The sequence below is a fragment of the Orbicella franksi genome, chromosome 4, assembly GCF_964199315.1.
Source record: "Orbicella franksi chromosome 4, jaOrbFran1.1, whole genome shotgun sequence".
NCBI lineage: Eukaryota > Metazoa > Cnidaria > Anthozoa > Scleractinia > Merulinidae > Orbicella > Orbicella franksi.
This window is the reverse complement of record NC_138148.1, coordinates 4,358,009-4,644,154: the sequence shown is the minus strand read 5'-3', so window position 1 is coordinate 4,644,154 and position 286,146 is coordinate 4,358,009. Positions and strand designations below refer to the sequence as shown.

Sequence of the window (286,146 nt, the reverse complement as noted above, 5' to 3'; positions counted from 1 at the left end):
ATCTTTTTTAAATATATCTATAATTAATCATTTCTGGTTTTAACAAAGATATCTGTCTTTTTAATCATTACTTGGCTTGATTAGTAGGTATGAAGACATTCAGAGAAACTTCTATATTTTGCCAGAGTGTAATCTTTCAGTTTTTTCAAAATTATTAAGCTCATTATTCTTATTAATTTAAACGTTTTTGCTGTATTTTTGTTCTTGAAGTCGTTGTTGTTGTTACCTTATGGCGGTCAAGTTCCTCGCTGTCAACAGGACAAGTGCATAATTCATGCTGGCCTGCTTCCCTGTTCATAGACAGTTAAGACTTGTTAGAATGTTCGAGTATAAGAAATATATATTATTGAACTAACTTATCTGGTCCGTATAGGACGAATTGCTTTTCAAAACATTGCACAACCTAATTAGTGAGCGGTTCATTAATGATCTGTACTACAAAGTTTGGAGCGCTCAGAGAACCAATTAATATTCTCCTTTTCATCTTGGACCAGTTTGCTGTTTTAGAGGAGGGCCCTACTAGAAACCGAAAACCGATCAAAATGTCTGAAAGCCGAAAAACCGCCATCAAAATCGTTCAAAATGATTAAAACTGAAAATTCACATACTTGAATCTACCAAGCTTGCTGCAACAGCGAGAGACGTGTATTCCTCCTCTTTTGAGGGATCAAGACATTTTCATTTAAAATCATTGCCTTTTTGGATTACTTTTAACCCTTGAATAATAGCTTTTCGATAAAAGAGCAATTAAATGCTACAAACGGCTGTCTCAGCAAAAACCTCACTTGAGCATACAAATTAACATTAATTTCTTTCCACTTCGTGGCATAGAGAAGATGATTCTACTCAGGATGACTCTGATCTCCAAATGGATTTGTTGTTGTTTTATTATTATTATTATTATTATTATTATTATTATTATTATTATTAATATTAAATTTTTGTAAAGCTTAGCTCTAGTTTTTGTCACAATAAACACTCCTCTTTTTTAATTATTATTATTATTATTATTTGCATAGAACACATCTGTACCAAATCTGGTTGTCACGCAGGGACTTGCTAGAGGACTAGAGGCATCAATTATTAAAGTACGGTCTCTCGTTAATTAAAAGACGACCCTCGTCTCTTGCGATAATTTAATGGACCTTTTCGGGATGCTTAGGGGGAAAATACATACTCATTTGCCCCCTAAGCATCCCATAATAGCTATTTGAAACAATATAATTCAAAATGGCCACCGTATAGCCGAAAAGGTCCATTTGCTACATCAATATGGCACACAACGTGAACTCACACGGTTTGAACTAATGAGGCCTAGGAACTACCGACGCAAATAAATAAAACCGAAGACTGCTTTTCTTATTACCAAAAACCGAATGCACTTATGTAATAAAACTGAAAACCGTAATAGATACCAAAACCGCAAAACGTAGTGGATATTTCGAGTGCAAAAATCGAAAAACCGATGTAAAATTGGCCAAAACCGTAAAACCGAAAACCACAACGCCCCGCGTTGTTAACCATTACGCAAGTTTCGCTAAGTTTGTAGTCTGCACTATTAAACAGTTCTAAAACTGTGGGCCCGAATAATCATGTCACGCTTAAAATATGTCACGCCTTGCATGTTTTCCGCCTGTTTCGTTGACGCACTGTTTGACTTTAGAAAGTAAAAATAAATAAAATAAGGTACGTTGATGGTGAGGTTCGACAGATATTTAGTCTATTTAGGCTCCTTTCTGGACACCTTGAATCCATTTTACATTACCTTCGGCAGCATTGTTTGCTTTCTAACACTATTTAAGCTCATCAAAAACCTGAGCCACCAGTCTTTCCTTTTTTGCCCGATTTTTTGGTCTAGAATACAACGCGCCCCTACAAAACCTTCTACTGATCATGAGGGGGCTCTGGTGATGTAATCTATTTATAGCAACTATGCCCGACGCTATCAGAGACGGGAGGAGATAACTGAGATAGGCGAAAATGGAGCTTATTTTTCTACAGATTCAACTCTCGGTGCACGTAAAAGCAGACGTAGTTTAGCCTTAAAAATTTTGAGCCCTCAGGCTCGAAAGACAACCGTGATAACACAAATCCTTTGTTACTTTATTATTACTTAAACACTCCCCACTGAAACGCTTTAGAAACTAACAACTTGCGCAATGAAAAGCGGAAAATCTAAGCAGTTTCCACTGATTTGGGAAATGTATTGCGATCGTCTAATAGTTTTCCAAGTTTTTCTCATAGCGAACGGGACTAAAAATTCGAAAAAATATAACACAAACCTTGACATATGTTGCACGAGGCACTGTCGGCAAAACCTATGGCCACATCGCGTCAGAACTGGCTCTCGCAACGGCAGGTGACAAATTAGACATTGCAAATTTTCATCGAATACAGTTAAGAAGACCTCATCATAACCACACGGCAATTTATCGCTTTCCATTTCTGGCATTCAGAACGGAAGTGTACGTCCAACGTGATTCAGTTGGTAACAGATGAAGTTCTCCAGAAAGATAACGATTCTAGAAATAATGTACTAAATATTCTAGGAAAATGACGTGATGGTCAACATGCACGGGCGTCATGTGATTGACCTCTGATAGCACCAGTGGCACCACCATCACGCTATTTAAGGTGGCTGGTACCAGTTTTCTCGCGCGGGGAGTAGGTCACCATCGTGCGTCACGCGTGAGAAACACGCACGATAGAGGCGCGAGATTTAAAACCCGAAAGACGAAAACAAATATGGTGGCGCGCAGCTTTTTTCGCGCAAGGTCACTTTTGTACTGTTGGAAACGAAATTCGCATATAAAGCAGGCTTAACCTGCTAGAACAACTTTAGTCAATTCTGTGTATGTAAGAAAAATTGTTTCGGGAATCCAATGTTTCCCAAATTTCAAAGGAAACTCGATCGATCGTGACCGAGAGCGTATAAAGGACTCGTAAGACATAGCAAATCTACCCAGAATTTGTTTAAAAATCCTACAAAGTAAGCCCAGGAGGTTGTCTTTAACGACAACTACAACTGTAGATGATGTTTTAGCAGCAAACGACAGCAAACAAAACAAAACGTCTGTTGGAGCCAGCTCGTCCGCGTGGGCACAAGAAGCAGTCAGCGGTAGTCAAAACAGCTCATGAGCAACTGCTGATCTTGTAAAGTCTGGATTTTTGAATGCGTGTCTACGTGCATAGGAATAACGGAACTCGCGAAGGCTATTACATGAAAACAAGCCCGGTGACCCCTTCGTTTTATTGTTTTGATATAATATTATTATTGAGAGGATGCGTCAGAAAAAAAAACAAAATAAAAAATCCTACATAAGGAAATTTGCACTTTGTTCAAATTGTCGTTTTTCCAAGTTAGTTTACAAGAAATCGGCATCGTAAAATTGTTTTAAAATTTTACATTTTCATTTTCAGACGCCAAAAGCTATTGATTAAAAAGACTCGGGGTCACCGGGTTAATTTTTCAGTTATTAGTGACATAAGCGAAAAATCAGGTCTTGAAAATCCTTTTGGAATGTTGCCATCGTAACTGCTGACGACAAAATAACAGCGGTTTTAGGTCAAGTAAAAATTACGTAATCCAAACTTACAAAAATATTACAGTGGCCCTGGTCTGCCCTTTTGTTCTATTCTTACAAAGTTATGAGTCGTCAAAAACCTGGAAACTGGTGCGAGCCACCTTAAACAAATAGGTTGCAATGCGTTACCTTTGTTGTTCATTGACCGAGAGGACTGGGATCAAGCTAAGCCCCAGAGCAGCCTGTCCCAACTTAGCCGGCGGAGGCTTGGTAAGAAATAAAAGGTGGCTGCATTAAAATTGTCACTATGCAAACTCCATTTGCGTTGGTAATTGTCACCCGGGGATTGGGCAAAGTATAAAAGAATTTATACGTATTCCACCCCATCACTCTAATTTAGGCCGCGAAAGAGAGGAGTTTGGGGACCCACCCTCCCACCAACGAGTAAGTCGGACTTGATCTAGCTGTCCGCTTCAATTTTCACCTCTTCTTGCAACTGGGCTTGTCCCAGGCCATAGCGATTCCCCCATAACTTATTACCATGTCATTAATAACAATACCCAGCGGGGAGAATATTACACTAATTAAACGCTGATTTCCTTCCCGGAAATGTTCCCTGCCTGATGCCAGACGAATGCCCAAAGAGAGGGGAAGGGGGGAATTCGCTCTTGGAACTACGGAGCGATAAGAAGCCAGTGTAGCAATAACCACATGCAGTTACAGAACTCGGGATAGGTTCCTCCGAGATCTGCCGTAGTGCTAAGGTTTTCTCATGCGATTTTGAAAAGAAAAACGAAGTTAACGACTGAAACATCGGAATTTTTGACATGTCTCTCCTCTTCAGTCTCTGAATTGCACGCAACCGCTTGAACCTCAAGTACAAAATTTAAAACGTTTTTTAGATGACAGGACGACTATCTGGAAACTCCACTTGTTTAATTAGTAATTGAACAGACTTTAACTACTCTACATTTGCAGTTGCCGGCTTTCATTTGACTTCCTTCCCTTTTCTTTTCTTCCAAAAACAACGTTAATCAATCCATCAGTCTTGGACGGTTGCGTATTATAAGTTAGATATCAAGGACCTCATATATGGTCGAAACTAGATAATAAATTGAAAGGCTCCTCGAATATTGAGTCTTTTAAAAAGAACATTAGGAAAAAAGACCTAACGTCACTCTTAAACAACAATAGCTCCTGTAACCTGGTCCCCGAAGTGTCCCCGAAGTGTCCGTAATATGAGAATATTGTCGGTACAAGGAAACGTATGGGGAGGCTCGACTGTATTTTTATTTGATCGTTGAACGCACAGATAGAATCGCGAGAGAACTAGACGCCAGCCCAAAACGCGTGCTTCACGCTCACTTCGCTCGCTTTTTCTTTCGCGCCCGTGAATAGAGGCTGTGAACAGTCTATTATTGCATTGGTCAACTTCAAAGCCTGGTTCCCACTGACGAACTAGGGACCTTCAGATCGAGGTGTGAATGACTTTCAAACTTTCTAGCTATGCTTTCGATTGCAAGATTTTCATCCAAACTTGTATCCCGCAATGATCTTCAAATCAACTGCTCAGAGTGAGGGCGGAGTGAGAACTCTGCGAACGTCACTTGAATGTAAAAAATCCAAGATTCCTACTCGTTAACTCGATCTCGTCTTCGTACCCTGATCTGTCAGTCCTTGATAAGTATCACGTATTACGCAAACAACCGGCGTTGTTGCCACAAACGTCACTTTTCAAAACTCTCCGACTTTTCCCTGATAAAATTAATATTTCCCTGACCAAATAAATTTAAAATGTCACATCTAGTAGCGGCTTCTGGCCTCAACTTACAGCCGTCCTCCCCACTCGTTCATTAACGGACTGGTAAGTTTTCAACAATATCGTTGAGATCACGGTGACCCCAAATGTTTCTTCCAGACTTCGACGGTAGCCGTGCTAAATTATTTCAGTTGTTCTTGACTTTTCTTCAAAATGTCAATTTTCCCCGACTCAAAATAAAATTTCCCGACTATTCCCTGACCTTAAAGAATTTCTTTTTTCCCTAACCAATTCCTGACCTGTGGAAACCCTGAACATGGGAAACGTGTACCTCTTGCCGATCCCGTATTCACCAATATGGACAACACAGGACCCTAGTGACGACATCAGCAAAAAGCTGATATTTTCTTTACGCTTAATAAGCCTGTTTGTTACCAAATTTCGCTAGTCTAAACCAGGTTGAAATAATTAATGAACACCAACAAAAGTGCTTATAAAAACTGCCCGGGTTAACTTTAAAAAGTTTATTTTTAAGAAGAGCAAACAAAACCTGTTTTTCTCGTACAAAATATTTTCCTTTTCTCATACAAAATCTTTTTTTTTTTTTCCTTAAACAAAACCTTTTTATTTTCCCATAAAAAATCTTTTCTGGACAAAATCTTACAACACTCAGTGTCCGCAATAAACAGGAATGCACAATATCTACGTTTTGCTAAGAAAACTAGCCAGAAAAGAAAAGTAACATTACATGATGTGAGAATTCAACAATACCATGGAGGACCAGTCTGCACTTGCAGAAACAGTGTGTCGTCATCAATGTAGCGTCTCCTTCGAAGCTCTTGGTGCGATATGAAGGTGGAAAACCCATTTGCAATGTTAGAATCTGTTACGGGCCGAGCATACGCGTCAGAATAACGCTGGTTGTAGGAAAGTGTCATGACATGATTCTCCTTGAGCATTCGATTTTCTTCTTGATCAATTAGAGTAAAAGTCACAGTTTTTCGAAAGGGCCAGGGCAATACAGCATCGTATTTCCCCTTTAGTATTTTAACATAAACAGAAATGTGTGTGTTCTTACCCACACCATTACCATTTGGGTACATATCCAAGACTAATCTGTAGCCATTTGGTCCTGTGTAAAAATTACCACTAGATATAACGGTGTTTCTTCCCCTCTTGGCGTCCTTTGAAATTTCTCTGAAATGCTCGATTTTCCATATAAAAGGTTGTGATTCTTCCTTTAGCTTCGAAATCTCGTTATCTCGCCTTGTACCCAGATTTGTTGTTAACTGTATTTGCAATTCGAATAACTGGAATTTCTCCTTGAACTGCTTCTCAAGTGCCTCGATTTTACTCTCGAGTTTTCTGGTTGTTTCTTTATACTGTTCTTGATTGGTGTTTAGTTTCGCACAAGCCAAGTCAAGATGGCGTCTTGCAGAAGAGTCTAAATGTGATTCAAGTTGTTCTCTCTGTACCTGGAAAGAAAAATCAGTGTCAGAATGACGCTTTCTCCTTTGCGAACATGGTTGCCACATAAAAATACCCTGACTTTTTCCCGAAAAAAAAAATATACAATTTCCCTGACCAAATAAATACAAAATGTCAGATATCAGCTTCCGAACCTCCCCTTACAGCCGTCCTTTCTACCCATTCATCAAGACTAATCAGTTTTCAACAAATTTTCCTTCTTCGTTAACGAAAAACACCGTTGAGCTCACAGTGATCCCAACTTTTCCTTCCAGCCTTCAATGACATTAAATTAGCCATGTTAAATTACTTCAATTTTCCATAACTATTCTTCAAAATTTCAATTTTCTCTTGTTTTTCATTTCTCTGCCATTCAACAAATTTTTTTAAGGCCAGTTCCTGGGGTGGCAGCCCTGCTAAAGATACCAGAGAGCAAAGACCTGCCCACAATAAATCACCTCACCAAGGGCCTGTTTCTCGAGAGCCCCGGAAACTTTTCGGGCCCGAAACGCCATTTTTAGTTAATCGCTATTTAAAGACAGAGGGATGTGTACGCCTAAAAATTTTTTGTACTGAATGGAACCTCTGTTTATATTAAGAATATGTGAATACAACAGCTCCGTAATCATAAGGTTTGAGATTTTGCTGCGGCTTTCTGGGTGCGGAAACTTTTCGGGACCTTCGAGAAACGGGCCCCAGAGTAGGTTAAGGTGGCTCCACAGGGTATTCATTTATGACGTTCCGTGCGCAAGTGTTATGTTTTGAATGCTGTTTTTGCATTCATTTTTACACCCAGTCCTCTCAAACTTATTACATGTAATAACCAATGATTAAATAGTATTTTATTATCATCTCTGTTAAAATTTTGGGCTTTAGTCTTGAATTATAAAGGCCCAAACAAATACGTTTTTTTGCCGTTTTTATGGCTTTATTTGTGATTTTCTTGAATTTCCTTCGGTGAAATCTTCCAAAATTTTCACAGCAAATCGCATTTAGCGGAATACGAATTTTAAACAGGAAAAAAGTAGGGCTTGTAAAGGTAGTTTTTTCAGTTTTTGCAAATTCATGTCTTTTACCGCTGCGAAAAAACTGGTCTTATAGTTTTCCCTGAAAAGCGAGCTCCGACTAAAATAAAATATTGACTACCAGTCTGCCAAATTTTACGGAATTTCACCGAAGGAAACGCGAGAAAATTGACTGTCAGTTTTGCTTTTTGTGCCCTTGTTGACGTCATAAAATATCGAAAAACACCGCCGTTTTCCCTTGAGCGTGAGCAGATTACCTGAGCTTTCGTTCTTGGCGCGCGTGCGATCGTTAAACTATAGGGAGCCACGTTAAGACAGAGACTCACGAGTATTTCACAGCGAAGGGCAGAGGTTATGGGTACTAAAGCACATGTACATCTATGACTACAAGCCTTAGAAGGCTTATCAGGCTGAGCTTCACGCCAGTTTCTGCCGTAAGAAGTGACATGGATTATCATTACTCCCCCTGGATGATATGATAGTCGACCACTGGTAATCTCTGGGTTCCAGTACCCAGACATACACCTGGGTGGATACTGTAAGAGCAAAGTGCCCTGCCCAAGAACACAATTGGACAAAAACAGTGACCCTGGGCTGGCCAGTGCTCAAACACACACTACTCATCTATCATTTGGTTTTACAGTCAAAACAGGTTACAAGTTCCTGCCGAAAACAAAGAAATGAATTCACTAACAGGAACTTGATTTCATTCTCCACTTCAGTTTGAAATGAATAGTCCAAATTCAGATTAACAATGTCCAACTGAATTGAGTCAAAACACAGATGTGAGTTTGCTTCATGCAAACCTCTTCCCTTGTTATTCTACGGTAACATGTACATCGCAATAATTAACAATTATTCACCGAAGTGGAGGTAAATATCCATCACTTTCACCGACACTGATGTGAATAATTCTTTTAGTATATACCACACAAGCTGAATAATTAGCGGACCGAAACATTATTTTATGCGTGACAAGTGGTCGGAAATTTTAAAATCTCTCACGCTGGCTGCTTGAAGGTGAATAGTACTTGCTAATCACCTCCGAGTTAACCAATCAGAGCGCACGAAAAGCACTATTCACTTATGTGGTATATACTAAATAACACTGAAATGCCTGTGCTGTATCAAAACAGAAACAATCAAAAATAATAATTTTTACCATCACTTCACACCCCATTGGATGATATGGGCACCGGACTTGTGCATGTGGACATTCCCCTCCAGTATGATGTGACAACTGCAACAAAAATCAACAGTATAGAAGTTCAATGAACAAGAACATAAATCAGAGGCAAACAATTGCTTTAAAGGGGAATGAAAGAGACTCAGTAATGATACAGTGATGGTGCAGGGCTATTAATAAGGACCGTAACTTGTAACACCTGCTACAGCTGATTGTGTCTGATGGGCCCTTGATATTACAGGTGAACATACTACAGCTGATACAGTTCACTCAAAAGGTAACAAGTTTGTTGCGGGTATAAAGATCAAGACTACAGTTGAATCAAAACTATATCAACAGCCCTGTGTTGATATCATTCTACAGGAGTACAGGTCCTATAAAATCCCACCTGAAACATGAATTACCCTTTCCAATCCTGGGTTGAGAAAATGAGTGCACACCAAGTAATTATGGAATTAATGAGGTACACCTAGCCTACACTGTAATAAGGTTGTTTTTACATGTAACTTAAATAAATACCAGTTGATGTCATTTTTTTTAACTCTCTGATTCCATTTATAATCTGCCAGTGATTTTTCAACAGGAATTGAAGAAAAAGACAATCAAAAAAATAACATACATGTATGGTCTCAAAACATATTAAATTAGAAAAAAACATAGTAAAAATAACCATTGAGGGATAAAACACAAAGCATGTCACAATTCACCTTTTCTCGTTGCATCTTGGCACCACAACCATGCGGACATTCCACTTGGAACTTCTTACATTCTCTGTAATGTTCCTGAATAAAAAAGAGCAAGTATTGAGTATCTAGTATTCAGAACTTCAGCTGGAAGCCTAATGATAAAATGGTGGAATTTTTGCAATCCAAGTAACTACTCTAATAAGATGCTTGTAGGGAGCCCTAAACTAGAAAAAGTGAAAAAAACCATCATTAAACATAGTAAATGGTTTGAAACCAGGTGCACCAGTAGTTCAGTTGAAACATCAGTCACCAACAACAGTTCCTTTCGTGTAAACTCGCCCAAACAGTTGCACCACATCACTTGAGACTTCACCCTGGAAGTTTTCTAGCCTTAAATATCTCAGCATAAACTGACCTCTTCCTGACACTTCGGAAGTGGTGTATTGCAGTATGTACACATCGTAAACCGCCATTGACACAGGAAACCCACATGTTCATCCAGATCTTTCCTTAACACAGTCACCTTACAGTTTTGATTGGTACAAGAGACAGCTTTGTAACGACAAGATAACAAGTGGTTCTGTTGAACAAACACATTTCAACTTACTTAGATTGCACAAAATCGGAACTATCTGTACATGTAATTGTTAAATAAAGATGGTAGTGGTAGTGGTAGTGGCAGTGGCAGTGGTAGTGGCAGTGGCAGTGGCAGTGGCAGTGGCAGTGGCAGTGGCAGTGGCAGTGGCAGTGGCAGTGGCAGTGGCAGTGGCAGTGGCAGTGGCAGTGGCAGTGGCAGTGGCAGTGGCAGTGGCAGTGGCAGTGGCAGTGGCAGTGGCAGTGGCAGTGGTAGCAGTAGCAGTAGTGGCAGTGGTAGTGGTAGTGGTAGTGGTAGTGGTAGTGGTAGTGGTAGTGGTAGTGGTAGTGGTAGTGGTAGTGGTAGTGGTAGTGGTAGTGGTAGTGGTAGTGGTAGTGGTAGTGATAATTATAATAATAATAACAAATACATGTATTTATACAGGATAACCCTTCAGTATATGAGTAATGTTATCAAAGGGGTCCTCTTACAGGGTCCGAAATTGCACTTTCCTGGTCGCCAATGCAACTTAACATTTTGCACTGGCGACCAGAATTTCACAACTGCTTGCCAGCGGGTGATTAACTATTTCATGCCACGATAATTACACAAACATGCTATAACTTTGATTTTCAGCCAAATCAATTGAAATAAAATTCAATTTCAAAGCCGCCAGCCAATTGGTCACTTCCTTTTTACCTTTCCGCTGCTGTTGAAGTATAAAATCGATTTTCCTGTTATTATAAATCTCCCACAACGTTTTACAGCTACGACCAGTGCGAAGCTTCCCCACCATGTTTTTCAGTGGTGTCCCATAACATACATATTGCAGGTGCAAAAGGCGCCATGAATATTTATCAGGCGATGTGGTGTCCAAAGATGTTCGGAATCTTTCCGTAATTTATTACAAAGTGGAGACGGAACATCCGCGAAGAAATTAGATGAAGATTTTAACATTCTCTGGGTGTCAAAAGGTGGAAATGTAGATCTGTCAAAGTGGTCAAAAGATGACTTCAGCACTGGTTTGATTCCTGAGTACATCGATTGCAAATATTTTGCTGGCAAGCCCGTGGCGACCAAAAATTTTGGTTTGTGTTTGGCTGCAAAGGAAAAATTTTATTAACACTTTTTGGCAACCACATTTTTCCATATGGCAACTGAAAAAAAAATTTCAGTCATCAGTTGGCGCCTGCCGAAAAAAGTTAATTTCCAACCCTGTCTTACCTGTTTTTGTCTTAGTTCCCCTGTCCAGACACAGCCCTCAGTTGGACATTTGATGGCCAAAGAAAGGATCTTCCTTTCTGTTGCTTTGTCAGGAAACACATCCTACAGGAGAAAAATAATAAAGCATTCAAAACACAAGAGGGCTTTTATGAATATTTTTTTTCCATTTAACAGCCCCCAGTTTTCTTTAGACTACAGTACAACATTATTTTTAGTCTTCATAATCTTGATCACATTTTTTTTACAAGTTAACAGGTGCAACAAATCAATGATCAATGACATAAATGAGTTAACAAATAAAGAAGCTTAAGCCGTGTGTTACACTGTGATAAAACACGACAGGCATTTGAGAACAAGAGGGAAACGTAGAAAACATGAGCTGCAGACAAGTGTTTTCTACATTTCTCAAGTGTTCTCAAAAGTCCGGAGTGTTTTATCACAGTGTAATACACGGCTTAGGCTTCTTCATTTGCTTTATGATATAGAAGTAATGTGGCAAAAAACAATAAAACACGCTTTTTCTATGTTTTATACTCTGATAAAACATGGGTTTTCGACCAGTCAGATTAGTCATTGAAAGTTGGAGATGATCAATGAGCAATCACAAATTAACCAGCTACTGTTTCCATGTAGCTACTGGATTGTATCAATGAGAAATCAATCACATCAATGTCCTATGAAATGCCATCAGTAGTTAATTGATGAAATAAATAAGAATTTTGTGGCCTATCAATTACATTTATATACATTAATACACTGAGTACCCATTGATTATCCATTGATTGTTCACTGACTTTGACGATGACATTGATGTCATTAATATGTTACATCTGAAATATATTGTCAAAGAGCATATTCTTACAAGTCTGTTTACACAGGGAAAAAAAATACATTTAAAGGACCCTAGGCAGCCACACCTTTGTTTTTGTTTACATTCACGAATTTGGCTATTATATTTTATTCGGAGCATGTCAAAACGAGAGAAATCCCCATGAAACTACTTAAGATAATTGAATATACTTTCAGGAACACAACTTACAGTAAAGTAATAAGATTTTGCTTTACCGCACAATATCAATCATTTTGATGGCATCGAAAATGCCCGAGGCCGACTAGGGTCCTTAAATGCCCTCAGACAAAAGTCAGTTACAAATCCAACTAGCAAAACATCAACTACATCATGTCAACATATGAATGTATTAAGTGGAGATCCCGAAATTCACTGACAAAACGAACATTTTATTTTGCTTACCTTTTCATACACAAGTTCTGCTCTGTCTACAGGACAAGGGTAAGGGCAACGCTGACCATTCTGCCTATTTGCAACAAAATACCAGAATAATGTAGCATTACATTTGTCAGATTTAAAGGCTCTGTTAACTCACAACTACTTTTGCCATGCTCTCTTATTTTTATAATCAGCCAATACATCCTGGAAAAGAACTCATTTCAGAGCTCATTTAATGATACCACAACAATCAACCCTTAATTTCTAATTTGTTCAACTGATAGCAACAATGGACATTATTATATAAATATTACAGGGTGTAATCAAATCCAAGTTCTTGATTGCCATATTTGGTTCTTCATTTCCCTCATCTGTGACATGATTGGTGTGCCAAGAGCTTACATGTACATGCACATGTCGGAGTCCAATAATAAATTACAATAAATTACTGGTAAATTGCGGACTGCTATAGGCTAGAATTATCAAGACTGCTTGAAGCCAGTCCGCTGCATTGTATATTTGAGGGCAGCCGTTTTTTCAGGGGAGGTACATGTAGTCACACCAATCATGCTATAGTTAGAAAACTCGTTAGAAACAGCATACTTTGAACAAAACATAGAAGCTGCATTTGCTCTAGATCAAGCTCAGGTGCTTTGAATAAGCTGGCATTTGTTGTGAAGGAGTGAATTGCTTATTTGAAGGCGGTGACTATTGGTATTTTTGCACGGGGTTTTTCAGCAGGAGTGCAACCTGTTTTCACAGCCAGGCAAAACATTTCAAGCTGAACTTCTTTATGAGAGAAACGTTCCCCTAGATGGTCAAACCACGTGGGCAAAATCATCCTCACAGCTGGTTTAATTTCCCCGGTGCCCACACTTAATGAAATCCCTAGAATTTTTGCCTGCCCCAAAAGGTCTTACATACGCAATTATGAATTCTGGTGGAAGCATTTGATGTTAACAAAATGTTTGTCTAAGTGTGACAACTCATGGCTTTGTATTAATATGCCCGGCATATACGAACATAAATATGAGATCTACGCAGCACCCTTCTTCACAGAATAACAACTCAGACTGCTGGCCATTTTAGTATCAGTTTGATGACAATGAGAGGCTGCCAGCCACACGCACTTAATCAAAATTTAGTGAACTGGTTTCTGACCTCTCTTATTCAAGAATTTTCTGGTTCATAAAAATTAATAATACCCTTTACTATTGACTTTATTTTTGACATTTTTCATAATCCATTCTAAACTTGCATGCAAGCATTTTGGGCAGTCCTGAAATTGCCTTGCATTCCCGTTTGATGCAAATAAGAAAAGCTAGACCAAAAGACAGTCTTTATATAAGAATGGAGTTCAACTCCTCAAGAATTGGTTTGGGACACCAATATGGCCGCCGTTTCATTGTTTTGGACACCAACGTGGCTGCCGTGACGCCGAAGACATGTGTTGTTAATTTTCCACTTTCAACTTTTCGAGTGATTTCGTGCTAAAAGTCAAAAAAGTTCCTTTGAAATTGTCACTTTAGCTACATTTCCCACACCTTTATTTTACCAACAGTGGCATTATTGAAGGTGAAAAGCGCTATATAACCATGATTTTTTTTCTCACCTCGGTCAGTAACTCTCACTAAACAAAACGGCAGCTTGCGCAAGTCCTCAAATCAGTGAGGCTTGAACGCGCCGAAACGTTTATCCAAAGCTTACTATATTGTTCAGCTTCCTTTCGCAATATTTCGTTTTCTAGCGACTAACAACCTCGACGAAAAAATGTTACTGTTACCATTCGAAGCTTATACTACTTGTGGTTTCGTTGAAACGAATCTTGACACTCACCATGGAAAACATTGTTCGAGGCACGGTCTGCAGAATCTATGGCCACATCTCGTGAGAACTGGCTCTCGTAATGCTACTTGGCAAATTAAACACGTAAAATCGTCGTCAAGTGGATTTACAAACTCCTCGTCGTAACCAACAGAAAGAGGTCCAATTATTCGTTGCGCCATCTTTGCCGCTGCGAGACTGCTGCGAGGGTGCTGCGTGTTGCGCGACGTTTTCGCGCCACCAACCGGATGTCACCACAGGTTACCCAAGCTCACCCAAGCTCAAAAGTGTTTTGCCACTGTGTTCGTTGTCACGCATTAAAAAACAAAATCAAAGCCCATTCAATGAATGAGTCAAGAAATTGTGATATTATAGGCGATAAATAAAGAAGATAGTTCTCCAAGTTTAAGGTGTGTGCGTTGTCCCAAAGTTGAGATATTCGTCGAAATGTTTCACGCAAAATGATAGGGCCTGGTATGAAGCCGCCATGTTGGAGGACCTCCTTAGTCCTCCAATATGGTGGCCGGAAAATAGTGTAGACATCTGGAACTTACTTTGGCTATCTAGATAACTGATCATCTGAACCGAACCAAAAAACATTTACACAAGCACTTTTCCTAATACTTTAAGTCCTAGAATGGCTAAAAATCACGAGATAAGTGTATGTTTTTTCGACAAACGCGATCCCCAGCCTCTTCCAGACGTTCAGTTAGTTGGGTCGCAGCGCGAAAATCAGGGCGCAAAGAAATAAAAAAAAAAGCGCGCCGAGAGGAAGCGAAAGAAAACCGTGGTGAGAGGAAGCGAAAGAACTTCTTTCGCTTCCTCTCGGCGCGTTTTTTTGTTTTTTGTTTTTTGTTTTTTGTTTTGTTTTTTTTCGCGCGTTGTTTTCCGCGCTTCGCCTCAACTAACTGAACGCCTGGAAGAGACTAGCCACGCAATGCTATAACTACGAACTTCAAAATGCGCTGGTTTCCAAACGAAGGACGCTATTGAGCTGGAAAGTTGTAAAGAGATATAAATTTAGTACTTTTTATGCCTGATGAGGATAAAACCTTTAGGGGCTCTTTAGTTTTGGATTTGAGAATTTGATGACGTCACGTGAACACACTCTATTACGCAAGATGACCAGCGCTCACAGCTTGAGTTGGGGTGACTGTGATGAGATGTGACTCATGTGAAATGCTACCTGGAGGGCTTAATTAAACCTGCGAAACTAACAATGCTCCAATTTACTTCATATCTATACAAGAACCAGGATTTAGCTTTTATAATACGGACACCAATAACTGGACCCGGGGGGGATTCCCAAATGAAAGGTCGGGGATGCTCATCAGAAAATAAATTTGGAGACCAATATGGGCGTGGTTCAAGCAGGAGCCCGTGTTAGTAGACCGGACTGGAGAGACCACCGGAAATCGAGCCTAAAAAAGGAAATAACAGCGTTTCTTTAATTAATATTTTTTTCGGGCACGCTCAAAAAGAAACTTTCACGGGTGAAGAAAGTGGCGTTTCGTCATCAACACTCTTAATGAGACCAGAATCCTTGATTTATACCGCAAAGCGGACGACGAGCAACCCAGGCCCTTTCAAATGGGAATTCCTCGCCCCGCCCCTGGAACTGGGCGCGCAAAAGTCCAGAAGGTGCCCGGGGAAGTACTCCCTAATCTTGAACCCTTTATTAAACCAATTTCACACAAAAAAAGTGATTTTCCATACCCTATTTCAGGACCGAGCTAAAAATTGATACCTCATTTGACACCTCTAAAATTAGTTCACGGCTCTGGATATGACCACAACTAACCAAAAATGGCTGCTATTTGGGTAAACCAGGTGTAGTCAATCGTAAATCTGATAATCGATATCAATCGACAACAATAGATATCAATCGAAGATTGATTGCCCAGATAGCGATCGATGAAAATCGATACTGAGAAAAAAGTTGTGAGTTCGATTGTTATCGATTGCTGATAATAATCGATAACGATTCATTCATCGATTGGTATCGATTATTATTGCAAATCATTTTTAATTTTTGTCCATTTTCAAGTTACACTAATAAAATGATCGACAAAAGTTGTCTGTAAACGGTTTATTGAGTCATTTTATCTTCATAGCCTGGGTATCTTTTACAATTACTAACAAAATAACAAGAACAGAGCACAACTAACAGAAACATTTAATAAGCCTTTACTTCATTCTTTTATAGTTTAGGACACCGGAAGAACTCAGCCCAGAGTAGCAGGGTAAAAACCTCCGGTCTCATTGTAGCATCGGCATTTAGATGAAGCAAAATAGCAACAGAGGAAGTGTTCTAATGATTTCATGATCAATTACAGTGGAACGTCTCCACAACGGCCACCTTGAGGACAGAGGAAAGTGGCCGTTTTAGAAAGGTAGCCTTGATGGCGAGGTAAGATATCTGTTGATCGCCAGAAAGTTCGCGGCTCGGTAAATATCCATTACAATTTACCTTCAAATGCACTAGTTAGGATATTCGTTGTCTACTTGTTTCTGAACGATTCTGATAGCCTCTCATAGCTGGATAGGTAAGATGGTAAATGTTATTGAACTGGAGCCATATTGATAATGGTCATGATGGGCTAAGCAAAAGGATTTCATGTTTTCATGATTTCATGTTGGATGCGCGTTATTCAATTCACAAAAAGAATTAGATCGAAAATGAAAGTACAAACATTTTTAGGGCCGGTAATCGATACATCCACAAAAGCAGTAAAAGAAAATTAAAATCTTCAAAATTTGAGTTTTGTGCGAACCAGATTTGCTATGTGTAACTGGATTTGACATTTTCATGACCAACTTTACCTCGCATTATCAATAACGTTTTCCATGACGGACCTCTGCAAGTTTGCGAAACTAACTGAGAAATTAATTGTTATTTTCCCTGGTCTAAACTCCTGTAACAATAACTGCTCTGTTTTTCTAAAGATCATCATTTCTCAACCTCGTTCCCATGGTCTTTTCCCACCCCGAGAATAAGTCACGGGAATGAGGTTGATCATTTCTAGGTCAAAATTCGCGCGCGCGCTATGGCACGCTCAGGTCTGTTGTTAGTGCGCAGTTTCTGTGTGCGTCTTTCGGGTTCCATTTTGCTTGCTTATTTTATCCTCGTTCATATAACCAATTTGAAAGGACTCTTTTAAAACGCAGTAAAATAAACCAACATAAGGCCATTCATCATATTATCAATGGCGAACTGATAATTAAGTAATTAAGTCATCATTGCTGCTCGCATTGTTACGACAATGTGACGTAACTAATTGGAAGGAAAATAGTTTTCGTCACTTTGCAATCGTGCGGTCGTACTGATAGCAAGACGTCTTATAACTGAGATAAACGCGCTCTTTTTATCCTTAAACGAAATCAAAGCTTAGACAAAATCATGGAGGTAAGTGGTTTTTGTTGTTTTCGTTGTTGTTTCTCTTTCGTTCTAGCACAAACAGCTGCACAGTTGAATTTGAAGAACGTATGTGCATTCGAGTTTCGGCTGTTGAAAACTGACGACTGCTTCAAAATCGTATTCGTTTCGTACGGCTGAGTTCTCGATTTGTTACAAATTTGATATCCAAAACTTATTTTTAAAGTTATTTGTTCGTTCCTAACAAAACCTAACACACGCAAAAATTTGCCCAAATTTTAAGCCAGAATGAAAGTTCTTCAAATCTTGAACACCGCCCTCTTCGTTTCGTGGTCTTCAGGGCCTCTGGAGTGACTTTTTCCCTGCAGAATAAAGCCAATCCAGATCAAGAAGAAAACACAGTTATTTTTTTAATTAGCGTCTACCTATGAACGAAAAATTGAGACAATATCACATTGCCTGGCTCGATAATCAAAGAAGATTTTCCATGTAATCAGTACACGCTGTTATCAAGAGGCAATGTCCAACGCCCAAAGTTCTTCACCATTGGTTTAGTGCCCTTTACAAAAAAAATTAAGTTTAAAAGAATTATTCTCGCCAAAAAACATTCATTATGCCCTGTGCGGACTTCAAATGGATGTAGTGTCTTGTTATTCCCCACTTTAGAATTGAAATGAGACAAAAACTGGGCGAGTCTTATCTCGCAGTACCTTGTGGGATCGTTATTGGGGGCGGCAATATAGCTTTGTTCCTACGGTAACAATCCTCCAGGTAATTGCGAGATGAGACTAGCCACAACTTTTTATCAAGAAAGCCGATGGGACATATTTTTCTACTGCGTGTTTATCTTTTATTTTCTACTTAATTTTGTCCCATTCCATTTCATTCTATTGTATTCATTTCTATTCTGTTCTTTTTCACCTGAGCAGCCACAAAAGAAGTCAGAACTGAAAAACGCTCTATCAGACTTGGACTGTATGGATGACGCAGAAAACCTCGACATCCAAGCTGATAGTGGCCAGTTAACAGCCGAGGAGAGAAACTTTCCCCAAGGCAGCCTTGAACCCATCGGTGCTACTGTGGAACAACTGAAGGCTGAAGGAAAAACAATCCGCCAGGAGGGGAAGGAAGCACCCGATGGCGATACTATCCAGGAAGAGGATTCAAAGCAAGCTGCTGAAGAGGGGTCTACCCAGGAGAACGAATTGAAGCAGAAGAAGAAGAAAACGGAAGTAAGTTGAGTAAATAACAAATTAAAGGCCACTTTACAAGGCAAAGGCAATTTTATTTTTCTGGCTTATATGGATTTTTGAAACTAGTGAGACATTTATAACCTTAGAGGTGTATTAAAGTAGTCTCACAGCCACCGAATGATATTTATCTTTTTAGAAAACACCGGCAGATTCTTCGAGAGTCCGAACAGTAAGACAGTCCACAAGTAAGTCTACCATTCATTCAGTTTTACAAGCGCTCAGTTGGTTGATCGAGCAGCTGGTCAGTAGCTCGGTTTGTTTCGATTCTCTTCAGTTGGTCAGCGGTCAAACTGTTTTTCGGCTCTTCGGTTTGTTCACGTTAAGGTCACGTTACGTCACTCGGTCAGTCAATTATCCACTTGTTCGGTTTGTTCCGCAGTTGATCGGTGGGTCAGTCGCACGGTTGGTCAGATGTCCTTCGGTCGGTCAATCTGGTTGTCTGCCCGGCAATTAGTCTGTAAGCAAGTGGTTTTAGGACCAAAAAATGGCCTTAGTTGAAATTTTAGAAGGAAGGGGTTCACCGATTTAACTTTTATATTGTAAGTGGCCCGGGGTGTTTTAATTTCATAGTGTCTGGTAATAGATCAACTCCTACAACAATCTTAATTTTATATCTAAAGCATACATGAAAGGGGCTGCTATAGCTAGGTCATGGAATTTTAGAGCTCATGAAACAGTCACAGAATTAACTGCAACATCACAATAAAGACTTCAAAATAAACACTGAAAACCTAAAAAAAAGCACATGGCTGGGTAAATTTGAAAAAGGTTGAGACGGATTGCATTCGGGCAAACTTGAAAACCATCGGGCCGACGTTTTTCAAGTTCATATGAGTCTCAATTTGAATAAAAGTTCGAACTATAATGGACAGATAGATATCATCCTTGTTTGCTATCTGGTCGTTACATTACCCATTAAGACTGTTGCTCTGCTAATCTTAAGTTTAGGACTCATAGCTAACCGAAGTAAACAGAATAAGCTAAAATACCGTGACGGTCACTCAAGGCCACACACTACTTAAGTGGACTAAAACATGCTAGACTAACTTACAGTCTTTTGATCATCATTGTCCACGGTTTCTAGAATTTAGAGGAAAATCAGCAGCCACTGTAGCGCCAATGCCTGAATCCGTCCATGACAACAGTAATGCCGAGCAAGCCTGGGCCACATTTGATGTGATTAACAATGACGCCACAACGAGAAATCACGAGAATTCCTCTGACACAACAAATCAAGGTTCGTACACAGATGCTGTTTGCTGTTACGTTTAAGTAAAGTATTTACCAGGTTTAACAAGGTCGTAAAAGAGTACACGAATTTAACTGCTCGATAGGTCAATTTCTTAAATCGAAAGGAAAAAATAGTCAATATCACGAAATAAATTTGCCAGCTATTGTAGGAAATGATTTTGATGGACATGGTTTTTCTTGATAGAGACTTCCCGCTAGCAAATTACAAATCTATTAAGAACTTTTTGGTACAACGTTTTTGCTATATATGTGGCTCTTGTTTTGCAACTTGATGCATCCTATGTTCTTTTTCATCTTAAACGTGTTTTTCTTTAATTCATTTATTTGTAAACAAAAAAGAAAAAAATTTTAAAATGTACCTTTGACAGAAGACCTTGAGACCCAAGCTGTTGGAGTAAAATTACCAGCTGAGGAAAGTACTCAAGTCAACAATCAAGAGGAGAACTGTAAAACTGGTTTTGGCGCCGAAGGTGAAGAACTGAGTAAAACACCTAAAGTCAGTAATCAAGGGGAGGACTGTAAAACTGGCGCCGAAGCTGCTGTGAAGCAACTTACAGTTGAAGAGAAGAATATCAGCCAGGTGAGATGGGAAACTTACAGTGACGATACTAGCGACGACGAAGATCCCACACCAGCTGCTGAGGAGGGGCCTACCCAGGAGAACAAATTACAGTACATGAAGATAGATGAGGTGAGTTGGACGAAGGCCGAAGGCTAATTTACTGCAGGGTGAAGGTCATTCTATTGTTTGGCTTATCTTTATTCCTGGATGGGTGGATGCCAAAAGCTACCGCCTATTATATTACATAGAGCAAGGAATCAAGGTTTCGGTTAACGCGCTTCGTCGAAGACAAATCTTTGTCTGAAATATTGACTGAGCTTAAAAATGTTTTTCAAGACACTTTCTGTAGAGAGTAAAACGAATATCGACTGCATGAGACCACTTCTTCGAGTCACAGCGCGGAACTAAAATACAAATGTAAACAGTGTACCGTCGTTTAGCTGTGTTCTGGTAGAGAGTGATGCACAGGAAAAAAATGCAATACATTGGGTTAGAGATTTGAAGTAATCAGTCTGAGCTACTGTGGGGTTCGTGGTCAAGAAAACTGCTTTTAAGTTTTTGCCTGCCAAAATCCATTTTCTCGATTCCCCCCCGTCCCAGGGAGGTGTACTCCCTTATTTGGATTATCATATAAGTATGTATGGCCCCAAAGGGTATGATTTTTCAGCCGTTTTGACCATAATTGGGTATCGATTTTGGCCATATTTGTCATAAATAGGGTTTTTGCACTCTAGTTCTGAGCTCGGTATGTTCTTTCTTTTAAAGAAGGCAGTTTTTAAGGTCATAAATAGGGTAGGGAAAAGAGCAGATTTTAGTCATAGCTAGCGCAAGGGTTTTGGGAAGCGGGCCACACACCCCAACCCAATATTGCTGGGAATATCCCCCGCCCCCCTTCGGCGTACCTCTGAAACTCGACTATAAATGTGTAGTGAGGATATTGATGACGTCATTTCCCGCTTTTTATTGTTTGTTTTTTTTTTTTGCGCAAACAGTCAGTTTGCCTATATAACAAAAAGGAAAATCACACGGTAACTTGTGATCATATGAAACTTTATTGTGTGATGAGACGACATCTCTGGAATACTTGTCATCATTATTGTTTTTACAGGACCATCTGCAAAGGTCTTTACACTTATTGTCTAAGGTTCTTTGCAGACTGGTCTTGAAAACACAGATGCCATCGTAAAAACTCTTCATTCGGTGAAACTTGATTAGACATCGGGTCGATGTCTCAGGATACTTATCACGGTCATTGTTTTTACAGGACAAGTTACAGAGAGCTTTGGACTTGCTGGGTTTGGGTGGTTCCTTTATTGTACCTGACGCAGATGGACTTAGTAAGTGTTTTGTTTATCAGTGAACTACAATGCAATGTATCATTCATCGAAACATGCAAATAATTAGAGAAATTACAGAGCCAATAAATAATTTGCTCCCTCCATTGCCTAGTCAACAGTCAGTCGGTCGGATGGTCATCCAGTCTGTCATCAAGACAGACCGAAACACTCAGTCAGTCAGTCGGTCAGTCAGTCAGTCAGTCAGTCAGTCAGTCATTCAGTCACTCAGAAAGTCAGTCCGTCAATCAGCCCGTCGGTCGGTCAGTTAGTCAGTTTATGACCTTATAACAGTTTAGATCACTATACACTTAGTATACTCTCAAATATTACAGTTAGAGTGAACGTGAAGACAACTCCCATTTTTAAAGCCATTGGAAAGACACATTAAAAACAGAATGTCTGATTATTTTACTCTCTATCATTCCTAGTATCTAAAGGCAAGAAACCTCTTGCTCACTATGGCTGCGCCAACATGAACGGCCCCATTTGTAAGTCCTGCATTGACATTACATGTTTAGAATAATTTAGCTGTGTTCTCAAATTTCTCCGGTGTACTGTGGACGGGGCCTTTGCCAGTTGCATGTCGGTTTGTTACAAAGCTTGCTTAGTCGGCCGGTCAGTCCATTCGTAAGTTGTTCACATTGCCACTCATTCAGCTTATTTGGAGCTTCTCGGTCAGTCGGTCAATAAGTATGTGCGTTGCTTAATTAATTACTCAGTTGTTTAGTTAGTCATTTGTTTAGTCTGTTCGTCAGTTGCTCGGTCTGTCGTTCACGATCAGTTGGTCGTTAGATCAGTGGCTTGGTTGGTCGGTCATCATTCTATCGATCAGTCTGTTTGGCTGACCATTGACCAGTTCGGGTCATAAGCTGGGAGGAGCGAGACAAAAAAGGGTGTTGTATAAGCAAAGTTCGAAATAACCTTTTCGATGCGCATTGACAATGCAAGTAGATATTTTTTCCGTCAATTTTTAGACTATAAAGGTAACTCCTCCCCGTCGAAAACCATAATGCTTGAATCCGTTGAGGACAAAACTGATGCCGAGCCAGCCTGGGCGAAAGGAAATAGGAGCAAATCAACTGTGACTAACAACCACGACACCAATAAAAGTCACGTAAAATTTCCTGACGAAACAGACGACCATCCGTACAAGGATGCCATTTTCCGTATAGGTAAGGTGTAACAAGTATGTAAAAACAGGTAGATGATGGGAGGAGAGACTTAAGATTCAGAGGACTTCGTATACTCTCTAACTTGAATTAGTGGATCGTTTAACCCTAACAGCTGAACCTCTCTAATACGGACGCCAAAGGGATGGAGAAACAAGTTTGTTTGAATAGTGTCTCAGAAATGACATGGCAGTTTGTAGGTCCTTATATAAACATTTTATACTTCTACAGGTGCCCGAGATGCCGACGATAATGACATAATTTTGTTAGACGCAGGAAAGCTTCCACGGAGGGAGAATTTCGATAAGAAGAAAGATTTTGACAACGAAGCACGAAATTTGATTTCGTAAGTATTTTGCTGTTTCCTGGGGAGCAAGGGAGAGATAGCGCAGTGGAGAGAGCACTCCCCTCTCACAAATGTGGCCTGGATTTGAATCTAGGGATTTGATGTCAAAAGTGGGTTGAGTTGGTTTCCTGCGTCCAACAAAATGATGTCATTTACGTCATTTCCAACGGAAATGACATCATTGTGTTGGATGCAGTGAAGCTTCCACGAAGGAAAATTTCAGAAACAAGAAAGAATTTGACGCGGTTTCCTGGAGTGGCGAGCGCACTCACCTCTCACAAATTAAATTTGGCCTGGGTTTGAAGATACATACATACAAGATTTATTCAGGAGTTAATAAAATAAAATACAAGTTTAAGGAGTTGGACCCTGAGTAAAAAAACACTCCCATGAATCTTGGATTTGACGTCATAGGTGGGTTGACTTTGTTGTTGATTCTCGTCCCTGAAGCGAGGGTTTTTCTCTATGTGGGTTTCCTCCCTCCACACAAGCCGAGAGTCCTAAATTTCAAGTTCATTATCTACAAACAGAGGGCATATAACTTCATCGTGCAGTTGGCACTGATAATTTTCATTTACATTTTCGATTTATATTTTCATGCCCAGCAATTTATTAGCAAACATGTGCCACTTTTTGTTTTGTGTTAAATTGCCGCTACGAACTCTGTAATTGACTTCCAAAACGTTTCTTTGATTTAGTAACCGCTGACAGCCAACTTGCCACTTTGTCAACCAATCAGAAATGGCCAAAACCAGTTATGACTGGATACAATTTATAATTGCCTAATATAGACAATAATAGCTTAGGAAGCGGTAGAGCACTCAAGAAGGAGGGAACACTCAACTACATCGCATGTTTCTCCACACACTTCTTTCGTGTTCTACCGCTTCCCGCGTGCTTTACAACAGAACAGAGCACAGACGAGGCATCTTTATTTGTTAATTAAATTTTCTAGCATTATTAGACATTTTAAATAGTTTTACTGTGAATATTTTTTCAAACTGTTTCTTTTTTCCCAATATTTATTTTGCCATCATGCACCTGTGACGATAAATTTGTGTAACTCTTATATCTTCCTTCTGCAAACAACAACGTGAAATGACCAAATTCGGCAAATTCGGCGAATCCATAAAGGTGAATTTTTATTTGGTCTTTCTCTCAAGAGCTCAATTTGTCAACTCAACAAGGTGTTACATCTCTTGTTTACCTAGAAGAATTTAATGTTGGACGTATTATCAGTAACAGCCTAGGAAAATGCGGCAATTCTCTTTAGTTCATTTTCAATCGTAACAAATAAGTCCTTCCGTTTATCATTTTGTCATAGGTACATCAGCATTTTCATAAATGCGTATGTTGATACACATCACTTTGTGTTCATTGTACATCCTGGTGATGACACCAGATGCAGGACGAAAAGCTCACAGATGGGCAAAAAGATTTACAAGTTATTGAAGGAAAGGTAAGTAATGAAACTTTCCCGGCTCCCGATGTGTCAGTTAGTTATTCATTGAAAGGATATCGACCAACAGGGCATTTGTTATAATACAATTACACTTAATCGAACCTTTTCGGTACAGTCAGGCGCCATATCAGGTGAGTTTGGTTAAGCCGTGGTTCGTATTTTCGCGAGTCGCCATCGAGCCGAAGTAACCATGGTAACCATGGCAAGACCAAAAGAGCCTGATAACATCAAAGCGTACCAGTTAAGGTACGATTAAGGATTTTTTTTATATAGGTATATCGAAATTTCAAAAAATCAGGCCATATATATCACTATTGTGGTTGTGACTTGAAAACAATCAAAACCTAAAAGGCATATATTTTTTATTGATAGAAAAACTTTAATTCAGTAGTCTAGATTTCTTTAAAAAGAACGATACACGTGTGTTGATGTGCTAAGAAGAGGGATATTAATTACGCATTCACAAGGTTGTAATGTCATATTGAAAACGTCTTGTACGTAGACTTCAAAATATGTTCATCTTTTTTCTTTAAACTTAGCATTTCACGTTCTAGAGAAGCTACTCAGTCATGATTTAGCCTTGACTAAAAATACTGCAAAATCACTGTGATAGTATCGATCCCTTTAAGAAATTTTATTTTTCTTATCCTGTTGCTATTGAACAGCTACCAATTGCCCGAGGTGGTCACCAAAATGAACATCAACACTGTACTTTGCATATTCCTAAAACGTGCATGTAAAACGTTGTTTTCTGTTTTTAGCTTCTCAGATCGACTTGCAAACTGCATTATCTACAAACCTCAGTTTAAACTGAGAGCTGTTCTTAATCTCCGGCGCCCATTTATGAAGTAAGTATACTGACTTGTTAGAATTGTTGAAATTCAACAAAGATCATTATGTTTCATAACTGAGCTTCAAGTTCTGTTTTGGAATTGAACAATTTTGTTGAAAAGGAACTTTACATGAACATTTTTGCATCACTCAAACACCCGAATTTTTTTCTCCCGAGTGAAACCTATTTGCTGTGTTGTACGTTTTCTAGAAGAGAAATGAGGCAAAAGATTGTCATGGCCAAATCCCGGTTTAATCTGGAAGAAAAATACGGTAAGACTTAAAAGCGGATGTAGAGAACAGTGTTATTCGTACATTTTGTTGGTAATTTCTGGGACGGCTTACAATTACTGATTTACAATAGGTTTTATTCGGAGAATACGAATATGGCTCTTTGGAAACGAAAACAGCGCTTGTAAGCTAGCAGAACTGTGATCGATAAAACCCGAAAACAGCTGGTAACTTCAATTATGGACTCTCTGGCGCAAAAATCAGCAAAAGAAAAATTTAGTGGGGTAATTATCCAAGATTATAGCAAAGTTGCAGCAGTAGAGTAGTCACTAATACTGCGCACGCGCGGCAGGGATTTGCGAAATCAATAGCCCTTTTCACGGTTACCTTTGCTCATTTGCAAAACAATAAAATCTAGCATGTATGTGAGGCAATTTCGGGTTATTTTGTAGTTTTAGCCCCAAAATGCCTCGCATCCACGTTGGATTACATTGTAATGCAAATAAGAAAAATTAACCGTGAAAAGGGCTACTAGGTCCATGCATATGATCCCCTCGATGTCCACCAAGGACAAATTCAGCTTGCTGCAAGACGATAAATTTGAACTCACTCATGAACAAGCCTTAATTAGTATTTTGATTATGATGTAGAGTTTTATCCTTTTTTTTAGTTAGCATTATTGCAACTTTCTTAGGGGAATTTCTTTCACATAGAGATAATTCACTTCGAGACTCCCTTTTTTCAGTTTACATATTCTCTTAATTTATGAATTTCAATAAAAATGTATGCATGTAATTATGTAGCCTCTGGATTTTTTATTAGATCATGGAGACGATAGCTACCTCTGAGAAAACACAACAAGGGCAAAGAAATGAAATTTGCCCCAAACCTCGCCAAAATTTAGTTGTTTACCTAATTAAGTAAGGATCTAGAAGATTTCCTTAGGAAACTATAAAACTTTCGTTGTTTTATATTTTTATTTTTCAGGCATTCCAGAAGCCGTGACACAATGCTTGTAAAGCATTCACTTTTTTGGGGGAGAGGGGGGAGGGAAAGGGAATTTTTACCTTTAACTTATTAATATAATGCACACAGAATATCTATTTATTTTCACTGTTCCGATATTTTACTATCCTTTTCCTGTTTTGTATATATCAGTACTATTTATCTTCAGAAATAAGTAATTAAGTAAGAGACGCGTGTCTTTTTAACCAACCGTCAAACAAGAATCTAATGTTCAGGGTTAAGCTGCAAAGATGACACCACGAAGTGTTTTTTGAGATCTTTTCCGTTCCAAAATCCTCCGTAGGAAAAAAAGATGGCGACTGGTACATTTATCCATAATTCTTAGCTCACGAAAACCGTAACAACGTTCATAAAAACGTACAGAAACGTTATAAAATCTTCAAACCAAAGCTGCTCAATGTCCTTGGTACAGGGAGAAATATTGTAAAACTTTGTCTTTCTTTGTGCCCTGTAGGCTGTGTTAGGCTCGCAAGGCATTGCGGTAAAATGTACAGCCGCCATCTTTTTTTCCTACGGTAGATTGTTCACGATAGTACATTTCATCGACTAAAGCCCAACAGTGGCTGATTAAGGTTGCCATTGACTACACGTACTAGTTCTTTAATTGGTCAGTGCTCAGATGATCCCGTTAGTGTTTGAGTGATGAAAGCATTTGTTACTGTGAATACCGTAAAAGCTCTGTTGTCCCACTCCACCGTCCCCAAGAAACCTCAGTTTATCCCCATCCCCTTCACTACTAACCCCCTATTAAGTTCTAAACTTAAAGTCCCCCAAGGGATAAACAGAGACTTTACGGTATTCTAGTTGTTTTCATTTCGAAGACACTTTGCTGTCAGTTTCTTCTGAGAGAATTTCTTGATTACAAACTTTCCAACAGCCGGTAAGCGCCAACTGAATCGGCGACGTCTGCTGTAGACACATGAAGAACTGGTACGGTCTTAGCACCCTTAATTATACAGCTATTGACGTGAGCAAAAAAGTGTTCGAACATTAGTTGTCGTGTTTACAGATTAACCGATGTACTTAGCTGAAGTTTTATTCTACCAAAACACGAGTTTCTTTATTAATCTTGTACAAAACTGAGAAAGAAACTAGAGAACAATTTATCGTACGTAAGTTAAGTAGAAATAAAGGGAGTCGCTTCCTTACTTGTGTACGTTTTGTGTTGCTCTCATTTCATTCAAGTCATAAAGATTTGAATATTTTTATTTTATTTTATGGGATTCCAACGCGGCTAAATCGGTATATAGTCACGTTAAGGTACCTAAACCTTTGCTTGTTCTTGTTGTTGTTGTTCACTTTCATTTTAGCCTGTGTTGGGGAAAATTGAGTCCAAAAATAATCGTAATCGCTGTCCAGGTCTGTCCAGTTCTACAAAAACGTTAAAGGTTTTGCATCAAACTGTCGCTTAGACACTGTTACACGAGTGTCAAAGTTGCAAAACATATACCAATGTGGCCAACGTTTTCTTTTTATTGTTGTCTATATATCATCTATCAAGTCTTTCAAGATCGATGTAATAGGGGAGAAAAAAAAACAGACTAGAACTCTTTCATATACTGCGCACCTTCAACTGAAATGTCTAGTGTCAATTTGAATCAGTCCGAGTTAAAAGCCCCAATACGTCGATGTGAGTCTGGTTACCTTAAACAAACTGACGAAGACTCGAGAGAGCAACGATGATCTCCTGTGTAATTCGTAGCTCGTGACCAGCTCTCTGCCTGATTCAGACCCAGTCCGCCCCTCATAAGTATGTCCGACAAACGCCCGATAGGAGTGGGATGGGAAAAATGTGTACCCGTAAATCAGCCTATATCAAGACAATTTGCAAACTACGAATTGTCGGCCCGAGTTTTTTGCCGTGTATTCAAATCGTGTGTGTGAAAATCGAGCCGATTTTTTGTTACCCTCACATTTTCTTATCAAATGTGAGCCAAGTCGGGTCGACAAATCGTAGCAAATTAGCTTTAACAACTCGAATAAATCGAAACCCAAAGAAACAAATCTGGCCAATAACGGCAAACGGATGTAGCGAAATGAACGAATCCTGGGCGGAACATGAGGCGGGTGCCAAATACGGAAAAACGTATAACCGGCGCCTGAAATGGCGGGAAAGTCAGTAGGTTACGTTGCTAGGGAGTTGCTAGTGTGTTTAGCGCTCGGAAGAGCAAAAACCAAACAAGCGCTGGAGGGTCTTCCATATAAAAGGACGGGGGAGGGGGGGAAGGAGGGGCCTTGTCGTGCCTTTCAGGGGTTGAAAAAGGATTTTGGTACATGTACCTCTTGGGTTGTTAAGCCTCAACAGGTCCACAGCGGGAGTTTTCATGGTACCATAAGCTTTTAGGGTATTGAGCCGAAAAGAATATGAAAGGAGATACACTGTATTTGACGATTAACTTCACGAGTAGCTAATCACCTTTCTTGCCATTAAAAAAATATGGAAGTGTCAGTTAGTGCCACGCCCAAAAAACATTGGTACCTCTAAGGGGTTCTTTTCAAAGTTTCCAACGAGCACCCCCGTCCTTTTTATCAGGGAGTCCCCCACGGGGCTGTTACCAATAGCAGTACATAACAAAAAGTGTACATTACATTGATTTTAACAATGTTAATAACAATAGTTACAGTTTACGTGTTGTTTAACTTTTAACTAAGAGACGACCTAAGCTCTAAATCACAAAGGTCAAAGCCAGCCTGGGTCATTATAAAGCTAAGACAAGCAGAGACAAGCCAATGCAAAATGTTGCACAACATCTAAGTGGACTGGCCAAAATCAAGATGGGGCACTGACCTGAACTTCAAGAAATGCAGTATCATTTACAATGTATCGCCTCCTTCGTATTTTGTCATGACAAATGAACTTTGCAAAGCCGTAACCGTTATTCTCCTCTGCTCTGGGCCGGAGGAATGACTCACTATCGTCGTCACTGGGATCAAGCTTCATCACAACGTCTTCTCTGTAATCTGGGTTTTCTTGCTGATCGATTAATCTAAATGTCACGGTACGTCTAAAAGGCCAGGGCAATATAGCGTCGTATTTACCTTTCATGATCACAAGGAAGAGGGAAACATAACCATTTTTGCCCGACCTTGACAAATCACCACTCGGTTCCATGAGTACTTTCAACTTGTAGCCATTTACCCCAGAGAAAAATGGTTCACTCTCAACGTCTGTGCTCCTCCTGGCTTCCCTTAAAATCTTATGCATGCCATTTATCTTCCAGATAAAAGATGGTGATTCCCTCTTGTCATCAGAAACTCTGGCGGCTTCTCTCTCAAGCCTTAAGTCATAGAGGTAATCATTGATTTCAATTCTTGAAGTTAGGCTTGCCTGAACTCCATCTATTTTCGCTTCAACTTTCTTCTGAAGAGTATTAACTCTTTCATCCACTGTCTCTTGAAGTTTCTTTTCCAAGGCATCCACCTTTTCTTCAAGTTTTCTTGTTGTTTCTTTGAACTCTTCCAGTGTTCTGTGCAACTTCACACAAGCCAAGTCAAGATGAAGTCTTGCTGCAGACTCCAAATGTGTTTCAAGTAGCTGTCTCTCTATCTAAAGGAAGAAACCTGTCTCAGTATATACTAATTCATACTTTTACCCTTTTGTAACAAATCAAAAAAGCAGCTGTAGGAGAGTGCTCCACAAAGTTATTTAATAGGTTCACCCCACCCCATGGTCTAAACCCTTACCCTTTAATCTACCATTTTGCAAGGAAAGGTTTTTTAAAAAAAAAAACCTTTCATAGAGTATGGTACCTCTTTCACACATTTACAGGGTGTACATTGTGCCATTCCTATCTATACCCTTAAAATGAGTAATCCTTTAGAATAATAGGATGAATTAAAGTTAAATGAGAGTCTCTATAACCCTTTCTATACTCGGTACCCATGAAATCCCACCCAACCCAACCCACTAACCCACCAACCCATCAGTCAACCAATGGATCAATTTATCAGTCCATCAGTCAGTCATTCAGTCTGTCCATAGCCTCCAACACAGACGTTGTTTGGGCTCATCAAGCAATCTTCCTCCCCACAACCCAGCCCACTCAACCCAACTGCCTAACCCGCCAACCCATCAATCAACCAATCAACCAATCAATCAATTTATCAGTCAATCAGTCAATCAGTCAGTCAATCAGTCTGTCCTTGACCTCCAACACAGACATTCTTTGGGCTCATCACACAATCTTCCTCCCCACGATCCAGCCCACTCGACCCAACCCACTAACCCACCAACCCATTAATCAACCAATCAATCAATTTATCAATCCATCAATCAATTTATCAGTCAATTAGTCAATCAGTTAGTCAATCAGTCTGTCAGTAGCCTCCAACGCAGACATTCTTACGGCTCGTCACACAATCTTTCTCCCCCACGTGGGGTAGGAACCCCAAAGAGTGTCTGCGTAGGAGGCTAGTCTGTCAGTGGATTGATCAAGAAGATTTTAAAGGATTCAGTCTCAAGGATTACTTGGAATGGACTATTTAAAAAATAATAGATTATAACAGATTGGCACGTCATCTCTTCACAAATATCACATGTACATGTAAAATACCTTTTTGTTACAACCCATCTCAGAATATGGACAAAATATTTCTGTCAGTGGACAGTCCTTACCTGAATGGTCCGAAATCTGAAAGACACAAAATACTTAAATAAAGACTTTGGCATCCCAACATACATGGTATGTAACGAGTAGAATTTTTAATAGTATTTCCAAAGTATTGTCTTCTGAGATTTTTGTTTCTGTTCACGATGGTCATATATTGGTGACTTGATTGCCCTTGTGGACATTAAAATTTGAGGACAGTTTGTGTCAATTTTTATGACATCTTCTACCTTTTCTCTCACAACAATTGAGCCACATCCATCTGGGCATTCCACAGGTAACTTTTTACATATTTCCATATGTTTCTGAAACAGGAACAGAAAAAAAAAAATTAAATGTGCACACATTTTAAGCATTGTCAAAGTAGATTCACTGCATAAATTTTGTGAGAAATTTGTAGTGGGTTTTTTTTTTGACCTTCTTTGATGGATCATCCACAGATAATAGGAACACTGCATAAATCAGCTTAATATTCAATTTGTTTATTTATACAGCTGCCTACTCTTTTCAAAAAAAAAATCAGAGAGGGTAGCAGTGTGTAGCCAATGGTAATTCTTGGCATAAATTACCTGATGTGTGCATTTTAAAATCTTGTCAGTGTCACAGCATCTCTCTTAGAGACTGCATGTATTTTCAATGTTCACTAAAATCTCTGAAGATAAAAACACACTGACTCACAAAATAATTCATTGCTTAAAATATTATTGCTGTATGTTTATTTAAAATAATTTTCAACAGTAGGATATTGCTTGCACATCAATTTCTCAATTTATTGTGACCTAACTAATAAAATTCAGTCACCTCAGTATAATTTTAAAACAAATTTATCTACATTGTTAAAGCACTGTACCTCGTCAAGGCATTTTGGATATGCCTCACTACAGTGACCACACTCTACAATCCTCCATTCGCACAAAGCAGTAATGTGTTCCTCAAGATCTTTTCTTGGCACAATTGCTTCACAGTTTTCATAGGCGCAGGAAACACGTTTGAAAGAACAAGAGCGCAAGTGACTCTGTTTCAGAGAAGAAAGCCTTTCAGTCACAAGTCCAAAAGATAATATACATATCCTAACTGATTACAACAGTGGAGGCACAGTGGCCTCGTGGTTAGAGCGCTCGCCTCCAGATCGAACAGTCCGGGTTCGAGTTCAGGCTGGGGACATTGTGTTGAGTTCTTGGGCAAGACACTCAGTACTTTCACAGTGGCTCTCTCCACCCAGGTGTATTATAAATGGGTACTGGCAAATATAATGCTGGGGGTAACCCTGTGATGAACCAGCATCCCATCTAGGGGGGAGTAGAAATACTCCTAGTCACTTAATGCTACAGAAACCGAAGATAAATGCCAGCCTAATGCACCACTTGGCTTGCATGCAGACTCTACCTTTTTTACCTACTGACTGCAATCACTAAGCAGCTTTTAGTAAAATGCTGACATATATATTTTGAGTCCAGTTATTTCCAATGTTAGCTCCTGTTTTCACTACTAGATGATTTACTTTGTACTGTTCTCTTTGTACCTCAGTTCACCAGTCCATTCACAACCATCACTTGGGCATTTAACAGCAAGAGAAAGGATCTTCCTTTCCATTGCTTTGTCTGGAAAAATATCCTGCAAAATAATCATTGACAATCGCAAACAAGGCCCCATTAGGCGCTATTTCCCTTGTAGGGAAAAGGACATGATGAATCGCAAGTAAAATCGTATAAATTTAAAAATGCAGTTTTGAAATAAACGAAATCATTAGTTTGATTACAAATTGAATATGTAAGTTAGCAGTAATTGTTGCACACACAAGTACGTTACTAAATTCTACAGACCAGAATTTTCAGTCTTATGCAATAATTATTTGCAGTCTTCAGATGCTCGAACTGATTTTGGCAGTTTATATCATGCCCTTCAGTATAATAATTTGTATACTCACCTCATTACGGACCAGGTTCTCTCTGTCCAAAGGACAAGCACAAGACCCAGTCTGTCTCTCCTGCCTGTTTACAACAAAATCAAAAAAAGCCAAAGAGATTAAATAGCACAAAGGTTAAAGCATAGTGAATAGAGGGGAATGGTTATGAAGCCCGGCAAACATCAAAGGAGTAAGCAAAGATGCCAATATTTATGTTGGAAGGTCCACCACCATGCACAATCTTTTGTTAAGCGTTCATACGCTATGCATGAATTACATAATCAAAACATTTCTACTGGTTAGTTCCTTGGTCAGTAGTAAACATCTATTGTGTTTTGTGCATGGTCAAGCCCAAAAAGAGAACAAAATCATACAACAAAGAACTTTGTTGCGTTTCATAACCATTCCCCTCTATTAACTATGGTTAAAGAAAAAGAAAAAAAAATATATAATAATAGCTGTTCCAGTAAATATCCATACCCCTCCCACAGAGGGTTCTTTGGTTTGAGCCCCCTCAAATCCCTCTTAAAATTCCCTCACCTTTAGAATTTCCAATTTCCATGCGGTGGGTATGGATATTTTCTGGAAACATATTGTATAAAATCCTGCACACCAGTCTCCCTTCCAGGCAAGGGTTGTAGCCCGGAAGGGAGTCTGGTGTACGTAAAAAGGTCAGGATGCTTGTAAACATTGTTGTAACATTTGAATTAACCCACTAAAGAAGATCAATCTGGGCATGGCTCAAGCTTTATGCATCACTCAATTCCAGCAGTGACCATCGCCCCCCCTCCCCACCGCCTCATAGCCTGCATACCCCTGGGCAACCCACAGGCATTTGACACACGTGTTTTCGAAAGTGCCATAGACAAATTCATCAGCAAAGACGAGGCGTTTGTTGAAGATTGGCTAGTCCATCAGGGACTGGACAAGCTTGTGGATGTTTTTAAAGGTATGTTTTCTCAATTATATAACAACAGAAGTAAAGAGCTGGATTAGGTGGTCCAAGACATTATTTACTTGCCACTCAGAGTTTCATGCTTCTTCTGAAGCAGTCAATTTTTCTCAGTTTTAGATATTACTTTATTACTTGTACGCATATAAATAAAAGCAGCCACTTGAACTATATTTTCTTTATCACATATTGAGAGATCGGAAACAACACGACTATTTCACATTCAAAACTAGCCTCGCATTTTTTAAATTCATGAAAGTCAACTTGGAAAGCACTTTAAACTACTTAAGGTTTGCAAATTCAAGTGATGCCATCTTTAAGACAGATCTTGGTATCCTATCACTATCCCCTAGCAAATTGTTAAAAACAAAATATAAAGAAATATAATCAGAATCAACTAACATATACTGTTGTCCTTGAAGTCTTACCATAATTTGCATTAAAATACTGAAAAGTGGAACATTTTATTCATTAACAAAAAAACTGCAGAGGTGTTGGAAGGCGACAATACTGGGGTCGGGGCATTTACCCTCTCACTTTGTCCCCACCCCAGGGATTAGGTTTAAAAAAAAATGCTAATGCCCGGGGGATGGGGGATGGGCACTACTTGACTGATGCATTTCTTAACCCCCAAAAGACAGCACTTTAAAATGGTCATGGCAGCATTTGAATGCAACCCAATTAAAGATACCTTTATGTCCAAAAATTATGATATGTGTGTGATTTACACCCCTAAGCGAGACAACAAGCATCCTCGACCGTTTCACAGCGGAGTCTGCCGGGGGCGGGGGATGGTGTTGTGCGCCACTGATGTTGTCGTGTCGCTAAAAAGGTCTGCAAAATTTATGCTCATGCATATTAATGAATTTCCCAGACAGCTTATGATTTCAAATGAATTAAAACTTTACTTTTCGAGAATTTACCCAGCCGATTTCGAACAAGCCAATGAAAACATCATTCTCTTTCGTGATGAAGACAAACCTTTCCAGGTGCTGCTCGAGACATGACTTGCAAAACCTGTGGCCGCATTTCGTTTGCACTGGCTCTCTCAAAGGCAAATGGCAAATTAAGTAGTGAAAGTCTTCATCAACGGGGTTCAAAAAGTCTTCTTCGAAACCAGAAGCCATGAAAAACCCTCACTAATTAAGGACTGGAGTCGACTCTGTCTGTTAACTGGCGTTTCTCCGGGCGGCCACGGGCTCCTTGCCTAATCACATGGTAAGAGACTCGCGCAAGGATTTCTGGCCTTTAACTCGTCACGTATTCCTCCCAAACATTGACGGAGGGAGAATGCGTGATGAGCCAAACAGTGTCATGTCTGCCTGACGTAGGAGGCGGATTTGACGTTAGCGTATTTCACGCAGAAATTTATCGTCACATAAGTTTTATGTAGAGTAGTAAAGGGTTTATATTGTGTTATTGTGGCGTGATGAGGGCGAGAACTGAACAGCTTGCGATCAAACTCGTTTTGGAGTCACCCCATTTGAGCTGCATTGTCATTGGAACCTACGGATGAGGCCACAAATTTCGTCAAAGTAAACCAGAGTAACCAGCAGAGGAGTGACAGAAATAAAACTTACTAAAACGGGAACACGGTTCGTGAATGTATGAATGTAGGTGACATGTCATTTGACTCCTGAGATATGTATGCAAGATTCGTGAATATCAATATTATATGGTCGTAACAAGGCCATGTTCATCAAAATAATTTTCATTTTAATTACCTGGGAAGACCATTATCCTTCTGAGACATATTAAGCAAATACTGCATACACATAGTCAAGCTTCATTCGAGCCTAGTGGTCCGTCAGATCCCGGTTTCCCTAGCAAGAAGCGACTAAGAGTATCTTTACCTCTCCCCCACCCTGGGGTAGATGCTATAAAGCTGGTCCATCACAAGGTTCCCCTTATCTTATCTCACCATTTCATCTGCTGCTACCCATTCATACACTTGGACTACCAGCATAGGGAAGAGGCACTGAGAGTAGAGTCTTGCCCGGCTAATACTCGAGCCCAAACGTCTTGATCCGCGCGAACCACAAGGCCACTATGCCTTAAGTATACGCTCGGCGTTTTGCAAAGACATTTTAGGACCTTTCGTATACCCAACAGTTAGCGAACAATAAGTACCGAAGGTTCTCCACTACAAGGGTGGCAGGGGAGCGGCATTTCTTACTGAAGCACTGAATGTTATCACCGCGCTTTATAGAAAAAAAATGTTCCTGTGAAATCGTTATGGACTTCTCATTCCACACTTGCTGCCCTTTGTAGTAAGAGACAAGCCACAATTTTTATATTTCAGTTTATTTATTTAAGTGTTCACTGGTTTAGAGAAAGTTATTAATTCTTATTTGCACATTTTCATATTACAACGTATAAGCTTCCAACCATTTGCTATGCAACAATAATCTAGCTTTATTTACATAAGTGTTTTTAGGAGTGAATTTATCATAAAAACCCACCGACACTTTGAGCTAGATAACGTGAAATTCATTCTGAAATGAGGTCATCCAACGTACATCGCGTGTAGGGAAATCTGAGGAGTATCCTAACGAAGTTTGGGTATAGGCTACCAACTAAACAAGCCTGGTAGAAGCTTTGACAATTAGGTTCAGGCGAACCATTTCACAAATCACCTTTTACGGTAACATCGACTGAAACATATCAAAGACTGATTACAAAATGTTCAATACTATGAGTAAGGCCAGCTTGCCTGCAGACGTGAAGCTGGGAAAACATAGAAATCTGCACGCAGGCTGAAGCAACCCTACGTCCACCAATTATTTAGCACACTGCTTCCACCCCTAAAGCGAATTCTTCATTTAAGAGCACTATGAGACACTGATGTCTCAGGTCAAGCTTTTAATCCTAGCTAGTACTGTATAAATAAATTTGCTTCTATTTTACCGTCAGAGAAATCATGTGTAATCCGAGCGTCTGCTGTCACATGTTGGCTCCTTTATGATGCTGATCGGTTTTTAATTGTGCGCGAAAATTCAAAACCGTGTAACAGCCAATCAGAGACACTGCGTGGATCGCTGTAAAACTATGTTATCAGTATGGAATTTTTCGGGTCCAGTCTCAGACGTGAAAAAGAGCAGATAAAAAAGGGTTCTATTTGCTAGCTATTTTAGCTACTGCTAAGCATTGTTTTGACATTAATTCTAAAAGAAAATGGAACTATTACGATACTTTTTAGTTCATGATTTTCTCCATACTTTATTCCTAATTATCTGAGATCAATAAATTAAACAGATATCAGAGTTAACACATTAGCAATTTATTTTAAATGCTTAAAACTTAAGCCGTTTAGCGGACGGCGGCCCCTAAGCCATCCCAATTGTGCACTATGCATTAAACTAGTCAGAAAATTTGTATGCTTTCTTCAAGATTCCCGGGTTCTTTTCGAACCTTTAACTCGGGAATACGCTCTTACGATATCAAGGGGTGCTAAGGTGCTTAAATATTTGTTTGTTTTTTTTCTCATAAAAAATCAGAAACTTCGTAAGCCTCACACGCATGCGCTCTTTGGGCTTGTCACGCATTCCCTCCATTCCCAATCCTTCGCATGACGAGCCCAAATAGCGTCTAAGTAGGATTAGTTTCAACACTCTGGACCTAACCTCACGGTGAGTCTACATCAACTCGAATGAATAACGAGTCATCCACGAGGTAGCGACGTGACCGCAGTCTCTCGTGTGACACGAACCTCGCGTATCCACGACCGGGATTCTCTTCCGCGGTGGGCCTCGCAAAGTTCTCCAGTTTAGGGTTCGCTCTGAAATGCATGACAATGTTCTCACGCTCGTCTGTGTTATCTTGCTGGTCAATCAGCGTGAAAGTGACCTTCTGGTGGAAAGGCCAGGACAATACAGCGTCGTATTCACCTTTCATGACGATGACAAATGCTGAGAGATGTGTATTCTTTCCAGAGCCGTCACCATTGGGGTTGACTGACAATTTCAGTTTATAACCATATGGCCCTGTGTAAAAAGGTTCGCTGTCCATTTTGTTGTTTCTGCCACTCTTGGCTTGACGTAACATTTCGCTGAAGCTCGTTATCTTCCATAAAAATATCGGCGATTCAGTCTTCGTCTTTTGCATTTCTTTCTCTTGAACAGATACCTTAAGGACGAGGTTGTCGTTTTCTTTCTTCAGGTCTTCAAGCTGTTTCCTGAGGTTGGTTTTCTCGTGATCAAATTCTCGGTTAAGCTGGACGATTTTCTTGCAGGCAAGGCCCAGATGAACTGTGGTTTGATCCTCAATATGCCTTTCCAGATGCCTTCTCTCTACCTACCAACACAACACAATTCAGTCGTCAAATTTTAGACCCAAAACTCTTTCCAAAAAGAGGCTGAATATAACCCCACAGGTTAATATTCAGTTTTAGGTAAAAAAAAAAATACAATATTTAGAGAGGAAGCCACATCAGCCTTAGCTGGTTTTCATGCGGGTCCTCCATCCGGGTTGAATTGGAATTTGGAGTGTTGGTTTTTGTCGAGGCAGGAAAATCGGACAACCCTGAGAGCACCGAGCCCAAGTCAAACCCGCGCCACATTGGTGGGAGGCGAGCGCTCTCACCACTGCACCAACCCTGCTGCCCTGAATCCCTGCTTCCCTGCTCCTCAAAAGTAAACATGGCAGAGAAATAAAATAAACAAGGAAATAATGCAAGAGTATACCTTGCCATTGCATCCCAGGTCATGATAAGGACATGACAAAGGCGTGAGGAGACAGTCCGCGTCCACGTGTTGTAGCATCTGATAAAGCAAAGCAATTTTATTTTACATACTAACTGAGGGCTGAGAGGAATTTAAAATGGTTCATCCACGTACATGTGGGTAAAAGGTAGTCTGCGCACGAGCCAAGTGGCCCATCAGGCTGATGCTTATCTCCAGTTTCTGTAGCATGAAGCAATTACAGGTAGGAGTATTTCTACTGCCCCATGGACGGGCTGCTTGTCCATCCCAGGGTTCCCCCCCCCCCCCCCGCCCCCACCACAAGCAATAAGTTTATACACCTGGGTGGAGAGAGGCACTGTGAGAGTAAAGTATCTTGCCCAAGACCACAACACAATGTCCCTGGCCAGGACTCAAACCCAGACCACTGGATCCAGGGTCGAGCGCACTAACCATGAGGCAACCATGCCTTCCACATCATCCACATACAAGAGGTTAACATTCTTTACTCTTCTGAAAAAAAATAATAATTCTAGCTCCCAGCTGGCTTGATAGCTCAGTTGATAGAGCACTGAACATGTACCTGCCTAGCAAATGGCCAGTCCTGGGTTTGAATCTCATTCAAGCCTGACCGTTTTTTTTTTTTTTCATGCTTAATTTCTGCCCCTGCACACCTAACATACATTACTGGGATAGCAAATTGTCTCACCTGTCCTCTTGGGACTATTTTTTCACAGCCATTGATGCAACTGACAGGGAACATGGGGCAGCTTTCATTGTGCATCTGACAAGTAACAAGAATTACAACATCAAAACACAATCTTCATCTCAAAAGTGTGCACAAGGTATGCAGTTTTTTTTTTGTTTTTTTTTTTTTGAACAGTATCCAGTATTCTTTCTAGTAATTTCATTTTTTCTTCAGTTTTTGGATGTATTGCATCAGCAAAGGAATTTTTGAAGCCTGTTGAATGGAAGTACTGATCAAGACAGAGGGACGGAAGAACAGATAGACGGAAGGGCAGAAGGAATGGGGGAAGAGCAGAAAGGGGGAAGGATGGATGGGGAGGAGACGAGAGAAGGAGGGAGGTAGCAAGAGTGATGGATTCACACACACAGTGCAAAGGAGGAAAAACAGAAGGAAGGATTGCAAAGAAAAAGGAAAGAAGGAAGAAGGGGGTGTCTGTTTTTAAAGAAGAAGCTTAAATGCTAAATTCATTTCCTTACATGTTCTTGGGATTTTGGATGATTGTCATTGCAGAATTGACAAGTAACAATTTTCCACAGGCAGGCAGTCGATAAATGCTCCTCAATCAGGTTCCTGGCCAGTTTAACACCACAGTTTAGACTTGGGCACTGGACAATCTTGTAAGGACACCTCTCTTGATGGTTCTGAAAGGCAATAAGTGATCTCAGCATGTTGAAAAATTCAGAGTTTATTTCTAAAATGATAATGCAATGTCAATTAAGAATCCAAAATTCTAAAATTTAAAACAATTTCCCCAAAACAAGTGCAACAGCTGATCAAAGTGATCATGAAACTCTAGCTGAAGTCTTTCTACAAGCTTATTGGTTTTAATACCAAAATGACGCTGACCCCAGTCTCCAAAACACAGAAGCAACTCCAGCAGATTTCTCACCGCTACCATCTGCACTGAATGCAGAGGAAAAACAGATCATGTAGAACCAAGGCAGAAAAAAATTTGTCTTGCATGTACTTAGAGGTGTCCTTTCAAATCTCTGTTTTGGTCAGACATATTATTACACATTTGGTCTGCACAAAAAAACTGATGGCTCATTCCATTAGCATGACTTGTATACATGAATTAATAAGAATGTTTATCACTGCATTATGGGGCAGTTTTCAAAGTACATGTTGGTGAGGTGAAGTGACATCTGTTAGACTGGCATAACAAATATAAACTTGCATTCACAGCACACAGATCTACTACATCTGTTACCCGCTCTGCTTGATCTTTCAAAGGTAAGACATTTTGTTATCCATTAGGGGTGAAAATAAAATTTTCCTGCACCACAAACTGAAATACAGGGGAACCTTGGTTTAACAAACCTCTATATAAAAGTCCTCTGTAAAACAAACAATATTCCTCACCCAAGTAATACTAAACACATAGAAAAGAACCTTGATTTTGCCAGACCCTTGGCCCTTCCTTATATAGAGGTTCCAAAATAAAAACATCAATATTGCCTTCACAGGCAGTCACCTTTGAACCACTTAAGAGCGACTCTCTATAGGGACCAAGTGAGACTGAAGAAATGTGGCACAAAAAAATGGACCCCTTGATATTTCGTCCACACACCTATCAGCAAGCTCGATATCAAGATATGACCCTAAATTATAAAGCACAGCAACAAGAGAGCAATGGAAAAATTAACTGAGAACATCAAAATTATTTGCCTTCAAACACCCATTTGGAAGGTAAGCTGTCATCAAAGTATTATCTCAGGTTTGTGGGTAGTTTTAATGAGAAATGGCAGGGTTTTTCAACGGTTTGCTCAGAAAGCGAGTTTAGGCTAGTTGAGTTGCTTACATTTCCTGATTAAACAAAATCTCTTTGAAAGGTCAAATTGGGTAAACTTGCATGAAACCGCTTGCCTCAGAAATAACTTTTGCCAAGAAAAAAATTGTATCACGTTCAAAAACAGCTCTTGTACTTGCTAGAATTGAATTTTGAAAGAATTCTACTTAATACCGAGTATGTTTTGAGATGTTTGAAAACGGTATGGAATTTTTGATTTTCAAAGTCTAGAAATTCCCTTGCTTAGCAATACCTCCTATGCTAAACCAAGGAAAACCATAATTGCTAATGTGCCTTCACACGAGTTCGATTATCTGATCGTGAAATTGGACCTCATTTCTGTGATTTTTCGGCTTCACGGGTTGTCAAGGGTTTTTCGTAATTTTCTCAAAAATGTAAAAACTCTAGAACCTAAAACTTATATAACGATTCTTAGCATACCCTAGGTTATCTCTGGACCAAATATCAAGGGGTCCATTTTTCCGAACTTGTGCCGCCCCTCACGCGGTGGTTAGGGCAAGTGGCTCTTAAACAGCTGATTCACTTAATACATGTAAAAGCAAAGATTTTAATAGTTTTAAAGATCAAAAACAAATACCAAGCTTAAGAGCAAAGACTAGTCCATCTTTTTCCGACGATTTTCTTGATGTAAACTGTATTTTTCAGCACAGAAAATTTCACTGTAGTTTTTATGTAAATGGCTTTTGGTATTATTTTATCATATTTGTTATTGTTATTTTGATCAAAATTGCATTTAATTTCTCAATAACAGATCCACATGGGCATATTAGCTGCACATTAATCATCATGTTTAAATCAATGCTATTAATAGAAGGATTGCTTATACAAGTCTGAAGAGGCTATTAAAGAGGCAGAGAACATAGATCCATACGATTTATGAATTTTAACTTGTTTCAAAACAAACATGGTCTATAAACAAGCTCTTCACAACTACATGTATACGCTGAGTCATTTTGGCACTCAGACATGATGTCCAACCACAAAGAAAAAAGTTTACATTGTACATTTACATCATAATCATAATAATCATAATTTGTAATAATAATTAGTGCAGGTGAAGTACAATTCAGGGAGTAATCGCGTAAGTGATTTCAAAATAGGACAAGCGTGAAGCGCGAGGCTGATTTGAAATTACGAGCAAAATTACTCACTGAATTGTACAACACAAGGTTCAATTGCTAATTAATCATATCTATAACAAATTTCAGAATTAAAAATGTCTTTTGAGAACTGTACTTTTGAGCGAAAGCATTAGTAGCACTTTTCATGAGTTTTGATAACTGTAGGAAACATTGCGAAGGAAGCCATTAAAGCGTGGGTAGTTGACATGCAAATCACATGGGTATCCAATTAATGGTATCCAATTACAAAAAGGTCAAATTGGATACCTGTAATTGGACAACCAAATGATCGCGCACCGTTCACATGACAAATAGACACGGGGAACCAATCACGATCGAGAATTTTGTTATAGATATGACTATTAATAATAATCATCATCATCATCATAATAATCATAATAATCATAATAATAGGTTAGAGTTACTGTTGTCTTTCGGGAAATTTTTAAGGTAAAATTAGTTAGTGCATGTAGATACTTGAAAATTTTGTTCAACAATGTCCAGTGAATGATTGTTATTTCAAGAACTCTTAATCCCTATTCCATTACATTTTGATCAATCCTATATTAATGCGGTAACTCATATGTTAAGCTTTATACGGGTACATTCTGCAAAATAACCATTACGTTTTTCTGCATGATCTCAGCACGTACCTCTACATCACGGAGCTCTCCAGTCCACGGACAACCACAAGGACATCTGACATTGTAAGAAAGAATTCTCCTTTCACTTGCTTTATCTGGAAAAATGTCCTGCAAAAGCAATATAATATCAGACAATCAAAATTGATAAATATGTAAGAAAACATGACAGGAAACTTCACAGGTTATCCCTTATCAAGGACACTCCCTACTTAAATTTTAATACATGTATATACTGGTCATCTTGCTGTGATTAACATCATACAGTCGTTATGTTACAACGTATGTAATTACTAGTATAATAGTTATGTTACTTGGATCTAGGAGAACACTGCTGGATTCATTGATATTTCTCAGACATTGGAAAACAAATTTATTGAAAGTTCCCAGATTGATTTAATTTTGACACACCCAAATTAAGAAATGAAATGGAGAAACAGAATTATTGTTTCAAATTTCACTGACATTTAAGAAAAAAAAATGAAAATATCAGTTCAAACTTCAAAATTCTCCAGATCAGTGGACTTTCAGCCAGTTCTAAGCTCTCTTTCAGCTGGTGAATTAGTAGAGCAGCTGGCTCCTAGAGAAATCCCCAGCTTTGCAGTTTTAAAGACATTGCAAGGCACGGTAGGGAGAAAAAAATGAATTAAAATCATTGCACACAAGGTGAAACTGTTGGTAACAATAACTTTATTTACGTGTCAATGAGATTTAGCATTGCTGCTAATTGGGGATACCTAGAAAGAGTTACAATCATTAGGGCTATGTACAAATTAAATTTTTACACTCATCTGCACCTTTTCTTTGTCCAATTTTTCTCTGTCACATGGGCAGTCAGGATTACGTCTCCTGTTGAAAAACAAGAACTATAAAAAACACATAGAAAATTCATGCAATAGCACCATACCGTATCTATTCAACAGATCTAGATCTGTTGCAAATTTATAGGCAGCTTGAACTTGGGTTACAAAAAATAATTATTAAACAATAATACTTGAGCTGTGTACCAAGTCAGCTTTGATAACTTATTTTGGCCATTAGGCAATTTTTTCTGGTTCATGAACTTGTATTAATTAACCTTTCAAATACCTGCAAACTAGGCATGTGAGGGACTATGAGAAACAGGTTTCAACTCTCACATTAACAATCAATACTCTCTCATTAACAATCAATACCAATCAATGAATCAACTGTTATTGATTACTATTGGTAATCGACAACAATCAAACCCACAACTTTTTTTCATCGATTTTCATCGATTGCTATCAGCAGTCAGTTGTTATCGATTGATATCACTTAATATATTTATTGATTGTCATCAATTAATATTGGTTTATCGATTGACTACACCTGAAAATAAGGCTCAAAATTAAAACTGAAATAGGTTATGGATTGCCACAGTGTTGTAGTTACATAGAGGAACTCCAAAATATGGGAACGACTCTCTAAGCACTGTCAGCACTAAAGGCAACCGCAATTGATATGCATGTAAACTTATACATACAGTGTAACGTGCAATTCATTGACCAAACAATAATCATCGGAGAAATAATGTAGATCTATCAATACCACCATAAACAAACTCTTTCAAAAATACATAACATTACCGGACTGCGGTACACATTTGAGAGCATAATAAAACAAATAAGTAAGTAAAATCATACTAAATTCGTAATATTTCTACAGGAATGTGGAGGTTCTCTGGTTGCTTTTTATTTAAAAACAGGCCTTGTTGCACTTAAGTCATCACCATCATCCCCATTGAGTTGGCAAGACACACAGGAAAAGACATTCTGCATTTCTATTTATTACACTCTATTTTGGGAGCAGCATAAATGGAAACAACTACAGCTCAAACTTCAGTCTTGGAGCAGAGAACAAGAATTTATAAAACCTTACCTCCTGAAATATTCGCTGAGGCACTCATTGCAAAATCTGTGACCACATCTTGTTAATACGGCCTTTTTCAGAGGCAGGTGGCATATCTGACAAATGAAATCATCGTCTATGAGCGAAATAAAATCATAGTCGTACCCAGAAGGAACGGCAGAGTCGCCAATTTCCTCAGCCATTGTTACGTATATGGTTTGTCTTACCATATTTGGAGTAAACATGTGCGTTCTAGTTCTATGTAGCTTACATGAAGTACGCATTAAACGAGTTGAGTTGCATTGCAAATGGCGTCTTGTCGTGCCATCCGTAACATGGTGTCAGAAGTGCTTTGTTGATCTTATGGCGAGCTGCAGCGCTCAAGATTACGTCTTCTGGTTGATATTCAGTCAAAGCAGTTACTGAAGTGAAACGAAGCGACAATTCCTTGATTTACGGTACGTACAGCGAATTTCAACATCGACCACGTGCGTTGAAACCCAGCGAAACGATGTCAGACACCGAACCAGATCCTCCACCACCAGCTCCACCGCAAGCTCCACAGCCTACTCCGCCGCCTCAAGTCCTCAGTTTTCCTTCAAATTTTCCAGTACCAAGCGCTATGGTTTGTCGTGGAGATATCACGAGCAATTGGGAATTTTTTAAGCAACAATGGCAAGATTATGAGGTAGCAACGGGTTTGGATCAGAAGAGTCAATCGATCCGATTAGCAACCTTCCGTTCTGTTATGGGAAAGGAGTGTCTGCAAATTTTCCTGAATCTGAATTTTGGCACCGAAGTACTGACGATAACTTCAGCATTGAAGGCGCTGGAAAACTATTTCCTACCAAAGAGAAATGTCGTCTATGAGAGGTATGTCTTTAACTCTTGCATTCAAGTACCCGAAGAAACTGTTGATTGCTATGTCAATAGATTAAGAAAACTCGCAGCATCGTGTCAGTTTGGAGCACTTGCAGAAGAAATGATACGTGACAGGCTAGTTATTGGAATACAAGATAAGGGTACAAAAGCTAGATTGCTCAGAGAGAAAGATTTGTCTTTGGATAAAGCTCTTGACATGTGTAAATCAAGTGAAATAACGAATAAGCAGCTAAAGTCGATTCAAAAGGATGAGAAACAAAACAATGAGGAACTGAACTTAGTTCATGTGAAGCGTAAACCGATGCAAGGCAAGATGCCTCCTCATCCGAAGAAACCACCAAATCCAAAGAAACCTGACAAAAAATGGAAATGTAAGTATTGTGGCCAACAAAAGAAGCATGCCAAGCAGACAGAATGTCCAGCTTATGGTCAACAATGTCGCAATTGTAAAAGAATGAACCACTTCGCCAAAGTGTGTCAGGCAGGCAAAGAGAAGGTTCATGTCGCTGAAGTGGCAGAAGGTTTTGAGTCTGAGGAATCATTATTGAAGATAGAAGAAATTACTGCAATTAATGGTAGTGGTAAACAGTTGACATCCAGTATTACCTTTGTGATAGAAGAGCAGTACAAAGAGCAACTAGTATGTCAGTTGGACACTGGTGCAACTTGTAATGTGATCAGTCACAGAAATTTAGTTCAGCTATTGCAGAATGGTGATCCCCCCTTGTCTAAGTCCAATGCCCAGCTAAAGCTATTTGATGGTAGCTTGATGAAGCCTGTAGGTGAGACCACACTCACAGCAGAGAGAAGGGGCAAGCATCTGGACCTGAGATTCCAAGTTGTTGAGAGTTCTAACAAACCCCTCTTATCGGCTGAGACTTGTGAGCAGTTGGGACTTCTCAAAGTGGATATAGATCCTGAAGAGTCCATTCATGTCCTGAAAAGCAGTAGTAACCTGACCAGAGATCAGATTCTTGTTCAGTACAAAGATGTTTTTGAAGGGTTAGGCCATATTGGTGATACAACCATTATCACAGACCCCAGCGTAAAACCAGTGCAGCATTCTCCACGCCGAGTGCCAGTTCCCCTGCGTGATAAGGTCAAGGCCAAACTTGATGATCTGGAAAGGAAAGGAATCGTGGAGAAAGTCACAGTACCGACCGACTGGATTAGCAGTATGGTGGTTGTCGCAACACCAAATAAGATTAGGATTTGTTTGGATCCTAAAGATCTTAACAAGGCAGTCATCCGTCCAAAGTACCAAATGCCTACTCTAGATGAGTTGTTGCCCAAGCTTAGCAATGCCAAAGTGTTTAGTACCTTAGATGCTAAAGATGGGTTTTACCAGGTTGGATTAGATGAGAGCAGCAGTCTCAAGACAACATTCTGGACTCCCTTTGGGCGTTACAAGTATTTGAGGCTACCCTTTGGTATCAACCTGGCTCCAGAAGAGTTCGAATGCAAATTGCATGAGAAGCTTGATAGTCTTCCCGGTGTAGAAGTGATAAGAGATGACATATTGGTCATGGGCTATGGAGAGAATGATGAAGAAGCAAATCGAAATCATGATGAGAACTTGATTCGTCTGCTAGAGCAAGCTCGAAAAGCCAATCTGCGTCTAAACAGCAGCAAGTTGAACCTCAAGAAGTCTGAAGTCAGATTCATGGGACACTTGATCACCAAAGATGGGTTACAGCCAGATCCTGAGAAAGTGAAGGCAGTTCAGGAAATGCCGAGGCCTACATCCAAGAAGGAACTCCTGAGTCTCTTAGGATTCGTTAATTACTTGGCAAAGTTTCTCCCTAGGTTATCAGAGGTCGCCCAGCCACTGAGAGAGATGACAGCAAAGGATGCAAAGTTCATCTGGTCCCAACATCATGAGACAGCATTCCAGGAAGTGCGAGAGCTTGTAGTCAAACACCCTGTGCTCAAGTATTATGACCTTCAAGAAGAAGTCACAGTGCAATGTGATGCGAGTGAATACGGGTTAGGAGCAGCTTTATTACAAAACGGCCAGCCAGTTGCTTTTGCTTCACGGTCCCTATCACAGACTGAGAGGCAATACGCTCAAATCGAGAAAGAGTGTTTAGCGATTGTCTTCTCCTGCGAAAGGTTCAGTCAATACCTCGCCGGTCGTAAAAAGATAACAGTTGAGTCAGATCACAAACCCTTACAGTCCATTTTCCAGAAGTCAATCCTCTCTGCTCCATGTCGACTACAAAGAATGATGTTGAGGCTACAGCGCTTTAACCTAGAGGTTAAGTACAAGCCAGGTGCACAGATGTATGTTGCCGATCACTTGTCTCGAGCCTCGCTTGCTGTCAAGAAGGAGATGACAGACAACTTTCAAGTTTTCGCTCTTGAACTTGAAACACTTACTCCCTTTGATTCCATCAAAGTGGCTCCAGAAAGGTTAACTCAGCTGCAGAAGTGCACAGCACAAGACCTCGTCTTAGAGAGCCTGAAGACCACTGTTCTAACAGGATGGCCTGAGAGAAGAGAGCAATGCCCAGTACAAGTTCGTGACTACTGGAACTACAGAGAAGAGATTTCACTCCACAATGGTATTCTATTTAAGAGTCAGAGAGTGATTGTCCCCAAAGCCATGAGGCCAGAGATGCTCTCAAGAATTCATTCAAGCCATCAAGGAGTCGCATCATGTCTAAGAAAGGCCAAAGACATCGTGTTCTGGCCTGGAATGAATTCAGAAGTCAAAGCCCTGGTTGAGAGATGTGCTGTCTGTGCCGAGTTTCAGGCTAGGAATGCTAGTCAGCCAATGCAGTCTCATCAACTTCCAGACAGACCTTGGAGTAAAGTGGCTACAGATTTGTTCACTGTTAGTGGAAAGAATTACCTCACAGTCGTTGACTATTACTCAGATTTTGTAGAAGTTAGTGAACTTGAAGATACCACCTCACGTGCAGTTATACAAGTACTCAAAGAACAATTCAGTAGACATGGAATCCCGGACACTGTTGTCTCAGACAACGGACCACAGTATAGCAGTCAAGAATTTCACGAGTTCTCACTCAGCTGGGAATTTAACCATGTGACATCATCACCACACTACCCAAAGTCAAATGGGAAAGCAGAGTCTTCAGTGAAGACAGTTAAACTGCTATTTAAGAAAGCGGACCGAGATGGGAAAGATCCATGGCTATCGCTACTAGACTACAGGAACACACCTACTGAAGGTATAGGTGACAGCCCCGCCCAGAGGCTTATGTCGCGCCGAACACGAACTCTCTTACCAACAGCGTCAAGCCTTCTCCGTCCCAAAGTAAGCCCACATTCTACAGAGAAATTAGAGCGGAAAAGGCAAAAGGCGAAGTTCTACCATGACCGTCATGTGAAGCAGTTACCTGAATTAGAGATTGGACAAGAAGTCAGAAGTGCACCCCTGCGAAAGAACCAAACGTGGAAACCAGCCACTTGTGTCGAGAAACTGTCAGACAGGTCATATGTAGTCCAAGCAGGCAGTGAGACCCTCCGAAGAAACAGGCAGTTTCTGAGGCCTGCAGCAGAATCCTCGACACCAGAAAAGCAAAGCACCAAGGTTAGCTCACATGAGTCAGGAGTAAATCACAAGGAGATACCTAGAGTACCTGAGTTACCTGCTATACCTACTAGGCCTGACAAAGATTCCTTGAATGAAACTGTTACTGAAGAGACTAATGTTCCATTGTTAGCACCTCAGAAGACAAGAACCCGGACTGTTCGTCCCCCTTCAAGATTTAAAGATTTTGACATGAAGCGTTAAGCAAAGACTAGACTTTGAACACTTTAAGTTTGTTTTAGCCAGCTCGGATAAACTGATTTAGTTTGACATAGAACACTTTCAGAAACAAAGTGGATTTGTGTAAGTTTGTTTTAGGCTAGTTTTTTGCCAGATATTTGTTTATTAGTTTTTCTTTTTTTAAAGAAAGGGAGATGTTACGTATATGGTTTGTCTTACCATATTTGGAGTAAACATGTGCGTTCTAGTTCTATGTAGCTTACATGAAGTACGCATTAAACGAGTTGAGTTGCATTGCAAATGGCGTCTTGTCGTGCCATCCGTAACAGCCATGTTGTTCTTCGACCTGTGCACTGACCCAGTTTCTCTCGGCTGAAAGAGCACCAGTTTTGCATGGAGCCTCGATACCATGTATCGAACATGGGCGATTACGAGGCTAGCGTTTTTTTTTTTGTTTTTTTTTCTTCACTGATCACGCGTCACGTATAGTGAGGTGGCTTAGGTTGATTTTAAGGCTAGATCGTTACAGAGTGGAAGAAAGCATGAAATTTGGCACAAAGAATCTTGTTGGTATAAGAAACAAATTTAGCCTGGGTGCCACTTGATTCGATGATCGGGGGGAGAACACATGTCATTTCAATTCTCGATAAGCTTCGTTAGCATGAAAACGAGGCTGATAAATCAATCCATAGCTTTTATGCTTTTGATCACCAAATTAAACCAAAATACGTCAACAGCTTGTAAATTAGGTTGTGTGGTTCACTTAGATAGCCTTAACGTGTTTATGTCAAGTGAAAATAGCATGTTTCTTGCTTTTTCGCTCATGTTAAATGATCTGACTTCAGAGCATGCAGTTGAGTTTGAAATCGTTTTTTTTTTTTTTTTTAACATAGTTTTACTTTGGTTTTTCATTAAGCGAATGAAAAACTGAGGAAATAGAAAAATATGCAATCGCTGCCGCGTATGCAAAGGATAATATACAACCGGTGCCGAGCGTGGGAAAATATGCAAAAGGCGCCAAATACGGGAAACGCGAGTCCAGGAATTCAGCTGAGGATCAGTTTTGGGTTTATGTCGAAAGTGTGATCTGTAAACAACCTTTAGTCTTGAGCTAACTTCGTTCAGGCAACACGAGGTAAGACAGACAGAATATTTGATTACCTGACGATGCAATCTGAGCTTGAGATGGCCGGCGAAATAGATTAATTTTAAGAGGCCAACTTTCTATTTATATTGAACAGAATGAACAGAATGCTTGGTTTCTACTTTGTGTAGATAGTTATTTAATTCAATTCAGATTCTTTGGGCTACTGTTAACTGATTATTACGGCAAAAAAGAATAATTTCCGAACGGTATTTTAAACGAAGTTCAGAACCTGACTACCAAGCGACGATGAAACTTCACCAGCTTTAAGTTCCCAACAATCAAGTACTGGAAATGCCTATCGTCTATCGAGAGAGTGGGCCAGAATCAGTACAAGAATTTTGAAAAGACGGTGATCGAAGATAGAACTGTATCGATTCATGATACCATCAAGAAAAATTCTCTGCCGCTGTTTAAACGACAAAAGTCCAAGCCAAAAACAAAGTCAAAGCAGCAAGTAAGTGCACTGGGAAGCGATTGCAACCTTTTCAGCCGTTTGTACATTGCCACCCAGCATCGAAGCGGAGACCTAGACGAATTTTTTATGCACGAAAACCAGCCCTACCCACCATCTCTCTCTCTGAGTTTGGAAAGCTAATATTCGGGAAGAAGTCAGACCTCTTGACATGTGTTAAGCCTGCCAGTACAAAGCAGCCTGATCCACCTCCACTCTACGATTGTAAGATCTTTGATGGACCAGCTGTTGTTCACGCCCTTCCATCCACAACTGTTTCCGCCTTTGATAGCTATGCTGAAAACGTCTTTATCCCGTTCATTCTGAATCATCTCCAATCAAGTAAACGAGTGGACATTGTTTGAGATACGTACAAGGCGAACAGTATCAAGGATTCAACCGAAAGAGAGGTAGGGATCAGAGAAGAAAAGTAACAGGTGACACCAAGATTCCTCCAAACTGGAAGGCATTTCTTCAAGACAATAACGACAAGAAAGTTCTCTTTGCCCTCCTGACAAGCAGAGTTTAAAACTTCCAGTTTCCCGAGAACAAGGAAGTAAATATCACCTCAGACGAATCTGTAGTCTCGTGCAAAGGTTTTACCGATATACAGAGATGTGACCACGAGGAAGCCGGCACAAGAATTACTGTACATGTTCAACACGCGCTGAACAAAGGATGCAGTCAGGTTTTTGTCCGCACAGTGGATACGGATGTTCTTATCATAATGATAGGGACTTTTCATGACTTGATCACTTTGTATCCGTCTACAGCCATCTGGATTTGTTTGGGCATGGGGAAATATGTGCAATACATCAGTGTGAATGCCACCTGCGAATTTCGTGGCCCTGAAACGTCTCGGGCACTCCCTATGTTTCATTCATTCACTAGATGCGACACGACCTCCTGTTTCTTTGGCAAGGGTAAGAATTCCGCCTAGGACGTATGGAAGTCACTCCCTGACGTGACAGAGGCATTAAAGTTCCTGCAAGATCACCCTTATTACCAGCTGGACAAGGATGATTCCATCTTCAAACTTCTGGAGCGATTTATCGTAGTTCTCTACGACAAGGCCAGCAATGTGATCAATGTAAATGAAGCCCGCAAAGAAATTTTCACCAAAGGGAACAGGACCCTAGAGAACATCCCTCCCACACAGGTAAATTGAGTTCGCAACATTTTGTAAGGAGTGAAATTCAGGCTTTCGACTTATTCTAATGTTCTTATTTATTTCATGCCGCGTTTCTGTAGTAATAAATGTGTAACGACAGGGACAAAAGTAGCAAAGCTGAATTCTAATTTTGCTTACTGTATGTAGGACTCGCTATTACAGCACGCTTTAAAAGCAGTTTACCAAAGTAGCATCTGGTACACAAGCCTGCAGGCCGTTCAGATGGTTCCTTCACCCGAGGGATGGGGTTGGTGTGACATGGATGGCACGTGGGAACCTGTCTGGACCCTTCCAGAAACAAGAATGTGCTGGCAGATGTAAATGTATCAAAGCTAACCTCCCTTGCACAGGGTTATGTCAGTGTTCAGGAGAATGCAACAATAATTAACATTAACCTGATCTTACTAGAATGTGTTTCAAATTACGTGTTGCCAGCCAGTTTTCAAAGTTTTCTTGATAGCTGGTAACCTCAGACGCCCCCCCCCCCCCCCCCCCCGCGACACATCTCCGCGATTTGAGTTTTTTCAAGCTTGTCATAAATAATATTTTCGTAGTACGACTTGCAGTTTACGATATAAATATAAGCACGGGATGTGTGTGCTTTTCTTAGTTTACTCCATTCTGTAATGACATTCTTGTTATGTATTCAGTATGTGTGAGAAAACAAAAATCTCGAGGTGTGATTGTCAGGTGATTACATCATAATTACTATTAAATCTTTCTGAAATAAATAGAGTACCCAAATGATTATTTCTAATGTTCTTAAACAAATATTAACTGATTATTTTACAACATTTTAATATAAAAGCCTCGTTTTCATGCTGGCAAAGAATGTCGCAAATTGAATTGCGTGTCACGCCCCCCCCCCCCCCCGGGTAATCGGATCATGTGGCGCCCAGCCTAAATTTGTTCGCAGGACCAAAATGAGTTCCTGTGCCAAATTTTATGCTTTCTTCCAGTCGGTAACGATGTTTTCCCTAAGCCACCTCACTATTAAAAAGAAGAAAGTACATCGCCAATTTCACTTTCTCGACCTTAAAAGCGTCGTTAAAAGAAGAACGCTGCCGATTCAACACAAAAACGCATCGCCAAATATTTGACCTCTCACGCGAAAACGTTCCTCGCGGTATCTGTTCGAACGGCTGAACGCAACGCAAGTGGACTCACGTGTAAATTCTTTTAAAGCTTTGGTCAAAAAGTTTTTTTGGATTAATACATTCTTTAAATGTTTTTCTTATCATAATATTTAATATTTAATATTTATTACTACCATGTTTTAATTTACATAATTTTTCATTTTAGCACCATTGGTAATCTGCGGTCTTTGACTCTTTTGCATTTTATCCCTTGGCCTCTGTTTTTGTATGCCATAAATTGTAGTAAATAAATAAAAATAAAATAAATAAAAGCACTGGTCCAGAATTTTCTTCCATCGAGACCTCATGTTCAATCTGTTCAATTTCCCCCTGCCTTTCCTGCTGCATTTGTCCACCAGAAATTATAATATAGCAGGCCCAGAGCTAAAAAAAAAAAAAAAAAAAGAAAGAAAGAAAAACAAGCAAATTCAAGATTTGTAGACGAGCAACGCGCGCCAGATCGGAACTGACGCAAACAGTTTTCGAACAAAGCGGGAAAAAAAATTGCGTCATGTAAAGGGGAACAAAGTGCGCCTATTTTTCTTTCCTTTAGGCAAACCGCTGACAAATGAGACTGAGCACGCGTTCACGCGGGGCACGCTGGGTAGCAGAAAAGATGAAGGATGTTGCTGAAGGCGCGGGAGATTTTAAAAACGAAGTAAAGTCAGTTCATTTATCGTACTTTTGACCAAATTTGGTGCTAACGTTTAGCTTACGGTAAACTGGGAGGTAACTTTGATATATCTGTTTAACCATGTCGCTACACTGTAGCTGCTGTTATTGATCTGAACTCTGAGTGGGATGTGAAATGCGCATAAACAAATACTTGATTGTGGTAAGCTCAAATTATTTTTACGCTTTCTTTTGATTACACTTTTGCTTCCTGATTGAAAAGATAACAAAGGGAAAGAAACCCCCTGTGAGCTTGTTGGAACACATATTTATGGGTCGACAGATTTTTTGGATCAACACTGAAAATGCTTGTAAAAGAGGCTACTTATTTTGATGTATTTTACATGCAATATATATAGAGACAAGCAGTCCCACATTGGAAAAGAAGTGCTGTCTCATAAGAAACCTTACCTATAGCCTTGAGTGAAATGCAATGAAAAAGGTCTGTAAGCTCGTACGGCCTGAATACATGGAAATTTTCCCAGCAGGTAGACAAAGAGTACTCTATGAATGTTTTGGTAGGAGTGTCCTCTGTGACCCAAGAACCCTTAACCTTTACCATTCCATGTTCAGCTGCAATTTTGCCACCCTAGCTATTCTGGACGTATGTGTTTGTAGTATGTGTGCAACAAAAGCCAACGAAAAAAGCCTATGCTTTGTGAGATAAGTGCGACCCAACATGTTTTAAACACCTTTAATAATACACCAATAATTGCAAGTTCGCCAACATGTTTCATCTCTAGATTACTTAATCCACGAGTTTGGCCATACGTCTCCTTTAATTCTTTAAGACACGCGTCTTGCAGTTTAAAACAAATTAAGCGTTACATCACGCCATTTTACTGTGCTGAGCCGTGTTAAAGAGAAATTTTAACTCATAATTAACTTGAAAAGGATAAAGTAAATTCGCCTTAATCACAGTCCGCCATGTTGGATGCAACGTCACCATTTTTCGCATGAAAGCGAGGCCACGCGTGTTGAAACATCATGGCTGAGTCAGCGAGTACTTTGATTTCTTCAGAGTTTTGGTACTGCAATCTGGTGGACATACCGACAACAATATTTACCTGTGACAGTGACAGTGTATATTGGCTCCGAGAAGTCTACAACAACAGGAGAGGATGACAGTTCCGGTTGGACCTCCATAGAACTTTCCTCACCAGAAGCTTGGCCAAAAGTTGATGCTATGGATTAAAATGAAAAACATAAAAATACTTCTGATTATTTTACGATTTTAACCAAGGAATGTTTAAAGAAATATCGACAACAATATGTACCTGTCACAGTGACAGGGGACGATGGCACGCTTACATCAAACAATCGCACTCGTGCACGCGGTGGTTCTCGCTTTGTCGGAGATTTTCTTTTCCTGGGTGATCTTGACCAGCAAAAAATACTCGGAACTGCATGCTTCTCCAGAACACGCTTCCCTGTTAAAGTTGTCTGAAAATCCGCTTCCTTAAAGTCTACAGAACATACTCTTGTGCTGTTTGTTATCTGTAGATGGACCAGATCATAATAATTAATGTAAATACATGTGCGCAACAATGACATCGATAACCTAACCAACTTACCTGGACACTTTTGCCCACGTCTCGCCGTATTTTGACAACCCACTACTTTCGAATGGCTTCATCACTGGGAAATTGGTGAAAGGTATGATTTGGAATATTTCTAGCGCGATTATTTTTACATTGCGGCACGCAACAGTGATCTCCGTTGGACATGATTGCAGATGATCGCCTTGTCTCCTCGATCGCCGGAAGCTGACTTTACACGCGTGGCCTCGCATTGGTGTCAAAAGTACATGACGTCAATCCAAGATGGCTGCTGTGCGATAAAGGCGAATGAGGGTAATGGCCGTAAAATTTTTTAAAACAATTAACATTTCAAGCCCTAATTTATCGCCACTGTAAATGTCGCAAATGCCGTAATTTCTTTTTAACGTGTTGCAACAATCAGGCTGTAATAAAATGTAAGTTGAATATTGTTGCAGCACACGCTTAAATATAAGTGTAACCAAGAGAAAATGAGGGACCCTCATTTTCTCTTGGTGTAACGTACTCAACCAGCTGCAAGCCGACTGAACACTAAATTATTTCCACTCGAAGGAAAACCGATAGCTACATGCAATTTTGTAAAAGATGTAATTGGTTCCGAATCTCAGGTAAAGCGGCATTAAAATAGCGCCACAAGTAAATTTCCGTACATGCATGACGAATTGTAAACATGGTATTACAGCCTGCATACGAGCCAAGTGCCCTATCAGGCTGGGGGTGGTTTTGCGCATTTGAGGTTTCTTGTACCAGATCAACAAATGACCCATGAGGTACTCTGGAAAGTTTCATATCGGGAATCTCCACCCCGAGGTTCAACCTCTACCCCCTTTGTTCACCATTTTGACAGAAAAGCGACTCCTTTACCTTTCATTTTTTAAAAAAGATACCCCTTTGACATACCTACTTAAGAACACTGCTGCAATGAGGTTAACCAACATTATAATCCATCAAACATTTTTGTTCGCCCCCGATTGGTCTAAACGCGTCACGTGACTGAGCATTCCCCAGCTAAAACTGGGGAATATCTGGGTGATATTCCCCAATTTTCAAAACCGCTCGTGTTGTGGAAATTATTTGAAGGATAATAAACACAATAGCCTCCATTTGGCGCGAAAATATGCTCGGCTATTTGTCCTTGGACATTATTTGTTCCTCAACTGCTCATAGTTGTCCTCGAGCTACGCTCTCGGGAAACTGTTCGCTTCTCGGAACAGATAATGTCCGCGGACAAATATCCGTGCATATATTTTTTTATTTATAAGCTTCCCCCTGGGGAGGCGGGACAAATGATCGATTACGCAAAGGTAACTGGCTGTTCGTTTTTATCTTTTTTCCGTCAGTTTTCAACTTCTCCACTTCATAGAAATGTTCTTTCAGTCTGCATGTTTTCGTTTTAGTGTTTACATTTTCGCTCACTTCCATTAGTTCTTCAATAAATTAATCCCGGCTCAACTTTCTCGAAAAGAGACGCCATTGTTGCAAAACAATATCAAAGCAGTTTTTTACCGTTGCCTAGCAACCTGATGGCCAATCATTTTCAATCAATTTTGCCCTCGAGGTACAAAAACTTAAGAAAAAAATCTCTTTTGTCTCGGCCAATCATAATTCAGTACTTTTGCACTGTATCTTAGTTGTAGGATAAATAAAAAAAAATTGCAAATGTGCGCGCGCCAATTTGCACTGCAGGGCAAATTAAAAATTAACGATTAACAGGCCTGCTCACAGCCACTTAATTGAAGCAATTCTCTCAGTCTCAAAATAACGCTATGAATACCCCATGACGGTTCATTTGTCTTCACGCCCGATAAGATTAACTGAAGAACAGACATTGATGAACATCACCTCAGGCAATTCATACCCGGTGAGTAATAACATATTTTACAAAAACTGGTCATATAAAGCTACAGCCCATGATATCTAATTAGTGAGTTTTCACCTGTTTATAAAGACATATGCTGCCTTATTCAAATAACCAGCCACAACACTACAGACAGATATAAATTACCAATGATAATCGAAACATCATCAGCTAAATGATAATTGGCTAAGTAAAACCTACGTAAGCCGAAGCTTATTCACGAACGCGTTAAAATTGACACTGATCTGTTTGAAACTGGAAAACACAAACTTATCGCAGTTCCGTCCATTGTAGCAATTTGTCGACTTTCCTCGTCTTTCCTCAGGAAACGATCATGTCTACCTATTTTTGTGTTTTCCTCTTGCTGTCTTCTCTGATAGCAAGGACCTATTGTTCTTCAGGTAAGATTCTAAAACTTTAGTTGCTTGATAATGTTTAGCTGTTAATGCTTTTAAGCAGGTGATGTGTCCGGCACACTTTAAAAACAAGTTATATAGAAATGGTTAGGGATAAATCTCTTTTCCACGAGAGAATGTCCTATTTTGTCTTAATTATGACGAGGCTTCGACGAGGGAAATTATCAATGCTATACACTTGTCTGTTGATTCCGTGGACTGAGTTTTTTCGGAGTTGTCCCTTGGCGGGCGCCTTGAATCGGTCCTGTTTCAAAGCTTGAAGGAAATGAAGTAAATTGAGAGGAGCTTTAGTTAGCATTTTTAATCCCCTTTTCTAGTTTAAAGAATCCTGCTACACACCCAAACATCTTGTATGATTTGTACTACAAGTGTTCCGCCGTTAGTGTGAGAGAAAAGTGTTAAAAGTGTCTTGTTTACAATAGAAAACGCGGACCACATTCTTGCTAGTTGTTTCATAGCATTCAACTGTATAAAAAAAAAAGCAAACATATGTCAGACAATACTTTTAAGCATAATTCACTGAGAGAGAATCCCTTTTCGAAGAAGTTTGTTTTCTTCTTTTTCCTCTTCTCTTTCGAAAACCTCAGAGAGAAAAAGCAATCATATTTTACATGCCATGTCCGTCGACTCTTTCGGAACATGCAATGCTGGCGCTTGATTACGATTTCCGATGTGTAAGCGACTATTAAAATCTTTATAAAGGTGAGTAAGTATTGCTACCGCTGCAGAAACAACCTAAAGAAACAATCACGAGCGAGGCCACTCTCGCTTAAAGTCTCACCTTTCAGTTCCCGCGCAATACAAAGATTGTAGCAATCTTATTAATTTAAACAACCTTAGCTTGGTCGTGTGGTCGAACGATTCCTCTCTTAACACTCCATTAGCTTTCACGAGCCAAACGTTACGTACATACATGTACGTCTAAAAGAACCATACCACCGTGATCAATATTCCGTTTATTTGGAGGATAGGTGACTCGCCTGCCAACAAGCTTTCCTTGCAAGCTACAAAGTAAGTCTCCTGGCCTGGGTTGCTCGAAAGGTGGATAACGCTATCCACCAGATAGTTCACTATGCGGTAGATAGCGCGGGTTGTTTTGTTAACACTTATCTCACTGGATAGCGATTTATCTGGTAAATACCGTCCCTGCCGTTCAAAGGAGTAGGAAGAACCTGGTGCTTTAAGACAACTTTGAAAACCGACGTTAACAATCGAAGTCACCTGTATAAGAAAAAGTTCCGCTTTCCATTGAAAGCTAATTTGAGCGAGCTAACGATATACTGCAAGGCTGGAATTAACTGAAAAGCGCTTTATTTTTTTTTAATTTCCATCGAAAATAAAATACCGTAAAATCATTTTATTATACCGCTGATATAGCATTGTTTAACAATTTTGTATAATAACATAAGCTTCCATTTTCTCACTCGCCAGGCTCGAAAATTATAAACTTACAAGCGAAAAAAAATGCCCATCAGCCGTATTAAACAACGTCCTGCTAAATGTAACTTCCCCGCATGGAAAATAAGAAGACTTACAGCTTCCGAAACACTCGCAATAGCTCACTTTAAAAAAAGAGTGATGGCCTGGAACAAGGGTATCCGAGCGAGCGTTTATGGAATTACTTTGAAGAAACCATCACAACAAACATCGTGAGACGGTTTTTTAGAAGACTACAGAACTCCAAGAGGAACGTTGAGTGCGAATGTGATAGTACGTGATTTCAGGGTTGATTATAAGTTCAGATAACATTTAAAAGCGACTCTGACCCAGCAGGATTTTAAGGTCTGACCAAGGGATAACGCTGGAATTACGCTATGGCGGTACATTTTGCTTCACGCCTATTGAGATAAACTAAAGAACAGAAATTTACATCCTCTGAAGCACTTCATCACTGCATATTAAAAACACATTTTACCAAAGTTGGTCAAATAACAGTGTACCTCTTGATAGTTAATGAATTATCATTTGCTTATAAAGACATTTATTTTGTTTTATATAGCAAACCAGCCACAACGCTAGAAACAGCTCTTTGTCTAAATTATTAATGATGATCGAAATATCATCAGCTAAATGATAATTATTGGCGAAGTAAAACCTACGGAACTGGAAAATATTCATTCACCAACAAGTTAAAAATTGGCGCAGAACTGTTTTGCAAATGAAAACTACAAACACATCGGGTTTTTATTGAAAAGTTACGATTCGTGAACTTTTCTCGTGTTAGGGATGCGATTATGGAATTATTTTGGGAAAACAATCATAAAACACATCACAGGACGACTACAGAAATTCAAGAGGAATGTTCATTTCGAATGTTATTCCAGGGTTGAATAAAAGTTACGATAACATAACAAACCAACTCTGACCAAATTTTAACTTCAGGTCAAGGAATAACGCTAGAAATAAGCCATGGCGGCGCATTTGTCTTCACTGACACCCGATTAGGCAAACTGACGAACAGAAATTTATGAACATCACCTCAATATCAATAACACATTTTACCAAATTGGTTCTATATTAACGGTACATCCCTTGATATTTAATGAATTTTCAAAGGCCTGTTTATAAAAACTCGCTCATTTTGTTTTATTTAACTAACCAGCCGTGACACTAGACAGTTCTTTATATAAATTATTAATAATAACGAAACATTATCATATTCAATTATAACTATTGGCTTAAAATTTTAAAGCCTACGAAATGAATCGTCTTATTGATCATGTCCACTGTTTCCATCTATTGTGTTTTTCTCTTTCTGTCTTCTCTGATAACAAGGGCCAATTGTTCCTCAGTTTAGATGCTAGATCTTTAGTCGCTTAATAAAACTCTTATGTTTGAAGACAGATGTTGTGTTCAGTACCCTTTAAAGTCAAGTTATATATGTGGCAAAGAATATTAACCTTTTCTACAAGAGAACATGCTTTGCTTTGTCTTAATTATGACGAGACTTCGACGCTATACACTTGTCTGTTGAGTCGGTGAAGTCTCTCAGAATCCTTCGGCAGACGCAGTTAATCAGTCCTTTTGTCAAAGCGCGATGCATTATTAATCTGTTTTTTTGTGGTTCAAAGAAGACTGTCACCAAGCTGTGTGACTTTTGTATGTTTTCTACTACGAAGTGATCTCCACCGTTACTGTGAGAGTAAAGTATCTTGTCTACAAAAAAAATACACGGGTTAGATTCTCGCTAGTTGCTTAATTAAAAACAAATGCTCAAAGACAGTTGAGGTGTTACACAATTCATGAACTGTGGCGAATCCATACCTTGAGCTAAAAGATGGGGGGAGGCGTTGTTGTTTTGTTTGCCCTGCCGGCTTTTCTTCGTTCTGTGGTTTTTTCTTTTTATACCCAAAATAAGGGGAGGGCTGGGCCACCGGGCCCCTCTATAGATCCGCCACTGATTAAGATATGATTAATGAAAGAATTCTTTTTTCGGAGGTTTGATTTCTTCTTAAACCTCTTCTCTTAACAAAACCGTCCTCAGAGAGGAAAAGCAATCTTACTTTGCATGCTGTGTCAGCCGAGTCTTTCGGAACATGCAATGTTGACGCTTGATTACGATTTCCGATGTATAAGCGACTGTTAAGGTCTTTCATAAAGTTGAAATCGAATGAGCATTGCTATCGCTGCAGTTTCGCTTACGAATGATTGACAGTTGTATTTCATGAGATCTAGAGTAAACTGTTCTGCCTAAAACTAAACAATCACGAGGCCACTCTCCGCCGTTCAAACGCTCGACTTTCAGTGCAAACTAAATACAGACCATCGCGCGTCGAAACATTCGGGATTTACGTTTGCCAGAACCATGCCATGCATGCTTCGAGGCAGGGTGACTCGCCTGCCGACAAGCTCTGTTGGATTCGCGGGGTACAAAATGACTCAGCTAACAAGGTTATTCGTGAAACAAATTAACGACTTCATGCTACGTTAAAACTACATTCATAAAGATTCTTCTACCTTCCATCTGCCGAAGTGTCTTCAGTTTACTTTTCTTGTGGGGTTACTACTCCACATCTGCTTACAAGTTGAAGACTTCCCTTAGTTTTTGGGTAACTTTTCTTTTTACTCGGACGAAAGCAAAATGCTACAGAATTAAATCTGAACTAAATGTTTCGAAGCGCACGATAGGAAGAATCCTTAAAGCAGCTAGCGTTTCGGGTTTTGAAACTGCGCTTCGACAGGTAGGCAGGCAGCTGGGCAGGCGGCACTTTAAAGCTAAGACCGCATCAGACTTAATACGGCTAAGTTGAGAAAGAACACAAATTACAACAACATTTCATTGTTACATTTTTACTTGCCAACCGCAAAACAAGAGAAGGTGAGTGTAATATTGTAACCTAAAAACTCTGAACCATGGATGAATCCTGATAATAGCCAAAACTTATGTGCACTGTTTGTAGGAAACACATTCTTTTAAAAATTGGGGAAAAAATCCACAAGCGACTAAAATATTGTTTTCCAAGATAAATACATGTTGACCAGAGCATTCCATAGCAGTTAATATTTTTCACGTGAGTCGACTTTTCTTCAGCCAGTTATCTGCTATTAAAATAATTAAGTTTACTAATTTGTCATTAAAACCTAAATGATTTCTATTTTGGCACTGTCGTGAATGTTTTAAAATTCAACAGCAAGATGCTTTTTATATACTTGAAAGCTTTAATCCGCTCAAACTTGTAACAAATTTGTCCTCAATGTTAATTTTTTGTAGACGAATTACTCAGGTAATCTGCGGTTATAATAGTTTTCTAATAGCGCTCTTTTAGGGCCGGGTAAAACAACGAACGAGATGTGAGCTCTATTCACTTGTTTGCTCTTAACAATGCACATATATTATTGTTCTTTCCCCAGGAACAAATGCTTTTCAACCAGATGACTCTTCTTTCAGTCAGACTTTTAAACAGCGTCAGTTCTCAAAGGACGAGTTCCATTATCTGAATGTGACTCGAGTTGGAACATTCACCGTGTACGACATCTTTGATTGCATCTTTGAATGCCTCAGCAGTCCCTCGTGCCTTTCTTTTAACTTGGCTGCCTCCAAAGGAGAAGATGGAAAACTTTGGTGCGATCTGCTGTCTTCTGATAGGTACAGAAACTTCAGAGAGTACAATGAAAACATGACTTCGCATCACTTTTTCACTAAGGTAGGGCCTGCTTTCTGATACATACGTTTCTTTACCACACTGATATTGCTACTTTACTCCAAATCATCAAACCAAGTTTCGTTTATAACCATGAATCATTTGTTCTTATTTCAGTCGCCCTGTTCTTCCATGCCGTGTCAAAATGGAGGTACCTGTGTGACGAATTACAAGTATGACAGTTTTGAATGCCATTGTGACAAAGGATTCATTGGTAAATATTGTGAGAAAGGTAAACTGCCAACTTTATTCAATTGGATTTGTTTCATTTGAACTGTTTTAAGGTGGTCACCTCCATGCGATAGCTACGAACGTTGACATTGCTCCAGAATTGGTTGAACGACTACATCCGACTACCAGTGTGCTTATGACTGTTTCAATCGCTGCAGTATAAAAATACTGTCTGAGAGGACCTGGATCAACCAACGGTGCACTGATTTCATTAAAGTTTTCATCCCAACAATCAGTACGTTTGCTGAAGGGTTGTTGCCATATGGTCCGAGCAATGATCAGCTGACCTTTTTTTATTGATCGTAGCGATCATTTGCCTGATATGGAAACCAACTATTAAGCATCAGTTGTACTAATAGTTAAATATCATTATTTTTTTTTTTCGTTTTCAGCTATGACGTCATGCAAAGAACTGTACAACGCATACAAGTAAGTCAATAATTATAAATGTTAGATATGTTAAAAAAAGTTCTCATGATTACCATTGGTCAAGAGTCCTTATTTTAGTTCTTATTTTCCTTATTCCCATTCTAGGTAATCATATGAATGCGTGTTCAGTTAAGCATTTACACTACGAGTGATATTCGAAAATTCTCCCAAAATTGTGCGAGCCTTTAGGCGAACGCAATTTGTAAGAATTTTGAAATATATCACGAGTAGCTAGAGTAAATCCTTCTGATTACTCAAGGTTTCGTGCGATTACTTATTAATTATCTGACTAAGAAAATTTCTAACTCGCGCGCGTTTATTTGCACTGCGGAGCAAATTAAAAGTTTACGATCGATTGGCCTGTTCCCAGCCAATCACGATTAAGTAACTTTCTAGTCAAGTACCAACGATCGAATTTGAAGGTGGTTGTTAAGCACTACGTTTTAAATCTAACCTTTAACTGTTCCTAATTAGAGCGTTGAGGTAAACTTTGAAAACAGCCCCAAAAACAGACCAACTTTCACAAAACGTGGCCACCTGTTAAGCAAATGATTCGTATTTATTGTTTGTAGCTTTCTCACGACGAAAGCAAAAGGTAGAATGATCTAGATACCGGTCTAGAAGGGAAAATCTGGACTGTGATCACTATCGATTTGAGCCAATCATATTCGCACCGCGTGAATTTGGTAGTTTCCAGTCCTTGCGAGACACAGCCATATGATAATAAAGCGTTTTTTTAAGACGAAGGATCATAGTTAAAAGAGAGGATTGGTTATGAAGCCCGACAAACATCAAAGGAGCAAACAGAGATGCCAAGATTTATGTTGGAAGGTCCTCGACTGTGCACAATCTTTTGTTTTGCGCTCATAAACTATGCATCAATTACGTAACGTTTCTATTGGTTAGTTCCTCAGTACGGAGTAAACAACTATTGTGTTTTGTGCATGGTTAAGGCCAAAAAAGTGAACAAAGAACTTTGTCGGGTTTCATAACCATTCCCCCCTGTTAACTATGGAAGGACTAACGATTTAAACATCAGCGTTAACTCGCTCCCTTTATCAACTTCAAGTTCAGATGAATGAACATAGAATTTGTATTGCCGCCGTCATATTTAGAAGAGTTCTCAGACAAAACAAGCAAATTATCTATTTAAGCTTTAACTATTATATTAACAAGTAAGCAGTGTTGAAACCAGTAAACATTTATTTCAACTCAATCTCAAGTTCTTTCAACTCAATAGCTTTCGTTATTATTCACATCCAACAGGTCCAGCGTGAGTCAGCTGGTTACGCTCCTCATTGACTCAAAACCAATTCCTGTTCTCTGTCACATGGGAGATTTTGGATGTGGAGATGAAGGATGGACGCCGGTCATGAAGATTGACGGCAACAAGGTGTTACATTAAATCACCTCTCTACTCGTACAGGCCATGGCCAAGAATCATTATCTGTAAAACTAAAATGGCTACTAATAGGTGGAATGAAATGAACTCGCTATTCTTGATGGGATTTAGCAGGAGTAACTCAGCTCAGTTAGTCGAGATTCTCAACATAATGTTTGATGTTTCACGCAATCCTTTGGTTTTGCGGATTCGTTTGGACAAGAAAATTGTTTACAACAAAATGTTATGTTTACGAAGTCACCAAAACAGTACTCTGTAAGAATTCCTTAGTTAGATGATTAAATGAGCATCATACTTTATATACAAGAGGCAATCCATATTTTAAAATGAACAGAACGTTTTTACTTTTTCTCCTCAGAGTACCTTTCATTACGACTCGGGGTACTGGAGTAATAAAACTGAATACAACCTTCCTGGAGGGGAGACTGGGTTTGACTCACAAGAGACCAAGTTACCGACCTACTGGAACACATCCATCTCCAAGATCTGTCTTGGTATGAAGATCGGCAATCAGATCAAGTTCATTGTCATCAACAAGAAGGCCATCTCTCTGTACTCATTGATCGCTGACGGGCAATACCGCAACACCTCACTGGGTCGTAACACGTGGAGGTCACTGATTGGTTCACAAGCCTCCTTGCAGGTCGGCTGTAACAAGGAAGGATTCAATGCTGCAGGTAGCATTCAGGGCTCGTCTAAAGCAAGAATCGGTTTCCTAGGTAACAATGGAAACGAGTGCGACACCCCTGACTCGAGAATCGGGTTTGGTACAGGAGGATATCATGATGACTCCAACACCTGTGGAAACGAAGCTCACTCGAGTTCAGATAATGGAGGCAAACACATCAAAGCCATGGGTTATATCTTAGTCCAGTGATGAGAACACTGTCTGATGATGTCCTATCAAGGAATCGTTCGCATAAAAGCTTCCATTTTTAGAGAATAAGTGTACTGTAGACCAAATATGAAATAAAAAGTAATAACACGTGGAAGACGCTCATTGGTTCTCATGCCTCATTGTAGCTCAACTGTGGCAAGGAGGGGTTCAATGCTGTACCTGCCGAAATTTACTCCAAAAAAAGAATAGGTATCATTAGTGACCAGCAGAATCACTGCTCCAGTTGTAACTCCAGAATCGGGTTTGGTACAGGAGAGTATCGTGATGACTCCAACACCTGTGGAAACGAAGCTTCATGGTTACCAGACAATGGCGACAAACACATCAAAGCTATTGGTTACATATTAGTGCAGTAAGAAGGAACTGATGATATGAAGTCAATATCCACTACCTAAATCAGTTTACTCAAAACACATTAAAATCACGTCAGTTCCATATTTTTAACCACATTTAGGACTTTAGTTTTGTCCGTGAGCCTGAAGGGATGGGACTCTTTTAGCCGACCATATGCATTTCCAAAAGAGTACACTCAATAGGCTTGTAAGGCACCCGGACTTGCAAATAATCACGTGACATTTTCGTTCTCATACACCTTAATGATGTCATCTTTAAAAATATCCGCCATCTTGGATCCGCCATGTTAGATTTCAATTCTTGTTTACTTCTTTATTTCTACACTAAAGAAATAGGTAAATTGTTAGATTTTAATAAATGTTAGATTTCAATACTTTTTTTCAGAAATGCAAGAACAACTAAAAAACTGATATAGAAAAATCCAAAAAGAATATGAAAATTCAACAAACTGGAAAGATTTGATCATTAAAATCGCTACAAAATCTAAAATCTCTCCAGAACATAAATTTAAAATTTTGAAACACTAAACTTGAATACAACACTGCTTACCATAGACACATCAGGTTACAAGGGGATTGGCCAAACAATTTAAAAACAAATTTGTGGGCGTCATTTGCTGCCATTGTTGTTGTGGGAGTCGCGGTGGCCTCATGGTTAGTGCGCTTGTCTCCGGATCGAGCGGTCCGGGTTCGAGCCCTAGCCGGGGGCATTGTGTTGTGTTCTTGATGAAAACACTTTACTCTCACAGTGCCTCTCTCCACCCAGGTGTATAAATGAGTACCGGCGAATTTTATTGCTGGTGGAAACCCTGCAATGGATTAGCATCCCATCCAGGGGGGAGTAGAAATACTCCTAGTCGCTTCATGCTACTGAAACAGGAGATAAGCTCCGGCCTGATGAGCCACGTGGCTTTACCTACCTACCTACATACCTACCTACCTACCTACATGCCTACCTACCTGCCTACCTTAATTGTTGAAAAAGAATTGTAGTATTGATCCAACAAAGTAGAAGTGCTGAAAATGCTGGAAACTGTTGCAAACCACCTTGAATCCTGTAGATAAGCTAAGAAGACCGAACAGTTTATGGGCTGACTTATGAAACGTTCACCTTTTTTAGTAAAGAAAATAACCTTATTATTGTCCGTCTTAAGACATAAACCGCAGTTGAAGTAAGGAGGTTTTCATTTTCTAGATTAGCTATTCATTTGTTGGTTTCTTTGACTGACTAAAACACAAGATGAATGTATATTTGTATATTTGTATATTTGTATATTTGACATTTCTATCATAGTGTTAGCCATAGTTTCCATTTCAACAGGAACTGGAAAAACAGACATGATGTCCCCATGTGGAGAAAGACTACGACAAAAAATAAGTATACCCAAATAGTCATTGTATGTGAGAGAAATACTTCTATATATGTGAGGGAAATACTTATACATACCTTCAGTTATTTGTAATTCATAGCAGTATATTTAGTGGAATATGTGTTACCATACGACTATGAAAGATCGGGTTCACAACCTTGATGTGCGATGAAAACTGCTTGTGCTTTATAATCAGTATTCAACTGCAACGAATAATTAAAAGCAGTGCGAAGAGCATTTGATTGATATTAACGAAATAAAAAACATTTTCCGTGTTTTATCGAGTTGTAGTAGAATTCTACTTGTACACTAAGTTCCACAAATGGAACAGTCAGGTTGGTTGAACTATCTTAAGATATCATCTTTTGATAATTCTATAACATAATTTAAGGAAAAAGGCTGACTCCAGAGATCCAGAGTTTCCCTTTTATTTGAACAATCTATGCTTGTACTTGTTGCATAACTACCTTCGGTCTAAGTTTTTCTGTATAAATGCTGTTGTAATTTATGACCTGCGAAATTTTTCTATATTGCTCCTGTTGTTATATTTTGGCCAGTTAATTTTGGAACCATGGCAAAAATTTGGAAAGTAAATGGTTTCGACTCTGTTTCTTCGATTGAGAGAAATAAGGCAAATGGGACTTGTGCGCATGCGTGATTCCGCATATAGTGAACTGCGCAAGTCTTTGCGTGGACATGGTTTTCTAGCTCGTGATGGTTTGACAGTTGATAGATGGTTTCAATCTGTTCATCATAAAACAACGCGAGTTTCTGAGTCAAAATTGTGAATGCTACTGACGATTACAATCCAAGAGTTTGTTGAAACAATAAAGCAGTTCAATCCACAGTAAGAGTTACTGCTGAGATTTATTTGTGTGGTTAATAAAGAACGAGCTAATCCTCCATGAATTCTCTCTTTATAAGTGTCCATTCTGATCTTGATCTTCGCCGAGAAAAAGTTTCTGTTCTGTGAGGGCACCTTTTCTTGTAAGAGAAGCCGAGAGGTTGCCGACATTCCACGAGTACGCTAAGAGTCAATACCCAAGGCTGACAATTCAATTCAGTTCGGACAATTTTTTGCCGGTTGATATAAAAATTAAATACTGACAATAAATTCATTTATCTCAGTAGCCATAGAAAGAAATGTCGTATTTATTAAAAACTCTAATTCTCAGGTAATGTATTTTAGCCTTCTGATCGGTTCACCAAACCTCGGTTGCCAGACGTTAGAACGGGGAAAAACCTTATACGTGCTGCGGGTGTCGCTTAGCTTCAAACGTTTTGGCTAAAGTGCCGTCGGAAAAGATGGCTGAAAATAACAGATTTGGTGACTCATCTGGCGCGTAAATGCAAAACATAATGGGTAATGACATTCCAGAATATTCAAAAGTCACAGGTCACATTTGACTCAGCTACGTAGAGTTTTATACAAAAGATTTAATTGCAAAGACTTAAAAATGTACAACAGAATCGACTAAATGAAAAGAAAGGCAGCAAAATCTAAAACCAGAATGATTTCATTTTTGTTTCTTTTGATGTCTTGAGCAAACTTAATGTTATGTCGTCTTAAAAGAATATAATCCAGAGCAAACTGTTAAAAAAAATCCTTCACTCTTTAACCCCAAGACTATTTTCATATTGGTACGTGCATGATGATAGATTTTTGGCCTGGGCAAGCACTTTTCCAAGAACCTGAGGCGGGGGAGGGGTGGGGGACTCTCTGGTTGCAGGTGTGACAGCAGATAATTTCTTCGGAGATCTCTTTGACCAATGGAACAGAAAAAACTTGGGCCCAACAGCAGAGTTTTAAAAATCCAAGGATGCAACCGAAGACGGGAAAGTGGTATCCGGTGACCCGCCATCGGAGGTGCAATCGAAAAGAACAATTTACAAAATCGCACTTGTATTTTAGACTTTCTAAAAGTCCTTTCCAATAATTCTTCCCTGGCCTGTTGACTTAAGTCAAAGTCAACTTGTGGCAAGCCTATTATATTTATGCTAGGCTATATACAAATGATCTAATCGTTCTTTCTACTAATCCTGAACTGCTTTCGGCTATTAATGAACTTATTATTGTTCTTTGTTAATCCGTCATAGACCAGTCAGTTATTCTGCTTAAACTACTTGCGACTTCAGGTAGTTCTCGCGGTGTTGCACGATAAGACAAATGAAAAAGGTGATTATCATGGCTATTGGACTCTCACCAAACTGCTTACTGTTGGCATTTCTATGTTTAAGAAAATCGTCAAAATTCTATCTTCACTGGTACACCTGCAAGCTATGAAAACGCAATATATTTGAAAACTGCTATTAAATTATACTCCTTTCTTCCAACCTGAAGTTAAGACATCATTTAGCCGAACTATTTTAGACAGCCGAGTTGTTTTGAAGGTTTTAAAAGACATAGATCTAGAGTTTCAACAAAATTCAGAGGGCGAAGTATTGAAGAACCTCTTAGAACCACTTTAAACTAAAATGCATTCCGAAGAAAATGTCCTTCTGGACGAGATGTCCTAGAATATTAAAGTTCTAGAATGTGTGGAAAGAACCTTATCTAAGTAAACATATCCTCTTTACGAACTTTCCATTGCAATATATCTAGAACAAGCCTTCTAAGAGCCACTTGTTTTAGGCACGCCAGCTATTTATACACTGACTCCAGTGATTCTAAGAGAAGATTTTCATATTAAGCCGTATTGTAAACAAAGGCTGCAAAGAATGTTTTCAACTGAGGCTAGAAATAGTTATTTTGGCTAAGAACTTTTTCCCTTGGTTAATGATTATATATGACACTTTCCTCTTCAGCTACTCAGAGCAAAACGCACTAGACTAGAAAACGGCGAGAAAACACAACAGCGTGTTTTCAATTGTTTCTTTAAACGTTTGCTGTGAAGGGTTGCGTAAAGTATCGTTATTGAAACTATTAATCTGTTGTAACAACACAACAGACGCGCTTTAAAGGATTAGGTTGATTTAAATGACGCTAATGTTATCTTTGTGATGTTTTTTAAGTCTTTCAGTGTCCTCTGAAGACTGCCGACAGTCGTGTCTCTGGTCTTTTCGAGCACGTACTCATCCAAGTAAACACATCTACAAACAAAACGACACCTAGAAACGAGTCAAAACCGATTAGTCTGTGACAAAAAAGGCATGTTCTGCGCTTAGTCTAACTGATAGACTGCAACAAGAGATTATGATCTGATCATAATCTCTTCCCTGCAAAACAGTCTTTTTTGAGCCAAGATCGCACACGTTGGCAAAAAATACGGTTGTTACGTAATCTATTTAATTCAAGGAATATTTCAAGAATATATTTCGAAATTGCTGTTAATAAGGACGCTCTCGTAGAAATGAGTCCCTCCAGCCCCTGCTGCATTCCAAAAATATTCCTTGATCAGGTTTTACTTCTCCCTCAGTTGTAAGGCGTTCCGCCCACGTGTACAAGTTGCCAGACCCATTGTTGTGGCTACTTTACACCGCGCCATTTTGGCCGAGTTTTCGGGATTTGTTTTGTTGGTTCCAGTACACACTGTCACTGGATACTTTTTAATCTATACTGTTGAAAATGGTTCTAACCTTTAAGTATTTACAAGTGTACTCCGCTTTCGTGCAGTACATATACATTCATGTGGTACCCTTTACTATATTGTGGACTATGAGATATCCGACATTCTGCGCCTGCAATACACTTCATGGCGTTTCCCCTATCAGCGGTCCATATCCAAGAAGCTTTCTCGGATACACCAGGAATTTTACTCCACCAAGTTCCCTCGCCTTTCGGGAAGTAGACGACAACCTGGGGCCAGTGACTATCGTCATGTCAGACTCCTGTCCAGCCTATTCTCAACCGCTGTTGATTTCGTTCGATGCATTTTCAACCCAGCTCAGTTACTAAAGCATTATCTAAACATCTCAGAATAGGCCCTTTGCAGCTACGCCATCACGTGACCTACTTTTCATAAAATTATGGGTCATAACTTATAGAATGCTTGAAATGAAAAATATCAAAATGGCCAAGTTTGAAGCCCCTGGCATTGAAGTATGAGATTTTATGACGGTTTGAATTTTTAAAAAATTAAGAAGATTTGTGTGGAAAAAGTTGCTGGAGAGCAAGACCTTGCTCTCCAGCAATATTTTCGATAGAAATCCTCTAAATTTTCCGAAAATTTTAACTGTCGTATAAACTTACTCTTTCATGCCAGGGAGCTCACACTTGGTCATTTTGGTATTTTTGATATGCTCTTTCCATTGCTGGCATTCTTTAAGTTACAACCCATAATACAAAAAAAATTAGCAGAAATTTGGCCACGTGACCCTAGCTGCAAAGGGCCTATTCCTGCCTCTTTATTACCTGCGAACTTACCATCGATGTAAACTGCCGAGTCCTTGTCACAAGTGAAAGGTGTTATGAGCTCCTTGGTTCTTTCAGTTGATAAAATTAAACGTTGACGAAATATTGGGAAACTTCAACAAGCAGGGGAACGTAAAGTTAATCAACCAAACCAAACGAAAGCTTATCGCAGTTGAACTTTCGAAGGATTAACTGAAAAGTAAACGGTTAATTCAGGCAGCTGTTACTGGCGAGAGTTGACCTGGGTGTCCCGACCACCAAGAGAGGTGCATGACATAAGTGTGCAGCATGTGGCTGTGTTATGCCGACAAATTACGACACCAGAGCCAGTCTAGCTAAGAATTAAGCGGTTTACCGTGAGAAAGTTGAACGTGGTTAAGTAAAGTGACCCGTATATGGCGTGAGAAACAAATCAATCTTCTTTAGAAGGAGACAGCATTTTTGAGATTTTTCCTTTGCCGCACAAAACGTGTACTTGTCGGTAATATAATTAAGGTTCTCGCATGGATTATATTTTTTTATTGCAAAAAGCGAGATAAACTGGGCGAGATGTATTCGTTCAGGGAAAGACATTGGTGTGGCAATACAAGTCTTACAAACAGAAAACTGATACGTTCGGCATGTTTTTATGAATATGGAGAGATTTGGTTTTTCATTGGCATGGGGACATATGTTTTAATTAAGATATTTAATCGACAAATTGTTCTGTTGTTTTGATGACCTTCAAGATCTTTTCATCCGGTGAGCTTTATAAATTGATGGTAATCTACGAGCGATCAGAGAAACATGCGTGTTTGCTGAATTTAACTGATCTTAACTATACCAACTTGTTTTCAATACCCTACAACTAGTAAACATACCAGAGAAACACCTCCCCCTTAAAACGCTTAAAAGCAAAGTCAAGCTAAACATCTTATAGTCTTACTGTTCATGAGTTTTCAACTGGTATTTGTTTATCTATTTATTTATTTATTTATTTATTTATTTATTTTATCTCTCCATTTATTTATTTATTTATTTCTTCTTTTCGTCTCTTTTTATTGACTAATTAGTTGCTTTCATCAAGCTTTAGTGCCAACCTACCTCCTGTACTTGAACATTACTTAGTTTTACTCAGCTCGATTAGCTTTTTAGTTATTCTGAGTAAACATTACCTCTTTTTTGTATTAATATATTATATTGTAAAGTTTAACTTTTTTTTATTTGGTAATAAAGCTTGTTGTTGTTTGTTGTTGTTGTTACCACATAATGAATCTTATGTTCACTAACGAGAAGGATCTGAGGACTTCAGTCAGAACCAGCAATCAGCTCCTGTCGTCTTAGAAGATCTCAGTCATTACTTAAGTTATTTTGCTTTGCGCAAAGTTTAGTTAGTTGTTTCATAGATAGCTATTGGCTGAAAACAGACAATTATCACAAACAGCCGTCAAGGTGACTGGTTTAACATCTTAAGAACACGATTAGGAGGCAATATTCATACGGTTTATCTGTTTAGATGAGAAGCGGTTGGTTCCATCACATGATCTGGCTCAAACATAAATAGAAAAATAAATAAGCTCACCATATTTAATGAGTGTTTTCAACTTGTATTTACATGGAAGCGGGAACATAAGCTTAAATTCAAAGCCTAACAGTTAAGACTGATGGAAATACCGTGTATAAATGAAAGATGTCGTATCATATTGTATCGTAATTGTCATTAGGGGACAATGGCAGGGGACTTCCGTATAAAAAGTACAGGGGTGCTCGTTGGAAGTTTTGTAAAAAGCCCCTTAGATGTACTAAGATGCTGTTTTGTCGGCGTGGTCTGAAATTGTTTTCACCTCTAAGAGCTTCCACTTCTAAAACAACAAATTGTCTCTTGTCGTATTTTTTCCGGCTCAATACCTGGAACCTAAAAAGTACTGCAAAAGCTCTCGCTGTGGACTTTTTGAGGTTGAACATCCTAAAACGTACCAAAAGCGCTTTTTTACCCCAACCCCTCCCCCCTTAAAAGGTTCTACGAGCACCCCATCCTCTTTATGTGGGAGTCCGCGGCCCCCGGGCATCCCACAGGGTGGCAGCGATCGAACAGTTTAGTGCGGTAATAATATTATCATCACTAAAGTAATGAAGTACCTTCAATCCACGTCATTTGTTACGGACGAACACGTAGTCGCACGTGTACTTTGTAACTTTGTAGAATATTTTGAATGAAGTTATAATTTAAGTTCAAAGATTGAACCTTCTACGCTTCCATACTGTGCCTCTTATCACACAAAGCCTTTAGAATTTACTCTTCTCTGTTTGATCTCGGATTAAGAAGAAGGACTGAAGATTTTAACGAAGGTTTGAGATCATCAAATCAGCCTTCCACGGAAACATCGCCCTCTATATCCTACATAAACGGACATTGAACAACTGAAAAAGAATTTCTTTCGCAGTTTGCACATTGTGGTCGTGACTAGTGGAGGATCACAGCTGCTTCTGAGACCTTCCTCAAACTAACTACAAAAACCTACAAATTAAACTAGTAATATACATATAACGGTATACGGGCGACCACTAGCCCTGTTCAGAAAATCGTCTGGGTAAAGGGCCCTCTTACAAGAATTATTTTGAGTAGGAATTAATTCGATAGGCTATACAGGTATAGAGACTGCCAGGTCACTTTAAGATCCTTTACCAGTTGGCTTTTTGAACCTTTGGTTTAACTTTCGCGTATTTCATAAAATTTACTGAGAGAGCCACCTTAAAACACGTACCCCTTATCAGAAAAGAACCGATGCATAATTAATCGACAATAGTGCATAAACGGGATCTTGCTTAATTTCTCAATATCCCTAAACCGTCAGTGTTAATAGAAATTTGACATTTACTACTGACCCATCCACGGTTGAATGAAATATTCACGGCATTCCTTTAATATCTCACAAAAAAAGAAAGATCTCTTAGAGATATACTTGTGACTGAGCAAACATCGCAAAACCCGCGTGGAAGAAACCGTGGGAGTCGCGGATAGCAGTGTGTCCACGCTTTTCAGTTTCACCAAAAGCTAATTTTGTGTGAACCTTACTGATTGCCCCGTTTTCCGTTACAGCCAGATACTTTGACGTACGATCAACCTTAAATAGTGTCGTTGTGTTTTGAAGATCGTACAGTTAGAGTCCATTTGTTTCTCCCAGTACTACTTGACACTGCTTCATGACACTATACTAATATGCAGTAGCGGCAAATTGGTGGGTTTTTTTATCCTTCAGTTTTCATGGACGATATTCAATTAGGGTGAGGGGCTGAGAATCAAGTGCGGTCATTTCGCTTGACGAGCAGTCGGTTTCACACCAACGAAATCACCAGAGGACCCCAGAGTTTCCTTCCTTCCGATAACACTTGTTACGAGTTTTGCAATACATAAAAGTGGGTCCTAAACTGTGTCTTGCACCAAGCGCGGTTTCGGCGCCGATTACGAAACGCGACCGAATGCCGCCAGTGATGACCATCTTGTATTAGTCTCGCTGACTTACTCGCCCACTCTGTTAAACAGTGCACAGTTTCCATGGAAACGAGAAAATCAATTTGACTTATCTGCGCCGGAAATCGGTTTTAAAAGCATTGCGTCCTATGGACCTCCGGTCCTCATTCTTCCACGGAAGTGATTTCATTCCTTAACTAAACGCCGATATGCGAAACAATTTGCAGTGATTAGCGACCGCTCTCGGACCTCAGGAAGTTGCCCTGTTGTGTAACATTTCTCGGATTTTACGCCATGGTAATTTTCCATTGTTGTTCGCGGTCAAGGTGACGGCGGCGACAAAACGACTTGAAAATGCCTTGTGTAATATATCAATGTCCTATCTTATCAACGTAGTGAAGTGAGGACAGAGTGAACTGATTTATATTAGACTTCCAAACTGGAAAATACTTAGCGCTGCCCTACATCACTTTGTGATGAAAATGTTACTTTCTGCTAATGGCGAAGCCGATATATCCACGCCGCGTCGACCGATTGAGTTGAAGGCCAAATAGACCCCAAAGCGAACGTCTAAAATGCTAAATTTACTAGCAGTTAATTGATCTTCCACTCTTCTGAAGGACCCTGAAAAGACAAAAAGATAGGAGGGACTCTTTGCACTGATAAGGCGTTAAATTATACCACCCGGAAAATTCGCCATGAATTCGTCAATATGCACTTACAAGATAGATTATTCTAGACGTCGCTAAGTAGAACACAGAATATTCCAGTAGTGACGAGTCACGCTAACATAAAGCGAACAGGTTCTCTGCTAAAAACTAACAAAACTAAGCTATTATTGCGAGGGAGGTTTTGTTGAATTCAAAACGTGCGATCGCATTCTCAGGTTTTCGCTTAACCATTTGATCTTCAGCAATTAGAGAATACTTGGCAAAAATATTCGCTAGCGTGACTCGAATGACCCGACTGTTCCAGAACAATTTAGATATCTTGTATCGAAAACTAAGTAACTTTGTAACAAGTAAACAAATTAGTAACTTCTGGAATAGTGTTTATAAGCTGACTAAGATTAAAATCGCTCTGGAGGGAATTAAAAGAGGCTTTCAAGGATAACTCTTATGTTAAGAAAACCTGCAAAATTTCTAGAAACAGCGCTCCACTATAAATTTAAAAAGTTTCACACGCGAAACAGTCATTAATAGAATCTTTGCAGTTCCGTGTGGGCGTTAGCAAGAACCGCCATCGTTCACTCAGTTTGGCGCACATTCAGTCACGGCTCCCAGCAGTTCGGAGAACACGTGCAAGAGTCAAGAAAACGTAGCGGAGTGGCGGTGCAGTTGGCGTATAATAAGGCCGATTTTTCAGAGCAAATTCATTGAACAAGAAGACAATATTCCATCATACAGCACTTATACTGGAGACGGGGCATTCGAGCCCAGCTTCGCTCGTCGCTGCTGTTCAGTCTACAGATGGGAGAGAAACCGAAGCGATGGAGGTCACCGACGAACAGTCGACACACAAAGAAACCAAAGAGGGATCCGCAGATCAGTTTACTGTGGTAAGAATAAACAAACCCTTGTTTCGATTTTGAATTTATTGAGGTCACTGAACCGAGCTGCTCAGTCTCCACTTAGCGTGCGCGCGGATACCCGATAACAGTTCTTAGGCAAGGAACAGCAGGTAACAAAACTAATTTGTGCAGTTACCTAATCTAATACTACCGTAAATATTTTGGTTGCAAATTTATTCAGTTGTGCATCTGCAGCTTTGAGAGCAAAAAGCTTTAAGTTGCTATAAAATTTGTAAATACGATTATGTTGGGACTGCACGCCCGGTGATGTTCAAAATATTGAATTCAACCTTTATGTCTCTCCGTGCCAAAATCATTCGCAGAATTTGTCTTGATATAGTGTGATATTTCAAGTATTTATCTAATTTAAATCAGAATTCTTCTTGTCTTAAATGCAAAACAATAACGGTACGAATGCTCAAAAATTAGAAAAAAGTTATCAAGTATATTTTAATAATCTCTCGCTAAATCTATAAAATGACTCAGTTAAGATTCAATGGAATTGGGCAGCAAGTCTGCTCCTTCAAAGGCAAATAAAAACAGGTTGCAATAGTATAATAAACAAGAGTTATTTTCCAAAAAAAGAGTGAATCGGCGCAAATCACGCCAGTGGAAATCACATTGAATGATAAAGCTATTCTTTATATTTCGTAAGCCGAATGCTAACTGCAACGGAGTCTGCAGCTATTTATGTCTAATGGCATTCGTTTAGAAATGGATACACCTTTGTTCCCGGCGACCAGCCGACAGTGAAAAGATTTCTTTTATTAGCACTATTAAAAGATCTGATTCAAAACATATGCTCGCGGAAACAGGACCTCACTGATTAGATAGCAGTTCGAGTGTATACTAATCTGTTACGATATTTCATTCACGAAAACCACAATGCATGTCTGACAGACTGTCAAATGACAGCTTTGTCGTATATTTTTCATGAGGCCTTTGAAAGGTTTTGTTCCCTCGAGCAGCGCAAACTGTAACATAATGGATGTCTTCGTAAAAATGTCAGTCATCGTTTCTACTCAAAAAGAAATTTGCTTTTACTATGGCCAGTTCTAAAGCCAGCAAGATCAGCAGACTTTACCAATCATGCGTACCGCGTATACGCGTATAGACACTCATTGCCTTTGACAACGGTCTTTCAGTTTTCGTTCCTTTTAATCTGAATGTGTGAAGAGATCTTTAGAGAGGCAATTATCAATTAAAGTGAAACCGTATTATCGATTTATTACTTCGCCGAGGATTTGTTGAACGAGGTAGATTGTGACCGAGGGGACCTGAATCCATCGAGTGCTATTGAATGCATGTTGGGTAGATTAAGTCCATGTTCATCCAATTTTGGTGTCAAGCTGTCCATAAAAGCAATCAGTTGCGGAATTGTGGTCCAATAGTAGCCTTATTATGTATACTTCACTTAAGTATAATTCTGTTATCGAACAGGTTTTGTGTTAACAGTTAATTATTGTTCCCTGATGAAGTAAAGTGTGGCCCTGAATCCTGAAAACACTGATCTTGGTGACATTTACAGGAGAAAGGAAACTACACTGATTTGTGCCAGTGTGTCAGTTGTGATTATGTTACTGAACTGAATACTGAGTCGTCACCATTTGCATTAGTTAGACGAGGTCCTTTTAATCGTTCTGCAAGTTAAGTTCCTGATCGATGTACTGAATTCAGCTCAGCTTATAGGTAGACACTGAAGACACTAGGTGATAAGTTCACAACGAGTGGACAACTCAACCCATCTTATTTGTTGAATGGCACATGCAGCTCCTTTTAATAGGAAGAGCGATGACTGTTTGCAATTTTGCACACAAGATTTCTGAAACAATATTTGCCATTAGTAGGTTCAAAAATCAATTTCTTCATAGGAGAAGTGCAAAACCAGATTGAACACATCGTTCGTCTGTGTATCATTGTCATTTCGATTGGTGTATCTGCCAATTACGACTGTGTACAGTTCAGTTAGTGTAGCACATTACCCATCACATGGCATATAAGAACATGGTTCAATGGATTAAATAAACTAAAAATAACTGAAGTCTTATTCAATTGGCTTTTACAGTCGACATCTGACTAGTAAATCTTAAACTGAGCAGTCCTTGGACGAAAGACTTGGGGAAAATGTAGCAGATTACACTTGGTCAGACCATTTGATAATCAAGCGAGAACTTCAAACAAATAGTGTACAGCCAGATAAATCTCTTCAAATTTATCTCCTCCACCGCTTGTTTATTTCTTCACAAGTTTATGATCTCAAGTTATAGTCAGTGCAATGAGAGCCGCAGGGTATGAAATATACAAAGAACTTAGTTGCGGGGTGTCCTCGTTCCGTTCTTTCCCAGCAGGCAGTGTCTTAATGGATACACTGAGAAATACATTTATCACAAGAGTCGAGTATCATCAAATTCAGCCATATAAGGTAATCAGAACGGTGTGCAGCTTTAGGTCTAAATTTTTCCACCCTGGCAATTGTAATAACGAAACAATTCAATGAGTTTAAGGCTCACCTGCATTAAATTAAGTTTAAAAATATCTCAGCCCTGAAAGGAGCGGTTTCTATAGCTTGCATATGTCCAAGTAGCAAGAGGCGGCATATGACAGACAACTGACCGACTGCTGATTAAAACATGGCCAAGTTAAGTCTCAAATCTTTGCGAAGCCGTGTCAGGTAACATCAAACCTTTCTGTTCTCGTGATAAAATGTAGCATTGACCGAGGAATGTTGTGAACTAAACCTCCTAAAATGTGACCTTGACGGATATCAATTTTACTGAGAGGTGGGCGCTGAGGAAATGAATACGCGGTATATATATTTATCAACATATCACTGATATCATATTTAGAGAAATCAGGAAGGAATTTTAGATGTATTTATTCTCTAATCGACTTTGCGACGGTTCTGTGTAAACTTATGGCATTGCTGATACACGGGCTTTCACCTGAGGCAACAACCTTTTAAGTCAGACCCCGTCGCGCTGTCTGTCAGGCCATACTTTATGAAAACCCTCTTAGACTTCAACAGCTAGACTGTACCTCAGTTGGGAATTAGAAGTATTTAAAAGACTTGGAAGCTGCGGGGATATTTTCGTGTATTACATCCAGTGATCGCACTTAAACTAAGTTGTGGTGAAAAAGCTTTGCGTCAACACTTAAATTAAATAACTGACGTCGCGTGGGCAGCTAACCAGCCGTACATGTATTGCCTGTCTACATTTAACCACAACCAGCAAAGCATACCATAAGTTTTTTTTTTTTTTTTTTTTTTTACCAAGAAATCGGTTCGGCCTTCTGCAATGCCTAGTTGATATCGACCACACCTTCGAATACTATCTTTTCAAACACACGTTGTTAAAAATCCTTCAAGGTTTTAAATTCCCGTATCACCTCCTCTCAAGTTAGAACAGAAAGCGAAGGCGTTAAGTAATGCAGAAAGGAAAAGATTTTTTATGTGAGGTCAGAAGCTATATTTCCCGTTGGAAGAGTCTAAGCACGGAACGCAAAGTTTTGTACGCTACGCGGACCTGTATTTAACATCCGGATTTCTAAAGTTGAAGGTAAACAGATGTAACAAGGCTACAACAAAGACAATCACGGTGATCTGTTAGATTTAACTTGCGTGTCATCACAGAAATTATTTCCCGTATCCTCAAAGTAAGAAACCCAAGGCTTTCAACAAGGTCATATGAACAGTTTCGTCACCCTATATCTAACGTTTCCATTGAATAACTCAATGCTGATATATCCTTTCACCACCCTAGCGAGTGTTAGTAACCTGAAGCCTTCATTATAGAGTCGAATTGTTCCTTTTACCGCTGTAAACACTGCTAAGCTACGAACATTGGGTGCGATTTCCTTCTTTCACACTATTAATTGCCGATTTTGAACGAAACAATTGGCCACAAGAGGGCGTGTCGAGTTTACCGTACCTTGATAATCTCTTGCCGATACTAAGCGTGGAAGCTAGAGACCAGAAATGAAGCGTTATTTCTATGTCAGTTTGAACCGTGTCTATATCAATCTATAGCTCGACACTTCTCGGTTCACAAATCGCAAATCGTAAATCGTGGGATCTTTTGACGACAAAATCATTTTGAATCATTGTTTCAAGAATAAGCTGGCGGAATATATCCGGCCGTGACCGTGGGAAGCGATAGGAACTGAACTGAACCCTTCTACGTTTATAATTGCACTTGTGAACCAATCAAGTTCCACCAACTCGAGAACTGAAAAATAACTCAACAATCTTGAAACAGATAAATCAAGTACTGCCAATTAAAACTGATTAGTCGTGTATAGTAAGTGCACTAAAGAAGAACTTCCGATTCGAATTCTCCCAGGACCGAGGAAACGAAACGAGTGTGGGGTTACATTTGTTTCTAAGCAACATTTTGTCTATGGACAATTGAAGATTTTGTTACCTTGCATAAATGTTCCGATGAGCCGCAGACCAATGGATCGTCAATATTGATCTGTGTGCGCACGAGGGCAAATAATTTGGACGCTGATCAGACACCTACTTGACTGAGGTGTCACATTTTACACGAAACTGCCTTCTTTTTCTTTGGTTTGATCTTTTCGGTCAGAAGTGAGCCAGTATGATTTATTTTCCATTTACAAAGACTGGAAATCATTTTCGTGGCTTTGGGTCATGCAATGACACACCACAGACGGACTAAGTTTGCACCTCGTGCACGCTCTCATTTATCAAATTAATTTTTAGGAGGTGAAGACTACTGACCTTGACTTTAATCACAGTACTTAAACTCACGTGTTTTGCTTTTTTTTTTAAAAAAAAAAAAATTGACCTCACGTGTTATTACTTCCTGAACTCACGTGTTACACGAGCATTTTAAACTCTTCCCCCGTTTTTTTTTTTTTTTTTTGTGCGAACCATTAAAATGGTGTCGGCGTCGTAGAGGCAAGGGTGATTTTGACATCATTAGCTAGATTTCTTGCGACAAACAGAGTGAGAGGAGAGAATCTGGTGTGAGCTTTACTCAAAATGACCTTCCCAAATTCCTTCCTTTCAATGAACACTTCCATTCACACGTATTAAACATGTGAACACGTATTAAACATGTGAATGAACGTTATGTAATCGCAGCTAGAGCGATATTTTCAGTAGCACCTTATGGAACCGTTTTATGGGTGAAATATGTAATTTAACTTCTTTACTTTGTTAAACAGTTAGTTTCCGATCACTTAAAAGGCAAACTTAACTGGAAAGTTCAAGCCCGTTCATCTTCATTATTATTTAACAGGATTTGTACTCAGCGTTACGAGCTCGGCACTCGGATTTTTACTTCTTCAGCTATTTACGTTATACAGTAGCAATGAATCTAATAGTGTGACTTCTGGTTTGAAAGTATGCGCAGTTTGCCTGTTGTTAACTTAAGTTCACCCTGCGATGCTTACATTACGATAGCGAAGCGCTGTCCCGCAAAATACTGATCGGTCGGACAACGCAGTGATGACTACTCTGCAATAGGAGGTTCCCTTTTCTTTCTGCTCGGTGAGAGATGAATGGGAATCTCCTCGCAACCGCTCGATCGTTTGATCAGCCCCCGTCCACAACTAGTCGAACATCTGATTGGCTGTAAAATTACAACTGGAAACACTGCACTGACATGGGTTCGTCACTTACGCATCAAATTCAAAACTTTTGTGCGATAAATCTTTGATCTTTTGCTGTTTGCACAGTTCCAGAAACTATTGCTGTACAGTAGTTCACGTTAACAAGTTCTTCATTGTCAAAGCACTATTTGAGGGTCGATAGGCGGGCTATTGAGCTTATTCCAAAACAGTGTGTTGATCTCAGGCAGCAAGCTTGAAGTTTGCTGAAGCACGCGCTGGACAGTGTTGTCTTGAAGCTTGACGCTTGAAGTCTTAAAATAATATTCGTCGAAAAAAACAAAAAATTTATTTGCGTGCAAACCTTTCGCATGACGAAGTACGGCACATGCGAGAAAAGGAAATCACAAAGAGAAGGGAATCTGCCGAGCAGTGTAACTGATGACAATGGAGTACAAAGGAAGAAACGAGGCGAGCCATAGTTTGTCATCTAAGTAACTTACTATCAAAACGCCGCAGAAAAAAGAAACGGTAGGTAAGGTAACTCTTGTTAACACAGCTGTTACTGCAAGTGTAACCAGCATGACTGAGACTGTTAGTAATGCAGCATTAGTTTGCTTAGGAATTAGTTTTGCAACGCTGAGTTTAATTTGAGCTTAACAGTTTTCCGTTTGCGAAGTTATTAAAATAGCTTTCCTTTTTGATGAAGTCCATCTTGATTTAACCATAACTGGATCTTGGGTGATGTTGCGAGTTCACATCTAGACATGTTTAGGTCCACTTGGCAATGGAGAAAGAGAGAGAGCGCGCGCCTTATATTTCTCCCCGGTGATTATAAACGGGACCCGTAGCGAGTTGCAAGGGTATAACCTTGATAAATTACCCAGTAATCCTTTCTCTTTTAATAATCGGACAAATGAACAGAAATTACACTATATCTTACTGGAGTAAGACGCACTGAATTGTGGGTATACCTTTGGGGGAGACATAATAACCAAGCTGCATGGCTGGCAACTTTTGAAACAATTTTTCTTTACTATGTAGTTACAGAAACTTATTCTCCAGCCTTCCTTTGCTCTCACGTGTTTTCACCTCATAAAATCTATCATGGAGGCTATATAATCTCTTCATTTAATTTATGCGTACTGGCCGACCAGTAACATGGTAAAAAGTTATACAATCCCAACAGTTATGTAAAACTGTGACATTAAATTTGATAGCAGTTTGTCAGCTGCTGAATATAGTTCACCTTGGGCTGTTAACAATCCGTAAAAAAGTGCCCCTACAAAACGATCGGTCAGCTAAATCAACGATGACAAAGGGAAGAACAACGCGAACCTTCTAGCCTCCTTATCTACGTAGTTGATCTTCAAAACGTAGCAGAAAAAAAGAAACAGTGAAACGCAGTAAGTAAGGTAACACTTCTTACACAGTTGCTAGAGCAAGTGCAACCAGCATGACTGAGACAGAATGTCTGCCAGATGGATAAAGACTTCCTCTGTTAGTATTGCATAAGTTTGATTAGCAAGTATTTTTGCAAGGTTGAACCGTTTAATTTCAGCTAACTGTTCCCCTTGTTTCCGGAGTTGTTTAAAATCGCTTCCTCTTTTTAATGAAGTCGATCATTAATTCGGGTTTTTGGGATTCGAGTTCGCGCCACAGCGTTCTTGTTCAGTTGGTGACAATGGAGATAGTGCTTATCTCTATCGAGGATCGTAAATGGTACCTGTGGCGGATTGGCAGAGTAAACTGACGAGGAAAAAAAAAACATTTTTTTTTTCTTTTTCAATAAACACGTGTTATCGATTTCAGGCGAATAGAAATGACGTAATCGGAGTGAGACGCATTTTAATTTTGGTATACCTCTACTGCATTGACGTACGTCGTGTGAGCCAAGTTAAAAAATATACATGTATCTCACTGTATTATAGAATTTACATAATCTCTCTTCTAGAGTTCATCATTAGCCCAGAAACAAATTAATGGATCGTAAAATTTATGTCAGTCTGACGGCACTGTTTCAGCGAAGGTGTTGTATTCGACTTGGGTCGTCACAATCCATAGGTTTTTTGAAAATAGTAAACGATGTTTGTTATTTTTCCATGGCGATGAAAATACAGTTAAAATCAAACAATTACTATAACGTAATTGCAATAAATGCACGTTTTGCAGATAAAGAAATTCTTAAGGCTCATAATCGATGATAACGTCAAAGTTAAGTACTTTTAGCTAGAGGAATGTTAACGTCAGAAAATGTGCCCTTGGGCTGAACTGAAATGTGACGCCCAACTGATCTGAAACGACTCTCTCTGCCAATATTAACTTGATTAATTAGTTGGAAGAATTTTGAAGAAAAGAGGACATTAACTGAACGCACGCGATCTAGAAAAACCGGAAGTAGAGAATGTACTGGAGTGAATAACCATGGTTATTTAATAGACCCTTCCTCACCTTAAACAATTGCTGCATATGCTATAAACACCTGTGAGCGTTATGTCCAGGGTCCATCCACTATTATTCAAAATCATGATATAAAATAATATCAGTGTTAAGCTTTGAATGGTTCTATATCATTAGCAGCGGTGTCGATATGTGATTTACTTTTCGTGTGCCAGACATGCTTGAGGCTAAAACATGTCAACAATACTTTGTATAGATCATTATTACGTTTCCTAGACTTCAAACTTCCGAAAAACAAACCCTACCTAAACGTTAAATGGTTCTCGTTTCTATGGCAATCAGCTAAGCACGCTAAGAGTTTATAAATGTTGAAGACAAAGCTAAAAATGGCAAGATTTGAACACAACAAATGCAGACTTCGTGGGTCATGAAATTGTAAAATTGTGGCTTTAATATTAGCATCGCGTGCTTTCGCCCCATCACGTTATTTTGACTAAATCACGCGAGCGCCGGCGAGACAGAACATTCCACATGTTTCTAGCCGTCACGCTAACCCAAAGACGTAAATTTTTCTCCATGAAAAATAATAACAAAAGCCGCCCACACTGACGGCTCGAAAGATGCCTCTTGAAATCAAGCACTGTTCTAGCTGCCTCAAATATATTTAAGATCTGATGAAATATTTCAGCAGTAAAAAAGAGACTCAGTTGTCGTGACTTCTATGTAGTGCAACGTTCAGAGGCTTAGCCCGGGAGCCGGGCAGCCTTGCGACATGTCGCTAATATCATGTAGATTTCCTGTATCGAAAAAAAGTAACTCTGTAACAAGTAAAGAATGAAGTAACTGCTGGAACAGAACTTAGCTGCCAAGCAACTTATCAGTTTGAATTGTTTATCATTGCAAATATCTGAGCGTGTTAAATAATATTTTCTGGAAAGACTTCTGGCTTGTTTTAATACTTGGCCCGTTGAATGACTCATTCATCGAGCTCGCGTCATACCGTGGGTGGAGAGCGTTTTTTATTCACGCCCGGCCGGCTGTTAGGTCTTATGTCTCAGTCAGGTGCCATAAACAGTTCATGTACTGCGGTATTTAGCTCGCACCCGCACGCCACGACAAATACAGAAATGTTAGTCGTGAAACGGTTGACAAAAAGAAGGGCATGATTTAGGACCGCCTTTCTATTCCCAATATAGCAGCGACTTTATTTTTGTAAGGCTGTACGTGAAACAATAGAACAACGAAAAAACTACCACAGGAGTTCAGAAAACAATTAGATTTGAGCTTAAAATAGCTGTAAGTGACCTCAATGTAGCTAGGAGCTGACAGCGCGGTCGGGCGTGCAGTCAGCGTGTCCAAGGAGACGTCAGCAAGTTACAAACCGACTATGGCTGCTGAAGAGGGAACATCACAATCTGCTAATGAAGCCTCGGCTGACACAGCGACCAGTTCCGCAATGGTAAGGTTAATCTGATCTTATTTTTTATTCAGCTATTAAGATTACTCACTGCTCGCGCCAGAAGGCTCCCGAAGAAGAACTGATAGTCCTCCAATGAACTACTACAGTTCAATATTGCGGCTAATTAAACTTTAGAGCGTATTCATTCTTATTTCTTGGAGATGTAGTTTTGTTTCGTGGTCTGTGTTTTGCGCTGAGGTAGACAACACTTATTGGCAAGGCATGACGGCTTGCTATTGCTCACTTTGATCGCCTCGTGCCGCATGTTGTAGTGTCATCGACCTGATTATGACGGCAATTCTAGGACTGATTGAACTGTTTGATACCACATTTGTCTGAGATTTATCATTGTAATTAAAAAAAAACAAGACAGAGTTTGTTTTAATTATTATGCAAAACCACCCAAAACTAACGACCGACTGAAAACCGTGCATCATGTCGAAAAGAAATGTTTTCTTGTCGAGCACGCGTTATCGGCGGAAATCAAACAAAGTTCTGCCATCAACTTTCGGTTTCGAAAGGCTTTAGAATAGCAGATATTTTATGGAGGAAATATTTCATTGAATATTCGAACTTTGGCTTTAAGTTACCCCTCTTTCACGCCCAGAAACTTAAGAACCTTCTCCAGTCTCACCGCCTCCGCCGGTTTACAAAGAGCCGGCGAAAACGAGATGTCATCTTCGAAACAACCTCACGAAAAGTCAAATTCCTAAAGGGACGTTTTGGGCATAATTCGCGAGTTACATGACATAACTTAAAGTATATGTTCCGCGGATTTAAGGTCAAACATTAAAGAAACAAATACAGGAAACCTCTTCATTTGTACTGGATAATAAACCAAAGAATTGAGTTTATTTATCAGGCGAAGAGAAGTATAGTCTTAATTCTGCCGACAAAATGACTTCTGAGATTGGAATTGCTAGAAAAATATCGCACCTTCGAATTATTTGATTTTACGTTGGGAATATTTCATTTGTTACGATCGAAACTGTACTCCCAGAGCTCAACCCTCAACTGACCTGGCTAATCCTGACTCCTCTGGTAACTCACTTGGTTGAAGACCACATCACAGATTTCAAAACTGATTGCACTTTCCTGGTCTTTTTTTTATATAAAACGAGAGACTCTATTTGGTGTAAGGTCGGCAGAGATTCAGTATGAAAAATATTCAAGCCTAATATCTCCGACACTAATGTGTTTTCCTTTTTTCGGAAACCCCAGGCAATTCATGTGGTTTAAACAGATGATCCGTAAAGATTGCGTGAAGATAAAGTAACATACACAAAACAAACTTATAAAAAAATAACTTCAGACGATTAATGGCCACAGACTTCAATGGAGCTCCCATGTGCTTTTTTTTATCAATAAGAATCAGCCACAGACAAATGTAGCGATATTATCATGTCAGTCTTTTAACATGTAACATTGTCTTTGATGTGATAAATTTGGTGCTATACTTGCGTTTGATCTTGAGCAACAACTCGAGGTCAAACCGAAAAAAAAAAATCTGCATTTTATGTCAATTGAGATTTGAACGTATTTGTTTGCCTGACATGTCAGTTTTGAGAACACTAGTTTTACAGAGAAGCATCCTGGAAGGAACATTAAGCGCCATTTCTTTGGCTTATTAAAGACTCGCAACTTACTGTTGTGGGCTACTTTGCTGAATAGAACATAAATTCAGTTGTGAGTAGGTCGAAAACAGCTTAGTTCAATCAATGTCACTTCAGTTCTGTGTCGATCTTTCTTTAAAACATTTTCCTTGAAAATAGACTGAACCTATCGTAAACAGGCTAAGATATTATATCTGATGAAGCGGTTACATGCAGACTAGATTAAGACACGCTAAGACGAGTAGATTCAAAACTGCGCCAGTTTCGTTGGTTGGATTTTGGTTTGAGCTGATTAATAAACCACCATGTTTACTCCGCAAATAACGCAACTGTTTTTATAACTTCCTGTTTGACTGCGATCCCTGCCAGTTCAAAGGAATGCGGTAAGAATTCACACCGAAAGTTCTGAGCGGTGTTTCAGTGCGTCGCCCACAAACATGAACAAACAATTATACAGCTAACTCTGAAGTACAGAAAGTTCCAGCTCTGGTTAGCCAGGAACGCAATTAACTGAGTTTTACTTCCCATATAGCCTTGTTACAGCATTTTGTTTTTCTTCAGAGATATTCATTAAAAGTTAAATCTGTTTTCATCTTCTTTCTTTCCGAGATGATTGTCTAATATTCCCATGCACAAGATCTCATAGACCCTGCGTTTCTCATTCTCATAAAACCTATCGAAAGCCTCTCTACACAGGAATGTGCATCTATATTTTTCTTTTGGGTTTTTGTTAAACTTATTTAGCTGTTGAATTTATTCTATCTTATCAGGGAAGTTTTACGTAGCCGGAGAGTGACCTTAGATTTTAATGTGATGAGGCTTGTACTGAAGTAATAATAGATTTAGGACTAAACCTTCAAAACACTGACTGATTATAACTTGCTGTTTGACTGCGATCCCTGCTAGTTAAAAGAAACGCGGTAATGATTTACACCGAAGGTTCTGAGCGGTGTTTCAGCGCGACGCCCACAAACAATTATACAGCTAACTCTGAAGTACAGAAAGTTCAAGCAATAGTTTGCCAGGAACCCAATTAAGAGAGTTAAATTTCCCATATAACCTTGTTACAGCATTTTGTTTTCTTCAGTGATATTCATTAACAGTTAAATCTGATGTCACCTTCCTTCTTTCGAGAGGTGATTGTCCAATATTGCCATTCACAGCAACTGGATTACTGCATGTTAGCCCATAAACCATGTGATTCTCAATCTCATAAAACCTATCGAAAGCGTCTCTACACAGGAATGTGCATTTACATTTTTCTTTTGGGTTTTTGGTAAACTTATTTAGCTGTTGAATTCGTTCTATCTTATTTGGAAAGTTTTACGTAGGCGGAGAGTGACGTTAGATCTTAATGCGATGAGGCTCATATACACTGAAGTAATAGACTTAGGACTCAACCTTCAAAACACTGACTGATTACAGTCACATTCTCTCCCTCGTTTGTAAGAAGTCTATTGAAATACTGCTTAGACCAAGAAAACACGAAAGATGAGTTTACAGTTACTAAGTTCATTGAGTAAAAGAGTGTTGGAGAGATAAAAGAAACCTGTACTCACGCCATTCATGTAATGACTTAATGATAAGGTCCTGAAAAAACTTATCAGTTTATTTTTCTTTTCCTGCTTTCACAATTTGAACTCTTTTTTTTTAATCTGTTCTGAGCTGTGTTGGTGCCATATTAGTTCACATCAGTATTCTTGGACTTGAAGCACTTGAGCTTCAAACATGCAAAGAGAAATAAATTGGTCATATTGGGTGTTTAATGATTTTTTTCTTCGTTACAGGTTGTTTCACTGATTCCTAAAGTTTTCTTAAAACACGACAAAGTGTTGTAAACCACACTACTGTTCGAACAATCGAGTGCAAGAGATGTGAGCATAGCTTATAGCTGACAAATTCGCTAAGAGAAGAGAAACAAACCTAGCGTGATAATATTTTATGCAGAAAATATGAGTCAAGCTTGGTAACAATGAATTTCCGGCGAGTGGGCCAGATTTGACAAGCTTGCTCGTGGGCGGTTTTTGTCCATTTCATGGATATGCGGACATAGTTCTGTTTGTCGCGCATTGCAAATTTAAAACTTCAACGAGTGACAGCTGTCCTAAGGTGGGTCTGTGATTAATTGTTGCAGGTCTTCAATGTTCCATACATGCTTATGTCCACACATCATCAGACAGGGTGTTACTGAACTGAGTCGTTCCGTATGGCTACATTCACTAAGCCGTACAATAATGTTGACCCGGGAAAGTTGCATTCCTTAGTAAGTAAATCGACTCGAGAATCTCAAATTTCCGTTTCCCCAGTTTTCAGTCCAATCTTCAATAAAATGTAAAGACGACTGGAAGATCCGATATTCAAGGCTTAGACATTATTTAAAAAACTTATATTTCTTTTAATTTTGGGGGTAAAGGAAGATAACTCTTTCAGATTCGTTTTATAGAGGGACGGATGACAAAAGCAAATATCAGACCGCTGTTTCCTTTCATTTAACCTGTTTGTCATCGTACCACGCCTTTTAGCGAAAAAAAATTGAATTATATTTCGTGTATTAAGTTTTCATGTTTTACTATAGATATTACTTACGCTAATTTGTATCTTGTTGAAGGGTTTAGCTGAAAGAAAGCAATACATGATTACGTAATTATAGTGAAACAAAATAAAAAATAAATAATGAGTGTGTGATGCGCAGTTAAAGCCGAAGGTAGAAAGAACTGGTGTTTTAATGCAATACATATAGCTTTTCATTTTAAACGCCCTACATCATCAACAAATTTCCGTTGCTGTTAACTCTATCTCAGTAAGAATCATTTAACGTTCGTGTTTTAATCATTCATGACGATGAATTTATTTATAACAACGCGACTGAATTTGTTTTAAACTGTTTACCGATACAATGGAGTAAATTCTCGTTTATTTAGAAGTAAATTTTTATACGGATTATGCCTTTACAACCACGTTTTTAAAGTGCTATTTTCAGGCTCTTTCATGTTAAACACCTTAAATCATTTGCGAATACAATACAGCAAATTCTCGTTTATTTACGCTTTGTATCTTAAATGAGGATTATGCTCAGTAATTTATAGCTTCACGACTATATGTTTAAGGTAATATTTTGTTTTTTCACTTTAAACTGCCCAGATCACAATAGAGTAAATTCTGGTTTATTTGGACGTTTTTAATAAGGATTACGTGGAGTGATTTGCCCGTCCGCAAATATTTGGAGCCCGCGTGTTGACTGGAGCGACACATTCAAGAACATTCCACTGTGGGAACTGACGTAACTTTCCATCGTTGCTATTATAGTATAAGTTTGCAGTTATATGTTATAAATGTAGCCAATATTCAGTTACGCCGTTAATTTAGCGGAAGATGTTTGTCGGCGAGGAAGCGTTTCCGCGGCTAGTGATACATTTAAAAATCATCTCAGCAAAGCTTGCCGTTCGACTTCAGCGAGGCTGAATCCGCACAGCATCGTAAGATATTCCGACGCTTATTGTCTGTTTACCGTACCTCATGGCTGATTCGGACGATTTTCCCATAGTAAGTAAATTAATTTACTTGCTAAATTACTCTATAGCTGAGTTTGGTGTCCTGTCTCGCGGCAAAACACGAGTGATAAACTATGGGCGAATTATCGCCGGCGTGGCAGACGAACTTAGAAGAGACAATTTACAATACGATAGCAACAGGTCAATAACAGTTATTGTTCTTGGAATTCCGGTCTGCGTCTTCAACTTATCGCCTAATCTGTCTGCTTTATCCAATTAGTATCTTTAAACTCATTTTCAGTTGTTTTAAGATCAAAAGGTCGACTTTTCGTGCTAGTGTCACATAACGTCAGTGATTGATTTGGGTGAGGGCGCGCACAGTTTCTAGAATTGCCTATATAATGGCGGGCTTATATTGCAAAGAGCTGGATGGTGAACAAAAATTTTACGACAGCGAAACTGAGAGGTTAAGATGCACCACCAGTCACCTAAACTTATTTAAGACCGATTGTCCTGCAGTTGAAGTAATAGTGTAATTACTCTGTTTTCATTATCTTGGATAAACTGTCGGCAAATCATTTTGAATAACTCTTGACATTCACGCGAGCAAGCATGTACCACATCTCTGGTGGCAAAGTAAGTACCCTTCTTTGAGCATGATTTTCACTCTCTTGTAGATTAATGAGGAAGGTAATTTTTAGTGTTGATTAAGCTTGTTGTTGTCTCTTCAATTCTGTAATGTTTCAGTATTTTAAACTTATAACTGGGAGAGCTCCTTTATGGTGAGCATTTAATTTCTCCGTCAGTGCATAGTACTGGACTGCATTAACTGTTTTAGTCGCCAGCTAGAAATATAAATTGCTTTTCTTGACTGCCGTACACAATGCACACTTATTCGCGATGCACATCTTCCAGCAATTCTGCTGGGTAACATGTCTGCTTGACAGCAAATGCATTTATATTGCAACAAATAAGCGCCTGATCAAAGCATGGGAGTTCAAGGTTTGTTCCTCAGGATTCAAGTACCGAAATATTTTAAGGTACAGACTTCATCAGCCTGGCTGTACACAAAAACTGGTAATCAACACCAGCGTCTGCATAATAAAGTGACTAGGAGTATGAGAGAACTGAACTAAGATAAAGAGGAATTTAATCTCTAGAGTAACATTCAGGGAAAAGTCGAGCTTACCATTCAAAAGCTGGACGTTTGTTGCAGTCAAGGAATTTTGAGCTACGACACCAAATTTAAAGTGACAGTGTGCGAGATTGAAACTCGTAGAAATACTAGTAGTATTTTATTTGCTCTAGATGCGATGCATGCTGGTCGATTGCAGGATATCTCTAGTTATTTCAGTAGTTAAGTTTCCTCCCTTACATAATTTATTCGTATATATCCTGGGCAAGCCTGAGAAACACTGTGGATGGTGTAAAATGAATTGATTTAGTAAAAAAGACGCACACGAGTGCGCAACATAACTAAGTCAGTCGCAACATAACTAAGATAATATAAAAGTACCGAACGGAGTTTGAGAATCTTTTTCCTATCCATGATGTTTCCTGGAATATTACATTTACTCCTGGCTGTTAAACTTAGAGAATGGACTTTAAACTGACCTGAGAGGACCAAGGTATCTTCTTATTAACAAGGAGTTGTGATTGCTAACTTCAACTACTTTCGTGTGGAGGTAAAAAAAAAAAAAGCAGAAAAATAACTAGGAAGACTTAATAGCAAAAAATCGTGAGACCGGGTTGTTATAGATTGCTTTAAACCATAGAAATGTAACTGCAATATTTATAGATTGAAAACAAACTAAATAAACTGCAAAGCCGTGAACAAAACTGTTTGATTGAACATTGGATCTCACAGGAGATTTAATCAGCCAAACTTGGAAAGTAAAACGATGAGAAGTCAAAGACTACTGCATGGCTGACACAACGTAGTATATTTAAAACAAGATTTCGATTGTCCAGACCATCCTTATTCAGGTTTAGATGCCACTTCTTGATTTTTAGATGTTCAGATGTTATAGATCGATCATTTTTGTAGCTTTGTTGAGCAATGATTCTCACTACGACAGTCTGTCTATAACATGGTGACAGCCAATGTCTTCACATTTGGGCTTGACCTGAGCGAGTTTATTGCAATCCTAAAATAGATCACGATAATCTCTGAAATTAAACGCCTAAAGTCTATTTGTCAATTGATCAAATTTAGTCGAGGAGTAAGGGCCAAAGGCGGGTTAGAAAAATGTTTGTGCAGTGGTAGTTAAGCAGTTATATTTTAAGCAAGAAAAAAAAAAAGAAGCGGAAACGGAAAGAGCTTGATAATTTGTTTTTCAGACACTTAATCCGAATCTCATCCGATTTTCCGAACAAATTACCCCGTCATTCCTTCAAGTTTCTGGAGTTTTCAATTCGGCAACAACTGTAGCTATAAATAGCAATGAATTCATACAATACGGCTGAATAGTTGAGATGACAATGCGAAGAAATGCTGTTGTAGCCTCCCTTTGTAACACTGCGGTGGTGGTCGTACAAGTGGATTCTTTGACTGAGTTGTGCCTTATCAACACAACTGGTCAATAATCTTAACTTATCAGACACCCGGTCCTAGAACAGAGTAAATACACTCAAGCAAGGATAAGCCTTAAATTAACAAACGAAACTAGCTATTGAATTCACGGCAACGCCGTGTCTTACGTCTCAATATAAATATTTTAACTAAGACTAGAAGCCTTGCTGTTGTTAGGCGGCCTCCATTGAAGATGGAGTTTAAACAATCTCAAGCCGTGCAGTGACGTAGGAAGAGCAATGTTCAGCTACCGCACACAGCTCCCACGAGAAACGAACTATAACTAAACGGTTAAATTTAGATTCTGTATAGTGTGTGATACCACAATACTGAATAGAGGATACAAGTTTAGACTGAGATGCTAAAATTATACACGCTAGATAATCACCCGTCATGTGGTCGCACCAAAGAAAGGTCATCACTTAGTTACAGAGCGATAGGAGGTTTTTGTGGCGTTGGATAACTTCAAGAAGGACAAAGAATCTCTTGAACTTGAATAATGATGGCGATGTGATCCCAATCAAGTTAATCAGTTCGCATTTAGTTCACGCTGTGTTGATCCATTTGTTCAGGGTCCAAATGACGCACGGACTCACAGAGAACAACTGTGTTGAGGCCCGTAAAGGTGCGATTGCGAAATACCTATCATTGAGGAAACTCTGCCGGCCTCATTGCCAAGGCATTTGGAGTTTGGAGTTTTGACTTTAGCTAAATAGCTATGACAGACATGTCATGACATTAGTGACAGCTTTTAAAAAGACATGAAAGACATAAAAGATTGTTTTCTGAAACATAAAGCTCAATTGGAAATACACCACGTACAGACAGACTGTTTTCTTGTGTTAATTTCTGTTTCAAGTTAAAAACGTTTTCTATTTAAAACGTTCTTCGATACTAGTAATGCAGCTGGCTTTTTTCTTGATACAATGGATCCAACAAAAATACGACGGGGTAATCATAGAGTTTTCCTGAATATCATTGACGAAGTTAATAACGTTTTTCGGTCTGTAAAACAACAAACCGTTCATTGTTATTCGAACTCTTCAGGGGGGCCACGTGGAAATGTTTCAAAACTTTATGAAGGTAAACTAAGTTATCAATACCTTTCTATGTCCCGCAGAGCTACAAGAGGTTTATATAAGATATTCATTTATAACGTTCCTTTGTCGTTTACCTGTTGACCTTTGTTGAAGTATTATTTACACTTCACGGGCTTATAAATTTTGTATTATTTCGCCGCGGTAAAAAAATTGTTTCGAATAACTTGAGCAAACCCAGGTAAACCATGTTGTGAAAGGAAACTGAATTCTCGAGATTAACCAGTTTGTAATTTTTTTTTTTTCTTAGTGTTTTTTTTCGCTCGGCATTCAGGCTAATGATCAATTAAACCTAGGTTCTCTACAACAGAATGAAATATTTCTTATGCCACCTTTTTTGCTGGTTTCGCTGAAGCGTTAAAACGTATTACAAAACACAATACGTAACTTTTAAATTGTTTCCTTCTGGAGAAAACGCACCGCCCCTTGTTTTGATTTACATGACCATGAGTTTAACATAGCTTTGGAGTTAGATAATATAACAGATTGTGCTAATCCGCCTATAAAAAATCGCGACTTTCTTTTGGCGAATTGTTTCACTTGTACCTTGACAGGTTATTTGTATTGCCATGACAACACCGAGCAGTAAACCTGTTTGTTTAGGCTGAGGAATGTGCTAGAAAAGATACCTACAACCTTGACCTCTGACGTCGGTATAGAATAGTGATTAGTAACAGTTAGTAGATTAATCTTTTGGTAAAACATAACGACGAAAGCTGTAAACCTCAGTGACGCTAAAGTAAGTAGATTTCTACCCGGTGGATTTGGTTAAGTGTATTTTGTTTCTGTAGATTTGATTTATTGTGTAAAATTCTGCTATTTTGTTGTTCTGCTCGAGTGCTCCTCTGTGTATCACAGTCTTTGGTGTTGTTTTAAAGAGGCAAGTTTCTTCTAAACGTTTGTCTTTCCTTATCAAACGAAGCTAAAACAAAGATTGCCAACGGAAGTAGGAAATCTAAACAGGATTTTTCTATTTTGTGTTCTGACTTTGTACATATAGTTTCCTTTCTGATAAAGTAATTCTTATCTGTCATTTTCTTTATTAATAAGTAATTGTAAATCACTAAGAGTTGTAACATTTAATATAGAGCCCAGGCTTTGTAAATCTTAACTGGGAAAGATCGTTCTTACTTTTTTTTTTTGCTCGTTGAATAATTTCATTTTCTTTTGTTTTCAAAAAATATCTCAGCTTAAAGAAATGATATGCTGATTTGAAAAGAAAGCCTAGACTGTCACGTTCATTGTATTACCAGAAATTTCCGTCAAGAGTCAAGATTAAATTACGTTTTCACGTTAGCGACGTAATCACCCTTGATAAGTTACTCCAGAAGTTTCTATTTTAATACTTCAACTATTAAATTAAGCCCAGACATTTTTGTCACAAATATGTTACGGACGGTGCCCGTGAACAATAATAGGCAAATTTCTCGCCAATTCAGCTTAATATATTCTATTGAGATTGCTAAATTTAGTCAGCCACTCGAACCGAAATAGCTCAGTTTGTTGTCTCACTTAAAAAGTGTCTTTGATGTATAGCAATTGACACCTCTGCTGTAGTTCTGCCTCTAGCTAGTTTTCCTTGGTTTGAAAAGCTTTCTCTAACGCTTAACAGTAATTTTGGCTCACGGACTTCACAGCAACGGGCCAAGGTAGATGGAAATTGTCTGACAAGTTTCGCAATCAATCACAATGCACATTTTGCGTTAAATTATCCGAACTCCTCTGAAGCTTTTGTGTTTGATTCTAGACATGCAAACTAAAGAGGCTCTTTAAAACTTTACTTGTGGTAAAATAAATGTCCGCTGAAGTCCTCGAGGTCGCTTCAACTCGACCCACTAGTACGGTGAGATTGACTCGGAATTTAACTGGGTAAGCTAACGTAATGTTATTTTTATTGCAGCCCTCTTCAACTGAAATCAAGTCATCGCCGATGCCTCCAATGGGGTCCATAACACAACGTTCACCAAAGTGCGCTCGTTGCAGAAACCACGGCGTCATCTCTATTCTCAAAGGACACAAACGATTTTGCAAATGGCGAGATTGTGCATGCTCTGATTGCAATCTTATAGCCGAGAGACAAAGAGTAATGGCCGCGCAAGTGGCGCTTAGAAGACAGCAAGAAAGCGACGAGGCGGCGAGCCATCTTTCTTATGGTTCGATGCAGTTGTGTTTTAATCCAAATATGCACAAGGCATCAAGAATAATCCCTCCTTCGCCAACATCTCCGCGAGAAGGTCAAATCACTCAGAGAAGCGCAAGTTTATCTTCGCGATCAAGTTCGCCAAACGACGAAGTCAGCAATGAGTTTGAATCTCCTACAAGTAGTGCAAACGAAGGTAAGCTTGATAAACTGCTTATTATTTTAGCCGCCTTTTCCTTCACGTCCCAAATAGGAAAAATCGTTCTTTTCGAATGGAATTTAAGTCAGGCCCAAGTTTCCAACTGGGTGGAAAACATTTGGAATGCTTAATGCTCTTGCAATCTTTTGATTGGCTCCGGGGTTTGTACGCGCGCACATTCGGCACGAAAACGGCACTAGTGAAGTCTTGGCTTGCCCTGGCTTTGTTTAAAGCGTTAATGGGAGGTTAGCTTCAATATGCCTGCGGCTAAGTTATAATAACATGTTGAACTGTTCTAGGCTGATTTGAGCCATGAGTCTCATGCGGAAGTCTATAATCTATACAATGTACATTGGTTTATTTCCGTGCTTCTATCGATCAGTGCTGCGTTTATGAATGGCTGAAAAACTACAGTTCACATTCACAAAAAATAGTACACTTTGGATGGTCAGTTGAGTTAATTTCTAAGAAAGCTTATCGCCGTCTTAGTAACGCAAGAATAGTACGAACATTCGTCAGCCTTCGGGCTGTAATTGATTTTAAGATAGTTAAACTGTCACCATACTTAGTCGTCTAAAGCAGTTGCTCTCTATTTGTTTATTTGTAAATAGAAAGCATGTGTAAACAAAACATTTCCAATCAAGTATCCTCATATGAGCAAAAGTGTTGGAGTTTGAAAAAATTGCCTGTCTGAGCATAGCCGAAATTTAGTATTCAAACTCAGTCAGCACAAAAACTAGGCACACAGTTAGAAATCGAGAAAATTTTAACAAAATGCACTGGTGTTACTTTTGATTGATTTTGTTGGAGAAGGAAAGCAATCATCTTTTTATATGAACATATTTGTTCAAATCTAACTGTAGCTTGTTAAAAATTGGAAAGTTCCAACTTAATTTTTGCTTTTTGTCGAAGCGCTCACATCAATATTCCTCAGTTAACTTATGTGAACAGATAGAGTACAACTAGTAAAGATGAAAAAATCACGGACAGAAATTTTAGTCCTAATAAAGCGTTTATTAATAACCGATGTATTTTGAAAAGAGCGAGTGATGTATACACAAACATAGTAGTCAAAGTACTGCGGTAAATGAAGTTGAGATTTTATCTGGACTAATATCTTAAAAATAATACGAAAACACTGATTTTTTTTTTCCCAAGACGTTCGAGTGACACACTGAGCGAGGTAATCACAAATTTGAGAACTGTTTGTCTATAAAATAAAACACTGTATCGACATAGACATTTGCATTTATGGTTCTTGCGGCTATATAATATGTAAATTTATCTCCTTTCTTGGATAAGTAGTTCTGATTTCAGAAGGACATCGATAAGAAAGATTCGTTTGTCTGCATCTATGGAAGTACTTAGTTTAAAATACCTGTGCGTATTTCTGGTAAAACGTTTCAAAAACTGCAAACCAAAAACACGTGCCACATTTTGAAGACTAACAGAAACAACTGGTAACGTTCAGTGAAGTGCATTATGGGTTAAGAAGTGTTGCATGTTTATACTCTGATCCCCTGAAAATAGAAACCTGTGTTTATGTCTCAACCGCGATGTTTTTATTTCACAGTCTTTTATGGTTTTATTTATAAACCGTGGGAAGTTTTGTGTTTATTTTCTAAGCAGCTTCAGGTACTTAATCTATTTTTGGCTGTTGCTCTGTGAATAAGTTCAGTTAGAAGCCTGCTTTATGCTATTCAATCAGCCATTGATCATTTTTTCTAAAAGATACATCTTCAGTTGCACTCTCCATTTTTATCAATCTCTTAAAGATTTTAACGTGAATTAAAGTTCACATCACATTTTTTACCGGTAGGAATTTAGAGGTATTTTGTTTGTAAGATTTATATCATATCAAAAACAGGATTCCAAGATACATTTTGACATAGACTGTCTTTTAAATGTAACTGGGGGAAAGCTGCAAAAAGGAAAACATCTTTAATCTTCGATCTATATTTAAGAGTCAAACTGAAAAATTGTTAAACTTTTAACAATACACTGTGCAAACGGCCTTGTTTCCAACACGTGCTGCAAGTGTCTTATTTAAAACACGTTCCTAAAGTTTCTTTATAGCTGGTTAACGAACCTCTCGGAAAGTTTCAATTTATGACAGGCACATGTGATCTAAACCTCACTTTGACCTTTAATCGCGAGACAGCTGAAGCCCACAAAAAAGTTTAACCGCGACTGAGACTCAGTGAAGCCGACAGAGAAACGGACAGTGAAGCCACGTTGTTCTTTATTTACAATTATAAGAAATTAATGCCGTTACATGCAGATGCTTCTGCGGAGCCAATCACGGGGCCGAAAATTTCAAGGGCATCATGTTTACTTGAAAACAATTGCCGGTGGTGAGAATGGTCCTACTGAGTTATTGCATTAAAGTGTAAAAAAAAAAAAAAGAAAAAAACACTCGCAGAGATCGTGGTATTTCATGATTGTTATCAAGTTTATCTGGTACCGAGTTGAACTTGCTCTGCCAGACTGGAGCAGTCACCGCTCTGCTCGATCGGCCTCATTAAGCTGGATCGAGACATCATTTTAAGACAAGGAGCCGTCCTGTAACAGCCACAAAACCGTTTATTTCACCGTTGGTGAGTGTGAATTGTTAAATAGTTTTGATTTTAATACACCTCGTCGCCGTTTTCCATAGAGAGTTAACAATAAAATGTCAAAATAACTGACATAAGGCGAAATGGAAAATCAACAGCTTAATCTGGTTATTTCGAAGGGTTTCCTCGGTTTGAGCCATATACTTGGCGGGAGTACAACTGATATTTTAAAGGTCTGTATCCATTTATAAGTTCTTATTGTCGAGAAGTTAAACTGAAGTAATTATAGCAAGATGTTGCCTGTAGTGAAGATTTGAACCCAGGGTGAAAAACAAAATGGTCGACTAATATATTGTTATTAAAGATTGTGCGATGTTTTCTCAATAAGGACACATGATATTGATTTTATGAGACTATATGAAGTTTGTCTGGAAGCCAACAGAATAATGTTCAGTAACTGTGCCAAAGTTGTTCGAAGCTGACTGTTAAAAATTAGAAAGCGAATTATTTTACAGAAAATTGTTGTTGTAGTTATTATTATTATCATTATAGTTTTTAAATATGTTAACCAGAGAACGCTTTAATGTATTTTTATTATTATTGTTATTATGTAGAACGGAATGTTGTTGACGTTTAGCACGGTACATCTGCACTCGTACTGACCACAAGGCAAAAGACAAAGCGACATTGAGCAAAATTTTAGATAATCTCGACTACAAAAGGATAAAGGTCAAACTATATGCGGTAGAAATTTGAGGGAAGAAATTCTTTGGTTTACGTTTTAATTTCTATTGCTATCACTTCCAATTTCCTCAAAACAGTGGGTCAGCATATTGAGCTTGGTTACCTGTAAGCGGTCGTCAGGGAATACGGTATGTTCCATTCGAGTATTTGCTCTGTCGTGCGGAAAATGAACCTTATTTTTGCATACGATATTCCTTCAAAAGAAAAACAACTTAGCCTGCATCAGGCTTTGCGGTGAACTCAGTCGTTGATTTAGTGAAAGCATTCATTCATGCGGAGGCTGAACCATAGAGCTTATAGTTGCTTCTTGGCCTTAAGGCCAGCTGCGATTTCTTTATCAATTTTATCGCTAATTACCTCATTACCTCAATAAGGCTACTAGTTTAAAGCTGGTTGATGTTTAAGCCATAGAAAACCATTTGAGTGTTAAGCTATGGACGAATGACTGCCAGTTATAAGTTTGGACTTTGGAACAAGTTCCAATTTTATAATTCATATGAAAATTATCCTTTTTCAACCATTAAGTTAATAACCGATTTCCCCTCTTTGCACCATTTTTGTTGGTTATTACATTAACTCGACTGTTTAAATCTCTTTTTTTTTTTTCCGCTGGGTTTTATCGAACTTGCACTGATTTCTTTTCGTCTCTAAACCAAAGGGAAGTGTTTTAAATTGACAGGCTTTTTGAATCAATGGCAGAAAAACACCGCTTGCAGTGTGTCAATCCTAATGAAAAAAATGTTCAGTTTTTGCATTGTTTATTGTAGACCGCCTTTTTGTAAACGCTGCCAGTGGTCTCCAAAATACTGCCTACTTTCACCGCGCATTCTGACAAAATGTCTTTAGAATCAGGAAGTTCTAGCTGAGCATTTACCCCAACAGTGCTTACAAAAGACTTAAACAGAATCTTGCCACACGTCAAGGCAGGTAATTTAAAGCTACCTTTTGTTTAGTTGGTTGGTTGCATGGGTGAAGCAAGTAAGGAGAAAAACCAGGTTCTATCTAACTTCTTGAAATTAAATGCTAGCATCTAGAATAGGCCAAAATTGTAATCTGTAAGAGTTTGAGTTATTTCCCAAAGGATTTAGACAAATTATTTTTTTGGAAATTGTATTCTGTGTCAAGCTGGCTCAAAATGGAGATGGACCGCAAGAGAGTTTAAACTTGAGAGAAAATTAATAGATCTCAAACTGTTCCATCTTAGTTCTCAAAGACATTTAAAACATAAATAATGGGACCGTGGATTTAGCCTTTTCTTGTAAGCCTATACTGGTCATTTGCATATATTAAAAAGGAAACTTAATCGTCATTTAACATCGGATCGCGTTCAGTCACGAAAGCAAAAGCGCCCTCCGCAGACTTGCACGAAACCAAAAAGAGCCAATCTTAGTGCACTGAAGGTAATCTTTCTGTAGTCCGATATTACTCTGTATGTGAATGAGTCATTGGTCATTGTAGTCTAGTTTTGGATATTTTTTTTATCCGGTATTATGAAGATCTTATCAGACGGTAAAAGATTAGAATTCAAATGGATGGCTTAGTTCAAGCTTTTGCTTGCTTTAATTTAACAAGTAGATTGGAAATCTTGTAGGCTGTATTTTTTATTACCATCATTTATCACAATCGTTTGAAGGAAGAACGTTCGACGCTTTTCTGCTCAATTTAGCTTTATTTTGCCAACCCATGCCATGTTCAGAGACAAACTACGTTCAATCTCCGAGCAACCTGACAACTTCAAGGGTGGTCAGTTTTAAGCAACAGATAAAACGTCTTGTTTTAAGTTAAACCTTGGCGTGTAACGTTTCAGAAATGTTGGATATTTTGAGAGGATGATATAAACTATATTTCGCAAATATGGCCATTTGTTAAAATTGATTCGATTATTGGTAATAGCCGAGAATATTTCGTTGTGTCTTCGCCAGTAGTTTCTGATAATAGCTCTCAAATAATCATCATTTTTCTTTTCAGAATTTCAAATGGAAAACAGCGGTGAAGCTTTGCCCAATAGGTGGAAACGTGAACGAGACGAAGAAGAGGACGAGCGACGGCCTAGAATGTCACCAGACACAAAACGGCAAAGAAATGAGAAGGTTTCTCTGAACAATGGCGAACACGGCAAAGTGATGTCAACTTCGGACCATTCAAGGTACATGAACATCTTAATACGGCTCTTCCCGGAGCAGAAACGAAACGTTCTGGAGCTGATATTAAAGGGGTGCGGAGGTGATGTGATTCAAACAATAGAGACCGTTCTTCCAAGTCATGAGGAAGCCCTCGCCCGAGGGCAAATACTTGCCAGTGTACCACGCGGCCTCTTCCCAGGCCCTCCGCCACCTTCTAGCTATTCGGCTTTCTCACCTCTCTCTCCCACAATTCCTCACAGCATACCATTAAGCGCTGTCGAGTACCATGCGGCATCCAAGTGTGCCAGTGGCCAATGCCCCGGATGTGTTTATTATCCGGGAACTGCTCCCATGCCTGTACTGAAAGATCCCTCAAAGCGGCAAAACCCGGACCTGCCAACTCCGCTGATACCGTCCATCTCAGAGCACAACTCGCTACCGATGTCGACGATTCCAGCTTTGGCAAAAATACCCCACCTTGAAGACATGCGGTACAGTCAAAGTATGCGGTCGGCAACTGCCGCCTTAATGACCATGAGCACGCCTGGACGAGTCCTTTCCGGGGACCGGGTCCTACCAAGAAATAACCGCAGCCCACCGGCCCTCTCTCCCCGCGGTTCTCCAAAAAGTGAGGCTGACGAAAAAGCTTGAAGTTAGTTCTATCCAGACGATATGAAATTGAGATACGAAGATGCAGTAGTTGAGGTACCCAGTAAGACTGGATAAAAATTAATAGAATAGATGCTATTAGAAACACGAATGTTATTTTTGATGTTACCCTCTAGTGACGTAAGTAACATGAATAGCTAACGCTGAAACAGCATGGCATTGTAGACTGAAGACTTGTCAGTGCTGTAAGTTAGGAGTCTTATACGCTAAAATATGACTAAAACAATATACACTCGAGTGTATCAGAGCGACTTCTGAATTTGCCTTTCACTCGAGCTCCGATCCAGTTCCATCAGCCAAGCTGCCTAAAGATAGTACGAATTGTAGAACATGTAAATATCATTCTTTCCCATATGAAGTACTCAAGTACCTTCTTCATAATGCTTCTTAGAGATATATTTCTACAACATTGTATTATAATTTTTAAGCTTTTTTTACTTCAGTCTTATGTGGCAAAGAAATGAAATCATAGGAATAGAGATGATATGATTAGCTATACCCTGTTCAGTGATGGTCTTCAGAATGCACGGTAGACCGCGTTAAATATTCAAGGCTTTCAAGACGTTGTAGTAAGAATAACGACCCTCCTACCCGTAATATGTCAGCTGAAGTACCTGACTGATGGGAGTAGAAAATGCTATGGAAAGAGAGCATTAGTGGTAGTCTTTTTTGAGATGTACATACAAATTGCAGTGGCTGATTTCATTTTTTGCCATTTAATTATACAAAATTAAATCTTTTCTTATGTTTTACGAAGCCAACATGTAAAAAAGCCTTTATGGAACGAACAGTAAAGTGCATGTAAATAACCCGAAACGTTAATTGGACAAAAATGCGAGCTTGTACCATAAAACTATTTTCTTACTCAACTAGAATAGTAAATAGCACCGTGGTAGTTAGCGTGCCTGTCTTAGAAATAGTTGATTAGGCCGAGCTATAGACAGGCCGGTCCAAGACATTGTAAGCTGCCTGTCTTAGAGAGCTATGGACAGGCCGACCAGACACCTGCTTCTGTAAGATCTTGTAGCTTGATAGGTAATTAGCGTAGATGTAGTTTTTTTCTTTTGCCGTTGGGTAAAATTAACAGTAGTGAAAATAATTCGTGACACCATAAATGACTTTAAAAAGGCTTTGTAATATATTTAGTTTTGTGAAATATTTTTTTGGCGACATTCTGTCGTTTCTTTATTTTAATAAATATAAACCGTGAAATGAACCCGGGCATTCGCCTTGGAGTAAATTCATGATGTAATCTACTGATGAAGGTAATTCAGTATACAGTGTAGTGTAAAATCCCTGGGAAATATTCTATTTCAAGGTAAATGTTCGAGTCTCTTAGGTTCACGTGTTAACTCTTGTAGTCATGAGATCAGAACTTCATTTCTCCCTCTGATTGCCAATTATTTCTTTCAATGACCGTGTTGGGAGAATTTGGTGACTACACCAAGACATCAGTTAATGAATTTATCTCATCACCTGCCTACCTGATAACATCTTGAAACAGTAAGGAGGAACTAAACATTGACTACTTGAGTCGGCACGTTAAAGGGTTAACATAAATATTGGTAAATAGATGAATATATAATAAAATAGCATAAAGTAATAATCATAAATTCGCATTAACTAATACAGATGAATCAGCTCAGGATCTCGAAAATGTAGTCCAGCCGATTTAATGCAGTTATTTGGTATAAAAAGGTATTGTTGTCAATGCTTTTCTTATCTCCTAAAACTGAATGGCTTGTTTAAAAGAGCTTTGTAAAACACGGTTGAGCAACGGTAAAATCAACAAAATAATGCAAGAGATAATTGAAAACTCTCTAATCTATACTGTAATATTGGACAATACCGGCGACTATAACATAGACAAGCTGTTATGAGTTATGGACTTTTTCTAGCAATGGCATTCAGCGGAGCGCGCGTTTTACGATAAAAGCAACTTTCTCTTTCAGTTAATCTTGTAGACAGAAGTACATTAGTATTGTAGTCACGTCCTATCTTCAAGCAAACTAGTATTAGTATAGAAAGTATTCTAAAAAGAGTATTTATAGATTTTATTCGTCTAGATGAAAACTTGTATCGTCGTAGGTCTTCACTCTTCAAAAATAATGCAATAAAGATTGTAACTTCAAGCCGCTGCACTATTTTTAACGCGTGTAAGACACGTTGTTCACGGCACAAGGGAGGGACTTAAAACTTCAAACATCGTGGAAAAAAACAAACAAACAAACAACTAACATTGCGTGAGGTGTGCATAGTGTTTTTACCCGAACGAATTGAATTGCTATCCTCAATTTTTGCTGTCAGCGCCAAAGAATACATCAAGGGATAAAAACTATCCGAAAACATAACGCCATGGACAAGATTTTAATATGGCTGTAAGTCCTTTGTTTTCCTTCAATGTTGCTCTTGTGACATGGCGCGTGATCTCCGAGTGAAGTTGAAGCTGAAGTAGGTCGTGTTCACTATTGAACGGAAATTAAACAAAGCCTAAGTGACAGCAACTAAGTGAAGTTCATTTACTATATATTGAAAGACAAGTGGAAGGGAGTAAAGGTCTGCCGTCAGCAGCGAAATAATGCGAGTGGAAGAGACAAAAGGCAGACGGTCATTACTCTTCGCACAAAGACACCGTCTAAAAGCTGTCGCATTTTTTGAATAAAAATATCTTTCTGATATTTAAAAGCAATACCCAGAGGAAGCGCTATTTATATTCAAATTGAAAGAAAGCTTAAGGTAAACACAGAATGACAAGAAAATTAAGAGAGTCGGTTTTAGATCTTCGTTTTATTCTGACCGACTGATCGTTACTCTGCTTGTGAAAGTTTTATAATCTATAGGTTAGACCTCGCCTCAAGACAACTATAAGTCGCAACATCCAGTTGGTCTAAAGAGAAAATAAAATGAAAGAATAACTTTATCGGGTTGTTTGCATATTACCATAAAAATAGATTTGTTCTTACTAATACAAGCACCTAGCTAATGAAAAGCACCAAGCTATTGCTGAAAGAAAATGGCGCTAATCCGACTTCCTCCAATCACGAAGCGAATCAATTGCAACGCAAACAATAGAACTCATTTACAGTAGAAATACCAGAGGTGATATATCAACTGTTTGACGGTAATTAATTGGAAAAGCACAAATTGAAAAACTAACAGTTTTAGTCCAAGCTGTCGCAAGTACCAAGAGAGGAAACCCAACTGTTTCGAACAACCATGTCCGATGAAAATACCGGTCGCTCTCAACCGAGACCGCGCTGTGCGAGATGCCGGAATCACGGTATAACGCAGAAATTGAAAGGACACAAGAACGAGTGTCCGTGGAAAGACTGTTCATGTTCAAAATGCAGCTTGATCATCGAACGGCAGCGGCTTATGGCGGCGCAAATAGCGCTCAAGCGAGAAGATGACGACGAACCGCCGAGAAGCCAGTTTGTAGATGATGTTAGCGTTGAACCCGCTTGTGTTGTTTACAGGTCACCGCATCCTTCGAGTGAGTCACTTTCAAACATTATTTGTCCGGCAACGTTACAAGTTGATACAAACAATAACAACACGACTCCAGATAAGCTGGATATCATGGTTGAAGCAAGGGCCAAACACGCTTCACTTTCATCAGGCCAAGGTGAGAAAATTAAATAGTTCCTTAAAAAAATTCAGCTAACATGGCGACTTTTCGCTTGCTTTTATAAATGGGGTATAGGGTAGCTCGGCTACTCTCGGATCAGTTTGGGATGGGAACAATTTGTAAAGAAATTGGAAAGCAATATTTACTAAATGATTGCAGAGTTCTTTTTCTTTGATTCGCATCTTCACAATCTACCAAGTGTATATTCAAAGCGTATCTTTTTTAGTTCTCATAACAGCGTTGTTTTAGCTCTCAAGAAGAAAAGTGTGGAAGTCTAAGAAGTCTTAAGCTAGACTCAAACGGACACTGACTGAAAGCGCTGGGAAAACACGCTATTGAACTTGCGTTTGAAAGGTGTTCTCGATTAGCAAACAAAAAATCTGCGGCATTCTAAAAAGTGTTTACTTTCCTAAATGTAAATCTATACAGTTACTAACAACATTTGTATCCATTGTGGTTAGCTGTCAGTTTTTTTGGAGTGTTTGGTTGGAAATTCTTGTTACATCAGGCTGCGCTATTGCAGACCGATTTAGAGTCGCTTATCCTTTTGCTTCGGCTCAGCAAACGTTTTTATCTCTTCCTACATTTCCTTAAGAGCTTTTTGATAGCTGTAATCATGCCAGCCGAACAGGGAATAGTGTCCAACAGTCGCGGCTAATCTAAACAGAACTTTATGTTACCCTCTTCATGATCATTATATAGCGGACTATTTAGGCCAGCCCGCGAGCCATTTAGGCTAACCGAAGTGCTTTTCAGGCTGATCGGGAACTATTTGCCACTTCTCGCAATGCTTGCGGTCGCGTTTATTCGCTTTCGGGACAAACCTCGACCGGACTGGAGAAACTCGCTGATTTGCATCCTATTGGATAAGAACAGCAACCATTGTTTATCTTAGCCAATGGGATGCGAGCAAATACGCGATCGAGTTGATCCATACTGAGTTTTGCCTCTTCCTATAATCGTAGTACACTACTCGCTATGCTGGTTTTCTAGACATGCCCAACCAAGGAAGTCTCTTATCCGAATACAATACAATATTCAACAATCTTCGGTTTTTGTTGGAATGAAAAAGTTATTTCATTTTATGACTCACAACCCCAGTTAAGGAAATTTTCTCAATTTTCGTTGATAGATCAAACATTTAGTAATTTCTGTTTCAACAGAAGACAAGGCAAGACAGCTCGAGTTTAGTTAGCAGCACCACAGTTCCTTTAGAAACTTACTCCCTCTATTCGATTTTAATTAGATTGACAGTTTTCACAAGTTCGTTTGAAAGCCATCAATCACCACAACTCTTTCAAAAAGAAATCAACAGCTCTGTAAAGACTTAACAGTATTAACAGTGTTAATACTATTTATATAATAAGTCAAATTAGTTCTCGCATTTTGATTGGTCCATCGTCTCTTGCTCTTACTCATGATCAACTGGAGGACAGACGCATACATGACGTCATTAAGTGTTTGTTTTGTTTCTTTCTTATATAAAACAAATAGATTCCACGTTGTTGTGGCACACGAGGTGATAGCCAAGTGTGTCACTCATGTTCATACCACATTTTGACGTCTTCTGTGATCAATTACTGAACAGACGCCGGCAACATGGAATCTATTTGTTTTTCAGTGTTCTTTTCCAGCAAAGAAACATTGATAGGCGATTTGCTTGATGGCGTCATTTGGCTATAATACCGGAATCCTTTCAGTTTTTCTGTTTCTCGTGCTAATTAGGGCAATTGTTATTTAAACCCATCTGGGAATTCAAAATTTAAATAATAAAGAAAAAACGAAAGGAATTCTGGTAGTTGTAGTCAAATGACGGTATCGTCAGGGGCTGCCCCCTGCGCTATCGTGCAAATCTGCTATTCGAGGTTTTTGAACCACCTCCCATGATTTTTTTTAAAAACTTGATAAAAGGTTGTTTTTTTAAATTGCGTGCTACAATTCCATGAAAAAAACAGGGATCAAAGGTTTTGTTTTTGAGTTATAAACACTTAATGCAAAGTCAAATGGTGTTAAACGGGCTCTGCTGTTGTTATGGTTACCTTTTTTGAGTCACGAGATTGACCATATTTAGTTTGTCAATGATCGGAAGATATTCACACTATACTACAAAGGAGGGGGAACTGAAAAATGTTGGAAACCGTTGAGATCCACCCCAAACTGTTTCTAATTTTTCAGTCCTGCGTCAATCAGCCCGACATTCTCCAATTGATAATTTTCCTTATTCTCGTCACCTTACTGATTACTTGATTTTGTGAAAAGAAACTAATTTCGATTGCAATGATTTAGTAAACAATTGCATTATAACTTTGTATTTATCATTGTAGGATCAAAGCGCAAATTCTCAGAAGTGGGATCATCTTATCCTTCCCCTCCCGAGGCCATAGATGATAGTGTGTTTTATGACAGTGACGAGACAAATGGCGAAACAAATGGTAGCATCTGCCAGATATATCAACAGCCGGTCGATCAAGATAAGCAAAGAGAAGATTCCCGCGCTTCTGCTGATGAAACCGCCGACGAGCAACTCAAGAGTCCTGGAAATCACATTGCCAGCTATCGTGCAAGACTGCATCCTCTAGACCTCCTCACCAGACTCTTTCCAACTCAGAAGCGAAGTGTACTGGAACTAATTTTAAAAGGTTGTCATGGGGACGTGTTAAGAGTTATAGAGTGCGTTCTACCTAGTCACGAAAAGGCCATGGCTTCTCTGAAATCTCCTGAAAGTCCTGTAGTGCACTATAACCCAGGCGTGCATCCAGGCTTTATTGCTCGCCAAACCCGACCGCCTTATCAAGGCCCCATGAGGTCTGGGCACTACCCTATCTACGGTTCGCCACCAGGCTTCTCTTACCCCATGGTCGAGTACATGCACCAACAAAACTGTAGCCTAAGACCAAACTGTACAGCAAGTGAAAAGGAGCATGTTTACAATGTGGCTCCAGGCACTGAACAAACAAATATTGTTGGGAAGGTTTGCTCGGAATGTTCAACGAAATGTTCGCCAACCAGCAACTTTTGTAGCTCGTGTGGAAAATGTTTCAAAGAGACATAATCAATAATTACTTTTAGACTGAAAGGTATTTTTAGCGTTACATGTATATCATATTTTAAATCCATTTCTTTTTTGCCTTTTGCTTTGTGCCAGTAGGAGTCCTGGTGGAAAAGTTTCCCAGTAGTGTTACGGCTGCATTCGCATCTATCATCATTTCCCGGGATATAAGTTTGATTATTTGGCAGAAAATAAACTATTTTCCAATAAATGGCTTAGTATCAGGACTCGTTTGACGTTTTAAAATGACGTGAAAGACAGAAAATTTGTGTTTTTACTGACCGTTTTAACTTTTGCGCCTGCTTGTCGGTTAACTAAACAACAGAAAAATCTGATGTAGTTTTCTCCGGAAAGCTTCATGAAAATGAAGTTAACAAAATCAAAGCTCGGCCTCAAAAAGATGATTGCTTTATCGAACTTTTTGTCCGGTCGCCCTAGCTTATCCCCTTCAAGTATTTGTACGGTGTTTTGTACAAGGTAAAGTCTGCATACGAACAAGTGGCCCATCAGGCCGGAGCTCATCCCGGTTTTTGTAGCATGGAGCGACTTAGAGTATTCTACTCCCACCCTAAATGGGTTGCTAGTCCATCGCAGGGTTATCCCCGGCATTAAATTCGCCGGTACCCATTGAAGTCGCCGGTCTTGCCCAAGAACACAAAATTTTCTAACGCGGGCCGCGCAGCTTTGTATTTATTGTCGAGCTTCCATAAAATGGCCGTAATAATGTTTATTAAATGTCCTAAAGTCTCAGGTTAACATATAACACTAGGGCGCGAAGTTAATATTCTGCTCCACAGATAACAACAGTTCAAAAAAGAACTGACTACCCAAGTAAAAGCAGAACATGTTCAGCTGTACTTAGCGCAAAGCGAATGATAATTCGCTTGATTGCGACACATGACAACAGTTCTCTACCGTACAGAACTCTCTCTTCTAGATCCGGTTTAGGGTTGATAATTACACAAATACGAAAGATGTTTGATTACAGCATATTTAAGACTTACCATTACAGTCTCCTCCTTGTTCCATGGCATCGTGTATCGGAAGATTGATGGTTATGTCTGCGGTTTTCGCAACCTCGTATTTCCCGCCAAAAATAATTTATTCCGACAGGAACATTGATCGCCGAGACACAAAAACAACCTCGCTTATTCCAAGACGGGACTTTTACGATTCACGATCGTCTATACTTTCTATAAAGCTAGGAAAACGTTGCAAGGCAAACTCCTCTCTAGACATCGTTGCAAGATAACAATGTGCCTCAACTAAAAACATAGATTATACTCAAAGTCATGTTCATTGGGGTTCATCGATCGAAAGCGCCATGCTCCATGACTGTATATCCTGATTTTGTTAGGTGAAAATTAACTCTAATGATCTAGTTATTACTGATTTGAATCTTGCTCGGCTATCATCCTAGTATTTCTTACCACAGTAGATTTCTACACGCGGGTTCCGCCATAATTGTCATAATTCTTATAGCACAATACATACCGGCTTCCCCGGACGCGACGGTGTTGGCAGTGGTTCCATGCAGAAAACTCTCATGGAATCATAACCATCTCTTTTAGCCTCGCAGTGAGCTATTCTGGCGGTTTTGCACGGACAATATCGAAATAAAGATGCGACGAACGCATGATAGGCCTCAAGCATGATTACCAAGGCAAAACTGGTCAAAACTGCGTGACAAAGCGCGAATTGGGTCCCGTTTCATGTTACGTTTCCTGGTATGCGATGACAAGTCGTGTACAAGATTAAAAGACTTCCTGGACAGAATTATTTCAGAGGGTAAAGCTCGTCATCAATGTCTATTTATCGTTCAGGAAACAGTTAAACTAATTTTGTACTGGTACCAGTTTTTGAAATGGATTCAACAAATGGCCTGTTTCAAATTCATCCTTGAGCGTTGATTGAGGGCTACACGGAGTTCACATCAGACTCACACGCAGGAATCTATAGCATGTTAGCCTGCGAACAGGCTCCCGGTGAGCCCCGATAGCTTTGCTCTCCGAATTCTTCTGTTTCGCGCGCGCCGAAATTTTTTTCCTTCCTCGCCGGGAGCCTGTTCGCAGGCTAATAGCATGTTGAAATCAGAGTGGATTTTTTTTTTATCCCATGTAAAAACGGCCAGTTGCCACTTGAAGAAACTTTTTTGAATTTTGACATGTATCCGACCGTCTTGTTAATATAGAGGATTTTTCACCCAATCACAGGCCAGGAAACCACGCATACTATCACTTGATATTTGACATCTTTCACTGGTCTGGTCTAAACTCGTACGTCAACAACCCTAGAAAATAGACATTGCTGTTCAGTCATGTTCGGTTGCATCCGGTGAAACTAAACAAGTAACCAGGAGAAGATCGAGGGAACTTGGCTAAGATCAGCTCCTCACCCAATAAAAGAACCCACATTTAGTAATAATAAAACTGATCGATCGTTCAATTCTTCCTACTGATTTAGACAAATTTCTTTTAACATAAGTTGTGGGAATTTGATTTTGCATCAAGCGATTACCTAAACTGATGATTTTGAATATTCTCGTTGCCTTACTTGTGAATCATGTGTTGATTGTGTTAGGAGAAATACCACTTTGATTAGTTGACTTGTTCAGTCAGCACGTTGAAGTGTCAATCCACCTGCTGCCCGGGGTCAGCAGATCACGACAGAAAATTCCCGGAAATAATGTGACCGCTATTTTCGACAGCAAAATGGCGGCTGATTTAGCAGTAGCTGACAACTCCGGGGTGACAACAGACGGTGAAATCATCGTCTGTACCCTTCAAAATCTACAATTTCCCCAAACGATTGAGAAAGATTCATAGGAAGAAACGTTTAAAAGCCGGATTACTTCAATTGTGAGCCATGGTTGTTGTCAAAATAATTTTTATGCTCGTCGGCTTTGCTGGTGACATCAGTTTTCTCAGGGCAGGCTCCCTGAGTAGAAATAATCATAAAGGTAAGAAAAATCTACGCCTGTGATTTCCAGCGATTGTTTTCACAACCTGAACGTGGAAATTTGCACGAGATTTGTTACTAAATCATGTCATAAAAAGTGTTGATCTCAAAGTTTTTGCCAAAGCTGTAAACAATGTTTTGGCAAAAGCGTCCTCGTTTATATTTGTTACAAGAAGTGAAATTTCTCCTCACAAATATAAAGAGACTTTGAAATGTAGGATGGATCACAAAATGTGTTAAATATTAAAAAAAAAAAAATGATTGTTACGTTGACGGGCATGTCAAACAGTGTCTATTGTCCCCTTTAATTTCTATGCGAAGGCACATGTTCAAAATGAAAACAACACCGGTTGCATTGACCTGTTTCCCCGCGTCCAAGTTTTGTCAGAACCGTTTATGGATATCGGTTGTAGTCGAATTTTCAGAGACATTATTATTTGCTTGTTTCATGCTGTATTTCTTTCCAAATTATGAAAAAAGAGGAGCTGTTTTTCTTCCTTTATTTTAAACTTCTGTGGAGAATGCACGAAGAAACTAGAGCGTACGGCTCAAATTTTGAAGTCCCTCTGTCTCATTTTCCTTGCTCCAATCTCCAAAGATTTGTCAAGCCGCAAAGAACGATAGGTACATTGCCACAGTATTTTTCCATAGTTCATTTCTCTTTTATTTCTGAAAATATGTCGATCATGCAAGGAATAATGAGATGTTGTCGGATCACTATGGAATGTCGAATGGGAAATGTAATCCCAGCGGAGAAAAGTGTCCATAATTTGGACGGGACAAGTTTACACCCGCTTTCAGTGTTACGTGCATAGGCGACATCTTTCGACATGCCATCTTTCGACCTGCTATGTAACCTGGCCTAGTTAAAAATGTAAGCACAACGGACTTCTCTACGAAATGAATGATAAAAGATTGATTTATTTGACATCAAATTAAGGTTAGGAGTATCAAGAAGTCATTCTGGCAGAAATAAGTCGACTGTTTTGAATGTCCACACGTTGCGAATATTAAAAGCGGCAGCGGCCCAATTCTACCGGAAGTCACTATTGAGAACCGATCGACTACACTAAATCGCTTGAATTATCCCGTAAATAGGGAAGCATGCAAAGTCCAAAATCTTCTTCAGCCATTTGAGGAAGGTAATTATCATTTACTTGTCATTTCCTCCGCTAATAACCGGAAAAACTGCCAGTTTCACAGTTTAACGGTCTTTCATAGCATGTCGAAAGATGGCATGACGAAAGATGGTCGAAAGATGTCGCCTATACAGGTAACACTGAAAGCGGGTGTAAATACCAACTCCGAGAGGTTCTGACATTTTCTCTCCCCAGATCACGTCCGTGTGCGAAGAGGATTCCGCTCATACTTTTACAATTACTTGGATGAAATTGCCATGGCAACGTGTGCAGCCATTCCCAGCAACGGACCAGGCCTTATATACGCAGTCAGAAGGTAACTAATGTTCTAATAAGTTATAAAACAGGACTGACGACGACACGACTGGTAGGGAAATTTGATGCATAGTTATTCCTAAATAAAAAGTAAGGTCAAGAAATTTGAAGGGGTTATTTATGGGCAAGTGACTGGGTAAAGTTTCCTGTCCGTTGCATTTGTTTTCGACGGAACAACCGCGTTCTAAGATATATTAGGGAGTTTAAGAAAACCACGACGGCAACGGCAACGGGAACGTCGCTGAACAAAAGATTTAATGAACAGGACATTGGCTGTACAAGAGCGCGATAATAGGCCAATTTCGATATATTAAAATTCAGCCTAACACAATAGACCTCAGCACGAGGCTCTGGGAAATAAACCCCACAAACTCTCTGTAGTTATTCACCAGAGCCTCGTACTGGGCTTTATTGTTTCAGGCTGAATTTTAATATATCGAAATTGGTCTATTCTCAGTGCATTTTTTTGCCGTCCTCTGCAAAACAACAACGTGAAATGATCAAATTCTATGTTGTCTGGAGAACGTGAAACACGACGGCTAATCAGTTTGTAAATTTCTATTTCAAATTTATCGCTGTGTTCCAGATTTAGTTTTATAATAGTTTTGACAGTGATAAGCCGACGTTGTCCTCGGCGTTGCCGTCGTGGCTACGTAAACTCCCTCCCATACACGCCCTTTCTTATGACCAGACTGTTTTATAATCGTTACCTAAGTCTTGTCTTCTTTTAGGACCTGTGGCGAGAAACCAGACTGCAAGCACATCTGTACAGAGAAAAGATTACGGCAGCAAGGACCAAAGGAAATACGAAACCTAACATGGGATTGTACTGAGTCATTACATGTGTATAAAAGGCAACCTGCCCTGGCAGATAATTATGATGAATATACAGATTCTCACAAACTAGGCTTGGCTGTGTTTCGTCACCACTCCTGCACTGTGTCCAAATGTGGTCCAAACTACTGCTGTTGTAGAGCAGTTGCGTTGTAAGCTTGCACTGACTACAAGCGAAATCTCTCCGCCAAAGGGCGCCACATTGCACAAAAGAAAGAACCCGTTTTGCAAATTATCGGACGAATAACGTGACTGCTTGATAGCTCTAACATAAATGGTCTTCTTACGGGTTAAAACTTGCTAGTTCGCTCACATAAAAACAGTATCACTAAAAAGTAACATTTTCCATTTGAAAGGTCACTAACAAGTTTCCCGCCCACGGTCAAAAATAAGAACTGCCGCCTTGTACAATCACATAATAAACCAGAAAAGAACTTCAGACTAGCTTTCATTTGAATCTTCACAAACTAAGGTTTAAGTTCAAAACAGTATCGCATAAAAGTGCTGATTACAAATTTACTCGGTTTGGTTAGAGATAGGATGTTAAAATTAAAATAAATTGAATATATCATACAAAAAAAACTTTGGTTCTTTCATCTCAATCGTCTTCATTTTAAAGGGGCTCTGTCACGGTATTTTGAGTTATTTTGGTCACGTACAAAACTGATTACCTTTAAACGGTAGGAAACCTGAAAATAACAGTTTAATAAGATAGAAAAACACCAAAGAGATAATGATAAACCATAAAGGAACAAGGATGGCTAAGGATGGAGAAGATAAACACGGATTACAAACGACGAATTTGAAAAATTGAGGCTAAACTTTTCAATGTGCGCAAACCGTGACTGGGCTCCTTTAATATAAACAGGATTTCTTACCAAATAATTAACAATTATTGGACGAGGATGAGCGAAATATCATGATTTGAATTACCATTGGCGAGCAGCCGAAGGCTGAGACAAATAATTGATCAGCGAGACACTGACAAATCACGATATTTTGCGATAACTGAGTTCAATGATTGTTTTATCATTCGAAAATCAAGTTTGTCTTCATATTTAAATCACTCTCTCACAGCTCAGGGAACCGATCTCCCATTTTTCACACAAGAACGTGGTTACAATTACGTATGAGCAGAACATTATTCGTAGCAAAACACATTTGGACGGTAGCACGCATGAGCAGACCATTAATAATAATGATAATAATATCATTTTATTTTATTTTATTTTATTTTATTCTATTTTATTTTATTTTATTTTATTTTTCATTTTAAACTATCTGGCTATGTCAGTGCTTCACGGTATTTGCATATCTGTATTATTACCGCAGACCGGTCACTTAGCTGCCTAATTGAAAACCGAGTAGACGGCAATTGTAAAATTGTACGTATAATACAATAACAAAGCTTAAGTTCTTAGTAAAAATGTCTCAAGTATTAACAAGAAATTAGAAGTCTTCCACGAATATAAACAGTACCGAGCACTAAAAAGCTGCGCGCTTAAGGTGGGACTTAACCTAAAAACACACCGTGTTTCAAACATTTTCTCGTGGCTATGAGTTAACTCCAAAAAAATATTTATGTACCCTATAACTGTATTGTAACCTGACACCGCCTGATTAAATCTGCCACCTGCTGGGGAATGCCAGGGCTTACTTGAGAAAAGATAACTCCTACAATAACTGATCAAAAGGAATAATTTTTACATTTTACAAAAGAAGACAAACAGCTTGCTGGGATAAGCACAGTGATTTTTGGAAAGTTAAAAACACGTGAAATGATGACCAGTTAAATCTGATACAGAAAATCTAGCGTACGTTTCAATACATAACTTTGACAGAATGCACTGGATGAAAAAGTTCTATGCTTATCCCACAGAACGTACTCAGAACAACAAATCCTGAAAATTTTAGCTCAATTGAATAAATCCTTCTCAAGATATCTTTTCTAGAAGGCGAAAATAACTCGTTTTGAGAAAACGAGCTTTAAGCTTACAGTAACAGTACTTGTCAAAATATAACTTCAATACCTCAAGATTCGAGTTCCGTAAAAAACAAAACTTCGAATTTCTTTCAGAATTTTAGGTTAAGTCCCCCTTAACGGCGGTGAAAGGTTCGGTCTGGTCCTACCCAGGCCCCCGTTTCCATGGTTTCCTCTCGTTAGTCCAAACAAGATTTCTTTTATTTCCTTTAATTTATGCACTGTGCCTAATAAAGAAAATTTTCAGCGCGCAGAGCAAAGACCAAATCAAGACTTTCCTTCGATTACTTCGTTTTTTAAGACGAATTATACTTTTACCAAGAAATTGATTCAAAGTAATGCCAAACGGAAAATTTAAGACCAAGCAGTGACACAAATTTCATGATATGCAAATATACTGACAAACGGGAAACAATTCTGACAATTATCCGTTTCATATTATGAAATACTATAGTTTTCACATGAATTTAACACTGAAAGAATTAAATTCAACATTTAAGAAAATATAATTTTTTAATCGTTGATATTTCGTTCTTAGATCAGTGGAAGAACCAAAACGTCAGCACTGCCGGAGCTATTACGCGGCTTTTCTTTATAGCAAGTGTTATCAGATATGATGAAAAGCTAAAGCTCTCGACGACAAACAGCTTAAACAAACAGACTGCTGTCGCAGTGAAAAGAGTAATTACTTGTAAATGAAAATTTTTTTAAGAAGACATGGGACGAATGCAAATGTGACAAGGCTTTTTCTTACAGTCAGAATTGTGTTGCGCGTTCTTGAACCGGTTAAAACCAATGTTTGAACTTAGCTGAAGACGGTTACAGCGGAAAATGAAAAGCCAGAGTGATGAAGAGAATCGAAGTGAGCCAGCGAAGAAACACTTTGTGAAGCCACTGCTTCTTGCTCAAAACAGCTTCCATGTACCTAGTCATGTTCTATTACCAAGAGGGTCGCTTTTTGCTCATCCATACCCGGAGTCCGTACATCCATTTGAAACTCACGAGCAGTTAAGCCTCTCTGCACTAAGAGGTCAAACAATTGCTGAGAGAAATCATTTAAAATCTGATGCAAACAGCTCTCAACGCACAGGAGAATGCGGTAAACAAGGCGAAAACAATAATGTATACAAATCTCGTGGTCTTCGAGAAGAGAAGAACACAGCTGGTGATTTTGTTAAGAGTATCCCTGTTTTACCTTTCAACGCTGCTGTGGTTTGTTTGATCCTTAACATCATTATACCTGGTAGTGGTAAGTGGATTCTTTGTGTTTTCATGGGATGTAGTATTTTGTCCTCATATGTACTCATATGGCAGCTTGAAATACCTCGCTTTCAGTTTAGTTCACCCTGGAAAACCGATCTCATTTAGAGGAAAGGGTCCGGAAAGTACGGCAGTACACGAAAGATATATAACGGATAGGACTTAAATCGTTCAGTTTGTTGGCATTATTTATACAATAGTTGGGGTATTTTAATATTTCTTTTTCGAAAAAAGTACACTGGAAATACATTTGTGGGTACAACAAAAAACATGGCTGATCGTCCATGCAGACAGAGCTAAAGATCAGATCTGTTTTTCTTTGTACTCAACCGAAGATTTTAAAACATGAATCGGTTAATCACCGTTACAAAAACATTAGAAATACCATCGGTTAATCAACCTGAAGGCAAGTTAAACAATAAGTCGTCCATCCATACATCTGCTATATAGACTAACATCTGACTAGTAAACATAGCCCTTCCTGGCATTATTGAATTTGTTGAATCCAAACTTGACAAATTTTGGGACTACACGTGGCAAGTTAAACTTCAGTTGAGTTCAAGACTCTGGGGATGAGGCAAGCAAGACGATTATTAAAGAGAAAGAATGAATATTAAATAATGGCTTAACGAATTGATATCGGAACATCCATCAGAAAACAAAGACTCGATGCTCGGGAATAATGAATATTCAACTTCATCTTGTAAACAAGCTTGTGTCTTCGCTATCATGGTCAGCAGTCACCAAAACCACGTTGTCGTTAGAAAGATGGACCTCTTGCTGCAGCCAATCGGTTCTCAGTTTTCTCTTTCAAGTAGCAACGGGTTTAGAATTATCACACCGTCAAACCCGCTCTCGCCATAGGGGCAGGGCGAAGTGTCCATATATATTATTGAGACGCCTTTGGAGTTGTGTGTATTGTAGTTTTTCTTTCTGCATTATTATATAACTGTGTTTCACGAGGACTGGGTACTACCGAATTCACGAATTTGATTGGCTGAAATCGATATTGAACGCGGTCTAGATTACAACACCTAAACCGCTATTGTTTTGCGGCGAAAAAGTTGCAAACTAAGGGAGTCAAGTCACTATGTCACGAAATAGAATCTAAACATGGTCGTGTTCCACGTTTATAAAGCGTGTTCCAATCCAGGGGCAGAAAGAGAGGTGCTCAAAAGGGGCGGCCGAAGAAAGAATGTGCCTTTCTCACTAGAAGAAAGGGACGACCCTTCAGATTACTCCATGTAGATTGGAGGGGGAAAGTTTGTCACGTCATCGAGGGTTATATTTTCCTGCCGAAGGGAAGAGGATGGTGTTCTAACCCTAACCCGCAGGAATAGTACACCTCTGTAAGCAAGCTGATTCAGTAGAACTGAAACCAGTTATGACAAATCATCCAAGAACTGAATATGGTGCTCATAAATAAACGCAATAAACGACTACAACTGGGTGCTGAAGCTTGTTCAACGAGCTAAATATAAAATTGGAGTTTTTTCCGTCGAAATATAATGTGCGTGTTCAGGGATTTACGAAAAATGAGTAAAACATATAGTGACTTTCAACGTGATTCTAAAACCTGACATGCAGAGTTTTTTGCCAGTCAGTGTGTCGTCACATACATCACGCTTGTTCACACTCCAGTTTTACAGCGAAATCAGTAAAACCTATCAGTTCGAATGTCACTTGCCACACAGAATGTATTCGAAAAACATGTCAGCTTCTCTTTGTTGAAATTTCCGTTTTCTATTTTAATTACAGAGTAAAAGTTCTGTCAAAACACGGCACCTTTTGAAGTAAGGACTGGCAGGATTTATTGTCTGAAACTTAAATTTCTCAGATTTAAAATCAATTTAACATATTTAAAAGCAAGTTTATCTTTCAGTTTTCCGCTTTTAAGTTCATTCTTGTATTGATTGGCAATTTTGACTGAGTGGCAATTGACAAAAATATCGCATAATATAAAGAAACTTTTTATACTTCACAGTTGTTTTGCACTTGACACAACAATTCATCAGGTCTCTCAATTTGTCACAATCAAAATCTTAGCTGTAGCGCCAGTCTACTGATGTCGATAGAAACATATCGTGTAAAAATACAAAAAGAACTCATCTAAAACGGATGACGAGTATAATTTATTGTGGCTCCCTTGTTAGCTTTTTTCTTTGCAATGCAAATATATTTAAGCCGTTTTAAACCACTAATCCTTGTCTACGAAATTGAACAGAGAACCTGTTAATTTTCCTTCTCAAAATGTACAGTGAATGCATAAATTAGAATGTTTTTTTTGTTGTTGTTGTTATAACATGCAATCTCATCAATTGAGTTCAACTGAAACCAAGAGTACATCTCGATCGTACTATTGCTGTAACTGACAACCTTGTTGGTTTCGGAGACAGATCCAGCAAAACCAGAGTTTCTCTTCGGATCCACTTTATACCAGTGAAATAATTAGTGATTGCAATATTGTTTTGAGCCGCGTTTAATCCTACTAATAAGAGGAAAAGTTATTACGGTTTCAGCTTCCGAAAATTGAGAAACACTTGAAAACTTGAATACTACCCGTCTAAGCCTATGGCTGGTTTAAAACAATTGGGTGTCGACGGATTTTGATGTAAATTGATCTGAGAATGGAGTTTCCATTGTCATGTCAAAGTGCCTAAACACCTCTGACTTGAGACATATTTACACTTCGATCTGTGTTTCACTTCTGACGTTCTGCTTCCTTCGTTAATGAATCATACAAGATAAGAAGCTTGCTGCGGAAAAGATAAGTGAAATTATTCTTCTGTTATTGCCGAACCAAATCGAAAACTTGACTTCCTCGCCGAGAAATTGGATCCAAATGAGTGGCTAAATGACGTCCCTTTATACTCTAAAGCAAAACGGGAGCGCTTCAACGCAATTCTTGATCACCGACGGAGAAAACGCAAATCAGGGCAAAAATACCAAAGAACATTTACCACCCTTGAGTTTAAATGCGCCAGTTTTCAATGGAGAATTCAATTCCCAAGCAGGAGAACTTACCCCTGGAATATCTCAAGCGAAATCCGTGGAAAATGGTAACTATCTTCAACGAAGCTTCAGTCTTGAGAGTTCAAGAGTTACTCCTCGTTCGGAGAGAATTTCATCTTCGTCAATAGCTACAGCCGGCCCATACACGCCATTTCCTGGATTTCAAATTCCAACTGAAACAATTATTCCAATAGAAGATTCTGCGACTACGGCCAAGCGAAAAAAAGGAATATCGGCACAAGAAGCGATTCCAGTATTACCGCGCGCGGCCGCCATAGTTTGTCTAATTTTGAACATTGTCATTCCAGGTTCAGGTAAGATTCTCTTTCTCGATCATTTCTTTCTTTGCCGATGTCAAACATGCGGTGTCACTAGTCACCTTAATTAGTATTTATTTATGATGAGCGCCCTCTCATGAACAGAAAACGTTCGGATGAATATTCACTTATAAAATTGCATTGCGACCAGTACCGACCGGTAGAATTGTGAGGGATAGAATTCGCTCGTTTAGACAAGATGAATTTCAGTACAGACAATGCTTAACATCGCTCGAGACATGCCAGACGTATGAAAATTGTTTATTTACGCTTATAGACCTAGCTATTGCATACGAAATTAAACATTCTTGCCGAGCGACAAAAAGCGTTTATACATGGAATTCAGTTCGCCAGCTTTGTTGTTTAGAAGGAAGAAACGCCTCAAAAACCAAACTGAGTTTTGTTGTAAATATTACCGATGCACTAGAGTTTTTTCGTTTACTTGTTGGTCACAACATGCAGACGTGAGAGAAAAACTTAATGATATTTGGCTTTTTCCCGTTTTATGGTTTGTTTGTTTGAGAAGTACGTGGGCGATGCTTGAAGATTTCCTCAAGAGTGTTTCTTAATTCAGGCTAAACAGAGATAACAACGTCGTTATTGCCGACAAATTATTATTTGTAGCCCAGTTTTTGAAGAGACAATATTATCAATGTGCTATTTATTTGGCATATCCCTGGTAATTGTCTGAATTGTCGATAACAGGCTGTTCCAAAGTCTTAAAACAGTTCAGTAGCTGCTTATCGCCGAAGCGAAAGCCATTGAACACAAAAGACCGGAATTGTGTCACATTGTGACCCCTATCTACTGTTGTAATTGGAGATGACAGGCAATGAATCAAACATGACCTCTTTTAAAGTCTTAAAACACCACTGTATTCAACACTTTATTTTAATATGTTATTTTGTGCTCTTTTGTAACTGGCACGATTTAGTGTTTCCTAATCATTTTCGTTTTCCTTGGTTCGGCCATTCTGTACATCTATACTCTCCTGTATCAAGTACTATTGTTCCTCAAAATATATACCTCCATTTCACAACGCCAGATCCGTCCGTTTTTTACTTTAACTTATTTTTTGTTCATCTAATTTCTAATTTCTAGCTGAGTGCAAATAAAGTTGTTGTTGTTGTTTGAACGCGACATGACCTCCATGACCTATATTTTAACCAAAATCCAACCCTTAGGTTTTTTGTGTGCTAATTATTACCGTGTCCGCGAGCGCTGTCTAACATAATCTAAAGAATTAATTACTCGTGGTCTTTGGAAAAGATACGATTGTAGTTATTTTTCAACTTGCTTTCACCTTCATGATCTCAAAATAATAATTACAAAGGTTTATCAGACGAGAATAGCTACCGGACAGTGAATAGCTTACAGTACCCTTCTTTTTAGCACCGTGCCAAATCAGATTCTCATAAAACAAAAATAGTGTATAGCAAAAAGAATATGTTAAGAAAATACCCTAGGCTGAGATTTTGTAAAGAAAACTTTTTGTGTGTTGATGGAAATAAAATTAAGATCACATGATTTTAAATGAACTTTATTTTACCATTGAAAAGTATGGTAAATTTTCTCCTTTTCGAACAAGACTTGCTAGCAAAGCAATAAAATCCAATACACTTAGTTTTTGGTAAAGCGATAAAGCACGTGCGTATTGTTACACGATTAACACACCATAGGGTTCTTTATGACTGAGTTCAGTTCCTGGTCACATCAAACCATACACTGAAATCTAACAATGTACGCAAGATTCAGCCGTAAGTCGGCTGGGCAGAAAAATGAGAATATCCAGTCTGGGCATTAAAAAGATACTTGTACTTTGTTATAAAAAAAGAGTGTAGCTTTTAGAGAGTTCCTGTTGAGTTACATACCCTTGGAGATTTTATGGTCTCAAAATGCTACATAGAAGCCCTCGAACCTCATTCTCGAGCTAATATTTGTTTAATTAATACTTAGTATTTTTAAAACTTAAAATTTCCGCGGCCTTCTTCAGAAACGCGCTTGTTATTTAATGTTCAGAGCAGTGGCTGGAGGTCCTATCTAAAGTGACGACGTTTTCTCGTTTTTCCGAAGTTTCGGAGAAATATGTCGAGACATTACTGGATAATTAATTCTTGAGAAAACTAAACTTGAAGATGGAAATTCACTGTTACTTGACCTAATAAAAAACTCGACATTGTAGGGAAAAAACTGATGAGTTCCTGTAAACAACCGAAAGTTTTAAATGACAATTTTAAGTATGAAACTAAATACTACGTGTACAGAGATATAATTGAAAGACATTATTTGGAAGAAATTAGATTGTATTATTCTAAAACAATTAGACTATTCGCTCTAGATTTCTATGAGTTGATAGTGGATTTGACTTTTCGGCCTCATCAACTATCACCTCATGGAAATCTCGAACCCTTAATCGAATTATTTAAACTTGGTTTTCCGCTATTTTTCACGAAAACAATTATAGAAACAACGGAAAAGAAAAGTACTCTGTCGTCATCTGACTGAACTTAATGGACATTCGGAAGCTTTCATTCTTTTAGATTTGGTTTGGTTTAACTAAAGCAAGTTATAGGTGAAAATTTGCAGAGGGAGCTGGGCACAAAGCAGGACAAGAGACAAAAGATTGATACATTTAGTTTTCATTTATTCTTTAGTGTAAGTTGCCAAATCCTACTTAGCTAGGAAAAAAGATGATGACATTTACCCATAATTTTTAGCGCACGAAAATTGAACAACGTTCATAAAAACGTACAGAAAAGTTCTATCATCTGCAATCCTAGCATACACAACGTCGCTAGCACAGGGACAAATATTGCAAAAATATGGCTCAGTCATTGTGCTTTATGGGCTGTGTAAAGCTCTCAAGGTATTGTGGTAAAATGTACAGCCGCCATCTTTTTTCCTACGGAGGATTAACTCACGAATTCCCAGACCGTGATCGTCATGGAGAGAACACGAGTTAGGAAAGGTCTCATTTTACTGTTTGCATGTGTCTTTACAGGGACAGTTATATCTGGTCTGATAGCTTTCTTCCTCACTCGACGAGACATGTCACTTAAGGACCGCACCTCCATTCTGTGCGTCAATTGTTTTGTGGGAATCATGCAGCTGTCAACCATTGTCTTTCTTATGATTGGTTGGATATGGAGTATAGCCTGGGGCTGTGCATTTGTAGGGCTTTCTGGTAAGTATCCAATTAATTAATCGGTTAATCAATCAATCAATCAATCAGCCAGTCAGTCAATCAGTCAATCAAGTATAAAGAAGGTATTAAGTGGATTCAAACAATATAACCGCTGTCCACATACACTTGATATATTTTAAACTATTGCTTGGGTTTCAGTAGTCTTCAGTGACGTTGTTTACTTATGCATTACCCTGCGAGCAGGCTTATCGCGTGGCAAGAATGAAGGAGAGGAAAGGGGAACCTTTTTCCTTTCCTGACTTTCTTTCTCTCCAAAAAGCCTGCGAGCAGGCTACTTAGGCATATGAGGGGAAGGCCTAAGTAGCATTTCACCTGTTAAAGCTCTCAATTAGCACTACCTTTCTTAATCCTATGGAGGAGTGATGACCAGTTGTTCCTGTTCTCTAGAGTTTGCATTCTAATGAAATAGGTTGGGTTAATGCTCTTTCTTTTCAAAAGATCAGGTCTTATTAGGAGGCAGCGTGGCCGAGTAGTTTGGACGCCGACTTGAAATCCAGCGGGGGTGGTGGGTTCAGCCGGGCACTTTAACTTAAGGGCCACTTCTTGGGGTTGTTTCATGGATGAACCGAGTTCAAATCCACGGCTGCTCTTGTAAATAGCCAACTAGTTCGCCTACTGTCACTTAGGTTTTTAACTGTTAGAGCGGTTTTCATTTGTGTGTCGAAAAGTAATTGGTTTTGCACTTTCTACGCCACACGATTGGCTTAAAAAACTCGCGCCACTTTTTTTTTTTATCCAATCAGAAGTAAAACCAAAACCAATCGTGACTCGTTTGCACTCGTTTCCCCGCGCTTCGCGTAAGCTACATATAATTACTTTGAGTTTTGATTGGTTCACTTTATTGTCTGTCTGTTTTGTGATTGGCTAGAGTGATATCTTTGGTTTTGGCTTTACGACACTCAATTGAACCTCTATGATCAAATTCTAATCGTTTTTTTCTAATGCTCTTCCCCTTTAGCTGTTGTGTTAAATTTCTTAATTTGTTATTTTTTGCCCTTCGACGCAAATTTTATGAGTTGTTTCAGAGTAGTCATTTAGCAGCAACTATCTTATTCATTTTTCAGAGCGCTACGGAAAAGAAATTGAAAAGGTGGATGGAAGTGAATTTGTTGCGTGACCTGTGCGCGATTTTTATGGAGCTGAAACTGCTGCGTTACCGCATGGTGGTGAATTTGTTGTATGGTTAGTCTCGAGTTAGACTTGCTGCTTTTTAAAACGGATGAAGGATTGGATAGTCTATCCTTAATAGTTTTGGTTTTTAATTATTTGCGCGACTGTCTTGTCACGCAATCAACTCACTATTCGCTGGTGACGCACAGTCGTCGAGTTGAATCTGACGTCATAGTCCAGGGTTGGACCCTGATGTCAATTTCGTGTAGCGTGTTATGAAAGTCAGGCTATGTAGTGGATTGGTAACCAGTGAACAGACTGGACACACTTTCCTCACTCTAAGCCGTAGTAAAATGTCGTGCGCGTGCTCAGCAGGACACTGCTCAGTAGGACCCAGAGTCTTCGTTCCCCTTGACCAGTGGTCGAGAAACGAGCAAAGCCGGAAAGATTCGATTTGAAGTCCGAAAATATCGGACTTCCGGTTGAATTGCGCATGCCTAGCTGACAAACACGAGGCTTAATCGAGATGCTAGTACTTTATATTTCCATTGCTTTTGAAATCAAAATCGATTGTTTCTTCAAGCTTGCGAGGAACGAAGACTCGAGTAGATAACTTTCTCAATGATGCCCTGTACTACAGAGTCTCCGATTGGTTGTTAGTTTGTAAATATTTGCCTGTCATGGAGAAGTTATTTTAGCCTACCAAACATAAGCATGTCTACTTACTACACTGAGGCAAAACCTTCACAATTTTTAACAAAACTGTACATATACACCCGGAGTGCTTTGTTGATGCCTTCTAATTATCAATGAAGACTCATTTCGTAAAACATTTTATTGCTAATAAGGTTGAAGCATTCCTTTGAAGATAGGAAGTTTGCTATGCCTCAAAACGGAAATAAAATTTGATGTTTTGTAGTGACAAGTAAACTTCTGTTTGTCTACCGAGCACTTTTCTCCAGACCCTAGTTGTTTAAAGGCTGGATAACGCTATCCACCGGATAAATCACTATCCAGTGGATAAGTGTTAACAAAACAAACCACGCTATCCACTGGATAGTGATTTATCCGGTGGATAGCGTTATCCACCTTAAGAACAACCCGGGCTAGATGTTGATTTCAACATACACTTTATTTAAACACGGTAAAAAAGATGAGTTACAAGATTGCGACTAAAAAATGAAAAATTGATTTACATGTCTGCCGTGTGGGGGACGAGGAGGATATCAGGTGATTGATCCCATTTTTAGATTGAAGACTGTTCCACAAGTGCGCACACCCCCCCCCCCCCCCAAGTCTATAGTCCGTGCTGAAGGGTTTAAAAAGGCATTTCAAGTACTCAGGAGTCTGATCATTCATTTAATCAGCAACCTACAATCTTGGACAATTTAAACTAAAAATTAGGACCACCCCTATCCCCTAGTCAATGATGAAAAAAATGGCGCGTTCTGGGTTTAGCGCCAGTTCATCGTTATGTTGATTTGGGGAGAGGGGTGGTTATATTTCTTACTTCATTCTGTCCAAAATTGTAACTGCAAACTACCCCAAGCTCAGAGAAGTCAACGTAACTATACACTGAACTATCAATCTGATTCTGGATAAATTTGTTGTCATGCAAATCAGTGATAACCGAGATAAGATTCTATTGTTTCTCTACAAAACATTAGACGCTCGGAAATCACTCAACTTTTATCGAAGGCACATTGGATACTCTGGCCTCCAGCCTCAGCCTTCAGTGGACGTTGTTTTTGGCAAGGCACATAGCTCTCACAGGTTCCTGAAAAAAAAAAAAAAAAAAATCTGATGCAGGATCGACACCTTCAGGCCTTAACGAGCGTTGCTCTCGAACAACCTGACGAGAAAACAGCGCTAACACACCTGACAAAACGCTTGGGCGAGATGGGTTGGGATAAGAAGGGGGAAGGGGAGGGTATATACAATGTACCAGATAGACATCTCATCTGCAAGCGGGTTTCTAATTGTCATCAGGTTCAGGTACGTACACTCGTCTTACATAAAGGCAGCACGACTGTGAATGCGACTTTCACTTAGATACTTAATTGAATAGAAAAAGTAAATAACGAGTCCAGTGCGTAATACGAAGAATGCTCACAAAATGCGCCCTGTTTATCTTTCCGCACCAAATTTTCGTTTACTAAGTTAGAAAAGTTACAACTGAACCAGTCGATCCTCTACTAAAAGACACCTATATGACAGCCACCTCCCACTAGCCAGCCAGGAAATCCCTTCCCGTACACACGCCTCTCTTACATGCTACTGAAACCTTCCTTCAAGGGCCACATCTCTTCTACGGCCAAACTACTGTTCCGCCCTGCCAGCACAGGTCACCCAAGCGTAATATAAGAGTTTGTATGGAGATCAGGAGTCGTTCAATGTATGGTTAATTTACCGAATAAAGACTCTTGGATATTCAATGATGTCATTTTTTCTCATCCTGGAGAGTTGAAGCGAGATTTCACCGAATTTTGATATATTTATTCTACCGTGGGATAAGTATATCAAAATTCGCTCAAATCTCGTTTTAACTCTCCAGGATCAGAAAAAGTGACATCATTGAACGTTCAACAGTCTTTATTCGGTAAATTAACCATACATTGAACGACTCCTGATCTCCATAAAAACTCTTATATTACGCTTGGGTGACCTCTGCTGGCAGCAGTAAATAGTGCCCCGGCAGCTCTGCCCTGGTAAAAATGACCGGTCAGTTAATTCTGCCCTGGCAATGCGGCCGTAGTACAGAAGTTCAGCTGCACTTTCATGCTAAGAAGTACATTGCACTACACAAGTGTTGAAATAAGTTTAATCAAAAATTCACATCTTAAGCAAGAAAAAAAGACCTTATTTACTTAGCCTGTTCACACTAAATTAAAATTCTAGAACCATATGTCTTGTGGCTCACTAACTTAAAAGATCCCACCAGCCGACCATAAGTTGACAAGTATTTTCCAAAAAAATTACCCTTTTAAATAACTCATATTTCATGTCACTTTTGGCACACTTTAAGCTTAATAAGACAATGTATGAATAAGTTAGAATTACACAGAGAGGACTTAAAAAGAAACTCGGTTGGCTTGAAAATGATAAGGCCTCCTAAAAACGAAAGGTTACTTTAATAATAATATACTAATACTACCCTTAGTATCTGTACCTTGGTTTGACTAAACGTGATAACTTAGTGTAACCAGGAGACATTTAACTGACTGGATACAACAGCAACGCTCAGCTTTACCACTGAAATGCTAAACTTGAGACGTGTGTCAGGTAAAAGTAGCTATTTATTTTTTGTCTGCCAACAGAAAACCAAGCTGCTTTTGTAAGGGTAAATGACATAAGACAATATCATGGAAAATGATAAATGTAAATTAACCACTGGGTATAATTTAAAGGGACAAGCCCTTAACCAGAAAGGCCTGTTGATTTACCTTTAAAGATCATCTTCAGTCAATAAATAAGCCTCTACTTGCCTATTGGTGCAATAAACCTCTTCTTTAGAATACCTATTGTTTACTCAATTACACGCATTTTTTGTTGTCGTTAAAATACTACATTACCAACAACATTGAACAACCCAGCCATGTGTATTTCTCACAAGATCATTATTAGCCATTTTCCAAGCTCTGAAAAATATTACCACCTTTACTAAAAAATTTCTACAAATGGGATCAGAATACTCTTAGAGAGATGAGAGTCTTGTTTGGCAAATCTTCATCAAGGCACCTAGATTTCTCATTCTTGCCTAGAAAACATGTTGCGAAAATAGACTGTTTGCGATATATTGGTATATACAGCTAGGCAGCAAAACCTAAAGGATACAAACAATAGAAATTGAATGAGCAATTTTATTCATTTCTCTTGTTTGTGTCTCTAGGCTTTAAATATATCGATAGTAGTCTATTGTGACATCGGCTAAATGTATTTAAGAAACATCGTGTTACTCAGCAGCAGGGACGTGATGAAAACTACAAGATTTAGTTTCACTGGCAATGTTTTTAAACAGCACCCTATTGAAATAAGTTACTTGTCTTGTTCTCAAAAAACAAAGTTCATTCTTGATTACTTTCAGAGAATATAGCGATATGAAAACAATGCTGAACGACAACGTCTATATTGTGGTGCTGACTGTCTTTCAATGAGGGCAAATTTTACTAAAACAAAGTGATCATGGCATCTCTGGATTGCCCAACTCCAACCCATTGCACTGCAAAGAAAAACAAAGAAATACCAAAATCAGAATTAGTATACACTGTGAGAGGGCTCAATTTTTACAATACAGTCAACTCTCGCCTTGAGAACACTCCACTAAATATTACAGACACCCACTATTACAAGCAGGAGCTACATCCCCAGCCGCAAACTATAAAGAAATGCATGAAAACAACTCCTGCTATTTCAGACTCTCGCTATGACAGAACTGCAGATGCTTCAGGTGGTCCCAAATAAACATTTAAATTGTTCTTCCTTCGTCACAAAGGACAACTTACATGTATTGAATGACATCATTATTCTGCAGCCTTTGAATGTCTACTAGATTGTACACTATTTTGACCTACATTATATAATTATGAATCGAAGTAAATGTGTACTACAAATTAAAAGAAACTAAAAATCTTAATAGTATAAAGCCGTACGCACTTTACAGACAAAAATTTGGTCATTTTCATCACACCCCGGTATTGCACACTCTTGCTATTACAGACACCAAATGCAGTTCTGAGGGTGTCCACTATAATGAGAGTTGACTGTACATCGTACCTTCGTGAGAAAATTTAAAATTTGATGTTTCAATGCTGTTCAACCTAATCCCACTGGTTTACTTGTGATGTGAGCTGGCAGGTATTATCTATGCTACATGTTCAATGCGTTCAGGCACGTTACACTCCGTACACAGTATCAACTTGTACATCTAATCAGCAGGGGTAACTTCACCTGGTATTTGTGTTATTTCTTCAATCTTTCTAATGTAAGCCTGAGCATTGGCTGGCAGTTCATGGAACGTTTTACAATGCTCAATACTGGTCATCCAGCCAGGGAGGGTGATGTAATCAACTTCAACTTCATCCAAAACTTCCACAGAAGCTGCAATCAAGAACAATATAAAATCATGAACTTGCTCTTTCATTTCCGTGCCCAGTCAAAAGGGATTTCATTAATTAATTGGCATTTGGCAAATTGACCAGCTGTGAAGATGATTTTACCTGGCTGGTTTAACCATCTAAAGGAAAGTTCTTCTTAGAAAGAAGTTCAGTTCAAATAGTTTTGCCTAACTGTGAAAACCAGTTGCCCTTCTACTGAAAAGGTTAATAAAACCCCTTAGTCACACATACATGTCTCATTCTGTTGAGCTTGAATCTCATTAATGACTGGAAATTAATATTCTTACCAGGAAATGATTCCAAAACTGTTCCTTTATGCCTGTATGCAACTCCAATTTTCACTTCTTCAAATGTGTCCAAAATATCAAGCTTGGCAATCACAAGACTGCCAAAAAATCAAAATTATACATTAAATTTTCAGTGTCAACATTACCCAATAATAGTGATCACTCATCATTATTATCAAATGAACAATACAGTTCAGCTGCATCTCACTTAACCACCTTACAAGATCTTTTTTCAAGCTGGAAACGGGAGTGCCAGAAGACAGAGACTAGGTTTGCAGCTGTTAAAAATCTACTATTTTACAAGGTAAATCTATTTACCTTGTAAAATTATTAATCATGTGAGAGTACTTGATCATCACAAGATCAAGCCAGCCACATCGTCGCTTTCTGCCTGTTGTCACTCCAAACTCCTTTCCGATCTGCTGCATCTTCTCTCCAAGCTCCTAAATAAATAAATAAATAAATAATGTTTAAAAATCAATTTCCTATTTTGACGCTCAACAAATGAAAAGCTGATTATGAAGAGGAACTTTATGCAGCATTTAAAGGGATGGTTTCACAGCTTGATTCATGTACTTCCCTTTGTATTAGCCCAGTTTATTCAAGCACATTACTCTAGCACAATAGGTGTTCTTTTGTTACAATTTCATTTGTATGTTACTCAGGCTAAATAATAAATTTGAAGTAATCCATCCTCTGCTAATCTGTTTACATCTTCCTTTAAATTCTGGCATTATATTCATTCTACAATGTACCTGTATGCGATTCAGTAAGAAAGCAAGAGAGGTAATTTATGGCTACGCTGTGGCTTGCACATGTGCTGAACCATGAACTGACTGAATTGTTTAAGAAAACTATGAAATGGACTAAACTGGGTTAATTGGACAGGGATATTCACCCTTGTTACAACACACCTACGGCACATTAATACAGAAGGAATATCAATTCATGTGTGACCATCCTAGTGAAGCCACTTTTTGCTGAGCTCCGGCAGCCCAAAGGGCCACCAGGTGGAACACCATACTTGTAGGAACCCATGAATAGCTTTTCTCATGATCATCATGGCTAGTGGTATTGCTCATCGGTGCATATGCACAACAACCACGATGATGTCACGCAAATGGCAGCCATAGTTAACAAGACACGCAGACTTGGTTTATCTTGGTACATCTTTGATATTGGACATCCACATTATGGTCAATCGACACCTTTCAAAAAGAGGTATCTACTGACCAGCATTACATGACCACATAGCTGGCTCAAGTTTAGAGCTCATCGAGGTCTTATGTCTTTTTGAAGTCGACCACTGCCCAGGTACTGGTTTTTTATTGGATTGCAGGCTCAAGCACAGTTAACTTACTGTAATCAGGAACTCCGCTTTTAGGCCTGGCTAAATCTATATATTAGAAATTCTAAGCTATCTTGAATAAGAAACAAGTAACTTACATTTGTAAGTTCTGTTGGAAATCCTCCAAGACCAACCCTTGTTGTGTAGGCCTTAGTCACCCCATGCACATTACCAATTGCTGTTGGTGGAATGCCAAGCCCGGTGCACACTGCGCCAACGGCACAGTTAGAGGATGTTACATAAGGATATGTACCTGCAAATAAAAACAATTTTCAGTCTAAATGACAGGTTTCTTTGAATGGATTGCAATATTACTTGCAATAACAATGTCTTTATTAGAATTATTGTCATTGCAACTCACCAAAGTCAATATCTAGCATCAATGCATTTGCTCCCTCCACTACTATGTTTGCCGACTCATTCTGGAGTGCTTTGTTCATGTAGCTTACTGTGTCGCAAACCATTGGACGAATCTTCTCTGCATAGTGCTACAAACAAACAAATGACAAAACTTAGACTTGAACAGAGGGATGACTGTTCACACCCACGTCACGCAAGAAGGAGATCAAGGGAACCTGAACTGAAATTAGGGGAAGACTCATAAAAGCCCAATTTTGTCTTTATTTAGTGGTGCCAGTGGTGGTAGTCCAAAACAAATCATCCCTAGGCCTCATACCTTGTACTTTACAAGTTCCTCTTCAATGTTTGTACTGAGACCTGGATACCTATGTAAATTGAAAAGTTATATCATAATCCACCACGTACTTCTCTAGATAGTTCCTTAAGACCCCTTCCCCCCACCTCCCTTGAGCTATATTTATCACGCAGCTCTGCCTCAAACAGTGGAACATCAACAAACACATGCTTAAGTGTTTTAAATGAATAATTCTTCTCAAATCTAGTTTAACATACTTATGTTTACATACATGGTGTATATACACAGCTCAAACAAATATTTAGCATATTGCTCTCTGGATGCAAATCTTAATGAAAATGGCTGCTGCTAAGAAAGTTGTCCTTAATAAACACAATAACTCAGATCTATTTAAAAATGAGAATTTCTGTCCTTATTATCTACAATACTTACAGCCTCTGAAAGTGTGAAACCAGTCCTCGGAATCTAACAAAAGGAGTAACACATTTAATCACTTTTTTACAAAACATAACTATGCTTAAAAAGTCTCAGAGCAGCATCATAACATCAAGTTGTCTTCAACACTTCTACTAACCTTTTCTCAAACACTTCAAAGTCTCCTACCAAGTCACATATTCTAAGGCCTATCCTTTGTGCCTGTTAGACATCAGTACAGCAAAATTGACTCTCAAAAAATTAAAAGAAGCGTGCAAAGAAAGTTCAATGTCCAATTGTCCAGGGGTGAGTGGATTTTACAGACGCACGATTGCGTCCTTTTACATTTAAAGTGAATCAATAAACATAAATAATCATGCTAGTGGGTGCTAGTGGGGGGGGGGGGGGGGAGAGGAGGAGGGGGGTCTAGTGAGAATGATTGACTAGTACATCACTGTTACAGCTTGCCCAAGGGGCAGGCTTGAAAATAACATTTGCACCCTACTCGATAGTTGTTTAGTATTTCCAATATCAATACATTATACATGTATATTAAACCAACGGGTTAGGGTTAGGGTTAGAAATAAGCAATTAAAAGAAAACAGACCATTTCCCAGAATAAATTAACTAATGTATACAATACCTTGGAAGCATAGGTAGGTCCAATTCCCTTCTTTGTGGTCCCCAACCTTAAAAACATGCAAAGAAAAAAAAAAAATAACAACTTTTGACTTACTGACTGACTGTCTGACCAACTATCTGACTGTCTGTCTGCCTGTCTGACTGACTCTGACTGACCAACTGTCTGTCTGTCTGTCTGACTGACTGACTGACTGTCTAACTGACTGACTGTCTGTCCAACTGACTGGCTAATATGTACAGTGGATCCACTTTTAGCATTCAATGCTTCAAGTTGTGGTATTTGTCGTTCGTAACAGTTCACTGATTGCATTGACAGGAAAAATGTCAGACATTCTTAGACAGACAGGAAGTGTCGGGTAAATGCATGTCATATCACATTATGAAATTGTAGGTTGTAGTTAAAACAAGACTGATCACTCTTGACTAATAATCTTCCAGGAAATCATTGATAAAAATATTGCAAGCAATCACCAGGAAACAGTGATTTTCCAGTTGATTTGTGGATTTCCTCCATGAGGGAAAACCTGCCTTTTTCCACACAAAATGAAGCCATTCCCACCTAGCAGTGTTTGTAACGTTTACCTTGCAGTTTAATCAATCAACTGTTACCACAAATTAAACCACTGAACTATCAACTTGAGTCCACTGTGAAAAAAGAAAAAACATTTTACAGTAAAGGGCTGTCATTAAGTTTTGAGTCACCGGTAGCCTTGTTCTCCATACCTGTAGCAAACTTGTTACTTTATGGGTGAATTCTGACTACCAATTAACAACAGGCAATTTTTCGCATCAAGGGAAACTTAAGCAGACTCAGTTGTGACAGGTGTTACAGATAACCGCCCTTGATGACAGCCCTGCAGTATCACCATCAACTCACCCTCCTTTTCCACCCTCTCGTAATTTGTCAGATTCTTGGTGTAAATCAAATACTGAAAGGATAGAATCCATGAACTGCATTAGTTAGATAGTGCCACTGTAAGTCAAAATGTTTTTATTTCATACAAATCAATATCTCACCTATGTGAGCTCTATCAGAGACTAGAAGTCTTTTCTGCCAATCTGTGACCCCTGCAAACAAGTACATTCATTATGTAACTTCCAGTTTTAAAATATGGCATCAACGTACATTTATTTAACATCATATTTAATGGTAGTGGTGTGCCAAACATTGATTATTACCGTTCATAATTTGATCTAAAAACCTTAAGCAATGGGATGTTTTTAATCTATTATGGAAAATGATCAATTGATTATCACAGAAAAATAAAAATAAAACAAAAAAGAATATTAAAAATAGTTTGTGTGTTGTCTTTTTAATGGACTCATATTGCATCTATAATCCACTGATGACATTTTTCTGATATATTTTGTATATTATTTAATATTCTTTAGTCATGTTCTAAAACACAGCACAAAGTTCTGTGCTCAGAAAGGAAAGCAAACACTAGAATTGATAATTCTCATTTTCAAACCATAACTTTAACAAACATGGACTGAAGTCAAACATATTTTAATTAGAATTTATTTTATACATGTAACTTATTAAACATACTTGCTCTACGACATAGCCAAATCAAAATGAATCATTGCTTTGCGACAGGCATTGTGGTGTTAATTTAAATGGAAAAAAAAAACACTGAAACCTACTTGCAATCATTGTTTAGAACATGATTGTTTTTTAATTAATATTTCAGGTTCTTTCATTTTCATTAAATATGGAACAAGCAGAGAGGAAAGTTTGAAGGCATAATCACCTTTAGCTTCCAGTGCCTCTAACTCATCAAAGAACTGAGGAATATGAATCACTACACCATTTCCTGTTGAATTTAAGATGAAATACTGGTATAAAAGGTGCCGCTAAAGATAACAAATAAGAGATTGTTCTACACTGCAGTATAATCTCAACAAATTCTTCATAATGAATCTACGCAGTGATTGTGTATAAACACTTACCAATAATGCTAACAGCCTTTGGCTGTATCAGTCCACTAAAACCAAAAGAACAAAGAGAAACATTGGGATGATGTTTCATTAGGGCTGAAAACTATTAAGAAATTAAAATCTTTTAAAAATCGGAATGATCGATATCATTTCAATCCCTTCAAAATAACAATATGAATCTGTATGTATAGATGCTGGATGAAAAGGATTTCCTGATCAAACATAGACATCAGGACAAACATTTTGTGGTCTATTGATTATTCATTGATTATTCATTGATCAATCAATTATTGAATTATAACATCAATTACCAATTGATTACCCACTGATTACTCATTGATTGCAATTATATAATTATGCTGCACATCTATTACAATTTTCCAGCACTGCTTTATATTTTTAACTCATCATGACTGACTTTTTCTATTATAGCACTCTTCAGAAACAATCAAGTCTGATGCTTCAGATGCTCCTCGCACTGCACCCAAATTAATAAACTGAAATCCTGAAAGATGCCATGTGTTTCTTGAACAAATTGTTTTCATTTCTTATTTTAGATTCGGTTTGGTTTGTGTAGTCACAAGATTTTATTGATTACTAATCATTCTGATTTCTTTAGTTTTATTCCCCTAAGTAATGTGCCCCCCCCCCCCCCCACCACCACTGCCCCCCACAAACCATAGGACATGTGACAGTCTTGCCTCACAATAAAAATTCATTCCTGTATTGGCTAATTATCTTGGACCTGAGAGGGAAAAGAATCATTTGATAGATTTGTGAGATATCAAAACAATCTACTGTTACTTCTTACCTTGGAACCATGTGAAAGAAATATTTCTCTGAGTCAACAACCACTGTGTGACCAGCATTGTTCCCACCCTATAACAATAAGAACAAATGGAACAACATCTTAGTGGCAGAAAAAGCTGTTAGCAGTTGTCTTACAACAAAAACATTTTTTGTTTTTTTCAGTAGAGAAAATAACATGAATATTGTGTAAATAATAAATCACTTTCTTTTAATGTATGACCAAATTTAATGTTAAATTATAAATAATGAAGGGAGCAATTGATTTGAATTTGCATCCCTCTACAGGCTGGCTTTTAGCCAGAATTTGTGAAGTGACCATCCAAATTGTGTTTTAGGACCTGCTTAAATGAGCAATTTATAAGGCAACATATGAAAAATAAAACAATTTTTTTCAGAAAGTGGCCGTCCACAGGACACCTGGACACCTGGACACCCGGACACCCAACTGGCTAAAAGCCTGTCTACAGCATGGTCGATAACAAGAACAAGGAGGTTTCAAGCTTGACGACTTGTTTTGGCCTTTTGACTTTTGTTACCTGTATATTACTCTATATGAGATAGAACGCCCTATAAAATTATGCATTCAGGAGCAGGACGGTGACAAAGTTTATTAGACAACCAAGAGAAGTTAGTATACACTGTGTCACCATAATTATCATTATAACTTACAGTTAGTAGGCTTTGTGGAGCATACTATTCAGGCTATAACATGAATGGGCCAATCAGGTGCTATTCAGGCTTACTAATCATGCTTAACAAACTGATCAACAAACAGTATTTCAAATGTCACAAAGATCCAAGCAAGACAGAATGCCATTTACTTTCATCGTCACATTCACACTTCCAAAATGCTCAATCAAAATCACAGATTGTTGGTTATTGTTTCAATAGTTTGCACATCATCCAATGTAATCTACAGTATAACTTCTGCAAAATGCTTTACATTGATGAGACAGCTAAAGACTAGGAGGTGGATTTCTAGAGCATCAAGGAATGTAAAAAAACATCAACAAAGAAGCCCCTAGATCTTTCTCAAAACAATGATATCAATCTTCTCAGCCATTCTTTCAAAAACATAATGCATTACAAGACAACATAACAACAAACAATACAACAGATTTAAATTCATGTGTTAATCTCCTGGAGCCTTCTAATTGGGAACACCTAAGACTTCATTTATACTCATATGAGCTTACTTCTCCATCAAGACAACATCGACAAGGCAAATTCGTAAGATTACAGAACAGAAATTTATCTTTCAACTCAGTTCCTTGTCTCCCAATGGCATAAATTAGGGTCTTTCATTTAACTTGTTTCCATGCTTCCTCTGACAGTAGCGTACATGTAACTTTGTTCTGTCGAAGGACTATCGCTCGATCTGGCGGTAATCGAATTATGGAATATGTCGGTGGGCAGTTCGTCACCCTTGTGGTGAGATGATAAGAGATATGGATTGAAATAAATGAACAGACAACGACAGCAAGCCATGGCAGATCAAACCATGAAATAAGCATAAGAGCCACGTAAGTCAACATTCAAGCCGGTTCATGTTAAATGAAGCAAAGCAACTGAAATGCTGAGCTGCTGTTTACAAAACCTGCGAACTTGATTAATCATCTTCGCGTGTAGACCAAAGATCTTCCTTTACAGATCTATACAATACGAACATAAGCTACAATAGATTACAGTAATTCACTTTGTTTTTGCATACCTGACACCGGCAAACGAAATCAGCATTTGTGGACAAGATGTCGACGAGCTTTCCTTTCCCTTCATCACCCCATTGTGCTCCTAAAACAACGGTGACTTTCGCTGCAGGACCCACTGCCTTTCTGAGTGGTGTTTCTGGTCCATTAGCTAAGGATGACATGGTTAGGAAATGAAAATATTGTAAGAAAAGATCAACATCTACTCCGCGCCAATTCGCTAATTCGTAATTAGGCACGTGTTTACAGCTTGGTAACCGCTGACAGGCAACGTCTCCCGCAGCCGGTCTCTAACGGAGGGGGCCCGGCGTAGGGTTTCTTCCTAGGGCCCGTGGTCTCTTGTTTCTAACCAAGATCTGTGACATCCCATACTCTATTTCGGTCCTGAGCGAAAAATCGATACCTCATTTCAGACCTAAAATTACTACATGGCTTTATGACTGAGATGCGCCTAACCAGAAATGACTTCCATTTGCGCAAACATTAGAGAATTAAGGGCTACAAAATTGCCAATGTTGATGCGATACAAACAAATAGTTCCTTGTAAACAAAATACCCAATGCTAAGCCAGAGTGAAAAACATCCCCTACTTCAAACCAAAATGGTCAAAATCTATACCCTTTTTCAGACAAAAACCACTCAAAGCCATACATTTTGCCAGCCTCCACTACTCAGTCTACTCATCCAGACACACAACATGATTTAAAAATTGGCCGCGTTGGACAGCCAAGCCACCGTGCTATTTATTCAATGTCGGCAGATGTTGCAAAGATTCGAAATACTAAGTGCACCAAAGCCGGATACGAAAACTCCGAAAAACCAGCAGGTGGAAAAAACAAGGGAACGTATTCCCCTGACCAATACAGTTAGGCTCTTACCGATAGTGCTCGTAAAAAAGCATTAAATGCTTAAAGCAGTGCTTGTTTTTTGCCAAAAAAGAGCTAAAAGAATGCTAATTTTCTTAAAAAGTGCTCGTGGGTTACATAAAAATGCTCACTTTTTTCCGATTTTTTTAAACATAGAATATTACATTGTTCAGATTTTCAGTTACATTTTTCAACAACAAAATGTAACGATCAATGTTTTTTTTTTCCATTACTCCATTCTGGCTGACTTCCATTGTTCCTCGATGACAACGTGGATGACTCTATCTTGAAACGAGTGTGATGGACTGGGTTTCTAGAAGGCAACCGCTGACCTATCAAACCTATTCCCCAGGCCTCCTCGGCTCCTTTGACTAAAATGAGGGCAAAATGCATCTGGGAGGCTTTGGATGCCATAAATAAAGTCAGATTGTACTTTTTAACACAAAATTATACAAATAATCAGTCGAAAATCCAAAATAATGCTAGCAGTGCTTTTTGGGATAAAATGTAAAAAAAAAAATGCTCGCGAAGCCAAATAATGCCAAAAAAGTGCTAGCACTATCGGTAAGAGTCTAAATACAGTGGTGTCACCCTTGGTGTTTTAGGGTATCCTAATTAAACTTAGTGTACACAAATATAGTAAATTACAGTGATGTAATAAAATGACAGCACTAAAATGAGATATAAACCATCGGGAAGTAAAATTCATGCATAGCCAAGAAAAAGAATAACGAACTTTACAACTGTACACGGTAAAGGCTGACCGTAGAATATCTCACCCTGCTAACGGCATCTAATAGACCAATTGCGATATATTAAAATTCAGCCTAACACAATAGACCTCAGCACGAGGCTCTGGGGAATAAACCCCACAAACTCTGTAGTTATTCCCCAGAGCCTCATACTGAGGTTGATTGTTTTAGGCTGAATTTATATGGCGAAATTGGTCTATTTTGAACTCTAATCCCGTTGAACACTGCGCACCTCAAACCCACCCCCAAACTCTTATCTGTGCCGGCAAAATAGTAATTTATGCTAATTTATCACAAATTACATTTTTTGGGGCCGCACATACCTACATAGCCCATTGAAGGGAGTACCGCTTGGAGAAGGGGGGTAACCTGCGAACATACCCCTCTCCCTACATCTCATTCCTTCTCCTTTCCAAGAAATGAAAAAGACGCCTGATTGCAGGTCATGGATGGGGCGTCCCGGCCCTGCTGGGTCCCCTGGGCTTCTCTAAGCCCTTCTGATAATTACGAAGCTCTCCCGTGGGACGCAGTGATAAGTCATATTTTAACAGCAGCATCACTGAAAATTTTTGGCAACACCCAACTTTTGTCTGCAACCAAACATTGTCTATGATGATCATCTATACCAAATCCTAGTCGTAAGATTCCCTGTTATTGCTGGGGATAGTGACAAGGAAACCCTTTCGATATCACTCGGTCGAAAGTTCAGCTTTCCAATAACATTTGGCCGCTTACATAGAGATTCACTGCTTAATACGGTTTCGTCAGGAATTAGCCGGAGGCTTGGTAGAAATGTCAATTTCATTCAAATACAAACTTGTTTCAGTCGAGGCAAAATGGAAATCACGTGAAGACAATTAAACACGTGTTTGAAACTTATGATCAGTGGTCACTTTCAGTTTCGGACTCTAGTCTGTCATCGCCTTTTCAAAAACAAGAAGCTCTAGCAAGCCTAAAACCCGGACGTTTATTACTTACTTCTGTTTGTTAAAAACAAAATTAAATCTGCAATCTGCTTTTTGAACCAGAAACAGATTCTATATTAAAGAAACGTGACATTCCCCACGTTATGTGAATAGACCAATTTCGATATATTAAAATTCAGCCTATCACAATAGACCTCAGCACGAAGCTCCGGGGAATAAACCCCACAAACTCTGTAGTTATTCCACAGATCCTCGTGCTGAGATCTATTGTTTTAGGATGAATTTTAATATATCGAAATTGGTCTATTATACTTATAACTTGATTTTTATCAATTATTCAGGTTTCCTGAAGGGCGAGTGCATGCAAACATGCGAAATAAATTTCTATTGTTTAAACGATCTGTTTCTTAAAACTCAGAGAAATAATCATATACAAGTTTTCCTTTTTCCATCTTTCTGTTCCATTATCCCAGTCTCACTATCCAGATATGTGATTTACGGTACGACGCATCTTTTACATTACTATTTTTTTCGCTCTAACCAGCTGTACATTTGTCTTCATTCCGTGGAATAAAAATTCGCGGAACTGAAAGTTTCCAACTTCCCGAAAGCTTTCCTCTAAGGACAACAGTTTCGGGACTTTGATAACTGGCCACTTAAGGGTAAGCCGCTCAACGGGTGGCCGCTGTAGTATAAGAACGACATAAAACAAGACTTACACATTTAAACTCGGGCTATATTTCTTTAAAAATTAAAAATGCGCCAGTTGAAAGAAAAGTTGAACTTAATATCAAACGACCTAAATTCCATTCATATCACAGATTAACACATGGGACCGTTCTTCTCTACTCATCAGGGGCGGAACCAGGATTTTTGTTAGAAGGGGATGGACCGGTGCACCACTAGGGAATGGCGTAATTGACTGGTGAGGTAAACAAATTTTAAAAGGGAATACGAAGAAAAAGGCTTCATCTCAGTGACCGGGGCAGCGCACCCCCTCCATCCTTCCCCTAGTTCCTTCCCCTGCTTCTCTACCGTTCTATCATCTCTCAGATTTCTGGTACACGGCAGCGCTTTCTCTTTACTCCCTCCATATTTTGATCTCCAACACGGTCAGTCTTACAGTAGTAAGAGCGATAGCCCACAAAGCGATCAGCGGTCAGTTTTAAACTTAACAACGAAAGAAAACCGAAAAATGAAAGATTGGCAAAGGTAGTTTGAAGCATCTTACAGGAATGGCATAAATTCAGCATAAGGAACCAATCATAGCGAACCATTTGGCACAGTGATTAATTCAATGGAGTAAAAAATATCACCGTACAACGAGCGCATCAAAATGAGCCGGTTCTTTGTTATTGGACGGTAACTCGTCTTAGCTCATCCAGGGGACGATTCTCAAACGAATCAATACTATATTGAGTCGATTTCCTTCAAGAGCAACTTTCCTATAACGCTCTAATTTTAGAAGAGGGCGGCATTTTAATTTTCACCGTTCTCTTGGCTACGCGCAACAGCACTTCTTTTGGGTCACGGTACCGACGAGTTACTTGTGTTACTTTTACTAGAGTTTTGCAAGTCAGGTTTCTCGTTTTTGTCTTATTTTGTTTTTCTATATTTTGGGGGCGTTTCTAGTCAACAAAAAATCCCACTTGCGTTTTTTGGATGAGATGATTCAACTCGGCCCTACGCGCTTCGTTGGATATTTACAGCTCATATCCAAAGCACGTTCGTGGAATATTGTGAAATCTACCTTGACTGGATGACAATACTCAACAAGATGGTGATTTTCGAGGTTTATTTAAAATACTTTTTTGCACAGTTTTTTAGTACAAAAAGTACACCAGATTAGTTTTGAAATTGTCTATGGAGTATGACACATTTGATTTGTAGACTGGTTCAATGATAACGAACAGCTGTACTTACTTATACTAAGTTTACATGTTGTAGTCAAACATAGCAAACAGCCAATCTTGGTTTCTTTTCTGCTTGACGTTCAAGGATGCAAGAAATCTGCAATGTCAAAATCTCTCTACTTCAACCAGCTGTCATGACAGGTCATATCATTTTTCTGATACAAACAGTTATCGTCAAAAAAGGTTGAAAAACACCAAATAAGCAATATTATTATCTCTCAGTTAGTACGCGCGCTGTGGTTGGTCAATTTGGCGGGCCGGACTCTCCTGTAGTTGGTTTCGCTGGCAAACTGTTTCGTGATTTTATCGCTAAGTGTTCTTAACTTTTATAGCAAGTGAAAGTTTCAAACTTCCTTATACTCTAAATTATGTAATAAAGCGTGCTAACGACTTAAAAGTTTCAAACTGACTCGTTTTGCTTTCGTGGTGCATCAGAAATTTGAAGCCTTTCCAAGTCCGCGTGAATAGAAATCGTTTCCGAACCCATCAGGCACACAGTAGAGATATAACAAATGTCTTACTAACCTCGTCTTCTCGGTCCGTACTGTAAGTTACGGATCCTCGTTTTTTCCACTTCGATTTATGACCTGCGCGCTTCGCGCTTAGGCCATAAATCGAAGGGGAAAAAACTCGGTCCGTAACTTACAGTACGGACCTCGAACTCGGTTAGTAAGAGGTATATAGTAAACGGCACCTCACTTGGTCAAGTGAAAAGAACTATAATTTTTCTCGGCGTTATTGTTAGATAGTTACGTGTCTGTATGTAGATCCGTTGGTATACAGGTTACGTAGGAAAAGCCACTTAACAGCCTATCCGTTTTTGATTTCAATCTCATAATTTTATTATAGTAGATTTCCATGTTTTTAGATCGTTTGTGGTGACAGCTATGCTAAGGACCGTATATGTCTGATTAATAAACGAGATGCCCAGTCCTATACGACTGATTTTCATACTTTTCCTAAGTTTGCAAATATTTTGCTGTCGTTTCACAGTAGAGGAGTGATTAGGACCACAAATGGGCATGTTTGTGACTAAGAAAGACTTTCAAATGTCTGGCTAGACTCTAAAGCTCGGTTGTTTATCAACTTAAAGACTAAGATAAATTAACCGCCCTACCTAATGAAGCTAGCGTATCGAGCATTAGACCTTCTTCAGAACAAAGTCACTTCGCTCTGTCAAAGGGCTCTTGCTCTCAACATCAACTTCAGTGACAAACCTTCTAGAGCAGTTAACTTACCTTTTATCAATATCAAATAGATAGATAGCCGTGTTCCTCTTCCACGCTTACGCAGCCTAACAGTTTCTTTAGAAACTAATACCTCTAGATTTTAAAGACGTAACTGTTTGTTCGCATCCACACTGCGCACCCAATTACACGCCACATCATACATCCAGCATGTACTAGAGAAGTTTGAAAATTTGCCCACGCATTACCGGATTCTGCTCTTTGAGCTGTTCATTTGTACGACGGTTAAGTTTGAAAAGGACCGCAACATTTGGAATCATTATCGCAACCGGCACACCCATTTATACAAAAAAGAGACAAGATAGTTTCTAGCAAGCCATGTTCAGTTGACATTGAACAAAGGCGGAAGGGAGGGTGAAATCAGGGAGATTGATGTAATGCATGGTTACTTGCTAATGAAAGTCACTTGTGAATTTCTAACTGTATCCTGTCTATTCCTTGCTGATTGTATCATTAGTTGCTTGTGTTTTTCGCATTAATGTTTTACTGAGGATGTCATAGCAATAATCCTCAGGGTTCATTGGATCCCAGATGGCCGGAGAAGTTTCATCTGTTTGGAACCTAACACCGAAAAGGAAAGAAAAAGTCAAGCTGATGTATTTTTCAAAAGGCACAATTGACAAAATAACCTGAAAATGAGAATACTAAAAACTAGTTTGTTGTTTTCCGAGTTTTTTGTCATAAACAATATTGGATTATATTTTTATCCCCTGCAGCACTCAAATTCTGCTTCAAACAAAAGTTAAAAAACTAATTATTTATCTGCCACTGTTTACAGCTAAAATTAAAACTTACAAACCAAGAAAATTAACATCAACTTACTTCATGATTTTGGTGAAGAAATTGATAGCTCTCTCATTATCTGAAAAAACACATTCAAATGCAAATACTGAGACAAAAACTAATAACACATGCTGGCATTGTATCCTTTTGTCCCATTTCTCTGAACAAGCAAACAGGAGTACAACTTTCCATGCTGTCAATTTCTTGGCTCACCACTCCATTTCCCAAAGATTGTGCATAATAAAATTTTACCCAACACATTAAGAAGAGAATAATACATGGCTGCGCATAGATATGGAATTTCTCTTTGAGTGTTCAACTCGATATCTCACTCATTCACTGCACTCACTAGTGAGATATAAAGTTGAACATGAGAGAGAAATTCCATATCTTCAAGCAACCGTGTATTATTTTGCTTATTGTATAAACATACTAATAAGGATGTTATGATAATTTTCCAAAGACTTCCAACCACTTTTGAAGATTTCAGAAAATTCTCCAATAGTTGTCTGAAGCCCACCTGAACATTTCTAAAAATAACCGAAGATTGCCAAAGACTTCCATGCAGGGCTTGACTTTCGGGAAAAAAACAGTACAGTTTAAGGGTCAAACATGATATCAAACATATCTTTACGTACGTCATCAATATCATCAAAGTAAAATAATTTGAGGTAATTTTACACATTCAATAAATTACAGCTTTTCTCAGGGCTGGAAATCCTTGTAAAACACTGCAGTTTATACAATGAAGGTCACCGTCATATTGTCACGGTCATATATATCATTCACACAGCTGCAATTGATCAAAATAGCTTGTCGGTCACAGGACAGTCACTGATGCAGATCTAAACCAAAAATATTACTTAGTACTTCATAAGTAGACTACAAGTAGTCCCTCTTTTGCTTGGTCTGTTGTGTGTGACACTGAAGAAAGCCACAAGAAAAAATGGCCACACGAACTCCGTCTCGCACCCAGGATTTTGCGGGGCCATTTTTTTCTCGCGGTTTTCTTTCATGTCACACACGATGGACTAAGCAAAAGAGGGACTACTTGTAGTGTACTTCATTAGAGAAGCTACTGTTAGTAACAACAACAACAACAAAAGCAATCTTCTGCAGGTTTTCCTATTCTTCTTCAATGTACCTTTCAACACAGTGAGCATGATCTTTTTCATCTCGGCTCTGAAATATAAGAGAACACCACAATTTTAAAACCAGCAACATAATTGAAAATCCAGCAAACTATATTTCGTTCTTATCGATATGGCACCACAGACTTACTGGAGAATATTGCCCAAGGGCTTGAATGTACTTTAAGAAAATGATGACATTTAAGATTTGCATGAATTAAAGACTGAAATCATAAGCAAAACATGCTAATGTATGACAAATTTACTATGAGTTACACATTAAGTTAAAAATTTTCCTGTTGATGTTAGGGTTTAACAAACCTGTGTGCCATCATCTCTAAAATCTGCATGAGGAACTTGCCAAGTCCTCTGGCTCGTGCTCCAGGTTCTACTTGAATTTCATAGCTGGCAAAAATAACAGAAAAAAATTAATGCAAAATTATAACTTGATTGCTGTGTTACTGCCAATACAGTCTTCTACTGCAGGGCAAGCTGGACAAAAAGAAACTTCGTTGAATGAGTTGACACAAATGGAAATATCCAGGAATAAAATAACTTTACTTTATATTAAAAAAAAATAAACAGGGAGAGGAGGGTGACTAAGATGGGCTACAAGAGACCACAAATGAGCTTTGAAACAACACTGAGCAAGAGATGACCTCGTGACCTAGAAGAAACCTGACCCTGTTTCTTGAAGACGTGAACTGAACTGAGAGCTTTGGCAAAATCAAAACCATCAAATGCAGATGAATGAATTGCTCACTGACTAAAACCAATAAAAACTTTGTTTGCTGGTTAAAATGTCAAGAAGTGAACTTAATTGATCAGCAATGGAAAAATGTCCAGACTTACCAGTAAAGTACTTCATCTCCCTCTTCCAAGTCAAACCTGAAATGTGAGAATGCAACTCCTTTTCCTGAATTGTCTTTAGCCATAAGATACCTGTGAGAGATAGGAGAAAAACTCTTCAACTTCATTGACAAATATAGTACTTTGTGAAGAATGAGGGAAGGAACATCTTTCAATAAAAGAAAATACATTACTGACTATTATTTCAAACTAATGTAGAAGTAATGGTCAATTTACTGTTAATTATTTGATTCCTTGCAATCAAGACTTGGGTTGATTTGAAATCTGGAACTTCCTCAACCCGGCTTGATATGTAAAGCCTTTCACTGCTAGTATTACTCCTTGCCACATAGATTTTGGTATATTACTTTGTGCAAAAAATACCAATTGCCTAGAATTTCTGATATATACATTGTAGTAATATAATTAATATAATTTTATCCACTGCATATCAGAAGTTTCCTCATGATTTAAAGGACTTGTTTTGATTATAACTACCAGGCTTTATCTTCTGTCATTTCGTCTTTCTTCTTCTTGTCATTCCAGCCCCAGGAGCTTTTCTCATAACTGTTGATGGAAACAAGTAGTTTTAATAGATTTGAAGAGATAATGCAATAAGAACTGATTTAAACCTGTGATAAAATATGAAATGTTTGAATTTAAAAACTTGATGCAAGTTGTCCAAACACTATTATCCACTGTGCTGTTGGAAACTGGAATTTGAATGGTCTGACTATATTTTTCTCTCTCCTGTCTAATGCTAAAAGTTAAGCCAGAGATTGAAAACATACATTAACTTGAGTAAGCAAACTTTGTTGAGCAACAAACTACTTAACATACTATACTGGTTTTTAATAAATTGAGACTGACTTGAACTTACTGTAGTTTTACATCTTCATTTCCTAATCCTATTTCTTTAATATCACATATAAATAGTAATTATCCAAACACTGACCATAATCTTTAGGCATAGGTAATCATGAAAGCGTGAGCAATTAGGTATTTACGCTTGTCTACAAGTCATATTTGAAAATTCTCTCAAAATCACAAAAGCCTTTAGGCAATTGTAGTTTGAAGGAATTTTCAAATATCATGAGCAGTGCAAATCATTAATCCTTTTAAAATTGCTAGTGCTTTCACATGTTAACACATTTATAAGATATAACTGAGAAAATTGTGATCTTGCCTGCATTAAATTCCACCATAATGCAAATGTATAAATTAGTGATAAATTGGCCTGCTCTCAACCAAGTAATTTTCTCAGTCATATAATTAAATTATGTTTATAGCCTTACAGCAATTGCATGTTGTGTTTTGTGAGATCAAAGGACCACTCAATATCCTTGGCACTCATGTCTGTTATTCGCTGACACTCCAGCTGAAGATCCAACCTGTCAACAAATAATAAGACATTTCTTTTCACAAAAGAGTCAGTTTAAGTGTAGATTCATAAAGTCAAGGGAACAAAGAGTGATATCAAGAAAATCTTTTTAAAGTTAAATAATTGATGCAAAATGTAATGAATTCTAGCTTGACAAAACCAATGTCCTCCTGGCTTCAACATCAAAACTTGCTGAATGTTAAGCACAGTTTTCATTTTTTTTTTTTCATAATCAACTCAGTGAAAACATCTTTTAATATGGGATAGAATAAGATAAAAAAAATAATCTGCATTACCAAATTAAGACTTACAAATATCCCAAACAACCTTCAAATAAAATGTTCTTGCCATGTTGAATATGCTAGAATACTGCACCATACTAAAAGTGAATTACAAATAGGCATCTCAATGTACTCTATTGTTTGACATGACTCTTACCCATTTCTTTTGAAGCTTTTAAATGCTGTCAAAGCTGCTAAAGGATCTTTCACCTAAAAAGAAGCAAGGAATATTAAGAAGTAAACAACTACAGCTAAACTAAACATTCTTGAAAGATGATCTGTAGTTAAACAGTACATTCATCAGTTGTGCTGTTCACCCATGGTTTCTGTTATATATCAACAACTTACAATGTAAGCTGTCTGGGTTTTCAGGGAAGTGGGACCTTGGAAAGTGTTGTCAGGGGGCACCACAACGAGGGTGGATTTAAAGTTTGTGTTAGGATACCAAGTCAGCGGGAGTCTAGCACTGGAGCCTTGTGGCTTAAGCCGTTGATTATCCGCTGACTACAGTCTCTGTATTAAGCATAACATGGCTTAATGAGTATTTTTACCCTCCCCACCCTCCTCACCATCTCTCTCTCTCTCTCCCCCCCCCCTCTTCCATGTAGACAGGATGCTGGAAACTGGACTGCATGACCCAGTGTCTAGCATACTAACCATTAGGTTATCATGCCTCAGACAACAATCACTAACAATCTATATTTTACTAAGGGATGATTGTTACCTCATTAGCAACATCCACCACAGCTTGAGCAGCACTAACTCTGGCCATTTCCTTAAAAAGTGTTTTTTGATTGTAGATACAAAATTAGTTATTCACTTACTGGTAATTACTAGCAATGGTGCATATCGGGGTGGAGGTATTGATGTGATGCATATAAATTTATTTTCATTTATAAGCTTATTCCATACTTAAAATGGTCAAAACACACAACAAAAATACATGATGAAAACACCAAAATAAAAAAGATGCATACAGACATTGGTATCTGAACGCACCCAGAGTACCTAGAGCTGTTCCTAATTTTTTCACTAATTTAATGTCCTAGTCTTTCACGTTTAGCCGCTAAAATCATAATCCTCTGTACCCAAATGCTAGATATTAACCAGTCGTCGCTGACATAAGAAATTACTGCAACTCTTTTCTGTCACGTGAGCTCAACGACTTTCACCAGGATCGACATTTAAACTTTCATACAACCAAGTTCGCATGAAGTTAACACGTAAAGCTGAAGCCAAGGCCAAGACTAGTCGGGTTCTGTCACTGATCACATCAGGAATAAAGAGCCTAGTAAAGCTTATATTTTATGAGGTCGACTTGAGAATATTGGGAATTCTTACATACCTCCTTCCTCCTTAGTTTTTTCTCCTTTCCTTTGGCAGACTTTTTCTAAGATTAATGAATCGTATACAGTTAGGGATTAAGCTTATGTCTTCAAAACTCCATACCATAGCGCAAGGAAATTGGAGGTTCACACCAAAGACTTATTAAACGCACTTTACAAAGTACAAAAACTAGCTTACCCCCATCTTGGTAAGACGAGAAGAAGAACTTAACTTGCTTTCCTAAATATCACTTGAAATATTGTTACCCGAGGAAAAAGAAAACACAAAAAACCTTTCAATACAACTTTTCCCGCGCTGTCTCGTCCGCCATATTAGATTCAACGATGCTCCAAATGAATGTTGGGAGAATACTCTTTCGTCCCAGTCTTCCCCGGTTTGAAAGGAATGTGACGTCAACATGAAAGAGAAGCAAGTCTCAGCGAAGTGTTGTAAGAAAACAGTAGATGCGGTATATAAATGACTTTACTGTACAACCGGCCGACTTAACAAGCAATCTAAGGCAGTATGTCTAACGAAGAGAAAGCAATCGAGCTGATTGCTCAGGCTGAGAAGAAAGTAAAGTCCTCCCAGGGTTTTTTAGGTGGACTATTTGGGTAGGTTACCGTATTCCACGTAAACTTTCTTTTCTATCATTTTGAATGAAGTTGAAAGATCTCTGGCAAGGATTTTGAATAGCAGTCAGCAACAAGGGATAATTGCCTTCATGATTTCAGGGGTGCTTCAAAGCTCGAGGATGCGGCAGAGTTGTACATTAGTGCAGGCAACATGTTCAAGATGGCACAAAAATGGAGTGGTAAGCTGATTGATTTCATTGATGTGAGCTTAAAACTAGTTTAATTTTAAGGTCACTACAGCAGGGGTCAAACTTTGCCCGCCCTTCTCCTGTATAATTAAGTGTACGAAATTCCAGACCAATGAACCCTCAACCACCAATGCCTTTGGAATTCCAGTCTATGCCCCCACCCCACCCCCTTCTCCTTTGGAATTCCAGATGGAAAAAAGGTCATTCCGGTACACCAGATTGTGGTAGATACTCTGATTGGTCAATTTTGAGAGGTGTGATCAACACACGTAGTATGGTAGCCATTGCTGGTATAGAGGTGAATAAATGAAAGATCAATACATCGTTGTTCAAACTGCATTTTTATGTACAGCTTACTTTACGTGTAAGCAGTTGTGAAATTAACGCCTGAAGAAAATTTAGGCTTGAACGGGATTTGAACCTGGGACCTCTGCAATACTGGTACAGTGCTCTACCAACTGAGTTATCAAGCCAACAGGGAGCTGGTCATGCTGTGAACAGGATTCAAACCCATGACCTCTACGATACTGGTGTAGTGTTCCACCAACTGAGCTATCAAGCCAACAGGGAGCTGGTCACACTGCGAGTTCATAATATACCAGTAGCCCGGGGGGGGGGGGGGGGGGGGGAGAATACTCCCAGAAAAATTGGGTGGGGGTGTGCGGCCCGCTTCCCAAAACCCTTACCCTATTTATGACCAAAATCTGCGCTATTTCCTACCCCATTTATGACCTGACCAAAAAATTCAAACCCTATTTATCACCTGACTCTTAAATCAAAACCCTGTTTCAGACCTGCATTATAATATGTTCCCTGGTTCAGACCAATGTTAAATTACCGTAAACATAATTTGTGAAGGGTTTTTGTTGATTTTCTTTTCCATAATGATGAAAAAGTGGCTTCTTCTTAAAAACATACCCATATCAAGGCTAGAGTGCAAAAACCATACCCTATTTATGACCAAAATGGCCAAAATCAGCTAAAATTGATACCCTATTTATGACCACAATTGGTGAAAAACCATACCCTTTGGGGCTGCACATACCTATGTAACCCACATAAGGGAGTACCCCCCGCTCCCTACTTCCCGCTTCCCGTCCACGGGACCCGTAGATGGTTTTAATTTAACAGCTGCTTAAGTTGTGAATATAACTGCCATGGTCTTTCATGTCTTTACATTCTTGGCATGTTACGTTGTACTTAACAATTGATTCATGCTTCTGCATGCATCATAAAGGTATGATGCATACAGGAAGGAGGGGAGGTATCTTTCTGGGCAAGTGAAAATTACACTGGGTGAGTGCATTTTGCAAGTCACTATCCCGAATGGCAATTGCTTTCCAAATAATTTAGTTTCCAACATTGTAAAATATTTTCAAAAACAAGAACCCAAAATGTTATTTGACTTACACTTAGGTTATTTTGATTCTTAAATGTTGTTGATATAGGGTCATTAAATATTAGTGGCATTTCTATTTTCATTCATTATCTTCGTGTGTCAAAATACATGAGTAAGAGGAGCATACTCATGTATTATTAGCAAGGCTGAAAACAAAGAAAAAAAGGGAAAGGAAATGCAGCCAAATGACTAGGATGTATTTTGAGCCTTCTTATTTATATGGGACGTGAGCAAAACAGACAAGGGTGGGAGTTGGGAGATAAAGGTACTGGAAGTGGGAGTGCAGGGTACGGGAAGCAGGAGATTCTGACCCCCTGTCCCCCCCCCCCCCCCCCCCCTCCACCACTCTAAAAGTAGGGCAATGAATATGCATTCATGTGTTCTAATTGCGGCTAGTGAATACTGGGGTAATATAAATAGTTAAAAGGTCCTGTCCTAGGGATTTACTTAAAGCTTGCAGTTCCTGATATAGGGTCATTAAATATTAGCAGCATTTCTATTTTCATTCATTATCTTTGTGTGTTCTGCTTTCCCCTCACCAGCTTGTGAAAGCAGCTTTTGCATTTGCTTTCGTTCTTTGTTAACATCTAGTCTTGTGCAATTTATTGTTAATTGTAGCGGCTGGTACAGCATTCATGGAAGCTGCTCAGTTACAACTCAATTTGCAGTCCAAACATGAGGCAGGGCAGCGATATGTGGACGCTGGAAACTGTTTTAAGAAAACAGATGTAGAAGGTATAATTATCTCACCATCTTTAACCTACTAAATGCCATTTACAGAGTAAATCTTTTTGAAGACAGATGGAGGGAATTATGGTTTAGTTAATAGCATAGTGGCGCAGTCTTGCTTTGTTTTTTGTTTTTTCCATCGCATTTTGCAATGCTCCTCTCCACTAATTTCTTTTTAAGGAACATTCCTTTTAAGGGGTAGAACCAGTCACATTTTTCTCACTTTTGTTTTCTATGAATTAGAACTGAACTGAGGCAAATTTAGTCAAAGTTTGTGTGGTATCAGGAAGACATATAAGTTCTGGTGGTATGAGACATTTGGGTTTACTGACATAATCTACCTTCCTTATCTTACCTACCTCTTCTGTTAGTATAGCTGAATTCCTCTATTTCAAACCCTCAGGGGGAACAAAAAATAGTTTGAAATAGCTGATAGTAAATGACTGAAGGGCAATTCTAAGGGAGTTTTAAATTATCAGGGTCCAACTTTATACAAGTTTAGTATTCTGTATCCAGATTTACTTCCAATTCTCATTGCTCACTAAATGTTTGTGTTACAGAGGCTGCAAGAGCTTTTGAAATGGCTATTGACATTTACACAGACATGGTAGGAGAGACTCTCATCATGCATAGAACGTGTTGAACTTTTTAATTAAACCTACATGTAGTTGAGTTTAATTTTATTTTGTCTCACATGCATTAAAGTTATCTAAAACAATGAAAATCAAAGTAGTTTACAAATGTTTTAAGCAAGAAAATTGCAATCTCATATCTAGTGCATATGCACACAAAAAACTGGAAAAAATTGGAGGCACCAGACCTAACTTGAAAAGTTCTTAACTCTCAAATTGCAGTGTTGAGAACACAGTATTGCAAAATGATCAATAAAATGCTTGCAGCAGTCAGCAACCCTAATGTTGCAAATGTTTCAACAACTTAAACAATAACAACAACAACAACAACAACAAGAAAGTGAATACACTGAACATTGAATAATTTGAATTTGGGGAACAATTTTATACATAGGTACATGGTTTAGTTTTGCAACTGCGAAATTTACCTTCATATAACAGAGCTGGCAAAGCCTACACTCTGTCAAATTCAGTATAAATTATGTACTGTAAAAGTTATTGTATAAGTCAGGTGTAGCTTATATATGGAGTTTTACGTTAAGACAGTGCACAATGTACATCACAATCCAGTGATGCACACTCATGGCATGAGAAGTTTTCTTTATTTCTAGCAGTACAGTGTTACAAAACAATTCATATATTGTTGATTCATGCTTTTCGCTGTGTATTATCAAGTTATGATGCACTTGAAGTTTGGAGAATGCTCAAGGAGCACCTCTGGCAACTCTTAACCTTCTTTTGTGCTCTCCAGACCTTTGCATGCATCATAACTTGATGATGCTTGCTAAAGGATTAATCAATTGTTAAATGATTACCATTTGAATTATCAAAAAGGCATCTACTCTGTTTTTGCACTGAATAACATGTATCTCACTCAGTCCTGTGTGGTGATTTCTTACTAAAATCTAACTTAGAGGTCTCATTTCTTTTTTCTTCATAAGGGTCGCTTTACAATGGCTGCCAAGCATCACATCACAGTGGCAGAAATTCATGAAAACAATGCAGCTGATTTGGAAAAGGTGACCTTGAATTAAGAAGATAAATTTTGAAATTAATGTTAATACTGTTAGTATAAATTAAATCTTGCACTCAGCTGGGAGCCTGACTGTATACCTATTTACACAGTAAATTCCACAAAACAAACCCACCTAAGCAGACATGCAACTTCTCAGTGAAAAACAGGGCTAAACAATAAAAAAAAAAAAAAAACCAATTGTGACAAGTTACAGTAAACCCTTTATTTCGATAAGAAAAGTTCTAACCTAGTGGGGACAGTTCTAATATGGTTGGTAGGTAAGAAGATAGCACTATAGCATAAAATCCCCTGACCTAAAGTGTACCCCTGTAAAACAATGGTGTAATTCCTTGTTGGTAAAATATGTTTCCTTAGGCAATATTTCACTACAATCAAGCTGCTCAGTATTACAGAGGAGAAGAATCAAACAGGTGACTATAGATTATTATAGTTGTGAAAATGCCTTTCTTTGCAAGCATTTTGAGAACTTCTTTGCTTGTTTACCATTTTAGACACTTTGTTACGCGCTGAAGTGAAAGCTCAAAACATGTTAATTACTATTGTGCCGAGGGGAGTATTTTGTGAATCACTATCAATTTGATGGAATGGCTAAGGTTTCAGACAAAAGAAAAACCATTTTGCCCAAGGGTTCATATTAATTGGACAAAGCTCAATCCTTGAAATAAGTGAACGTGTTAGCTTAGGATTCTAGCAGCAAGCCTAATATGTTAAATATACCAGTATATTTTTTTAGAAATCTCTGTTCACCTGATTAAGTGCATGAATGCCAAAAGTGATATATATTACTGCTGTGAAAGATTCTCAAATGTAAACTGTTGATTTTTCTTAGATATTTTTAAATTTTAAATTAGTCTTGAATTCTGTTATTTTCAGCTCAGCCAACAAGTGTTTATTGAAAGTTGCAATGTACTCGGCGCAGATGGAGGAGTATGCCAAGGCTCTTGAGATTTATGAACAGGTTGGAATTTTATTTAAAAACTTGAACTTGTATCTCACCAATAACATTTGTTGAACTGCAAGTTGGTAATGCTTGATTTACTGCATTAATTTATACCTAATAGTGATCAGAATCTGAGTTCTCCCTACAATGTCTTTCCAAGTAATTTTAAGATCAAATATGGCAATCTGTTCATATCTCAAGCCTGTTACTAAGCAGGCAGTTAAAAGCTTGTACCAAGGTTAAATATCATGTTGTTTGTTTACTTGCATGAGGCTGTGGATACCATGTCAGTTTATAGTGTAGTTTGTTTTGGTGATTTAATTTTGTGGCTTTACACTTAATGGGTTAGCACATTCAAGATGTCTAAGGTTAGATCTGAAGATAGTAAGTTTGGCTAACAAAAATCTCAGGTATACGCACTGTATGTTTGTAGGTCAATTTGTTCTTTTGGTGAGAATGATCTCAACCTAGGCTAGATTAATTTGTTCCAACCGAGGTTAAATGTTTTTTGCATTTTGGGGAATTCCTAAAAAGAATAACATGCACACCACCCAGTCCCCTCAGTTCCTAACCGAAACCAACCGCAAGCAAACAGTGCATTTGGCGTTCTGCAAATTACCCCTGCCGATGCTACCCTGCCGTGCCATGATCCCTGATATCCCCCCTTCCTCTAACACTGACACTAACCCTAACCTAATAGAGTTTAACACCTGATCTCTGACTTTGTAGTCCACCCTCATCTCCACTAGGCCACACAAGAAATCATTGCAAATTTGCACAAATTTGTTGGACTCCCCCTTCCCCTTTGACACAAATTAATCTAGATTGAAATCATTCTGACCTACAGAACAAATTGACCTACAAAAGGTACATGGGTAGCATTGTGTAATAATTGTGTAATATTCTGAGCTGCCAACACTCATTTTGGTTGTAATTTATAGGTTGCTGCTGACGCTATTGAAAGTTCATTACTCAAGTACAGTGCTAAAGAGTATTTCTTCAAGGCAGCTCTTTGTCACATGTGTATAGACATTGTGGAGGCACAGAGGGCAGTAGGAAAGTATTGTGATATGTACCCCGCATTCCAAGACACCAGGGAATGTAAACTGTTACAGGTAATCAGTATGAACTTGCTACAAATTCGCAAACATGTCTTGAACTTGTGAAGACCATTTCTTCCAACAACACTTCTTTATATGTAGGAATAAGACAGAAAAGCTGACTGATTAGAACACTAGAGATGCCCTGTGTTTTAGCCCTCCATTTTGTAAGCTGTTCAGCTACAAATTATAAAAACAGACAGTGAGTAAATGATGTTGCATTACCTCCAACCCAATTAGTTTTTATATATATATATTATTATAAAAAGGAATAGGTTAAACAATTTAAATATCCACATTACTAAAACCCAGCCTGTGAAGTGTCTAAGGGGGGATGTCTCTTCTATCTTCTTTCTTCCCGCTTTCTCTTCACCCAATCCTCTACTAGAGAACCTGTTCACAGGCTAACAAAACAAAAATGCTGGGGGAGGTTAGGGAGAGTTACCTGGGATGGCCCAGCATGCCAACCTGTTGAGGGCTCACTGGTGAGCCCTCTGGTTCTTTGGATCTTTTGGATTGGAAATGATTGTAAGGGCCTCTTCGTATGAACCCCGGCAACCAGGCTGGCTCAGTTACTGGGGCAAATTTTGTTGTCTGTTCATATGGGAAATTTCAGCCCGCTCAACCAGGATGAAATTCAGATAACAAAACCAAAATGGTGCAATGTTTGCGACTATCGTAGCCTTTTTGACTTTTCTAACTTTACTAATAAAGCTAATCCACATACCTCTGAAATGGAAGTACATACGAAATTAAAATTATGCCATTTTGGCCGCTATGTTGCAAAAGCAAAGCCATTTTGTCAAGAAAGTTTCGTCCCAGTTGCCTGGCCTTGATTGTTCATATGGGAAAATTTTCATCCCAGTTGCCGAGATCTTGGTTGACTGGACTGGCCTGCCTTCTCATATGAACACATCGAAATTTTAACAAAGGAAACTGGAGTGAGGCAAGATCTCTGTAACCGGGCTAAGATGAAGAGGCCCTTGGTGACCTTAGTAACTTTTAGCCTTCTTGTTGCAGAATCTCCTCGCTGCTCAAGAAGAACAAAATGCAGAAGCTTTCACAGAAGCTGTAAGTTGTTCACATATAAAATCCGACATATAATTATCGTTTAAAAATCATGCATTACTGATACAAACTTATGTTTCTTTTAACTAAAGCTGTACTTCAATTGATGTTGAGATCTTCATTGTAGCTACAGTTGCTGGGATAACTTGTAGAGGCAGAACTAACATAACATCTGTAGACAGCACTGATGATAGTACACTATTGTTATTACTACTCATTAGTTAGCCTGCATAGCAAGTGTCACGTACGAAGAGCCTTTTCCGCATTCTTGCTGCGCGCCAGTTAGAACGAGAGCAAAAATGAAATCGATAAAGGAGTGGTTATTGGTTTGTCGATTTTTTGCTGTCGCTCTAATTTGCGCGCACCAGAAGGTGGAACAAGCTATTCGTAAGGGAACGCTCGCCACTCAGGCTACTCACTAATGATCTCCCATTGCTTTATTTCTTTTGTTTTGTAGGTCAAAGAGTATGACAGTATATCGAGATTGGATCAGTGGCTAACCACCATTCTTTTACGAATCAAAAAAGGAATGAATGAAGAGCCAGATTTAACATAGATTGATTGTTCAGTCCACTGCCTAATGCTACAAATTAAGATTTTTTTTTTTCTGCGGACAGACTGTAAAAGTAACTAAGGATGATAGTGATTTACTGTAATTAAAAGGTAGAAAGCTTACGTGCTGACCAAATGCATCCAAGACAAACAGTGCAAGTATGTCTATCGCCTCATAGAAATTCTAATTATTTTAGTAGAATTCTAACTGAAAATTTGAGCATTCAAATAATGGTTTCCAGTTATTTCTAGTCTTAGTACTAAACTTCGCGCTTAAGAAAAATCGCGCGGACTTAGTTTTTAAAGGTTTTGCATTCAAGAAACCGTGAATATTCTTGTATAAGTCTTCTCATGAATTTCATTATCAGTCTGTTTCCAAATGTTCCTTCCAACTTCGGAGAAACGAGAAAACACTACCATTTTGTTCGCCACATAAAGGTACTGCAGAGTAATGGCTGATAGTGTACGATGGCCCAGCCAATCAGATTGCAGCATTTTAGAATGTTGCTAAACTAACGAGTAGAATGTTACTTAAGTGAGATAGAAGCTAATTGGCTGTTTTTGTATATTGGTCAAGGTAGGCTTAGTTGAGTTTAAAAAGATGCTGCGTTCTTATTTGTCGTAGTAATTGTCCTGAGGGCAACAATACCAAATCATTATTTCGCTTTTTGTCCGCTCTGCGAGTGATGTCAAAAGAGGGTTAAGTTATCTTAGCACGAAACAAGATAAAAGCCTAGATGTAATAAAAACGAAACTTTGACAAGTTACTTAAAATACTGCCAAATCGTTGTTCACTTAGCCTGACATGTATTTCGAAAAACTCATTCGACCGCGTGCTTACCTCGTACTTGCACTAAGGTAGTGACGTCACCAATAATGTTTTCAAACCAAGATCAATTTGCTGTGGAAACGAAGTTCTTATGAACAAATACCTCTTTAAGTATACATCTGGCATGCCGGGATGGCATCTGTCCTTTTGTAATCTTGATTTACGGTAAAAGTAAAAATACAACCATTACCAAAAGCAAAATTCTGGTCTGGAGTCGTTTTAACGTTGAGATACCTATTTAGCCTCTATATTGGACGAACGCAATTAGTTGAGGGCGTGGGACGTAAAAAACCAAACGTATTGGAGGAGGAGGGGTATCGTAGGACAAGTTCAGTCCTCGATTGTTTTCAAATGTGGACCCAAAATACTAACTTGGGTTCAAAGCTCTGGGGAATAAAAACTGACAAAAAAAGAAATTTTATTTTTCCTTCAACCTTGATAAATTCCCTTTATTTCCGCTAGCCTCAGAGCCAATTTTTCCCCTTCCCCGTTAGCCAAAATCAAAAAAGCCTGATCGCAGGTTCTATATATCGAAGGGACGATCCAGGGTTTTTCAAGGGACAGGGGTGAATGGAAGGGCACTGGTATCTTGAGGTTACGGAATCAGTGGGGATTTGGAACCTCGCTAATTGAAAGCTGTTACATCAAATACTGGCAATGTAATTACAATGAGGTACCTGTCTGGCGAGTTTGCCTTAATCTCTGCCGTAATATTCACAACCTTTTTCAATTGTTTTTTGCTTCTCCAAAAGGGGGGTGGCAAGCCACTCAATCTACCGTCTTAAATCCGCCTCTGATATCTTTTCTCCACTCTCTCTAGTCAGAGAGAATCCTTGCTGTACTGTGATTCAAGGGCTTATTTCCGAAGGGTTGGGGAAATGGACATGTTAAATTTACTTCGGCTGTCAGAACACACCATCGAATTGAAGCTCTCATAGGCGACCACCTCGGAATTCAAAATAGTACTAGTGGTCACTCTCGAAAGCCACGCAGGTCGCTTGTCAAAAACGTCAGGCATTAACCGTTCTCCCTCAGTTTCAGCGTAACACCGCAGTCGTAAATCATCTTTAACTAGGGGTCTATCAACGAACATTATCTGACATTGAAATGTTGAGTGATCGCTCACGAGAGCATAAAAGCAAAGGAATAAACCAGTTAGATGTGCTTCGTGCCTCAGCCAAAGTGCAGGCGTAATTCGACTTGACACTCATACCCATCTGCGGCATTAGTACCGAGGCCTCAAGCTTTTTCAAGTTGGAAAAGGCTTCATTCCCTTTTTTCATTTGCATTACATCAAAATTCAACCTGGATGCGAGGCAATTTTGGAAAGAAACTGCAAAATTATGCTCCTTTCATTCAAAACTCGAATCGCATGGCCTCCAGGTTGACCGCAACCGCAGGTTTTCCGAGCGTATTTTTCTTCTCCTGCAGTATTCAAGGCAACGTTCAAACTTTTCGGCTCACAGGGCTGCTCTGATGACAAAAACTGACTTGACTTTTCAGCATTTTCTTTAAGATTTGTAGATTTCACAGCTCAATTCTACTTTCACTGTAAGTTTTCATTCCACGAGAAGCGACGCTCGAGTCAAGTTTGACAGTGGCGTGATTTTCCTGGACCAATCACAATTCTTTGCTACGCATAGCAACCAGAGATTGCTTCACTTTGTATAGACAATAGATTATGTCAAATGGCTTTTTTCGTGTTCGCCAAAGTGGGCAAAGGGCGGCTTTCGAGTTATGTTGAAAGATTTTCAAATAAAAAAAGCTTTATCCAGAGACTTGCACGATCGATATTGGCACGATAGTATTGCCGCATAATCCCTGCGGGTTAAGACTTTCATTTTCGCGCGTCCCACGTTTCTTCATCCATCTACTCATCTCTCGCTATCTATTCATGATCAAGCTTGTAGTTTATTACTGACGAGATATCACCTCTACTATGAGTACTTACTTAACTTCCAGGCATTGATCAACCAGACGTGCAGGAGTCTCTCTCAACCAATCACAGGGTGGCGGAAAAAGGCGGGAAGATGACACAAAACTGTGACCAATTTGGCAGTGCATGATATGAAGTGGAGCAAGAACGAAGGCTTAATATGAGTAAGTACAAACACGTTCTATCTGATTACTGGTACGTCCACTAATCAGCATTAACCGATAGGGTGCTATTCGAAGATAATTAAGTGCTTAAAATATAAAAGACGCTCACAGCAAAGATTTATGATCGCTTACTTATGCTTACTCATGCTTACTCATGTCTGTAATATTTGCATTGTAAGCTTAATTCAGGTAAGCTTTGGTCCAGTTGAATGGTATCGTACCCCTTGTAGGCAACACAGTACCCCGAGTTAATGCCTTCTGATCTGAAGCCATAACGTAACATCTTTGATCATGTTTCTGTCTATTAACTTGAAATTTCACGGGAGATTGCCGCCATTTTGAATTGTGTAAAACGTGTTTGGCCCAGCTCAAACTTCAAACTGGGAGTCAACTTCCTCGCGCGGTAAAATCTGCAGTTTCGATCCCACCCCTCTGACACGGCAAAATCTTTTTGAAATCCACAAGAAACCAATGAACGAATGACGCAACCTTAAATTAGTCAAGGCGTTAGTTTGTATAGGTAAATTATCAAATGATCTGTAGTGCAATTTGGACTAAATACGCACAAGTAAATTTTTCAAAGACTACGAAAAATCGTACGAGCCCGTGTTGGGCGTGTGCAATTTGTAGTCTTTGAATTATTTATGGAAAGTCCTGGAAACTGTTACCAACCACCTTAAAATCCTTACATATATGCAATTGAACTTCAACTGAACTAGCTTCTTTGGTTGGTAGTGGAGAAATGTTCAGGTTCAAGTTTTTTTTCGTAAGTTTATAGACTGACCTGCAGGTGAGGTCTATAAACTTGGGAAAATAAAAAACAGAACGAGACCAATATTCTCTAACACAGATACGAAACAAGCTAGTTCAATAAAGTACTTATTATTACAGCTCTTTTTAATCTGCTGATAAACTGATGTCTATGCATGATCCATTCTCAGTGAATCACATGCAAAAGGTAGGCATTTTATTTTTGTTTCTTACATCGTTTTTGTCCTCCAAGGTAAAAAGATACAAAGCATATATTAACTGTTTTCTTCAAGCTCTTTGTTGAAAAGGCAAACACAGGAGTAAATTTGCCCATATTGCAAAATTTGGACTGCTAAGAAAACCAATCAGAGTTCTCCTTTTCATTGCAGACCAGTGCAGCCATAATTGGAATAAACGGTGTTTGATTCCATTCTTTTGTCAGTTATGAAGTTAAGGTTACCGTAAACCTTCGCGGGTGTCCTTAGCGAAAAAAATATTACCGCGCTGTCTTAAAGACAACCACTACAAATTATATATCAATGCAAAGGTTATAGAATGCTCTATTTGATAAAAATTGTTTTGCCTCAATTTTTTTTAATCATAAGGCGAGCGCGACCTAAAAGCGCGAAACGACCGACGTTCCATTGAGCGAATTTATCGGGTATCAAACTCGACCGCATCAACAAAGCTACTGCATTATATCATTCACGAGGCATCAATCATCAAAACCGTGTGGGGGATTTGCGTTTTTCAAAATTGATCTCCTGCAATGGCCTTCGTCGTAAAACGTGTCGCTGTATTTTTGGACATCAAACTTTAAAACGTGTCGCTGTATTTTTGGACATCAGACTTGATAGAAATTTTCCAAAACAACCAATAGGAATATCGACAAACCCTCACACGGTTTTGATGATTGATGTCTCGTGAATGATATAATGCAGTAGCTTTGTTGATGCGGTCGAGTTTGATACCCGATAAATTCGCTCAATGGAACGTCGGTCGTTTCGCGCTTTTAGGTCGTGAATTACACCAGGAGAGTGCATTTTGAGAGTCACTTGCCCAAAATGGCGAGTGCTGTTAAAATTTAGTTTCCAACACTGGTTTGCCAACAGGACCCTTGGAGGGAGACGGGTAGTAGAAGTAGGACTTTGTTGAAGTGTCTAGTAATTAACTTAAAACAAACTAATTGGGGACACTAATTAAGTGGCAAGTAAATACATACTTTGTATTTACAATTGTAGGGCAAAACAGAAAGACTTGCTGGCCTCCAATCAGCCTCAAACCAGACTGTTTGGTCCATAAGGAAACTCAATCAGTTTCGTTGGGCAGAAAATTAACCAAGTAAAGCAACAGCAAAATTTTCAACATATATATTTATTTTCAGCTCTTATATAATAGGTTCTAGGAACATTTAATAATGAAAGGCATTTTCAAAATTCATTTTTTCCTAAAACTACTCCCTAAAAAGTAACCTAATGTTGTAGCCCTAGCTTTAAGTTTAGGAATGCAGCAAGGACTTCAAATACTGCTGTAAAATGTCAGGGAGGGCTTAGATCTTTTAAAACGGTGTTCTTTGTCTACAACATGCAACTTAAATTAAATGAATAAATTATACTTTAAAATCCCTAATATCGTAGAAATCCTTGTACACGACCATACTCCTTCTCCCTACATAATACACCTGGTATATTCATAAAACCAAACTGCAGAATAATATTTATGTACACCTAAGTATGGGAATTTTCAACATTGTTTTCTTTTTCCCGGGCTTTTACAGTATAATTACGCAACATGCATCATTACACTTTGCTGATCCATGGATATTTCCTAACAGTTCACACATACTCTTTAAAATTGACTGAATAGAGATTTGTCTCAGTTGAAAAACACGTGTTGTAATTCTCGGATTTTCACATCTTTATTCATATTCACCATAAGTTTTTATGTTTGATCCAGCAGTAATGCTACTGCATGCAACATTTGATGGCTGGTTACCAGTAAAACTATAGCTGAGACAACTGTTTCGTCTTGTGGCTGAAATACCATGATACTTTATTTATTTTCAATTTTTTTTTCAACAATCACTGTAAAAGGAAAGCGCAGGACCAAGCTGCAAAGAGATGTATGTAACTTGCAATTCAACACAGCATGTACCAAAGCCAAAAAGAAACATTTGCTTCACACTTGTCACCATTACAATCATTTTCAAAAGATATCCAATGATCCAGCGAAAAAAATACAGTGATGACTTTGAGAAACAATTTTCCAGCATAAAATGTGTCACAACTAACGGGCATAAATATATGATTTAACACTTCCTCTGAATAAAGCTTATTTATTTCCTCCAAAACAATACAACATTGTGACACAAATTTCTCCCTATAAATACCATCTTCTGTACGTCACCACTTTCTCTCACAATTGACTGTTTTTTGACACATCACGCTAAAAGTCGATCACTAGCCCAGATGAAAAATCACCTTTTACATAATTGTTTTGAAGATGTTCAAAAATTTGTCATATCCATACTCAGTAATGGACATGTGCTAGCCTGACTCAATACATGTAGCTACAGGTCTAGTGACTTTATAACTCACCTAGCTCACTTTTAAGCACATGCTTATCCAAGCCAAGTTGTGGCACAAGCCACCACACTAAGCTTTTTAACCTCGCTGGTTCAATTTATATTTTTGAGAACTTGGGCGTCTTGTCTAGTAAAGATGTTAGCTGTTCACAGCAGTGGTGGAGAAATTGAACCAACATCTAACACAAACTAAGCACATTATTTCTTATCTTAACTTCATACTATCAATGTTATTTAATATACGAGACATGAGGCAAATTGTTTCCCCTTTTTCTCTGTGCTTTTGAGACCTATTGAAAGCAGTCAATAAAGCACAAATATTTTCCTAACGCTTTCAGTTTTTTTCGAATTTATCATAATACAAAATGCTCTAACTCAAAGTTAAATTTCATGGACTGATACATTAGCAGAACATTAAACTGGAAACTGTGTGTTAATGCCGCATACCACTATTACTGCATCCAAATTAAATTGTTGTTTGTAGCTAATGTACAGATCAATACAGAAAAATACCTTGTTATGTCTTACAGTGTTGGCCAAGCAGCCTCGCACAGTATAACCAAGTCAGTTCATCAGCTTAACTAACAAATAATTTCTCTACTTTTGTAATCAATGCATACTATGTAAGTTTGGATGGATTTGATATTCATTACAAAATAACACCTCTGCAGGTGAAAAAGTTATAATCAAATTGTGTAGTTCCAGAAAATATCTATACCTCCCCTACAGAAGGGATTTTTTCTAACACCTCCCCACCCCTCTGGAAATTTCATTAAGCTTCATACATTTCTTTAAATTTTTTGGTCTCATAGAAACCCCCTACCCCCAGGAAATTCCAATCCCTTCTGTGGGGGGAGTATGGATATTTTCTGGAACCACACATTTCACATCACACTGGTATCCTATTTCCTGTCTTTCTAAGTCCTTCTGAAGACCATTTCTGGGATTCTAACAGACGATTGAAGAAAAGTTACAGTGGCTACAAAGGTACTTGGGAAGACAGCAGAAGGACACCACATAAGCTTTTGGACTTTTCTGTAGCTTTTAGAAGGAAAGCGAGATGTTTTTGGTAATGAATAATGAAATCCATACAAACTACACAGTGCGTGTTGATTACCTGTGATCTGAAGTAACTGTTTTGTGCTGTTACGGGGTCCTTTACATTGTTTCTGGTACCTTGAAGAGCACATGACCAATTACTTCTAAACTAAATATTTTGGGGCCTGCCCTATTTTCTATTGTGAAATATAAACATTTTCTTGCTGCAGCTATTATACCAGATGGACAAAATCTGAGCAAATAGCATAAATATCAGTAAAGAAGTAGTGCCCAGATGCTTGCTTTTTGTCAATGGCTGTGGTTTAAGTGTCAATATTGCTTATAGGTCAGGGTTTTTCCCAAAGTTTCTTTGGGTGATATAGACACTTTAAGAAGTTGAGCAAGCTTACTCTATAGGCACTCCCAATGTATCAGTTTTATATGACACTTAGAGAAAAATAATAATGTAAAACATTCCTCTTCATTCTTTGTTTCAATGTTCCACTTTTCAATAAACAGTTTAATGTTCATAGTGATGCACACCAGAGAGACAATTGATGGGCTCTAGGTTCACAGCCTTTCGAACTCCCGTGTAAAATTCTCTGGAAATTCTCACATAGCTGTTGCACGAACTAAATCCAGAAATGCATTTTAGAGTGATTCCCATTCACTGTAACCCCCACATGACACTATTGGCTGAATGTTTTGCATTTTGCGGGGTAGAGTAGGAGATCTATTCTTCAATTCACACTACAATGAATATTAGACTCGTTGTTTGAAGAGTGGAAATTCAAAGATACATTACTATGGGAAAGGTTCATATCAAACCGTGAATTGCTCAAGTTGAGTGTAGACAGTGTTATTGTGAAGTTCCAAATTATTTACCTTGGAGAATTTAACTGTCAAAAAGAATAACTTCTAGAGAATAGCAAAACGGTGAAAACAAATAAAATTATGACAAATAAATAACTGATAATAAAATCTACGAAATAAAATTAAATCTTTTGTGACAGATATTAACACATGTACATTAGAAGAATCTATAAATGTGACTTCTTCTAATCTTTAAAAAGAGTGATAAGATTTGTACAGCTACTGTCCAAAAATAAGTCATACTCCTACCACAGAAGGACACAACAAACAGACCAACTCTTCGAGGGTGACAGGGGTTCTGCAAAGGATAAACTGTAACAAATTATGTTTTATCGGATGCTTTTTGTTGGCCACTCTGGTTTCTAAATTAAACCAGTGAAAGCACTGTTTCCCTCATTCCCTATTTAGGTAAGTCAGGTTGCTGACCTGTTTATCTATAGATGGCAATAGCCAATGAGAAGTACTAAGCTTATCTATCAAAAGCTCGATGAACCAGTGCCATAGTAGTGCTCCTCTGTACTGGGAGTATGACAGTATCCTATCACTTTCAGGCTAAGATTTCAAATAATAACAATATTGTTGTAAATGCTATTAAAAATGTCAATATTTTCAGAAGCATTCATCATTATCATGAAAATATAAACTAAGATACTTGTATCAAAGGTTTTGCCAGACACCCATACTATGAAATTTGTTATTCGTCTCCACAAAGAAAGATTTTTCCTTCAAAGAGACAAAGCCTAAAAAGATACGCTGATGTGGCAATATGTTTGTAAAGAGGATAATATAATATAGATACCCCAAAGGAAACAGAAAAAAAGTGATGTGGGAAGTTTGTAGGCCTTTGCACCTCCAAGCTCTCCCCCAACTGCTTTACTTCTACGTAACATCATTACTCCAATAGCAAGTACAGCTGTAACACAGAAAACTACCACAGAGAAACCAAGATTACCAGCTGGAACATCAAATTTTTCTCCTTTGGCAGCCTTGACTATTGCTGCTATAGACCATGCCACACCCAGCCCAAGGAACACATTGACGGAATTGCTACCAGTCACATTACCAATGGATGAGTCTGCATACTCATCACCAACTGCGGCAACTTTGCTGGCAAATGTATCTGTGGATATTATAAACAAAAGAATGTGAGATTTGTGGCTTAAAACAAATGTTACAATAAGCTCTTTGATGTGAAAGAAATGTTTTTAGAGGTATTGCTAGCTGCAATTTTTTTTTTGGGGGGGGGGGGGAGGTAACAGGTTTGGGGAAGGTGTTTCAGAGGTGAAAGCACATGTGAAGATGTCTTACTGCATAAACCACCGACTGTTTTCAATGGATTTTATCTTTTGCATGGCAGTAAATCACAACTTCTGTTTTTTGTGATTCAGAGTGTATGAGTATTGCCATGGGGTTCAAGAAGATCTTTCTGGTGAGCTGATGAGTACAGTAATGGCTTAAAAGGATGTGTAAGTATTGATTCTTTTGTCTTTACCTGGAAGACTTGTTCCAAGAGCTACAAATGTAATGGCAACCACGCTATCTGCTAAGCCAATAGTACAACCAAAGTGGGAAGCCACATCTCCTATGATCATCGTCAACAGACCAATCATTACAATAGAGGCAACAAAGCATGCCCAGCCACCCCAAATATCTGTGGGAGGGACAATCGCGAACACAAGCTTCCAAAACACTGTCAGGTAGTGCATCATGTAGTCTCCATACGTTGGTGTCGTTGGTTCGTCACTTTCGTCATCGTCACCACTTCCACTTACTGTCAGGGCGTCAACAAACTGCTCTTTCCAAGATGATGTACCAACAACTAGTGCTAAATTAGCCTTGACTAGCAATTTGTCAACTGTGTTCTTGAATTCTTTGCTCTCAATTATGGTGACTTCTGCTTTTGAAGTATCGCCTGATAAATGACAGGAAGATTTTAATTCAAAGGAAAATTCAACTAGTGCAGAGATGCCAACATGCACTAGAAAGATGATGCACCAAAGAATTTTTGGGACTGATCAAAAAGAGCTTTCATGGTTCTTATCAAATGGAATGGAACAACCACACCTATCTGCTAAAACCTTTTTGAGTTCATAATGGAAATTTAGGCTCATTTTGTTGTTACAAATGCTGATAATAAATAAGCATTTAACTTCAAAAACATCAACAAACTCCAATGTCAAAGATAACCAAAGCAGACAAAATTGGGAAATGAAAGAACAATAAATATACTACAGAGAACAGGAAGAAATTATTACACGGTAAATTGCTGTTTCAGTACCCATTGATTTTTGAACAAATTCTGATGTTTTATGACCTAGCTGGGTTTTTATGTTGTAAAGCACTTTGTAAAGATGTGTTACACTACCTAGTCTAGGCTTCCCCAGTTCCTCAAGACGTTCTTTTTCTGCATCGTAACTGATATCAGTACCAGCTCCGCTGTCGTCATCTTCATCCTTGACAACTTTTGGTTCCCCAAGGACAACATAAAAGATCTCATTCTTCTCATATTCTTCATCGTCTATGACATTGATCTCAATGTTTTTCCTTAAGACGTATGAGCAAAATTCAGTCAGGTAAGTAACAAATATGTGTATAATTCAATTGAGCTGGGTCTTCAATAGTGTAGTTACTGTAAAACCCAAACAAAAGTAATGACTCAAGCCAATCACAAATTACACAGAAAATATTATTATTGAACACTGAACCAATCAAAACTCAACGCCAATACATGTAGGTGTGAATCTAACTGTAGGAAAGTGGGTGGGAGTGAGTCACAGTTCGTGTTGGTTTTACTTTTGGTTAGATGGCAGAGCTGCACATTCAAGTTTTTAAAGCCAGTCACTTAATGTGGTCAGGCAAACCAAAGGAAATGCAGATCACTTTTTATGCTCAAATGAAAACCACTCTAACAGGAGATTACATTAATTATTAAATTGCTAATTGAAGGTAAACAAATTAAATATACACAATGGGTGTAATTACAAGAAAATATAGACTGAATGGAATTTTACTGTTAACTGCATGTATGCGTGACTAAGAACTGTATTCAAATGTTCAAACTTCGAACTGAGCTACAGGTACATTGTGACTGTGGTGAAGTTATAAGTGCTCACCAGCACCAATTAATTACAAACGCTGCTGTAATAACTATATTTTGGCAAAGTATGAAGGAAATAGGCACATTTGATTAGGAAACACAGTGGTTCATAGTAATTGTCCTCCATAAATCATTTCCCAACTGGTAAAAAAGGCAATACACATTTTGGACCAGATCAGTCCACACATTCAAATAGCTGGCACATATTTGTTTGAGAAATTAGGGTTAATAAAACTCAAATGTCAATTATGTCTATAGCTTAAACTTAATGAATTGGGTACTTTATTTTATTTAGTTGTGAGTGGATACCATTTTATCAGAGGAGTTGATTTCTACATCTGAATTTCTTCAGCTTTTCTATTTTTCTGTGTTTATTTTCAGCTTTAAAACTATAAATGATTTCAAAAACCAATGAAATAAATTCTTCAATAATTTTGTTTCCAAAATCCCTCTCCCATGCTGTTCTGTGTGAAACAATATTGCATGATTAGAGAGAAAGAGAAAATATTATGACATTTATGACCAACCACAAATTAGCAAGCACTCATAACAATGAATTTGCATGAAGGAAGAATTAAAGACACCTTGCTACACCTGAGGTCTTGTCACTATTCAACACTGCATTTTAACTACCAAATAAAAGAATTTCCTTGGAAAAGAAAGCTTCTAATTGAATTTCTAGGGAGGACAAAGCCTTTAATTGGCAAATAAGTGTTTTATAAAAAAAGTAAAATGAGAATGGACTTAATTTACACCCTTTCTTGTTAAATATTTATGTAAACTGGCATTCACTTGGATTGATATATTCAAAACCATATAAAAACCTCTGGCAGAGACAAATATCTGCCATTTAACTGATTCAGGAATTCAACTAATTGAAACAAATATACTTCAGCTTAAAAACTGTCAGACAAGTTTCATACTCCAATGGTGATACTCTCTCGCTAACTGGACTATTACTGTGTAAGCCAGGGCCAAATATAACTACGAGTTTAAATTTTTATTGTTTCAAGGTTGGTTTTCCCCACTCATTTTAAGAAGCAGCAGAATTTATATAATATATACCTATGATACAAAGTTGACAGTAAAACTGGAATAGTTTAATCTTGTCTAGCAGAGACTGGCCCAGAATACTGGTTTAACCCAAATAAAGTGTAAACATTAAGAGAACACTAAAATTTTGTCCAATGTGGAAATAGAGCTATTGTAAGCTTCCACTGACTACATGAAGGTATTTCCTGTTGACTTAAAACAATTCATCAGATGAGCAAGAACCAAAATATTGATGTAACTGAATCTATTCATGGAGCTTATTTTAATACCTTTTAAGGAAGGTGTTGGTCATGTCCAAAATTACACAGCTGCCTGTGAGCAATTTTATTTAAGCAATGAGATGAAGCGACAGTAACAAAGCCATTGTTAAATATCTGTGCACTGTTGCTTCAATGAGTTCTCCTTTCAATTGCAAAACCTGAACTGTAAATTTTTAATTCTACAATGATATGTCACTCACTATGAATACTTTTACATATTTTGATGTAGAAATATCTATATTTACAGGAAGCAAGGATAATATTCAAGATGTCAAAATAGCCTCACTGAGTTCCTAAAAAAGGGTGCAAAAATAAGTCAGGAATTTGTTCCAGCAAACAAATAGCATGGAGTAGGTTGTTACCATATTAATAATATACATGAAAAAATTACTCGATTCTGATTGGCTGAGAGCAGTGCAATTCAAGTGTAACACCAGTGCAAAAAGTGTAACACCGGTGCAAAAAGTGTAACACCAGTGCAAATTACACATCGTAATTCTGGATTATGATTGGCTGAAAGACAATAGGAAATTTTCGAAGCCAAAGATATTACGTAAACTGATAAGGAAAATTTTGTGCGCAAACTTTGAAAAAAGTTTTCTTGAATGAGAAAAAATGGCTTCAAGAAAGGTCTTCTGGCACTTCCTCCACGCAAATTTTTTTATGTTTATATTATTAATAAGTAATCATACAGTTTTTCTCGTTCAATTTGGAATTAATTTGCACGAGTGAGTTTTTCAAAAAGCTGAAATTGCATGAGCCGAAGTGGCTCGTGCAATTTCAGCTTTTTGAAAAACTCACTCGTGCAAATTAATTCCAAATTGAACGAGAAAAACTGTATGATTACTTATACTTATCACATGACGGGTATTGTTGCTGACCCTGAGACAGAATGCTTTTTCTTTTTGACAACCACTGCTAGGGTTGCCAGAGGCCAGAAAAAAAATTTCTTTAAGGTCAAGGAAAAGTCAGAGAACATTATTTTGAGTCAGGGGAAATAGACATTTTGAAAAAATGTCACAGAAAATTGAAATTATAACATGGCTGATTTAACACCATTGAAGACTGGGTGCAAAAAACTGCTTTAAGGTCATTCTTCACATTTGCATCGCGCATCCTTACTGCGCATAATTTATGGCGTCATTAGCGCGCGTTCACGCACGCACATATTGAAAACATGATGGATTTGCCTTGATATTGAGCTCTGTCAGTTGAAAAAATGGCTATAGCTCACCAACGAGCACGGGCACCCCAATTTTTTTTTCCAGTCATTGTAATCAACTAATCATAAGCTTTGCGTGAGAAAAGACTGATCTGATTTCTATTGCTGAAAATTGAATAAATAAGAAAAATAGCAGATACACTGTGGTCTTTTCTATTTTGCAGTTTGGTAACCACGTCAAGAAATTTAGTTCAAATTTTTAATCAAGGATTTAGCTTTGTCTGAATCAAACTTAAAATTTTTATTTGTGTCCAACACAATGTATTGACTGTAATTTAATGCGTGCTCATATGAGTCTGGGCTCACAAAGATTTTACAATTACTGGGAATGCGTTCTTATAATAAGCATTAAATAATGCCAAAATGGGGCATTTTCAATGCCTCGCTGCTTCTTAATGAGCATGGGCACCCCCCTTTTTTATTTCAAAATTGAAGTTATCATATGACAAATATTCAGTGGGCAAAGTTTGAACAAAAATCTATTGTCACTTTTATTTCAGAGGAATTACCTTAAGTGGAGGCCAGAAACCACCTGTATATATCTGATATTTTGTTTTTACTTATTTGGTCAGAGAAATTTTATCTTTGTCAGGGAATAGTCAGGGAATTTTGAAAGCGATATCTGTGGCAACCATGACTGTAATCAAGTTACTATCAGCAATATGCGTAATCATGACTCATACATAAGAAGTTTTGACACTCTTGATGGAAAGTTCTGTTGATGAGATCAGATTCCAGAGAAGTGTTCCTGATTGTTAAAACCGAAAATATACAGCAGGATCGAGAAATTGAACAGAGAAAAGGAACTGCCTGAAATCTCTTTCTACCACACCACCAGCCATGGGGTCCAGATATTCCTTTAAATGTTTCAGATGTTTAAAATTAAGACAAAGAAAGCCAAGTCAACTGTTGTGGCGTTGTTACTTAAACATATGAAATGTGTTTACTGCCAGCTAAATACGTGTCTAAGATTATCCTTTGTGCTCACAAATATCAAGATAAACACAAAACTCCGGCAGACTTACATTTGGTAACAAATTAATTCGAGGCTAATTATCTTTCTAAACGCAGAAAGAACAACGTAATTTACGTTTATGGAAATTTGTTCCCTCAATGAGGAAACTGTTTTGCCATTCAAGCGAAGAGCAAGTTTAATAGTAGCCAAATATCAGTAGAGAAATCGATACCAGAAATTAGCAACGCACTTACATATCTGCCTGACTTTCTCTGAGAGATTTGAATTTTGATCACCTTAGCTGAACATGCAGTTTTTACAGGAGAAAAAGGACGGCTAAAGGGTCTGTTAAAGTCGAATAAATGATCAAATCGCTTGCATAAATCAACACTGGAACATCTGGAAAATAGAAGCTAGATGTAAACGAACGAACGACTCATCATCAGCACAGGCTAAATTTTTGGTGAATTCACAGAGGGTAGCGAGAATGTTCACGGGTTGACGTGGCCGTCACGACAATAAGAGGTTGAGTCGATCTACCAGGCATATTGTAAACAAAGGCACCCGTTTGATCTTAGATCGATTCACAAAATGGCATTGACGAAACTTTCAAAAACGCTCGACTGCCTCAATTGATTTGTATGTAAATATGCTCGGGGCAATAAAAACTGAGAAGAAAAATCTTAAGTTCTCGGATAAAATCGTAAATAAGTTTGTAAATAATGCCGCCTCTCTCCCTCTCTCTTTTTTTAAACATTTTTCCACTCCTAACATTAAGCGAACAGGCAGAAGGGAAAACAATTACCGCTCTTTGTTATATTACATGTATTTTAAATTTGTAATCTAAACTAAGACAACAGCAAGAAAGTAAACCTCACCATGTTTCGTCGTTCATGAATTCCAACTCGCCAACAGCATCTTCGTAATCCTCGCCTCCACCTTTAGCTGTTCCCTCTACGGTGTGGTAAGGAACACGGACGGTGCCCCGAGCCCCCGTGTGGCGAATCACTTTGAGTTTAATCACTCCATCTGCCTCTGTGACAGAGTTCTTTTCCTCTTCAAATGTGAAAATCCCGGGATAATCATCATCTAGGATGGTAACAGTAGCGACACCATCTTTACCAACCTTTCCAGCCGGGCCTCGGTACGTGTTGCGCACCAAGTCGCCGTCCGCTCCCGCAACACGAACATTGCCCAGGTGCACGTAAAAGTGCTCGTCTTCTTCAAATATATCGTCGTCAACGATCACGACGGAGAAGGTCTTGGAAGATTCTCCTGGCCTGAAACAGATGGTGCCCTCCGTCTTCTCATAGTCCTCACCGGCCTTGGCCGTGCCGTCCTCCGTTCGGAAGTCCACAAAAACCGTGTTACTCGGATCACCGCCAGTGCGTGAAATGTTCATAAACACACTGCCACAATTTTCTTTGACAATGTAGTGGACAGGATCAAAATAAACCCTGACTACTTGCGGGTCTTCGTACACGATATCTTGCATCTCCATCTTTGCATCTGCTAAGGAGCTACTGGCCTTCTCAAGCTTTTCGTGCTTCATTTTGAGAACATTCCCGCTGCCAACCATCTTGCGAGTGGCTTCGATTCGATAAAACGCTCGACTTTTAGGTTGAAGCTTGAGATTTTCTTGCTCCAGGAGACGTTCAACGGTCTCTCGGTCGGCATCGGGATGTTTTTGGCGAATGTCTTTCAAGGCTTGAATAGCCTTTTCGCGTCGGTCCTCTGTGAGATCGTGAAGAAGCTCGTCATTGTCAAATTCTCCACCACCTTCGGCGGCGTTCGGCTCGTAACGGCCATCGGTGAGGTTACCATCGACAAACCCGTCCTTGACTTGAACTCCAACAACGTCGAAATCGCCGGTTTGGATGACGGTCAAGCCTCCGCGTATTTGCTTTCTTCGCTTTTTTCGCAGTGCTCTGTAGAACAACAGCTTGCGGTCTGCTATGTAGGCAGCCAATACCATTATGGGAAAGAAGGCTAGGGTAAGAACTGCTTCCCAGATGTCCACTACATCTTTGGATGACACTGCCAGTATGATGTACAACCACACGTAGGCGAGCACGGACGTCGATGCTGTGATGGCAAATACTCGTAGATGTTTGATACGGCGAACCTCTCCATCAGGAATAACGTAAACACACACTGCAATAATAATCAATAGGTTGAACGCTGCAGAACCGACAATTGTCGAGGGACCGAGCTCGCCAGCGTTGAAGTCATTACCGCAAATTTCAATGGCTGATAGCAGGATTTCGGGCGCAGATGAACCCAGAGCCATGAGAGTTAAATTTGACACAGTCTCGTTCCATATTTTCACAGTTAAAACGCGCTCCTTTCCAGTTTGCTTGTCTGTTATCCTTATTTCTTTTTCTTTCGACGTTATAATTTCTATGGCTGACATGAAGCGATCGGAGATGATCGAAACGCCCAAAAAGAAAAACAGTAAGGCAAGCAGGTAGACAAAGGCTCGCCCAACAATCTCGCCAGTAGAAGGATTGCCTCCCCAAACAGGTAAAACAATCCCCGGTTTACAATCTGTCCTTAATTCGCATGTTGGATCGGCTCCATAGACGGTCTGTTGTAGAAAAGCGCACCATAATGCACATATTATGCCCGTCTGAAGCGCGAGCCTTTTAACGTACGGCATCTTTAGTGCCACTCTACATCTATGAAAGATAAAAGTGCGAATTGAAAAAAAATTGTCAACTTCGAAGTCCTTCCGACCCTAGGATGTTGACCGGACGCCGCGAAATCGGCAGAGCCCAATGAAACGTCAGTAGACTTGCGTTCAAACAGCGATCTCTGGTGCGTAAAAAGCATAGAGATGTCTTTTCACATTCAAATTATCGTCAGCAAGATGCCAGCTGCTTCCATTCTTACTGGTTGGTGGAAGAAAAGGATACCTACCAAGCAACTGACGGCGCTCGCCAATTGAAAAGAAGTTGAATTTGGTATGTATATATTATGATTGGCTGCGCATGCGCTTAACAACAGATGTGTGTTTTGATAATATATTAACGCCGCGAAACGGAAATATTCCTCCGAGTGGCGACTTGCTTTGATTTAACATTACTAGCATAGTAAATAACTAAACTAGCCCTTGTTTGAAGCAACGCCAGGAAAGCACGTGAAATGAGAACTTAAAATAAATTTTCCGTTGAAAACACAAGTGTAAACATCATATAATCTGTATATTTAAAGCAATTGACAACCAAATACAATGGCTTACAACATTAAAACCACTTTTGTATTTTAAAAATGAATTTGAAGTGTGGCCTTTAATTTCGGAATGGCATATCAGCATAGTTTGTCCAACTGCAAAAACAGACTTGACAAAGTTGGGGGGAAGAACATTCTGGACTTACGGCCTTACTGATAGCCCGATGCAATCAGCAACCTGTTTTGCTGCCATACCAATCTGCTATTATCTTATAACTTCAGACAGCGTCTGACTAAACACAGAACAATTTGTTTTGCGATTACAGCCATTTACACCCGTTATCTGTCACACTCTCAGAAGGCTTGGCTATTCAATCCTTGGGGGCTAGTGTGCAGTGTCGAGATACCGTGAGAGTACAAGCTCAGTTGTAGCCTCCTAGTGGTTTGAATAAAGCGCTCAAGTAGCTGCATAACAAGTGCCTTTCTATTTCATCCCTTGTAGAGCAGACGTTTATTCCACAAGAAAGCGTTTTTGTCCTAGGAAACGCCCTTCAATTGTTTACGGAGTAACTCATATAACAAAACGACCAAATTAATTGACAAATTCAAGGGTAAAATTATTCCCTAAAGAATTATAGCTAATTGATACTTGAATTGACCTCCGAACCTCCTTTTTTCGACTGAACAAAAGCATTATTTTCTATTCAGCTCATTTGCTTTCTCATTTGCTTTCTCATTTGCTACGCTGCCGAGTAGCCGATGTTTGAACGCTCATTAACAAGTAGTTAGTGTGTGAACATAGCAAATCCGAGCAACAGACAACGGAGTGTGATATAACTGACCGCAGATTAGTGGCATCATCGGATTAGAACCATTTACAAATGGCATTACAAATGGTAACGCTTGTACTTGCCTACGTTAGGGATAAACTCACTCGCACGCGTGCTTTCAATGGGATAACATACAAGTAAGCAGCTAAAACACATGATAAGCGAGTAGTTCTTTACAAATATTTTCCAACAGTCAATCACTATATCGACAAAAAAGGATTCCAACACTCAATCACTGTATTGACACACCCGGCTTTATGATGGCTGTCATGACCTTATCGCAACACTGTTTTAACAGCTCATGTGTGTTCAAAACAAATACTACTCACTTATAAAATATACGATCTTGAAATATTACAAGCTGTTTACTTGGTCTTGCCCTCTTATAAGAGCTCTATCGCTGCAGGAGCCGATACACTTCGACAAATGTTTATATGGAAATGTGTCACGCCGTTAGTGCGAGATGCTGAAAGGGTTCTTTTCATCGGGAAACTTCTGGAACGCACACGGAATGCAACTAAAACTTCCATACATTTCATTTCGAGGTTGTGTTATTTTACAATCGAACTAAATATCGGGGTAAAACTTGTGCCAGCACACAAACATAGCAAAAATTTAGTGTAACATTTAAGAAGCCCTTATCGGAACAACATGGTGTCTAAGGTCGTCGGAGATCAGGTAATTGAATGGTTGTTTTGAGGTTTTTCACTCCTGCTGATTTTTCAACGATGTGGTTTCGAAACTATCGATCAATTAAGCTGTAGTCGTGTTGCCGTGTTATTGCTGCAAATCAAGCGTGATGATGATTCCCTTGCCATTACTTGCGATTACTGCACGAGGTCTGTGCCAGCCGTAACGCTGTTGAACGCAGGCAAGCCTACGCTAGAGAAAACACAAGCTTGCATGCTTGTTACGTTACTAGACCATTCAGCCGTGACCGCTGTTGTATTGAAGCGCGCGCCTGTCAACAAGACAAGTGGTGACGCAAGACTGAACTGCGCTAGCTCTGTCCTCGAGTCTAAACGCATCTTAACACTGGACACAAGGGTGCAAAGCTTAAACATTCCACCAGCGACAGAGCCAAGCTACCATGCGCTTTAAAACGAACATTGCCTTTTAATAATGGCATTCTGGTAAACAGCGCTGTTCGGATCACACTGCTAGGTCAATGGGGGTACAAAAACTGATCAAGTGCTGTACTCGAGCTAATCACGACATGATTCTCACGCAATGCATGTTCCGTCACCAGGGGGTGCTCCTCGCCACAATTTATCTCCCGTCAATCTATTTGAAGTTGAAGCAATGAAAAAAATTCAAATTAATGAAAGTTGCGAATCCTGCAGCGAAGCCACGGTAGTCTGTATCAAACAGTTCCATGTAAAAACGGCTATTTTAAGGTTTAGCGGTGTTAATAGGTCAAGCTCAGCCCATCCTTCTGTTTTGTGACAAGTTCGTGTTTATCTCATCAGCAGTGTGCGTTACGGTTATTAGCCCTTTTCTGCTCCGTCATGCATACGATCAACAACTCACTCAGTCGCGTTTATAATATCGAGAAGATATCAAAATAATATCAATATTCGTTGCTGTATCACTAAAGGAGTCTTATTTTAAATGCTACAGGATCACTCGATGCAAAAGATTAGCATGAAAATAGTTTTGTTGATGATCAACTTTGCTTTATTTTAATTCAACACTATTGCCCTTGCTTGCTAAAATTATATTGCACTTTGATTTTATTTTGTGTCTCAGAGTTCTGTCAAAGCGCTTTACTGAGTATAAATATATCCGAGAATTTTATTTACAGTACTTTCAACAGACACTAATTGCCAGTGAAGTTTCAGTGACTTCTAACCCACTGTACGTCTACTGCTAGTTTCGATCAGGGATCTCAGTCAACCATTACTGACCATTACTAAGCTTATCATTTTGTATTTGTCCATGATTCTTGAAATGTGACAAGCCCTCTGTGTTGTTTGTCAAGACTAAATTCACTGCGCGCCGGCTGCCTCGGATTGTTCGGACCTATTCGGCGCTCGATGTTTAGAATTGATTTTGTTCTAGTAGTCATTTGAATACAGTTTTGCAGAAGCTAATTAGGAGGTCGTGGCAGCCGAGTTGAACTGGTTGTATGAACCTCGGGTTGGTACGTGAGGAGAACAATTAAGACCCATATGTGAAGCAATACCTAGACAGCAATAAATAATCAAAAAAATATTTATCAGTCACTTTGTCCTCAGGAAACAAAACTTCTGTTTAAATATATAGAGTGAAAAACATAACATTGATACAGCTAAGTAAAGTGAGAAATTTTAGCGTAATCTCCGTGGCACAATGGTTGATAACGACTCATTTGCGCCGTAATAAAAATAAACGTGCTTGGGGGATTCAACGTTGACATGGAACAGTCGATAACAAATTGACAAATCTTCACCATCAGAACAGCACGAGATACACATGATTTTTGTATCAGTTACATATAAATTTAAGTCAAGAGTTTTATAGTCACCTTGTGAAATTATCTTCAACTATACAGAAAAAACTCAGAAACCTGTTCTTTTAGTACATCACGACAGAACTTAATAATTAAGGATACGATTCTGATTCAAACCAGTAACGCCTGTAAAAATTCCCTTCAATCAACCCCCTAATATAAATATCAGTCTAGTTTGACACATTGAATCTCATACAACAAACTGTTCCAGGTAGTACATTAGACTTCACTCCATTTATGAGAAAAAGCGTAGGTGTTAAATGAAATGAGTTTTACCGCAGAAAATTGGCTCAGCCATTTTGCTATGGAATGACAAAAGAGAACTGAAAACTCTATTTTTACTGTTTTGAAAAAAAAGTATTTATTCTGAAAAACTCCTAGTTTACCCCTCCAGGGTCAAAAATGAAAAAAAACTTGAAACGTTCTTTGATATTTTACATTAAACCGAAAACGAACATCACGTTTGCCTTTGCCAAACAAAGTAAAGGGAAAAAAAAGTTATTGAATACCAAGGAGGATTTTTCACTATCATAAGTGTAAACAGAAAGATATTTTACTTAGTTTTTACTCGAGTGTTTCACGATATTTCAAACAGATAAACAACATAGATAACTTTCACATGGCGTTTATGAATTTGAATAATTTTCGTTACTGTATTGCAATCATTTTTAAGTAAAAACAGACGGGTCCGAAAAAGACTGCATTTGCATAACCAGGATATTAAGAAGACAAACCCTCCCACTGAAGCAGACAAGCTGAGTACACTGAATAAATAGGCAATACATGTAAGACAAGATAACTTTACCATGTAAATAATGACAAACAGCCTCGCAACTGGATATCTCCTCAGAAATAGACCAAGTCTGATACTGAAACAGAAAAAATATCAAACGTGAGGAGAAAAAAACTCGCCACTTTCAACCCCTGACTAAAACAGGGTTAATAGGTGTAACAATGAGAGCTCAGCGACGCCATGTTAAAAAAAAGTCGACACTTACAGTACTGGGGTCGATTATCGGGTTTATTGGAAGCTACTAAGAGAAAAAGCGGCTTTACGATTGGAATTGCGATCTTGAAAACTATGTGTTTTCACTTTTATTATCATATTTCACCTCTCCTCGAAAGGAAATTGATGTCAGAAAAATGGATTTGCATTAGTAACCATTTCCTTAATGGCCGATCATAGAAGAAGTATCTGATTTTTATTAAAAACAGTGTCGTGCTAACAGGTTTTATAGCACGTGCCTTCCTGACAGATATGAATCTGTTCCTTTACAAGTGTTGAATGGGTATATGTGTAGTTTGTGAAAAGGAACCGATCGTTCCATACATAACGACAACTTAGAATTCACTTTTACGCTTTGGCAAAAGTTGTGTCTATTAGACGTCTGCGAATTTTACGTTTTTGTTTCGTCTATTATTCTTCACTTGACAAAAGTCATACTAATTCTGCAGTTCAAAATTAGCAGTTAAAAAAAACGAAAACCGCTTTTCTCAGATTAGTACATGTTGGTCGGTTAGTAAACAAAGGTCTTGGGTTGTGAGCATTAACGTGTATCAAGGTCGTTTACATTGACCCACTCGAGGACAACGCCTAGTAAAAAATGAATTCATAATTTACCTTAGATCTGTTCAGTGCGCCTATTGGTCTCAGAACTTGCTCAGGTTTAATATGTAACGCTAGCGTTTAACTCCAGATGAAAATACGAAAAATCAGCCGGCATCGTTCGCGTTCTCCACAATACGCAGAAGTAAGTCACTTCACGTTGTTGTTGTTGTGCAGAGGACAGCAAAGAAATGTACAAAGATTTATAACGCACGTGCACAGATATTGTTCTGCTCATTGAACGTTTTGTTTGGTGGCTTTCTTGTCGCTGTTGCCGTCGTGGTTTACTTAAGCTCTCTACTATTCAATCTTCTCCCTGACAACATTCAATACTTGCCTGAATTTGTCGATTTCATTAACTGCTCTTTTGACTTTTCTGGAATCATTAAGTTGGGAGGGCATTATGGACGATATTGACCTCACGCGAGACACTGAAAGAGAGACAGCAGTCAATATCAATTTAAAAGACTCGGCAGCAGGGAAGAAAGAAATATTTTTGAAGACTAACATATTGCCATGCAACGTGATGAAAAGGAAACACCGCCTCCGCGGCGGCGCCGCCCAGTCGGGTCATATGTGACGTGCAATAAAGCTTGGATCAATTCTGCTCGGTGTTAGTAAAAATTGGTTCACCTACATGGACAGCTCTTCCACTCGGTAAAATAGTATTTTGTTTGTCTGTAGGTCGAATTTCAGTGTCAATCACCTTTTGTTTTGCATTCACTTCTGAATTTAATTTTTCATTTTAGAATTTAAGAGTTTTAATTGGTACATTTTATTGGTTGCCACAGACCTTACTTACCTGACTTTTCCCCAGTAAAAATAAACTTTCTCCCGGCCAAGTAAATACAAAATGTCAGATATAGTAGCTGCTTCTAGCCTCCCTCACAGCCGTCCTTTCCACCCATTCATTAAAAATGATAATTTTTAAACAAATTTTCATTTTCCATTAAGGAAAAACATCGTTGAGATCATAGTGGTCCCAACTGTTTTTTCCAACCTTCAATGGTTTTAAATCAGCCGCGTTAAATTATTTCAATTTTCCCTGACTTTTCTTCGAAACGTCAGTTTTCCCTGACTCAAAATAAAATATCGTGAGTTTACCCTGATCTTGAATTTTATTTTTCGGACTAATCTGTGGCAACCCTGCTTTTGCTCATTCGGCTCAAATTCTGCTTAAAACTCTCCTGTTCTGCCGGCGTAATGCTCGCTGCCACAAGCGGCTAAAAATAACCAATTTTGCTGGAATCTGCTGGCAGGATTTATTCAAGAATGCGTGCGATGATGCTTACCTTACATTGTGCCATTTTAACAAGGTAATAACCTTTCCACAGGGATCGGGAATAAATTTTCGAGTGTTTAATATTAAAAATACAAATAAAAATAAAACCCATGGCTTGTGAAGATAAAATACACGAGTGAAGGTAAGTCTCGCACTACTTACGGGTGTTTTCGTCCGTGTCGTCAAAACCGTCATAAGATGCTGAAGGTCCTGCCATCATTTTGGAGGTAGACGCCTGTACATCTCTGTACTGTTTCTAATTATTAAAAAAAAAAAACAAACAAATAAGAAATAAAAAAGGCTGCTTGAACAGTATTTTGTATTGTTGTACCCTTGCTCTATGCAAGTGCTTTTTAGTACTGGTTAGCGAGTCAGTCACGTGTTACATCCTCTCTTGTCAGAATCTACTATCTTTACAAATCAATAAGTGCTTAATGTCTGGCCTCACGGGAAACAGTGAGTTTAGTTTCCCCTTGACCCTCAATGTTCCCCGGGGCGAAATGGCGCGTCTCGGGGAAACAAAACTCACGGCCAATTATTGAGTACTTACTGTTTCCCTGATCAGGTTAACAACATGCCTGTTCTAGAAGACGCTCATCATTATTCTCATGAAACTTTATTTCAGTGTTGGAATTGAACAATCCTGTACTGATGTGGAGACACTAATTAATTCCAGTTATTGAATAAGTAAAAAATATATAGGACTAAGATAAGTACAAGGTGCTCATACCTCTAATCTTTCCAGCTGTAACACCAGAGAGTTCTTTTCTGTACTAAGGGCCTCGATCAGTGTTTGCTTTTGGATGAGGTTCTCAGTTAATGCTCTAACTCGATTTTCCAATTCTTCTTCACTTGTAGATGTAAGCGCCTTGGTTGCAAGCTGTGGAGGATGAAACAAAAATTGAAGGAATTAGCTGCTGCCTGTACAACGTAATAGCAATAGTTATAATGTGCAAGTTACAAAAAGAGCACAAAAACTAGCATTTCATTCAGCGTATAAAGTAAAATAAAACCCAGGCATACCATGTAGCACGAGGTTTAAATTTACGGATCAGGGATTTTTTTTTTTTGCGGGAACTAATTTTTGCGATTGTCAGAGATTGGTTTTTCGAGCTGGGTATCAATTTTTTAGATTTTCAGAAAGTTGAGTTTACTTGAAATACAACATTTTGAATTACCTGATTTCTCAGTTTCTGAATTTCACTCTCTCTCTCCTGTAGGAAAAGATCGAATGGTTTGTGAGCAGACAAACGTAGCAGACACAAAAGGAATTCACTGAAAAACAACCTGAAATAGAAATCTACCTGTATTTGTGCCATGAAGCTGGTTTTAGTCCCTTGTACTTCATCTTGTGCATGATGGAGGTCCTAACAAAACAAAAGATTGTTAGTTGATGACTACAACGCAGAAATATTCGTATATATAACAAAATTCTCGATCGTGATTAGTTCTCCGCGCACCTATTTGTCGCGGAGTCGGTGCGCGATCACGTGGGTGTCCAATTGCAGGTATCCAATTTTAACTTTTTGCGGTCGGATACCTGTAATTGGATACGTACGCCACTTGCACGTCATTTTAATCAGCTTTAATGGCTTCCTTTTTAATGTTCCTCAGTTTTTGCAGCTTATGGAATAATCTCAAAATTTGTTATCTACACGCTCGCCCGATTGCCTCCTAAATTGTATTCCACTCGGTCCAATTACCATTAATAATCACAAGAATTTAAGAAAGTCGAGAACTTTTGAAAGGACTAGACAAATTTGTTGTGAGTAATAATACACCATTCTTTGCCATGTCAGACTAAGGCTTTATCTATCGTGCTTCAAAAGTAATCATAGCTTACATTATGTTAACATTTGTGTAATGTACAGGCATGTATATCTGGTTAAGCATGCAAAGCAATACTGAAGCATGACAGTTTTGACAATTCAGCAATTCAGTCACACATTTAATATACACATTAGATAGATAGATAGATAGATAGATAGATAGATAGATAGATAGATAGATAGATAGATAGATAGATAGATAGATAGATAGATAGATAGATAGATAGATAGATAGATAGATATCTGAGTTACACACATTACATACTACAATATTTCCCGAATCATAAATATTGAAAGAGGCAAACAAGAAATAAACATTTCATAGTGTGACTGTTTCTACCTGAAGATGTTGTTGAATTTGCTGTTCGCAGGCCTCTCTTTTCCTCTTTTCATCTTCCAAGACACTTTCTAATTCCTCTACCTTCTCTCGGGCCAGATCTGCTTCTGATTGTTGTTGTTGTTCCAGGTCCTATAAGATTAATTTATAAGCTGCATCAAAAAGTCAAAGGTTCCAAACCAGTATTCTTTAACAGACAAGTAATTACTCCCTTGTAGTTTGCAACAATGTATAAACCAATTGACAATATTTATTCACGATAATCGACGATGGGGTACCTGTGACCAGCTGAAAGCAAATGCTAGGACTGGTTCAACTAATACCAATGCTTTAATTTTTGGAGACTATAGTGTACAAAAGCGTTCTCACATTTCAAGGAAAAACACCACAATGACAGAATGATGAAGGAAAGCAAGGGAAAAGGATTGACGATTGACTACCTGTAGATCAGCCTTGAGTTGTTCCATTTTGTACTTGATCTGGTTAACTTCATCTTTAAACATGTCTCTTTCATGGCAAACCTCCTCATATTCTGAACTACTGATACCACTGGTAACCTCTCCACTACTTCCATCACGGAGACTTGCTATGACTTTGTCTTTAGCCTAACAAGAAAATGTTATGTAAAACTTATCAGTTATTTTACCAGAACATAGATCTGACTAGGGGAATAGCTATTACGCCATGAACCAATGAATGGAATAAACTTTAAGCTGTATTCTTTTATTTGGGTTCATCTGCAAACCACTGTTATTTGACTCATTACCAAACATGAATCTCAATCTGTTTTCAGTGTTTTCAAAGTCAATCATGTCTGGTAGTAAACTAATTTGCTTAGTGTACCAAGTGTAAATCCCGGAATAGAATGCTGGACCATTTCAAGCCACTGCCCAAAAACGTTCCAGTGTATACCTGTAGTGTACACCTCTAGTGTAAGTAAAGGGAACTGTGGACTCAAGACTAGTCTTCTAGAACATAACAGGCACTGTTTGGATATTGGATTAGTAAAATGAAGTAACAATAGAGCAGCTTAGACACTAGTTATGTTGTACTCAAGTGCAACATAATGCGAAATTGAAGATCTACCATCTGGCCACTCCCACAACAATGGTCACAGCTTATTAAAAGTAGTCGTGACTGAGAAGAATCAGACACAGGCTGCACTTATGCAGAATACAAATAATTTATCAGACTGTGGATGTGACGTCTAGCACCACAGACACTATTACAAAATTCACAAGCTTATTCATGAATACATGTAAGTTGTTCACCTGAAGAATTCTGGCTGCTTTGTCCTTGTAGTCCCTCAGCTCTTGCTTTGCAGTTTCCATATTTGCTTTTGCGGTTTTAAGTGCTGCTGCATTGTCATTACTCTTATCTATGGTAAGGTTAAGGAGTGCAAGGTGCTACATGTAATCTGATGGCAATAACAGATTGACTATTGGAACTAAACTGTCCCAAAAAGGTCCACACAATGTGTCCAGTTTGATCAGGTATATTTTCCTGTATGATCACAAACTATGGGTCCAGAATCCATTTTATAATTTTCTCCTTTTGTCCTTCAAGTGAACCTGTAGCCAAATACTAAATTTGAACAATCAGTTTAAAGTAATAAAAAAACAATCACATTAAGCAATGATGACAATATCTAAAAACATCCACAACTTATAAGCAACTTGTCTTAAATAATCAGATACTCTTCTCTTCATTAATTTTCTTTTGCATATTTTTCAGTGACTCAACCATGGCTGCTTGTTCCTCTTGAAGTTTAGTTTGCCTCTCCATGGCCTCTTGCTAACAAAAAAAAAAATTAACAAAAAAAATTCCCATTAGCAATATTGTTTAACATTACCTGCTTACCTGTGTACCTAGAGGTTCGGGGGGGGGGGGGGGGGGGGGGAGAAGGGGAATTCCACAAAGTTTTTGGTGGGGGTGTGTGGCCTGAAACTACCTTACTTCAGGCAAAAATCTGTGATTTCCCATAACCTACTTCAGACCTGAGCTGAATATCCATACCCCATATAATTTCAGACCTCTAAAATTTTTATACAGCTCTAATATATGGCCATATTGACCACAGCTAACCAGAAATGGCTTCCATTTGTTGTGTAAAGGTTTGATGTTGAAAAATTAGCTCCTTGTAAACAAAATACCTAGGGCCACACCAGAGTGAATTTAAACATATTGCACCTTATTTGAGACCAAAATGGTCAAAATCAGACCAAACCAGCTCACAACTGTACCCTTTGGGGCCACACATACCTATTGTATATAGCCCATACAAGGGAGCACCTCCCCCCCCCCCCCAAAACTAGGCTTCCGTAGTGTCAGCGCAGTGTTGTTATGATAACATACCTCCATTTTCTTTTGAGATTCCTGTTCAGACTTGAGTTTCTTCTCAGCTTCTTCCAGTTTAGCTTTTAGTGTATCTAAAGCATGACTGTGCACTCCAGTAGATGCTGAGTGATCCTGCAGTAGTCTAAAAGAACAACAGCAATAACAACAACTTGTTAGGCTCACTAACTACCCACCAACCTATTAATTGAAAACAATAACAATTGCTATATAGCTGGGAAGAATCTAACACACATTTTTATTTTATTTTTTATTACATTTTATTTATGACCACCTGGGAATTGCTACATGTAAATCTAGATGCTGCATGGCAGGCAACAATAATTATTTGTTAATTGTTGAAGAACTTCATAATAACCAGAGGTTATTTGCCTTAACATTATCTTTTAATTTTATTTATGTTTATTGGCATAAAAAACTCCAAAAATACACACCACTGACAATACATGTAAGTGCTCATAAATTTGGGATTTGACATATCCTCATATTTTACATGATACATCACATAACCCTTCTGAGGGTTAGCTTGATTCAGTCTATGACTTGAATTTGACAATTTACAGACATCTTTGATCTGAGTTGTTTACTGGGGATAACTCTTCTAGTCTCATTACTAATAGGTATGCTAAGGGAAAGATCACAACTCTTGGGAAAAACAAAACTATCTCTTTTAATATTGTCAGACCTTTCTCTTTCTAGCTGGTACTCTTCAATTTGTTGTCGTTTATTGTGCAGTTCCTGGTCTGACTCTTGTATCCTTACTCTTAACACAGCCAGCTGTGAGTCCTTGGCATTAAGTGCCTCCGTAAAATCCTCCTCCTTCATTCTCAACTGCCTTGCAATGTCCTCAGAAGTTGATAACTGGTCCTGGCTTCTTTGAAGCTGTTTCTCTGCTTCTTTTACTTCTGTGATAGAAAAACCAGAATTTCTTCTCCCAAACTTTTCCCATAAACCCTATTTCTAACTTCAATGTCATGGCAATATATCACATACAGTAAATTTTATTATTTGATGCATTTTTTCATTCTTTTCATAGGCCAAGAGCTAACCACATGACCTGTAAATAACTACCTACAAATGTATGTAATGGCCGTTATGATCAGACAATCATGATATTATTAGAGGAAGGTGCCATGACGGTAGTTTTTATGTTGATGAAAAATCATGGCAGTCTCAATTTCTGTTTAGAGTGCTGTTTTTTTACAAGTTTAAAGCTACATACATCTAAACCACTTAAAAAGTTATGCTTACTTCTTTCAGCTTCCTTGGCCCTTTGCACTACAGAAACCATTTCTTCGTTGAGTGATGCAACTTCTTTCCTAAGTAGTGTGTTCTCTAGTTCAAGGTTGGACACACGGTCATCTGCTGGACGTTGGCTGGCAGCAGTAGTGTCATGTTGAGGCATGTCCTGTGATTGAGGCTCCTCTATGCTGGGCCCATTAGGCATGTCTGTAATGTCTGCCATTTTTTCATCTGCCTCTGCAGTGCTCTTGGCAACAATTCCTAGCCACAACAACAAAATATGCAGCACACAACATCACTTCATATCACTATGAGAAAGCTTGGCTGAGTGGTTTAGGGGGCTGGATTTGAAATCTGGAGGTCCCTGGTTCAAATCTTCCACCCTGCTGCTATCTGGATTTGTTCTTGGTAGTCTCGAGTTTAACTCCTCAACCGTGTTGTGTAAATAGCCCACTGGTCAGCCTCCAACCAGTTGGAATTCTTAATAGTTTATGTTCTATTTGCAATACTTGTATATTTATTTACAGTGTCCCCAATTAGCATAACAGTGCTAAATACATTTGACACTTAAATAAAGTTATCTAATTATTTTATTTATTTATAGCAAAAATGACACTATCCCTTGTATGACATCTTTAATCACATAAAAAAACAAGATGAATTTTGATATGAACCAGGTATATAGTTCACAAGTGTTGAAATTGAAATTGTACATGTTTGGGTGGATTCTCATGCCGATGGATGTGATGAATACTATCAAAAAAGATCTTTGCACCCTGAAATAAACCTAGAAGTTAACTGATCTAGGCTTTTCCCTGTGAGTATAATGAATCATAGTGATAATATTAATCAATAATCATACAGTCTAACTCTCAAACTTTTATGGAGTGATCAAGTTGGAGGGTCATACTATCATTTTATGAATTCACACCAAAAGTAACTAAAAATGATGAAAATAAAGGAATCCATTGTTTAGCAGATGTTGTCAGTCTTGGATGTGCCTTTAAACTCTCAAAACTAACACAAACAGAAATGTAGAGCAATCAGTAAAGAGAATTTAAGTTTTGAACCCTAGGAATCAGCAGACACCTCACCTTCATTAATTTTTCCATCTGCAACATCACCTTGTAGCTTCTCTACAGAGTCACTGGGTTTGATTGCTGCTTCAGATGAACTGTCTGCCACTATCTTTGGCTTCACAGGCTTTCTTTCCTTAGAAGCAGGGAGGTTGCTGTTCAGGAACTCAAATAATTTATCATCATTTTTGTTTTCTGTTTTTGTCACCCTTGGAGGTGTTCTGGAACCAGATGGGGGAAACCGAGGCTTAATGGGAACTGTGGGACCACCTGTGGTAAGGAAACAAAGAAGTAAGGCTATCAACACTAAAGGAAACTTGAAACAATTCAGTTCATGGCAAAGCGGCCAACATAAAACACAACAAAAGCAGTTTTGAAACAATCTGCCTGTTATTTTAAGTCTAAAGAGTTTATATGGACATTCTGATTAGTGATAGATGTAAGAAAGATCTTCTCAGTACTATCAGTAAGTATTATCATCTGCCCAAGCTCTGCCAGGTATTCTGTCAAGAATCTCCAGCTACACCATCAGCAGTTTTTTAAACATTTGCTCTCTAGAAGAAGTTTTGAACCACTCTTATTGCTCTCTGATAGGTGCTACACCGGGACAGACACCTATTTCAAACCTCATTGAAAGCACTGGCTAACATCTGCGGGAAAGATAGCACTACACGTACAGTTGACTCTTGATAACTTGAACCTTTCCTGGCATGAATCTCACTCAAACCAAAATCGATTTCCCCTGGATTTCTGTCATACATTTACTGTAATTGTACCCTAACTAACTTAAAACCTTCAATAGCTTGAACCTCCTGCTGACTCAAAGCAACTTTTGTTTCCCATCGAGTCATTTTCTACATAATTTTCCCTGCATAACTTGAACCATGTTTATCAATATGTGACGACAGACAACAATCAGTACTGTAGTCCAAGACTGACACCATTTTCTCTTAAAAGTTAATTGCAAGAACTCAGTAGCAGTAGCCTGACAGTTTTCTTTTTTCTTTGAAACCTGCAAAGTTTGCAGTGCCTTGGCTTCTCCTGCTGCTTTGCCTTGGTTTCTTTTGTTTCTTATTATGCTTAAATATACATTCTAATTTGTACAGTAACTAAGAAATGTATTACTCCATTTTCACTTGACTTCTCTACAATTAAATTTGATTAAAATTTACACCGTAAACACTGTTTTTTCTTTATTTATTGTCACATTGTTCTCAACTCTTGATAACTCAAACCTTTTTCAATTCCTCTTTAAGGTTCAAGTTATCCAGAGTTGACAGTAAAAGAAAATCCTTCCCACCTAACAAACTGCTTTCACTTGGTGTTCTCAAACTATCAACTCCCTGGTTATTGAATGGCACAGGAGTTATTCTCTGAGTTGGTTCAGAGTTCACTGTCGTTGGTCCAGCTGCAATGAATCCAACAGGTTTCTGATTGACCTGTTCTTTGGTAAGCGCTGAGGCTGCGGCAGTGTCAACCTTCTCCAAAAGCGACTCTGCTTTGCCAGCAAGTTCAGTAAACCATGACATACTGAGTTATATCTACAAAAAAATGGAATAAAGTAAGCAAAGGCTAAGAGTTATGAACATGACTTTAGCTAGCCCGTGGCAAAATGCTGAGCTCTGATAGTCCCATTAAATGGTATCAGGACAGAGTGGAGTCCAGTTCATACAAGTGATTAACAAACTAAAAGAGGACGGCAGCGAAGGAGTCCAGTTTGTTATTTGTATGATTACAGACAGAACTTGATGATATAAAGATCTAAAGCAAGTGAATAAATAAAAGATCATATATTCGAACTGCAGAGAAAGATGTGAAGATATCAATGATCATTGCAGTCACGTACACAACTTCAGCAGCTGTGAAATTAAAGCCTGAAAAAAAAAAAAGCTGCTGAAGTTGGGTATATAACCATGGTAATCACTGATGTCTTCTTATGAAGATCTACTGCAGTTTAATAATAACCTGATAAGATATGCAGAAAAGTAATTGGTTATACTTTTACCGTGTGAATAAAAAATTGCATAATTTCAACATTGTCCTTGAGATCCATTGTAAAAGGAACCCGTTCAATGGTAAAAGACATACCAGTACTACAGTGTGAACATGGGGGTAGAGAACTCCTATGGTCTTTAAACACAAAAACTCCTTTAAACTATAATTATAAGGCAATGGCTAGCAAGACAGAGCTTTGGGGCTAAGTTAAGATCACATATAACTTCTTTTATTTCACACCAATAAGCTGAAGGGGGAAACTCGAAGCATTTATATTTGAGATACATGCTTCTGGACTCAAACAAACGCTTACAAATAACTTAGCTTAGACAGATATCGATCTTCTGAGGTTGTCATGTGTCAGTTGTAATACGTTCTGCAAAGACGGAAAACTGAACTGAAATATTCAGTTTTTGTCATATTTTGCTTCCACAATGATTGATGCTGGATGTTACATCATTTACAACATGTAAACCTTTCAAATAATTTTATACACGGAGTTTGGCTTACCTTGCCAAAAATGCAACGCACCTCGAAGAAAAACACCTTTTCGCTTAGGCAATCACAGCATCCACATTCCTAAATCTTTCTTGCTTTCTACAGAAATAAACTTATGACTCTTTTGTCGAAAATCGGACTATATTGTTCCGCTACAGTTGCAAAACACAGAGAGAAACAAAGGCATCAAATATTACAGCGCCGCCATGTTTACATCGTACGTGTCAGAGTGTCTGTGCGCATTCTCTCGTGGTGCATCCGCTGTCCTTTTTATTTCCTGTAGCTCGCGGTAGCTCGCTGATTACGTCGAATTACGTAACAATTCTTGAGTCATTTCAAGTCAAAAATCAAAATGCAAGTTTTTCAAAATAGATCAATAAAAAAGGAAATATTTGCTTGGTGTATTTGTAACTAATTCAATTAAATTTAAGTGTCTAAGTATCATTCTACAATGGAGCCCTCCTAATGAGCCACCCATTCTAGAGATACTTTGATTCTTGCAAGATTGGCTATTGGTTTGGATTGGTTTGAGCGGTAATGATAAAGAATGTAAATTATAAAGATTTTAAAGAAGGATTATCAGAGAGGGGAGGTTTGTTAGTCTGTACTTGGTGATTTTGGGAGTGAAAAATAAAATTTTATTTGTTACTAAGGCACAGATCAGACTGGAGTCATACTTGACTAATTCCAGAATATATCATTGTAAAATTGTAGTACAAATCAATCCAGTTGATTCAAATCATTACATTTAATCATAAATACGGACTTAGCATCTCCTGCAAATATCTCGTAAGTTATGTATCCTTCAAATCTGTATCTGTAGATGTTGTTGGGGGAATTAGCTGACATGTAGACAACATGTAGAAATGCAACTTATATTCTGAACAATAAACAGGAAGTTCTGACAATACTCGATACTTGTGAAACGCCTGAGGAAGATCTTGGTTTTTTTTGCTCGATCTCAACTTAGTTCCATGTGCTCTGTCACGTGACCTTGTTTGTGTCCCATGATTCCACTACATATCCATAGGAGGGGAAGGGGGGTCAACACAATACAGTGGACATATCACAAGTGGTTACTGACACTAAACAGCAATTATTGGCTATTTGTGCCTCGTTGAGTAAGCTTCGTTTTCCAAAGACAAACAGAAGGGCAACAAGCATTGCTGTCTCGTCTTCAGGATAGAATTTTCAACTAAAGTGTAACACAATCACACAACACTTAATTTGATTTCATTCAATGATTTCAATCAACGAGATAGAATGCACCATTTTGACAATGCCACAAAATATCAAGAACTCTTTGCATGCTTTTTATTTGAACAAAAAACACCTCCATAGATCAATCATGCCAAGCCTAGTAACTCTGTGAAGTTTCGTAAGACTCATGAAAATATGGGACTCCCAAACATAAACTTGCAAATTTTTTCAAAGAAATGCATGCCAGGGCACAAGTTTTTGGAAATTTGCTGTGGCATTGGAACAGCACCTCCCCACTGACTGTTTCAGTGACTTTCTGTTCTCTTCAATCTTGCTCCCAGAGTTCCAGAACAGGTTTTCAGCTAGATAAGTGTCCTGGAATCCTGTGAACTTTTTAAAGAAAATTACGTTATTTTTCACAGTCATGTTGCCTTATAGATTGTTCATTTGAGCAGACCCATAGCACATTTTGCATTGCCACTTTTCAAATCCTGGTGGCTAAAAGCCAGTTTTGGAATTTCTGGTTGCGAGAGAATTTCCAAACCAGTTGCTTCTGCTACAAAATTCTTTTAATAATCCATTGGTCTTGAAAGTTGGTAGGGAGAATTTGAACATTGGCAAGTAGACAACTTTAACAAATTAAAGAGACAGTGGCCTAAGTTAGGGTGGACATTACAATGGGAAAAATCCAATGGTGGTAAATAATAATTTTCTGCACAATAGTTCTTTAAAAAAAAAAACATCCTAGTTCTTCCTTGTCCCATAGGGCATGTGAGAGGTGTGCCTGTTTCTCGTTTAGGTATAAAGACAATGCCCCCTGAGAGAAAACGTACATTTTGATGTTACTCTTACAGCAGACATTCCAGAAATACACTTTTAAACTTTCACAACGAGAACTGTGGCTGATGGCCAGCTGGTAGCAAATGAGTCCGAGATCGTTTCTCAAAACAATGTAGCACTGATTATGTAAACGTGACAGATGAATCACATTTGGCCCAGAAAAACAAACAAGGGCCATGTGAGCGTTGGTCTACCAGTGTTGTTCCAAGCACCATCTGCCACGACGGCCAAATAATGAACTTGGAAGATGGACCTGAATACCCACGTATAAGATGCTCGTGTGTCAGTTTTCATACATTCTTGATTGCCCAAAAATTAGTCTTCAACGACTAGTTGTTTACGCCATGTTGATCATGGTCGCAGGATTTTAAAGGAAGTGCGTGGGATGTCTTTCTGATCAGTTTCCCAAACTGCCATTTGATATTCAATTGCCGTTAATTCTGTCCAGTCAGTTTATGATCCTCTCTGGCCTTGTTTCCCACAATTCAAGATTCAGTCGACTTCATGAATTCACGGATCAGTTTGAGGTAGTCCTTGTCTCCTCCGTTCAGCCTTCCTTTTGTTCCATGCCCTTTTACACTCCCTGTACGCTTCAAAATAAAACGTGCATTTGCTCTTGTCATAGCTATTTTCAACCAGACATTTCATGGAAGCCTCCGATTCCTCCATACAAGGATTCATCTTTCTACTAGCATCTGCTAAACGTCGTCCGTCCGCCATTTTGTTGGGAATATTAGCACCATTCCCTCTCGTTTTCCATTGTCAGGAAGTTACAGAACTTGCAGTGGTACTCGCAGCGCTGCGTGTACGTCGCGTGAACGCGCCCAAGAGAACACTTGACCAGTAGCCTGCGAAGCAGGCGTATAAAGGGGAGAGGGTGGGGGAGGAGGAAGAGAATTCGGGGCAAAAATTTACCTCCCCCACCCCCTCCCCTTTATACGCCTGCTACGCAGGCTAGTGTATGTAGGTTTTACCTCAAGCTTGGATTTTATTATGCCACGTGCATCCTGAGTGGAAATCCAATATGCCGGCTCCAACTTATTTCTTTAGCTTTAGAAAGCTGCACATGCTAGAAAACATACATTTAAAAAAAAAAAAAAAAAGAAATTGGAATTAATTTGGTAATTTCCAATGCAGTGACAGGATGATTGCCATTCGCTACAATTTACGCCAATCTAAATCGGCTAACGTCCTAACGGCGCAGCTTTATTTCTACGGTCAGGCCTACCGTCCACACTAATCCGACACGAAAACGGAGCTTTCAAAAACGCTCTTCAAACCGGAGGAATTTGAAAACGCCGGCTTTGCGTTTCCGTGTGGACGGAAAACATTTTGAAAACGGAGCTTTTTGAAAATGATGACGTCACGATAATCATGTGATTTCGCCGCCCGAGTTTTCCTCAAACACAAATCCAAAATGACCGGTGATTGTTGCATTTCAAATTTCTCTGGCGTAGTGTGAACGCAAAACATTTCCCGTTTTCAAATTTCTCCGGCGTAATGTGAACCGGGCCAAAAATGGAAATATTTTCTCCAAAGCCCACAAACACTACATTTGAATTCGTGTCTAGTTTGGTAAGGAGAATGTTTTCAGTAACACAGCCTGCGGGTTTCTATTACTTTGGCTGTGAAAGCAATTGAAAAGGGGAAAGATAAGAAAGCGTGGGTGGAGGGGGTAAGGGTTAAACAGAGGTGAGGGGAGTGGCTTATTTCAGATAGGAGGATCAATAAGAGATTCATGTCGGTTAAACGAACCACATAAACACACACCAGTGATCTCTTAAAGAATGAAATAAATCATAGAGCTATGCAACGATATTTTAATTCAATTTTTATGCTGTACTTGAAAACATTGGGCTTTTATTACTCTGTTGCTAATTTCCATTGTTGAGTTGTTGTCAACGGACAACGCTAATAAGATGAGCCCCATTGTGCTACAAGCTGACAAACGAAGAGGTGTGAGCACAAACTTCTGGATTTGAAGAGTTTCACGCAATTATAAGAGCAAAGCTGCAAGTTCTGCCAGCCGTCATTCACAGCTTTGTCGGTTCCGCAAAACCTGTTTGAAACACAAACAAGAAGGCCTGCTCAGGGGACGGCAGCATATGGTGCGACTAGTTCCCGCCCGCGATTATCGGTACAACTGACTGCCGCGCCAGATGATGAAGAGTCCATCCCAGATATGTAATGTTAAGCTACAAAATCATCCGGAATGAATGAGTGGCTGTCGATAACTTAACTGTTCATCAGAGCGAACGTTTGGTCGATGTCGTGTTACAATGCCCTTCACGTCTTTTCACACCCTGTCCTCCGAGCTTTCTTTCAATTCAGCAACTACTTAAGGATAACTTGTGAGACATTCGTTAAGAGTCTTGTCGCGAGTTTTCGCTGAAAGCGATTTCGTTGAAATCCGTGGTCGCCCTGTGAGATCATCCTTTCCAATGTACACCACATCAACAGTTTCCCCTACATTAAATTTCTGAAAACAGAGATAAGAATATTTAGAAAGGCTGTGAAAGTGTAAACACATCACCATTGGAAAAAAGTACGTTTTCCCTGAAGTTGTCTTGGGCTCAGTAAAAAAAAGACGTGACAGTTTTCTACGGTGACACTTTGACTGTCATTCTATTACGTTAAATCAACGTTGCTGTTTAACTAAAAAAAAAACACAACTGATGAGAATAAACTCAGCTGGTAATTAAGTTTTTGTTACCTTGCCGCGAGACATCTCAGAGGAGTGTAAAAGCACACTGGGCGCGTCTGGTAGGATTTCCACCATCACACCATAGTCCCTGATACAAAGTCAAGTTAGTAGGTCAAGGTATATTTTCAAATGGCTCACACTTATCGCTATCCCAAGTTTACGATCACTCAATTCATTATGTCATCATGACTGAGAAAATTACTAAAGTGTGGTTGATTGAGAGCGGGCCAATTTATCGTTCATTTTTGATTTGCACTACAGTGCGAATTAACACAGGTACGTTCGTAATTTTCCCAGTGATATAATGAATGAGTAATTGTATAACAGCACGAGCAATTAAAAGTGAAGCCTTGGAACCGACTGGCTCATAGCTGCCGGAGCTTATCCCGGTTACTGTAGCATGAAGCGGCTAGGAGTATTTCTACTCCCCCTGGACGGGATGCTAGTCCATCGCAGGTCACTCCCCCGTAATTTGTTAGGTTTCCACAACAATTCGCCGGTACCCATTTATACTCCTGGGTGGAGAGAGGCACTGGCTGTGACAGTTAAGTGTCTTGCCCAAGAACACAACACAGTGCCCCCAGCCACCGCTCGAACCCGGACCGCTCGATCCGGGCACGAGCGCACTAACCATGAGGCCACCGCGTTTGAAAATTCTTTCAAATTGCATTCACCGAAATACTCCTGCAATTTTGAGAGAATTTTCAAATATCACCGCTCGTAGTAAATCCTTAATTGTTTTCGCACTCGTACGATTACCTCCTATACAAACTGTCAAATTTCTCGCAAACTCATTGGCTGTTTTATCATAATAACGGCATCACGCGTGGAACAATTTTAAACATTTTGCCAAACTTTACTAGACTATGTAAGCGACAAATTATATCTAAAAGAAACTTCTTTCAAGAGCAAATCGTCAAAATAGTTTAGAGTAACTTAATATTCAGACTGGATTGAATTAACAAACGAAAAACGTCTCCACAACTCCCTCGCCATTTTCTAGAAAGAAAAGGGCCTATCTTCACCTTGCACCCCTGGACCCACCAGCATTGTATCGAATAGTCTACAATATCAAACTTAATCACTCACCTGACGTCAACAACTTTTGTGGTGTATCTGGCCCCAACTTCAAGAGCATCTGCCCAGGACTGTGAAACAAAAGGTAAATTAGATTTGCTCGTGACAAACTACACTATGACTGAGTCAACATTTATCATCTTTGATTTATTATATTATGGCTTGTTTTGCTTTCCCGAAGTTCTATAAAGGAAAGGATACTCCGCTTAAGGTTTCAATTATTAGGAGAAAATTTTCCAGAGAGCGTAAACTTTAACAAAATTCTCTGAAGATTAGGAAATTCAGAATGTAAACAGTCTCGTTACCAATGAAGCTGTGCATAGGCGAAAAGCCACGGAATTAGCGAGAAGGCGTCTTCATCCAAAAAACTCAAGCTAAACACAGGCTGTTTTGCGGTGCATGTTTGTATCAGTGCGGTGGCGCTAGATCAAGGAATTGCACGATAATTTTGACTGTCTAGCGTCCGACTTGACAGGCAAAAACCACTTTGTGGCGTTAGTTTCCTTATTTAAGATTAATTGAAAAAAAAATTCTCCATGAAGGTGTTATTAACCAATGCAGGGTTGCCACTACTCACCGGAGTAAAAAAATTCCCTAACATTTCCCGTACTTAACATCGACTGTAAAGCAATTATCACTGACCCTGCAGGATGATCATTCCGGCCGTGAATCAAAAATAAAGATGGTTTATAGATAATTAAGAAAAATGCCCTCTCTAAACGAAAAAATCTCATAAAACAATTTGCGGCAACCTTAAGATAAAATTTCCTTGACTTTTCCCTGACCTTGAAAAACTGTGATTTTCCTTGATTTTTCCCTGGCCGTGGCAACCCTGTTATGCCATGCCTTTCCCGGCAGATTTGCTTACCCCACAAACCATGACATACCAAAGAAATAGGATCGGGTTTGCTTCGACCGCCAGATACTGGAAACTTACGCAGACGGCTAGAGACACATTTCTTGTAGAAAGTAGCCACTCCACTCCTTTTTTCTTATTCTGCGTGAAAGAACGAGTGAGAGGAAAACTCGTCGCGCGTACTTTCCCGCTTTCGTTTGTGTCAGTCTTGATGGACTAAGAAAAAACAGGGGCTGCTAGTAGTCTACTTGAGATTATGAGTTTGATCATTTCACAACTGCACATTCCTATGAAACTGATTGGTAGTTTAGACTACGAGTAGTCCCTCTTTCGCTTAGTCCGTCATGCGTGACGCGAAAGAAAATCGCGAGAAAAAAAAATGCGAGAAATCTTCGCCTCCAGGATTTCGCGCGGCCATTTTTTTCTCGCGGTTTTCTTTCGCGTCACGCATGACGGACTAAGCGAAAGAGGGACTACTCGTAGTCTATTGGCAGTTCGGCAAGAAAGCTTTCCACTTGGTCCAGGTGATCGCTTTGTACCTTCCAGTCCCGCCAGACAGGGTCTTGTTAGAGCGACTAATAAAGACAATTTTTCGCATGAGCCCCATAGTAGAAGCCTAAGGTTTGTACCTTTATAGTTGTTATTTCATTGATCCTGTCCACCGCTTCTTTGAGAGCTTTAGCGTTTCGAGCAAAAACAGAAAACAGGTCTTCATCAATCCGAGTGATGTCTGTACCTAAAAACACAAATTAGGAAACATGTTACTGGCTTGGTGGGTGTACTTGTGATTGGTTCATGACGCCATTTGCTTAATTGTGATTGGCCAGATCTGCTACTCTGGTCTTTGTTTCGAAACATTTATTTAAAGCTGGAAGTTCTCTTTAAAACTCTCCCTAGTGATCATATTCATGTGTATGAAAAGTATATTGCTGTTTAACCTCCTTCATTACATTATCGTTATTTCGTTCAATCAAATAAAGCTATGACTTCGGTAGTACTGTTTTGTGTTGGAAACTTTTGTCTTAGAAATGAATATCTGAAAAATATATTTGAAGTGCGAGAGGAAGACGTTTGAGGCACGTACGCAAATCCAACAGTTGCGAAATAAAAGCCAAAAATAATTCAGGTTTGAACGGGCTTGTTTTCGCAACTGCTTGATAAAGTGCGATAACTAAAACTAAAATTTCGACTTGAACACTAACCATATTAGTGCAGGTTAGGTTGACTGCGCGTGTCTCTCATGTGGTCAGAAGCTTTTGCTTGTTATTTCTTTCTTACTTTTTTCTGTCAATCCGACGCAAACTAGAACTGAAGGAACTCTACCTGTTTCTTCCTCCAAGTTCTTGAGAACCTTTGCTCCACCACTAAGCAACTTTTTGACGTGGTATCGAGGAACAGCTACGTTCACTAAGTGAAGGCACATGTACACTCAGTCAAAAAGAACATTAAGACAAAATCGGATAGAAAATCGAGAAATTTCAGTTTTTAGTGGACAAAACCTTGTACCAGAATAACTGTAGGTATATTACAGTCCTTTTTGTATTTTCTAAAAGCTAAGTAAAGATATAAACAGTTGCCTGAATAACACCAAAAACAGTTTCCACTGGAACTCGACAAAATAAATTTCAAAGCTTAGAGAAATTGTGCAAACACAGGTAAAATTTTATCATCAGTTTCATTTCATCAATACTTTCAAGTGTCTCATATGAACTTCAAAATTTGTTTTCGACATTTGTTGTTGATAGAAATGATTTCTTTGGAGAATATATCTTTTCAGCAGTCCCATAGTAGATTGTAATACGGTGTAAACAAACTCGGTATGTAGTTTTTGTCCATTTGTTACTCGAACTTCCAGTGTTTCTTTCTTAAAGACATTGAATTACACATTACACTTGTATCAGAGAATGAGGTAGCTGTATGCTTACCGACAGCTGGTGCATTTTCCTTGGGAGTTTTCCTAGCCTCGCTCTGACATTCTTCAATAATATCCAGAACTTTCATCCGATCATCTGTGCAATTTAACACACGAACAATTACCGTACAGGTTTGAACTGAGTGAGCCGCTTCCTTAGCTCATTTGTGTTCCAAATACCTTTTATCGTGGACTTCTTTTTAAAAAGCGGAGATTGAGGAGGCGGAGAAAAAAAAAGATTTAACAGAGAGAGTAGGACCATATTGAATTTATGATTGGAAAAGTAAACATTCTTTAGTGGACAAAAAACACACTTACATGATTTCATCTTTAAACTACGTGCCATGTTATGACCAGAAATAAACTAACATAATTGCTTCTCTATTTAGATATTTCATCATTTGACTGTCATCGCAATCGTGTATTGTTCGTCAAAAAGGCTTCCCCAGTCTCCCTTCTGTATGAAGATTACCTGTTGCTTTTGTTACTGCTTCTTCCACGATGTGTAGCGGGAGGCCTGGGACCTTGAAATCAGCCTGTCGCAATCAAACACACAACGGGTTAGTCAAGGGGGGTGGCATATCTTCATTAGGACAGTCCTGGGGGAGGAAGTGTGTGTATCAGTGGGAGGGGGGAGATGGCATCACCTGAAGAGCTGTTATCCCTTGTCGGCTTCCAGCAAGTTTGAAGTCCATATCACCCATATAGTCCTCGATGCCCTGTGGATTTAGAAACAATAATCATTATTTCACAACCCAATCGAAGGCAAGAGGGGGAATTTTCCGGCACTTCATTGTAACCGAAGGTGATATTAAATCTTCCAGTTTCCTGTCACTTATTTTCGGTTAAAAAAATGTGTTTTGACTAAACATGTTTAACAAACGTGTTTAGCTGAATATTCTCAGGTTCTTGTACTTTGCCAGAGTCAGGATCTTACTTTCGTCAACAAAAAAGAAAGAAGCACATTCGAACGCTAGCTATTTCTGCAGAGACGAGAAGCTGTGACGAATCTATTTCAATGGAAAACCAGGCGTGATAAAGAACAAAGCGTTGTTACCAAGATATCTGTCAACAGACGGTACTGCTCGATGTCTTGTTTATCTGGATCCTCGGCGTCACTGCTTGTTATCAGACCACAGGCCACCCCTCCAACAAGACGAGTGATTGGGACCCCTGCAATAAGTGGCTAAATGACTCAGTAACACATTTGTAGGTCTATATCAATATTAGATGAAGATTCTCGATACTATTTTCAAGCTGGATCTGGCGTGACGAGGTTTAACGTTAATTCTGTTCAAAGCCTGATCAATGCTGGGTATGGAATGACAAGCACTTACAATTGAACGGCTATCGTTATTTACCTGCATCCATCAGTGTCAAACTGCCTGCACAAACAGATGCTAACGATGAAGAGCCTGCCAACAGGAGTGCAACACAAGATTAGCCTGATGAACAAATGAAGAATGTAACTCGTGGCTAGCACATCTACAAACTCATTTTAACTGTTACAGTAATAGATCAAGTGCGCATGCGGAGTAACATGTAGCCACGAGATACAACTATAAGCATCCCCAGACAGGTAATGAGGTGCATGCTCTTTGTGATAAGCATCACAAAGTGTCCTCATTCGTAAAATGACACCAAAGCACACAAAATATGACGTACAGCGGTAATGGAGTGGGGGCAAACTTCATGATTGGTCTAAATTGAGTGACGTCTTAACAGATATAGATCTCAATTGTACTTTCTTTAATAAGAAACCAGAATGCAGATATAATTTTAAAAAGATTAAAACTTCAATCAGTACATACAATATTAACAGTGGAAAGATGGCCTTAACTGGTTTGAGCGGCCGTATAAACGGGGTAAAATGATAAAGGATTATACGGGTTGGGATTTTAGAATGTGGCCGTTGGCCGTGTTAACAGGGTGGCCGCATTACGTGGTTTTCTTGCAAGTATAACAGACTCTTTTGTCTGGTTATGGACGTAATGTACTAACTCGCCAGCCAAGAAGGTTGGGGTGAGGGGAGGGGTTGAACTCTCCCATGTAACCTATACAGATAATGTCACTAAAGGAATGGTGTTTGCCTTACCATTTGATTCTAACACCTGGGATGTAAGCCGAATGGCAAATGGGAAATCCTTAGGAACAACTGGTTCTAACGCCATTTCTGCTAAATTTCCTAAATGAAAAGAGTTGCAACATGAGTATTGCAATTGCAATGGTTTAGAAAACATACTTGCAAGCGTTAAGGCTTGGCTAAAGGTTTGTACTGCAATGGTGATATCATCATCATCACCATCATCACCGTCATCATGTTTTATTTGCCACATTATTATTGACTGCTTAATTTTCGAGATGCTCCTCATTAAGGAGTTGAAACCTGTGTTAAACCATAGTTAATAGAGGGAAATGGTTAGGAAGGTCGGTAAACATCACAGAAGCAAACAAAAAGGCTAAGATTTATGTTGGAAGGTCCTTGACCCTGCACATCTTTCGTTTTATACTCATTGACTATGCATGAATTACATAATCGCAATGCTTCTATTGGTTGGTGGTATGTATGAGCAAACATAACCACCTTTTGTATTTTGTCAGGTTTTGTGCAGAGTCAACACCCAAAATAGCAAACAAATCCATGCAACAAAGAACTGCCAGGTTTCCTAACCATTTCCCTCTATTATTTATGGTTAAACACTCAAAAAGACTCTATTCGCGCCAAACATTTTACGCGACTGTGCAAACCAACATCTGATTACATCATCACCACATTTTTATTTCACTATTTCGTGTCTCTTAGGACTTCTTTTACATTTATATTCGCACACAATCATCTTTGACTTGATAACGCCACGTTAAGTGGACGTGGAAACGTCGTACCTTTTTTAAACTTTTTAATCTTCTAACCGAATTGTTTTACATGTAAGGTTCTCGACAATTTTTTCACAATGTTTTATTAAAAAACATAAACAATAACAAAATTTCAATTGATAGGGGGAAGAGACGTCCAAAAATTCAATTAGTAGCAACAGGTCTACCATGACTAAAGAACCTACCATGACCAATCTCTCGTCTACTGTATCCACTAGAAAATCCAATTTCATTCACACAAAACGGTGGAAACTAATAAAACCAAAAACCAAAACAAAAGCAAACGGCATTACAGACTGGAATGAATGTAAGTTCACAGACTCCAAATCTTTACATTTTTTTTGTTTGCATATGACTGGGACCAAAACTAGTCTGTTAACAGGAAGTTTAATATAAGTTGGCGGAGATAAACTGTATTATCATACATATTATAAATACTTTCTAGTTTTTACTACAAATGATGCATAAGGTGTCCCTCTAGCCTGCGAGCAGTCTCAGTTGGAGCACAAGCGCACTCGGCTGTGCCGCGTGCGTGGAATCGAGCGGCAAAGCCGCGAGACGAGATTTTCACCAGCCTCCACCTCGCCGGATCGCTTTGCTCTTGGCCACTCGCACGTGACTCAAAGGAGCCTGCTCGCAGGCTTGTGTCCCTCAGGTAATTTTGCTCTAGTCACCTTGACTAAATATGTACAGCATGATATGAACACAACATTAAACAAGGAACTTGGCAAGCATTTTAATATATACTAAGATTATATTAAACAAGGAACGAGGAAGTTGGCAAGCATTTTAAAATATACTAAGATGTTTTCATAAAATTTTTTTACCACCAACTACCTGAAATTAATGCACAACATACCTCATAGTGGAGCATAAATGGCTTTTCTCTCACATCCCTACAAAAGATTGAGAAACAAGAAGAAAAAAAGGAAACAAAGCTTGACAACACTAAAACTTCAGCAAACCATCTATACAAAGGAAGTCTTCAACCAAAATTAATATCTCACAACAGCACGAGCCGAACTCTGGCTTCTGTAGCATGAATTAGCTAGTCCTCCTGGATGGGATTCTTATTCAATAGTATTGATTTCTGTCTGGTCACTGTAAGGGTTGACCAGAGCTATTTATATTCCTAGGTGGTGACAGTCACAATGAGAGAAAAAAGTGACTTGCTAAAGAACACAGCACAAAGATCAAACCAGGTTTCAAACCTGATCTGCTCCATTCATTATCCAAAGTGGTAAAACATACACACCTCACTTCCCAATAGTGTCCCATATTAGGTATATGTTTATAAATTTCTGAAGACTTTCTTTACTTTGTGTACAAGCTAGATTATTTTTATTTTCATGCACAAATGGAATTGAACTTTTGCCAAGCATAGCTTGATCTTGCCTTAAATCCACAACATTATACAGAAATAGTCAGAAGACTTTGACTATCATTTAGTCAAGGTTCAAAAGGTTTACCTCAAGTAAACCAAGTGAACTTATCCTTCATGTATTACTTCCAGCCAAATATCTCAATGGCAGCAATTAGTATTTCTTTTTGGAAAAACTAGTAGCAAAATTCTACTCAGAAATGACAAAACTTGAAGTGAGGAAAAAAAAAACTTTTAAACTAGGAAAAAAGCAACAAGAATGAAAAGCCACTTTTCTTTCAGATTAAAACCACATGTTCACTGTACCAGTAAAATAAGGATGCAAAAACAGTCCTTACCCCACAGCCATCTCTGCTACATCACGTTGTCTTGCTGAACGCAGAGAACCAAGTGTTGCTGTACAGAACACCTACAGTAGTTTGAAAGGAATGGAAACTCAAGATACTATGGAAACCCCCAAAATAGCAAATGTTGTTAGCATATTGAAAGGTAGCTGTACTGTAAATGATAAAATTAGTTTTGAAGTAGCTATACTCAAATAATAATAAAAGAAAAGCTGGCATATTTCTTGGAAAATTCCATGTGAAGTGTGATGTTTTCTAAACAAGGCATACTGTTCTGTTCCCTGATTTTTAGTCCTTTGATCCCTTCTTGTAATAACCTAAACTTTTCTTGGTTTCCCTCAAAGGTTTGATGATGATCGGCAGTCAACTGTACTAACCTGTGTTTCTCCTCTTTGAAATAACGATGACCCATGAAGGCTTTTGAACAAATCAACCTCACATTTAATGGGTCGGAGGGCATCCAAGGGACGTCCATCGCATCTGAATAAATAATATATAAGAATTAAAAATTAATACAATGTCATGTGATGAAGAGAGAACAGAAATAGATTTATTTTCCCAGAAAAAATAGTCTGACACCCAGTTACACCTTCTGGGTGCAACATAGAAACTATAGTTAGTAATCAAATACCTCCAAGGTATAAACCATTATTTCTGAACATGTTTTGAAGGAGACATCTAGCAATAACATCCTGCAATGTAGATAGGATGTCTGTTGTCTACAAGTTTGGTTTGGTAGTCAAGTTATTGGCAACTAGCAAACTTAAGAAAATGGTGACAACAAATTATTTTTTAACTTTCAAGTTTGACAGTGCAGCTTCTGTTTAACACCAAGAAATTTCAAGAAATCACAAGAGATGAGAATAAAGACAATCACCACTGTCTTGATATGCTGTTAAAATTAAAACAACATTACAAAATGATAATACAAATTTGCTTTAATAAGAGACAGTGAATGATTTGTTCATGATTACCTTTGAGCTTTTTCCAGAACATTTTGTCTAAAAACTGATCTGGTCACTTCATATATTGCATCATGAATCACATGGGCAGCAACATCTGGAAACTGCTCTGTTAAACACAATACCAGAAAACATTATATCCTGTCTATAGACAATAGACTGACATTCTTTTTGCTGATTGTCATTAACGTCAAAAATTTGACAGTATGATATAATCACTGTATTTTAAGACTTGGGTAACACTCTTAATCAAAATGGAAGCAAAGATACCTGTACTAAATAAGGTACATGTATTTGGAAAAAGATATGTACAAAGACATGTTCAAAACTTAAACTTAAATAATACACATGGGAACAAAAACAATAGTGTGTCCATTCCCAACTTCAGAAACAAGAAGAAAACTGGCGCAAGTGTCATTTTGCAGTGGCTTGTAGGATCAGTGCTGGGTACAGAACAAAAGACAAAAAGTGATAACAGCCCCAGTAACGATCTTATAAGCCAGTGTGTCATGATTTCTAAACTGGCTAACACATGTATGCACATGTATAGCCTTGCACACTTTCTACCAACAGATAAGTATTATTTACTGGAGGACATTAAAAATTACTCAACATGTATATAACAGTTACATCTTAATTTTACACCAGAAAGTTGTTCAGTCACAATGTCATGGAAAATATTTATTATTGGCAAATCCCAAGATTAACTCTAAGTTTTGTTTCTCATTTTACTAAAAGTATGCCACCTTGAATGGCTGTGAAGCATGAGTCATTGACTGCAAACATTTCTCTGTCACGTTCCATCTAAGAAAAAAAAAAATACATCGATAACAGATATACCTACTCTATATTTACCTCTTGCACCTGAAATAACATAAAATGATTTGAGTTGTCTTGGTTTGACTGTTTTCTCATCAAAGTTTTGGAAATGCATAAAAGATTTTCTTGCTCTATTTGATGAAATATCAAAATGCTAAATTACAGTTACAGGTCTAAACAATGGCCACCCTGGGGCCATGTGGAGCATTGGCAGTTATGGGGAGCTTTCAAAAAAGAGTAAAATATATGGATCAGTGCATGACCCAAGGCAACATGGAGAGGAACAGCAGAGAGAGAGACAGAGAGAGCTGGAGAGAGGACCTGGAGCAAAGTGTACATTCCAGCAACCAACAGAGCTGGTTGGAGGAAGAGTGTGGAGGCCTTATGTGCCACTTGGCAAAGGGAGGATAGGTGAAGGTGGTGGCACGGTGGAGATACAAAATCATCATCAGTCAATAGTCCGCTGCTTTATGTTATAGGACAAAATTTAATGAATAGGCAAAAACTGTCACACCTTTGAAAAAGTGAAGTTTGAAAATATTTTATCAAGTGGCTCAACTGAATGTCTGTAGAAATGAAACAAAGAAGTGTGTTTAGTTGTTATTAACTTCAATGAAACACAAGTCATATAAAATATACCAGTCTTAAATTGCTGACTACAAGCCCTCCATAACCTGACTTTTCCATACTACAAGTAACTTCCTAAAAGAACACTGTACTTCAATTAGAAATTCATGTAGCCAGTGAAAACCTTGCAAGTGGCATGCAGATCAAAACATTTCATCAGAGTGGCTCACTCACAAATTATTTATTTCCTGTCAGTCTAGAGTTGTTTCTTGTCAGGTCGCTTCCAAACAGTATTCTTCTTGCAAATGCCTACTATTGCTTTGGCTACTAAGTTTCCCATGTTATAAGACTACCTAAAACTCCTAGCAAAATTATGTAAACAGGGTGACACAAATTTTGAGATCAACACTGACAATACTTTAACAAATTCATCATCATCATCATCAATTTTCTTGTCAAAATTTAGCTACAATTAACCACACACAGCACAAAAACTAAAGGTCTTGTTAAATGTAAAATGGCAGATTAACAGATGCTTAAAGGGAGGACGGGGAGGAAAAGCAAGCTTGCAACTCCTTCTCACTCAAAAAATGATGTGGATGAGGAGGGAGATTTTTGTCCTATTTTTGCTCAGTATGCAAAAAATGGAGCCATGTGTTGATTTGAACTTGGTTTTGGTAGTATGCATGATAGCAACCTTACAGCAGGGTGTCTGTTTGTTATTAATTCAGTCTACAAACCTCAGTGATTGTTTCCTTTATCAAGCTCAGCATTATCTAATATCTTATTGTGGGATCCCCTTATTTACAAACCTCTTAACTGCATCCAACACTTCTACTGGAATGTCAAGAACTTGACATGTTCTCTTTACCTTGCCAGCTTGGCTTTGCAAATCACGCAAGGCTTTGATTATGGGCTGACACTGTCATGAAGTCGGCAAACACAGTTAAACTTTTGTTACTAATTGATTAATAATTAATAAATTAAATTAATTCATTCTTAACTTCTATTTAAACTTGATCCTCAGGATCAATTAGCATCTCTGGTGAAAACCAAACTCAAACTAAGTAAAATATTTTAATAAGTTTAAATTTTTTGGGCTGGGCTTTTTGAAATTTGAATATGCTGGGTGTAAATTATATTGATACAGTGTACATGTACATAAACAAATGTTTACCTGTCCAAATCCGAATCTAAGAGCTTCACAAAACCTCTCAGAACTCACTTCTTGGGCAAATGCTTCTACCATCACTGAAAAAGCAACATGTACACTGCCTGAACTTGTAAATGTTATGAATAATCGCTTAACAAATCCAGTCCAAAATATACTATATTAAATGTGATTTAACTACAGTCACATCAGTAAAATAAATTTTTTAGTTAGAGGAATGTGACCTCTGCTATCAGTAGGTCTGTCATCACAGACTGTTCTCAGTAAAGCTATGAGTGGTTGATGTCGACCACACACAGGACAACTCTAAGAGTACATTTAAATTAAGTGACCTGAAAATTTTGTCATGCAGACACTTACTGTATATCAGAACTATAATTTAGAGATTGCTTTTGTAACTAACCAACTTTCCTTTCACTGCATGCAATAACAACGTTCAGCTTGCTGCTGTCAAGTTCTGACCATGTGGGATTCACAGCAAACTCTCCATCAATCTCACCAACTCTCACCGCACCTTAGATCATAAAATAATTTGTACAAAAAAATTTAATTATTAATAATTGTAATTATGCCATGACTTGTTTTGCGTAGTCTTGTCTCTAATACTAGCTGCTCTGCAATTTTATTCAAATTCTCCCTTAATCTAGCTGGTGCTGTTTTCCACTTACATGAACCAAAACAAAACTGAAAATATTTACACCCCTTTTGTGGAATACTCCTCATAAAAATGCAAGTATAAGCAGTAAATAAACTGGACCAAATGTAAGACCAAAACAAAAAAAACTACAAAGGGGCGACCGGCACTGTTTACAAGGTTCTTTATGATTGGTCAAATGAAATAATTGGTAAACAACACAAACAACGCCCCTAGAGATGCAGAATCAAAAGAGAGGTTTTAGAGGGGTGCATGTCAACTGACTACAAAGAGGAATCAGTTACTGGTGAATATGAAATTATTAGGTGTGGGAATTCATATATCAGTCACATGTTATTAATTATTTGACTGAAATGCAGTGTATACTAAGGGTTTTGAGAACTGCATGCCACCATCATCAAATAATAATTATTTATATTCCAAGGAGGAATTTCTCTCCCTCCCTCAGGGTTCAAAATATTTCTTGGCCTTTATTTTGACTTTTTTTTAGAAGAAGCTTTACTTGCCAACAGGACCACTCCAAGGAATATCAGAAACTGCAAGAGCTGCAGACGCTAAAAGAAAGAAAATCAATAATGCAAATTTACATATTTTTTTTTGCTAATTAAAATTCTTATTTTCTTATTTAAATGATTACCACGGGCTTATTCAATGATCAAGATTCGTGTCTTTAGGATTATTGCCTACATTCCCTTGACTGTTATTAATTTTTTTAAAAAATTGGATGTTGGCACATAATTTTAATTTTGCAAAGCACAGTTGACTGACTATCACTAACACTAACCTCCATTTATAGCAGCAATATCAGGATCGTGGAGTCCATCAGCTGCCCATAAACTGCTCTTGACCTATACATTAAATAGCACCGTCGAGAATGGGACAGAGGCTTTACATAAAGTAGGTTATCATAAAAATGATCATAGTGAATGACTTTTGGATAGTACCATAGCTGATTCTTAACAACAAGTTCTAGTGTTCAAACACAATTCATAAACATTTCAAACTGTTTGCTAACGTGTTGTACATGTACATGATGTAACAGCAGCTTGTTTAAAACCCCTTTTTTAAAGGTTAACATTTTTATGATACAGAACTAGTTAGTAGAGAGTTTGTCTATGATCAAAAGCATGAAACTGTACACTACTTTTCTACAGAACTGGAATAGAAGTCTCACCTGAGTGTTATAAGAATAACCTTTAGGAAATAGCGATCTCAGTGATCTGTCTAAAATAGAAAAAAATGAAAAATAATTTAGCAAGAAATGTATTTAGAAATAATTACCATCAGGGATATGCATTCAAAGTTGTGTTTGACAATAACCAATGAAAATGTTACAAACAACGCTTATAGCAACTTTGAAAGACATTTCGACCAGTTGTCATTTAAAACAAAATTAAATGATTTCCAGGGATTCTTTTCTTATTCGACTGTGTACATACATGTATTTAATCTATCCTATCCTTTACCTTCTCATCTTCAGGTTTAACAGATGAAAAACACGAGAGGCATGGAAATTTAGGCTAAGCTTTAATAGTGGTTGTTATTTTTGTGCTCTTATGTTAACAGGTGTCATCCATGAATAAGCACAGCAGCAAACATAAAAATATTTGATAAGCATTGCAATGCTTTTTGGGTAACTATGGATTTACAAATCCAGTTAAAAATAATATTATTATAAACAGTTCTTGAAAAATAAAAAAATAAACTGACCAACAGAGGAATTCATATCATAATAAAATAATACTCCTGAGAGGTGAGGTGCCCTCATGGTTAGTGCGCTCATCTCCGGATCAAGCAGTCTGGGTTTGAGTCCTGGCTGGAGAAATTGTGTTTGGTTCTTGGGCAAGACACTTTACTTTCACAGCGTCTCTCTCCACCCAGGTGTATATATGGGTACTGGCAAACTCAATGCTAGGGGTAACCCTGCAATGGACTAGCATCCCATCCAGGGGGGAATAGAAATACTCCTAGTCGCTTCAAGCTACAGAGACCAGGATAAGCTCCAGCCTGATGAGCCACATGGCTCATATGCAGACCTCACCTTACCTACCTGACTAAAGTACTATTAGAAAGTATGTGAAACTTACCCATACGTCTGCTAACAAGAGTTTCCCTATCAGACATTCTTGCATCTTTCCTAAAGAAGTTTTTGGGAATCTGTCCCCCAGCAGCTGCCTTTTCTTTATAGTCAACCTGTGTATGGGCAACATGAAAGAAAGAAATAAGGTGATGGTTGTCCATGACCTCCAGTTCATACTGCTAAACTAAAACAATTTTCACATTAAAGTTTAAACAATGGCATTTAGACTTCATATATTAGTTAATAATCTGGCTCATCATGGCAAGTATTTACAGTGTGTGCTCTTACTCCATCTAATTGAGATCCTACCATTACTACACAAAATACTTCTGTTGACACAAAAATTTAATAATGCATAAACAAACTGCAGATCTGCAGAAAAAAAATTGAGTGGAGACATTTGTGGTTTGCTATTTAACTTATGAAAAATTGTACAAAGGAAACTAAAGGATCTAGGACAAAAGCCCTCATGGGGTTGAATTTTTGCTTCAAAATAGTCATTTCTCAGAATCTTGGCATAATTCTCAAATTAAGATCCTGTAACATTTAGTTAGTGTGTTCTTCATAAGTCTAAGTCAGTTAGAAGTACTGATTTAAAATGTCTCAGAAAGTATGTTATTTCTCCAATCACTTTTCACATGTTCTTAACATGAGTCTAAGACCCAATAACGTCACAGCAAAACTGATCAATTGGCAAGCCTGACTTATAACACCGTTAACTGGCAAGCCCTCTTCACTGGAGTTGAAGACAATTTTTATTCAGGTTGTCAAAACATCAGTCACTGACAGCAGTACTCTTCAGAGCTACTCTCACTGAGGTGGACATTCGCACTTCGGGAACGCACACACTATACCATATCAAATATGTTGTGATCTTACCAATAGAGGCAAACCTCTTCCATTGGTATCTGTGGATGTCATCTCACTTACAGCAGTAACCAAGGTCGAATTCTCTCCATGCTATATAAAATACAAAGAAAAGTACACATTGATCCAAAAGGTAGCATAAAGCAGCTAGGAGCATTGCCATTTCCCCTGGATGGGATGTTAGTTCATCGCAGGTCACTCCCCAGTTTTCAGTCAGGTTGCTCCAACAATGTGCCAGTATCCATTCATACCCCTAAATGGAGAGAAGTACTGTGAGAGTCAAGTGTCTTGGGGTCATGTGCATTAAAGGCATCTGCAGTCAAGTGTTGATTGATACCCTCTATCAACATTCTATCAACACCTCGGTTGACACACGGTTGACGCACGATCAGCATCTCGGTCGACAGTTAACTAATTTCTAATCAATGCATATGAATCGGTTGACACTCGGCTGATTATTCATTGACTGTTGATCAAGTGTCAATCAAGTGTCAATCGAGTGTCAATCGAGTGTTAATCAAGTGCCGATTGAGTGCTGATTGAGATGTGGATCAACGATATCCATCAAGGATATCTATCGACACTCGAGCGCAGATGCCTTTAGTACAGATGATCTGTGTCTTGCCTAGAACCTTGACAGAGAACTCCCTTATATGCGCTATATATAGGTATGTGTGGCCGTAAGTACTTTTGTCTGCATTTGCCTGCCTGTGAATTTGCATCAGGTATTTGGTAGCCTACGTGTAGCCATGAAATGTGATCACTTTGATTTCTGTGTGAATGCAAAAAAATTGGATTATCATACTTACACTGCACTGTTTTCTTTTTGGAAAGATATCTCGAATATCCTGAAATCATTGTGGCCAGTGGAATGGGAACTGCATAAAAATACTGAACTTACAGAAATGGCGCGAGGAATCATGGTTTGTTTGACTGACAACACAGACTGGTCACTGAAGATCAAATTTTGTCACATGTATAGCTTTACCTCAGCAACGACGGATCCATTCGCCAACTTTGCCATTTTTCCCGTTGAAAATTTCATAGTTCTGTGGTGAATGGATTCAAAAGAAATAAGCTTAGATGAATTTTTTTATAAGCGGCGTAATACAGAAGTCACCATGAGAAATTCATTTGCATTGTTCCACTGCGCCACTCAGTTCACTAAGATACTCACCGGTCACCAATTTCAAATTCAACTGCACATTCTGTATTTTTACATCTTCTACATCTTTTTAGTGCACTCCGCAATGCAAAAAAATACCCCTTGTTCAACTTTGCGCGAGAGCTTGCCAGAGCCGCCATGTTGGTTATATAACTTGTTCCCAGTCTCGTCATTTTTTTCTTAGGTCGGGAAACGACGGGAAGACTGGTACTAAACAGCCCTTCGGTGATGTTGAGTAGTTTTCCTTCTGATCTGGAAATTAGCAAAACATGTTTGCATTATCTCTTTCTCTCTCCTCCCATCTTCCTTTGTATCTCCAAACAGAAACAGCAGTGGAGGAGAAAATTCAGTTCATATATACCTCTTACTAAACGAGTTCGAGGTCCGTACTGTAAGTTACGGACCGAGTTTTTTCCCCTTCGATTTGTGGCCCAAGCGCGAAGCGCGCGGGTCATGAATCGAAGGGAAAAAACGAGGATCCGTAACTTACAGTACGGACCGAGAAGACGAGGTTAGTAAGATAGTTATTACATCTCTACTGTCTGCCTGACGGGTTCGGAAACGATTTCTATTCACGCCGACTCGGAAAGGGCCCAAATTTCTGACCTCGAAAGCAAAACGAGTCAGTTTGAAACGTTTTATTACATAATTTAGAGTATAAGAAAGTTTTAACCTTTCACTTGCTGTAAAAGTTAAGAACACTTATTGACAAATCACGAAACAGTTTGGCAACAAAACCAACTTTAAATTTCAGCGGGCCGTACTCAGTACGGCCCGCTAAATTGACCAATCACAGCGTGCGTATTACCTGAGAGATATAATATAATAATTATAAAATAAATGAGCTACTACACACACTCTCATTGCTTGAAAGGTGTATCTAGATGACAGTAAGTAAACATGGTTGTGAAGCTTTAGATTCGTGCATATTTTTAAGACATATTTTATAATTGCAATAGAGCACTTTTCCTGTGTTTACATAGCCTCATCTAAACACTCAGGGGCTGGGAGAATTCTCAGAAGTTACGCAAACCCTTGACTACATCTTGGGTTTGCATAACTGTCTCGAATTCTCCCAACCCTCCTCATGTTTAGATGAGGCCAATAAAAAACATTTCACTCTTGCTGGTCAGGCAATGGGTCAAGCAGCTTTCATAACTTCAGCAAGAAATAGTGAATAAGTTCTCCAATGGGCAGGTGTCCCATACAACCACTGGACCGTAACTGAGCTTCTGTTGCATTAACATGGTGGTAACCAGCTCAAGAGCCAATAGCTACACTGGTTACCATGCACATATTTTTTTATCTTTCCATAGCCATATGCAACATATATTTTTCTTCTCAGTTATTTTATATTACTGATATAAACTTTTAAAATTTGTAAATAGTGTACAACAAAAGTTGATTGGGATTGATTGATTACACCTGGATGGAGAGATTGTTGGAGGTTGGATGTTACCCAAGGACAAAGCCCAACAATTCAAGCCTGGGCTTGAACCCGGACTACTCAAATTATCCAAAGTGTAGCAGGCAATGGTATATCCACGGGAATTGAAACGGCTTCAAGTTCAGAATAACCAAGTTCAAACCCCCTTGTTGGTACTTAATTTTGCAGTATTGTAAATGAATCATGAAATTAAAGACCCACGAATAAAAATCCTCGTGAAATTTAATATCCATAAAAAATTCACATCACAGAAAAAAATGATTAACATGTATCGGCAAATACACAAATTATTAACTTGTTTTACTGGTAAGTTCCATTTTGTATCTTCTGTTGTGAAATATCATTAATTTGCAAAAATAGAGTGAGTAGAGAATCTAGCTATTATCTTTATCTGAATCGTTAGATTCATACAAATCCCTTAGAATATCTTTCGTGTAGTCGTCAGTTCAGACTTTTTAAAAATAAAGTGAGGTTGAGAACGCTTGAATCGCGAAATTTAATGCCCTTTTTTCATATTTGCCTATTGAAATCGCGAAAATAAAACCATGGAAAATAGTCTCGCCAAATTCGTGAAATTAAGTGCCCCTGAAATTAAGTACCAATAAGGTAGCAGTGTCAGTTGTATTATTAACAAAATAACAATTCTGTCTTGGCTCCAGGTTATTGATGACTAAACAATTTATTTTGATTTTGTTTTGAACTAAGGAATTAACAAATACATTAAATCAAGAAGTATCAAGGTCTACAACAGCATTTACAACAGACACCTGTATTGGAGGAGAATTTAAAGCAAACTGAACAAACCGAAAGAAGTCAGAATCAAAATATGTAACTGAACACTTGGGCCCCGTCCACACTACACCAGAGACATTTAAAAACAAAGCTTAATTTCTCCACCACAAAAATGGAACGTTTCAAAAACGCTATTCAAACCAAAAGTATTTGAAAACACCAGCTTTAAGGTCGGCAGACAAGACATGACTAGTCCCTGCGACTGGTCAGCCCCGCAAAAAGTCACAGGGTCAAATCCTATCATGTGAACTAGCTATTTTTGGCACAAAATCTAGTTGCAGGGACCAAAGTTTAGTCCCTGTGACTAGTCCCAGCAATTGAAACTGGTTTGAATTTTTGTGACAAGTGCCTGCGACTTGTTGCTCAAGACGCTTTGTGTGAACTATTCATGGAACAAGTCCCTGCAACCAGTCCCTTCATGTAATTCTTCAGTGTACTAGTTACAGGGACAAGTCGCGGGGACTAGTGTGGACTGGGCCTTAGCTAAATTTTACAAAAGGGCAACTAATTTCCATCCTCATGGAATGACAATAGTCCCTCTTGTTTTAAATGCCTAATTTGTAAAGAGCTAAGACTTCAAGTCCTACAGGTGGGTTGAGTTGTCAGGTAATATAATGGTACAACTGCTTGAAACATTTACAACTAATAATCCTAGGTAATCTACATATATTTAAATGTGGCAAAGCTGTCATGTAGTTAAGAAAACTTTGAAGTTCGGGAGAGAACTCATCCTAACCTAGTATGAACTATTAGTAACGATATGAGTGTCACGAAACCAACATCACGCCCCCCCCCCCCCCCCTCCCCATTTATTTTTTTTTTCAGGAGGAGGCAGGAAAACTCAAGTTCAAAGTATTTAGTATCTTTTTTACTTTGAAAGTGCCATTTGTAAAGCTTTCGGGTGCTTTTGTTTCCACTCTGCCACATCCTTCTTGTATTTTTCGTGTTCTTTTCGGCTTTCCTCCTTGTACACCTCCTTCTCTTCATCGGTCATCTCCCTCCATTTCTGTCCCAGAACTTTCACGCGCTCAACCAGGGGTTCATTTTCCAATTCCCCAAGGTTCTCTTGCGTAAAACGAAAATAAGAAGATATCGGTCTTTTAGGATACCCCAAGAGCTGTCGCATTTCTTTAGCGAGTTTTTGCATCTTTTGGCCTCGTTTCTCCTTGAGGAAGGAAAGCTCCTGATCGGTCAATCCTTTTCCAAATTCTATAACTTGCTGCTTGTAGTCTTCCTTCATCTTGGCGCATTTCTGTTCTAATTGATCCTTCTCCTCGTTTGAAAGGCTGTTCCATTCTTTGGCCAACTCTGACATAACAGCAGGACCCCCTGATCCAGGACTTAACTGGGCTTGGACCCTGGCATAGTTCTCCTGGAGAAACAAAGTATACTTTGTCGGAGGTTTCTTCGGTAACTTCTTCAGAGGAGCATTATAAATCTCCATTTTTTCCGCGTACACTTTCTTGTAAGGGCTCTTTCCGTCTTCTGACATTTCTTTCCACTCGTGGGACAGAGCGCTTTGGATTTCTCGCGGTGATTTGTGAGGATTTTCTGCGGCAAAGCGTGCGCGGTTTGCACTAGCAAACATCTGAAAGGCAGTAGGAGGACGCTTAATCTTCGTTGGCTTTTGTTTGCGAGTGGCAAATCCACACGCTACAACAGCCCGATTCAAACTTAAGTTTAGCTGTTGAAATGGGAGCTTTTCCCGAACTATAACGGACAAAATGCGAGCGAACACCATTCTAGCAGCAAAACAACAGGTTGACCGCCAAAAACCAACCTTGCGAAGAGTTCTGGGAACGATAATGCACGCAAGGCATGCATGGGCATTTTCCTGGAGGTTGGTAGTGGGGTGTGTCAAGGGTGTGTAATGTAAAAGACCATTTATATTTTTAATTTTGGGTTTGGGGGTTGGCCAGGCAATTGCCTGGGGGTTAGCAATTGCCAAAACGAATTGGAACGAGACAAAAAATTAAATTGTGCAAAGTGAGCCAGAAAGACCCATGTTGAACAAATTGAAAAAAAAATGTGCTCAACTTGATCCTGAAAAAAAGGATTCTAGGTCAGAAAAATCGCCCAGTTCCCTTCAAAAATATAATGGTCTAACCTTAACTCTCCTCAAATCCTAAACTAGTTCCTTATGTATTGTTATCACAGTTCAGATTCTTAAAACAAGTTTAGTGTAAGGCTAGGATGAATAACTGCAAGCTACAAACTTTTACTGTTCACAGAAAATGCTGTGTGATAGTAATAAATTCCAACTTTTAGAAAGGAAGCTACATCACTTCCAGCTGGTTTTCATGTAGGTCCTGTCCAGGTCCTATAATCAGGCTGAGCAACAAAATCAGCCCACATATGGCACCAGAACTGGGCTACATTGGTAGGAGGTGAGCTTTATGTCCACTGCTCCACACGTTTTCATTATGAAAATGTTAATATACTATATCCAAAGGTGTTTTACAAAACAAATAACAATCAACTGAAAAATCAAAATTGAAAAACCAAAAAAGACAATAAAAAATAAAAATTGCCAATGAACTAAAAAATTTATTTACTGTTCCCTTGCCTTGCATCCTATACTTAGCTTTACTTCATAATAATTTACAAGATTTTGAAAAAAGCTGTTTTATGACCCAAGGATATCTTAAGCAAGCTCGGGTGAGATTTTCTAAGATTCAGGGCTCGTATTTGTATATAGTGACTTACTACAGAAGACGTCAAGGTCAAACATTTACCTTTCCAGGGCTAACACTCAGAAGAAAATTCATGGCCCATTTCCAGAATGCTAAATTACCTCAGAGCTAATTTATACATCAACTTGTAACTATTAGTTGACTCCTTTTAAAAACACAAGCCAAAGGTGTTAGGCTGAAACATTATCATATTTACAGTATATACAGACTCTACCCTATGAGCCCCAAAACCTTGGGTTTTTTTATGCAATACTTTAAATTAAAATTTATCATTTTAGCTTATCTTTAAGGTACCCTGCAAAGAGAGTCTCTTTGATTTGTAATTTATCTATGAAAAGTGAAAGCCCTCTGTACCAAGACTCTAATAACATTACAACAAAACAACAAAAACATTCTTGTATTAAAACTGAAGGAAGCCACTGCTGAGGAGGGACACACATAATGCCCTTAAGGTTACAGTATACCTTTAGAGTTGTCTCACATCAAAGCGATGTAGTACGTCTGGTTTAAACTGTAGATACCTAAACCCCCATATCAAATTAAAGCTTACAGAGCTGGCTAACAAACTATACCAAGAATTTTGAAATAAAATGAATTGTTGAATTTTTTACGACCCCTAATTGCGAGCGTCCAAATCACCTCCTGAGAGCTACAAATTGAAGCGAATGTTGTTTTTCACTTATTTAATTTGTTCTTCAGTTTCCAGACCAAAAGTGCTAGAGAAAGATGTTTGCAATATGGCATTTTCATTCTCAGTGAAAATTTGCAGAACTTTTCGAAATAGGATTAAAAAAATATGGAGTGGCTATAGAAAAATCACTTTCGGAGAAAGACTATTTGGAAATACAAAATTCCCAGACACATTTTTTGTTTATATGACAACCTAGCCACTGTCCAAATTTGAGATCAAATGGACAAATTCCCTTTGACTTGTAGCTTTCATAAGTTACCCATATGATAATTCCAACCCTCACATTTCAAGGTTGCAAAAAATTTGACAATATACTTTGTTTCAAAATTCTTGGTATAATGTGATAGCCAGTTCTATAAGCTTTAATTTGATATAGGGGTTTAGGCGTCTACAGTTCAAACCGAAATTGCTACATCCCTTGGACGTGACACACCTCTAAAAGTGATCTTAAGGTATATGGTAACCTTTATTAACAGGAACTCAAAAATGAAAAATGTAAGATTAAGTATCATTTGTTGATGGTTTTGTTCAATAGTTTTCAGCAGTAAAATGGATGTTGATCAGTGAGGGACTTAAATGGTGATCAATACATTGCAAGTATGTCACTTGCGAGGCACTGGACCGGACTATACCACCTGGTTTAATTTTAGACAAGTGTAAAACTAATGAAGCTAAGGCATCAACCTTTCTGCTTTAGCTTTAAACTATTACTCCTGTCCACAGTTTATTTAACAGTTTTTTTTCTTTCACTCAACAACATCCATCCCCTCAACATTTTCATCTTCTTCATCTTCGGACTCTTGTGACCATTCAATTCCATCAACGTGTTCAAAATCCACAAGTTCTTGAACAGCAAGAACTAGCAAAGAAACAAACAAAGTATGCCCATCATTTAACAGGTTTGTCCTTGCCAAGTGTGCACAGCACTACAATCATTCTTTGTACTCTCAAACAATCAAACAATCAATAATAAAAATGTAAATCAACAATCTAGTAAAATAAGTTAGAGAACATTTTTTCTCAAAACACAAATGGTTGTCAATATAATAAATTGTATTGCACACATTTTTTGGAACAATAACATGAAGCCACTAGAAAATCTGGCTGTTCAAGAGACCAGCGGGGGTTAATTAAGGGCTGGGCACCAGGCAAATTGATTGGCTGTGAGGATGATTTTGCCTGCCTGGCTTGACTAGAGGAAAGTTTTTCTTTTATAAAGAAGCTCAGCCCAAAACGTTTTGCCTGCCTGTGGACACCAGTTGTAACCCTGCTGAAAATGTTTCATGAAACCCCTGAGCATGTCTCTTTCATTGTGTGGCATTTACCTGGTATGGTGATGAGTGACATGTTATCAAATGTCAAGTAGTTTTATGGTTTGAGACCATGCAGTTTTACTAATTTAGTACAGTGTAAGTTCATTTTTCTCGAGTGGGTGTATCGGGCAGTCATGTAGATCAAAAGTTGAATTTAGTCTTTGGCTTTGTTGCATAGTCCTCAACCCTGATAAAGTATCCCCCTAAGTGAAATTCTAATCCACCATAAGTAATGCCAGGTTATGGCAACAATAAAATTCTGCACGTGGAGGTAAGAGGTACTCTGAACATAATTTAAATTAAAGTTCCCTCTCTTATAAAGGAACTGCCCACACCTAAACACAGACTTATTGACCTGGAGTTAAACAAATCTTAACCTAGTCATATCACATTTTCAACTACCAAGGGTGATCAACATCTGTTTACCATAACAAGACACTGTCAGAAAAAAAAGACACTGTCAAACAGACGGGAGATTAAATGGAAAAAACTTCCCAAACTCATTGATAATTCATCAAGTAAAAACAAAGATAATCACAATCACAAAGGAGGTTTGGATACCCGGTCTTAATTAGCATATTTTGACGATTTTACTCCTCTGTTTACTCCATAGTTTTTGTTTCAGTTGAAAAGATATACCAAACACTCGAGACAGCGTTTCATCGGCTATCCAAACACCTCAAATTTCATCAAAAATACTCTGCTGCACGTCGTATTTTCAATTCTCCTCTTGGTGTTTGGATATCCTGATGAAACACCATCTCTCGTGTGTGATATATTACATCAAAACTGGGAGATGTTGGGATGGATCCTCAAATCTCAGTTATCTTTATTAATATTTTGAACTTACACTGTAAACTAACTGTGTTACAGTACATTAATATTACCTTCAGCCTCTGAAATTACAGCAGCAATCTGTTTGTAAAGTCTCGTTACACTGCTGACAACATGGATATACTGATGCTCCACTTCAACTCGATGCTCAACAAAAAGACGATCATTGAGACATAAAGTAGACAATAAGAAAACACCCTGCCGCAACAACATCAGACTAAAGCTGAAAATTTAAATTTGAAAAATTCCACATTTGAGATAAGATGAAGACTATGGTACAAAATAATACTGCTATGTAGAATTTTAAAAATGATGGTCATAGATTAGGTAGGTAATTCTACTCCCCCCTGGATGGTATGCTAGTCCATTGCAGGGTTACCTTCAGCATTAAATTTGCCAGTGTCCATTTACACACCTTGCCCAAGAACACAACACAGTGTCCCCAGCCAGGGCTCGAACCCAGACTGCTCAATCCAGAGTCGAACACACTAACCATGAGACCACCATGCCTCTCCTTGGTCATAAATTAACACAGAATAAAACAATGGTTCAATTTCTTGTGTTTTTTTTTTTTTAATTTGACAGAAATTAACTCACCTGTCTTTTGCATGCCTAATTAGAGACTCAGCTGAAGAATTGCTGAGGGAGTTGACTACTCTGTTCAGCATCAGCACAAGGCATTTGATGAGCTGCAAAATGAGTTGATAATTCAGTCAGAACAGAAAAGAAAAAAGAGTTTGTCCCAATATGCAGTAACATACTTTGATGTAAATTCATCTTTCCTGGTGTTCACTAATTTAACACGTTTGAGCAAAAACTGCCGAACTCAAATATAACCAGTCAAGCATGTTCATGAAAGGTGACGTCCAATGGGAAAGAATATCCACAACACTTTGCATCCAAACATGAATTTGTCATAGTGTTGCCATAATAAATTATGACAGTTAAATACCCTTTCCATCTACTGAATGCACTTTGAATTTTAAGAAAGTAAAGACACTAAATTCTTTGAAAATAAAACAATGCTGTCTTCCGCAAAATGTTTTCACCTCAAGACTGCAATGGCATTCACTCTCCAGAGGAAATAACAAGGTTGACGACTCACTGTTTTTCAGCAAGTTATTAACAAACCCAACAATCTAAGGAAGAAAAACAAATAAATGCTGATCATTATTTTATGAACTCCACCTACCTAGTGCAATTGTTTTGATCTGACATGATCAATTGTAATCTAAATCACTTACTACATGTATGCAAAACACATAATGATATTATGATGTTATTTAATGCCCAAGTCGCTAGTGGAGGGAAGGTGCCTACGAAGCCCGGGGGCTGCAACCACAGTCACATCCCCAAGGCGCTAGAACACCTGACTGGCCTGCCCAACCGGCAACCAAGCCACGAGCCCCCTGCACCAAGACCCTACAGGCACCCGTCACACTCAAGCCAGATGGCATTGGTGGAAAAAAAAACATAATAAAAAATAAAATAAAATAAAATGCTGAAAAGAGGGGGGGATAGGGAGGGAATGCCGAGAACCGCTAAACTATAATTCAATCCACAACACCACACTAACAGAGCGATGAACACACTGCGAGCACATGGGACGACAACACATGTACTAACCAAAAATACCACTGGACAATGTCAGCCCAGGGCTCTCACGACCATATGACTGTTGCAAACGCTACAGAACGCACCAAACGCTAAACAAATGCTAACAGATGGCCAAGGCACTAACAAACGCCTACAAAAACGCTACTGACCAGACTTGCTCCTGGTCATAAACTATGTAAAATTTCATTGAACTATATCAAATGCTACAGAATGCACCAAACGCTAACCAAACGCTCACAGACAGCCAAGACACTAACAACCGCCTATAAAAATGCTACTGACCAGACTAGCTCCTGGTCGTTAACTATGTTAGATTTCATTTAACTATATTTAAAAATTATGCAATGGGAATGATCATGACTGAGTTTTCAGCTCATGTTTATTTAATACTAGTTTCCATTTGAATATGGAAAAGTAAGCATTAGCTGTGAGGATAATCTAAGAAGCTAAGTTCATTGACATCATCATCATCATCATTATTTATTTACCATTAAAAAAGTCTTTATTAATTACAACAACCTAAGCAGGATGGGGAGACCTCCAGCAAAAACACCAGGTTTTTAGATGAGGCTACTGCAATTGTTAATATGGTTGTAAATATTTAGTCACCATTGCACAGCAGCTTTGCTAATTGAGTATTATTGCATTAAAACCTGAATCATCATTTTCTGAAAAGTGGAAAGGCTTGTTCTTGAGTTATTGGGTAGCGTACATTGACAATACTTGGTCACCATTTGTTGTAAGAGTCTAAAGTGGAGACTGCACTCAAAAGTTCTTTTCCCAACAGTTTGGCCGAGTTGCTCTATTGTTTCAAGAGTTCCAGTACCAAATTTCCATTTGGCCTTAAAACTAGCAAACAAAAACTCTGCTTAAATGACTGAAATGCATTACAAAATTTCAGTAAAAGCACCAGGGTCTGAAGCTTTTGAGTAGCAAAGTGAAATTAAGAAATTCTAGATTCTCATAATTTTTATATGCACTTTTTTCAATCAAATAAAACTTACCTGTAAATGAACTTGTTGATAATGAATGACAGGAACATCATCAGGTGTGAAACTCCATCCCTGATAAATCTTGAGTAAGATGCAGTCATCTAGTTTACACAAAAAAAAAACAAAAGAGCTTAAGTTTGAAATTTAATAACACTGCAGTAAATTGTTGTGCATCAACAGACAAGTATTAAACTTGAACATTTGCAAGCCAAAAACAAAAAACCTATTGCCTGATGCAAACATGTTTAGTGAAATTGGGAGAACTCAAAATTACTACAATTTGCTTTCTACAGGAGAAATATGCTTGTCAAAGATGTAGCTTAGCACTTGAGTTTTCATATCATTGATAATACAGTGGAATCCCGATTTCTCGAACCCTCATTTTATCTTACCTCCCGATACCTCATACCAAATGTCATTTCCCCTCCTCAGTCGAACACTGTAATTGCACTCCTGATTTCTTTCTAGCTATCCAATTTTTCTAACCAATTTTCATTCGGTTGGAAGTTTGAAAAATCTGGATCCCACTGTTAAGTAGTATGTTTTACCTGACTTAGAGCATAGTCTTTTCAGAATACCACTGTGTCTTGTTAGAGGAGTAAGGAGCAACGTGACCAAAGACAGAGAATTGAGACTCCAGTCTCTAGACAGACACTGAGACAGCAGACTGTCAGACAGTAATGGCAGCATTCTAAAATAATAAAGTAACCCTTTATTTCAACCAAGAGCAATAGAAAAAACTTTTCTGCACACTATTAACCATGCTGTCAGGCAGACAGGCATCATTAACAACCTTAATAATACTATTAATCAGGTGTGAGTGTGAAGCCTTGGAGCCGACTGGCTCATAGCTGCCGGAGCTTATCCTGATTTCTGTTGCATGAAGCGGCTAGGAGTATTTCTACTCCCCCTGGACAGGATGCTAGTCCATCACGGGTCACTCCCCCACAATTTGTTTGGTTTCCACAACAATTCCCAGATACCCATTTATACTCCTGGGTGGAGAGAGGCAATGTGAGAGTTAAGAGTCTTGCCCGAGAACACAACACAGTGTCCCCGGCCAGGACTTGAACCCGGACCGCTCGATCCAGGGACGAGTGCACTAATCATGAGGCCACCGCACCTCCACATTAATCAGGTAAGAATGTTATTTTTGTCTAGAGGTCTCCTCAACAGTTTTGCAAAACTAAAATTAAAAGGAAATCTGCAGCCCTTTTTGTTTCATGTAATTTCCACATGTAGCATTGGCTATGAGCTAAACACTGCCTATTTATTCATCAAAAGGCCTGATTTAAACTTCAACGCAAGCTAAGTTATGCAACAAATCTCCAATATTTAAACAATTGTACTGGCATACACAAACAGTACTCAAAGTATGGTATTCACAAACCTTGGGTAGAATTTGGCTTCACAGTTTTGTGCCAAAGATGTTAAGACTTGTAGAGCAGTGAAAACAACACTCATAGATTCTCTCTAAGCAAAGGAGAACATCGCAACATTTAAACAAGGTATCTCTACAATGCTGTGAAAATTGAGACATTCCAAAAATAAATTACCTGAAATTATTGAGGATTACTATTCTATAAAATGTATACAGTCTGTATGATTGTATACTTATCGGCCACTCCCCATTGGGGCTTTTCAGGACCAATGTAAACAAACAATGATAAATAAATATTCAAATAAACATAACTAGGTTAAGAATCCAAGCTGGCGGGAGACAGACCAGTTGGCTATTTACAAGTGTAGCCAAGAAATTGAACTCGGGGCTACTGAGAACAACATCAGCTGGCGGTCAGAAGGGATTTGAACCCGGGACCTACGGATTTCAAATCTGGCGTTCTAACCACTCAGCCACACTGTCTCCATGTGCAAGTGAGATATGCAACCTGCTAAGCTGATATACGTGTACAAGGTCAGCATACCTGTCTCCCAGAAATCACTGGATATATTTTAGATACACTGACTACTTGATAAACCCACTGACCTGGTGAGGTGTCAACAATTTGAATAAGTAACCCAGCAGTTCTGTCTGTTGAACAATAGGCTCACTGTTTCCTTCCTCTATCAAACAAAGACAAAAGCGTCAACAATTTCAGTTGAATAGTAATTGAAAATAATTGCACTGGTCATGGTTTTAATACTCATGGAAACTGAATTTTTGCAGACTTTCTTTACAACTACATGTTCATATAAACTTTTTATAATATAGATAGGACCCTGCACGCACTCTGATTGGTCAAAAACCCATGTTTCATCAGAGTATAAAACATAGAAAAAGCGTGTTTTATTGTTTTCCGCCACATTACCTCTATATCATAAAGCAAATGAAGAAGCCTAAATTGTGTATTACACTGTGATAAAACTCCAGACATTTGAGAACACTTGAGAAATGCAGCTTGTTTTCTACATTTCCCTTATGCTCTCAAATACCCATCGTGTTTTATCACTGTAATACACGGCTTAGGCTTCTTTATTTGTTAAATACATCAGCTTCACTATAATGCAAGATCTCTGTGTTATATAAATCAGACTGGCAAATTACAAAACAAATATTGACAATAACATCATGAGAACACACAATTTCCACCACACCTTTCAAAGTAGTAACTTCTACCATTTGCTTGCTGGAATCTGAACTGTGTGAACTTACACCTGCACTCTTGGATAAACAAAAGAAGAATTATTCAAGAAGAAATGCAAATTAATCAATATCTAGCACAATTGTCTTGTCATTGTACCCCTAGGGTCACTGGTGCACACCTGGTAATTATGTTGTTGTTGTTGCTTTCTCCCCACATTTTAACATGTATATAATATTACAGGGCTGTCATTACATTTTGATTCACCTGTAGCATTGACCTTCACACCCGCCACAAACTTGTTCGTTTATGTGTAAATTGTATCAACTACAGGCAAGTTCACTTGAAACATCAAAAGCCCATGAAGCACACTCAGCCATAGCAGGTGTTATAGGTTATGGTCCTCATGGACATGCAGCCCTGTAATTATTTGCTTCTCAGTAAAGATTCAGCATATCTTATTCTTAGAGGCCAAATCAGCCTCATTAACCCAAGGGTAAATTAAGTTATGTAAGCCCATGTATGCATCACTTATCCCAGTTTCCAAAGCAGTATACAGCATCTCTCTGTCAAGAAAAACCATGATGTTTAGAAAAAACTGTGAAACAAAACTTCTTTTTTCATGATTAGTTACTGGTATTTAAAACAACATAATACTTCATGCAAGCACACATAAAATGGTGTTACATAAAAAGATATTTAAGGTAAAAATATTTTGCACAAAATATTACACTTCAGAATTAATCACTTTTTTGATGGCAATATTATGACTTGTGAACAGTGGATGCTGAGAAAAGCCTTCAACTTCTTTACTTGAAAATATCTTCTTCTATGAAAAAAGACACCAACAGGAAAAAGACATGTCATTAATAACAGATGCAGATACAATATAATTTGCCTGTACTCTGCTTGCCAAATCTGGAAAATTGCTTTACCTTTCAAGTGGTAAAAGGAGGATTATTAATTTCTACTTCTTAAAAGTTCCACACAGGTAGGTCAGGAGGTGCAGTGGCCTCATGGTTAGTGTGCTCCCCTCCGGATTGCGCAGTCTGGGTCTCAGTCCCAGCCGGGGATACTGGGCAAGACACTTCACTCTCACAGTGCTTCTCTCCACCCAGGTGACTAATTGGGTACTGGCAAATTTATTGCTGAAGGTAACCTTGCGATGGACTAGCAACCCATCCACAGGGAGGTACAAATACTCCTAGTTACTTCATTCTACAGAAACTGGAGATAAGCACCAGCCTGATGGGACATTTAAACTCAAAAAAGCTGTGGAAACAATCGCCTGCAGCCTGTGTTCCCACAGCATTTCTCATTCTCCCAAATTTCCACTTCTGTTTCTGTAACTCAATAGAAACATGGTACATGTTTTCAATTTCTTAAAGAGAGGTTAAGGATTAATCACTGTTAGGATCACTCCTGAAGGTCCCAATAAAGAAACATGAATTCTCTTTACTGACTGTTATACAGTCCTGTTAAACTTTGTTCTGAGAATAATTTTTACTTGATATGAGTTCTTTATTCACCCAACTGCTGGATGTTTCAAAATTGAAGAGAGAGAAACACACAGAACAGACAGATTTCTACCTTCGTTGTTTCGCCTTTTCTTTCCATAACTTTGACATCGTCATCTTCACTGCTATCACTATATGCTCTGGCTGACTTTAAAATGCACTCACAAACTTCATAGCTGTACAGCACAAGAATGTTTAGAAGTCTCAGTGCAACTAAAGCTGTTGTCTGCAAGGTGGCAAGATTCTTAGCATGTTCACTTTCACACCCCAAGCCATCCTTCAGTTCTGAAAAATCTTGTGTTGGAGAGCCTCTGGGCAAACAAGTGCTTAGGATGTTGTCATCACTCGTTTCTGTTCTCTGTTCAATGTAATGCAAAATGTGGCACTCGAGTAAAGGAACGAAATTGACAGCTTTAGGTAAATGACCATCAAGATGAGCTTTCAATTTTGATGTTGGTGTCGTGCCTTTCAAGTCACTGTCTACTTGACATTGATTTAAAAGCTCAGACAAAGTTTGCATCACGAAAGTGTTATCACCGCTAATTGAACAATCTTTCTGTGTTACAGTGCCCATAGATCTCTGCATTTTTGAGGTACCTTGAGTTTCAAATAGCCGCAGAGTATGCGAGACATTTGTTTCAGTGAGAGTTGTTTTTTGCAAAGCAGGATGAGAGTTTGCAAAAGGTCTATCAAGTGACAGAAGTGAAATAATGCTGCCTTCATTGAAAGTTTTGTTTTCTGGATCATGAAGAAGATGCAATTCTTTTTCATGTGGTGCTAAAAGGTTTTGAACAAGTTCAACTTCAAGTGTACTCTGAACATGAAGCTGCACAATTTCTTTTTCACTGATATTTGTTTCCCTTTGCTGTGTTTTCATCCTCTCTAGAGAAGGTGAGCTACTGGAATTGTCACTTACTACTGAATTTTCAGAATTCTCTCCCTCAGAAAGTCTTTGTGAGTTCTGTCTGCTTTGAGTTTTCAAATCTTTTGAGCTCTGCTTTATACACCTGGGTGACTTGCTTTGGTTCTCTGGAGATGTTTTCTGGAAAAATGAAGTGCCTGTTGGAAAAACTTCACTCAGATTGACAGTCTTCCTTTTAGGACTACTATTACTGCCTTCAGTCAAAGAAGCCGTCCTTTTCTTGTTTTGCTCAATCATTTGTGAAATTTCTCGTTCTTTGAACCGAATTTGAGTAGTTAAGTTTTCAACTTGTTTCTCTAATTCCTTTTCATGTTGGCTTTGTTCTCTGGCCTGTTGCTCTTGCACAGCTCTTTCTTCCCCTTGCCTCCTCTTCTCGTCAGCCTGATAATGCTCAAGGGAATCCCGCAAAATCTTGATCTCTCCATCTTTGCCGAATTTCTCCTCTTCCAGTGATTTCACCTTTGAGCTTGCAGCAGCAAAATCTGCTTTTAATCTTTCAATCTCCTTTCTCAAATTTTCCATTTGCCCATCTCCAGGGTGACTTGTCACAGTAGTATTGCGGCTGCTGCTGCTGTTAAGAATGTTCATTTTACCAACACTGTTTGCTCTTGTGTGATCGCTGGCTAACGAAACTGATCCATTACATTGGTCAATAAATGAAAGCAACACCGAGTCACTTTTCGTCAATGGTTTGGCATATTTCACACTAGCATCCTCTTCTGGATGTGTCACAATTGGCGCTCGAAATTCTCTAGTACTGTTGACAGGAAAACCCACTGTGTCACTAAAACTGGAGTAGGATGTATTGACAAGATATTCTTGAGTATTCTTAGTGTCATCAATTTCATCAGAACAATCTGCTGGGGATAGACGCGAAGAATAAAATACATCTTTACTGGCAGAGCTAAAATTTTCGTTTCTCAAGGGTACATTGGAAGTCAACTCGGCAGGATTAACCCTCTGGGTTTCCAGCTTCATGGATGCAGCTCGATCGCATTCATCAAGCTGTTCAGCTGCTGACAAAAGTTCTTCATCGCAATCATCTTCTAAAGCATCAAACTCTTCATCAAAAACATCAAGAGGAAGATCGCGACATGCTTCCTCCGCAGCTATCTCCTCAGCCTTTTTATCGGACAAACAATGAGAACGTTTGAATTTTTTGTACGGAGACTCGTGGTTGATGTTGGCTCGTGGCTGAACTCCACTGCTTGTTGAACTCCCGGGTAGACCTGTAAACGCACTGCTGTCTCTTGATCGAGTTGCAACAGGATTGTAGATAAAATTACGCCTCTTCTGATTCCCCAGAAGATTATTGTTGCTAAAGTTGGACATCATTCACGAACACTAACGACTTCATGCTCAAAGACCACAGACCCAACAGTGTGAAATATGGCAAATCGAAGTTTGCCGCGAAGACTGTTATTACGCTAGAGTTTCTGGGAGCGTCTGGTTAGGTGGAAGACCGCTGACATTGCCGCAGAAGATTTTAGCGTTCAAAACCCTTGTTTTTGGTGATTTGAAGACTCCAGAGCGACAAGGACGACGATTAATATAAACTGCACCCCTCTTTTGTCCTTGAAGCTGACTCGTTTAACTAAGAACACGATTAGGAGGCAATTGTACAAATCTCACTTTTTGTTCCTTTAAACGTTACATAATGAATCTTCACACGGTTTATCTGTTCGGATGAGAAGTGGTTGGTTCCATCAGAGGATCTTGTTCAAACATGAATAGAAAAATAAATAAGTCTGCCATATTTTCAAACATGTATTTTCATGGAAGCAGGAACATGAGCTTTAATTCAAAGCCTATTCCGGCTTTGTGGGCGTCGCTTGAAATTTTTCCACCCCTAAGAGAGACCATTTCTAAATTTTAGAAATGATACCTCTCTTGTCATATTTTTTTTCGGCTGAATACCCTAAAATGTACTGCTGTAAACCTTCTGAACACACTAAAAGGTACCAAAACTGCTGTTTAACCCCAAAGGTACGACAAGCATCCCCGGTACCTCAAAATTTGGATGCAGAGTGTTACAATATGCACTGATTACTAACGATCATTAACTAGACTATAGGTTAGAGTTACATTCTAGTGTCTAACACTGTGAATGAAACGGAGCTTGAAATATGGTGGCAGCGAAATAGGGTCAAATACGACAACGACTCCTCGCCTACCATTTACAGAGTCGCGCGAATTACAGCTGAGATCATTCTCTTGCACGGCAAGTAAACGGATAATTTGAATAACGATAGCCCATTTACTTGTTCCAGGATATCTTAAGACCACTTGGTTCTACATGGGTTGATAACCACTGAATATAATGAGTAATGACTCTAGAAACGATTGAATGAAATGCAAACCGTAAAGGTAAATGTGAGGGATTCAAGAGATGAAGGCTGTGTAGGTATAGGTAGGGGATTTAAGGAGATGTGGGCTGTGTAGGTATATGTGAGGTGAGGGATAAATGAGATGTAAGCTGTGTATGTATATGTCGGGGATTGATGGGATGTAAGCTGTGTAGGTATATGTCGGGGATTAATGAGATGTAGACTGTGTAGGTTTTTTTTTTGGAGGGAGATTAATAAGATGTACGCTGTATAGGTATACGTGGGGAATTAATAAGATATAGACTGTCTGGGCTGTGTAGATACATGTGGGGGATTACTCTAGGCTGTGTAGGTATATGTGAGGGATTTAATGAGATGTAGGAAGTGCAGGTATATGTGGGGGATTAATGAGAGGTAAGCTGAGTTGGTATATGTAGGGGACTAATGACATGTGGGCTGTGTAGGTATATGTTGGGGGAATAATGAAATGCAAGCTGTGAGAGGATATTGGGGGGATGTTTAGAGGGGCGGTTGAGGAAGAATACTTGATGATATATCCAGGAAGTATTGTTTTAAGAGAGATGTGTATATTGCGGTGGAGTTAACTGGCCGCCCAACCATCCGGGTGGTGTCGCACTTATAAAGCGAAAGAACAAAAGGCTTGGCTGTGAGCCAATGAGAAAGCACTAACGTCATAGCCAAACCGGACAAACGAGTTTCTGACACAGGCCGGATTTGATTATTCAAAATGGCCGTCATACCTTAATTTAAGTATATAATATCTAATTTGCCAAACATTCTTTACATGCACGCTTATTTTCTGTAACGGCTTTGTAATTCATATACATACAGTTATATATTAATATACGCGTTCGCCTTGTGTATCTTGAGTTACAGTAGCCAGATTAAGCTTTGATTGATGAGGTTCGTTTAAAGTTCTCTCTGCCATCTTATATTACACGTTGCAGCGAAAGGGTAGTTGAAATTCGTCGACAACGTCTACCGTCTGCAAATGCCTACGAGCGAAAACATCGTTCGGCACCTCGCCGCCAGAAGCATCATAATTTTCAATGTTATTCCACCAGATATCATCGTCTCCGCAACATTTAGATTTGAGGTCAATTAAGTGGCGAGATCCTCGAGAACTAGAAGCTATGGAAAGAGAAACACTACAATAATTACTTGGTTTGAAGCGGGAAAGCACAACTCGCCATGTTCAAGGACGTTATTGATGACGATTGCCTTTAAGTGTTCAAGAAGAAGAAGATGCAAACGATTTGCCGTGTAGTAATGGGAAGATGAAAAGGTATTGCATCGGCGAAGTAACGTAAACGAGATTGTTTCAGCAGGAGGGAAAATCTTCCTACCGAAACGCTCAACAACTTGTCGATTAAAATCGCTGAATTAAAAAGAACTTTGGCAAAGAGCTGCAATTTATGTTATTTTTTACGGTTTTTACGCGATACTCTCATCTGCGTTCGATTGGTCTTGGGATAAAACATGAGCAAAGCACAAAGCCGCCACCTAGGATGACAGACCCCACGTTAAACAAGTTTATCGACCTTCCAGCATGATATAGGGATCTTAACAATTGACGACGGCGACGCCGAGGACAACGCCTTGTAAAATTCAATTTCTCCAGGATGCCTATGGCTCTAAAACCTCGCTCAGGCTAAATAAATAAATAAATAAATTCTAAACGAAAATACGAAAAATTAGCAGTTCGACCCATCGTTCGCGGTCATTTTGCGTTGTTGGTTTGCAGAGGACGGCTATGAAATGTATACAAAAGCCTACTGAACACATTTGTACAGTCTTTGTTTTGCTCATTAACCTTTTGTTTGGTGGTACTCATTGACGTCATGGTTTGCTCCAGACTCCGTCCATACTATGCCGGAGGAATTTAAAAACGTATACAGCTTTATTTCTACGGTTAGGCCTACGGTCCAGAGTAATCCGTCATGAAAACGGAGCTTTTCGAAAACGCTCTTCAAACCGGAGGAATTTGAAAACGCCGACTTTGATTTTTCGTGGGGACGAAAAACATTTTAGAACGAACCTTTTCGAACACCATGGGATCGGGAGAACCACTTGATTTCCCTGGCCGAGATTTCCTCAAACAAACGACCGATGATTGTTGCGTTAAATTCCTCCTGTGTAGTGGGAACGACCGGGCCTAAGCTTCCTAATGAATAATAGGCTCCTAATGAAGTCAATAATCAGACGACGTTCTTCAATGAGTCCGAAGAGAAAAAATTCGGAGGAAGTCCCGCGCAAAGGAGAAATGCACCATAAACAAACACCGTAAACAAAATAAATATTTAGGAGTGGAACTCTTTAAGTACCTCGATCAAGTTTAATATTCGTCATGTCACTAGTACTATCACGAAGGCTAACCCGGCGGCTAAATATACTCTTACTTTACTTTACTTACTTTTACTGTCGGATTTGTCAGAAGGAACCTGCATCGTTGCCTCGAACACATTTAAGAAAAACTCTTGTTATCAGGAGCGAGACCATCTGTGTGGGATTCACCTTGCTTACGGCTGGCGCGCCTGAAATTTGAATTGACCAATCAGGATTCAGCAGGCGGGAAAAACTTAGCTGTCCTGACGTCAAATGAAATCAGGCAACTTTTATCACTGGAGATGGCATTAAATATTCACGAAAAGGGATTGACAATTCCCAAAACCACATCAGATTGTAAAAAGTCAAAAATATGAAACATTTTGTGTCTCCAAGCTTCTAGTTTGGCGCCAGAAATGGGTCGCTGGCGTCCGGCATGGTAACTCGCTCGTACTTCGTCCACAAGCTTCCCAAGCTCAAAATTCGACTCTGCCGGCATACGTGGTTTATGGGACAGCTTGTGCGCGTAGAGAATTGCATGGGGAAAGTCAGCGATCGTAAAAAAAATTGTGTAAATAAACATCTAATTTGAAATAAAATTTTTCTATCTCAACTGTGTCGCGTACTTGTCTCTTGTGCCGATTTTGAAACCATTCTGACGCCGTTTAGTGAAGTTATTCGAAACCGTTGTCTCTCCCTCTAAAAGAAGAGAATTCTCTTCTTTTGGAAGAAAAGAAAGTCGAGAAACAATTTAATGAACTTCAGCATCTTGTTCACTCGAAGGTAAATATACAAATTACCAACAGTTCGTCACCTAGTCAAGAACGCCTACTTCAAGAAAATATTGCTCCTCAAAATGAGGTCAAGAAATTGAAAGGGCAGCTCGAATATGAACGTCTATCGAATGCAAGGGCATCTAACACAATGAAAGGCCTAGAAAAACTATTAAATGATGACCAAAGTTTCTACAAACTAAATTATCTAAGGAGGAGTTGCACCACTAAGGAATGGCGGCTGATTGGTGAGGTAAACAAATTTTAAAAGCGAATGCGAAGAAGAAGGCTTCAACTCCGGGTGGGAGGGGTGGGGGTGCGCACTCCCCTTCACTCTCCCCGTGGATCCGCCCCTGGGACTTGTGAGTGGATTAAAAAAGAGCAACTTCTTGAGATTCAATTAAGTGTAATTTAAGTGACTATACAAGTCAACAACTTTATTTCAGTATTTTAATTTTTACGAGTTACTGATACAGTTATGAGAAACGAAGAGTACGTTAACTATAAGAGGTAAGAATATTGTGTTAAAGAATTAGAGAGCATTTTCAGTGTTCCTATAAAGTCAGAGAAAAACGAGTGGCAGTTTGAGAGAACAAGAAATGCTGTGGGAACACGACACAGAGGCTGCAGGTGAGTGTTCACAGTTTTCTTGAGTTCTCCAAAACTTTTATCCATGGTTTCTGTAACTAGAAAACCCGATCGACTGAAAAAATGTTTTCTATTCCCTTTTAGAAAGCCAACACTGCCAGTAAAAGAAAGAAATTAACACCATTCGTTTATTTCGATTTTATACTATAGAAGAAAGGCTTCGTTATTCCTAAATGTTACATTTCGTTCAATTATCTTGCCTCAAAGTGCATTTCACGTGCAAATCATCATATAACATATCGTGATCAAAACAAAAAGTGCATTTCATCTTCAAGAGCTTAACTCAAGGATGGGCTCGACCTTTGACATCTGTCTCCAGCGCTTTCAAGGCATTACAGGTTATTTCAAAATATGACTTTTCCGTACATTCTTCGCATTCAACTTTGCAGCAGTAAATAAATTTACACCTACAATTAACCCGCTTGTAACGCTGCACTTTTTCAACTCTCAGGTCACAACCCTGTTTACAGAGAAGACTGAAAAATTCGCATTTGTCCTCGGACAGATCGCTTCTGCACGATTGTCCCAGCATTCCAGGGTAACCCAGGGTGTCGTTTTGTTCGCAAGAGTCAGGGGAGTTGTCGAGATAAACCAGCCATTGGTCACTCACTGAGACCACTCTGCCGAATAGATCCTGAAGTTGCTCGTGCACGAGCCGCACTTGCAGAGAAAAATGGAATTTTTCCTTCAGCTTCGATGCGACAACTTCAAAAGGCGCCAGTTCTTTCCAGCAAGATTTTGCACCGCATACGCTTGTGAGACTTTCGCACTTACAAGATGTTACGGCGCTTGTTCGAACAACCTGTTGGCCATAAAGAAAATAACATGTTAAGGTCTGAGTTACCTGTTTTGCCCTTATCCGCCCGCGAAATCGAGGATGAATTAAAATTTAGCCCTAAAAAGCACACAGGGGACAGAGAAGGATGGGAAGGACAGGAGAAGAGGGAGCGCATGAAGACTTCTTTGTCAATTGTGACATTATGATGGCCCAAGAAAATGTTCAGGCGAATTGTTATCTGAAACCTTTCTTTTGTTCGACCTTCTAGCAGTCAGGTACATATCCCGGGGGCGGGGGGGAGGCTCCTACATAAAAAAGACGCGGGTGCTGGTCGGAAATTTTGAAAAGAGCCCCCAAGAGGTGCTGAGATCCTGTTTTGTGGGCGTATCTTGAAATTGTTTCACCCCCAAGAGGTAACAATTCTAAAACGACACCAGATCTTTTTAGGTTATTTTTTTCGGCTTAAAACAGAAGCTCCCGCTGTGGACCTTTCGAGGCTGAACACCCCAAGACGTACCAAAGCCGCCTTTTTAACCCCTAAAAGGTACGAGGAGCGCCTCCGTCGTTCTTATATGGGGGTCCCCCGAGGTACATATACAGCAGCAGTACACACAAAAACACACATACTAGCGATAAGACCACAGATTGTAAAAGAGAAGGGTTACCTCCCTTCCCACTGCATTGTTATGCAGGTTAACAACTGTCTGAGCGTCGTGTATTTTTTTCAGCCTGTCGGTGAAGGGCTTGCTCTTCTCTTCTCCAAAGGGAATAAAATCGCCACACTTGTTCCAAGTAATACTACTTCTATAAGGGCCTGGGCGCCATGGGGGACAGCCACATCCGGGTATTTTATTCTGTGTGCATTGATGCATGATTTCGTGGGTGATAGCGGCAGCGCTGATGGCTTGGATAAATGCTATCTCTCGAGTAGCTGCAAGAAAGCGATAAAATCTAAGGGAACAACCGTATATATCTTCAGAAGAAAACTAAGTGTTAATTAGCCACGGAGCTACCGAACAACTGGACTGCCGAATCGGCGCGATGGTTATAGAAATTTCTCAGTAATTCCTTCAAACCCCACCCAACACGTCCATATAGGTCTTCTCATTATCAATATAAGCTTACCTGTAAGAGATATTTTGAGACGCCTTTTAAATACCTAAATGACAGCTTTTCCTAGCCTTTCCTATACTTCAACTCGTGAAAACGTACCTTTTAATATACCTCCAGCCTGAAAAAGGACCCCTTTTTTGTATAGTCCATTGGAGGGAGCACCCTGTGGGCTCTAAGTAGTTCTCTTGAATTGGAGACTGGTTCATCACAGGTCATCACCCTCGGTATATATTTTGCCAGGTCGCTTATAAGTCTAGTACGGTGCAATTTTAGGGACGTGTACTCTTGAGCTATCAACAGACTTATAATGTGAATAAGGTAGGTAGCTAGTCCTTATGTGATACTGAGACATCTCAAATCTTTCGTGGACAAAAACCAAACTAAAATAGACCATACTCAACCTGTGATCAGTCATTATTGCTTCTCGCAGCGACGGAGGAGATGGTGGAAGCCTGATCAAAGGTTGAATAAACATAGCTGGTGGCAGGAAAGCTCGTTGGACGTTCACATAAATAATATAGGATAATTATACGTATTACACATTATTATACTTTATAACAAAGTTTCCATATAACGCGCGCTCTGATTGGCTGAAACAGCGTGCTTTATCAGAGAACAGAGCACGGGTTGATGACGGTAAGTTGGCTTCCAAGTTTTTGCTTCGGAATTTTGACGAATTTGACCCAAATTAAACATCCCCTGTGACTCAGACAAACGCAGTGGAAACGAGCTATTTGTCTGCAGTAAATATGGCTCACAGAGACCATTGTTAGCAACAGTAGTGTTAAAACTGTACTAAAATAACAAGTTTTGCTAGATTCCCGCCGACAAAACACATAGCGAAATAAACAAATTCTCAACCTAAACAGTGCTTCGATAAGGACATTATATTTGTTACGAAGGCAGAAATTATACTTAAGAAGTAAAACAACGACAGAAAACAACAATTGAACTGTCTCTGTTTATGATGAGAAGCTTTATTTTTGTAAAAATGCTCAATTGCTTAAACAACACTTACATGCAGTGTAGTAACGCTCGTTCTCCGGTCATCTCAGCGAAGTGAACCGACGAGTGGTCAATGCAAAGCTTGCTCTGATATTCTCTTCTGTGCTCGGAGTAGAACCAGTGGGAGCCGTTTAGTCTTTCTAACTTTTACGCTAGTTCGGGCAATCTTGCTGCATGCGGCTACAAGCCGTAAATAATTGCAGCTCCTTTCAAATTAAACTCGGCATTTCGCATTTTCATCCGCAAGCTTTGAGCTCCGCGTTTCGTAATTTCCACTGGAAAGGTGCTCGTTTTCATGTGCCACAATACGGCCGGATTCCTCTGGACTATAAACCTTTACCTGCCCTTAGATCCGTATTTAAAAATTAACTTAAAAGCGAACTTTGAAGGCATCGTTCTTCTCTCGAAAGCCGCTCAAACTACTCGAAACTGAAAGCTTAGCTGAAGTCCAGTTTGTGATTGACAGCTGTCGCTTCGTTAGCCAATCAAATTATTTGAACAATTCTAACAAGGATTGTGATTGGCTTATTTTAGCGTGCTTTATCAGAGAACAGTGCATCGCTGACGCCACTTTTACTCGTTTGGAAAATAAAGTTTGGTTTGAAAATTCAGCCGAATGCGTGGAGAAATTATCGGATTCTTTATCATAAAACAAATAAAGAAGCCTCGGCTGTGCTCTGTTCTGTTGTAAAGCACTTAGGAAGCGGTAGAGCACTCAAGAAGTAGGGAAAAACACTCGACTACGTCTCATGTTTTCCCCTACACTTCTTTCGTGCTCCACTGCTTCCTGCGTGCTTTACAACAGAACAGAGCACAGTCGAGGCTTCTTTATTTGTTAAACAAAAGGTCAATACAGCAGACGTACTGGAAGACAATGTCTTGTTATCAAAGACAGGTAACTTCTTATACATCTCCAGTGGACAGTTCCAAGGCTTGCTCTGAAACAACCTTTGGCATTCGCGGAGTCCTCGACGGGCTCCATCTTCCACGATACTCAACAACGCAGGATCAACCTGCAAAAAAAAAAGAAAAAAAGAAAAAAAGAAAAAAAAATACATTCCAGATGAGTGTTTATTTAAAACCTGGTACACGTACTTTCTACACATGCTAGCAAGACGGCTAATAGCTGAATGCACACGTGACAGCTTTCTATTCAGGTGATAGCTGTAGCGTGGGTGATAGCTGTACCGCGCGTTCTCGCTGTAGGCTGTACTCTCGCGTTATTGCTCTATTCGAATTCCCGTGTGTGACAATGCCCTGCGCGAGTGATGGCGTGACGCGCGCTATAACTGTATCCACGCGTGTAATTAAGTGAAGGATATATCCAGTCGAATCTCCCGTGGTCATTACAGATGCGTCTGTTAATAGCACACTTAAACTAAAACCAATCTCATTCTAAAATCGCCTTAATGTTGAGAAGAGAGAATAAATAAAGAATAGAAAACCAAAACAGCACAGTATACCTTGCGTGGTAAAATGATCTCTAAATCTGTACTACTGTTATTGCTGTCTCTGGGTCTGTGAAAATATAGTAGTACATGTCTTTTATTCTTTCTTTCCTGAGGGGGAAAGAAAATAGTCACAAATTTCAAAATAGGGCACCAAATCGAATCTTTGCAGTCCCGTATCAATCATTAAATTTGTCAAGAAATGAGTGATCATCATAGTTAAGTGCAACCGAAGAAGCTGTAAAAATAAAGCATTCATTCCGTCAGGCTTCATTTCATCAACATTCATCAGCAACACTTTGAAATGACTGTTAAACTGTTATTCCCAGGAAACTACTTAAATGCAGTGAATTCCATCGAAAAAAAAGTATTTAAGATTTCTAAAAGGCTGCTCCACGTGATCACTTTTGTTGTAAATGTGGCAAAAAAGCAATACTAATCAGGGGTCGATGTACGCTTAATTTCGCGAGATAGATGGCTGTTATAGTGAGTAGGCTTCCCTCGGGGAACTATAATATTGGAGACATTCAAGGTCATTCAAGAAATTAAGATTATAGAACAAATAAAAGAATTCGCTTCACGTGCTTATACCCAGCATTTTCTGACAACGTGGTCTTAATTCTTTGCAACATCTTGGAGCAGAATTTGTATTTTTCAGGATTATTTTCTTTAAGGTGACTCCCTATAGTTTTACGATCGCACGCGCCCTGAGGACGAAAGCTCAAGTAATCTGCGCGCATTCGAAGGAAAACGTCAGTGTTTGTTGACATTTTATGACGCCAACATGAGCACAAAAAGCAAACCTGACAGTGAATTTTCTCGCGTTTCCTTCGGCAGACTGGTAGTAAGTATTTGACATTAGTCGGTGCTCGTTTTTCAGGGAATTTCATATGACCAGTTTTTTTCGCAGCGGTAATAGGTATAAATTTGCAAAAATCGAAAAAACTACCTTTACAAACCCTACTTTTTTCGTGTTTAAAATTCGTATCTCGCAGGATGCGATGTGCTGTGAAAAATTTGGAAGATTTCACAGAAGGAAATTCAAGAAAATCACAAATAAGGCCATAAAAAAGAAAAAACACACTTGTTTGGGCATTTATAATTCAAGACTAAAACCCAAAATTTTAACAGAGATGACAGTAAAACACTATTTAATCATTGCTTATTACAAGTAATAAGTTTGAGAGGAATGGGTGTAAAAACGAATGCAAAAACAGCATCCAAAACATGAAACTTGCGCGCGCAACGCCATAAATGATTACCCCATGGAGCCGCCTTAAGGTCATTCCACTGAAATAGAACCTACACTGAGATTTTTGTGAAACTTGGCCTATTGATTGTTTATATTATAGGAACTTAAATTTTGAACTAAAAATGAGGGGTCCCCATGTTCGTTTAGGAGCAACAGCACCTTGTTTATACCCATACAAATCCTTACAATAGCACCATGATTGTAGTCACGATTACTTGCTAAATTCACGTTTCCGACGATTGCTTTTTGTTCTACACTGAGAATTGGTCCATATTTATTTTACGCAGAGAAATTTACTACTCAATTCAAAACAACAGAAAAAAACTATAGGTCACCATACTCGTTTGCGAGAAAATGACGATTTACCTCTATGGCGAGGTCCAGCTGTAAAGAAAAAGCCGCCATTTTTTAATGCGCGCGCGCTAATCACGCGTGAAATTATGCGCAGTAGGGATGCGCAATACAATACTGGGGAATGACCTTAAATCGCTATGTATCATGGCCAACCAAGTGAGGATTTACGAGAAAAGCACGATTAATTACCCTGTCGCGCTAAGTTGTTGGAAATCTCAATCATTAAAAGTGCTCAGCAATTATAGGCACCAAGGAGGCGAATGTTATTTAATTTAAAATGGTTAAGCAGCTTAAGAGGCCAAACTTTTCGTCCTGTATTTCATAAGCGGACACCTCCACCCTGTTTTTTTCCTCCCCCTAAGGCCAAACAGACAATTACGAAGGCTCCGTGAGTGTCCGCTTAACACGGGTCTGATTGTTGTTCAAATTATTTGTTGTACAAACACTTGTCTAGTGATCATGATAGTGATTCATTCATCCACTCCGCCCGATGAAGGAGCGTCTTGGTGCGCTCATCAGCGCCATCTAGTACATCTGACACTATGTATTCAATGTGTGTGTTAATCCCTTTTAACTTGAGCGCAATCCAGCAAGTAGTTTAGTGAATCCAACATTGCAGCGATACCGTAATCAAACTTACTTTGTTGGCTTGCGGAATGGTGCTACATGCGGTCGCGTCAATTGTAATGGCGGGATCGCGCCACCACATGCGTCTCCCAGCTGTACGAGCGATAACCCGACAAGAAGCACGAGGAAAAACACCATGAATAACTTCATTTTTTCTGAGCTGGACGACAACACGATCAAACGAAAAAGTTCGTCTGTAGGGCTGCGAAATGAGCCCCACTTAAAGTTAAAAGAAACTTGAAAGTGTGCCAGACAAAAACAATTGTAATTGAGAAATATGACACAATTTGAGAGCAAAATTCTGCTCTGTCAAACAAGGAGAGGTTTTGTAAATACTGCTATCTTGCGTCTACCAAGAATTAGGGTCAGGTTTAACTACTATAATGGCTTTTCCATTCGACCCTATTTGGTGGAGACGGTAACCGGAAGTTCTTCAAAGGATCAAAAAGCCATTGTTTGGTGCTAAAAGGAGCTCAGTCACGGCATTTTAAGTTATTTTGGTCACGTACAAAATTACCTTTAAATTGAAGGAAACCTGAAAATAATATGTTTTTTTAAAAAAAACTAGAAAAATATCAAAGCGGCAACAATAAACCCTAAAAGAACAAGAATGGTTAAGGATGGAGAAGATTGACGCGCACCATCCAGTTGAAGCATACCTGGACGAAGACAGAACGCCTGGCAAGGGACAGAGGATTGCAGGAGTTTTGTCAGTGACCTAGACAGGCCTCAGATCAAGTCAGGTAACACAATCGGGAGCCTGTTCACAGACTAAGCACAGAAAACTCGAGGTCCATAAAAAAGACCAAGGGCTGATGCTTTCCGTGTTTTGTAGGACAAAGACCAAAGCAAACAAGCCACAGCTGCTGATAGCAAGAAGAAACTCTTTGAATGAATTGAAATGAAAGTGAGCGTAGATATACCTAAGAGTTTGAGACAAATTCCGATGGGAAAGCGAGTTATTTCAGTTTTTAGCGCACAAAAACCTTGTACTCCACAACACAGAATCAACCCGGATAAAACATCAATTTAAAGATAAATTATCCTTGCGCCGCTTAGGTACCTTACCGTGCGCATGCGTGGACATCGATTCGTTCTCTAAATCAGGGGCGCTTTCCATTCGACCAAAAATTCCGAAATTTCGAAATGGGGACAAATGGTACGGAAATTTCTAAGGAAAAGTTCCAGAAAGATCAATCTCTAGATCTGTATCTCTTAAAACCTTCTAAACAACTGGGCTGTCTGAAATGGTTCTATAACATCTAAGAAGTCTAAACTTCAGGAAAGAAGAAAGGAATTAAATTTCATAGCAGGTTTTCAATATATTGTGTTTTTACAGCGTAGAGGTGTACTTCCAAACGAGAGAATTGAATAGCATAGAATAGAAAAGCCAACTGTAAGAAGTTTAGTGAGAGTCCAGTAACCATGGTAACCACCTGTCTATCTTTATTATCTTACAACACCTTTTAGTGAGAACTACCTGAAGTTGCAAGTAGTTGATATTACGAGCTGAATAACTGGCTTGCCTATGAGTCTATGAGGAATAACCTAGAACAACAATAAGTTCATTGGTAACTAATAGCGGTTTAGCCTTAGCAAACGAAAGATTAGATCGTTTATAGCCTAGCATAAATACATGTGTTCTATAAATTGCTCTTCAGTTGCGCCCCTGATGGCGGGACACCGGACACCACTATCCTGTCTTGTGTTGCATTCTCGGATTTAACTCTGCTGTTGCGCCCAAGTTTTGTCTGTTCTATTGGCCAAATAGATCTCCGACGATATTATCTGCCGTCACCTATCCCGGCCTCCCTGCAGCCAGAGAGTTTTCCCCAGGTTTTTAGTGCTTTCCCAGGCCAAAAATTTGTCATAACATACCATGGCTCCTGAACATACCGATTTAAAAATAGTCTTGGGGTCAAAGATTGAAAATGTTTTAACAGTTTGCTATGGACTATATATTTTTTCATGGCTAGCGGTGTTGCTCGTGGGCGCGTACGCACGACGACGACGACTAGGCGGAGTTGCCCAGCATGGCGGCCATACTCCAGCTAATAGGTTGACAGAGACATGCAGCCTTGGTTTACCGTGTACTTCCTTGATATTGGACATCCATGTTATGATCAATTGACACCTGTCAAAACAAGGTATCCGCTGACCAGTATCACGTGACCATATCGCGGGCTCAAGTTTACAGCTCCTCAATGTCACGTGTTTTTTGGAAGTTGACCGCTTGCCAAGCGCTGGTTTTCGATTGGATCGCGGGCTCATGTCAGGTTAACTTGTTGAAAACAGGGCAGGATAGTTCGAAAGCCGGTTAACGCTAACCCAGGTTTAAAGGTTAACCGAATCATAACTTTTCCTTTTATACAAACGTTTTTTGCTGCTTTGTTTTGTGCATATAGTGATTATTAAAACTCAAAACAGAACGCCAAACATTATACAGAAAACCTCACCGCAAAGTTACATGAAATCAAAATTCCAACTTTTTACGGGTTAGCTTAATCGGGCTCTAAACAAGTAGGAACGTTTTTAGGCTGGCCTAAATCTATATATTAGAATTGTCAGTCTTGGGCGTTAAATGTCGGCAACCTCGGCTTCTCTTACAAGAAAAGGTGCCCTCACAGAACAGAAACTTCTTCTCGGCGAAGATCAAGATCATAATGGACACATAGAGAAAAAATTCATGGGGAATTAGTTTGCTTTCTATTTACCACACAAACAAGTCTCACCAGTAACTCTTAATGTAGATTGAACTACTTTATTATTGTCCCAACTAACCTTGAACTCTAATCGTCACTAACATTCACAATTCTGACTCAGAAACTCAGCTCGCGTTCTTTTATGATAACCAGATTGGAACCATCAATCAACTGTCAAACCATCACGAGCTAGAAAACCATGTCCACGCAAAGACTTGCACAGTTCCTTTTATAAGGAATCACTCATGCGCACAAATCCCATTTGCGTTATTTCTCTCGATGGAAGAAACAGAGTCGAAACCATTTACTTTCCAAATTTTCGCTATGGTTCCAAAATTAACTGGCCAAAATAAAACGACAAGAGCAATATAAAATATGGCGTACAAAGATCATAAATTACAACAGCATATGTACAGAAAAACTTAGACTAAAGGTTGTTATGTAACAGGTAAAAGCCGTGGATTGTTCAATCAAAGAAAAGGGAGACTCTAGATTTCGAGAGTCATCCTTTTTCCTTAAATTATGTTATAGAATTATCAAAAGATGATATCACAGGATAGCTCAGCCAACCTGATTGCTCCATTTGTGGAACTTAGTGTACAAGTAGAATTCTACTACAACTCGATAAAACACGGAAAATGTTTTCTATGTCGTTAATGTCAATCAAATGCTCTTCGCACTGCTTTTAATTATTCGTTGCAGTTGAATACTTATTACAAAGCACAAACAGTTTTCATCGGACATCAAGGTTGTGATCCCGATCTTTCTTACATGGTAACACATATTCCACTAAATATGCTGCTAAGAATTACAAATAACTTAAGGTATCTATAGAAGTATTTCTCTGACTTACAATGACTATTTAGGTATATTATGTTTTGTCGTAGTCTTTCTCCACATGTGGACAGCATGCCTGATTTTCCAGTTCCTGTTGGAATGGAAACTGTGGCAAATACTATGACCCGACTATGACAGAAATGTCAAATGCACAAGGTATTCATCTTGTGTTTCAGTCAGTCAAAGAAACCAACAAATGAATAGCTAATCTAGAAAATGAAAACCTCCTTACTTCAACTGCGGTTTATGTCTTAAGACGGACAATAATAAGGTTATTTTCTTTACTAAAAAAAAACGATCGTTTCATACGTCACCCAATAAACTGTTCAGTCTTCTTAGCTTATATACAGTATTCAAGGTGGCTGGCAACGGTTTCCATCATTCTCAGCACTTCTACTTTGTTGGATCAATGCTACAATTCTTTTTCAACAATTAAGGTAGGTGTGTAGGTAGGTAGGTAGGTAGGTAGGTAGGTAGGTAGGTAGGTAGGTAGGTAAAGCCACGTGACTTATCAGGCCGGAGCTTATCTCCTGTTTCAGTAGCATGAGGCGACTAGGATTATTTCTACTTCCCCTGGATAAGATGCTAGTCAATTGTAGAAAGAAATAAAATTCGCCGGTATCCATTTATACACCTGGGTGGAGAGAGGCACTGTGAGAGTAAAGTGTTTTCATCTACAACACAACGCAATGCCCCCGGTCAGGGCTCGAACCCGGACTGCTCAATCCGGAGACAAGCGCACTAACCATGAGGCCACCACGGCTCCCACAACAACAGTGGCACCAAATAATTCCCAAAAATTTGTTTTTAAACTGTTTGGCCAATTCCCATGTAACCTGACGTGCCTATGGTAAGCAAGATTTTAGATTTTGTAGCGATTTTAATGATCAAATCTTTCCAGTTTGTTGAATCTTCATATTCTTTTTGGATTTGTCTATATCAGTTTTCAGTTGTTCTTGAATTTCTGAAAAAATTTATTGAAACCAAACATTTTTTTCAAATTTATCAATTTATTTATTTCTTTAGTGTGGAAATAAAGAAGTAAAACAGGAATTGAAATCTAACATAGCGGATCCAAGATGGCGAATATTTTCAAACATGACGTCATCAAGGTGTATGACGTCGAAAATGACGCGTGATTATTTGCAAGTTCGGATGCCTTACAAGCCTATTGAGTACACTCTTTTGGAAATACATATGGTCGGCTAAAAGAGTCCCACCCCTTCAGGCTCACGGACGAAACTAAGGTTCATGCTAAATGGGGTTAAAAATATGGAACTGACGTGATTTTAATGTGTTTCGACAAGAGATTATCAAGGTAAGAGAGTGACTCCCCCATATAGGTCCTCTAACTAAGGTAACCCTCTTAAGTTATATTTAGACATGGTACCCAGCTATTCCGAGGATGCTACTCGCGCGATGCGTGGACAGCGAAGCGACTTTCTCGAAACTACCTGACACGAAATGGGGGGAACGCCATTTTATATGTTTTGATTTCGTCTCATAGCAGAGATGTTTTGGCTGTTTATTCGGTTTTAGGGAGTTTTTAAGCACACTCTATCGGCAACAGCAACGAGTGCAATGGCTGTGTAAGCGTGTTTTATAATTAATTATTCTTTGTTCATTTCTTTGCCGTTGTTTACAAAAGGTTACAAAACAACAACGTGAAATAGCCACTTTCTGCATATTCGAGACTATGCGAACTATGCGACGGCCAATTTTTAAAATTTCTTTTTCGAATTTTGACGCTGTCTAACATATTCTGTTTGGAATATTTCTGACAGTACAGACAAACTGAATGAATGTCAATTCTCGCGAGATTCGTAGGTTGAATATTAAGTTGTTTCTTAATCGATGTTGCCTTTGACGTTGTTGCTGTTTAAACTGCTTTTGCTACTTGGGCAGCGAGCGTCTTACTGCACTTTCGACCATCTGTTTGTTCGGTTGCTAAGCTTGTGTTTGAGCGTTTGTTTGCTTTGCACTCGTTTGTCTACTCATTTCTCTGCCACTCATTCAGTTGTTATTGTTTGTGCAGGGGACATCCGCCTCTTATTTAAACTGCTATTAAAGTTTCGAAATGTATTAAAACATACCGAGAGCCGAAGCTCCTTTGCTTGTAATCAAAATACATTGTATCAAAGAAGACATCCCCACAGCGTTGGAGGTTTTCCTTTGCTTTGAAACGAAACGAAACGAAACGAAACATAAACAGATCCTCCACGAAAACATCCACGCAACGCGCCAGTAATATCCGCGGAAGAACTGGGTACAATGTCTACTGAAAATAACTTAAGGTCATTCCCCAGTATTGCATTGCGCATCCTTACTGCAGATAATTTATGGCGTCATTAGCGCGCGTTCGTGCACGCGCACATTGAAAACATGGCGGATTTGCCTTGATATTGAGTTCTGTCAGTTGAAAAATGGCTATAGCTCACTAACGAGCTCGGGCACCCCAAATTTTTTTCCAGTCATTTTAATCAACTAATCATTAGCTTTGCGTGAGAAGTCTGATCTGATTTCTATGTTTGAAAATTGAATAAATAAAAAGAAATAGCAGCTGCACTGTAGTCTTTTCCATTTGGCAGTTTGATAGCCGTGGCAAGCAATTTGGTTCCAATATTTTAAAAAAAGATTTAGCTGTCTGTCAAAATCAAACTTAAAAAGTTTATTTGTGCCCGACACAAGTATTGACTGTAGTTTGAGGCGTGTTTTCGTGAGTCTGGGCTCACAAAGAGTTTACAATAACTTGGAATGCGTTCTTGTAATAAGCATTAAATAACGCTAAAATGGGACATTTTTAATGCCTCACTGCTCCTTAACAAGCATGGGCACCCCCCTTTTTTATTTTATAATTTAAGTTCTCATATGATAAATATTCATTGGACAGAGTTTGAACGAAAATCCATGTGCAGTTTTATTTCAGGGGAATTACTTTCAGAGGGGTTACCTTAGTTAGAGGACCTATATCGGGGATTCACTCTCTTAGGTTTCGAGTATATTGATTTAGGTAACGGATATTGACGTCATTTCATTAGTTCCTTCTTACTGCACTAATATGTAACCAATAGCTTTGATGTGTTTGTTGCCATTATCTGGTGACCATAAAGCTTCGTTTCCACAGGTGTTGGAGTCATCAGGATACCCTCCTGTACCAAACCCCAATCTGGAATCACAACTCGAGCAGTCATTTTGCTCGTTACTAATGATATCTATTCTTGCTATGGATTCACCGCTTTGGGCAGTCCCAACATTGAATCCTTCCTTGTTACAGTAGTGCTGCAAAGAGGCCTGTGAACCAATCAGAGTCTTCCAAGTGTTACGACCCAGTGAGGTGGCGCGGTATTGCCCGTCAGCGAGTACTGAGTACAGAGAGTTGGCCTGCTTGTTGATGACAATGAACTTGATCTGTTGGCCGATCTTCATACCAAGACAGATCTTGGAGAAGGATGTGTTCCAATAGGTCGGTAACTTGGTCTCTTGTGAGTCAAACCCAGTCTCCCCTCCAGGAAGGTTGTATTCGCTTTTATCATTCCAGTAAGACGAGTTATAATGAAATGTACTCTGAGGAGAAAAAGTATAAATGTTCTGTTCATTTTAAAATAAAAAAAGGCCTCTCGTATATAAAGAATGATGCTCATTTAATCATCTAACTTTGGAATTCTTACAGAGTACTGTTTCGGTGACTTCGTAAACATAATGTTTTGTTGTAAACAATTTTCTGGTCCAAACGAATCCGCAAAACCAAAGGATTGCGTGAAACATCAAACATTATGTTGAGAATCTCGACTAACTGAGCTGAGTTACTTCTGCTAAATCCCACCAAGAATAGCGAGTTCATTTCATTCCATCTAAAAGAAGCCATTTAAGTTTTACAGATAATGATTCTTGGCTTGTACGAGTAGAGAGGTGAATGTGATACCTTGTTTCCGTCAATCTTCATGACCGGTGTCCATCCCCCATCTCCACATCCAAAATCTCCCATGTGACAGAGAACAGCAGTTGGTTTTGAGTCTATGTGGAGCGTAACCAGCTGACTCACGCTGGACCTGTTTGATGTGAAAAATAATAAAAGTTATTGAATTGAAGAAACTTGAGATTGAGTTGAAATAAATGTTCACTGGTTTCAACACTGCTCACTTGTTAGTATAATATTTAGAGCTTAAATACATAGTTTGCTTGTTTTGTCTGAGAAATCGTCTGAATATGACGGCGGCAATACAGCTTCTAAGTTCATTTATCTGAACTTGAAGTCGATAAAGGGAGCGAGTTAGTTACGCTGATGTTTAAATCGTTAGTCCTTCCATAGTTAAAAGAGGGAAATGGTTATGAAAAACGACAAAGTTCTTTGTTGTATGTTTTTGTTCACTTTTTTGGCCTTGGCCGTGCAAAAAACGCAATAGTTGTTTACTCTGTACTGAGGAACTAACCAATAGAAACGTGTTGGTTACGTAGTTCACTCATAGTGTATGAGCGCAAAACAAAAGATTATGTACGGTCGTGGACTTTCCAACATAAATCTTGGCATCTCTGTTTGCTCCTTTGATGTTTGCTGGGCTTCATAACCAGTCCCCTCTATTAACTATGGTCCTTCGTCTAAAAAAACGTAGAAAAATTATGGTTATGAAAAACGACAAAGTTCTTTGTTGTATGTTTTTGCTCACTTTTTTGGCCTTGACCGTGCAAAAAACACAATAGTTGTTCACTCTGTGCCGAGGAACTAACCAACAGAAACGTGTTGGTTAAGTACTTCATTCATAGTGTATGAGCGCAAAACAAAAGATTATGTACGGTCGTGGACTTTCCAACATAAATCTTGGCATCTCTGTTTGCTCCTTTGATGTTTGCTGGGGTTCATAACCAGTCCCCTCTATTAACTATGGTCCTTCGTCTAAAAAACGTATTATTATTATATAGCCGTGTCTCGCAAGGACCGGAAACTGTCAAATTCACGCGGTGCGAATATGATTGGCTTAAATCGATAGTGACCGCAGTCTAGATTTTCCCTTCTAGACCGGTATCTAGATCATTCTACCTTTTGTTTTCGTCCTGAGAAAGTTGCAAACAATAAATACAAAATCATTTGCTTGATAGGTGGCCACATTTTGTGAAATCTGGTTTGTTTTTAGGGCTGTTTTCAAAGTTTACCTCAACGCTCTAATTAGGAACAGTTAACAGTTAGGTTTAAAACGTAGTGCTTAACAACCACTTTCAATTTCCATCGTTGTTACTTGACAAGAAAATAACTTAATCGTGATTGGCTGAGAACGGGCCAATCTATCGCAAACTTTTAATTTGCCCCGCAGGAGTGGAGATAAACGCGCGCGAGTTACTGAGAACTTTTCTTAGTCATATAATAAATAAGTAATGATATGAAAGCTTGAGTAATCAGAAGGATTTACTCTAGCTACTCGTGATATATTTCAAAATTCTTACAAACTGCATTCGCCTGAAGGCTCGCACAATTTTGAGAGAATTTTCGAATCACTCGTAGTGTAAATGCTTAATTGAACACGCATTCATACGGTTAGCTAGAATGGAAATAAGGAAAATAAGAACTAAAATAAGGACTCTTGACCAAAGGTAATTACAAGAACTTCTTTAAAATGTCTAACATTTAAAATTTTGGCTTACTTGTACACGTTGTACAGTTCTTTGCATGACGTCACAGCTGCAAACAAAAAGTATGATATTTAATTATTAGAACGAATGATGCTTACTAGTTGGTTCCCATATCAGGCAAATGATTGCTACGATCACTGAAAAAAGTTCAGCTGATCATTGCGGGGACCATATGGAAACAATTCTCTAGCAAACGTAGCGATCGTTGGTTGATCCAGGTTCTCTCAGACAGTATTTTTATTCTGCAGCGATTGAAGCGGTCATATGCACACTGGTAGTCGGATGTAGTCGTTCAACCAATTCTGGAGCAATGTCAACGTTCGTAGCTATCGCATGGAGGTGACCACCTTAAAACAGTACAAATGAAACAAATCTAATTGAATAAAGTTGGCAGTCTACCTTTCTCACAATATTCGCCAATGAATCCTTTATCACAATCGCATTCAAAGGTGTCATACTTGTAATTCGTCACACAGGTACCTCCGTTTTGACACGGCATGGAAGAACATGGTGACTAAAATAAGAAGAAATAATTCATGGTTAAAAAAGAAACTTGGTTTGATGATTTGGAGTAAAGTAGTAATGTCAATGTGGTTAAGAAACCTATGTATCAGAAACCAGGCCCTACCATAGTGAAAAAGTGATGCGAAGTCATGTTTTCATTGTACTCTCTGAAGTTTCTGTACTTATCACAAGACAGCAGATCGCACCAAAGTTTTCCATCTTCTCCTTTGGAGGCGCCCAAGTTAAAAGAAAGGCACGAGGGACTACTGAGGCATTCAAAGATGCAATCAAAGATGTCGTACACGGTAAATGTTCCAACTCGAGTCACATTCAGATAATGGAACTCGTCCTTTAAGAACTGACGCTGTTGAAAAGTCTGACTGATAGAAGTGCCATCTGGTTGAAAAGCATTTGTTCCTGGGGAAAGAACGATAATATATGTGTATTATTACGAGCAAACAAGTGAATAAAGCTCACATCACATTCGTTGTTTTATCCGGCCCTAAAAGCGCGCTATCTGAAAACTATCATAAACGCAGATTACCTGAGTAATTAGTCTACAAATCATTAACATTTAGGACAATTCAAAAGCTTTGTTACCAGTTTGAGCGGAGTAAAGCTTTCAGGTATGTAGAAAAGCATCTTGCTGTCGAATTTTAAAACATACACGACAGTGGTAAAATAGAAATCATTTAGGTTTTAACTATAAATTAAGGAACTTAATTATTTTAATGGCAGAAGCTGGCAGATAACTGGCTGAAGAAAAGTCGACTCATGTGACAAATGTTAACTACTATGGAATGCTCTTGTCAACATGTATTTATCTTGGGAAGTAATATTTTAGTCGTTTGTGGTTTTTTTCCCCAATTTTTTAAAACAATGTGTTTCCTACAGTGTACCTAAGTTTTGACTATTATCAGGATTCACCCACGGTTCAGAGTTTTCAGGTTACAATATTAAACTCACTTTATTTTGTTTTGCGGTTGGTAAGTAAAAATGTAACAATGTAAAATTTGCGTTCTTTCTCAACTTGGCCGTATTAAGCCTGATGCTGCCTTTGCTCTCAAGTGCAGCCTGGCTGGCTGCCTTCCTGCCTGCTTCTCGAAGCGCAGTTTCAGTTTCTATCGCGCGCCTCGAAGCATTTAGTCTAGATTTAATTTTGTAGCATTTTGCTTTCGTCCGAGCCGAAAGAAAAGTTACCTTAAAACTAATGGGAGTCTTTAACTTATAAGCAGATGTGGAGTAATAACCCCAGAAGAAATATAAACTGAACACACTCCAGTAGATGGAAGGTAGAAGAATCCTTATGAATGCAGTTTTAACGTAACATGAATTCGTTCATTTGTTTCACGAATAACCTTTCTAGGTGAGTCATTGTGTAGCCCGCGAATCGAGAAGAGCTCCTCGGCAGGCGAGTCACCTCGCCTCCAAGCATGTATGGAATGGTTCTGCCAAACGTAAATACCAAATGTTTTGACGCGCGATGGTTTGTATTTAATGGTTTACACTCTGTATTGATCCTAAACGAAAGTCGAGCGTTTGAACGGAGAGCGGTCTCGTGGTTGTTTAGTTTTAGACAGAACAGTTTACTCTAGATCTCATGAAATACAACTGTCAATCATTCGTAAGCGAAACTGCAGCGATAGCAATACTCATTCAACTTTATGAAAAATCTTGATAGTCGCTTATACATCTGAAATCCTAATCAAACGTCAACATTGCATGTTCCGAAAGACTCGGCCGACACGGCATGCAAAGTAAGATTGCTTTTTCTCTCCGGCTGAGGTTTTGTTAAGAGAAGAGGTTTAAGAAGAAAACAAACCTCCTAAAAAAGTATTCTTCCTTAGTGAATCATGTATTTATGTATTGCATAACACTTCACCTGTCTCTGAACATTTGTTTTTAAGCAACTAGCGAGAATCTAGTCCGTGCATTCTTTCGAGGACAAGATACTTTACTCTCACACTAACGGTGGATCACTTTAGAGTAGAAAACAAACAAAAGTCACTCAGGTTGGCGGCAGGCTTCTTTCCACCAGAAAAAAACAGATTAAAAATGCATCGCACTTTGAAAACAGGACTGGTTAACGGAGCTCGCCGAAGGATCCTGAGCGGAGACTTCACCGACTCACAAGACAAGTGTATAGCGTCGAAGTCTCGTCATAATTAATTCAAAGCAAGGATTCTCTTGTAGAAAAAGCTAATATTCTTTGCCACATATATAACTTGACTTTATAGAGTACTGAGCACAACATCTGTCTTCAAACATTAGAGTTTTATTAAGCGACTAAAGATCTTATCTAGAATCTAAACTCAGAAACAATTGGCCCTTGTTATCAGAGAAGACAGCAAGAGATAAACACAATGGAGGGAAACAGTGGACGTGATCAATAAAACGATTCATTTTCGTAGGCTTTAAAACTTTAAGCCAATAGTTATCATTGAATATGATAATGTTTCGTTATTACTGGTAATTTATACAAAGAGCTGTCTAGTGCTATGGCTGGTTACTTAAATAAAACAAAATGAGCGAGTTTTTATAAACAGGCCTTTGAAAAATCATTAAATGTCAAGGGATGTACCGTTAATATACAACCAATTTGGTAGAATGTGTTATTGATATTTCTGTTCGTCAGTTTGCCTAACTTCGTCAGTTTTGCGTAACTCTTATTCAACCCTGAAATCACAATTAAACGTTCCTCTTGAATTTCTGTAGTCGTCTTCTGATGTGTTTTATGATTGTTTTCTCGAGATAATTCCATAATTGAATCCCTAACTCGAGAAAAGTTCACAAATGGTATCATTTCAATAAAAACCCGATGTATTTGTAGTTTCCATTTGCAAAACAGTTCTGCGCCAATTTTAAACTCGTTGGTAAATGAATATTTTCCCGTTCTGTAGGTTTTACTTAGCCAATAATTATCATTTAGCTGATAATATTTCGATCATAATTGTTAATTTAGACAAAGAGCTGTCCGAGTGTTGTGGCTACAAATTTTTTATATAAATAAATGATAATTTTATTAAATATCAAGAGGTACACTGTTATATGACCAATTTTGGTAAAATGTGTATTAATATGCAGTGATGAAGCGCTTCAGATGATGTCAATTTCTATTCTTTAGGCATGAAGCAAAATGTACCAGCATATCTTAATTCCTGCGTTATCCTTCGGTCAGACCTTAAAATCTGGTCAGAGTCGGTTCTTAATGTACTCTCAACTTACAACCAATCCTGAAATCAGTATCACATTCGCATTTAACGTTTCTCTGCAAGTTCCGTAGCCTCCTAAAAGTTGCGCCTCCCACGATCGATGTGTTCGGATGGTTTCCCCGAAATATTACGATAAACACTCGCTCGGATGCCCTTGTCCCAGGCCATCACTCTTTTTCAGTCGAAGTGAGCTATTGCGACTATTTCAGAGGTTGAATTCTTCTCATTTTTCATGCGGAAAAGTTGCATTTATCAGGACGTTGTACGGCTGGGTATTTTTTTTGCTTGTAAGTAGCTTTCGAGCCTGCATGGCAAGTGAGGCATCTTACCATACTTCATAAAATTTTCCGCGTCAAAAATTATTATTTTCTGAATCTCGCCATTGAAGCCCCCGTTATTATACGAAATTCTTATACTATCTTCTTTCAACGGTATACTAAAGAGATTTCACTGTATTTTATTTTCAAGCAAAGAAATCCTTTTTAGCAAATTTCGGCCTTGTCAGCCTTACGGTATATCCTTAGATTGCTGAATTTAGTTTGCAATGGAAAACGAAACTTTGTTATACAGGTGACTTCGATTGATAATGTCGATAGTCGAAGTGCTTTGAAGCACCACATTTTCCAAGCGTTCCTTTTCTCTTAGAACGGCGTTTTAGTTGGAACCGACACTTAGTTTGTTTTTTTTGCAGGCCGAAGGAAAAATTATAAACAAAATGGAGTCCTCAATTAATTTCGCAGTAACCCTAGCTACCAGGAAACTTACTTCCTTGCTTACAAGGAAAGCTTATTGACAGGCAAGTCACCTTTCCCCCAAGTTAACTGAACATTGAAAATGTGTGACATGGTCATGCCAAACGTATCAACATAACTTTTGGTTCGTGAAAGCTAATGGAGCGTTGAAACAGGAATGGATCGGCCACAGCTATGCTGTTGTATTGCTCAGGAAACTGAAAGTTTAGAGTTTAAGCGCTGAGAGTGGCCTCGTTGTTGTTTCTTTACGCAGGACACTTTAGACTAGATCTCATGAACTTCAACCTTGAATCACGTGTAAGCGAATCTGCAGCGGTCGCAGCATTCAGTCTCCTTTATAAAAATCTTAATAGTCGCTTACACATCGGGAATCGTAACCATAAGCGTCAGCATTATTCCGAAACTGAGACCCGCTCAGCGCAACATGTAAAAAAAGATTGCTTTTATTCTCTGAGGTTTTGTTCAGAGAAGAGGTTTTAGAACAAAACAAATCTCAAAAAGGGATTCTACCTGGTGAATAATGTTTTAGTGTTGCCAAGCATATATAGTCTGTCCTTAAACATTCGTTTGTCTTTTTTTGCAGTTGAATGCCATCAAGCAATTAGCAAGAATATAGCCTTTATATTCTATTGTAAACGAGACACTTTTCTCTCGCACTAACAGTAGAACACTTGTAGTAGAAATAATACAAGATGTCTGCTTGGGTGGGTAGCAGGTTTCTTTGAAGTAAGCTCCTCTTAATTTACTTTATCTCCTTCATGCTAGCTTTAAAAACAGGACCGATTAACAGCGCCTGCCGAGGGACTCCAAAAACACTCAAAGGGCTCAACAGACAAGTGCAAAACATTGATAATTTCCCTCGTCGAAGCCTTTTCGTGATTAAGACAAAATAGGACATTCTCTCGTACAAAGGGGATTTATCCCAACCGCTTCTATATAACTTGTCTTTAAAATGTGCTGGACACAACACCTGCCTTAAAGCATTAGAGTTAAACGTTATCAAGCAACTTAAGTCTTAAAATCTCACCTCAAGAGCAATTGGCCCTCGCTATCAGAGAAGACAGCAGGAGGAAAACACAAAAATAGGAAACGGTAGACATGATTGTTTCCTGAGGAAACACTATTAACGTCAGTAAATAGCTACGTTTGAACAAAACGATACGTTTCTGGAAGTTTCCAATTGAAAAACGGATCAGTGACAAGTTTCCACTCACGTAGGTTTTAATACTCAGCTGATAACTATCATTTAACTGATAATGCTTCGTTATCGTTGGTAGTTTAGACAAAGAGTTGTCTAGTGTTGTTGCTGGTTAGTTAAATAAAGCAGCATATGTCTTAATAAACAGGTGTAAACTCATTAATTAGATATCAAGGGCTGTATCTTAACATGACCAATTTTGGTAAGATGTGTCAGTTAATCAAGTATGAGCTAGTGTGAATTACCTGAGATGATGTTAATAAATTTCTGTTCTTCAGTCAACCTCATCGACCGTGAAGACAAATGTACCGCCATGGGTTATTCATAGCGTTGTTTTAAGACTGAGAAAATTACTTCAATATGAGTTGCCGTGAGCAGGCCTTTAATCGTTAATTCTTAATTTGCCAAGCATGTATGGCATGGTTCTGCCAAACGTAAATATCAAATGTTTTGACGCGCGATGGTCTGTATTATTTAATGGTTTGCACTTTGTATTGATCCTGAACGAAAGTCGAGCCTTTGAACGGAGAGTGGCCTCATGGCTGTTTAGTTTTAGACAGAACAGTTTACTCTGGGTCTCATGAAATACAACTGTCAATCATTCGTAAGCGAAACTGCTGCGATAGCAATACTCATTCAACTTTATGAAAGATCTTAATAGTCGCTTAAACATCGGAAATCCTAATCAAGCGTCAACATTGCATGTTCCGAAAGACTCGGCCGACACGGCATGCAAAGTAAGACTGCTCTTTCTCTCTGAGGTTTTGTTAAGAGAAGAGGTTTAAGAAGAAAACAAACCTCCGAAAAAAGAATTCTTTCATTAATCATATATTGATGAATTGTGTAACAGTTCACCTGTCTTTGTACATTTGTTTTTAATTAAGCAACTAGCGAGAATCTAACCCGTGTATTTTTCTGTAGACGAGGTACTTTACTCTCACACTAACGGGCGAGATCACTTTGTAGTAGAAAACATGCAAAAGTCACACAGGTTGGTGACAGTCTTCTTTGAACCAGAAAAAACAGATTAATAATGCATCGCGCTTTGAAAACAGAACTGATGAACGAAGCTCGCCGAGGGATTCTGAGAGACTTCACCGACTCAACCGACAAGTGTATAGCGTCGAAGTCTCGTCATAATTAAGACAAAGCAAAGCATTCTCTTGTAGAAAAGGCTAATATTCTTTGCCACATATATAACTTGACTCTAAAGGCTACTGAACACAACATCTGTCTTTAAACATTAGAGTTTTGTCAAGCGACTAAAGATCTAGAATCTAACCTGAGGAACTATTGGCCCTTGTTATTTTTTAAAAAAATTTTTTAAAGTAAAACCAGTGAGCAGCACGTCTGCGAACTACTTGAGTTGTAAAACTTTTTTATTTTCTCCTACGCGTTTCGTGTGACTAGCGCACACTTCTTCAGGGAGTTTAACAATACAATCAAGTATACCTGTATATATACCTAGATACAATTCTGCATTTCGCAAAAAACGACACCTGCGGATTTGCGTATACAAACCGCTCGGTAATGCGTCTAGGAAACAGGCGTAAAAATATTATTAAGGTGTGACATATTTTAAGTGTGACATAACTATTTGGGGCTCACAGTTTTAGATCTAGACAATCGCAAATTTCGTTGGTCAAATATAAATTCATTTTTTACAAGGCGTCGTCCTCGGCGTCGACATCGTCGTTGCTTAAGCTCCCTTAATGGTGCCACGATGACGCCGAAACGTCGGCTCTTAACCTTAATATTCACTTGCCGTTATCTAATATTTCGATCATCATTGGCAATTTAGACAAGAGCTGTTTCTATTGTTGTGGCTGGTTTGTTAAATAAAACAAAATAAATGTCTTACAATAATTCATTAAATATGAAGAGGTACACCGTTATGTAACCAATTTTAATTTGGCGAAAATGTGTCACCAATATGCAGAGGTGAAGTGCTTAAGGTGATGTTTATAAATTGGTGTTCTTCAGTTCTTCTCGATAGGCGTAAAATGTACCCTAAAATCAACCCTGAAATCACTATCACATTCGCACTCAACGTTCCTCTTGGAGTTCGGTAGTCAGTTCTAAAAAATCGTCTCACGATGTTTGTTGATGGCGTCTCCGAAGTAATTCCATAAACGCTCGCTCGGATACCCTTGTCCCAGGCCATCTCTCTTTTTCAAAGTGAGCTATTGCGAGTGTTTGAGAGGTTGAAGTCTTCTTATTTTCCATGCGGAGAAGTTGCATTTAGCAGGACGTTGTTTAATACGGCTGATGGGCATTTTTTTTCGCTTGTATTAAGTTTATAATTTTCGAGTCTGGCGAGTGAGAAAATGTAAGCTTCTATCATTATACGAAATTCTAGTATACAATACTGTACCAGCGTTATAATAAGGTGATTTTACGGTATATTTATGTCCTTTTCAGTTAATTCCAGCCTTGCAGTATATCTTAGCTCGTTTGAATTAGCTTCCAATGGAAAGCGGAACTTTTTCTTATACAGGTGACTTCGATTGATAACGCCGGTTTTTGGGAGTTGTCTCAAAGCAGCAGGTTCGTCCTCCTCCTTTGAACAGCAGGGACGATATTCACCAGATAAATCGCTATCCAATGGGATGTGTTAACAAAACAAACCGCACTATCTACCGGATAGTGATCTATCCGGTGGGTAGCGTTATCCACCTTTAGAACAACCCAGGCCAGGTGACTTACTTTGTAGCTTGCAAGGAAACCTTGTTGGCAGGCGAGTCACCTTTCCTCCAAATAAACGGAATATTGATCACGGTGGTATGGTTCTTTTAGACGTACATGTATGTACGTAACGTTTGGCTCGTGAAAGCTAATGGAGTGTTAAGAGAGGAATCGCTCGACCACACGACCAAGGTTGTTTAAATTAATAAGATTGCTACAATCTTTGTATTGCGCGGGGACTGAAAGGTGAGACTTAAAGCGAGAGTGGCCTCGCTCGTGATTGTTTCTTTAGGTTGTTTCTGCAGCGCTAGCAATACTCATTCACCTTTATAAAGATCTTAATAGTCGCTTACACATCGTAAATCGTAATTAAGCGCCAGCATTGCATGTTCCGAAAGAGTCGACGGACATGACGTGTAAAATAAGATTGCTTTTTCTCTCTGAGGTTTTGAAAAGAGAAGAGGAAAAAGAAGAAAGCAAACTTTCTCTCTCAGTGAATTATGTTTTAAAGTATTGTCTAATATATGTTTGACTTTTTTTACAGTTGAATGCTATCAAGTAACTAGCAAGAATGTAGTCCGCCTTTTCTATTGTAAACAAGACACTTTCGACACTTTTCTCTCACACTAACGGCGGAACACTTGTAATACAAATCATAAAAGATGCATGCTTGGGTGCTAAATATAAGTATTATTCCAAAGAACATAACACTGCTGTTCCGACCAATTTCTTAGCACGCTTCAATGTAATCAAGAAATGCATGAAGAAATTTGACTGCTTTGTTAATAAAATGCTGTGTATTCAAGATCTTAAACCAGCACTGAAAGTACAGTCTGACTCTCTTTGTGCTAAAGTATTCATGTAATTAGCTTCGTACTCTTTTATGCAAATTCGCTTCAACTTAGCCTCTTGACAAACCGCTTTTTATCTTTAATTATGTAACCTTGATAATGGGGCAAGATGCACCGAAACGTCGGTTTCTATCACTTATATTTCTTGTCTCATGTATTTCCAAATCGTTTCTTATAATATTTCTATATAACTTGTTTTTAAAGTGTGTTGGACACATCACCTGCTTAAAAGCATTAACAGCTGAACATTATCAAGCAACTAAAGTTTTAGAATCTTACCTGAAGAACAATAGGTCCTGTCTATCAGAGAAGACAGCAAGAGGAAAACACAAAAATAGGTAGACATGATCGTTTCCTGAGGAAACACGAGGAAAGTCGGACGTTGGACGGAACTGCGATAAGTTTGTGTTTTCCTGAGGCAATAATTATCATTTAGCTGACAATGTTTCGATTATCATTGGTAATTTATATCTGTCTGTAGTGTTGTGGCTGGTTAGTTAAATAAGGCAACATATGTCTTTATAAACAGGTGAAAACGCACTAATTAGATATCATGGGCTGTACCGTTATATGATCAATTTTGGTAAAATGTATTATTTCTCGAGTATGAATTTCCTGAGATGATGTTCATCAATGTCTGTTCGTCAGTTTGCCTAGTCGGGTGTCAGTTTCAGTTTCAGTTTTCAGTTCAGTTTTTTATTATCGCACACTATTTACAGAAAAACAACTTGACGTAAGATGGTTTACAATGATATAGGAAAAATAAATACAGATAGAAATTAACTAGAAGAAACAATATTTAATTGTGTACAGTGACCAAAGTAGCCTATGAGCTTTCGAGTTGGACGTCACTGTCATGTAGATAAAAGTTGACGTTGGCCGCATTCTAAGTTAATTTAAATTAATATTTACATTAAAGACGATATTGTTATCATGAAAGAAGAAAGACATACATAAATGCAAGCTAAAGTCAGTGAAGACAAATGCGCCGCCATGGCTCTTTTCCAGCGTCATTCTTTGACCAGACGTTAAAATTTTGTCAGAGTTGGTTTATAATGTTATCGTAACTTTTATTCAACCCTGGAATCACATTAGAATTAAACGTTCCTCGTGAATTTCTGTAGTCGTCCTATGGTGTGTTTTATGATTGTTTTCCCAAAATAATTCCATAATCGCATCCCTTACACGAGAGTACCACCCCCCGGGCCATTTCCTTTCTGTTAGAAGCTCAGTAGCTTAGTAGCAGTGTAAGATACCATGCTGTATATGCGCTATTACATATACACCAGCAAACTCCACAATAGATCAATTACTCTCTCTGATTTTGTCAATAAATTAAACACAAAATATAATGTTGAAAACATAGATTAAAATTCATCTAATAGTTAAATATCATAAAGAAGATGCTCCTTCAAGGGCACCGTTCTAGTCTAATTAGTTAGTTTTATTAATTTAGTGTTTTAAGGGTAAATATCTCTTTTCCCTTGTGTAGGTGGTATACATAATGACATTGGAACATTTAAATAGATCAGAACTGAATTGCAATGTTTTTTGGTCTTGTAAGTAGTTTGTACTTGACAGACACACCATGTTGTAAATAATGTTTGTATTTTGAAATAAAGCATATGCCGTAAAAAAAAAAAAAAAAAAAAAAAATTGTAAAAAACACTTCGCTTTGGCGGGTAATATTTCTGACCGAACTTTTCATTGGAATTCGTACTCCGATTTGTTAGTAGATACCAATTTTAACTAATCTATATATTGACAAAAGTACAAAAGACTATTGGAAACATGTTTTACTTCGGAAATAAACGGCCTCCTTTTTGTAAAACAACGCACTCTGTGGGACAAAGTAAACTCCACGGCCGGGAATGAAACTGTGACTTGCAATCAAAATAAACAATGAAACTGAAGATTTCTTTACCAAATTTAACCTGTATTGCCAGTCCTGAAATGACTCTGAAATAACTTTTTGCGAACAAACTTGATAGCTTACAGAAAAGGCAACTCTTTTAAGCTTTAATTCAGTAAATATCTCCTTTAGCGACTAGTTATCTTAAATTAATTATTGGAACGCCGCGTAGTAAACCGCTTTTAACTTCCTGTTTCGCCTTGGTGTGAAATCGACATTTCGTCACAAATATCTGGCATTCGAAGCGATAAAACATACTCGGATTAAATAAAGTCACTTTGGCGTTGAGATTGAACTGTTTTACCGTTATATTACAGGCGCAAGCAAACAATTTGCTTATTACTATACGAGAACTCATAATATAAGGACCTTAAAAATGCCTGTACCCGCTTGCCCTCCGATCAACGCGCAGAAGTTCATTGTTTAATTTTCGTGATCTTTTAGGTAAAATCAGGGTTTTTCAGCCGGGCCTCAAAAAGCCCTCGAAGAATAACCCAAGCTGATTTTAATACATGTTTTACAACAACATAAAGGTGCTCCAAAGGCGAAGTTTCAAGGAATTTGGAGTTATGGCACATGTCGAAAAATATCTCTGAATTTTATTTGTAAATAAAGAATTCGACCTAGTAACTGAAAGAGATTTTTTTAGAAATTGTGTGTTTATTCCCAAATGGCGCTCAAGTCAAGTTCTAACCTGGTTTGGATAGCTGAATACTTTGTCTTTCAAGAAAGAGTATCGATAAGTGTTGGTTCTTCTTTACACGCGAACGCAAATCAAATTCAGATTACTAATTTTGAGCCTTTGCGATCGGCTATTTTGGCGACCGTCGAGGCGAAAATCGTTTGCGATTCCTCGATTTTCTCGAATTTAAAGCGCTTCGAGCTCCAAAAAACTATTTCATGTTTCATATCTACCTAAGGGCTATTTGTGGACGAAAAGAGAGAAAAATCGATTTTTCAACTTCTGCCGCGCTATGTTTGCTAATTAGAAAAATTCGCACTCAGACAACTAAACATTATCAAGCAACTACAGTTTTAGAATCTTACCTGAAGAACAATAGGTCCTGTCTATCAGAGAAGACAGCAAGAGGAAAACACAAAAATAGGTAGACATGTTCGTTTCCTGAGGAAGCACGAGGAAAGTCGGCAAATTGCTACGTTGGACGAAACTGTGATAAGCGGAAGCTTATTCACAAACACGTTAAAATTGACACTGATCTCTTTGAGTCAAACAGATAGTATCAATTTTAACGTGTTTGTGAATGAGCTTCCGCTTACGTAGGTTTTACTGAGCCAATAATTATCATTTAGCTGACAATGTTTCGATTATCATTGGTAATTTATATCTGTCTGTAGTTTTGTAGCTGGTTAGTTAAATAAGGCAACATATGTCTTTATAAACAGGTGAAAACTCACTAATTAGATATCATGAGCTGTACCGTTATATGACCAATTTTGGTAAAACGTGTTATTTCTCAAGTATGAATTTCCTGAGATGATGTTCATCAATTTCTTTTCTTCAGTTAATCTTATCGACCGTGAAGACAAATGTACCGTCATGGGGTATTCATAGCGTTATATTACGACTGAGAGAATGACTTCAATTAAGTGGCTGCGAGCAAGCCTATTAATCGTTAATGTTTAATCTGCCCTGCAGTTGAAATTGACGCGCGCGCATTCGCAATTTTCCTTACTTAACATGCAAACCCGTATTTTCACGAGAGATGTTTACGTTGGTTTTGTTTTAACTTTAGTGAAGTGAAATTTTTAATCGTGTAATCACAGTAGCAAACCTCGGTAAATAGTCGCAAAATCAAAAGTAAGCCAGCCTAGGTTTGTCGACAGTTGAACGCCTCCTCAGGCATGGTTTAGCTCAGTAACCGACGGCAGCCGAGTAAAAGCAGACGTTGTCGCGAGATCTTGGCAGCAAGTGTCCACGCGTGCAGCGCGTAAAGAAGAGAAAAATAGACAAACTTGAAGATTCCTCCTAATGTAAGTAGGTTTCAAGTCAGCGGGCAAAAAAGTTGAATAAACTCATGTTTAGGCAAAGAAATCCCGGACTGCTGTTTCCCGTTCATCGTCAAGTGCCAAAAGCGTTTTCCCCGGGGGGATATTCCCAGAAAAGTTGGGTTGGGGTGTGCGCCCCGCTTCCCAAAACCCTTATCCTATATATGACCAAAATAGCCAAAATCAGCGAAAATCGATACCCTATTTATGACCAAAACGGCTGAAAAACCATACGCTTTGGGGCCGCACATACCTATATAGCTCATATAAGGGCGAACCCCTCCCCCCGGGCCGTTTCCTTTTTGTTGGAAGCTCAGCAGCTTAGTAGCAGCGTACAGGCAGGCGCAACTAGAGGAAGACCTACCAGAAAGAGAGAGAGAGAAAAAAATCATAATTGAGGTCTATGGAGAAGGAAAGCAAATGTTAGAATTTAAAGCAGCTCCGAATAAGAAGAAGTACCGGTAGACATTTACGTAGCCCGGCCTCCGTGGCAGATGCCGTTTCAGGTTTTTTGCGGGAAGAGGTTCAGCGAGATATAACATATCAAACTTACGCGTAACATCTACCTCTACAGGTTTTCGTGACATGTCACGCAGTCTGGGGTCAGTCAAAAACACGCTAATTTTCGAACATTTTCTTCTTTTTCGTGTATTCCATTTGGATTGCTATCTTTCTTACCTTCAGTTTTATAAAACTAACATATATAAGCTTTCTATACCACTGCATTTGAAGGCAATCATTAAAATATTTCGTTCGGGTTGTTTTAGACTTTTGGTTAGCGATTCAGACACGTCGAAGAGACGTTCATGCCACATGCAAATACTGGCCGTAGAGTCTGGGGCTAGAACTCTAAGGTGCATGTACAAAACTGGTCATTACCGCGAAATACGAAAAGAAGAATAAATTTGGCGCAATTTGATGTATAATACATGAGGTTTAATTATTGTTTGGGTTCGGGAAATGGGACTCGAAGTTTACGCGCTGGTGATTTTGTCCTCGCTGGCTCTTTTTGCGGTGGCGGTAGATGCACAAAACGATTTTGGCGAGGAAACCAGTGCTCCACAAGGGGATAAATTGCCTCGGTTTACTTACGAAATAAGCAGTTAAGTAAAAATGCGTTAATTCAAACCCGTTTCATTTTGTTAATGTTTTGTTTTTTCATCGAAATGATTTCTTTATTTTTTTTTTTTAATTTTTTAATCAGCTATCTCATATATTCTCTGTCGAGGAAGCCTGTTGAGGAACCCAACGACGAAAGTGCCGCATAGTTCCTTCAATAGGAAACGCGAAATTACCATTTTCATCCCATTTGACTCCCAGAAAACGGTCTAAGGCCTGGTTTGAATTAATTCGATACACAGTCTTTCCTCGTTCTTTCCTTGATTTCCCTGCTGATGCAAGCCCTCTATCAAACACATCCTGAGCAATTCTAATTTCAATGCGAGTAGCTGGATCGTCCTTTCGGCCAGAATACAACTTTCTTTTTATTTCACGATATAGCTCTGCGTGAAATAATTCCGCACGGTCGTCAAAAGAAGGAGCAGAAGGAATAAAAAGAGGTTCCATCCGCTGGAAAAGAATGTCATCGGTACCGCACGACCGCCACTCATCGTACCGCTCACTATAACCGAAAATTACTCTGTGGGAAGAAGAAGCATTAAACTAAATATATCTACGCTCACTTAGCCCAAACATCTAGAAGGTCTGCGATATTTTGGCGTTGTTTTAAACTACTCGCTTTCGCACTATGTCTCTGCCAGTTGGGGGCCACTTAAGTGAGAAATGCGAAACGTTGATTGCCAGAATCGAAGCGGAAGTGATAGTGGTGCTTGTTCTGATTGGTCAGTTTTAATTCCGGAAGTTTGATGATTTTATTCCGGAAATAGAATGCTGCTTCAAGGCCGAAAGAATTGTCATTTCGTATTTGGAAGAATTCAGAAATTTTATGACCGTTATGTCAAGAAATTTTGTTTCTCCTGACAATAAGAGGTAAGTATAGTAGGAGAAAATTTTGCCGATGTTAATGCTAAGGTAAGTTTGTGATATGAGACGACGAGGTTCTCGTTAATTGGGGACCTTTTCGGTCATGCGATTCAGAAAGAGCTTGAAAATTAGATTGATGTTCGTTTGCCACAAGTGGTTTGACTTCGACTGTCAGAAGCAAGTGCTGGATATCGTTTTGGCTGGCCACAATACTTTTATTGCGGGAGCCCCCGGTAGTGGAAAGTCCTTTCTCCTAAAGCAAATTTCTGAGCGCACAAAGAAAGCGGTAAGTGTAACGAGCTAACGAGGAATCTTATGCCGGTCTGTCGGCTTTCGCAATGACCAAACATTTTCATACAACGTCATGATGGATGAAACTTGCTAAACCATCAAAGCTTCTTTTTTAGCAATACATATTTGTTGTAGAATTTTGTAACTCAATCATTTTCATTTTCATTCAGCTTCTTGCTTTAGCGACTTCAATTGCCGAGGATGATGGATGAAAATGTTGATCGTTTAAAAGTGGCCGGCGGTTCCACGGAGTCTTTCAAATTTTCGCGGAGCAGGTTTGAAAAAAGAGTAAATGTACAGAAATGCATTCATCACAAACGATAAATCTATCGCTATTTTACACAAAACCCGTTTTATTCCTTTCTGGTTTGGGAAATGAGAAGCTTGAAGTTTGACTAGTGTTAAACTTGGAAGTGGAGCATGTCTGTCCCAAAAGAATGATCTTGATGGTGGTTCCATACCGACAGTAGGTAAAAGGTTGCCATTTTTGCCCGTTGCCTCCCCTAACCTGGCAAAAAATGTATTCTACTGGGCCACTGTTTTCAAACATTGACTTAAACATTGACTTAGTTCAGTGCTAATTTTTTATCGTGATTATCTTATTTTTTAATATGAGTTTAGAGTAATTTTTAACTAGGTATACAATCATACAATGATACACTAAGGCGGCTTATATTAAGGAATCTTGTGTTCTGTTTTAAGCTGTCCTCAAATTCACTGGATTGAATGGTTCATTTGATTGATCAATGAAATGTAATTTGGAATTTTTATCAAAGATTAAAGATTAAAGATTAAAGACACAACCGGGATTCAGCTGAAATGAAATGCTTCAAATCTGTTCAAAGCCAATAATCAAGTGGACCTCAAATCAAATAAGAGTTTGTCAGACAAAAAAATATATTTGTTTCTGTCTGATGCACTTAGGTCTCCTCTTCTACTGACTTCTTAACCTCCCAATCTTCAATCCACTTCAGACTTCAGAAGTCTCCTGTTTTCAATGAACCTGTCATGGCTTTGGTGCTTGCATACAGCAGTGGAGTTACACTAAAATGCTGGTCATGCTGGGGAATGCATTCTACCCTACAATTTTCATAAAAACAAACATTTTGCGAAATCAGAAACAGTTAAATCTTAAGTTCAATCAGGGTTGTTTGATGCAAAAAAAAAAATTTACTTTAATTAAAATTACTTTCTGTGGTTATATAAAGCATGACCTACTAGTGTGTAGTGATTGGATGTTTGTTGGAGTTGCAAAGCTTTGATATCATTATCTCAGGAGAATTTCACCAGAGAGCATTCTTTAAACGCCAAAGTTTCTGATCACTACAAAATCTCAAACATAAATGCAACCCAATTTTCTCAGTCATATTAATAGTTAGTCATCCCCTTAACCACTCAAAGAAAAGAAATAGTGTGAATGTTAAGAAATGAAAGGGCATAAAATTGAGTTTAATCACTTTGTTAGTCAGTTAGGATACAAGTTTGGACAATTCAACTACATGTATTAGTAATGATACATGTATTAGTAATGATATCTGAACCAACATTTTATCATTCAGCACATTTCCAGACGAGTGATTTTGCATTCATGTTGCACAACCCAATCTGAAGTGATCCCTTCTTCCTTCAGTTTCTCATAGATAATGTAAGAGATGGGTTATTCTGGTTCCATGGCTTCTTTGAGATGTTGGACCAGTACACTGGCTTTCCATGCAGTAACAAATTTCTTGATGTCTCATTTTCGGAGGTCTTCTCAATGTTATTTATTCCTAATGACAACAGAATATGATTGTGATTAAAAATAAATAGCATTTTGAAATACTTTTGTTAGTACTCATTTATAACTTCATTAGAACTTTAGATCGGTTTTTTAATCAGGCAATTACTATGCTTTGGTTTTGGTTTTATGACACTCAATTGAAAACTGCTCTATTATTTATTTCTTGCCAATAAATCATGGTTTAATCAAATTACTATGAAATTGGCAAACTATCCATTTCTGTCACATGACTTATGACTTTTAATATCCTCTTGGTATATACTCAATGCAGAATGCTATATTGCTAATACATTATTTGGGACTTTTGCAATATGCATGTTCAGGGTTTCAGAATTCCTGGCTGCCGCTGAAATTTGAATTTGCAAATTGAAACATTTCCTGAAAATTAAAGCCACATTGGGGAGGAGATACATTCAAACCACCCGTAAGTGACCACCCAAAATGTCAAGCCTAGGTGTTCGCTTACGGGAGATGGTAACTTGTGAGAGCTTGGACCATACTGAGTCAAAATTTTGCCTCATTAGCATATGGTAACTGCAGAGATTTACCCCATGTTTTGAATGTTTTATTCATGTGAAGAGTCAATTTCGGGAAGAAATCTAGTTCTTCCCACTGAGAAATTTCCATCTCGTGTACTACTCAGGAATGCGATAACGTTACGACACCTTATTATCCAATTTATGCTATATTATCTGTCAAGTGGTCGCTAACGGGAGGTTAAAGACAAAAGGAAATTTCAACCTTTTAGCTCTCAAAGTTGTCGTGGTCGCTTACGAGAGGTGGTTACTTACAAGAGGTTCCAAAAAATTTGATTGCAAAACTTTTGGTATTTTGGAAAACTGGTCGCTGAGGAGAGGTGATCTCTTACAAGAGGTGGGTGCAACCGCAGGTTCAACTGTATTTATTTATCAGTGTAGGTAATTGCACTACGAGTACAATTATTTAATTAATTATTTAGAGCAGCTTTCAATTGAGTGTCGAAAGTAATCAGGCACTGACTTATGTTTTTGGTTTTGGTTTTACTTCAGTTGACCGTCATTACTTAGTAAAGTAGCGAGTATTAAGGAACAACTGTAATGAATTCTACTCCATTGGCACTAGCATTTGATTTTAACCATGGACAAGAATCGCAGACAAGGGGATCCCTCTTTCAGTTCTTCGTTTGGTTTCCGCGACATTTAAGAAGACCTTTATAATCACACGACCAAATGTACTCGCATCTACTGTAAACTCTTTAGGGGACTAGTTGCAGAGACTATCCTAGTCGCAATGACTAGTCCCCTCGTGTGTGCCGACCTTAAGTCGAGGAACATTTTTCACTGCCTGACTGCCACGTACACCATGCCTTACTTCAACTTTTGTACTCACCATGCCGTTATCTTAAATTTGTTTGTCGACTCAATGTTGATTCTTTCACATATCACTTCCTCTGCAGCGACGACCAGCTCAATAATTCTTAAAAAAAATTTGTAACAATCGTCTTTTCGAGAGGACGAAGTGGACGCCATTAGATCCGCCATGTTGCAGCACTTTAAACGCGCGTCACGAAACTCGCAGTTTTGACTTCCGGTCTCTCTTTCACATCTTATTTCCGTTCCCCCCAACTAGCAGAGACATACGACGAAAGCTAGTCAGAAGTTTCATCCCTTGTCGCTTTATCATCCTCGGTAAGCGATCGGCTACCTCCGAGAATTTGCGAATTTTCCCGCCTGTCCCAAACTTCCGTAATTTCGGTTCCAGACTTCGCACTAGTAGACCGCGTAAAAATTCAAAATGGCCGCCACAAAACACAAAACACGCGCGATAAAGGTAGGCTAATTTTTTATTCATATTCTAAACGGATGTGACGGCTCCCTGTGCCTGCGGCTCGTGTTCCCACAACATTTCTCGTTCTCCCAAACTTCCACTCGTGTTTCTATAACTCGATAGAAACACGGTACATGTTTTCTATTTCTTAAGTAATACACGGCTTAGGCTTCTCTATTTGTTAAATCAACCGGCGAAACATTGTGCGAATTGAATTTAATTATAGAAGTGTCAGCGTTGGGTATTGACTAGTAGTGTGCTCGTGAAATGTCGGCAACTTCTCGGCTTCTCTTATAAGAAAAGGTGCCCTCACAGAACAGAAAGTTCTTCTCGGCGAAGATCAAGATCATAATGGACATTTCCAAAGAAAAAATTCATGGGGAATTAGCTTGCTTTCTATTTACCACGTGCACAAACAAGTCTCACCAGTAACTCGCAAAGTAGATTGAAAAGCTTTATTGTTTCAACAAACTCTTGGATTCTATATGGTCACTAACACTCACAATTTTGACTCAGAAACTCTGCTTGTGTTCTTTTATGATGACCGCATTGGAACCATCAATCGATTGTCAAACCATCACGAGCTAGAAAACCATGTCCACGCAAAGACTTGCGCAGTTCACTTTATGCGGAATCACGCATGCGCAAAAATCTCATTTGACTTATTTCTCTCGATCGAAGAAACAGAGGCGAAACCATTTACTTTCCAAATTTTCGCTATGGTTCCAAAATTAACGGCCAAAATAAAACGACAAGAGCAATATAAAATATTGCGTACACAGATCATAAATTATGTTAACATATATACAGAAAAACTTAGACCAAAGCTTGTTATGTAACAAATTCAAGCATGGATTGTTCAAATAAAAGGGAGACTCTAGATTTCTGGAGTCGGCCTTTTTTCCTTAAATTATGTTTTAGAATTATCAAAAGATGATATTATAGGATAGCTCAGCCAACCTGATTGTTCCATTTGTGGAACTTAGTGTACAAGTAGAATTCTACTAGAACTCGATAAAACATGGAAAACGTTTCCTATTTCGTTAATGTCAATCAAATGCTCTTCGCACTGCTTTTAATTATCCGTTGCAGTTGAATACTTATTAGAAAGCACAAACAGTTTTCATCGGACATCAAGCTTGTGATCCTGATCTTTCTTAGTCGTATGGTAACACATATTCCGCTAAATATGCTGTTATGAATTACAAATAACTGAAGGTATCTATAGAGGTATTTCTCTCACTTACAATGACTATTTAGGAATATTATTTTTTTTCGTAGTCTTTCTCCACATGTGGACATCATGCCTGTTTTTCAAGTAGCTGTTGGATTGGAAACTACGGCAAATACTATGACAGAAATGTCAAATGCACAAGGTACTCATCTTGCGTTTTAGTAAGTCAAAGAAACCACCAAATGAATAGCTAATGTAGAAAATGAAAACCTCCTTACTTCGACTGAGGTTTATGTCTTAAAACGGACAATAATAAGGTTATTTTCTTTAATAAAAATGGCGAACGTTTCATACGTCTCCCAATAAACTGTTCAGTCTTCTTAGCTTATATACAGTATTTAAGGTTGCTGGCAACAGTTTCCAGCATTTTCAGCACTTCTATCTTATTCCAAAATGGCCGCCATTTTAGTGTTCTTTCGTTTGCTTCCAAATTAGCCCTTGCTGCCTCGTTCAAGGGATAAAATTCTTTTGGATTTCCAGTTTAAGAACGAGGCAACAAGGGGTAATTTGAAGGTACACAAAGGAACACTAAAATGGCAGCCATTTTGGAATAAGGTATATACTACAATTATTTTTCAACAATTAAGGTAGGTAGATAGGTAGGTAGGTAGATAAAGCCACGTGACTCATCAGGCCGGAGCTTATCTCCTGTTTCAGTAGCCTGAAGTGATTAGGAGTATTTCTACTCCCCCCTGGATGAGATGCTAGTCCATTGCAGGGTTACCCCCAGCAATAAAATTCGCTGGTACCCATTTATACACCTGGGTGGAGGGTGGCATTGTAAGAGTAGTGTTTTCATCAAGAACACAACGCAATGCCCCCGGCTAGGGCTCGAACCCGGACTGCTCGATCCGGAGACAAGTGCTCTAACCATGAGGCCACGACGACTCCCAAAACAACAGTGGCAGCAAGTAATGCCCAAAAATGTGTTTTTAAACTATTTGGCTAATCCCCATGTAACCTCACGTGTCCATGGTAAGCAGTGTTATATCCAAGTTTGGGGTTTCAAAATTTTAAAGCTATGTTCTGGAGAGACTTTAGATTTTGTAGCGATTTTAATGATCAAATCTTTCCAATTTGTTGAATCTTCATATGCTTTTTGGATTTGTCTATATCAGTTTTTCAGTTGCTCTTGCATTTCTGAAAAAATTATTGAAACCAAATTTTTTTTTTTTAATTGAACAATTTATTCTCTTCTTTAGTGTGGAAATAAAGAAGTCAAAAATCTAATCTAAATCTAACATGGCGGATCCAAGATGGCGGATATTTTTAAACATGACGTCACTAAGGTGTATGACGTCGAAAATGAGACGTGATTATTTGCAAGTTCGGATGCCCTACAAGCCTATTGAGTGCACTCTTTTGGAAATACATATGGTCGGCTAAAAGAGCCCCACCCCTTCAGGCTCACGGACGAAACTAAAGTTCATGCTAAATAGGGTTAAAAATATGGAACTGACGTGACTTTAATGTGTTTCGAGTATATTGATTTAGGTTGTGGATATTGACTTCATTTCATCAGTTCCTTCTTACTGCACTAATATGTAACCAATGGCTTTGATGTGTTTGTCGCCAGTATCTGGTGACCATAAAGCTTCGTTTCCACAGGTGTTGGAGTCATCAGGATGCCCTCCTGTACCAAACCCGATTCTGGAGTTACAACTCAAGCAGTCGTTTGCGTCGTTACTAATGATACCTATTCTTGCTCTGTTATCCCATACGGTAGTCTCAACATTGAATCCCTCCTTGTTACAGTTGAGCTGCAAAGAGGCTTGTGAACCAATCAGCTTCTTCCACGTGTTACGACCCAGTGAGGTGTTGCGGTATTGCGCGTCAGCGATCAGTGAGTACAGAGATTTGGCTTTCTTGTTGATGGCAATGAAGTTGATCTGTTGGCCGATCCTCATACCAAGACAGATCTTGGAGAAGGATGTATTCCAGTAGGTCGGTAACTTGGTCTCTTGTGAGTCAAACCCAGTCTCCCCTCCAGGAAGGTTGTATTCAGTTTTATTACTCCAGTACCCCTCGTTATAATGAAATGTACTCTGAAGAGAAAAAGTAAAAACGTTCTGCTCATTTTAAAATATGAATTGCCTCTCGTATATAAAGAATAATGCTCATTTAATCATCTAACTTTGGAATTCTTACAGAGTACTGTTTTGGTGACTTCGTAAACATAACATCTTGTTGTAAACAATTTTCTGATCCAAACGAATCCGCAAAACCAAAGGATTGCGTGAAACATCAAACATTATGTTGAGAATCTCGACTAACTGAGCTGAGTTACTCGTGCTATATCCCATCAAGAATATCGAGTTCATTTCATTCCACTTAAAAGTAGCCATTTAAGTTTTACAGATAATGTTTCTTTGCGTGTACGAGTAGAGAGTTGATTTAATGTGATACCTTGTTGCCGTCAATCTTCATGACCGGTGTCCATCCCCCATCTCCACATCCAAAATCTCCCATGTGACAGAGAATAGAAATTGGTTTTGAGTCAATGTGGAGCGTAACCAGCTGACTTACGCTGGACCTGTTGGATGTGAATAATAACAAAAGCTATTGAATTAAAGAAACTTGAGATCGAGTTGAAATAAATGTTCACTGGTTTCAACACTGTTTACTTGTTAATATAATATTTAGAGCTTAAATAGATAGTTTGCTTGTTTTGTCTGAGAACTCGTGTAAATATGACGGCGGCAATACAAATTTAATTTGAAACTCTCCTGTATGGTTCAGAATGTTGGCGCTTAACGGAGAAGGATTTATCAAAGCTCTCTACATTTCACACCAAGAGCCTTCGGCGTATCCTACGCATCTTTTGGCCTAATGTCATCTCAAATAATGATCTCTTTGAACGGTGTGGAATTGAACCAATGGCTACCGTCCTGATGAGGAGACGTTGGAGGTGGATTGGCCACGTCGCTCGCCAAGAAGCCTCAATTGCGAAAACTGCTTTGCATTGGACGCCAGAAGGAAAACGCAAGAGAGGCCGCCCTAAGATCACATGGCGGCGGACGGTGGAGAAGGAAATCAAGCAGACGGGGAAGACCTGGGAAGGCATCAAGTTTATGGCAAGGGACCGACAGATGGGGAGGGAACATATTGCTGCCCTACATGCCACTTAGGCGTAAAGGGCATGAGTGAGTGAGTGAGTAATACAAATTTAAAGTTCATTTATCTGAATTTGAAGTTGATAAAGGGAGCGAATTAGTTACGCTGATGTTTAAATCGTTAGTCCTTCCATAGTTAATAGAGGGGAATGGTTATGAAAAACGACAAAGTTCTTTCTTGTATGTTTTTTTTCACTTTTTTGGCCTTTTTTGACCTTTTTTGACCGTGCAAAAAACACAATAGTTGTTTATTCCGCACTGAGGAACTAACCAATAGAAACGTGTTGGTTACGTAATTCATTCATAGTGTACAAGCGCAAAACAAAAGATTATGTACGATCGTGGACTTTCCAACATAAATCTTGGCATCTCTGTTTGCTCTTTTGATGTTTGCTGGGCTTCATAACCAGTCCCCTCTATTAACTATGGTCCTTCGTCTAAAAAACGTATTATTATCATATAGCCGTGTCTCGCAAGGACTGGAAACTATCAAATTCACGGGGTGCGAATATGATTGGCTTAAATCGATAATGACCGCAGTCTAGATTTTCCCTTCTAGACCGGTATCTAGATCATTCTACCTTTTGTTTTCGTCCTGAGAAAGTTGCAAACAATAAATACAAAATAATTTGCTTGATAGGTGGCCACGTTTTGTGAAATCTGGTCTGTTTTTAGGGCTGTTTTCAAAGTTTACCTCAACGCTCTTATTAGGAACAATTAACAGTTAGGTATAAAACGTAGTGCTTAACAACCACCTTCAAATTCGATCGTTGTTACTTGACTAGAAAATTAGTTAATCGTGATTGGCTGATAGCAGGTCAATCTATCGTAAACTTTTAATTTGCCCCGCAGGAGAGCAAATAAACGCGCGCGAGTTAGAACTTTTCTTAGTCAGATAATAAACAAGGAATCGTATGAAAGCTTTAGTAATCAGAAGGATTTACTCTGGCTACTCGTGATATATTTCAAAATTCTTACAAACTGTATTCGCCTGAAGGCTCGCACAATTTTGAGAGAATTTTCGAATCACTCGTAGTGTAAATGCTTAATTGAACACGCATTCATACGGTTAGTTGGAATGGAAATAAGGAAAATAAGAACTAAAATAAGGACTCTTGACCAATGGTAATTACAAGAACTTCTTTAAAATGTCTAACATTTAAAATTTTGGCTTACTTGTACACGTTGTACAGTTCTTTGCATGACGTCACAGCTGCAAACAAAAAATATGATATTTAATTATTAGAACGAATGATGCTTACTAGTTGGTTCCCATATCAGGCAAATGATTGCTACGATCACTGAAAAAAGTTAAGCTGATCATTGCGCGGACCATATGGAAACAATTCTCTGGCAAACGTAGCGATCGTTGGTTGATCCAGGCTCTCTCAGGTAGTATTTTTATTCTGCAGCGATTGAAGCGGTCATATGCACACTGGTAGTCGGATGTAGTCGTTCAACCAATTCTGGCGCAATGTCAACGTTCGTAGCTATCGCATGGAGGTGAACACCTTAAAACAGTACAAATGAAACAAATCTAATTGAATAAAGTTGGCAGTCTACCTTTCTCACAATATTCGCCAATGAATCCTTTATCACAATGGCATTCAAAGGTGTCATACTTGTAATTCGTCACACAGGTACCTCCGTTTTGACACGGCATGGAAGAACATGGTGACTAAAATAAGAAGAAATAATTCATGGTTAAAAAAGAAACTTGGTTTGATGATTTGGAGTAAAGTAGCAATGTCAATGTGGTAAAGAAACCCATGTATCAGAAACCAGGCCCTACCATAGTGAAAAAGTGATGCGAAGTCGTGTTTTCATTGTACTCTCTGAAGTTTCTGTACCTATCAGAAGAAAGCAGATCGCACCAAATGTTTCCATCTTCTCCTTTGGAGGCGGCCAAGTTAAAAGAAAGGCACGAGGGACTGCTGAGGCATTCAAAGATGCAATCAAAGATGTCGTACACAGTAAATGTTCCAACTCGAGTCACATTCAGATAATGGAACTCGTCCTTTAAGAACTGACGCTGTTGAAAAGTCTGACTGATAGAAGTGCCATCTGGTTGAAAAGCATTTGTTCCTGGGGAAAGAACGATAATATATGTGCATTATTATTAGCAAACAAGTGAATAGAGCTCAGATCATGTTCGTTGTTTTACCCGGCCCTAAAAGCGCGCTATTAGAAAACTATCATAAACGCAGATTACGTGAGTAATTAGTCTACAAATCATTAACATTTAGGACAATTCAAAAGCTTTGTTACCAGTTTGAGCGGAGTAAAGCTTTCAGGTATATAAAAAAGCATCTTGTTGTCCAATTTTAAAACATACGTGACAGTGGTAAAATAGAAATCATTTAGGTTTTAACTACAAATTAGGGAACTAAATTATTTTAATGGCAGAAGCTGGCAGATAACTGGCTGAAGAAAAGTCGACGCGTGAAAAATGTTAACTGCTATGGAATACTCTTGTCAACGTGTATTTATCTTGGGAAGCAATATTTTAGTCGTTTGTTGGTTTTTTATCCAATTTTTTAAAACAATGTGTTTCCTACAGTGTACCTAAGTTTTGGCTATTATCAGGATTCACCTATGGTTCAGAGGTTTCAGGTTACAATATAAAACTCACCTTCTTTTGTTTTGCGGTTGGTAAGTAAAAATGTAACAATGTAATGCTGTTGAAATTTGTGTTCTTTCTCAACTTGGCCGTATTAAGCCTGATGCTGCCTTTGCTCTCAAGTGCAACCTGGCTGGCTGACTTCCTGCCTGCTTCTCGAAGCGTAGTTTCAGTTTCTATCGCGCACCTCGAAGCATTTAGTCTAGATTTAATTTTGTAGCATTTTGCTTTCGTCCGAGCCGAAAGAAAAGATACCTTAAAACTAATGGAAGCCTTTAACTTATAAGCAGATGTGGAGAAATAACCCCAGAAGAAAAATAAACTGAAGACACTCCGGTAGAGGGAAGGTAGAAGAATCCTTATGAATGTAGTTTTAACCTAACACGAGGTCGTTAATTTGTTTCACAAATAACCTTGCTAGGTAAGTCATTGTGTAGCCCGCGAATCGAAAAGAGCTTGTCGGCAGGCGAGTCACCTCGCCTCTAAGCATGTATGGAATGGTTCTGCCAAACGTAAATACCAAATGTTTTGACGCGCGATGGTTTGTATTTAATGGTTTGCACTCTGTATTGATCCTAAACGAAAGTAGAGCGTTTTGAACGGAGAGCGCTCTCGTGGTTGTTTAGTTTTAGGCAGAACAGTTTACTCTAGATCTCATGAAATACAACTGTCAATCATTCGTAAGCGAAACTGCAGCGATAGCAATACTCATTCAACTTTATGAAAAATCTTGATAGTCGCTTATACATCGCAAATCGTAATCAAGCGTCAACATTGCATGTTCCGAAAGACTCGGCCGACACGGCATGCAAGTAGTCATATACGCTTGTTGGGGCCGTAACCAATCAGCGTGCAGGGATTATACCACGTGACCACTTTTTCCCATACATTCTCTTAAATTTGGAAATCCAAGATGGCCGCCAGGTAGGCAAAACATGGCGCCCGTGACGTTACAGGTCACGTGCATGTCCAAATAAGGTAAACATGAAATCGAGGTTCGTGTGCGAATAAAAAGGTGTTGAGTTGTTGAGTTTGGCATTGTTGTTTGGAGATCGACGCGAAAAAGGATGACTTCGGAGGAGAGCAAGACGAAGGTGGAGGTGATTAGTATTCCTGCGGGGACGTTGCCAAAGGACATTCCGAGAGAGGAGTTTGCAGCGAGAGTGTTGGATGCCGTGAAGGATAGTATTCTTGGAAAGATTATGAAAAGCTCCGTTAGGGACAGTACGGATAACCTCCTGAAGAAAGAGATGACGAAGCTGGCGGATGAGGTGATCAAGTTCAGACAGGCCATGTCAAGGAAGATGTTGGAGGACGAGTCTCTGGATAAAAAGGAACCTGTGCGTTTGGAGAGGTTGCCGGAGAGTTTTGAGGCCGGATGGAAAGAGTGGAAGAGTGGTTGGGGTGACAGAGAAGAGTTGGCGTACGCAGCCTTTATCGAAACGATGACGTCACCAGAGGAGTGAAAAAACATTTTTTATTTTATGCTTGTAACTAATAAAGAACCTTTAAAGAGAGAATGTACATGGTTTGTTGTGTGATTTTTTTTCTTCGTCTCTAGGGCTTGCACGTCATTGGTTCCTAGATGCACGAGGGCTAGCATCATGGTCTGCGGGGTGAGAAATTCTCCGTGAAGGCCTGAGGAGGATTCGAACACGCGTCCGAAGGGCCAAACTTTGGAGAGGTCTCTTCGCATGTACCAGGGGTAGGGAAAATGTTGGGTGAGGAAAAGGAGCATGACATCTTCGTCGGGGTGGGGTTCGTCCAAACGGATTTTACAGGCCAGGGGTCTCTAAAAAAGAAAAAAGAATTTTAATGCCCCGACCAGGAATCGAACCTGGGTCTTTGAGGCCACAACTCAACGTCTTAACCATTAGACCATCGAAGCGCTTACCTCTTTAGGACTTGGTTTTGGGGTTGTCATCGGGAGGTAGTCCGAAATTCACGGTATTGCAATGAGGGCAGCGTCTTTGGGAGGGTTTCAACCACCAGGTGTGGAGGGCTTTACAGGATCCGTGAAAGAATTGGTCGCAACAGGGTGTCAGGAAGTAGTCTTGGATACTGTGATTGGGAGTGTATCCTTCCTTACACCATATACATTCGGGTTTAGGAAATCGAGACATGGAGTCTGAAAATAGAACAAAAACAACTTTTTATTGGTCATTCTACTTGGTTTACAGGGTGGGACGTGTGCACGGTCCTATTGACCGGCGCCCTCTTTTTCCTCGGGATAACAATCAAGGAACGATTTGACGTGATTGACACGTGACAGGGCCTGGTTGTAACCGTTTCCCAGGAAGACGGGTTCGTAACAGTTGGTTTCCATATTGTGGTACATGCCATAGATGACACCGCAACAGGTGGCGTAGACGCACCCTAGTCCCCATTCTTTTCTGAGTGGTCCCGAGATTGCTCGTACGAATTTGGTGTGGGTCCCATTTCTGCTCAATTCTAGTATGGGTTGGCGGCAGCAGGGTCTCAGTTGTTTGCACACGTGGCAGTGGAGGGGTGGTTCCATAGCTAAAAATGAAGCAATTGTCTGTAAGTGTTGCGGACAAAGTCTACGTGAATGACTAAATCATTGGTATCGTCCTCGTCAAGGACCCCCAACCTCTCTTCCAGGAACAAAAGATCTAGTTGGTCCAGGGCCACCTCGATAAAACCTAAAAGTTGTTCTAGGTCCCTGTACAAAGGGGTCTCTTCTTCTTCGTCGTTCATCCACTCTCTCACCCGCTTTTCCCAGGTAGTCAACTCTACGTTACACTGCTCTAATACTTCCATACTCACTTGGTACTTTGAGAAGCCACACTAACGAGAGTATCCACAGTCTTCTGTAATGGGCGCTCATACAAGTTGAAAAAAACTCAGAGTGAAAGTGATCGGTCCAACTCGCTTATTTTATACACACGTTATAATGGTGTCCAGTCTCCTACCGTGAGTGGGTGTGGTAGGGGGATACCCCCTATCCCCTGGGTCTGGGTAACACGTGACTTCGTCTCGATCTGTGATTGGCTGGACGGATCTTCATAAAGCGAATCCGCGCTGCCCCCGATTTTCACTCTGAGTTTTGAACTTGTATTGAGCGCTATCATGGCCCTTAGAGAGATTGGTCTACAAAACCATGTGCCGAGAAAGCCTGGGGTTACCTATGAGGAAGCCATTGACCAAATGGAGGCACCCTGGACCAGATTCTATGAGGATATGAACTTTCCCATCCGGGATTTGTTGGTGGGCCGACGATGGCTGACACAACTCAAAGATTCTAGTCAGCTCGAGGTGATGCTCCACCAAATCCTGTTTTTCACGGACGAGCAGAGGGAAAACTGGACCCGAAGTCATAGCAGGTACCTGAGAATCGAGAAGTGTTTCGGGAGAACTTTGTTTAACTCGATCCTGACCATACGCAAGAACCTTGTATGGGACGTGAAAGTGAAGCCGCCCGTGGACCGGATCACGTTTCACCGACTTATGTTGTGTTACGGTTTTGAGCCCTTTCAGTCCACGTGGACTAAGAGACAGAAGAAGACAGCGAGACGCTATATCCTCACAATTCACTTTTATTATAGTACTTTTAACAAATGTACTCAAGTAACGATGCGAGCGATGATCGACGCGGAGGATAAATTACCAAACGTGTAAAATATTGTGAAATAAAAATCGGAGTGTGTTTATACGAAAAAACTGTGTCTGTCTTTTTCTTAGTTTGGGTCCTGTCCATTGATCAGTATGGCTTCGGCGACTCCTCGTGGGTATTCGTCGATCCATTGGAAGAACTTGCAGGTACGCTTGGGACACTTGAGATAGAGCCTGTCTGGGTTGGACTGGGAGTGGGAGGTGGCTAAGACCAGGGACTTGCTGCATAGACATCGGAAACGAGCCGGGTCGATCTTCCTGTAGCAGGGGTGGGTCTGTTCTTCGACGCGTCTCAGGTAGGTGCCCACCTCTTTGACGCCGCAGGTCACATAACACTTGGTGTAGAATCTGGAAGAGGGGCATCGGTAATACTCCCAGGTGCCACCGTCTGGGGTTCGCACGCTTCCATATTCCATGGGTACCATGCAACGCGGGCAGGTGGGATCTTGTGGTTTCAGTTGGTTCAGGAACTGATCGGGGTCGAATTCCTCCAACACTTGTACTTCGGTGGATTCTCCTAGGTCATCCACTTCAGGTGGCACTTCAACGAGGTTGTCTTTCTTGAATTTGCCGAGTCCCAGGGGTTCCAGTACTTGCAGGACTTGCATGGTTCGAGGAGGTGAGTCTCTGATCACGGTCATGCATCCGCCTTGAATGGCAGGTAGCTTTGAGTCTGTGAAGATAGAGATTGAGTTAGTATCCCAACAAGGTGTTTTCACGTCGCATGGTTTCTAGGATGTGACTGGTCTTTCGCACGTTCTTGGGGGTCAGTCTTTGCCTTCGCTTGTCATGGTTACTTTTCATTCGGCTTCTACATTCTTGACGTTGGATCGAAAAGGCGCTCCACGGTCGCGAGAAGCCTTTGAGAGGGACGGTGGTCCAACTGACCGAGTCCGGGGTGATCTCTTTGAAGAGGACGCGTTCGTTGAAACGTAGTCTGGAACGAGGTTTTTTGAATAACCATCTATCTAAGGTGGATTGTAGTTTACCTTCTCCTTCCACTCTCTTGGGTAGGAGCAGTTTCAGTTTCTTACGCGCCTCCTTCTTTTTGGATGATTTTTTCTTTTTCCTGTCGGGTTCGACGTGTGAATCCATGACGACTGTTGAGAAAAGTGACTCGTGATGGAATGCGTGGTTCGACTTTATGGACGTTTTTGACAACCAATCGGTGACGTGTGGTGTGATGGGATCATGTGACGGTCTTCGTTCCGATTGGTGGATCTGAAAAAGGGCGCGTGATCCGGGAAAGTACGGAGTGAAAGTGGATCCGCGGCGCGGGTATAAAAGGAGCCCGTTGGACGCAGCGAATCATTCTCGACATGCTCTTGACGCGGTGATGACCTATAGGATTTTGGATGAGAGAGCCGTGCAGGAGATCCTTGAAGATCTGAGACAGCAGTTGAATCGAGCTTCTGACGTTTTGGATTCAATCGAAAAAGAAGGCGAAAGACCGTTACATGGGAAGATAATTGACTTGGAGTTACGTCTTGTCTCCCCTTTGTACTATAGGCTCCAGAGGCACTTGATTGACTGGGGCGACCGTAGTTGCTATCCTCATTTGTCGGGCTTGGAGATCACGAAGCGAGCGGATCGAGAAGGAAAGAAGTTTAACGAGTTTGTCTGAGGGTGGGTTTCAAGATGACTTACTATAGCAACTCGAACCAGATTCGGGACCTAGTGGAGCAGATCGTGGATCAGAAGGTACACACTTTAAGAGATCTTGATGCCATTCCGGATGCCAGAGTGGACATGTACATTTTTGACAATCTCTTCGAACCGTTAGGTCAAATACCCGATAGTCTGTGGTCTTTTGAGCTCTTGATGAGACGTCGTCCTGACTGGGGTGGTACGATTTTGGAGATGATGAAGAGGAACGAAAAGGTGTACCTTTTCTGCGGTGAGTGGTGTCGCGTGATGTACAGAAGTGGTAGCGGTCAATTCAAATTCATTCATTGTCGGGATCCCGCCCTGGACGCCGAGCGTGCCTGTTTGATCGCCACGGATCACCTCACGTACATGATGAGCGATGCCATCCGTGACCTGTTTGAACCCTTGCGGTTCGCTCGAGACCTGTCACGACGGGTGTTGGAGTCCGACAAGAGTCCCAAGGTGGAGGAGATACTGACTTTCAACAGGTGCGCTCACAAGGAAACGTGTCTGAAGTTGGAAGAGTTGATCTACGATATCATGCGTCAGCGTGATATGTGGAAGGATCGGTTTTTCTTCCGTGCCCTTGAAGCGGATGAGGATGACCTGTGTGGTGAGTGTAGAGAGAGTATGCGTCGAGCATTCTATGTGAAGGGGGACGAGGAGGAAGCCCTGAAGTGGAGACCCGGTAAATGTGATTGGAGAAATTGTAAATATTATGCCATGGATACCTATGAGGAAGACTGTGATAATGAGTACGGTCAAGATTGTAAGAACACGGACTATTCTCGATACTTTTCAGATTCGGACTAAGTCTTTTTTTCGCCTTCTTTTTTCGTTTTATCCAATCAGAGTCGATTTTACGTAAGAACCAATCAGGCACGACGTTTTTGTACATATAAGAAAGTCGAAATAAAAAATTGAGTTCAAATCATTATGTCTCATGCCTTGAGTTGGTTGATCTCGAGAGTGTGTACGACCATGGCCGATCGATGGTGTTGGACGACCTTGTGTTCCAAGTGCGCTAGTGTCTACGAGCGATACGGTAAGGGTGAACCCATCCCCTACAATTTCAGCGATTCGCCCTTGGAGGTGTTTGACTATACCGACGTCGAACCCAACGTGATGCGTTTTGTCGTTTATATCTTGTGGTTGAAACGGCAACCCGATTCATTTAAGAAGTATCTCGAGGTACGGGAGCAGCGTTTCGAGTTGTGGAGACAGTGCGTGTACAAACTTTATCGACTATGAAGAAAGGTCAAAAGAAGAAGCAAAAGCCGCTTTCGACCGAAACGTTACTGGGACGGTACCGGGATCCTTCCAGACCCGGTAGTCTGGGCGGTCTGACGCGATTCGCCCAGGCCAATAAGATCTCGGTACGACGTGCTCGCGAGGTCCTGCAACGGGATTTGGGGTACACGCTGCACAAACCCAGACGTCGTCGTTTTCCCACGGTCCCGGTGGTGGTGTTCGGCATCGACGAGCAGTGGACGGCCGACCTGATCGAGGTGATCAATATTTCAAGGTACAATCGAGGGTATCGTTATCTCTTGACGGTGGTGGACGTGTTTTCCAAGCACGCCTAGGTCCAGCCCTTGAAGAGCAAGACGGGTAAAGCGGTGACGGAAGCCATGGCTAAGATCTTGAAAGGAGGTAGAAAACCCATCAATCTCCAGACGGACGACGGGAAGGAATTCTACAACAAGACGTTTCAGGATTTGATGAAGCAGAAAGGCATTCATCATTTTTCGACGCGCGGGGATACGAAATCCAGTGTGGTGGAACGGTTTAATCGGACCCTGAAAGAACGTTTGTACCGATACTTCACCGTGAAGAATACGATGACGTTTGTGCCCGTGTTACAAGATCTGGTCCGAGGGTACAATCGATCGTATCATCGCAGTATCAAGATGGCTCCCGATCAAGTGACTTTAGCCAATAGCGAGGACGTGTGGGAGACTCTTTACGGGAAGAAAAAGGGAAAGAAATCGAGACGACCTCCACTGAAAGTCGGGGATCGTGTGAGACTGAACAAGAAGTTCCGACAGTTCAAGAAAGGGTATTTACCCGGTTGGACCGAAGAGGTGTTTGTGATACGGAGGGTGCGTCCTGGGAAGGTCACCACGTACAAGGTGGAAGAATGGGACGGCACGGCGGTCGAAGGCACGTTTTACGCGCAAGATTTGCAAAAGGTGAATGTGAAAGACGACGATCTGTTCCGCATCGACAAGATCGTCAAACGAAAGGGGGATAAAGTCTTGGTGCGTTGGAAAGGTTGGCCAGTCAAGTACGACAGTTGGGTGGATAAAAAAGGCTTGTACGTGACCCAAAAGCCCAAGACGAAAAAATGAAAGACTTTTACGTGCAGTTGATGAGCAATGCCAGCACGAGCGAGTTCACGGACAACAAGGCCAACAGTTTCAAGAACCGTCTGCCTTATCCGCTCCTGTTTGAATCCGACAAGGAATGGAAAGTGGGCTTGGCGAGCGTGTCTTACCCGATCCCGCCTGCACGACCGCATCAAGTACCAGTCCCTCAAACGCACGACTTTGACGACGACGACCACGTGTTCGGTATGGAGTGGACCATTGAAACGTTCAGGTTGCTAGACGACGGGATTACGTGGAGTCCATATCGTTACCCGGTGACATTTGACGTCTACGGGAAGGAACTGAACCGCGTCCGACACAAAGTGACGAGCGGAAGATCTCTCATGCAATACCTCATCAATCGTTTTCACGAACGCC

At 38.9% G+C, this 286,146-nt stretch overlaps 22 protein-coding genes, 2 long non-coding RNA genes, 1 other non-coding gene and 1 pseudogene across 29 annotated transcripts in view; 9 read left to right on the top strand and 17 right to left on the bottom strand.

The window, feature by feature from the left end:
* Positions 1-3,242, bottom strand: part of LOC145484217 (TNF receptor-associated factor 6-like) — a 204,127-nt gene extending 200,885 nt beyond the window's left edge. Inside the window, exons 1-2 of one of the 2 annotated variants that reach the window (XM_081462854.1) lie at positions 2,283-3,242; positions 227-290 (exon numbers count right to left, since the gene is read on the bottom strand). In XM_081462854.1, coding sequence (XP_081318980.1) covers positions 227-290; positions 2,283-2,452 — 234 coding nt within the window. In that variant the 5' untranslated portion in view covers positions 2,453-3,242. The remainder of the gene's footprint in view (positions 1-226; positions 291-2,282) is intronic. The other variant, XM_081462853.1, reaches the window with a different exon arrangement.
* Positions 3,243-5,896: 2,654 nt separating this feature from the next.
* Positions 5,897-16,322, bottom strand: LOC145486040 (TNF receptor-associated factor 6-like). Its single transcript, XM_081464739.1, has 7 exons — positions 14,510-16,322; positions 12,698-12,761; positions 11,446-11,547; positions 10,063-10,227; positions 9,669-9,743; positions 8,938-9,015; positions 5,897-6,758 (listed from the first exon to the last, which is right to left on the bottom strand). Exons 1-7 carry the CDS (start codon positions 14,677-14,679, stop codon positions 6,045-6,047), a joined length of 1,368 nt encoding a protein of 455 aa, XP_081320865.1. The 5' UTR covers positions 14,680-16,322; the 3' UTR covers positions 5,897-6,044.
* A 2,364-nt stretch (positions 16,323-18,686) lies between these two features.
* On the top strand, positions 18,687-20,506 carry LOC145485776 (uncharacterized). Its single transcript, XR_014049223.1, has 2 exons — positions 18,687-19,311; positions 20,211-20,506. It is a non-coding gene; the product is annotated as an uncharacterized LOC145485776 (long non-coding RNA).
* Positions 20,507-23,082: 2,576 nt separating this feature from the next.
* On the top strand, positions 23,083-26,866 carry LOC145485339 (uncharacterized). The gene is made up of 4 exons (XM_081464018.1): positions 23,083-23,448; positions 23,677-23,791; positions 25,116-25,250; positions 26,015-26,866. Exons 1-4 carry the CDS (start codon positions 23,205-23,207, stop codon positions 26,103-26,105), a joined length of 585 nt encoding a protein of 194 aa, XP_081320144.1. The 5' UTR covers positions 23,083-23,204; the 3' UTR covers positions 26,106-26,866.
* Positions 26,867-27,404: 538 nt separating this feature from the next.
* LOC145484675 (TNF receptor-associated factor 6-like) lies at positions 27,405-36,666 on the bottom strand. The gene is made up of 7 exons (XM_081463276.1): positions 35,788-36,666; positions 33,876-33,939; positions 33,457-33,562; positions 32,799-33,022; positions 32,179-32,253; positions 31,895-31,972; positions 27,405-30,888 (listed from the first exon to the last, which is right to left on the bottom strand). The coding sequence occupies exons 1-7, from the start codon at positions 35,931-35,933 to the stop codon at positions 30,112-30,114; spliced, it is 1,470 nt and encodes a 489-aa protein (XP_081319402.1). The 5' UTR covers positions 35,934-36,666; the 3' UTR covers positions 27,405-30,111.
* A 1,742-nt stretch (positions 36,667-38,408) lies between these two features.
* On the bottom strand, positions 38,409-46,113 carry LOC145484234 (TNF receptor-associated factor 4-like). The gene is made up of 7 exons (XM_081462876.1): positions 45,705-46,113; positions 44,603-44,654; positions 43,818-43,916; positions 40,710-40,874; positions 40,195-40,269; positions 39,489-39,566; positions 38,409-39,099 (listed from the first exon to the last, which is right to left on the bottom strand). Exons 1-7 carry the CDS (start codon positions 45,956-45,958, stop codon positions 38,431-38,433), a joined length of 1,392 nt encoding a protein of 463 aa, XP_081319002.1. The 5' UTR covers positions 45,959-46,113; the 3' UTR covers positions 38,409-38,430.
* An 8,252-nt stretch (positions 46,114-54,365) lies between these two features.
* Positions 54,366-56,795, bottom strand: LOC145485086 (uncharacterized). The gene is made up of 2 exons (XM_081463729.1): positions 56,147-56,795; positions 54,366-56,053 (listed from the first exon to the last, which is right to left on the bottom strand). The coding sequence occupies exons 1-2, from the start codon at positions 56,421-56,423 to the stop codon at positions 55,887-55,889; spliced, it is 444 nt and encodes a 147-aa protein (XP_081319855.1). The 5' UTR covers positions 56,424-56,795; the 3' UTR covers positions 54,366-55,886.
* Positions 56,796-61,421: 4,626 nt separating this feature from the next.
* On the top strand, positions 61,422-67,059 carry LOC145486039 (uncharacterized). The gene is made up of 7 exons (XM_081464738.1): positions 61,422-61,493; positions 62,831-62,835; positions 63,558-63,846; positions 63,961-64,075; positions 64,467-64,503; positions 65,770-65,896; positions 66,264-67,059. The coding sequence occupies exons 1-7, from the start codon at positions 61,422-61,424 to the stop codon at positions 66,780-66,782; spliced, it is 1,164 nt and encodes a 387-aa protein (XP_081320864.1). The 3' UTR covers positions 66,783-67,059.
* Positions 67,060-67,838: 779 nt separating this feature from the next.
* On the bottom strand, positions 67,839-68,537 carry LOC145486082 (uncharacterized). Its single transcript, XR_014049246.1, has 2 exons — positions 68,117-68,537; positions 67,839-68,076 (listed from the first exon to the last, which is right to left on the bottom strand). It is a non-coding gene; the product is annotated as an uncharacterized LOC145486082 (long non-coding RNA).
* Positions 68,538-85,000: 16,463 nt separating this feature from the next.
* On the top strand, positions 85,001-111,529 carry LOC145484341 (uncharacterized). Its single transcript, XM_081462972.1, has 5 exons — positions 85,001-87,331; positions 98,005-98,440; positions 103,711-104,510; positions 107,700-108,159; positions 110,487-111,529. Exons 1-5 carry the CDS (start codon positions 87,260-87,262, stop codon positions 111,212-111,214), a joined length of 2,496 nt encoding a protein of 831 aa, XP_081319098.1. The 5' UTR covers positions 85,001-87,259; the 3' UTR covers positions 111,215-111,529.
* A 2,443-nt stretch (positions 111,530-113,972) lies between these two features.
* LOC145485085 (uncharacterized) lies at positions 113,973-117,437 on the top strand. The gene is made up of 3 exons (XM_081463728.1): positions 113,973-114,170; positions 115,504-115,624; positions 116,355-117,437. The coding sequence occupies exons 1-3, from the start codon at positions 114,077-114,079 to the stop codon at positions 116,611-116,613; spliced, it is 474 nt and encodes a 157-aa protein (XP_081319854.1). The 5' UTR covers positions 113,973-114,076; the 3' UTR covers positions 116,614-117,437.
* Positions 117,438-119,110: 1,673 nt separating this feature from the next.
* LOC145484197 (uncharacterized) lies at positions 119,111-128,621 on the top strand. 2 transcript variants are annotated; one of them, XM_081462827.1, is made up of 3 exons: positions 119,111-119,687; positions 126,029-126,211; positions 127,297-128,621. In XM_081462827.1, exons 1-3 carry the CDS (start codon positions 119,270-119,272, stop codon positions 127,347-127,349), a joined length of 654 nt encoding a protein of 217 aa, XP_081318953.1. In that variant the 5' UTR covers positions 119,111-119,269; the 3' UTR covers positions 127,350-128,621. The 2 variants fall into 2 exon arrangements, with proteins under 2 accessions (XP_081318953.1, XP_081318952.1); XM_081462826.1 differs by lacking the exon at positions 119,111-119,687 and adding an exon at positions 122,061-123,024.
* A 1,525-nt stretch (positions 128,622-130,146) lies between these two features.
* On the bottom strand, positions 130,147-140,713 carry LOC145484194 (adenylosuccinate synthetase isozyme 2-like). The gene is made up of 16 exons (XM_081462823.1): positions 140,265-140,713; positions 138,555-138,622; positions 137,756-137,790; positions 137,557-137,619; positions 136,820-136,870; positions 136,680-136,731; positions 135,804-135,849; positions 135,321-135,382; positions 135,179-135,211; positions 134,768-134,816; positions 134,453-134,579; positions 134,190-134,344; positions 133,062-133,186; positions 132,744-132,841; positions 132,290-132,439; positions 130,147-131,561 (listed from the first exon to the last, which is right to left on the bottom strand). The coding sequence occupies exons 1-16, from the start codon at positions 140,421-140,423 to the stop codon at positions 131,509-131,511; spliced, it is 1,326 nt and encodes a 441-aa protein (XP_081318949.1). The 5' UTR covers positions 140,424-140,713; the 3' UTR covers positions 130,147-131,508.
* A 4,404-nt stretch (positions 140,714-145,117) lies between these two features.
* Positions 145,118-152,061, bottom strand: LOC145484198 (N-alpha-acetyltransferase 40-like). Its single transcript, XM_081462828.1, has 11 exons — positions 151,912-152,061; positions 151,733-151,777; positions 151,112-151,162; positions 150,545-150,597; positions 150,021-150,116; positions 149,224-149,292; positions 148,729-148,818; positions 148,198-148,281; positions 147,891-147,928; positions 146,786-146,825; positions 145,118-146,524 (listed from the first exon to the last, which is right to left on the bottom strand). Exons 1-11 carry the CDS (start codon positions 151,915-151,917, stop codon positions 146,395-146,397), a joined length of 702 nt encoding a protein of 233 aa, XP_081318954.1. The 5' UTR covers positions 151,918-152,061; the 3' UTR covers positions 145,118-146,394.
* A 76-nt stretch (positions 152,062-152,137) lies between these two features.
* On the top strand, positions 152,138-160,766 carry LOC145484195 (alpha-soluble NSF attachment protein-like). Its single transcript, XM_081462824.1, has 10 exons — positions 152,138-152,327; positions 152,448-152,527; positions 154,554-154,670; positions 155,225-155,271; positions 156,238-156,315; positions 156,687-156,742; positions 157,206-157,290; positions 158,214-158,387; positions 159,393-159,443; positions 159,898-160,766. The coding sequence occupies exons 1-10, from the start codon at positions 152,239-152,241 to the stop codon at positions 159,994-159,996; spliced, it is 876 nt and encodes a 291-aa protein (XP_081318950.1). The 5' UTR covers positions 152,138-152,238; the 3' UTR covers positions 159,997-160,766.
* A 3,939-nt stretch (positions 160,767-164,705) lies between these two features.
* On the bottom strand, positions 164,706-177,809 carry LOC145486036 (sodium/calcium exchanger 1-like). Its single transcript, XM_081464735.1, has 4 exons — positions 175,632-177,809; positions 170,532-170,710; positions 169,659-170,078; positions 164,706-169,286 (listed from the first exon to the last, which is right to left on the bottom strand). Exons 1-4 carry the CDS (start codon positions 177,410-177,412, stop codon positions 168,907-168,909), a joined length of 2,760 nt encoding a protein of 919 aa, XP_081320861.1. The 5' UTR covers positions 177,413-177,809; the 3' UTR covers positions 164,706-168,906.
* A 72-nt stretch (positions 177,810-177,881) lies between these two features.
* LOC145486037 (golgin subfamily A member 5-like) lies at positions 177,882-193,694 on the bottom strand. 2 transcript variants are annotated; one of them, XM_081464736.1, is made up of 17 exons: positions 193,478-193,694; positions 192,273-192,513; positions 190,991-191,242; positions 189,906-190,157; positions 189,340-189,559; positions 188,655-188,778; positions 187,997-188,093; positions 187,571-187,677; positions 186,740-186,904; positions 186,303-186,431; positions 185,438-185,500; positions 185,312-185,347; positions 184,864-185,013; positions 184,296-184,389; positions 183,189-183,282; positions 182,051-182,114; positions 177,882-180,939 (listed from the first exon to the last, which is right to left on the bottom strand). In XM_081464736.1, the coding sequence occupies exons 2-17, from the start codon at positions 192,499-192,501 to the stop codon at positions 180,844-180,846; spliced, it is 2,172 nt and encodes a 723-aa protein (XP_081320862.1). In that variant the 5' UTR covers positions 192,502-192,513; positions 193,478-193,694; the 3' UTR covers positions 177,882-180,843. The 2 variants fall into 2 exon arrangements, with proteins under 2 accessions (XP_081320862.1, XP_081320863.1); XM_081464737.1 differs by having other exon boundaries at positions 193,499-193,694.
* A 2,528-nt stretch (positions 193,695-196,222) lies between these two features.
* Positions 196,223-217,639, bottom strand: LOC145484193 (polyribonucleotide nucleotidyltransferase 1, mitochondrial-like). The gene is made up of 28 exons (XM_081462822.1): positions 214,952-217,639; positions 214,763-214,823; positions 213,787-213,867; positions 212,915-213,020; positions 212,002-212,051; positions 211,612-211,675; positions 211,334-211,381; positions 210,576-210,686; positions 210,179-210,252; positions 209,814-209,923; positions 208,949-209,000; positions 208,362-208,419; positions 207,628-207,724; positions 207,031-207,133; positions 206,648-206,718; positions 205,788-205,824; positions 205,114-205,180; positions 204,150-204,239; positions 203,416-203,469; positions 203,112-203,227; positions 202,702-202,773; positions 202,527-202,590; positions 202,068-202,151; positions 201,466-201,549; positions 200,772-200,878; positions 199,299-199,357; positions 198,219-198,297; positions 196,223-197,984 (listed from the first exon to the last, which is right to left on the bottom strand). Exons 1-28 carry the CDS (start codon positions 215,110-215,112, stop codon positions 197,844-197,846), a joined length of 2,301 nt encoding a protein of 766 aa, XP_081318948.1. The 5' UTR covers positions 215,113-217,639; the 3' UTR covers positions 196,223-197,843.
* Positions 217,640-217,986: 347 nt separating this feature from the next.
* On the bottom strand, positions 217,987-219,342 carry LOC145484196 (transcription factor A, mitochondrial-like). Its single transcript, XM_081462825.1, has one exon. It carries the CDS (start codon positions 218,917-218,919, stop codon positions 218,047-218,049), a length of 873 nt encoding a protein of 290 aa, XP_081318951.1. The 5' UTR covers positions 218,920-219,342; the 3' UTR covers positions 217,987-218,046.
* A 363-nt stretch (positions 219,343-219,705) lies between these two features.
* On the bottom strand, positions 219,706-232,170 carry LOC145484191 (uncharacterized). Its single transcript, XM_081462821.1, has 11 exons — positions 229,491-232,170; positions 228,649-228,729; positions 227,914-227,980; positions 227,306-227,382; positions 226,709-226,791; positions 225,867-226,009; positions 225,331-225,419; positions 223,759-223,848; positions 223,307-223,398; positions 222,763-222,932; positions 219,706-221,421 (listed from the first exon to the last, which is right to left on the bottom strand). The coding sequence occupies exons 1-11, from the start codon at positions 231,672-231,674 to the stop codon at positions 221,309-221,311; spliced, it is 3,189 nt and encodes a 1,062-aa protein (XP_081318947.1). The 5' UTR covers positions 231,675-232,170; the 3' UTR covers positions 219,706-221,308.
* Positions 232,171-236,516: 4,346 nt separating this feature from the next.
* Positions 236,517-243,264, bottom strand: LOC145486035 (protein Wnt-8b-like). Its single transcript, XM_081464734.1, has 5 exons — positions 243,024-243,264; positions 240,793-240,888; positions 240,195-240,342; positions 237,877-238,142; positions 236,517-237,235 (listed from the first exon to the last, which is right to left on the bottom strand). The coding sequence occupies exons 1-5, from the start codon at positions 243,090-243,092 to the stop codon at positions 236,717-236,719; spliced, it is 1,098 nt and encodes a 365-aa protein (XP_081320860.1). The 5' UTR covers positions 243,093-243,264; the 3' UTR covers positions 236,517-236,716.
* Positions 243,265-249,489: 6,225 nt separating this feature from the next.
* On the bottom strand, positions 249,490-257,739 carry LOC145485084 (uncharacterized; annotated as a pseudogene). Its single transcript, XR_014049140.1, has 6 exons — positions 257,667-257,739; positions 252,800-253,092; positions 252,571-252,685; positions 252,184-252,220; positions 250,472-250,598; positions 249,490-250,113 (listed from the first exon to the last, which is right to left on the bottom strand). The product of XR_014049140.1 is annotated as an uncharacterized LOC145485084 (transcript).
* A 7,417-nt stretch (positions 257,740-265,156) lies between these two features.
* Positions 265,157-268,704, top strand: LOC145485082 (ATP-dependent DNA helicase PIF2-like). Its single transcript, XM_081463727.1, has 2 exons — positions 265,157-267,561; positions 267,737-268,704. Exons 1-2 carry the CDS (start codon positions 267,379-267,381, stop codon positions 267,776-267,778), a joined length of 225 nt encoding a protein of 74 aa, XP_081319853.1. The 5' UTR covers positions 265,157-267,378; the 3' UTR covers positions 267,779-268,704.
* Positions 268,705-273,539: 4,835 nt separating this feature from the next.
* On the bottom strand, positions 273,540-277,603 carry LOC145484571 (uncharacterized; the record flags this gene model as incomplete). The annotated part of the gene is made up of 5 exons (XM_081463153.1): positions 273,540-274,431; positions 274,793-274,919; positions 276,676-276,712; positions 277,063-277,177; positions 277,292-277,603. Coding segments are annotated over 5 exons (1,107 nt in total), but the record flags the coding sequence as incomplete, so codon positions are not given.
* Positions 277,604-279,935: 2,332 nt separating this feature from the next.
* Positions 279,936-280,007, bottom strand: Trnah-gug (transfer RNA histidin (anticodon GUG)). The gene has a single exon. It is a non-coding gene; the product is annotated as a tRNA-His (tRNA).
* A 3,381-nt stretch (positions 280,008-283,388) lies between these two features.
* On the top strand, positions 283,389-284,212 carry LOC145486026 (uncharacterized). The gene has a single exon (XM_081464723.1). The coding sequence runs from the start codon at positions 283,391-283,393 to the stop codon at positions 284,210-284,212; it is 822 nt and encodes a 273-aa protein (XP_081320849.1). The 5' UTR covers positions 283,389-283,390.
* Positions 284,213-286,146: the final 1,934 nt, after the last annotated feature.

Coding starts and splice junctions, on each gene's coding strand:
- LOC145484196 (XM_081462825.1), bottom strand. CDS start 218,919: ATGGTGTTCGCTCGCATTTTGTCCGTTATAGTTCGGGAAAAGCTCCCA.
- LOC145486026 (XM_081464723.1), top strand. CDS start 283,391: ATGACTTACTATAGCAACTCGAACCAGATTCGGGACCTAGTGGAGCAG.
- LOC145485086 (XM_081463729.1), bottom strand. CDS start 56,423: ATGTCATTGTTGCGCACATGTATTTACATTAATTATTATGATCTGGTC. Junction 56,054..56,146: donor GTCCCCTGTCACTGTGACAG/GTACATATTGTT, acceptor TTTAATCCATAG/CATCAACTTTTGGCCAAGCT.
- LOC145485085 (XM_081463728.1), top strand. CDS start 114,077: ATGGTTGTTGTCAAAATAATTTTTATGCTCGTCGGCTTTGCTGGTGAC. Junction 114,171..115,503: donor GAGTAGAAATAATCATAAAG/GTAAGAAAAATC, acceptor TTCTCTCCCCAG/ATCACGTCCGTGTGCGAAGA. Junction 115,625..116,354: donor CTTATATACGCAGTCAGAAG/GTAACTAATGTT, acceptor GTCTTCTTTTAG/GACCTGTGGCGAGAAACCAG.
- LOC145486039 (XM_081464738.1), top strand. CDS start 61,422: ATGTCCACTGTTTCCATCTATTGTGTTTTTCTCTTTCTGTCTTCTCTG. Junction 63,847..63,960: donor CGCATCACTTTTTCACTAAG/GTAGGGCCTGCT, acceptor TTCTTATTTCAG/TCGCCCTGTTCTTCCATGCC. Junction 64,504..65,769: donor GAACTGTACAACGCATACAA/GTAAGTCAATAA, acceptor CACATCCAACAG/GTCCAGCGTGAGTCAGCTGG.
- LOC145486036 (XM_081464735.1), bottom strand. CDS start 177,412: ATGCCGTACGTTAAAAGGCTCGCGCTTCAGACGGGCATAATATGTGCA. Junction 170,079..170,531: donor ACTGGGGAAGCCTAGACTAG/GTAGTGTAACAC, acceptor GTCATTTATCAG/GCGATACTTCAAAAGCAGAA. Junction 169,287..169,658: donor TCTTGGAACAAGTCTTCCAG/GTAAAGACAAAA, acceptor TAATATCCACAG/ATACATTTGCCAGCAAAGTT.
- LOC145484195 (XM_081462824.1), top strand. CDS start 152,239: ATGTCTAACGAAGAGAAAGCAATCGAGCTGATTGCTCAGGCTGAGAAG. Junction 155,272..156,237: donor TTGACATTTACACAGACATG/GTAGGAGAGACT, acceptor TTTCTTCATAAG/GGTCGCTTTACAATGGCTGC. Junction 158,388..159,392: donor GGGAATGTAAACTGTTACAG/GTAATCAGTATG, acceptor TTCTTGTTGCAG/AATCTCCTCGCTGCTCAAGA.
- LOC145484197 (XM_081462826.1), top strand. CDS start 122,553: ATGACGTCCCTTTATACTCTAAAGCAAAACGGGAGCGCTTCAACGCAA. Junction 123,025..126,028: donor CATTGTCATTCCAGGTTCAG/GTAAGATTCTCT, acceptor GTGTCTTTACAG/GGACAGTTATATCTGGTCTG. Junction 126,212..127,296: donor TGCATTTGTAGGGCTTTCTG/GTAAGTATCCAA, acceptor TTCATTTTTCAG/AGCGCTACGGAAAAGAAATT.
- LOC145484193 (XM_081462822.1), bottom strand. CDS start 215,112: ATGACGAGACTGGGAACAAGTTATATAACCAACATGGCGGCTCTGGCA. Junction 205,181..205,787: donor CATTTATGCTCCACTATGAG/GTATGTTGTGCA, acceptor TGGTTTTATTAG/TTTCCACCGTTTTGTGTGAA. Junction 202,774..203,111: donor GTCTGTTGACAGATATCTTG/GTAACAACGCTT, acceptor CTAAATCCACAG/GGCATCGAGGACTATATGGG.
- LOC145486035 (XM_081464734.1), bottom strand. CDS start 243,092: ATGTGGTGGCGCGATCCCGCCATTACAATTGACGCGACCGCATGTAGC. Junction 240,889..243,023: donor CCATTCCGCAAGCCAACAAA/GTAAGTTTGATT, acceptor TTTCCCCCTCAG/GAAAGAAAGAATAAAAGACA. Junction 237,236..237,876: donor ACAATGCAGTGGGAAGGGAG/GTAACCCTTCTC, acceptor TATGGCCAACAG/GTTGTTCGAACAAGCGCCGT.
- LOC145484341 (XM_081462972.1), top strand. CDS start 87,260: ATGGCTGCTGAAGAGGGAACATCACAATCTGCTAATGAAGCCTCGGCT. Junction 87,332..98,004: donor CAGCGACCAGTTCCGCAATG/GTAAGGTTAATC, acceptor TTTTTATTGCAG/CCCTCTTCAACTGAAATCAA. Junction 108,160..110,486: donor TTCACTTTCATCAGGCCAAG/GTGAGAAAATTA, acceptor TTATCATTGTAG/GATCAAAGCGCAAATTCTCA.
- LOC145485082 (XM_081463727.1), top strand. CDS start 267,379: ATGCGATTCAGAAAGAGCTTGAAAATTAGATTGATGTTCGTTTGCCAC. Junction 267,562..267,736: donor CTGAGCGCACAAAGAAAGCG/GTAAGTGTAACG, acceptor ATTTTCATTCAG/CTTCTTGCTTTAGCGACTTC.
- LOC145484191 (XM_081462821.1), bottom strand. CDS start 231,674: ATGATGTCCAACTTTAGCAACAATAATCTTCTGGGGAATCAGAAGAGG. Junction 227,981..228,648: donor ATAATATTGCCATCAAAAAA/GTGATTAATTCT, acceptor TGTTTATCCAAG/AGTGCAGGTGTAAGTTCACA. Junction 226,792..227,305: donor AATTGTTGACACCTCACCAG/GTCAGTGGGTTT, acceptor TCCTTTGCTTAG/AGAGAATCTATGAGTGTTGT.
- LOC145485339 (XM_081464018.1), top strand. CDS start 23,205: ATGCGCATTGACAATGCAAGTAGATATTTTTTCCGTCAATTTTTAGAC. Junction 23,449..23,676: donor GGATGCCATTTTCCGTATAG/GTAAGGTGTAAC, acceptor ATACTTCTACAG/GTGCCCGAGATGCCGACGAT. Junction 23,792..25,115: donor GAAGCACGAAATTTGATTTC/GTAAGTATTTTG, acceptor ATTTTGTCATAG/GTACATCAGCATTTTCATAA.
- LOC145486040 (XM_081464739.1), bottom strand. CDS start 14,679: ATGGCGCAACGAATAATTGGACCTCTTTCTGTTGGTTACGACGAGGAG. Junction 12,762..14,509: donor CTCGAACAATGTTTTCCATG/GTGAGTGTCAAG, acceptor TGTTGCAAATAG/GCAGAATGGTCAGCGTTGCC. Junction 9,016..9,668: donor CCAAGATGCAACGAGAAAAG/GTGAATTGTGAC, acceptor TTTTTGTTGCAG/TTGTCACATCATACTGGAGG.
- LOC145484675 (XM_081463276.1), bottom strand. CDS start 35,933: ATGGCTTCTGGTTTCGAAGAAGACTTTTTGAACCCCGTTGATGAAGAC. Junction 33,023..33,456: donor ACTGAGGTACAAAGAGAACA/GTACAAAGTAAA, acceptor TGTTGTAATCAG/TTAGGATATGTATATTATCT. Junction 32,254..32,798: donor ATCCAAAATGCCTTGACGAG/GTACAGTGCTTT, acceptor TTCCTGTTTCAG/AAACATATGGAAATATGTAA.
- LOC145484198 (XM_081462828.1), bottom strand. Junction 148,282..148,728: donor GGAGATGAAGTACTTTACTG/GTAAGTCTGGAC, acceptor TATTTTTGCCAG/CTATGAAATTCAAGTAGAAC. Junction 146,525..146,785: donor TTCTTCACCAAAATCATGAA/GTAAGTTGATGT, acceptor TTTCGGTGTTAG/GTTCCAAACAGATGAAACTT.
- LOC145484234 (XM_081462876.1), bottom strand. CDS start 45,958: ATGCGTACTTCATGTAAGCTACATAGAACTAGAACGCACATGTTTACT. Junction 44,655..45,704: donor CTCAGCGAATATTTCAGGAG/GTAAGGTTTTAT, acceptor GTTTTTCAACAG/GAGACGTAATCCTGACTGCC. Junction 39,100..39,488: donor ACCTGGGATGCAATGGCAAG/GTATACTCTTGC, acceptor TTGTGTTGGTAG/GTAGAGAGAAGGCATCTGGA.
- LOC145484194 (XM_081462823.1), bottom strand. CDS start 140,423: ATGTCATCCTTAGCTAATGGACCAGAAACACCACTCAGAAAGGCAGTG. Junction 134,817..135,178: donor GTTTCACACTTTCAGAGGCT/GTAAGTATTGTA, acceptor CAATTTACATAG/GTATCCAGGTCTCAGTACAA. Junction 132,440..132,743: donor AGTTTTGGAATCATTTCCTG/GTAAGAATATTA, acceptor TCTTGATTGCAG/CTTCTGTGGAAGTTTTGGAT.
- LOC145486037 (XM_081464736.1), bottom strand. CDS start 192,501: ATGTCATGGTTTACTGAACTTGCTGGCAAAGCAGAGTCGCTTTTGGAG. Junction 191,243..192,272: donor AAGTGAAAGCAGTTTGTTAG/GTGGGAAGGATT, acceptor TCCTTACCACAG/GTGGTCCCACAGTTCCCATT. Junction 186,432..186,739: donor AACTCAAGGCTGATCTACAG/GTAGTCAATCGT, acceptor TTAATCTTATAG/GACCTGGAACAACAACAACA.